At 41.0% G+C, this 288,358-nt stretch overlaps 4 protein-coding genes across 5 annotated transcripts; 1 reads left to right on the forward strand and 3 right to left on the reverse strand.

Annotated features, from left to right (window-relative positions):
* The first annotated feature begins 48,036 nt into the window (after window positions 1–48,036).
* Window positions 48,037–201,402, forward strand: ROCK2 (Rho associated coiled-coil containing protein kinase 2). Its single transcript, XM_087437150.1, has 34 exons — window positions 48,037–48,494; window positions 113,720–113,801; window positions 114,866–114,966; window positions 132,268–132,405; window positions 143,899–144,159; window positions 158,459–158,603; window positions 161,045–161,183; window positions 163,247–163,338; window positions 164,396–164,555; window positions 166,150–166,210; window positions 166,846–166,857; window positions 168,215–168,294; window positions 168,467–168,515; window positions 169,676–169,811; window positions 169,905–169,996; window positions 170,251–170,497; window positions 170,882–170,988; window positions 173,643–173,802; window positions 177,193–177,353; window positions 177,944–178,128; window positions 183,437–183,506; window positions 184,237–184,340; window positions 184,502–184,688; window positions 186,656–186,749; window positions 186,848–186,942; window positions 187,991–188,170; window positions 188,355–188,523; window positions 188,875–189,051; window positions 190,762–190,832; window positions 191,830–191,918; window positions 192,368–192,446; window positions 193,519–193,780; window positions 193,866–194,079; window positions 200,083–201,402. Exons 1-34 carry the CDS (start codon window positions 48,354–48,356, stop codon window positions 200,165–200,167), a joined length of 4,425 nt encoding a protein of 1,474 aa, XP_087293276.1. The 5' UTR covers window positions 48,037–48,353; the 3' UTR covers window positions 200,168–201,402.
* Window positions 156,137–156,896, reverse strand: LOC101388094 (ragulator complex protein LAMTOR1-like). The gene is given in 3 exon segments (XM_014792170.2): window positions 156,137–156,260; window positions 156,487–156,637; window positions 156,640–156,896. Coding segments are annotated over 3 exon segments (483 nt in total). The 5' UTR covers window positions 156,875–156,896; the 3' UTR covers window positions 156,137–156,163.
* Window positions 201,403–206,162: 4,760 nt separating the features above from the next.
* SLC66A3 (solute carrier family 66 member 3) lies at window positions 206,163–222,403 on the reverse strand. Of its 2 annotated transcripts, none has more exons than XM_004436475.3 (7): window positions 222,154–222,393; window positions 217,644–217,726; window positions 217,503–217,572; window positions 214,882–214,939; window positions 211,298–211,418; window positions 209,090–209,131; window positions 206,163–207,306 (listed from the first exon to the last, which is right to left on the reverse strand). In XM_004436475.3, the coding sequence occupies exons 1-7, from the start codon at window positions 222,294–222,296 to the stop codon at window positions 207,215–207,217; spliced, it is 609 nt and encodes a 202-aa protein (XP_004436532.1). In that variant the 5' UTR covers window positions 222,297–222,393; the 3' UTR covers window positions 206,163–207,214. The 2 variants fall into 2 exon arrangements, with proteins under 2 accessions (XP_004436532.1, XP_087293275.1); XM_087437149.1 differs by lacking the exon at window positions 206,163–207,306 and adding an exon at window positions 207,323–208,769 and having other exon boundaries at window positions 222,154–222,403.
* Window positions 222,404–234,783: 12,380 nt separating this feature from the next.
* Window positions 234,784–241,479, reverse strand: CIMIP5 (ciliary microtubule inner protein 5). The gene is made up of 3 exons (XM_004436474.3): window positions 241,229–241,479; window positions 237,438–237,477; window positions 234,784–234,975 (listed from the first exon to the last, which is right to left on the reverse strand). Exons 1-3 carry the CDS (start codon window positions 241,477–241,479, stop codon window positions 234,784–234,786), a joined length of 483 nt encoding a protein of 160 aa, XP_004436531.1.
* Window positions 241,480–288,358: the final 46,879 nt, after the last annotated feature.

The following is a 288,358-nucleotide window of genomic DNA, read 5'->3' on the forward strand; positions in this document are numbered from 1 at the left end:
GCAGTTAGCTGAGATCCTCCAGCCATTGAGCCTTCAGGATCTGCCACAGTGTTTGAGCCAAGGCCACTCTCCTCCCAGGCAGCCTTGGAATGGAGAAGCATGGCAGGGGTCCTAGTGGCTGGCCATTTCTGCCCAATGGGGGACTCATAATGGGCAATCTTTGCACCATAGCTCGCTATTCGGTTGGACAAGATTTTTTCAGATCGGCATTTCAGTCTGCGTCTCTATCACTTGCTCTGCTCCCTCCCTGTTTTGTTTCACAGGTCTCAGATTTGCATTCTGGTATGAAGTCTTTCCCTGCCCATTCCCGCTTCCTGCTTCTATAATGTGAACAAGTATACCCTCCAATAAGCCTCTAGCACTCCTAACTCTGACTCAGATTCTGCTTACCAGAGGACCTGAACAGACACTGTGGCAACCCGGTGGCTATGATTTCCACTGATGTTGACTTGGGGAGGATGCTCTAATGGTGGGAAAACCCAAGCAGAGCAATGATTCAGGCTTTCAAAAAGTAGTGAGGGTGCAGGTAGAGGGGTGCAGAATAAAGACAATGGAATTGATTCCTTGCTTTAGGTTGCACTGACCTTATAGAAAGAGATAATGAACAACTGAGGGCAGTTAGCAAAAAATAGAAATCGAAATGCAAAGGCCAAAAGGATACTTTGGTACCTCCGAAAAGGCCCTGGTCTCCTGAAATGGGAGAGGAGGACAAGCTGAAGACGAAACTCAGAACTAAATGGTTAGCGTCACCAAGCTTCAAAGATGTTTGAATGCTCCATCAGAGCGGGTTTGTTATGCCAAAGTCAAGTCCCTGCCTGGGAAACCCAGGGACCCTGACACAGGGGATGGGGTCCTCTAGTGGATGCCTCTAATTATTTTGGTTCCAGAGACCCCTCTGAACCCTCTGAATCACTTCTCCTATCAAGAGCTGGCACCTTCTCCACCCTGCAGAGCCCTTTCCCCCACGGGGATCCTCCTCAGGATCTGCCCCCACTTCCTCTCCTGGCTGTCAGGCCAATGACTAGGATTAAGTTGTAGCATAACCCATATAGGGGCATCTGGGACCTGAAAGACAGGAAAGAGCCCCCCCTCTCTCCGAGGGGGCTGTAAGAATTGGCTGACACATACCAGCAGAAGCGGGGAGAACAGATGGGACTGGACGTTGAGGGTGCTTGACCAAAGGGGCTGGGATATAAGACAGGATAGGAGAAAGATTATTGACCTAGGGATGCTCTCTTGGGATTCAGGACTTAACACCTTGGCAGGAACCTGGGGGATGATGTAACTCACTGCCAGGATAAAGCCTGGGAGCCCGGAGAAAGCGTGGCCTAAGCTGCGCAAAGTTGAGATGGCTGAACCGCCACAGCAGACGGTAGAGAGAGTAACCAAAAGGTTTAGGGAAGTGGGCACACTGGAGTAGCTATACTTTATGAGGCCAGAAGACCTGCCAGAGGATTATGTTCTATGGGAAGCTCAGAGGACACATCATTCACTAAGACCATCTGGCATATGAGAGTGAGAATAGGGTTGCCAGATTGAGCAAATAAAAATATAGGACATTCAGTTAAATGTGAATTTCAGACAAACAAGAAACACTTTCTTAGTATAAGTATGTCCCAAATATTGTATGGGATAATGTGGCAACCCTAAAACTATAATTTTCCCTGGTAGTGACTTGGGAGAATGCTCCTGTTGTGGGAAAACTCAAACGGTGCAATGATTCAGGCTTCTGAAAAGTAGTAAGGGATGCGGGCAGTGGGGTGCAGAACAAAGGATGCAAAGACAGTGTATGCAATGTATACAAGGAATAATTTTTAAGTATGTCCCATGCAGTATTTGAGACATACTTATACTTAAAAATATTTCACTGTTTATCTGGAATTCAAATTTAACTGGGCATCCTATTTTTACCTGGCAACTTTAAGTGAGAGGGCAGTATCACTAAGAGGCCCAGTGATTATAGGTCTCTGCAGGCCAGGGCTGATAGTAGGAGATGCTGTCCCAGGGCCTGAAGCGGCAGCCAGCGGGGTTGACTTGCAGAGAGTGGTGGAGATGGTTAATAGAACACAGCAACTCTACAGATGGACAGTCAATAAGTGTACTGCTATATATATGTGGGTGGGGGGTGGGAGGTGGATATTAACATCAAAATACAATAGTAATGGATGAGCAGCAGGCTGAGAGTTGTCATTTCAATAAGAAGTCACGATTCTTTGTCCTGTTTCTGAACTGGAGTCAGTCTTCAGAGCCAAAAACCATTGACTGAAGAGGTGGCTAGGTACTCAGAAGAAAGAATCCTGCAACATGAGAGTTTATAATGTAATAATTTCAGATAAACAACGAGACCTATGGCCATTTACTAGAGTGACTTTTCACTGGGGAAAGAGGAATACTTAGATATTTTGAGGACTCTTTAAAGATCTGAATTGACATTGCTATCCAGAGACCCAAAGCATCACCCTAGCCCATCTGTTAGAGTGGGGCATACAAGGATCCAGGTCATAAATGGGGCACTAGCTAGAGTGCACCTTGCAGTGGGTCCACTCGGTCCATGGATCAATGCTGTGGTTGTTCTCCCAGTCCTGGAATGTATAATTGGCAGTGGAGAAACTCCCACATTGGGTCTTTGACCTGTAGGGTAAAAGATAGCATGTTGAGGAAAATCAAGTGGAAACATCTGATGCTCCTCCCACCCCAAACCTCAGCCAGGAGAGTAAAAGGTAAATAATATCATATCCCAAGGGGGCTGGTGGACATTATTACCACCCTTAAGGAGCTCAAGAAGGCCTGGCTGATGCTCCCCACCATATCTCAATTCATTGGCCAGTCTGGCCCCTGCAGAAAACAGGAGAAACGTAGAGAATGACTGTAGAAGGACTGAGCACACTAGAAGCCACCTCTGCCCCATGCAGGACTCCTCAAATGGGTAGTCTTTGCTCTGGAACTCCCTATTGGGTCGACCAAAACTTTTTGAGATCTATGTGGCAGTGTGAGGCTCTCCACACCCCGTTCTGCTTCTTCCCTTTTTCCTTTCACAGGTTTTAGATCAGCATTGTGGTCTGAAGGCATTCCCTCACCAACCCCACTTCTCCCTATCTTTCATAAACATTACTCCCCAGTAAACCTCTAGCCTCCCTAAGTCTGTTTCGGCCTCTGCTCATCAGAACACCGAATTGATACACTGAGCAAGTGGGACCTGGATTACCTGCCAAAGATGTCAGTCCTGCTACCAGGGCTTGCATGGGCCTCTGCGCATGTGTCCTCCCAAAGCTCCATCCATACGCTGTTGTGCAAACCCCACGGCCTGCCAGGTGGCCAAAAGTGGCTGTTTGCCTTAGAAAAGGCATTTGGGGAAGGAATCTGGGGTGGATCTTGGCAAAGGAATCTGCGGTGTCCTTATGCACGTGCAAGCCCTTCATGATACAAATACAACGCTTTCTCCTGGAGGAGGAGGAGAAGGCAGTGAGCCAGGGTGAAGCACCAGCTTTCCCCACACATCATGTTCCAATGTGAAACTCTGAGGATGCTGGGAATTCTAAATTTGAACCTGGCCTTGCAGATTGTCAGCGTAGGAGGATGGAACATAATTTATTTAACAGTTTGTTGGCTTGATTGATAACTTTCAAGTATGTATTTTAAACATATAGAACATGGACCTCTATTCATAGGCTTGTCCTGGGCTACATAAATGTTAGGTGTGGGCCTAGAGATACGTTTTGTTTGTTTTGTTTCAAAATCACATCCATTAAGTTACCGCCAGCCATTCTGGCGGAGAAATGGCTCTGGGCCTCTTCCTAGGGCCTGCTGTGGGACTTACCAGGTATCACAACAGAAAGTTGCAGGACTAAAAGCCATGTTGTGAAATGAATGCATTCTGGCTGTGAAAGGTATGGAGTAGTGGAGGAGAACCAAGTCAGAATCAGTCTGTGGAAAATTCTTCCAATTATGAATACACAACACGCAAGCAGAGAATTTGTTTCTCATTGACATTTACTCAAAACTATCAATAATAAAAAACAAACTTTGATCAAGCATGTTAGAGAACAGACTGAATCAACTTTATAACCCCTCCTTAGAAAATGCTATTACAAAATCATTGTCATAAGAAGAGGTTATCGAAGTGTACACAGCCAAAAAAATGTAGGAAAAAAAGTATTATAGAGGGCCGGCCCCGTGGCTTAGCGGTTAAGTGCGTGCACTCCGCTACTGGCGGCCCGGGGTTCGGATCCCGGGCGCGCACCTACGCACCGCTTCTCCGGCCATGCTGGAGGCCGCGTCCCACATACAGCAACTAGAAGGATGTGCAACTATGACATACAACTATCTCCTGGGGCTTTGGGGAGAAAAAAATGAGGAGGATTGGCAATAGATGTTAGCTCAGAGCCGGTCTACCTCAGCAAAAAGAGGAGGATTGGCATGAATGTTAGCTCAGGGCTGATCTTCCTCACAAAAAAAAAAAAAAAAAAAAGTATTATAGAAGCATATAAGTTAATTAATAAAATATGTTATCTTTCTGGATTTTATGATGTTTGCAGTATTTGTTCAGATTTTTTTATTGTAATTTGTTGTGACTTCTTTTCTCCTAAGTAAATATGCCCTCTCATATTTAATTTTGTATTTGTCAATTTGTATTCTTCTTCTTAAAAAGGCCCCTCCAAACTGAATAAGCTTCAGGCCCCACAAAACCTGGATCCACTCCTGAATGAAGGTTATTGATATGAGTCCGTGTATTATTTCATCACCTCTGAAGGTGGACAAGATTGCCCCTGTTTTACAGAAAAGAAAAATGACAGCCCAGAGACGAAGTTGCTTACTCATCCTGACTTTGAAGGCTCTTCCCTCTACATTCCGGGATCTTCAGGCTTCTTGGCTCTCAGTGCGTTCGTTGATCCTCCTCCTGCTTCTACCACACAAGGCCCGGGAGGGAGAGGCAGAGGGAGACTAAATAGGAAGAAGAGGCCTCTCCAGATAGGCGTCTGCTTGGAGGGCTCTGCGTCGTCCGGCTCCGCAGCAGCCACAGGCCAGGGAGACCGGCTGCGGGGGGATGGCAGCACAGGAACCAGCCCAAACAATCAGCTTTTTCAAAAGACGAAACAGTGGCAGTTAGAGGCTCTGGGTCCCAGACCAGGACCCTAGGACCTCAGTCAACTGTTGGCATGGCTTAACCCTGATCTCACGAACAGAGACAGGGATGGGGGCGTGGGGTGAAGGATTGCACATCTGTGCTTCCTCATTTCCTGATACCATCCAGCCCTGCACAGAGAGGTCTTTGCTGTGTACAGCCAGAGCCTGACTCAGGTTCAGGAAGGTCACCGAAGGCACCTGGTTTGTCACTTGTCTTTGGCCATGGGCCCCTGGATACTCCTTTGGTTAATCAGGCTGTTAAGAATCATAAGAGTATTGCCACTTAAAGCAGAAAGAACCTGAATGTCACTGAACCCAGTGATTTTCAGGTCCACCCTGGTGGAATCAACGAGAACAATATGTGACTTTTTCAAAAAGCTAAATGTATCCAACTTAAACACTGTCATTTTGGCTTAGAGTGGGCCCTTTTTTTTTTGTTTTTTACTTTTATTGTTGTTAAAATATCCTTTATGAAGTGATGGTGGGGGGGTGTTATTCACCAGCATTTATTCAGTGTTGTCACGTGCTGGGCAGTGTGCTAAGAGTTTTCCACAGTTTATCTCACTTAATCACCACAAGAACCTAGGAGATAGATGCTATTATTAATCCAATTTTACTTCCAAAGAAACTAAGACGTAGAGATCAAGTTGTCACATGTCCCTTGGGAGCATGCCATGGAGTCAGGACCCGAGATCAGGCCATTTGATTTCGTTGCACACACTTGCCCATCATACCATCCTGCCTCTGGAGATTAAAAGTGGTTTTTCAATTTTTATGTCCTTATCTCATAAAATAAGAGTCTGGCAGTCTAGTTTGGAGCCTCATGTTTTCTTAAGGAACTTGTAGTGGTCTAGAAATCTGGAAGCCTGAAAGCCATTGAGATAGCCCATCCAATCCATTTGACGGGAGCCCGGGGAGAGGTAGGTGAGTTACCCAATGTCACCCAGCAAAATCAGACACAGAGAAGACACAGCTTGGCAGATTTGCAGCATTTGTGAGATGTGAAAATTTGGGAATTTCCTTTGATCTGGACAATGGCTGACTAAAAGAAAGGTAGCGTCTGGAAATAAATTCAGAAAACAATTCTTCTAACGTATGTTTCCCCAGGGACATCCTGGCTTTGACATTGTATTTCTGTGCAGCTCCGGGAATGCCTCCACATTCCTCAACAGAGTGGGAATTTCCAGGCCCAGGTTCCTCCTGGATGCTGCCTCTCAGGCAACAAAGGAGTGTCTGGAGGCACGCTCTTCCCTCTCCCTTTGCGGGTACCTCCTCCCACTCAAGGAGCTGCTTTCCAGTTGGCTGTCTCCATGGTGAAGGTGAGAGAAAGAGAGGGGCTAGATGGTTTCCATGGCAACAGCAAGGGAGAGCTTGTTTCCTTGGTGATGATGAGGGAGGTGAGGCAGTCAGGCTCAGAGTATCTGTCCCCTACCCCAGCTCCCACCCCGCATAGGTCACACCCTGGGCTTCCTGGATGGGGGCCTTGCATGGCAATAATGACAATCTTACAAGTGATAGACTTTATCTAGGCCAGTGCTCTGCTTGGGCTCTGGGTCCAGGCAGACTTGGTTTGGGGCACGTTATTTCATCCTTTGAGCTCTCAGTTGCATCATCTGTAGAATGGGGCTAGTGATAGAATCAACCTCTTCGGGTTGTGAGGAAAGCAAACGGATGTGCCAGTAAACTTTAACCATTATTATACGTGGTAACTATTATTACCACACACTAATAACCATTATTATTATGATGCAGAGACAGAGGCAAGTCAGATTTAATAAGACCATTTTGACGATGAGGAACCTAGAGATCAGGGATGGCGAGTGACTCCGCCTGAGTCTCAGCATTGTTAAGAACCTGTGCTAGAGCGAGAAGCCAGATATTTGGGCTCGAAGTCCAGCGCTATTTCTACCCTGTCCGGCACAGTCTGACTGCTGTCTAGGCCTGCCTCAGAGACCCTGAAAGCGAAGCATCTAGGCCCTGCTCCTTTCCCGCTCGTGGTTTGCACCATCAGCCTGGATCAAGTCAACACAAGCATCTGGATGATTATCAGAGCAATAAGCACAAGATGGAAATAGCGAATTAATTTAGTGAAGTCTTCCCATCGCATAAATTACTGGGCATCAGTCTAGACTAAAGTCTGGGCTGGCATGACTGACAGAATGCTTCACTGCTTCATTGAATGGTTTTGGCATCACGTAGCCTCTAATGGTATTCCTGAATCATACAACTTATGAATTATTAAGGTTTACTTGTGTGATCTATGAGTTATTTAGAAGGTGATACATCATTCTGGGAAGACCAGTGGCTTTAGAACTAACCAGACTTGTAATCAAATCCTAAATTCCAGTATACGCTAGCAATATGATTTTGGATGAGTTGATTAACATCACTGAGCATCAATTTTCTGATCTGTAAAATGGGCATGTAATAATATCTCCTGGTAAATTTGTTGAGAAGTTTAGAGATGATATATATAAAACACCTGGTGCATAAAAGTCATTCAACAACTGATAGCCTTTCTTATTAAACACAGCGGTCTCATCACATTTCACAGTTTGTTGTATTTCCACCTCTTTTGTTAGTCCTCTGTTGGGCTGTATGCTCCATGAAGGTAAGACTGTGCTTTACAGGGTTCTGCACCAAGGGAAGCTCCAGAAAGATTTGCTGATGTCACCATAGGCTCTTGGTTGCCTCACATGCAATGCAGGGGAGCAGCAGGGCTTAATAACTTTAGCCTGCAGCTGAACAATTACTATCCAGGTCAGACAGCAAAATGAGCTGCCTAGCTAAAATCTCTCACAGCGTGCTCTCCAAGGCAGGCTGGGAGTGCCCACTTTTTGGTCTGTCAATCCAAAGGGTTGGGTCCTGGCAGCCAGTTTGGACTACATGATCCTCCCCAGTATTCATGCCTAATTGCATCAGAAGTTAATATCCAATCAAAACACAGCAATAAAATTGTATCTCCCAGGAATTTAGGATTGGGTCCAAGAAAGAGTTAGTGTCTTGATGTGGTTAAAATGCTTATATGTAAAGCCTGAAATAACAATTGACCATTTGCCACCATGAGGCACTCGGTCCAGGGAAAGACACACCCACATACATACCCATGCACACACATGCAGAAGCATGCATGTATATGCACATTGCACACATGCACACATGTGCATATACATGCATGCGCGTGCACACACACGCACATGCATGTGCACATATTGATGCACAGATGCAGAATTCAGAGACAGAGCTCCCAGATCATGCATCTGATCCCTTTCTGGGTCCTGGCAACATTTCTGACCTTAGGTTTGGTGAAACACCTTAACATAAATTCCCCCTTCTGACTTCTGTTGTTGTTAAACTAGGTTGAGTATATTTCTGTTACTTGCAACCAAAGAATCCTAAGTGATGTGCTCACTTACAGCAGTGAGGCACAGTATGGAGGACAGGGCAACGCTGTGATACCTTCAGCATTAACCAAGGCTCTACTCCTCAGATTTAACTTAAATAATAATAAACTAACTCCCACCTACTGAACAAAAGTGTCATGAACTTTTTTCATTTCAGAGCCTTCTCAACATACAGACTCTGCAAAGGCAGGCAGACACCAGTTTTTAGGAGCCTCAGCAACTGCATTTATTTAGTCGTTGTCTTTCACAGATGCCTGAGAATCTCACTCCCCTCTGAGGGCAGAAGAGACTTGGAAAACAAAAGATGAAGTACAGCCACGGTTACGTTAAGTGCTGTGGTTAGGTTTTCTGACTAACTTGGTTCCTGTGGAAGTAGTGAAAAGGCTTCCCTCTGTGCTGGAAGCAGTCCAGTGACAGCCACCACAGTCAATGAGAAAGTCCGAGAGTCTTGGGGTTGCCCCAGAAAACCAGGGTCCCCACCAGCCCCCAGGATTCTGAATTCAGGAGCACCTGAGAGAGTGCCCAAGATGGCCGCCACCCAGAAGCCACAGCCATGCCAAAGATTGTGTCGTTGTGTGTAGCTTGGAGAAAAGGAGCTTCTGGGTTCAGGCCCCCTCTGGCAGTCACTGAAGGGCTGTCCCAAGGGAGAAGGGGAGGTGTGTGCTGGAACAGAGTGGGTCCCCCAGGAAGCAGACCCTGAGAAGAGTCTGCAGACAGGATGTTTGTTAAGAAGTGTCACCACAGGCAACACAGGAGCCAGGATGACCTTCACAGGTGTCTCCCTTTGGACGGAGCTGACCAAGCCTTATATCTTCCCCACTGGATGCGCCACCCCGGAAAGCGTATGACCTTGGCCCAACCAGCTCTCTGCAGCTGAGGCAAACCCTGAAGGGGCTGACAGCTGTGGTTGTCTGAGACAGCATTCCCAACAGCTAGGGAGACAAGTCCTCCAGGAAAGGGGTCTGGGTGGCGCATCACGGTGTCTACTAAAGATACCCCCCTTACAGAACGCAGAATAGAAACCACAGGGGAAGCTACGGGAAGCCAGATTCTAGCACTGCCTACTGTGCTGGGGGCTCAGCTGCTCATCCTCTGAACCCATATTTATGAAGCACCTACTATGCCAGCCCTTTGCCCAACCCTGGATGAATGCAGTCCCTGTCCTCACAGAGTACGTAGTCTAGCAGTTCAAACACAGAAGCAGTATCTTACTCAGTACCATGTGAGAGGTAACAGCCTACAGAGGCGTAGGAGCTCATGATTTAACCAAACTAAGAAATAAAGTTTTAACAAGTAGAACTGTCACCAAAATTGGCTAGGCAACATTGAAAAAAAGAAAAAGGAGTGCTAGGAATCAGAAAACCTGGATTTGAACCAGGCTCTGCTGGCTGTGTGAGCTTGACAAAGTCTCTAAGCCTCTCTGAGCTAAATCTAAAAATGGCAATTATAACACCTACTTTACAGGGCTGATGTGAGATTAAAAAGCTGACGCATATGGCTGGCATCGCCCATGACAAATAACAAGGATGCAGAGAAGGCCAGTTGGCTGGCTTTCATTCTCTGATAACCACTCAGCCACCGGGGATGTTGTAAAAGTTATTGCTCCAACCAGAAGAGCCATAAACTCTGTTTTTATGGCCTAATGAAGCCAGATGCCAGGCAGTGAACCATGGAACCAACGTTCAGTCCTGAAACCTTTGGAACACACCACTTGCTTGATGTCTGATGATTTCCATTACCCTTGGTCTAGGCATAGGGAAGATTTAAACACATTATTTGGGGCTCTGGTTCAAGTCTGCCCAAGATCTGTGGGGACTCAGTCATCCCAAGTGACACTGGCCAGACAACATCCAACATCCTTGTGAAATCAGGTAAGCAGCTACAACAAGCAATCCCCAAACACACACACACACACACACACACACACACACACACACACACACACAGTCTCACAATAGACAGATTTTCACAGATAACCATCTACAAAACCTGCAGAGGCTCAGATTTTAAAAAAAAGCAAAACTCATCTTGAGGATGAGACAGAACCATCCATGGCTCAGATAATTAGGAGAATTAAAATCATCTTTGCCACCCAAGTTTGCAGAGAGTGGGAGGCAGCAGAATATTTTTATTCCTGGTGACCTAAAAAACTGTCATAAACAGAACTGTTGGAACATCCCAAACCTAATAGCCTTACTTTTTTCCCTAATATTTTTTATTGTGGTAAAATACACATAACATAAAATTTACCATCTTAACCATTTTTAAGCATACAGTTCAGTGGTGTTAAATACATTCATAATGTTGTGCTGCCACCACCACCATCCATCTCCAGAACTCTTCATCTTGTAAACTAAAACTCTATATCTGTTAAGCGCTCACTCTCCGTTCTCCCCTTCCCCGCAGCCCCTGGCGACCACCATTTAACAGCCTTATTTTACAGCTTGAGGCAACTAGAGCCCAGAGAGAGTCAGCAATTGTCACAGACGCACAGGCCATCTGTGGGTGGTAAGGACTCAACCCAGATCCTCGGAGTCCTGGTCCATTGCGTTGCTCTGTCCTTTCTCTTAATCATGGGGTCAGAAGTCCAGGGTGTGGTTGGCAGGACTCCTGAGCAGTGCCCGTCCTGACTGCGCTCACACGCCCTAACTCACCATCCTATGTTATTCCTGGTTTTGCAAGCAGTGAAGGGAGATGGGGAAGGAGGACCAAAAGTGAGAAGCAGAATGGGTTCCGAAAAGCAGGATTGACTATCTTGGTTTCCTAGGTGCCATGACAAAGTACCACAAACTGGGTGGCTTAAATAGCAGAAATGTATTGTCTCACAGTTCTGGAGGCTAGAAGTCCCAAATCACCGTGTTGGCAGGGCTGGTTCCTCCTCAGAGCCATGAGGGAGCATCTATCCCAGGCCTCTTTCCTTGGCTTGTAGATGGCCGTCTTCATCTTCAAATGGCATTCTCCTTGTGTGTGTGTCTGTAACCAAATTTCCCCCTTTTATCAGGATATCAGGCATATTGGATTAGGGGCCCACTCTACCCCAGTGTGATGTCATCTTAATTAATTACATCTGCAACGACTCTATTTCCAAATAATGCCACATTCTGAGGTACTGGGGGTTAGGACTTCAGCATATGAATTAGGAGGGACACAATTCAACCCATAGCAGAGGCCCTCTCCTTTATGAATTGGTCCAGAGAGACAAATAGACCCACAAGCTGGTGAACTCAGACACAGACTCACGGATATTTGGCAACTTGACACATGACATTGTGGATCAACCAGAAAAGGATGGTCTAGTCAATAAATAACCCAAAAAACTCAGCAATTCCACTCCTAGGCATGCATGCTCAACTCTAGTTAGTAAATCTGACACAGAGTTTTGTATGAGCATATTCATTGCAGCATCGTTTATAATAACAAAAAATCTATCCACAGGAGAATGAGTATGGAGGTGGTTGTTATGGGCTGAATTGTGTCCCCCAAAAGCTCATGTTGAGATCCTAAGCCCCAGTACCTCAGAATGGGCCAGTATTTGGCGATAGTCTTTAAAAGAGTTAATTAAGTTCAAATGAGGTCATTGGGGTGGGCTCTAGTCCTTATGAGAAGAGGAGATTAGAACATAGACAAGCACAGAAGGAAGACCACTGATCTAACTGATGTCCTTATAAGAAGGGGAAATTTGGACAGATAGACACCAGGGATGCACATGCGCAGAGAGATGAGGACGCAGGGAGAAGATGGCCATCTACAAACCAAGGAGAGAGGCCTCAGGAGAAATTAACCCTGCGGACGTCTTGATCTTGGACTCCAGCCTCCAGAACTGTGAGAGAATAAGTTTCTGTTGTTTAAGCTGCCCAGTCTGTGGCACTTTGTCATGGCAGCCTAGCAGACTAATACAGTGGTGTAAGCACAGAAACATGAATGTGAGTAATAAACAGCAAACTCAAGACAGTGGGTACTGCCATGAGGAAGGAAGCGGAATGTGACCAGGTAGGAGTCCTCAGAGGCTTGGACTATACCTATAATACTTTATTTTTTAAGCTGTGTGGTAGGTACCTGGATGTTTGTTCATTATTCTCTCTACTTTTCATTTAAACCCACAAGAAGAGGAGAGGACGACTGCTGGCTGAGGAATCCCTCATTTCAAGGCAGCCTAGCCCAGAGGGACTCCAATGATACCTCACTGTATGACCCTGGGATAGTCACTTCTCTTTGGCCTCAGTTTCTCTAACTGTAAAACTAGAAGAATGAACTAATTCAATGTTTTCCAAAGTATGTTCCACAGGACACTAATTCTGTGAGACTTTTAATATATATTCCACGCCAAAAGTGGGTTACCTGGTCAAATAATTTTAGGAATCACCAGATTACCGAAGATATAATCACATTGTTTTACTGCAGAAATTTCAAAGCCTCTTTTTTTATTTTTATTTTTTTTGTGTGTGAGGAAGATCAGCCCTGAGCTAACATCCACGCCAATCCTCCTCTTTTTGCCAAGGAAGACCGCCCCTAAGCTAACATCTATTGCTAATCCACCTCCTTTTTTTCCCCTTTTTCTCCCCAAAGCCCCGGTAGATAGTTGTATGTCATAGTTGCACATCCTGTCAGTTGCTGTATGTGGGATGCCGCCTCAGCATGGCCGGACAAGCGGTGCATCGTGCGCGCCCAGGATCAGAACCCGGGCTGCCAGTAGCGGAGCACGTGCACTTAACCACTAAGACAGGGGGCCGGCCCCTTCAAAGGCTTTTAATCATGAATAGCCAACAGGGAGCTATGGTAGGCCTACAACAGAGTATTCTTTTCAAAGAATAGTGATCAACTTCTTTTTCTGTTCACATCAAGAGCTGATGTCCCCGATGGTTCTGAAGGAACATCAATAATATTCTGCATGGGCTACTTTGTGTGAGTAAACATATTTTAAAAGTTTAAGTGATAGAAAGACAAATCTGATAGCTGCCCTGTATGCAATAGACCCTCCTGAGTCTTCCTGTGGCATTGGGCCTCTTAAGATGTGAAAGACTTTACTGAAAATGTTTTTGTTATAACAATTAGAAAAAGTCTATTATTTTATTTTTGAAACACTAAGATAAAAAATAAAATAAACAAAAACCTGAATTAACTGTGAGTTAAACTGTACATTTTTAAAAATCCATCAAGGTTTTCTTTTTAACTTTTACTGTGAAGTATAACACACACTCAGAAAAGGGCACAAAATAAATGCATATCTTAGTCAATATCCATTGCCCAGGTCAAGAAATAGAATATTCCAGAAACTTACATGCCCCTCATGCCTCTTCCCAATCACTACTTCCTCCCTCCTCCCCGAAGGTAAACACTTATCCTGATGCTGTCATTCATTACCTCTTAGCTGTGCCTGTTTTTAGAAACCTTTTTATAAACAGAATCTACAGTATGTATTTTTGTGTGTATGCTTTTCTCTTGCTGCACATTATGCTTGTGAGAAGTCATATATTGTTGCATTAGCTGTAGCTCTTTCGTTTTCCTTGCTGCATTGTATTCTACTGTCTGAGTATACCATCATTATTTTTATCTATTCTACTGTTGGTAGAATTTTGGGTTGCTTCCAGTTTGGTGGTACTTGTGAATAATGCTGATATGAATATTCCACATATGTGTCTTGGTGAGCATACATTTCTGATGGATATGTGCTTAGGAGTAAAATTGCTGGTTGTAGGTTATGTTCTTCAACTGTAGTTAATAAAGCCAACCTGCTTTCCAGAGCAATTATTTTTGTTCCTATGCACCCCAAGAGAAGACGAAGATTTCTGTTGCTCTGCATCTTGTCAACACCTGGTACGATTGGATTTTATGTTTTGAGCCAGTCTGGTGAGAGTGGTTTTAATTTGCATATCCCAAGTAACTAATGAGGTTGATCATCTTTTCATATGCTTAATGACCAATTGCATAGCCTACTCTGAAGGGTCAGTTCTCATCCTTTGACCATATTTCTAATGGTTTGTCTGTCTTTTTCTTATTGATTTGTGGGTGTTCTTTATATATTTTGGATACTCGAGTGTATTAGTTTCCTACTGCTGCTGAAACAAATTACCACAAGCTAACTTAGTGGTTTAAACAATGCAAATTTATTCTCTTATTGTCTGGAGGTGAGAAATCCAAAATCAGTCTCATTGGGCTAAAATCAAGGTGTTAGCAGGATTTCCTTCCTTCTAAAGGCTCTGAGAGGAGAATCTGTTTCCTTGCCTTTGCCAGTTTCTAGACGACACTTGTCTTCCTTGGCTTGTGGCTTCCTTCCTCACATCATTCTACCCTCTTGCTTCTGTCATCACATCTCCCACTTCCATCTCTGGCTCTGACATTCCTGCCTCCCTCTGATAAGGACCCTTGCAATTACACCTAGGGCCCACCTGAGTAATCAGTATAGTTTTCTCATCTCAAAATCCTAAACTTAATGACATCTGCAAAGCACTTTTTTCCATGTAAGGTAACATATTCACAGGTTCTGGGGATTAGGATGTGGACGTCTGTGGGGGTCATTATTCTGTCTATCACATCTGGTAAATAAAACAAACAAAAAACAAGATTTAAAAAATCAAGATGCCATTTTTCTCTTTTCAAATAGAGATTTTTGAAAATAATAATGGTACCCAGTGCTGGTGAGAACTAAGAATTGTTAGGCTGTTATACTACTGAACACTAAATTAATACTATCTCCTTAGAGAGCAATTTGGCAGTATGTATTAAAAATGTTGAATAAGCTTATTCCTTTTGACCCAAGGATTCCACTTCTCGGGCTTTAGGATAGTCATACACTGGTAATGTATGCAGCCATTAAAAATCATACACTTGGAAGATATTTAATGGCTGACGCTTATCATAAAATATACCACGATATGTTAAGTGCCATCCACATAAGTGTGTTTCTCAGAACACTGGTTCTATATAATGTCTGCTGGAAAATGTTCCAGAGTTAAAAATTGCACCCATATCCTTGTTTGGGAAATATATAATATTAGAACATTAAAGACTCTAACAAGCCCTCCAAGAAGAAAAAAATAACTATTTAACTCAGCATTTTCCAAATTTATTTGACTATAATTTTCTCTCTTCATGGAATACTTATTATAATCTTGCAAAAGTAGCGTTCTACGTAATATACTTAAAGAAAATCCTGTTAAATGAAAAAGCTTGAGAGAAATAAAAGACACAAAGAAGGACCCTGGGGTCACATTCAGGTGTATATGTACAGATATGTCACGTGTGGATAAATAACTAGAGGGACATATAGCAAGATCTAATCGAGACCTTTCTGAATTGCTGTTGCTGGCATTTTTTTTCATGCATTTCTGCATTTTAAAATTTTCTACAATAAACACTAGTACTATTTTCATAATCGTAAAAACATATATACATATATAAGTACATGCATATGTATGCGTACATGTGTGTGTGTCTTCTTAAAGTAAAATATCAGCCATCCATAGTCCGTAAACGGAGACACTGGGTCCTTGCAGGAAAACCGCGCTGAGGGCTCTGCTGTGGCTCTGAGGGAAGGTGAAGCAATGTTTCCATTAGGTTCTTCCTGTCCTTGTCCTAAGAGTGCAGGGACATCAAAGGCAGAAATGCCTTCCTTGAGTTACAATGTTCTCGGTGACCTCTGCCTTTTTGGAAATGCCCTACAAGCATTATCTGCTTGAACAGCATCTGTGGGTCTTGTGCAATACTGCGGTGGAAGCCACGCTTCATTCCATAACTCAGTGTCTCTTTTACAGGGACACTCAGAGGAAGTTTTGGCAGGAGCTTCATTCCAGGAAAATGTTGGGCTCTTGCAAATCAATTTGTATGCATTCTTTTGTCAGAAAATATGTAACCCAGTATGTTCCTCCCTTCGTTTTAGCTGCTAGGAAATTTAGACCCAAACTCAGGACCCCTTTAGAGTAAGCAGCTTTTAGTACTGCTGGGCTCCAAAATGTCAGAGCCAGAAGACCCCTGAGGGAACATGTGGTCCCATGCATACACATGGAGGAATCAAGACCCCTGGTATGTCATGTCACTGGGCTTCCCTCAGGTGACCAGTCACCCTGCTTAGTTGATTCTCTGATATAGTTGATTCCTAAGTGTGTCCCTTTGCATCATTGACCTTGGAAAGCTCCTCTGAATCCAGCTGGAAGTACAGGGTTAGCACATATCAGAGCTGAACACAACAGCAGCACAGAAGTGGTCTTCCAGCTGCCCAAGATGTGGCCGAGCCTTAGCAAGAAGGTAAGCACTTCCACGAACTAACTCAGTGGTCGGGGTCCAATGGGCTTTTGGACATGTTTGGAGAGATGAAGCTGAAGTTAATGAGGGACTTGGGCATGGGAGGGAAGGATATGGCCTTGCCTCTTAATTCTTTGGAAACCAGATGGTTTGACAGAGAAGCAAGGTATATATCAACAAGTTTGGTTCCTAAGGTTTAAATTTTGAGTCACCCCTGACAACTTGTAAGCCACTATCTTGTCCTGTAATCCTTGGTTCCCAAATGCTAGTCCAGGAGCTAGGGTCAGGGCATAAAAGTGTTTTTTTGGTCTGGAGCACAATAAGAATAAGGATGATGTAGTGAGTTTTTTAAGAAATTAATCTCATTTACTTTTCTAGTTTAAAAAATATCCTTTATTTTATGAAATGATGGCACTGGACATTGTTTTATTGCTCTTTCAAGGCAAAATAAAATGTTGTCAACCCCATGTCAGACCCCTCAGTTTCTTTTTTAAAATAGTTTTTGGTGGTGTGTGAACTCCACAAGTCTGCAGGCCCTTGTCCTAATGGCCCCTGACCAGCTCTCCTGCCAGCAGGTGCCTGGAGAGGGAAGCCGGGACCCACGAGGCCCTCCCTCACGTTAGAAGCAGCAGGTGAACCTGTCGGGACTTTGCCCCGAGGCCCTTCGTGAGCTGCCTTTCCACTTTACCTCACACTCTTCCCTCTCAACTCCCTGTACTACTCTTGCTACACACGATTACTGGCCATTCCTTAAACACTCATAGCTCTGAGACCCCTCCACGCCTTTGAGATGGAGTTCTTCCTGCCCAGAATATCCTTCTTCCCTCTGTCTCTGAGGCCCAGCTTCATGAGAGCCCTCAGCACAGTTAAATGAGCTATGAACCTTTGCAACCTGGTTGTGAGTGAGGTAACCCCACAGCCTCTGGGGAGTTTGACAGCTAGGCTTTCCTCACACGAAGCTTTTCCAAAGCTTCTGATGGATGTCAGGCCTCTCTCCCTCCAGCACATGGAATTTTGTACTCATATTGTACACAGACATATTAGGGTCACACATGTCTTGTTAAGATCTGTGTACTTGAGGGCAGGGACCATGTCTTACTTGTCTTCATAGTCCCTGTGGCCTAGTGCAGCCTCTTGGACACAATAAATAAGTGGGCACATTTCATGTTTGTGGAACAAAGTAAGGAGTGAGTGAGTGAGTCAGTGAGCCCAGCTCTGGAAGTAGGCACAGGGCAGGACGTGGGATGGGTGACCTACCTCTGTGAACTTTCTGCCCAGCACTCAGCCACAAGAGACGGTGGAAGGAGGCACCTGTTGCTGAAAGGGAGCGGGCTGTAAGAGCAGGAAAGAACCACATCTTTCTCTGCCTGGGTAAGGAAGCCAATAATAATGAATTATCACTTATTAAAGGTCTGATCTGAGCCAATTACCTTTCATATATTATCTCATTTATTCCTCATCTCAACCAAATAAAGTTAGAAACTTCAGGCTCAGAGAGGTAAAATAACTTGCCCTGGGTTGTATGGTGAATAAGTGACTTAACAGGTGCTATAGACCGAATGTTTGTGTCCCCCCCAAATTCATATGTTGAAAACGTAACTCCCAGTGTGACGGTGTTTGGAGGCGGGGCCTTTGGGAGGTGATTAGGTCCTGAGGGTGGAGCCCCCATGAATGAGATTAGTGCCCTTATAAAAGAGACCTCAGAGAGCTCTCTCACACCCTTCTGCCATGTAAGGACACAGAGAGAAGGTGGCCTTCTGAGAACCAGGAAGCAGGCTCTCTCCAGACAACGAATCTGCCGGTGCCTTGACCTTGGACTTCTTAGCCTCCAGACCTATAAGAAATTAATATTTGTTGTTTAAGCCACCAGTCTATGCTATTTTTGTTATAGCAGCCCAAACGATCTAAGACTCAGAGGCTCAGTCTGACTCTAAAACCTACTCTCATTCCACTTTTAATGAGAAGGAGCCAGCCTGGAGCCACACAGTACCCAGGCCCAGTACCCACAGGCCCGCCCCAGACTCTCCCTCATCAGAGCACTGAGGGGAAAGTTCTCAGACAGTTCAGGGACGATTTAGGAGAAGGGACATTTAGCACAGCAGACAATGTCACCATGTACTGCTACAGCAAACATGGTATTTCAGACACCACAAGGATTGAAAACGCAGAGGGAGGAAGAGAAGCTGAGTTTAATGTTGAAAACAGGAGAGTGACAGCCACAGACACATTACAGAGAGTTCAGGGAGTCCTAGAAAGGGAAATAGTTGTGCTTTATCACTCCACTCAAACTCCAGCAAAGTGCTAATCTTTGATGGACTCTGCCTGCTTAATGGGCAAACTAATAATAAAAACGATGAGGGTGGATAACACGGCAACACGTGACGCATCAGACACCCCACCCCTGAGATGACGCCCAAGCCTGCATGAGCCCTTTCTGGGCGGCTTCTAACACTGAGTGTGGTTAAAGGGGTCATCCAGGTTTGCAACCTGCAGCGAAGGGGGAGAATGTGCAGTTCTCCAGGGAACTTGGTGGCCAGGCTCCTCTTAATCAGAAAGTGAGTCTGGCTTTCAACAGGCCAAAGCTTCATACCTTACCAAATTTTCTCATTTCCTTAAATGTTCTTTTTCTAATAATTCTTAGGCAGCATAATAATTATTATAATAATAAGCTTAGGCAACAATCGTGCATTCAATAAATATTACTGAGCATCTGCCAGGGGAGCCTGAGGACAGAAGTCAACCTGGGGGTCAGAGGAGGTCCCTGGACGAGGTGAGGCCTGAACTGGGATCTGAAAGGCCAGGAATTCCCCAGGATGACATGCCAGCTCTCTTCTAGGGTCTCAGTGACTGGACCATCACTTTTCTAAAGTGTTTTCTTTTTAAATATTCTTTTAAAACAAATATCTTACAGTATCAAGCCAGCCATGGTTGGCACTGCAAAGAAATGCAAGATTTATGTCCTTCCTCCCAAATGGTCTGGCTGTCTGAGGAAGCTGTATGGAGGTTAGGGGCAGGACAGGCAGGGAGGGGTCTGAGAGGCAGGGAGACATTTAGGAGGGTTGCTGTGAGGGGCTGCTTTTCACCCTCATTCCCTGCTTTGAACTCTCATCTACTCCTTTGCAAGTCACTTCCCACCCACTGCACCATCCGAGCCTTGTAAAGCTCTGTGAAGAGAAACCAGGAGATACAGAACAAAGACAAAAGCTTCCTGCAGAGAAATCACAGGTCTTTGAGAGAAAATTGGACTTAATTTTATTGAAGTTTATTGTTTCTCAACTCTGTACCATTTATAAAAAATAGTTTTATTGAGATATAATCCACATACGATAAAATGTGCCCTTTTAAAGTGTACATTTCAGGGGTTTTGAGTGTAGTCAGAGTTGTATAGCCATCATCACTGTCTAATTCCAGAAGAGTTTCATGACCCCGACAAGAAACCCCCATACCTATTAGCAGTTGCTACCCATGCCCCCTCCCACGACCATCTTCTTGAAGGACACGAGGAAACAGCTAATTCCACCACAGGTCAAAACTAGGAGAACACTTTGTTTTATAAAGAAGTTAAGTGGAGCCCTGAGAGGGAGTGGGCTTGGCCCTTTAGGGAGCTAGTGGCTGCCGGGGAGAGCACGTTTTTGAGTTCTGGGCTCTGCGCTGCAGGGATTCGTGGGGGAGTGAATCTGGAGCAGTGCTTCCTGAATGTACTAGGGAATCTGCTGAAATGAGATTCTGATTCAGCAGGTCTTTGGGGACGATTCTCCATTCCCACCACTTCCCAGGGGATGCGGATGCTGCACCTCCTTTGAGTAACAAGGAGTCAAGCACTTAGCAGGACTGAGGGTCTGTTTTGCTGAGGCCATCAGAAAGGGGAGGAGGGCAGTGGGAAGACCTCCGGACTTAAAGTCACTCGGATTTGAGTCTGACAGGTCTGAATCTAGCACCCCACCCTCACCCCCTCTGTTTGTGACTTGGGCAAGGTTCTTTTGATCACAGGGACAAAGTCCCACCCAAACCAGTTTAAGCAAAAACGGTGACATTATTGGAAGTGTAACAAGGGGGTTCTACTTCAGAGTTTGAAGCCAGGTCTCTGACGGCAATGTTGACTTGACGAAGCCCAGTGGATTCCTCTTCTAGGGCCTGAAAGCCCTGTGTGCTGGCCAGCTTGGGGAGGAGGAGGCTGGGGGGGATGGGAGAGCCCAGGCTCATGGCCTTAACCTGGATGGAGCAGCTGACCAGCAAGAGGCACCTGGATGCTCTCAGGAGTCAGGAGGGAAGCACCACAGCTAGCTCAGCCCTGCCTTTTTTACAGACGCCACAGCTATTTCGCGGCCTTGCTGTCCTCCTCTGACACTGGTTTTGGCTGGGACATCCTAGATGAACTCAACAGCTCTCCTTATCTCTGAATATTGGGAAGAAGGGGTGGAGCAGGGCCCTTTCCCTTCCCGAAGCTTCCTGGGACACTCTGCAAATTGACCCTGCCCTTGCTGGAGCTCTGCAGGTCACCTGGAGGGGCTGGCTTTGCCGAGTCACAGCTTGCCTGTGGCTCACTGTATGAGTGAGGTCACTCAGGACCTGCCCCACAGTAACCTTTTGTCTTTGTCTATCCAGAGAGCAGCTGGTGCATTTTTCTGTTAAAAATTTTTTTTTTAATTTGAATAGGTCATTGTGTGACATAAATTTAAGCCCTAATAGGACATTCTGTTACTAAAAGATGTAGGGAAATTTCAGGGAACCTCAAGAGTGACTGGAACAGGGACGCTGTCAGAACTGTCTCTCTGGGGTGCTGGGGGTCATCTTCAGACGTTTTCGTTTTTCGGTCTATAGACGAGCTTCCACTGCTCCTGTTTGCGTATGGCGAGCACAGTGCCCCAGGCCTGGCATTACCCAGCTTTCCCATTCAAGGGCCAGCAGAGGCTGAGGAGCATTTCTGAATCAACAATCAAAACTGTGAGGGGCCGGCCTGGTGGCGCAAGCGGTTAGGTGCGTGTGCCACTGCGGCGGCCCGGGGTTCGCTGGTTCGGATCCCGGGCGCGCACCGACGCACCGCTTGTCAAGCCATGTTGTGGAGGCCTCCCATATAAAGTGAAGGAAGATGGACATGGGTGTTAGCCCAGGGCCAGTCTTCCTCAGCAAAAAACAAGAGGAGGATTGGCAGATGTTAGCTCAGGGCCGATCTTCCTGACAAAAAAAAAAAAAAAAGGAAGCAAAACTTTGAGAGAGAGTATCTGACTGGCCATGCTTGGGTCGTTTGTCCGTCTCTAGTCCGAGTAACTAGTTTGTGTGAGACAAGCTCACAGAGCATGGCTGTGGATGGGGTTAGTTCTCAGAGCAAAGGGAGTATAGTGGGGAGTTAGACACCCCAAAGGTTGTCCAGAACAGTGTGTTATCTTGTACAGAACTGACGTGTTGGAGTTGTTGCTCTGTTTTAAAATACAGATAGTAACACCTAGCTCTCTGAGGTTGGCGAGGAGAAAATGAGTTGTTGCGTAGGCAGCGCTCTGTCAACTCTAAGGGGCTGTCGAGGCTGGAGACCATTCTCATTAGGGAAGTTGCCATTGCCAGCCTGGCGCTGACCTTGCAAAGCCAGCCGGTGAGCTCCTCAGTGCCTGAGTGCCGGGGAGGAGAAGCAGGGAGCTCTGCGGTTTTGCTGGGGGGAGGTGCCCCCCGCTGGGGCAGCGCCCGGCCCCAGTCAAGTGCGAGGTGGTGCCAACTCCACATCCACTCTCCTGGAGAGGCGCCAGGCAATTCACAGGTTGTCTCTGAAACACTAACAGTCTTAAATACTCAGCAATGAGATGTGCTCTGCAGAAGCCCAGACCGGCATAAATAGGCCTCTTTATTTGCCTGCCTTCACGCGAAGGAGAAAGAAAGGCAGAACTGGGGAAGAAGGACATTCCAGAAATGCCACAGAGAGACTTCAGAAGAGCCCTGCACTGTGTCTGCTAAAGGAAGCACTTCATGAGAGAGAAATGAGCTGCAGGAAGAGGCCATGGGGCTCACTGGCCAACCCGATGAGAGAAGCGACTTGTCCAAGCTCAGAGAGTGAGGACGGGGGCTAGGCTCTCTGATCCCAGGCCAGTTTGCCTCCCCCTACGTCACGTTTTCTCTCATTTAAGGTGGTGGGATTTTGCCTTAGTACGTCATTCTGAGTGGGCTGTAAGATATCGGATTGCCCAAAGATCTGTGGGGCGCGTGGCTGGTGTCAGTTTTAAACAGAATCATTTTCAAACAGATAGAGTCTCCACCCAAGTATATCATGAATAAAGTCCTGCTTCTAACTGTAGACTTACGTACTCAACTGGAAAAAATAGAACTTTTTTGGTTCTACAGCTACCAAGGTGTGCACCGGGGACACCAAGTTGTGAAGGAGAAGTCCCTCCTTCTCGGGCCTCACCCTCCAGGGGGTGGTTGTCAAGTCCACCCAACTGATTGGCATCTCCATGTGAACTCTTTTGGTTTGAGAAGGTAAAGGTAAACCTCTGCAGATAATTTTTTTTTCCCAATATGAACAAACTAAAAAGACACACACGCACAAACAGGCAGCCCCACCACTTACTAGGTCTTAATGAGATTTTTTTCAGCTTGTTTCTCACTTAATAATCGTCTTATTGATTTGTACCCGCTGACATAATTTGGGTCTGAGGTTTGGATTGGGAACAGCTGTTCCCAGGGCCACTGCTTTAACTTTTTTCAATCACAGAAAACAGGGATGGAAGTTTGGGTCTTTTGTTATGAGGTCAAAGAAGGGGACCACAGCTTGTGTGGGCCTGTGCTGCCTGTTTCAGGAATGGGACTTCTGAGTCACTGACTAATAAGACACAGGTGTTCTTAGCAGCCAAGAGATGTCTCCAAGGGCCCTGTCCTCTCGGCTCTACTGTTTGAGGGTCCTGGAGAGGAAGAGAACTCAAGAGAGTCAGGACTGGAGGAAAAAGCCCACAGGCCCTCTTCTGACTAGATCCCAAAGGGGCATCTTGGTGAGGAATAAGTTGTGATTATTCTTTGGCAAGATCTGTCTTCAAATCCTGGTCCCAGAAACTTCTACTCTTGGATACATAGGGAAGCTCACTTATCTCAATTTCATGTCTATAAAATGCTACTAATTCACAAATTGTAAGGTCACTATACAAATGAAAGATGGTGCCCCACACATTATAGGTGCCTAACAATGGTACATACTATTGTTGGTATTCATTCCTGAATTGCCCTTTGTGTCAGTTCTGTCTTCTACTCCCAGACCTTCAAGCTAAGCTCTTAGAGGGCAAGGACTGATGTATTCATCTTTGAAATTCTCAAAGGATAAGAAGGTGTGTAGGCGGCCATCAGCAAATCCTTGTGGGTTAACCCACCAGCACATAGGACTCCTGCTGCCGCCCAGCCCCATCTTGACATACACACCTGTGGACAGTCCTTCCAGGCACCCCTCACACATCACGGTGATGACCAGCAGAGTAAGAGACAGACAGGCAGCAGCAGAAATCTAGAAAAGCACAACATACCTCATTTTAAGTGTCATATGCGTCAAGGAAAGGACAGCCCTGGGGACAGAATTTCCAGGGAGGGGTCAGAGGTGAGAACTGCAGAGGTTCTCATTCTGATTGGGCAGACTCTGAGGCAAGGCCAGTGGGGAATGTGGAGGTCTGGGTGTAGGTGTGTCTGAGGGTGTGGAAGGTAAGGTCACTCTCCTTCATTCGTTAAGTACCTTGAGGACCTACTATGTGCCCAGCACTGGGCTAAGGGCTGCAGATGCACTGGAGAATGAGACTTAGTCCAATGGGTTAGACAAAGAAGAGCTAATCACAAAAGTCTTGGGGACACTAGGAGTCAGTGAAAAACACTCTGCGAGTGCATAGGGGGTTAGAGAACGGTGCTGGGCAGCATAGCCCAGCTGGGATCTGAAGGCGGAGTCGGAGTTGGCCTGGCCAGAGGAGGAAGGACATTCCAAACAAAGAGACCAGGACTTGAAAGGCCCCAAGACACTTGGCTTGAATGTGGGAGTGGAAGCTTATAGCAGCCTGTAGTTATAGGGGCTGGTGATGGGGCCCACCTGCCAGACCCAGCAGTGGGTACCCTGGTGGAGTCTCCTGGCTGAGAGGCTGGGCATTTTAGGGAGTGTCCCTCCTGGCGGTTTCAGACACTCAGCACACAGCCAGGCATGGAAGAGATGAGTGAGCAATGCCCCAAGGATGAGAACAGGGAAATCTGAAGGGACAGCTTCATCTATGACAGATTCGGTGACAGCCCGGATTCTGCTCCTTGTCCTGGAACTTTGGGCTAATGAAGGAGGAAGTCAAGCCTTTTGTTCCACTGTCCCCTTGGCAGACCGAGTCACACATCACCAGATAGCAGTGGATCAGATTATGTTTCAAAGGTTAACTACATTACCACAGGGTTGGCACTCTGTTCAGACCAACACTCAGATGCAGTGTCAGTCTCAGCAGTGGTTGGAAATACCCTCATTCCTCTGTGACATCTCTCTGCCATCCAAAGCCCTAAAATGTCAAAGAGGGCAATGCCTCCACGGGGCTAGTACAGTGCAGAGGACATTGAGGATATCAGCAGAGGACAACGTGCAATAGGTGTTTACACTTGAAGGTGAAAGAGGAGCAGAAGATGAGCAGACACCTCTCCACCCACGTCCTCCCCAGGGGCCTACTCTCCATCAGACAACACTGTGCCACGGTGGAGGGAGAACTGGGATGGTGTCAGGAGACCCACGTGTGGGCCACTGATTGATTATCTGCGTGACCTCGGCTTGTCCCTTTCCCTCCCAGAGTCTCAGTTTCGTCTGTGAAATAGCATGGTCTGGTATCTGCCTGTCTGGCTCCCGAAGTTTCACGTGATGGTCAGTTGATATACAACGGATGTGTGCGTACACTGTAACTGTAGAACAGTAAAGAGACGGTTTGCTCCATTTAAGGATTTCCAGATATCTACTGTCTCTAGTTCAGGATGATGGTTATTGTCATTAGTATGTCCGAGTGGGAAAGAGCTGACAGTTTTCTTCCCGGAGAAACTGACCAAGGGAACAGGCACCAACGAGCATCACAGGGAGTCAGGGTCTGGCTTTGCTCCCAGCTCTTCTCTGTTTGCGCAGGTAGCCAGAGAGGCCACATCAGGTGGGATTCCCTGCCGTCAAAGTCAGAGATAAACTCGGAACCCTGGAATGCTAAGGTTGGGAGGGACTTTTGGATCGGATTCAGCAAATGTTTGCTCAGTGCCTCCAGTACGCACCAGCCACGGAGCCAGGTGACTTATAGACAGTAAATAACCTCCATGGCAACCTGGGCTGAGGCATTGTTATCTCCATTTCATGAGTTCAGATGGGCTACATGGCCAACCCAGGAGCACATGCCTGTCCCCACCCTTTGCCTATTTGGACCCTCCCATCGCTTAGGTCTCATCTGAAATGTCACCTCCTCAGAGAGGCCTTCCAGGGCCCTTCTTTCACATGGCACCTGGATCTTTCACTTTACAGAATGACTTTGCAACCACATACTTCTTTGCGTGTTGCCTTATTTAATGTCTCCAACTAGACTGTAAACACAAAAGCCAGAACTATCTATTTTGTTCACCACCATTGTCCTAGTGCTTTGGAGGCATTCAACAAAATACCTGTTGAACAAACTATGGGAATAAATACAAGTATTAAAAACTTAAACACACATTGTCTGATTTTTTTATTTTCTCCTTTGTCATTTTTTACCACTCTTCTTTCTAGAAATGAGATGAGAAATGATGTTTTGGGTGGGACTTGTCAAGAAGGCCACAAAAGTTCCTATAATCTTTCTCATCTTGAAACCATTGAACATCTGGCTGTGAAGTGAGGCGAAGGCCCTCGGCAAATCCCTAGATCCACGATCATCTCTTCCCATCTTGTAATTTACACAGGCCCCAAAGCCTTACAGGTGCTCAAAGAATTCATCACGACTGTGGAGTGAACCAATTAAACTTGCTCCTTACCTATTTAATACATGCAGATCGTGGCTGTTTCTGCCCTGGCAGAGAAGTGTCTTTTGTCTATACAAACATCCAATCTGAATAGATTCAGCCATAGCTCAGAACACGCTGTCATTAATGTCCATTAATGTTAATTGCACCATTTCCCTGCTGGAAATGCCCTCTTCTCACCCCAGTCCTGGGAATTACAAGAGATAACCAGCCAAAGCTCTTACACTAACGCTGGCACATAGTAGGTGCTTTGTAACTACTGCCTCCCTTCCTTTCCCCATCTGTCAAGGGTGGGTCCTGGTCCACGTCCTCTCTACCCCAGCCCCCAGGTACGTCCCCTCCTCTGGACTGCTACCCCACTTACTCCTTCTCCCTGCAATTGGCTGATAACCCAGCGACCTTGAACTGAGATGCTTCTCCTCTGAGCAGATGGGTCTCCAAATACAGACTGTGAGCTCCTTGAAGAGGAGGACTCCGCCTAATGCTTCGTAGCCTCACCATTCTTGTCCTCCAACAACATGGATTTCAGGCCTGGCCTTGCATGCAGTAGATGCTCCATAAAAAAGGACCAGGCTTTAGAGCCTTTTAAAGACCAAGGTATAATAGATTTAGAACACGCTAGTAAAGAAAGTTGGCATTTAGGTGTGAATCAGCTCTTCCTCCTTCCCCCTCTGGGAAGAGGGCATTTCCAGCAGGGAAATGGTGCAATTAATGCACATTAATGACATTGATGACAGCATGGTCTGAGCTACGGCTGAATCTATTCAAGTTGAATGTCTGTACAGAGAAAAGACACTTCTCTGTCAGGGCAGAAACAGCCACGATCTGCATGTATTAAATAGGTAAGGAGCACGTTTAATTGGCTTACCACATTCCATGACAAATTCCGGTTTTGAACTGGGTTCTGCAACCCCATCACCATAATGCCCAATACCCTTTCCAAGGGGACAGACAATCGGAACCCGGGAGGATGCATAGAGTTTTAGGACTGGAGCTGGATCACTGTGGGAAAATCTACAGCATGTAAACAAAAGCTGAGTTAGGGGGTGACGAAGGTCAAACCAGGAGAGCAGAATTCTGTCCAAGGAATTATGATGGAGTCAAAAATGTGTTTAAAAGCCAGAAAGTCAGAAGTCAGACGCTCACTGACATGCAGACCAGACAGAGAAGGAGAGGGCAGGAGGAGCAGAGACTTGCTGAGAAAGAGACTGGGGAGCTTGAAGCTCCTTTTTGCTGGTGTGGATCCGGGGTCTGGAGGCTCAGCCCGGTTTGACGGCTCAGAATCCGGAGGACACCCACACAGGTCCCCCCAGCTTCCCTTGGCTCACTGGTGTCCACACAAAAGGGAACAAAGCAGTAGAAACACGGAGGTTCCTGGTTCCTGTTTCATTAAAATGCGTGCCTTTTCCCTTCCAGAATCTCTCTCACATTCTAGGCTCAGGCTGTGTCCAGGGCCCAGCCCCTGGCCCTCAGCCAACTTGCAAGATTCCATTTCAGTCTGGAGTTCGAAATCCGTCATGTGTTGACATTTTGGTCAAACAGCTCAGGAGCACTCGTGTCCAGAATCCACCAAGTCTGCATTTTGCACAACTGCCCTCTCTTCACAAGGCAGAGCCTCAATTTTTGTTGAGAGCTGCTGAATATAACGAGAACCTTCCAACTAGAAATTGCCTGATTTCTCCCCACGAGCTTCTGCCCCTGGGAGGGCAGGGGTAAGGCTGCAGACTCAGCAACTTATTCATTAATTTCATTCAAAGGCTGCAAATTGGTTCCTGATTCACAACAGGGAAACACTTTAATGAGTCCTCTTGTTTGTTTTTCAAATCAGGTATACAAATAAGCTGATAACAATTTGAAAAAACACAAAACAAGAATCTCCAATTATGGGAGCAAAGCCATTGGCTTCTCAAGTTCCTGCCTCGCTGAGGAAATGGATTTGAAATGTCAAGGAGGAAATGAGGAGGTCAACTTTCATGTCTATTTTAGTTTTCCAGTGAAGTCCCATTTCCTTTTGACTTCGTATAAACAAAGAAAAGACAGTTGTTAGTTTGGTTATTACAGATAACGTATGTCTTTAAAATAAACGTAGTTTATCTAAATGGGGATCTGATAAATGACCGAACTTTTTAAAAATATAATACCTCACTGATAATGAGAATAATAGCAGATATCATTTTATTGAGCAATTACTACGTAGCAGGCCCTTATTAAGCACTTAGCACACATTAGAAATACTGTTGACTAGCTATGTCTATTTCACCCAGAAATCCCGTTCCTGAAAATCTATTGCAAAGAAATAAAATCATCTATACAACAAAGGCGTGTGTGTGTGTTGCAGCATTGTTCATTGAGGCAAAAACCAGACACAAAGTGAATATTGATGAACATGGTAACAGATGAATGAGGTATGTTATTTCCAAGTCATGAAATATTATGCAGCCATTAAAATCAGAGCTTTACCAGATAACTAGGACAGATTTTCAGAAAGAATGTTTGAGTGAGAAAAGCAGGATGCATAAAATTGTGTATGATATGATCTCTTTTTACAAATGACCAAAAAACCTTTTATATAATTACACATATTCACTTAAGTGTAGATATCTATATGCTTTTATTAGTGTATATCATAGAGAAAAGTACCAAAGGTACATTCTAGGTTGTCAGCACGGTATGTGTGATGTGCTGTTGGCTTGGGTTTGGCAAGGAGCTGTGATGTGTGTAGAACAGACTGGAGGGGGAGGGTGGAGTCAAAACAAAGGAAAAGGGAAAAAGGACCCCACTGTAAGAAAATCCACCAAGAGATATAATCATGTTTATGTCTTATTTATGTAAAATTACCTATAAAATTATCTATGTCAGTTATAAGAAATGAAAATATTAGAAAAATAAAAGTAGTATTGAATTTTTCTCAACAACCTTGTGAAATATTATTTTTCCCATTTTAGAGATGGGGAAACTGATGATCTGATTGCCAAAGGCTATCGGATAGGCCAAGGCTACCTGATTCCAAAGCCTAAATTCTTTTCCTGAAAATATAACGCATAGGGGCCAGCCCGGTGGAGTAGTGGTTAAGTTCTCGCGCTCCGCTTCGGTGGCCCAGGGTTCACAGATTCGGATCCTGGGTGCAGACCTGCGCACCACTTATCAAGCCACACTGTGGCAGGTGTCCCACATATAAAGTAGAGGAAGATGGGCACAGGTGTTAGCTCAGGGCTAATATTCCTCACACACACAAAAAGAACATATGATGCATAGTCATTATGAAAAAAAATTCAAATATCATACTAAAGTATAATGAATATAGTAAATATCACTGAGACCCAGAGTACTATTGTTAAAATTTGGGAAGACAGCTCTCCAGACATTTCTCTTTGCATATATACCCATTTAACATATATTGCAAAATATGCTGATGTCAGTCTCTGTTGAGGTTACGGGGGAAGCAGCACATCCCTGAAGGAAATGGATGTTGCCACTGTCACTCATTCTGAAAAGTGGATAATCCTGGGCAGGAAATAAGGCTGGTCTTAGGTCTGAGGGAGGAGAGGACAGGCCCAGGACCTGCTTTGGGAGGCTCAAAGTGGTTCCTGTGGTGGGAGTGGGCTGCCCTGACCTGTAGGCAGCTAGCCCACCAAAATGTGGATGGTGAACGAGTGGTGTTTATAGTTACTTCTATCCTCCAAAAGATATGTTCCCCCTGGACAGCAGTGAAAGACATTAAGAATGACCCTTTGAACAGGAGGAGGGCTGTGTCCCCACCCTGAGGTCAGAGATGAATGCTGTTTTTGCGCAGAGCATGTGGCTGACCTCAGAGCGGTTCCCCACACAGCCACACCAGTCCTTGGTCATGCTCTTGATAAATGGCCATCTGCTTATTAGCGTAGAAGGGGCTGATCCACAAGGGCTGCCACATTATGGCCCACTTGCTATGGGAGGCCTCTCCAGAAAGTGACACAGGCTGAAGAGTCCTCCCTTTTCTCTTGCGGAGACACTGAGGTGAAACCGTAGGCCTGCACCGGCCACCATGGAGACAGCCAGTAGGGTCCTGAAGATACACACGTGGCTGCAGGAGGGACCCGGGTACTTCCTCTCGCTGACCAGATGGTCATTGTTCTCGGAAGACATTGAGGCCCTGCTTTAGTGACTGCAGTGAGATCACCCTCGAGGCAGCCAGCAGAAGCTGGTCATCCACTGAGGGGGGCAGCCTCAAAGGACACAGCCAAGTTCATGTTTTTTGGGAGATGCCAGCAATGATATGCCTATGGGGACTGATTCACAGACAGGTCTTCAGAAATATTTGGGTCAGTTATATGTGGAATCTAAAAATCTGGACTCAGAGAAACAGAGAGTAGCATGGTAGTTACCTGGGGCTGGGCGTGGGGAAATTGAGGAGATGTTGGTCAAAAAGTACAAACTTGCACTTAGAAGATGAATAAGTTGTGGGGATTCAATGCATAGCATTGTGATTATAGTTAACAGTACTGTATTATCTACTTGAAAGTTGCAAAAAGATTCGATCTTAAATGTTCTCACCACAAAAAAGAAATGATAATTACGTGACGTAAAGGAGGTGTTAGCTAACTCAACGGTGGTAATCACATTGTATGGTAAACTTACACAATGTTGTACGTCAATTTTATCTCAATTAAAAAAAAAGAAATATTCTGGGAAGAGAATCTCAAAGATAGATTCTTTCTTCTAATCTGGGTGTGTGGGGGCTCCTGAGAATTACGATTTGCATATTAAGGAAGGGTGACTTTATTTTGTACACAGAGCTGGTGAAGGGGGAAATGACAATTACGTGGATATAGATATACATATCCAAAATACGAATCTTATCATGACATTCTCCTGCTTAAAATCCACCAATGGCTTCCCTTGGGACGAAGCCCAAACTCTTTACACTAGACCCCACACCCTGAGCACTCCAGCCACATCCCTGCGCGTACCCTACAGTGTATCAGCCTTGCTGACATCTTCCATTTCCTTCCTCAGGTCTCTAGGCCTTCCCACATGCTTCTGCTTCCGCTTGCAACACTTCCCATTCCAGTCACCTAAAGAGTTTCTATTCATGCTTAGACATTCAGCTTAAAATGTCACCTCCCCTAGGAAGTCTTCCTTTGGCCATCCGTCCTCCCAGATTAGATTAAGTCCTCCTGCTCAGTGCTCCTGTAATCATAGCATTTATTACACTTTATTGACATGGTTTGCTCAGATAGGGATTCTGTCCTACTTGTTACTGCATCTCCAGTGTTTCGTATATAGTTAGCACTTCTTAATATCTGTCGAATGTCTGAATGGTGATGGCAAATAATTTTACACAAGGGGATCATGTTCTGTAATCTTCCTGTTTGCATTTAACAATGCTATATGTCTGTCCTGAGCATGGTATCCAAGCACTTTACAATCTAACCCTCATCCACTCTATCCTACCTGCTTTCTACTCCCTGAATATGCTTTCCTTTTCATTACGGTGCCTAACACACAACAGGTACACAGTAAATACTTATTAAACTGCCCCAGCAAAATGCTCCAGGGCCTTTCCACACTCTTTCTCTACTTTATGACAAGTCTTTCTCGCCCCCTGCCTGGCTAACTTCCACCTGTCTTCTAAAGATCCCACTGAAATGTATCTCTGTACGGAGCTGTCTCTGTCTCTCCCAGACAGACGAAGTAGGCCTCGTTCCGTGATCCTCTGCCCCTGGTTCCTGTCTCCTCATGGCTCCAGATGTGTACAACAATGATGTGTTTATAAAGCTGGCTCTCCGACTCACTGATGGTACTGGCTCTGTGTCTTCTTCCATTTGTTGTCTCCAGCATCTAGTACAGGCTCTGTCACATGATTGATGTTCAGCAAGTATTTGTTGAAGGAATGAATGAATGAGTGGATGAATGAATGAATGAATGAAGAAAGTTTACAGTTTCACTCTTAAAGAATACCAGGTAAGGCTGCAAGATCAATTGGAACCCATCCCAATTCACTGCCACAGACCTATAGACCCTGTCAGTTGTGATCAGAGTCAGAGAAATCATCCCAGCGTGCCAGAACCAGGGAGAACCCTTTTTGGTACATGATGAAATTGAGGCCCTAAATGTGAAGGTCACACAGCAAATAACATAATAGTGAAGTTGGCCAAGATATTGAGATTAATACCCGTGCATTTCAAGGGTCACTAGTCATCAGGATCTGATGTCACCTCTATTTCTGGTGACATGTAATACAGTTTTTACTTCTTAACAAAATAATGATGATTACAAAGTCCTGAAAAAAAACCTCTGAGCAAGGTATTTGTGGTTAAGTAACTTGCCAAGATCATTCAGCTCTTAAATGATGGATCCGGGGTTAGCTCTCAAGTTTTCTGGCTCAATGTCCAGTGCACTTTCCAGGATACAATATCTGCCTCCAACATCACAATAAATGGTGGTTAAATATTGATTCTTGGCTCACTTGTGGGAAACGCTAGCATTTTTAATCAATATCATCACTTCTTACTTCTAAGAATTTTCTGAAGGAGAAATAGACCAGACTTGTCAAACCTTTACACAAGAAAGCTGATAAGATCTAAGGTAGGCTATAAGGAGGAACCAGAACGGTGTGTGTCTGCATGTGTGTGCGCACACGCACGTCAAGTGTGTCAATGACTGCATTTGGAAACTTGGGGTTTTAGGGCACTCAAAACTGTGAGTTTGAACAAAATAAGCAAATCTCCAAGGCACAGTGTTTGCAGAGGATGTGACCTTAATAAATATTTGCCAATGAATTAATGTGCCTTATGTTTAAAAATTCTCATATAGTTTTTCTGGATTTAGCCAGTATTTCTAAAGAATGACTTTTTTTTTTTTTTTTGAGGAAGATGAACCCTGAACTAACATCCGTGGCCAATCCTCCTCTTTTTTGCTGGGGAAGATTGGCCCTGGGCTAACATCCGTGCCCATCTTCTTCTTCTTTATATGTGGGATGCCTGCCACAGTATGGCTTGACAAGCCCAGGATCCAAACCTGAGAACCCCAGGCCGTGGCAGCGGAGCCCGCGAACTTAACCACTGCGCCACAGGGCCAGCCCCATAGAACGACTCTTGAAAATTTAAGTGTGTTTTTCAAATAACTAAATCTATTCGTTCACATTCAATAAAGAATAAATGCCTACCAGGTGTCAGGTGCATAGTTGCCCCATGATACGGCAGTGGACTGAACAGACAGACAGACCCCTACCCGCGTGGAGTTTACGTTCCTTCGGGGTGGGAGAGAAGGGTAATAACATAACGTCGAGTTATGCATTATATTAGGTGATGTTTGGTATGAAGGAAAATACGGTAAGAAAAGGGCGAGGGGTGCCAGGGGTGAACGAGGCTGCAATTTAGATCAAGGTGTTCAGGAAGGTGACGTTTGAACAAAGACTTGAGAACAAGAGGAATGAACTGTGAGGGTATCTTTGGGGAAATCTTAACCTTTCGAACAAACATTTATTAAAAGAACATTTTCCCAAACAGCTTACATACACTTCGCTGCCTTTTAAGAGAGGATACAGCAGGCAATCCAACGTTTTCTTGGTAACTCGGGCCTCTCTGTGACTAGCCGGGCTGGACTACGTGAGTGATGTCCATAGAAGTTGAGACCATTGAAGTCCAGAGGACTATGTGCCTCTCACCCAATGGCCTGGATTCTATTTGTCTTTTGCACTGATCCTGTGTTGCCCAGTCAGCTATTGCTTCATGCTGACTCAGGCAGTGTCTCTGTGTCACCACCCCAAATTTTCATCTGCTGTTTCTAATGTCATTGGTTTGTTAGGACTGGGTCCAGAAGAAAAAGACTTGAGCAAAAGCCTAAAATTTAATGCCGGGGCTTCATGACATCTGCTCTGCCTATTCAGGTGGGACCTGTTGGGCCTATACTTTGCTCTCAATTCCCTTTTTGACTGTCTGAATGCCAAATAATTGTATTCTCTAATTTGGGAAATATTGCTAATTAATGCCTCGTTTTCTTTCCTTTTAGGGCTCAGAACCATTTTCTTTCGGATTTCAAGAGATTATCTTAATATGAGGAAGGTTAGTGCATAAGTTCCCCCTATGTGGCCGAGACAGACTCAGATGGAGCAGTGTGTGGTGAGAGGGTTCCCAGGATATGATCCAAGAGGCTCCCAGACAAGAGGAGGGGACCCAGAATCACAGAGACAGGGACTGACTTTATTTTTTTTTAACCAGTATGCCTCTTGCACACAATACTGACACAGAGGGGTGGCAATAAATGATAGCTATTATACATAACTATCAAGAAAAGCACTTAAACAGAAATTCATGTAAAGTGCTGTGAGAACACAGAGTAATGAGTAATACATTCTTAGTATGGAATTTGGGGAGAGTCTACAGAAGAGATGGCATTTGAATAAATCTTTGAAAGACGTATTCACAGGTTTTTCATCGATAAATAAAGGGGGAAGGTTTTCCAGACTGAGGGAACAGCATGAACAAAGGCCTGGAGAGGGGGATGTGTGTAGTATATTGACAAAAATGTGAGAAGATAATTAGTATAATTTAACTTTTCAAGTGCTTTGGAACTGAAACCTAGGATCCTTCAGGTAATATTCTTGCTTCAGACTCTGCTTTTTTTTCTTTTCTTCCTCCAAGTTTATATTTTTGCAACATTCCCACATAGAAAAATCATCAACTATCAACAATAATTTAATGGCACTGGCCTTTATGGTGTACAGAGGAGCAGTGGCAAGTGGAGCTGGGAGTTATCAGGGACCAGACTGAGGGGATTCTTATCCAAACACTAGGGAGTTGGATTTGAACCCACAAAGCAGTGTTTCCCAAAGCATATTGCTTGGAGTTGCAGTTCTGAGGGACACTGCTCAGAGTTACTAAAGAAGAGGCCTTTGGTCAAATGGATTTTGGGAATATACTGGGTTCGATGAGCCTGAGGGGGTCTCTTTCCTCTGGGACTTCTTGGAGCACCAGGACTCTGCAAGCAGGAGCGAGACAGAGAATGCTGCACTCTCCAAACTCAAGTGACACAGCCTGAGTTTCTGAGGAGCATCTCGCGGGACAGGTGCCTCTTGGGGACACACTGCTGTAGCTCAACAAGGGGTTGTAGCTAATGTTTTTGAGCTGGAGAATAACACCAACAACAAAGGAGCATTTTGGAATGGCTGCCGTGTGAGCCCTGTGGGGTCTGGACAAGTGGTCGGGGGCGACTCTGGCGACCATCCACTGGAGGTGATGAGTCCTGTCCCCAGCAGTGGCAGTGAGGCTGGCACATGTCTAGATGACTCCTTCACAGAAACCCAGGTTGACTGCGGGCTGGCGCTGACTCATTTTCATCTCTGGCCGAAGGCACATAGAGAGCCAGCACTGAGCAGCTGCCTCCGTTCTCCAGCTCCTGCAGGGGATAGAGGTCAGGCGAGCAGAAACTAAAGTGGTGCAAGTTTTCTTGTGCCCTCCCAGGAATGCTATTCTCAGGAGAGGGAAAGGAAAGCAGAGGAGTGGGAGTTGTAGGCCCTGCCCAGGCAGGAGAAACTTTTAGACCCCACCATCAGGTCTAAGTCCTTTATTTGCCATATGGGGAAACTGAGGCCTGAGAAAGGAAGGAACTAGACTCACACGGCTAGCCACGTTTGTCAAAAATCTCCAAGAATCTGACAGTAGTTTTGCATTCTTATTCTTAATTTTTATATATTTTTTCAAGAGCTTTTGACTTAATGCCTAGATCTTTCAGGGTAGTATTCTTGTTCAAGGCCCATTACAACTTTTTTTCTGATTTATATATTTTCAATAATTAAAAAAAGTCACTTTCTTTTTGATTATCTTGCCTTTGACTTTTCTGCAAACCAAAGATTTTATTTTTATTTATTTTTTTTAAAGATTTTTTATTTATTCATTTTTTCCCCCCAAAGCCCCAGTAGATAGTTGCATGTCATAGATTCACATCCTTCTAGTTGCTGTACGTGGGACTCGGCCTCGGGTTGGACGGAGAAGTGGTGCCTCGGGGCGCGCCCGGGATCCGAAGTGGTGCCTCGGGGCGCGCCCGGGATCCGAACCCGGGCCGCCAGCATCAGAGCGCGCGCACTTAACCGCCAAGCCACGGAGCCGGCCCAAACCAAAGATTTTAAAATGCAAGTAGGAGAATGACAGGAACAAGTCCTTTGCCAAGATTTGAACAGTGCCAAAAATATTGATTTCCTCACCCAATAAATTTTCGCTCATCCCTAATTTGACAAGTGACTTTCAAAGAAAGGAATCACAAAAGGGAGAAGGCAGCTGCCATCAGGAGGTGAAGACAGGGACCCTGACGGCAATTCAGAGGGTTGAACAGAGGAAACTAGAATCCTAGTGCCCCACTGGCTTCCTGGGCCTTGAGGAAGTCAAATTCCTTCCCTTTTACAGAGTTAGTTCCTCAGCCTGATGTTCAAGGCCCCTTAAATCCCCAGGGGCAACTTCTGTTCCAACCAGATGTTTATTCTTGGTCACCAGAATTTATTGACCTCTCCCCAGCCTTAATCTCCTCCAGTCTCTGCTCATTGGAATGTCCTTCTGCTGTTCTAGTTCTTACTATATTGTTTATGGCCCTGCCTCTGCCCTGACTTCTCCAACTCAAATTGTTGTATCTTTCTCTGGAATGCTTAGAACTTGATCGACGTTCAAGCTGGATGGCCCCTTAGAGTTTATTAACTCCAACTCTTGTTTTTAAGAGAGGAAATAGAGACAGAATGGGAAAATAATTTGCCTGCAATCACACAACTAACAAATGGAAAAACTGGGCCTCAGTTTTCCTGATTCTTGACCCATGCCCATTTTATGATATCAAGATAGTTAATACTATCTATTACATTCACGTGCCACTTAATAAGAATTATAAATACCAATATTTTCAAACTTAATACATTAACATCTTGTCATTAATCCACATAGGTATTCATCTACCCACCCACTCATCCATCCATCCATCCAGTCATCCTTTCATCCAACCATCCACCCATCCCCCCATCCACTCATCTATTCATCTATCCAGTCATCCATCCATCTCTCCATCCCTCTATCCATCCATTCATTTATTCAAGCAGCCAACATTTATTGAGGGCCCATGTTTAAGCATGGTGCTAGATACTAAGTATTGTTATTATTTCCATTTCATAACGGAAGAGCCTGACACTCTGAGGAGTTCCATGACTTGCTCTAATTTATTGAATGAGTTGGGCCTCAACAGAAAACAGAATTGATTCAGGTGGTTTCCATGAAGGAACTTCCAGAGGTATAGACAGGATTAAAGGAAGACAAGGCATCTTGAGGCACCCAGACATCAGCAATAGGGAGAAGCTGAGGCCACAGGGCCAAGGGGAGGATGCAATGTTTCTGGAGCCCAGTGAGAACGGAATGAAGTGAGGCGGGAGCTGTAGACCTTGGGTGCAGAGCTGCTGCTAGAGGATGAGCCAGGGCAGAGGGGAAGAAATCCTGTCCTCTCTCCCAATCTCTTTTCCAGGGACTCCCTTTGGCTGAGCCCAGTCAGAAGACAGGGGGCGAGGGAGCCCAAGTGAGGCGGTCCATAGAGGTCAGCCCTTGGGGCACAGAGCAGGGTGGACAATGAATTTGGAACAAGCAGAAGTATCCAGCCTAATACCCAGCCGGAAAGTGGGTTAGCTGGGATGTCACTTTGCCTTTACTCTCCAAATTCTGTGCTTTCTTCTGTCCTGTGGGGCTTGCTTGCATTTATGGCCTTATGTTCATTCATTCAGTCAAACCTTCGTTCAGGCATTAAATAAGCTGAGCACTTACTCCTTCCAGGTCTTGTGTATACATCTCATTTTCCTCTCAAATCATGAGGTCAATGACCTTGCCTTCCTATCTCCAAGTTCCCCAGTCACAGTCTGTGATGCATAGCAGGCATTCAACCCATTTTTTTTCTAATGAATAGAAAGTTCCGCTAAGGATCCCTACGAATTGCCCTAAAGGATGCTACCCCAGAGTAAGCCCTTAGAGCCAGCTCTCATTCTTTGAGGCATTGGGAAGGGGTGCACTCACGCCTAAGTCAATTTCATGTTGTCTTGGAATGAGAGTGCGGATTATTTTTGAGGGCTGATGCCTCTGATGCTCTGGGAATTCGCACCACTTCCCACAGCAGCAAGTTATGATGCCAGTGTCCAGTTTCCAGAGTGTCTCCACTCTGCTGAGCTCCTCCTAGCTCTCGGCTCTCCGCTCCAGCTGCAAAGTCTCAGCACCGCTTCTTTGAGGGTCCCGGTGGAGCAGACGAAAGCAGAGCTTGGCCCTGGCCTCCAGACTTGTGGCTCACAGCTCGTCTGCAGCGGGGTGATGGTGTGATATATGTGCGAGTTTGATTGGCTTTCTCTTACAGGTCCTGCTGGGCCACTACTAACGACGATGGCGTGTAAACAGCCTGGGCACATTTAAATACCGTCAGTGAGAACGTCAACAAGAAGTGGAAAGACATGAAGACTGTGCTCACCTGCATTTAGCTTCTGGTGTTTGCCACAATATTTTTCTTTTCTTTTTTTTTTCTGGAAAAGTGAAAAAGAATCACAAAGGACTATCCTACCACTTGCTTCTGTTTTTTTTTTTTTTTAACTCATCTATTTTTATCTACCTTAAAATAAATTTACAGCATTTAGATGCAATAGGTGATCTTTGTTACTTCTTAGTGAAGCCTAGTGAAACCTCGAGATCATCCCTGACGTCTGCCTGTCTCTCCTTTTCCATGCCCAGAAGGCAAGCTGAAAACATAACAGGATACAAGAGAAAAGACTTCGGATGAGTCCCAGGAGTCATATTTACATAGCCCCCTCACATACATTTTCTTGTTTTAACACTGGAATCAACTCTGTGGCATAACGTTTCTGGTTGAGGAAGTGGAGTTAGCAAGGTTAAGCGACTTGGCATTAGGTCACATAGCCCATAGCTGGTGGCACTGAAGCCTGAAACCGGGTCTCGTCTGTCCAACCTCTGTTTCCTCCTTTGGGGTCTGCTGCTTCAGGTAAAGGAGAAAATGGGCCCTCTCCCCAGTGGTGATCAGAACAAGGATCTGTCTGACCAGGTGCTTTCATGTTCACCTGCTTTCAAGAATTACAAGAAAAAGTACTTATAAATATGGCCACAAAGAGCCCTGCAAATATTAAGTGTTGTGGACGGCGAGAATAACTCTCGAAACCTGATTAGGCTAAATTGCAGTGCTCTGGAAGAGCAAGTGTTTCCTCTCCAGCAATTGTGGGCTGGTAGCTTTCCTGGTCTGGTGTCATTCTTAACAAATCACAGTGCAGGTGGCTTAACTATGAGCCTTCTGTTATGAAATGCCCTTATTTGTTAAAAAAAAAAAAAGGCTTTTCTCCTTGACCTAGGCCTGGGCCCCCCTCTTCTCCTCGGCTCCCAGTTTTTCCCAACTCTTATTCGTCCTTTTAGATTTCATCAGAATTATTACTTTCTCATGAACTTTCCTTGATCCCCATCTGGACAAGTTTTCCTTTGTGGCACTTACCACATTTGTAATTACGTATTTATTTGTATGATTATTTGTGTCGTATCTGTCCTCTCCATTAGATCACAAGCCTAATAACGGCCCACAGGGATAGTTTCTTTGCAGTTTACTACCATGTTACCAGCACATAAATATCTTTATTGAATGAATAAGTGAATGAATGAAAGAAAGAATGCCTGGAATCCTGTCAGCTTCTGACAGGTGAGAAGGAACCAGCCTTTTTGAACCACCTGTTCAATATGCCGAATGCCGTATGATTGAAGAACAAACAATGCTTCTCTTTTTTGTTCCTCACAAAAACCCTAGGAGAGAAACTGAAGCTCAGAGAGGTGAGTTAATTTGCCTGAGGCCACACAGCTAGAAAGGGACAGAGGAAGGCCTGGAATGAGGTTTTTGTGAGTCTACTGCAAGTGCCCTCATCCGCACCACACACTGCCCGTTCAAAGATGTGGGCCTTGACCAGCCTGTGCTCCGGGCCCGCAGCTCTGGCTCCCAGTGGGCCCGTCTCCTCTGTGTTCACTTCATGAAGCCCCGACTTCATTTAGAGGCCAAAGCAGCAAATGGAATATTACAAGGGCAGCCTTAGCAATCAAAGTGCCACTCTAAAGGCCAGGAAGTTTAAAGTGGTTCCTCATTTCACAATAAGGCGGCTTTTATGGAAACTAAGTGTTATCCTTTTATTCTAATGATCAACCACTTTAACTGCAGTATTCTTCTTTGTATGCTTTGTAAGTTTTTAATTGCTTATGATCATAAACCACCTAATTACAAATGGTGGCCCGTGGATTACAAAAATGTCTCCCAAACTGGCCTCCTTCCACTTTGCTTCATCATACTGCTGCTGAGTTCCATGTCCCACCCCTACCACGCCCATAATTGCTGAGAGGTCCCCTAGTGTTCACCACACAGGGTGACAGGATAGAGGATGGTGCTCTCTGCCACATCTCCAATTACAGTGAGTCCTGGAGGACAGCAGTGGCTTATGTGACATCACATAGCACGTTAGTACTAACTCTAGACCTTTCCTGATCTGGCTTCAACTTACCTCCTCCACTCTTGCTAACCACTCATGCACCTAATCGCTAGTCATTACTTGTTTTTCCTTTTATTTACCTCCTACTTTCCCACACCTGTCCTTGTTTTGCTTGGAGGATTGTTCTCTTTCATCTGCAAACCCTACTGAATCCTAAGGACCTGGGTCACATGCCACTTGCTTTTCCTGATCCCCTTGCTAGACTAGAAGATATCTCTTGCTCCAGGATCCTTTGAGTTCTCTTAGCATATTATCTGTGAATTTTTTGGGGCACTTACCTTTCTTGAATTACAATTATTTGTATTTTTTCATGTATATATTCATGCAATTATTTGGTCATTAAACAAACACTGAGTACCTATTCAATCACCAATTCTTGACTGCAAACTCTATGTAGAAAGAATCCATACTCAGTTCCTTTTTGTATCTGCCGGAGAACCAGCACGATGCTCAAGTTGAATTTGGAAGGAAAGCAGGACACAGGAAACTGGACTGGAAGGAGTGTACTTTCCAGGGTGGGTGAGATGGGAGGACTGGGAGGGAGGGGATAGAGGAGGTGGGATGGCAGGAGCAGAGCTAAGAGGTGGGGATGGACTCTTCTGTGAACAACGCATCCTATACAGTTTCTAGTTTGCTGGACCAAAGTGTTTGAGTAGGAAAGTACCCTTCATATGGTGGATGGTAAATGATGGGAAATCACTAATTTACTCTGGACACATAACAGACCTATTTTTTTGGATGTTAAAAACACTGAAAGAAAAATAAAGATATTGCTTTTCACGTATGTGAGGCAAGCACCTTGCAAAATATTTTGCTAAAAGCTACAGGGGATCCAGAACTCAGGAAGAGTCAAGCCCTTCATTCCAGGAACAGAGGGCCTTAGTGGAGGATGGTTAGAGGCTTGGTGGGTGGAGAAGCGAAGGAAGGATGGCATTCCATATGGGTGGAAACTGGCTTAACCAAAGAGCAAAGTAGAGAAGAGTTAAGTCTGTTCAGTTTGAGAAAAAGTAAAGAGGAGCAGTGAAAGAAAAGTCTGGAAGGGGAGGCTGTGACACCTTGTAGAAAGCCCTAGATTCCAGGCTGAGAATTTCAAGCATAATCGCAGAGGACCCAATGAAGGTTTTTGAGCAAGGAAATCACATAAAGCATCCTGGGGCCATTTCTATCTCACTAATGGGGAAAACAAGATTGCCAGATATGACATCAAGGTCTCCTGCTAAACTGGCAGGACCAGAATCAAAGTTGAGCTTTCCAGGATCTCAGACATTTCTTGGAACCACTCTTCTTAAACGTGTATGTATATATTTTTGGAGTGACTTACTACTTACTTTCAAGTACACTTTTGAGCTGTGACCAGCTCTTTCTCCTCTGAGAATCTTTCATAGTATACTGGTGAATAATTTGTCTTGGATGCATCCAGTATCTTTCATCTGGAGATCTTAAAGAGCCTTAATAGCAACCAAGCTTCATTATTTCTGTTTTGTGTATGAGGGAACTGACTCACAAAGGGGTACAGCAATTTTCTCATTCATGCTGCGAGTTATTACCAGAACCATGAATGAAACTTAGGGTGAAACTCTATTTTATTAACCATTAAACCTGGTATTCTTTACAGTAGTGGAGTTTACAAAAATAATGACACCTTTGGATCGAGAGTTTATTCTTTTATTCTGTTATTAAATATTAGCTTATGTGGGGCAGAAGCATCTTCCTACAATGCCAGCTTGAGTTGTTCTGCAATGTGAAGCAAGATGGGAAAAGTTGTTATGTGTTTTGGTGAAGCCCAGACCATTCAGAGTTCATTGTTTTCATCCATCCATCCATCCATTCATTTATTCATTCCATTGGCACATATCTGAGTACCTATTATATCATCTGGAAAATGGGCAGAGTAATATTACCATTAGCAAAAGGCTGTTTTGAGAAGATAATTTCTATTAAGCACATTGTCTAGCACATAATAATAATTATCATTAAACAAGTACTTGCAAGTGCCACGCGGAAAGACAAAAAATGGTCCTTTTACAGCCCTATTTGTGGGTGGAGACGGTAAGGTTGCATCTGAAGGGTGGATTAATTCCTGGGGAAGAGGTAGATTCCTCAGATTAAAAACTGGAACAGAGCAGATGGGCCTCAGGTAGACCAGAGAGGGAGCCCTGTTCCCGCAGTTTGGACTAAGAAGCGTCAGGAGAGCAAGGTAGGTATTGCTGGGTAGTGTGTGTTAAATTGACACCAACCACTTAGAAATGGGCTGGGAATGAAGAGACAGAGAAAAGAAACAGATAAAATTCATATAAAATGGTGTGGAGCTTCTAAGTCCCACAGATAAAGCTAGTTACAGTAGAATCAAAGCCTTATACACTGATAGGCCAGCCTGTTTAAATGCCCTGTATTCTCTGGGTTTATTGTCCATTACTCTTAGCATTGAACAGAGTTTTCGTCAAGTTCCCACCTGTGCCACCTGTGCTCAGTGTTAAAAAAGGAAGCAGCCAGGGGCCGGCCCTGTGGCTTAGCGGTCAAGCGCGCGCGCTCCGCTACTGGCGGCGCGGGTTCGATCCTGGGCGCGCACCGACGCACCGCTTCTCCCGCCATGCTGAGGCCATGTCCCACATACAGCAACTAGAAGGATGTGCAACTATGACATACAACTATCTACTGGGGCTTTGGGGAGGAAAAAAAAAAAATAAAGGAAGCAGCCAACCTGGGACAGAGTTACCAAGCAGCAGGAATCCCTCTGGGAAGAGCAAGCACAGGGAGAGTCTCTTTCTGTGGCTCATTTGGGATGAGATGAGTTTGGTATTATTAGGAAACTGCCATTTCCTGAGAGTCTATCTCAATTTCAGTCCCCCGTATGCCCTAAAAATTGGGTTTAAAATCTTTCCCAATCCAGACACAAACCCCAGAAGCTGCATAGCAAAATACTGGTGGATCTGACTTCATAAAAGGTAAAAACTTTGTGAGACAAAAGACACCACAAACAAAACTGAATGCCAAGCCACAGACTGGAAGAAAATAATTGCAAACTATAACACACATTTTAACATTATGTTATAACAAGGAGGAATATCCATAACACATAAAGAGCTCCTATAAATCTATAAGAAAAAGGCAAATTCAATGGACAAAAGACATAAGTAATTTCAGAAGAAATAGAAACAAGAAATACCCGTCTTCAGTGGTAATTAAGTGTATACAAATTAAAACAAGATGGCATTTTGTTTGCCCATCAAATTGGCAAAAATTAAAAAGGTTTATAATACTTAATATTGGCAAAGGTAAAGGGAAACTGGCAGTTTCTTCTACTAATGGTGAGAATGTAAACTGGTGTAGTCTTTTTTTTTTTTTTTATAAATTCTAATCATTAGTTACTATTTCTTTTATTTATTTATTTATTTTTCCCCCAAAGCCCCAGTAGATAGTTGTATGTCGTAGTTGCACATCTTCTAGTTGCTGTATGTGGGATGCGGCCTCACATGGCCAGAGAAGTGGTGCATCAGTGCGCACCCGGGATCCGAACCCGGGCCGCCAACAGCGGAGCGCGCTCACTTAACCACTAAGCCACGGGGCCAGCCCTGGTGTAGTCTTTTTAAGGGACAGTTTGGCAGTACGTGTAACTATTTACAGTATGCCTACCCCTTGATATAACAACTTCACTTTTAGGAGTCTATACTATTTAAATATGTCCCATGAAGGCAAATATATAAGGATGTCAACTGCAACAATGTTTGTGACAGTGAGAAAATACTAATAATATCTAACATTTATTGAGGGCCAGCACTCTTCTAAGCACTTTATAACAAATATTATAAGGAAACAGACACACGCAGCTAGTGTGTGGTCATGGCAGGATTTTAGCCCAGGCAATTTATCTCTGTTCTTAACCACTATGCTCTCTAATAGAAAGTAAATAAAAGTATGGTACATCCATACTATGGAATACAGTACAGCAGTTAAAAAGAATGAAGTAGATCTCTGTGTACACACATGGAGATATCTCTAAGACATATAATCAATCAAGCGAAAAAATCAAGTTGCAAAACACTATGAAATGGTATAATGCCATATATGTGGGAAAAAGGTACATATGTGTATAAAAAGATACATACTATGAGAATGGATAAAGGCCTTGAAAGATAAGAGCATGTGTGTGTAGGAAGATTTAGGAGAGCAATTTTTCAAGGTATGTTCTATATATTTCTGGTTTGTTTGAACTTTTGTAATAATGCATTAATTTGGTAAAACAAGAACTGTTGTACTGACTAAAAAGATTTAACTCATATCAAGAGTTTAGTCGTCTTTTCTTCACATAGACAATGGTGTAGGTCTTGGATAAAAATCTTCTACGCTATGGCTTTTTCTAGCCTATGTAAATGAACATATGTAAAAGGTGTCCACTTTCTGTATTTTGTTGATCATTTTTTTCCTTTTTAAATAAGGTTTTCATGTACAGTCTCTGGGACCATGGCTTCCTGTTAGCTCACCAAGCTCCATAAAAATATACAGCCAGTCATTGAAAAATTAATTTGAAACCTGAGAACCACATGGTGTTCCTTTTGCTTTGCATATTATATTGTCATTAGGAAAAAGGATCCGTAATCATGGATTATCTCATTATATTGCTCCAATGCCTAAGCAGGAGGCATGTCTAGCTCACTGTGTCCTCTTGGTGTGGTCTAGAGAAATATGAATGAGTCACTCATTATACAGACTTAAAGGACTTACCTTTTGACCAGAAGTCGGTGTTATTATCTGAGAGGAAAAAGCTGTATTAGATCATCCAGGGCCTCTTCCTGCCTAACTCCAAGTGAGGGTGGCTTTAACACAAAAGGAAAGATGAGGCTCCTGGAACACCTACTGATTAAAATGCTACTTTTACAAGGTCAGGGCTTTAAAACTCTCTCTCTGACATGACAATGAGAAAAGTTCTTAAGATTCCTACTACTTAATGGATATCATATTGTAGCTTTTTTGGAATGGCCCATCTATCTTATTACAGTTTTTCAATTTTTTAAATTTTAATAGTCTCTTAAGCATCTTTAGAGGAAAAAGCCCCACTTAAAAACAATTGTATCAGGGCCGGCCCCGAGGCTTAGCGGTTAAGTGCTCACGCTCCGCTGCTGGCGGCCCGGGTTCGGATCCCGGGCACGCACCGACGCACCGCTTCTCTGGCCATGCTGTGGCCATGTCCCATGTACAGCAACTGAAAGGATGTGCAACTATGACATACAACAATCTACTGGGGCTTTGGGGGAAAATAAATAAATAAATAAAATCTTTTAAAAAAAAAAATTGTATCTTCCCGTTCTTACAGCTGTTCATTTTACATAGCTTTAAACAGTGTGTACAAACTATGTTGTATTTGTTGTTTCATTTAACCTTATTTCCAATACATCTTTTCACGTATTTGCCAAAATTTCATGACAGGAATCCTGCATACTTGCCAGGATTCTTTCTGTTAATGTGACAGAGCTTGTTTGGATTATGCCCCAACTGTTGGACAATTGGGTCCATTCCCAGGTTTCGGTTATTATGAACATTCTGAATAGCCCTGCTATAAACATCTTTATGCAAGTTCTCCCCCTCTCCCCTCTTTGGATCATTTCCTTAGAAATGTACTTCCTTAAATGGGTTTACCGGGTCAAAGAGGCTCAACGAACAGTTTTATAGCTCTTGGCACATATTTTTCGGATTGCGCCCTGGGTGGATCTGACCAATGGCACCGGCCGCGAGAGGGCAGGAATGTGGAGGCGCGGCCCCTATAACCGCCCCCCAAAAGGCAAAGACCTCACGAAACCCTGCGGCTGGAAAGCATTTTTCTATCGCCTTCTTGTTCTCTTCCTGACTAGTGTTTAAGCCCCGGCTGGGAGACGAGTGTTAGGGACGCGCAGAAAGGTTTCCGGGACTCCAGGACTTCTGCCCCGGGGGCGGAGGCAACTCTTCCAGGCCCTCCTGCCCCAGGACTAGGATTCCAACACCCCGTCCTCTTCCCGAGTTCCGACTCCCATTGCACTCCCTCCCAGCCTTCCCACTAAAACTTCCGTGGTCCAGGGAGGCCCCTTGCAAGCGCAGGGCACTGCAGGCGAGGGCGACTGGCGGTCGCTATTATTTTGGCGCGGGCGATGCAAGGCCCGCATAGTTGCGCGCTGACTCAGCGGGGGCCGGGCGCGGGGGTGGGGTGGGGGGGGCCGCGGACCGACCCATCCCCCTACGCCCCCTCCCCCTGGACGCGGCGGCGGCAGGACAGGGCAATGGAGGTGGGCGGGCCGGCCTCCGGGTCCGCGGGGTCGTCCGCCGGGGCAGGGTCGGGGGCGCGGGGCCGCGGGCCCACCCGAGCCCCCGGGGCGCTCTCCCCTCCCCCTGCTGGAGCTCCGCGGGTCAAGTGAGGCGGTGACCGCGCGCCCGGCCAGTTACCCTCTGAGAACTCAAAAAGGGGGAGGAGGAAGCGGGTAGGAAGGAGGCTCAAAAAGGAGAAACGCGAAGCCGAGCAGACAGGAGGAAACGAGAAAACAGGAGGAAAAGGGTCGAGAAGAGGCGGAGGCCGGCGGGCGGGGGCGGCGGCGGCGGCGCGCGCGGGGCGGGGCGGGGCGAGCGGGGGCGCGCGCCTGCGGCCGCGGGCCGAGGGGCTTGTGGGTAGCGGCGGGGCGCGGCCGGGGACGGGCGGCGCGCGGTAGTGCGTGAGGGGAGCGGGCTGGTGGGACTGCGGCGGCCGGCGGCGGTCATGGGAGCGGGCTGGCGGCGGCCGTAGCTGTGCGAGCCTGGGCCTCAGCCTCCCGGAGCCCAGAGGGCGGGTGGGGTGGGCCGGGCCGGGCCGGGCCGGGCGGTGGCGGCGCCACTTCGCCGCTCCCGCCCTCGGAGTCCTGAGGGAGCTCCCGGCGGACGAGCGGACCCGGCGGCGCGAATCTGACTGAGGGGCGGGGACGCCGCCTGCTCCTCTCCGCTCCCCCGGGCCGGGCCGGCCCCTCGGACAGCCGCAGGCCCGGGACCCGCGCCCAGACCCGAAGCCGGAGCTAGAGGCGGGCGGTGGGCCCGGGCGGAGCCCCGCCTGGAGCCGTCGGTTCGGGGGCGGCGCTAGGCCCCGAGGCGGCCGGGCCGCAGCACGGGGAGCGGCAGTGCGGCCCGGAGGCGGCGGCATGAGCCGGCCCGCGCCGACGGGGAAAATGCCCGGCGCCCCCGAGGCCGTGCCGGGGGACGGGGCGGGCGCGAGCCGCCAGAGGAAGCTGGAGGCGCTGATCCGAGACCCGCGCTCGCCCATCAACGTGGAGAGCCTGCTGGTAGGTGGCCGGGGCCGGGAGCCCTCCCCGCGAGTGGCTCGGAGCTCACCCCTCTGTGCCCACCCATCGGTGGGGGGTCTCGCCCCACCCCGCCCAGCCCGCGGTAGCCGGGGCCCGGGTCGAGACAGACACTTCTGCGACCAAGTTCCAGGACTAGAGTCCCGCCTTTGATTATTCCCCGACACCCCCTCGGGCTGGTGTCATCCCCGGCCGCCCCCTTCATGGAGCACTGGGAGCAAACTGGCCTCTCCTCTTCCCGTCTACCCTCTGGGTTTGGGGAGTAGGCTGGAGGATTTGCTGTCCTTCGGACACCAGACTAGCCAATTTGAAGAGTGTCATGCTGCGTGGGGACGTGGGTCCAAGCGAGGGAGAAACCTGATGCTGTCCCTGTTGGAGTACCCACCTGGGGTCCATGACAAAGAGCTGCCCGCAGTCTCTCAGTTTTGTCTGAAATCTTGAAACACATAGCTCAAGTTTTCCTGTTTTCAGTTGTCTTTGGACATTCACAGTTGCAATTTAGTGCGTTTTAATTTATGTAAATTTAATTTCCCGGATGATTGCGCCGGAGCCAAAGAATCAATCTGAATTATAGAGTGGAATCAATCTCTCCTTTTCATTGTATCGCTTTCGCAAGACGGCCTTTGAAATCCAAATTAATAGCCACGTAGTCTGCTAGTTGGCACTTGATTAAGAAAGGAATATGTTTTACAAATCAGGAATACACTGTAGAATGCCTGCTTTTTTCTTATTTTTGTTGTGGTAGACGGTTGTATGGCACAGACAATTTGATTAGTGTGCAGTAGAGATGAATTTATGGGAAAAGGGGGTGTGGATTTTTACCCTGGGGAGGAGAAGAAAGTGAAAAAGATGCTCTGGATATTGAACTAACTCGGGAGGACTGGAGTTGGGGTGGGTGATCCTTGGATCCTTTAGATCCTCTCTACCAGAACTCGTGTTCAGTTCTGCTCCCTGCTGGGAGAGACCTAGTGACTATATGATGAGAAAAACTGTGTCTCCTCCCTTCCCAGTGACTGACTTTTCTTCAGAAGCCGTTGCTTATCCTTTGAGGTTTCTGGAATCATTTGCAGAGTGACTCAGTGCTGTTTGGCCAAAGTGCAGGAACTGACTGAAAAGTGTGTCTTTCCCTACGGTGCGCAGAGTGTGATGATGCACTGTATTCTGTCGGACATGTTGGACGTTTTCTGCTACTGATTTTCACATTGGTGTGGTGTTGGTATGTTTTCGTGGGAGCATGGCACCCTGGGCGGTCTTGAGAAGTCTTCCATCGGTGGTAGGATTGGTTGCATGAAGGGCATAGCTTTTCCTCGGCCAAAGTAGAGACTCTGGGCTTCACTCCCAGCATTTTCATTTTGGTATTTTGCTAGCAAAACTTTGACCTAAGGCCAAAAAGTTCAGTTAAAAATAGTACAGCAAATCTCAAGTATTTATCAGGTTCATATTCAATCCCAGATAGAAATTTAGTACACTTCACTTTCACCTCTGGGTCTTTACTGATGTTAGTCATAATTATTAGGGTTATTCTGAGCTTGAACCTGAGTTATTTGTATATGTAGTATGATCATACATTCTGTTTTATTAAAGTATTTTCTAAATTATTAAAACGAAGGCTGTTTTTACAAATGAAATTACACATGCTCAGTAAACAGTTTGGTTCATTCATTTATTGAGTGCCTAACAGAGCCAAGACACTTTACACTTTTATTAAGGTGGCATGTTACTGCTATGAGAGTTGACATCAGATGCTGCTCACTGGACAGACTTTGTTATTGTTGTTTTTAGTTGATTAAATTATGGTCCTGAGTTGCGGTAAATCTTACCAGGTCAAAAATTGTCCCTTACTCTTTTCTTTGGAGTGAGGTTGCTGGTGCTTCTATTGCAAATTGATGAGCTGAAATTGTTTTTTCAACCATGTTATGGTAAGTTAGTTTTAAATTATGTATATTTTGTACGAAATAGTAGAACAAAGTAATGTTTTTTATTGTGGTAACATATGCATAACGTAAAATTTGCCATTTTAACCACTTTTTAAGTGTACAGTTCGGTGGCGTTAATTACAGTTCACATTGTTGTGCAACCATCACCAGTATCCATCTCCAGAACTTCTTCATCTTTCCAAATGGAATCTCCGTGAATTAATCTTTGAAAGAATGTTATAAACACATATTTCCTGAAATACTGATGACATAATGGCTGGGGTCACTTTAAAGATTTGAAACCTTGCCATTTAGCCTGCGTGTCACAATTGATCACCCTTTTACTGCATATGGCGTTTCTTTTGGTTTTACTATGGAAAATAAATATTTTTTCTTTAACAAAGAAAACTTACTATAGTCCGATAAAAACACAGCCATAAATCTTAGTTAGTTCATTCAGGAGCTCAGAAAATAGCATTTAATATTGTATATCGCCTAAGATGACAAAAGTAAGAAGATGAAGTATACCAGAAGTTACTGTATAGTTATTCTTCAGTAGGCTAGGCCTAGAAGGTAAACTCTGTAGGAAAAAATGTCGTATAAGATAACTTGCTAAGTGCTTAGCTCAGTGGTGTTCATTAAATTGAGCTCACTTCTGTGTGCATTTAGCATATTTTTAGTTAATTGCTTTAAATTTTCTTTGAAAAGGAAAATGGTTTTATTGGCAACTATTTCTTGCTATATAATTTTGAATGAGTAGCTTATCATTTGAATTTGCCATCAGAGAAGTGCTGGCAATCATCAAACATAGATAGAGCTAGATTCCAAGACACTGTGATTATAGACACTAAATTGTCTTTTTGTCACTGCAGAGACTTGTTACTTTATGTGGGTCCTTAAATTAGTCTGAAGAGAATATATCAGATTGGTAGTTGCAGATTGTGAGCTGCTTAGCATTATTTAAAAATAGAGTTTTGAGGGCCAGCCCGGTTAGTGATTAAGTTTTTGTGCTCTGCTTTGGTGGCCGGGAGTTTGCAGGTTCAAATCCCAGGTGTGGACCTACACACCACTCCTCAAGCCATGTGTGGTAGCGTCCCACATACAAGATAGCGGAAGATGGGCACAGATGTTAGCTCAGGGCCAGTCTTCCTCAAGCAAAAAAAAAGAGGAGGATTAGCAACAGATGTTAGCTCAGAGCCAACTTCCTCACAAAAAAAAACCCCCCAAAAAATAAAAAAACTCAGCTTCTCATACTGCTTACCCAAATATTATGGTAAAAAGAATTGTGCTTTACTGTTATGCTGGAGAAATGTCTTTCTAAAGGTCTCTGCTTTTGGGTTTTAATTTGTTTTACTTTTTAAAAGAGTAAATGATTAATAATAACCTATGGGATTCAGGCTTGGGTAAACTGTTACTTAAGACTAGTGTTGATGGGGAAAGGTGATTAAAAATTTATTTACAATTTTCAGTGACTTAGAATACAAAATGCTTTATTTGATAAATTTCATTATACTTGTAAACTATATGAAAATATTTCTTATCACAGTGCTTAGACTTTCAGCTTGATGTTGGTTATGTGCATAATTAAAATAAAATTATACATGTATTTTTTCCCTACTATGTAATAAGTGCAAATATTATAAAGATATAAAAGTAAAATAGAATTAAAAATTGAAAAATTGTCTTATACATGTTTTTCTTTTGTGAAATGAAAGTTGGGCATTTATGGCACAAATGGGATTACTTTCAAACTTACATTTGAAAATCTTTAAGGAAAATGAATTAGGTAGAGAGGTTAAAAAAAAGTAATGTGTGGAACTTAATATTTAGGTGAAGTTGAAGCTCTTTGAAAGTACAGGTTCGTAGTCCCTCACCCACAGTTCTGATATATGAAGAGCTCTGAAAACCAAGTTTTTGGTAAAACTTATTTGTTGGTAACATCTGACCAGATCTGATGTTAGAATATTTATAGTCAGTTCATCTCTCTTGGTGTAAATAGTAATAGCTTTCCCTGAGAAATATTAATATGTTTGATTTCAGAGTGCTACCCCAGACTCCCAGGAGGGTTTTTGGGAATATACTGTAAAGGTGTATGTACTTTATGTACCATTCTAAACTCCCCCAAATTCTGAATTTGGAAACATCTCGCTCCAGGGTAAGGCCGTGTAGTATACGTATACAACATAGATAGTTGTAAAGAAATAGTGGATAATTATCTTGAGGCCCTCTTTTCCCATTTTGATTTCTGAAATATTCTAAACATTAAGAGAATATAGCATGTAAATATGAATTATGAAGCATAAAAGACATTCATGTAATCGCTGCTCAAGTTTGTGAACAGAATGCTAGCCTGTTGAAATTACCTGTGTGCTGCTGCTGCTTGATCAGTCTTCCTGCATCCTTTCCCATCTGCTACGCTGAAATTTTTTTGTTATTCCCTTGCTTTATTTCATAGATTACCACGTTTGTATGTGTCCCTAAACAGTATTGTTTAGTTTTACTTGTTTTTTTTAATCTTTATAAAAGGTTGACATTTATATATATTCTTTTGTGACTTGCTTTTTTCACTCGAAATTGTGTTTCTAAGATTCACCCATATCGTGGTTTATTCATTTTCACTGTTAGCATAAACAACATGTTGCTGCAATCTACTTGATGGATATTTAGATTGTTTTTCATTTTTTTGCTATTATGGAAAGTATTGCTGTGAGCATTCCTGGAGCCCATGTGAAGTTTCTGTACGTTGGGGTATATATCTAGGAGTGAAATTGTTGAATTTTAAGAAATGCTATGTGCAACTTAATAAGCTAATGGTTAGAATTTAAATTTTCTCCCAACATTTTATTATGGAAAATTTCAGAGTATAGTAAAGTTGAAAGAATTGACAACATTCATATACTCACCATCTAATTAATAATTTGCTATATTTGCTTTATCATAGTTATCTATCCCTTTATCCATTTTATCCATTTTTTGTTTTTGATTCATTTAAAGTAAGTTCAGATATTAGTACACTTCTTTAAACACTTCAGCATGCATTTCATTCAGTAGAGTTCAATATATTTTTTTTTTTGCTGAGGAAGATTGGCCTTGAGCTAACATCTGTGCCCAACTTCCTCTATTTTATATGTGGGATGCCTGCCACAGCATGGCTTGATAAGTGATGTATAGGTCTGCATCCGGGATCCAAACCTGTGAACCCTGGACCACCGAAGTGGAGCACACAAACTTAACCACTATGCCACTGGGCCAGCCCCTTGTTTATTTTTTTAAAGATTAAATTTACATACAATGAAATGTATAAATCTGAAGTATACCATTGATGAGTTTTGACAGATGCACACACCTGTGTAGTGCAAATCTTTATCAAAATATAACACATTACCAACCCAGAAATCTCCCTTGTCTGCCTTTTCAGCTAATTCCACACCCCATTCCCTTAGAGTCAATCACTCTTCTTGAGTTTTTGTTAATATTAAAGATTACTTTTGCCTCTTATAGAACTTCATTTAAATAGAATTCTATATAGTATGTACTCTTTTGTATCTGGCTTCTTTAGCTCAGCATAGTTTTTGAGAGTCATCCATATTGTTGTGTATATCAGCACTTTGTTCCTTTTTTATTGCTGAGTAGTATTCCATTATATGTATAAACCACAGTCTGTTAGTCATCTCCTGTTGATGGCTACCTAGGCTGTTTTCAGTTTTTGGCTATTATGTATTATATACTTTGGCTCTTTTTTTTTTTTTTTTTTTTGTGAGGAAGATCAGCCCTGAGCTAACATCCATGCTAATACTCCTCTTTTTGCTGAGGAAGACCGGCTCTGAGCTAACATCTATTGCTAATCCTCCTCCTTTTTTTTTTTCCCCCAAAGCCCCAGTAGATAGTTGTATGTCATAGTTGCACATCCTTCTAGTTGCTGTATGTGGGACACGGCCTCAGCATGGCCGGAGAACCGGTGCGTCGGTGCGCGCCTGGGATCCGAACCCAGGCCGCCAGTAGCGGAGCGTGCGCACTTAACCTCTAAGCCACGGGGCTGGCCCTGTACAAGTTCTTTATATATCCTAGATATCAGTTCTTTATCAGATATATGTTTTGCAAAGTTTTCTCACAGTCTGTGGCATGTCTATTTTTTTAATCAATTTTTTTATTGATGTTTTAATAGTTTATAACATTGTGAAATTTTGGGTTGTACATTTTTGTTTGTCCATCACCATATATATGTCTCCCTTCACCCCTTGTGCCCACCCCCTATCCCCATTGCCCCTGGTAACCACAATACAGTTTTCTCTGTCTGTGTGTTGGTTTATATTCCACATATGAGTGAGATCATACTGTGTTTGTCTTTCTCTTTCTGGCTTATTTCACTTAACTTAATACCCTCCAGGCCCATCCATGTTGTTGCAAATGGGACGATTTTGTCTTTTTTTATGGCTGAGTAGTATTCCATTGTATATATATACCACATCTTCTTGATCCAATCATCAGTTGAGGGACACTTGGGTTGCTTCCACTTCTTGGCTATAGTGAATAATGCTGCAGTGAACATAGGGGTGCATAAGCCTCTTGGGATTGTTGATTTCAGGTTCGTTGGATAGATTCCCAGTAGTGGGATAGCTGGATCATAGGGTATTTCTATTTTTAATTCTTTGAGGAATCTCCATACCGTTTTCCATAGAGGCTGCACCAGTTTGCATTCCCATCTGCTGTGTATGCGGGTTCTTGTTTCTCCACATCCTCTCCAACATTTGTTGTTTTTTGTCTTGGTGATTATAACCATTCTAATGGGCGTGAGGTGGTGTCTTAGTGTTGTTTTGATGTGCATTTCCCTGATGATTAGTGATGTTGAACATCTTTTCATGTGCCTCTTGGCCATCTGTATATCTTCTTTGGAGAAGTGTCTGTTCATTTCCTCTGCCCATTTTTTGATGGGGTTGTTTGTTTTTTTGTTGTTCAGTTGTGTGGGTTCTTTATATATTATGGAGATTTCAGATATATGTTTTGCAGATATTTTCTCCTAGCTGGTGGGTTGTCTGTTCATTTTGATTCTGGTTTCATTTGTCTTGTAGAAGCTCTTTGATCTGATGAAGTCTCACTTGCTTATTTTTTCTTTAGTTTCCCTAGTCTGGGTAGGCATGTCATCTGAAAAGATTCCTTTATGACCAATGACAAATTTTTTTTTATGGTTACTGGTTTTTCTGCCTAAGACCCTGTTGCTTATCCCCATGTTGCAAAGATATTCTCCTTTACTTTCTTCTATAAGGTTTATAGTTTAACTTTTATGTTTAGGTCTAGGATACATATTCAGCCAATTTTAATGGGTGGTGTGAGTTAGGAGTCAAGGTTCATTTTTTCCCCCCATATTTCCCATACCCAGTTATCCAGCACCAATTTTTTTTCTAGCTTTATTGAAATATAATTGACATTTTATAAATTTAAGGTGTACAATCGATACATGTATATATTGCCAAATGTTTACCACAATAAGGTTAGTAAACGCATCCTTTACCTCACATAATTACCATGCTGTTATAATGGTGAGAATATTTAAGATTTCTTCTCTTAGCAACTTCCAAGTATACAATACAGTATTGTTAACTATAGTCACCAGCACCAATATTTTTAAAAAATATTTTTCTTTTCTCATTGGATTGCCGTGGTGCCTTTGTCAGAAATCAAGTTAGTGTTAGGTGGACTTTTTATTTGCATTTCTACCACTTTCACAAGTACATCAAGTCCTTAGTCATGGTTCTGTTGTTTAACCCATGCTCTATTCAAAATTCATTTTTTTTGGTTTTTGTTTTTTATCTGAAGGAAATGGGCAGGCAACCATTGTTGAGACAGGGAAACGTAGATTTTATTTTTTGCAGTGAAGAAAGATTGGTCATTTTTTAAATTATAAAGATAATGCATTCTTACTAGAGAAAATTTAGAGAATAAAAAAGGTATGAATGCAAGTGATGCTTATATATAGTCTAGCCACATAGAGATAACCACTGTTTAAATTAACATTTTGATGTAAATGTCTGTCTGAAAAAATTAAAATATAAAAAAAGTGAAATTACACTGTATGTGTGCTTTGTCTTTTTTTTTTTTTTTTACACTTAATGAATAATAGAAGTTTTTATGTAGTCAGATTTATCAGTCTTCCCATTGTAGAGTGATTTCTGGCTTAGATGTCATGGGCGTTCTCCATTACCAAGATTATGATATCATATACCTGAATTTTCTTTTAGTACTCTAATGGTTTTATTTTTAATGTTATTTTTTTTCCATTTGGAATTCTGGTGGAAAGTATGAAGTAGGGGTCCAAAGGTTTTATCAGGAGATTTGTCTAAGTATTAGAATTCTCAAAGTGTTAATTGGGAGCCTCTGTTTATCTCTCTGTATTGTCATATAACTTTCTATTTGGAGAGTGGTAATGAGGGGAAGAGAGAGGTTAATGGTTATAGATTTGGGCTCCATTTGGGCCTCTTGAATTTCTTCATGGAAATACAACTCTATAACTATACTTAAAATCCTATTCTATGCTGACATTCAGTACAATATATTTGAGTTGTTAGTGATAAGGGTTACTGGTGAAGAGAATGTAGATGACTCAAAGCAACTTATTATAGCTTTTGGGAAAAAAACAAAATAACATTTTCCATTGGTAGTTAGCTTATTATGTGGAGCTTAATATTTTTAAATTGATGTGAAATCATGGTGGCATTTGGGACTCTACTAAAACTGTCTCTTCTCATTTTATCCTTGATGGGAGTCATTCTCCTTTCTTCTCATCTGTACTCTTTTTTTAAGTATGATTAAATTATAGAGATATATTTGTTAATTCTGCAATTGACTGTCCCAGTTGACCCTGACTTATCTTTTTGGAAAGCATTTCGGTCACAATAGTTAGCACTTCTGTGTGTGTGTGACCAAAAGGAAATATTGAGATTCATTTTGGTTCATTATTGATTATCTTCTGGGGAATGTTTCTAAGTCTAAGAATGATTTTATGGTTTGTTGCTTCATTTTGGTAAAGTATGGGTTGTTTGTTCAAATGTCTAAAGTGCTTTATAACTTTTTTGTTATAGTTAATTGATCACTAAGTGTTCAATGTCTGATTTCCTATATTCTCTAAAAGAGTCTCAGACGTTTTTAGTTATGAAACAACTGATAGATATTTTCTTTATTTTTGAGAGATTATAGACTTGGAACTAATTTTTAACGCTTCGTTATTGGGGTTGTTTTTTATTCCGTGGAAATGAATAGCAGAGCCTCCTCCAGCAATACTTAATTTAGATAGAAACAGTGGAGCAGGGTTGGCATTTAATTACCTGATGATTGTGATGTGGAATGCTTAGTACACTAAGTGTTGTCTTATATTCTTCTTGGTTTTTGAGTTTATTTAATGGACAGAATACAAGCTCTCTTAGGACATGGGTCTTTTTTGTCTTCTTCTTGTTGTGTCCTGTAAATATTTGTTGAACTAACCAATAATTCTTTTTTTGTGATAAGCAGTGATAACTTGTAGAAATATATCCCTGCTTGAAGAGATATTAAAGTATTCCCCAAATAAATATTTTGATATATGATATTATAAAGTGTTCCTGTCACTTCATTCTTATCTACCTATAGGAAGGAAGATAATTAAACAACTGTATATGCAGAGAGGATGGGTTTGGGTGGTAGAATTAATTGGAGGTCAGGCAGGAAAAGTGAATTATCATTTGGATATTTTCTGGATCTTGCTGAAGCAGTTTGTCTTGGAAAGGATTTACACTAATTTTATTCAGTGTTTTAGGTGAAGTAAATATACCTTGTGTAGGTTGAACAGTCTTTGTCGTTTATCACGTGTCATCTGATCCCCTACCCCCTAACTTTTCTTCTGGTTAAACATACGCAGTTCCTTCTTATATAGCTAGATGATGCCTGTGTTGACACAGCACTTCATGAGTAAGAACAGATGAAATGCTGGTGGTGTGTTCGTGGGGTGAAATTCATTAAAATGGCATATTGGCTGTTATTAATAGTAAGGCAGTATTTGTTAACAAAATTAAAAACAAAGCCAAGGGACATGAGAGATTTTGATCAGGAGTCAAGAGTGTTATTACAAGTCACCATGAATGACTGTTTTGAAAAATTTTCAGATATTACCTAGTATTCTGATTAATAGCATTTTTATTTTGCTTTAAAATGTTTATTGTTTGTAATAATCTATTTCTTATTTTGTAATTAACCCAGGTGCTTAGTTTTTCTTGTTCCCTTTGCATCATATTTAAAACAGTTATAGAAGGAAGGGAATTTAGATTTATAGTAGTTTTTCTTCTACGTCTACTAGTGATATTCAGTTAGCAGACAAAAGAGAGCAGTACACAATATCTTGCTTGTAGTAAGTCTTTGATAAGTGTTGATTCAGTGAATAAATACAGCCTGCAGATGTAGTGCAATTGACAATGCATGTTTCAATCTGTTATTTGCTCTTAGAATTAGCTCAGAAATAAATGTCTGGCAATTGAGAGTAGTCAGCAGGTGTTGAACATAGGTATCATTATTTACTAGCTTTTGCTAGTTCTTTTTATTGAGGTATAATTTACATACCATAAAATTCACCCATTGTAAGTATAAAATGTATTGATTTTCAGTAAATTTATAAAGTTGTGCAACCATCATCATAATCCATTTTGATTAAGCCCCGCAAAATTCCCTTAAGCATGTTTGCAGTCGTGCCTTGCTCCCGGCCCAGCCAACTACTTATCTGTTTTCTATCTCTATAAATTTGTCTTTTCTGGAAAGTCCATACAAGTAGACTAATACAATATGCAGTCATTTTTTTCCGTCTTTTACCTAGCATAATGTTTCTGAGGTTCGTCTGTGTTGTAGCATATATCAATATTTTGTCCTTTTTAATTGCCAAATAATATTTCATTGTATAGATACACACATTTTGTTTATGAATTCACCATATATGTGGACATATGTTTTTATTTCTCTTGGTTAGATTTCAAGGAGTGACATTGCTGGGTCTTATGGTAAGTTTATGCTTAACTTTTAAGAAACTGACAAACTCTTTTCCAAAGTGGCTGCACCATTTTACATTCCCACCAGCAATGTGTGACGGTTCCAGTTTTTTCATATCCTCAGAGAATGCTTGGTATTGTCTATCTGTGTGATTATAGCCATTGTTGTGCATTTTACTAGTGACAAACGATGTACTGAGCACTGTATCATGTGCTTGTTAATTTTGCTTTTTCTTTTGATTTTTACTAATGTACCATGAGTGTAGTCTAGTAAAAGGAGTTTTATTCTGTATACCACAGGCCAATTGTAATGTTTAAAAATAGAATACAAATAAATACAGATCAGAGCCTTTTGTAGGTGGAATGATCCCACTGACTAGTGCCTCCATCTGAAAGGTCGAATTACTACTAAGCATTTTTTTAAAAACCTTATTATGGTACCTTTTGCTTCCAAGTAATGAATGAGCCTTACTGAGCTGTGTAGGCCCTGATAATGGCAGTGAAGTCTCTACTAGTTGGGTTATTTCTAAACTACAGATCAAGTTGAAGTACTTCTGACTTAAATGTATGGGCTTTGAGCGTTTTTCTGCTCTGCTCTGTGCTCATCTTTCCTCTTTTTATTGTTTGGAACATGTCGAGTAAGTATTTCTCTTACCTTGACCCAACATTTATCTTTATGCTTTTCTGTCCTTCATTAAGGTTAGAAAACAATTCTTAGTACTAATTCAGTAACTCGGTTCCTATGAGGGTGGGTAACTATTGGTGTTTTTTTTTTTTTTTTGTGAGGAAGATCAGTCCTGTGCTAACATCCATGCTAATCCTCCTCTTTTTGCTGAGGAAGACTGGCCCTGAGCTAACATCTGTGTCCATCTTCCTCCGCTTTATGTGGGATGCCGCCACAGCATGGCCTGACAAGCAGTGCGTCGTGCGTGCGCATCCGGGATCCGAAGCCCGGGCTGCCAGCAGTGGAGCGAGCGTGCTTAACCACTACACCACGGGGCCAGCCCCCTATTGGTGTTTTAAACACTGTGTATTACACTTGGCTTTTTGCTTATACTTGGAGTACCCATCTGAATTTAACATACAGATAAAATGTTGCCTCTTTTTGTTCACGGGTGGCATTGGATATTGACTTGTGGGATTACATTAGGCACAAAGTTTTGGAACTTAACCAAGATACAGTGTTCTTTTCAGATGTAAAAGTGGCTGCCTTATTTGTGCGTTCTGTATCAGGATGTGACCCTACTGTTTTGTTTTTCCTTTAGAAATCATACTAAAAGTATGCTTATTGAAATTGAAGTTTTCCCTTTAGTGTTAGTTTAGATGATTGTATTTTTTGAGTTTTTATTAAAGATAACCACATGTGGTACTTTTTTGAGCAGTGAAGGAAAAATTTAGGAAACAGTTCTTTTAATATTTAAGATGCTTTCATATATTAAAGACATGGGCCAGCCCGGTGGCTTAGCGGTTAAGTGCTCGTGTTCCGCTACTGGCGGCCCGGGTAACCCGGGCGCCCACCGACGCGCTGCTTCTCCGGCCATGCTGAGACCGCGTCCCACATACAGCAACTAGAAGGATGTGCAGCTATGACATACAACTATCTACTGGGGCTTTGGGGAAGAAAAAAAGGAGGAGGATTAGCAATAGATGTTAGCTCAGAGCCCGTCTTCCTCAGCAAAAAAGAGGAGGATTAGCATGGATGTTAGCTCAGGGCTGATCTCCCTCATGGGAAAAAAAAATCTATATCTATAAAGACAAATTTTAAAAATTTTAGTGATATTTTTCTAAAAGGAAAGTGCACTAGCATTGTTGTCATGAACTTGGAGGCCTGCAAGATCTAGTGAAATGTGTTTTTGTATGTTGAAACTGCTGCAGAAACATTTAAAGTGTTAAATGTTTAACCATTACTATGGTTTTGAAAAATATTTCACCTTTTTGGTATAACTTTATTATAGAGTTACAGTTTATGACACTTTGGACTTTTGTACATTTGAATATATATGACCATATTTTATTGTGTTACATAGTGAATAAAGTTCAAGTTCAAGGTTAAAAGTGGTGTCTTATGATTGACTAGTTTACTTTCGTTGAAAGAATCAAGATTTAAAACTTTTTCTTTGTGAACCATTAGACTTCATTAAGTGCTGCTAACGGGTCATACAATCATCATCTATGGAATTAGTAAAGATTAGAGGAAAAGATATCAAAATTATGATTTTCTTTCAGTGAAATGAGATACTAAGTCAGAAATTGGGGAAAGAGATATTGCAAAATATAAAGTTAATAACAATATTGCAACTATTCTAAATTTAGAAAAATTTGTTTGGAGTTAATAGAATATTTAGAGTTGCCTTTAAATATCTAAAACATGAACTTTGAATTTTTATATTGGCTTCTCAGTGATTATATTTCTCAAAATCACTGAATTCATGTGCAAATGAAATAATGAACTTTTCTCTGAACTTTAGATGCATGATATGATCCTATATTAGTTGCATTCAACATGAAACAACTTTCTTTGTCTTAACATTCTTTCAAAAAAGATAATCTTAAGGAAGCTTTAGTTTAAATAAATGCATTGAAAAAAATTTCCCTTACTGTATTAAAATAAAAAGGAAATTTATATATATGGAAATTTAAAAACTTAATACCAATATAGTTTATGTCCTGGCTCTTTTAGGTCCTGTTAAGTTAGGATTTTTCTAATCTTTATCTGGTAAAGCCAATAGCTAAGGCAGTAGTTTCCAAACCTTGCTATATGTAGGACTCAACTGGAGATTTTTAGAAACATTGATGCCTGGCTTCCACTCCCAGGCATTCTAATATAATTGGTATGTGGTGCAACATGGGGTCAGGAGTTTTAAAAGTTCCACAGTGATTCTTAAGTGCAGGCGAGTGTGGGAACCACTGACCTGAGGGGTGCAATACCACAATTCCTAGATTGGCAGAAGGGCCATGGGTCCGAAATGTATCTGAGAAAAGGAGAATACTTATTTTTTTCCTTCCTTTATTTTTGTGGCTCACTGAGGCTTGGATGAAGCCAGAAAGTCAGAATTACCTGATGGAAGCCAGAATCACATCTAGAGTGCTTGGTGGAAATGGTGTCTGATCTTCCAATTTAGGTAGTCTGTGGCAGGGCCAGGAATTTGGTTTTAAACAAGCGTCTCAGGTGATTCTGATGCAGGCAACCTGCAGGTCAAAGTTTGAGAAACACTGTAGGTGTTGCTTCTTGTACTGACTGACTGAAAAAAACCAAAAACAAAGAGTTGGGGTCTTTTTGGCACATAGAATTTTATGTATGGAAAAGGCTGACATGCGGAGAGACATGGCATTTTCTGAAATATCAAGGGTCATCACATTTATATCTGTTAGAGCTCCTTGGGAATCAGACCAAGGCTTTTTTTCTTATTTTAGAAGGAAATTTAATTTGCTGAGCTTTTCCGAAGGGAGAATCAGACAAGATACACCAAATAGAAATGAAAAAAATTTTATTGTGGTAAAATATACATAATAGAAAATTTCAATATAGAAATGGTATCATTACATCTAACCCTTCTGTGAGAAATAGAGTCGACGGAGACTTATTGGCCCAGAAATATATAATTTTGATGTTTCACATTTAATAAATGATGTTGGGAAAAATAGTGGACAGTCTGGTCACTGACCGTTGATTTAATTCAGGAAGAGCGATTTCACTAGAAATGTATGATCTTTCAGAGCATAGCACCTAAAACAGGATGGTGTGTGTTTATCTGTGATTGTTCCTGTGTAAAAAATAATAAAATCATTCAAAAATTATTTGGTTGTCTCTTTAAAAGCAGGCAAAAAGTAAAATGCTGTAAAATATTCAAAACCCTTATATTAAACTATTTTGAATTTTTTTTTCAAAGCAGCCTTCAAGTTATTGGTTATATTAAAGAATAGTCATTTCTTTAACATGTTACTGTTTAGATTCTTAACGCACATTTTTGGGCTGGCCAGGTGGCGTAGCGGTTAAGTTGGAGAGCTCCACTTCAGCGGCCCTGTGTTCGCAGGTTTGGATCCCGGGCGCGGACTGACGCACCACTTGTCAAGCCATGCTGTGGCAGCGTCCCATGTAAAGTAGAGGAAGATGGGCACAGATATTAGCCCAGGGCCAATCTTCCTCAGCGGAAAGAGGAGGATTGCTAACAGATGTTAGCTCAGGGCTAATCTTCCTCTCACACACACAGACACACACACACACAAATGCACATTCTTTGTAATTATTTCTCTTCACATCGTTTAAAATTAGAGAAAACCAGATGATTCATAGGCAGTGGATAAGATGTCCATATTTTTCATTCTCTAAAGTATATCAGATTTCCTCCTGTTGGGCTGTTTTAATTTTGGTGGTTAAGGGGTATGTATATATTTCAGAAATTTGAAAATTAAAATTTGCATTTACTGATTCTTGTGGTAATAGTTATAGCTATTAGAGGAATATCAGTTGTGACTTTTTTTTTAGTATTTGAAATCTTTAGCAACTTTTTGTAGATTTTATTTTATCTTGTGATCAATAAGACTGCGCACACTTGTGGTCAAGGCACAATAAATTAATATTTATGAGACTCTAGAGTGACACACAGTAAGAGTATCTTTAAAGCCCTAAAGGTTTGTGACAGTTTATCTTCTAAAATGTGTCCATCCTTTCCAGATTATTGCAGAATAGAAAGATAACCAGAAATGTGAAACAAATCCGAAACTGGATGGCCCTCCTTTCACTGACTTAATATACTTCTGCAGTTATCTTTAGAAGTTTGTTACATTTGATTTATTAACATTTCATTGGAAGCCTTTTTCTGATTTAGAAACATTTTACAATTTGGTTATTAGAATCACTATCCCATAATACCTCAGTGTTGTACAAGATGCTCCAGCATTTCTAAATATTTGACAAAATGCAATTTAGTTTGGAACTTCATGATTAGTTATGCCATGTCCATGCTAAAGAAATTCTAAGGTATTATTTCTGACTCTGGCTTAAATGGAGTATATAATTCATGATCACAACATTTAAAATTAGGGTATGAATATGTTTTGTTAATATTGATGTATTCAGGCTAAAGAGTTTAGTCACATAAGCAAGATGTTACTTTATAAAAGAACGAGAAAACTCACCTAAAGGATTTTGCTGGTAGTTCTGAAAAACAGTTTCTGCTGCAGGCATATAGTTTTGTAAAAAGGGGGAAGCTGTAAATTATAAAATTTGAAGGCATTACTGAAATTTTTCCATATTTAAGACATTTCCATAATAGAACAACGAATGATACAAATAAAACTAAATTTAGAACTAATAAAAGGAAACTCTAGTGCAGAATTGGCTTATGAAATTTCCTTCAGAGGGAAGTCATAAAGTAAAACACTGAATACATTTTTAAGAAGTTAATTACTAATTTTTTTTGAGGGGGGAGAGTTGAGGCGATAGGATTGTTACAAAGTTTTAGCATAGGGAAGTTTTGTCTTTCAAGATGATAAGGAGAATATAAATCCCTGACATAGTGTTTTACTGTGCTTCTTTTTTTCTTTTATAAACAGAATTGTTCAGTTTGGTTGAAGTTACAACAAATCTGTGAAATAAAAAATATAAAAGTTTGAACAATGGCTTGCTTATTTCAAATCATTTTCTATAAGTAAAATTCCATTAAAATAAGTCCATAAAGTGGATCCTGTTTAACCCGTATTATTATTATTATTATTATTATTATTTATTTATTAATTTTTTTGTGAGGAGGATCAGCCCTGAGCTAACATCCATGCCAATCCTCCTCTTTGTGCTGAGGAAGACTGGCCCTGTTCTAACATCCATGCCTGTCTTCCTCCACTTTATATGGGATGCCACCACAGCATGGCTTGACAAGCGGTGCCTCGGTGCGCACCCGGGATCCGAACCCGGGCCGCCAGCAGCGGAGCGAGGGCACTTAACTGCTATACCATGGGGCCGGCCCCCATATTATTAATATAGGAAAATACAAATGAATTTTTTCCTTACGGTTTTTTTTTTTTGTCTATGGTAGTAAAGATGGAAAAAAATGAAGGGAAATGACTTGATTATTTATTTTCAAGTGTGTTTTTAAAAGAGAAGCAAAGTATTATAATGGAAAGAACACTAGATTTGGAGTCAGAACAGCTAAGATGTATTAATTAATTAGATGTTTTATTTATCTTCTTGACTGTGAGTGATAATTTATAACACTATATCTACCTAGCTCAAGGAGATGTGAAGAGTAAATCCAGTGAGAAACTAACTATATGTGCTAGTGTTTTGTAAACTGTACAGAACTTTAGCTTTTTTACAGACAGTTGAAGAACTATCTGTAAAGCTGCCTATGTTGTATATGTCTGTAAGTGTCTTCAAAAAGGTATGTGCGTAATGTGCATACAGAATCAGTTTCCTGATGTTAGCCTGCTTTTTCCAAAAAGGTAGCATATTACCTGGCACGTATTAGGTTCTTTTAAGTATTAAATCAATGAATGAAAATTAGTTGGCATTTTAGTTTTTTAATTCACTGAGAATAATTAGTTGCATTGGGTGAATATTTGCTTGTATTATTTTTTGGATTATTTCACTCCAAATGTCAATTTTTCCCAGCTAAGTTTTATTCTTTTTGAGTAGGTATGGTATTGATCTATCAAAACAGAGTCTGGTGTTCTTATGTAATGTAAAATTTCAGAAATCTTGGTATATAAATATGAGGAAAAATCTTGACAGAATTTTTAAACCTTTGCATTAGTACTCACTTGGAAAAATCTTGATCATGCTTTATATAAGGTTTAGAGGAGCATTGGGGTTGCACCAACAGTTCTTATCTGTGACTTGAATTTAGCAACTTTTGGCCTACTTTTAGTAACAAAGATAAGTTTAGGAACAACTATAAAGAATAGTTTGGAAGATGCAAACTGCATATCCTTTGTTACCCTGATAAAGATTCTGGTCCTTAAGCGTACCAGGATAATTATAATTTTATCATGTAGAAAAATATATACAAGTAGCATAATAGTATGTGATGTGATCATTCTTTATTGATGGCTGCTGTAATCAGTAACTTTAATTTTCTTGGATCATGTAATTTCAAAGCTGATTTTGGGGTTTAGGATCTGGTAACAGAGCTGGGTCTTATTTGATAAGTCTATTGTCAACCATTTAACAACCTCATGGAATTAAGAATTTGTATTTCCATAGGTTAGGGAAAACTAGATTAGTATATAGCCATAATTAAAATGAAAATGAGGAGAAGCCTATTGGTAGCCATGGTTATGGTGATACATTATACACTTTCCCTGTTGTGGCATTTATGAATTAGGAAATGAATTTTATCTATTTCTATTTTTTTTTTCTTTTTTATGTTTCAGTGGCTTTTCTTAGAATAGAGAGACGTCAGCGTAGACTGTTTTCTGTCTTGTGGTTGGTCTCTATGTTTAGATGCCTCCATTAGAAGTAAAGGGGAGGGGTTTTGGAAGGGCTCATGATCTTGAGAGTAGAGCAAGGCAAAGTCTTGGTAAGGATAATGGCTCATAGACGTGGGCTTTGGGTGATAGCTTCTTATCTGCACATCTTATTGTCACATCTGAAAAGGGAAGAGAGTGAGCAGGACCAGGGAGAGAGGCAATCATCCTTTCACGGAAAATTGAATATACCCTGTTCTTTTATATTCTTTGTGTTTGTCTCTACCTGAAGTGCTCCCTTTCTTTCTCTGCTTTGTCAACTTACAAAAACAAAACAAAACAACCTTCATTTTTTTAATTACAAAAGTAATACATGCCTGTTTAAGAAGTTAAAAATTACAGAAGTGAATATAAAATATTAGTTCTCTTCTTAGCCATTTCTCCTTGATCTTGGTCTTCTGAGACAACCACTTTATAATACGTCAGTGTATCACTTTCCCTTTTTCTGTGTGTATAACAACATAATGGTGTATCATTTTACTTTTTTTCTTTGCATATAACAACCATGAATACTTGTGTTTTTTTTTTAAAACCAAAATGCAGCTATACCATATCTATTGTTCTATATTTGCTTTTTTCATTTCTTTTGGAGATTGTCCAGTCAGAACTTATAATTCACCTAGTTCTTTAAAAGGGCTGTGGAGATTTCCAGTATCTGGATTTACCATATTTTATTTTACTATTCCAGTATTGATAGACTTTTAGGTTGTTATAAACGTTGCTGCAGTCAACATCATTGTAAATATTTTGTGCATATATGTGAATGTTTTTATAGATTTCAAGAAATGGAATTGTTAAAGTGTGTGTACATTTAAAATTCCAAAATAATCTCAATTTCTTTTTTAAAAAGCTATAGCAAATTGAACTCTCCCAGTAGGGATGAGAATACGTATACTCCCATATCTTTGCTAGGCTGAATATCATCAGCCTTTTACATTATTTGCCCATCTGATGGGTGAAAAAAAGCCAGTATATCCCTTTGTTTTTATATGCATTTCAATATTTGATTACTAATGAGATCCAGCACCTCATGTTAGTCAACATTTCTGGGTTTTAATTTTCCTTTAAGATCCACCTTAAATTTATTTTCTCTGTGGGATCTTCTCTAAATCCTACTTACCCCTTCCTCCAACCCCAGGCAATGACTTGCTTCGTCTTCTTTGCTCATATAGTACTTTGTATATATCTCTGTTGTAAGCAATTATAATCATATTGTATTATGATTATTTACTTACTATATACCAGACCAGGAGCTCCTCTAGGGTTGTGACCATGTAGTATTCTTTTTTTTTTTTTTTTTTTACTTTTGTATCTCAATTTATTGGCAATAAGGGGTCTAAAACCTGCTAGTTGTTAGGGTAACATGGCATAAATGCTTTAAAGATGATTTCTTTTTTTTCCCTTTCAGTTTTATTGAGGTGTAATTGACATATAGCATTGTATAAGTTTAAGATGTATGGCATATTGACTTGACTTACATATATTGCAAAATTTATTGCCACAATGTTTAGTTAACATTCATCACCTCATATAGTTATATAGTATTCATCGTTATGTCTCTTGTCAGTATCTAGCATGGAGCCTATAGTACTTAGTGTGTGTTTAGAAAGCTTTATCAGATGGTTAGTCTGATTCCCAACTGGGAGTCTATAGGTTTGCTGCCTCCTTCTTTTTTAGGGGAGGAGGAAACTTGGCTCTTGACTTAATGGTAATGGTTTTACTTTACCCCCTTCATTTTACAACTGAGGAATCAAGTCTAAAGGAGGAATGTCTTATTTGGTTAATGAGATGTTTTTATTTCTTTATCACACAGTGCTCGGTGTTGTGAAACAGCAAAGCTTCAACTGGGGGTTACTTATGGTCAAGGACAAATGTTGATTTCTACAATCTGAGATAGATGGTGAGGTTTTCTCACTTCTTACAGACCAAGCTTAACCAAGGGGGCTTTTGGCCGATGGTCTTAGTATGCAGCCTTAAGCCTACACAATTCATCCAAACTTCATTTGACTCCTTCCAAAGAGAAATTGTTACTGCACAACATTGGAGTTCTCCTACCTGATGTGCACAAAGAACCAGTTATTATGGCATCAGCTTTTGAGAAAAGAAAACAGCTTTATTGTTAGATCCATCTGCAAGGCGACAGGGGGCATATACCTTCAGATCTGTTTCCCTGATCCAGGGCTTGGGGCAAGATTTATGGGATGAAGGGCAGGGTGATCTGAAGTGTGGAGATGGATGATTGGAGGTAAGGAGAAGTGAAGTAATTGATCTGTGCAAGTGTCGTCAAGCCTTGTGGCTCTTCATAGGACAGGTGTTCACGAAATGGTGGTGTTAGCATGATCTGAGGATGGAATTTTCAGCCCTTTGACGCCAGAAGGTCACTTATCGGGCATTTGTGCAGGCCCGGTTGATAGGTTGGTGGTCTCAACTGGCCTGAACTGGACAAGGGGTCTTGGTTCCTGAAAAACCACTCTTAATTACTCTGTTGATAAGATGGGGTCAGTTGAACTGGTCCTAGAGGGCCCGTGGTTAGAGTATGAGTCTTCTCACACACTAAAGACAGACTTTTCTAATAGCAGTTATTCCAGCCATTGGCTGACTCCGGAGAGGCCTGATGGCTTTTCTTCCAGAGAACTCTTAAAACCTGTCCTCTTGGCCACCTTCCCCTTTCGCCACCAAATCTTGTTTCATTGTTGCCTTTTCCTACCCAAGACATAAGCCCTTTCACATGTCTCTTCTCATTCTTGTTACCTCGCCTATTCTTCCCCTCCTTTTCAAAGATTTCTCACCCTTGTTCTGAGGTTAACATAATCACTTGCATCTTCATATTCTTTACTGAATGTTACTTCTATCTTTGCTTAAATTCCACCTATCTTTCTCCTGAGGGAAAGCCCTCTCTAGTGGAACTTGTACCTTCTTTTACTCTCTGCATATCTCAGCGTAGGAAGGGGTAGGAGGTTTCCTTCTTACTTTGCGCTGCATTGCCTATAAAACCTTCATGTTAAAATTCCTGTGGTTGAGTCTCATGTAGTTGGGGTGTACATCTTCTCTCGCTCAGTGAAGACATAGGCTTCTGGCTCACAGGCTTCCTTTCCATGCAAGGTTGTGCCACTGTTCCAGGTGAATTCAGTGTTTATGTGAACAGAATACCCAGGAACCTGGCTTTGCAGTTTCCTCATCTCTAGTGGTCTTTATCTTCACTTAATTCATTTACTTACTCCCATGAAGCTACTCTGGATCTCACCCTTACCTGAAATCAGCTTCACCTTTAAGGTCATTAATTTAAACATCCTGCTCCTGACACTAATCTCTTATCCTTTTACTAAACCTATTTATTGATGCTTTTAAGATCTGCAGTTCCTTGACACCTCTTTCCACTAAATGCTTCCTTTATAAGCAGGCAAGAATCTATTGTCCATCACTTCATACCTCTTGCCAGAATTCTCAGTTTCCTTGCCCTGTTGAATTTCTATCCTATGCATCTGGCAAAACCTAGATTTTGGATCAACTTGTCTCTCTGGCCTACACAAAAGGTGTTTCCCAAGCACTGATGGAGAAAAATTACACAGTTTATCCAGACTAGTGGTACTGTGAATTCATGGTCTCTAGTCCCTGCAAGAGCTGTCAGAGCTGCAGAGCAATTTTTTCATTCTCCTTAGGGGCTATTTTAAACATTCTTTATTCTTTAAACTTAAGAAACAAAGTATTCTCCAGAGATGGTCTTTCTGCTTCATGAGAAAATAGGAGCCATAAAAAGGAGATCCCTTAAATTTCCTGTTATTTGACTCACCAGTTTATCTCCTCTGTACCATTTGGTCTTCCTTTTCCTTCTGTTTCACTGGATGAGATGTCCATCATTCTCTGTCAGGCTGATTCTCCAACTGTGCTTTGGATCTCATTCTCTCCTTCCTGCTGATTAATTCTGTTTGTCTTTGATCTTTCTCTTAATTCTGATTCTTTCTCATTTTGCTAGACTTGTTCAAATGTCTTATCTAAAACATACAAAACAAATAACCAAATTACCCCTAGAAAGAAATCTCAATTCTTTCTAGCTTCTGCCCCCTCCCCTTACCAGCAAAACAAAGTCCCAAACTTCTTTTCTACTGTCTCACTTTCTCTTCACTCCTCAATACACTGTAATCTGTCCTCTCCCGTCACTCACTAACACTGCACTCTTCAAGATCGTGCTGACTTCCTTGCTGCTGAAACTATCGTTTTATTGGATGTTCAGAAGTACTAGACACTTCTCAAATTGCTGTCTTCTTTTGACTTCTGTGACAGTACTCAGAGCATCTCTAGCTGTTTCTCCTCAGGCTCTTTTGCTGCCTCCTCTTCCTCTGTTAAATGGGAACCTTCTTTACTTTTTTTTTTTATTTTTAAACACATTCTTTGCCTTCTTCTTAAGCTTGTATCTATTTCCAAGATTTTCTTTATCATTTCTATGTTGAGGACTTCCATTTTTCCATCTGAAAGTGTGCCTCTGAGCTTCAGGCTCACACATCCAGCTACCTATTAGGCATCTCCACTTGAATATATTACAGACACTTCAAGATCAGCATAGCTACAACTATATTCCTTTTCCTCCTTTGCTCTCAAATCTCCTTAATTTCCTGTGATATTAGACTCAATGATTGTTTCCACTATCCATCTAGCTTGGATCATGTTAGAAATCTGGGTGCCTGTCAACTTTGACCTCACATTCAGTCAGTTGCCAGATCCCGTTAGTGTTACCTCCTAAGAATGATTCACTTCTCTCCCATCCTACCACTACTTTCTTACTTCAAGTGACTGTGATATTTTTTCTACATTGTTACGGTGTTCTTTTCCCTGGTGTGCTTTCTTCCAGCTTCCTATCTATCCATTTTATACTCTAGCTGAATTACTTATTGTAAGATGCAAATCTAATCATGTTATTCCCAGACTTAAAGTACTTAAATGACTGATTTCCCATTCATTCAGGGAAAAGTTCAGAATACTAATTATTTCTTACAAGATTGTTAATGATCTGACTTCTCCAACCCTATCTCTTGTCACTTACTCCTCCCCTTCCTTCCAAATTCTACCCATATTAAATAACTTCATTTGAAGCTGCTTCCTTCCCATCTCCAAGGTTTTTTTTTTTTTTTTTTTTTACATGCAGATCCATTTGCTTAGACTAAAAATACTAACTCCCCAAATGTTACTAATATGCAGTATGTAGAAATACTTTTGCCTTATTGTACTTACTTTAGTTTGAACTCAGATTCTGGATGGAGAAGACAAATATGTATTTACAGTGATATTTTCAGAAACTGATCTAGTTATGTATTTAATTATAATGGACAGTTGGTGTATAGAACCCAAAAGAGCATTTCCTTAGAGAAGTGTTCCAAATAAAGGTTGCTAATGTGAACTCATACTTCTTGTGAACACTTCTTTTGTGAGAAGTGTGTATTAAATATGGCTGATGGAAAAGAGTAATATAAATGTTGGACATAAAACTTCCTTTAAATTATAAAAAACAGATATTTAAAATGAGTTCTTAGTGATAAGTACTTGAAACTTAGCATATTGAGTAGAGGTTTTTTATGATATATCGTTAAAGTAATTTTCAGTGGCAATAATATCATATTAGCAAGATGTAGTTCTTACTATGTGTAGTTCTTACTAGTTAGATTTGTTAGATTTCTGTTTCATTTTTCCAGTTGCATCAAAATGACATGTTCTTTAAAAATATTCTGTCTTTAGAAGTAATTATAGGTTCAATTATGGTTTCAAACGTTTATTTTTTTAAATTTATTTTATTTATTTATTTTTTGTGAGGAAAATCAACCCTGAGCTAACATTCAATGCTAATCCTCCTCTTTTTGTTGAGGAAGATCGGGCCTGGGCTAACATCCATGCCCATCTTCCTCTATATGGGACGCCGCCACATGACAGGCGGTGCATCGGTGCACACATGGGATCCGAATCTGTGAACCCCAGGCCGCCGAAGTGTAGTGCATGCACTTAACCGCTGTGCCACCGGGCCGGCCCCCGGACATTTTTTAAAAATTATGACCCCTTGTAGGTAGAACAGAGTTAGTTGCTTACTTTTTGTAAACATAATGAAATATCTGTTACTTGCCTGTATTAAAGTCATATTAAAGTCAAAAAATCTGAGTAGCATGTATCTATTAGTATAATCTCACCAATTCTTTCAGTGAAGGTTTTACTTATTCTGTAGCTAAAAGATTTAGTATTTTTTAGATTTGATATCTTACTGAGCATTTTGTATGTTGTCTCATTTGAAATAACATTCTGTGAAATATGTAGGGCAGATGTTATTCCTCATATTTTCCTGAATGAGGAGGAAACTGAGGTTTGGAAAAGTTAAGTAATTTTCTCACAGAAATGCAGGTAATAAATGGCAAGACTGGAAAAGAATCTGTGTCTTTAGAGTCCTGAGATAGTGTTCTTTTCTCATCATCATACTTATTTTCTAAAATAAAACTTCAAGCTCTGTATAAGAAATTGGTAACTATTATTTTTGGACAACCTGGATGGATATCTTAGAGAAGTAATTAATATTAAATGTTTTAACATTAAAAGGATTTCAAATTTCAGAATATTTGTTAAATCAGTGTTCAAATTGCAGAATATTTTTTGTGTGTGTGTGTGAGAAAGATCAGCCCTGAGCTAACATCCAATGGCTGTCCTTCTCCTTTTTTTTTTCCCTCGCTGAGGAAGATTGGCCCTGAGCTAACATCCATGCCCATCTTCCTCTACTTTATATGGGACGCCGCCACAGCATGGCTTGACGAGCAGTGTGTCGGTACGCACCTGAGATCTGAACCTGCAAACACCAGGCCAACGAAGTGGAGCGCATGCACTTAACTGCTGTGCCACTGGGCCAGCCCCTCAGAATATTTTTTGAATCAGTGATTGTTCAACTTATTCACCCTAAAATCCTCTTAAGTTCAGGTTGATCTTCCCCAAAAGAGAGTAGTGTTTTGTTTTATGTCCACAAGTGGAGAGAGCATTTAACTCTGTATGATTTATACTGACTGGAGGTCTACAGTATGATGGACAATTCAAGAACTGTAAATGATCTAATAATCACTTTTTATTTATTGATCTTTTAAAGGTTTGTGTGGAATATTTGAATATGGGTATGTGTGAAATTCTGCAAATTAATAAACCTTAAGATAATGAAGCTGCAGTCTGAATCCTGGACTTTTATCTGTCTAGTTTTCCCTTCTTCACGGACCTTTGCTTTTCTCTTCTTCTTGGCACTGAGCTTTTTTCACTGTTGGTGCTGAGCGTTGTTGTCTCCCAAATTATTGCAAAGGATTACTATAAGGAGAACTGTTTCTCTTCCTCTCAGACTGGTTTGCTGTCAGACTGCAGGGTAGCTAAGTGGTGCATTTAAATTGAGATACCCTCAAATCTTCTCTTACAGGTCTAGCTGGGATACAAATGAAAATGGTGTTGGTGTCTTTTAAGATAAAGGAGGTGATGGAAGCTTCTGCCTTTTATTTATGTTTGGATAGCAAAATTAGGGAGGGGCTGAGGTGATGATGATTAAGAAATTACAATATCTTTAAAACCCACAAATGTCGATATTGTTCACTGGCCATTTGACCAAGCTAGGGAGGAAATAAAATGCATAACTCTGGAAAGGGGAAAGGAGCTCTTCACAACTGTGGTATCCCATAATGATACAATTGTCAATTTTTTTTTTCTTCACTTTCTACCACATACAAGGTAATGTTTGAGACAGTCCGGGTACTTTAAGAAGTTATAGTTTATTTGGGAACATAAAGCTTATTGTCAAATGGAAAGTTAAAGGATGAATTGAAGAGCAATAAATACAATAATATAGAATAGTGCCTTACTTGCTATTTGAGCAGCAGATAGTGAACACCATGAATTAAGAAAAGGTAGCAGTCACTGGACTTTGGAAATAGTAGAAGAGCATTATGATGGAAGATGGACTTGACTTGCGTGTTGAAAGATGATGATGCTAGTGACAGATGATGATAAGAATAGCAGCAAACACATCTTCTCTCTGGCAGTTTTATACGTATTAGCTCATTTGGTCCTCCCCACAGCCCTATGAAATAGATATGTTATTTTCTTGATCTTACTGATGAGGAAACTGAAGGAAGGAGGGGTTAAATAACTTGTCCAAGGTCACACTGCTTGTAAGGGATGGAGCTGACATTCTGCATTATGGCTCCAGACTCTTTGGTTAGGCTACACTGCATCTCACACAGTTGGATTGTGACAGACTGTGAGGAATAGGGAGGATAGTCTTCCTTTGCCTTAATTGGTAGTGTGGCTTTTGGAATGTTCGTATTTCGTTGTTATCTCTGAATGAAAAATAAGCTCTTATCCAGGCCGCACAGGCTTTGGCTATGTAAAGTTTTGGTTAAAGTCTTTTTTTCTTCCAAGATAAAGTGTTTTCAGTGAGGAAAATTTAAAAACCCACATAGCAGAATTTTTTTAAATAAAAAAAGAGAACACGTTTTAACCTTCTTGAGTGAAATTTTTTTTTTGACCTATGTCCTTTTCATCATATTGTTTTAGGACATTTGAGTAAAACTGTCTGTTGAGAACAAATGTGCAACTATTTTGCATTTAAAAACAGTTGGTACTGTGTAATCATTTAGAAAATTAAATGAAAAATTTGAAGAAAAGATTGTTGAAAATTGTTAAAAAACGGTAACATTCGATTAAAACAAATCAAAAGACCTAGTCGTCATACCCTTGTATATATATGTGTGTGTAAAATTTGATAACACCAGCAAAAAGAGGGCTCTTTATAAAGACAGAAAGCACTGGTGATATGTGTTATAGAGATATGACTGCAGAACAACCATCATATATTGAAATACTTAATATTGTTTGGAATATAAACATGGAATTGTTCCATTGTATATAGAATCTTAAATTTAAAAGTATCGTGCTGTGCCATCAAAACATATATACTTAACCCTCCCCCCTATATTTATTATGAACATTTCTTTTGATAACACTTCCTTTGTAAAAGTAATATCCATTTAACAAAGGCAGTAGAGCATAGTGTTTAAGGACTTGGACTCTGGAGTCTCATTTGGGTTTATTTCTTGTCTTTACTCTGTCACCTTATGAGTTACTTAACTTTTGAACCTATCAGTTTCCTCTCAGTAAAATGAAGGATAGTGATAATACTTCCTTTATAAAGTTAAGTTTAAATGAAGTAGTTAAAGCGCATAGTGAGAGACATGCTGTAAGCCTTCAACGAATGCCAGGTTTGTTTGTTTGCTTATTTATTATTGTGGTAAAAAATGCATAACATACAATTCATTGTCTTAACCATTTCTAAGTGTACAGTTCAGTAGTGTTAAGCCCGTTCACATTGTTTTGCAACCAAGATCCAGAAGTTGTTTCATCTTATGAAACTCCATACCCATTAAAAAGCAACTCACCATTCATCCTCCCCCTAGCCCCTGGCAACCACCCTTCTACTTTCTGTCTCTGAATTTGACTACTCTAGGTACCTTATATAAGTAGAATTATACAGTATTTGTCTTTTTGTGACTGGCTTATTTCACTTAGCATAATGCCCTGGGTTCATGCATGTTGTAGCATATGTTAGAATTTCTTTTTCAAGGCTGAATAACATTCCATTGCATGTATATACCACATTTTGTTTATCTATTCATTGGTAGATGGTCCCTTGGATTGCTTCCACCTTTTGGTTATTGTGAATAATGCTGCTATGAACAGGGGTGTACAAATACGTCTTGGAGACCCTGCTTTTAATTCTTTTCAATATATACCCAGAAGTAGAATTGCTGGATCATGTGATAATTTATTTTTAATTTTTTAAGGAACTGCCACACTGTTTTTCATAGCGGCTGCACCATTTTACATTCTCACCAACGGTGTATAAGGGTTCCAGTTTCTCCACATCCTTGCCAACACTTGTTATTTTATGGCTTTTTGATAGGAGCCAGTTTTTAGTTTTCATCAAATATAGAGAATTTCGAGCCCTTATTTCTTCACATATTTTTTTCTCTTCTCTCTGTTTTCCCCTCTCTGGTGACTCCAGTTACATGTACTGTATTAGATTGCTTCATGTTGGCTCACAACTTACTGATAGTCTATTCATTTTTTTTTTTTGTCTTTTTTCCCCTGTGTGTTTCATTTTGGATAATTTCTATTGCTATGTCTTCAAGTTTTCTTGTCTCTTCTTCTGCAATTTCTAGCCTCCTGTTAGTCCTATCCAATGCATTTTTCATCTCGCACATGGTATTTTTTTATCTCTAGAGTTTTGATTTGTGTCATTTTTATATATTACGTCGCCACTTAACGTTTTCAGTGTTGCCTGAATCTCTCTTTATTTATTGTGGTAAAATATATATATATACATAAAGTTTACTATTCTAACTACTTTCAAGTGTACAATTCAGTGGCACTTACAATTCAGTGGCACTAAGTACATTCAAAGTATTGTGCAACCATCACCACAGTCTGTTTCCAAAACTTTTTCATCACCTTAAACAGAAACTCTGTAAACCATTAGGCAGTAATAACTCCCCATGCCCCCTTATGACCAGCCCCTGGTAACCTCTATTGTATTTTCTGTCTCTATGAATTTGTCCATTCTAGGTACCTCATAGAAGTGGAATCATGCAGTGTTTGTTTTTTTGTGTATGGTTTATTTCACTTATAATGTTTCTAAGGTTCATCCATGTTGTATAGCATCTTTCAGTACTTCATTCCTTTTTATAACATTTAGCTTTTTGAACATAATGAATATAGTTATCATAACTGTTTTTTTTTTTTGTGAGGAAGATCAGCCCTGAGCTAACATCTGCCAATCCTCCTCTTTTTGCTGAGGAAGACTGGCCCTGGGCTAACAACCATGCCCATCTTGCTCCACTTTATATGGGACGCCGCCACAGCATGGCTTGACAAGCGGTGGGTCGGTGCGCGCCCAGGATCCGAACCCAGGAACGCCGGGCCGCCGCAGCGGAGCGTGCGCACTTAACCGCTTGCACCACCGGGCTGGCCCCCCCATAACTGGTTTGATGCTCTTGTTTATTAAATATATCATCTATGTCACTTCCTGATCAGTTTCAATTGATTTTTTTCTACTTATCTTATGGGTTGAATTTTTCTCTTCCTTGGCTTACATGGTAATTTTTCATTGGTTGTCAGAATTACTAATTTTACCTTTAGGGTCCTAGATATTTCTATATTACTATAAATGGTCTTGAACTTTGTTCTAGGATGTGGTTGTGTTTCTTGAAAACAGTTTGATCTTTTTGTGTCTTACTTTGTTCCGCAGGTAAATAGTGGTTAATCTGGGGCTCATTTTTCCTTGCTAATTTTGCCGCAAGATGCAAAACTCTTGAGTAATGTACCTCAAGCCCCATCAATTATAGGGTTTTACACCCTGGCTTGTATGGCAGGAAGTATTTTTGACCACCTGTCACATCCAGGGCTTATTCTCCTAATCCTTTCTGGTGGTTTTTTCCCTCGTTTTGGGAAATCTCTTATATAAATGCAATGATCAGTACTCTACTGAAGACTCCAGGGGGACCTTCTGCACATCTCCTGTGATCTCTCTTTATACATCTTTTTCCTCTCTGGTACTCTGCCCTGTAGCCTCCTTGGCCTCCCTGGGTTCCACCTCTCATCTCCTCAATCCAGGGTGACTGCTAAACTCAGCCTTCAGGCCTGGTCACCTGGAAACTGTCTCTAGGTGGTAAGCTGCGACCATCTTAGGGCTCACTTTGTTTTTTCCTCTCAGGGATCACTGTCGCTCATTGTCCTTCATTTTTATCTAATGTCTTGAAAATTGTTTCGCGTATTTTTTCTGCTTGTTTAGTTGTTTAGGTGGGGGTGGGGCAGGTGTAAATCCAGTCCCTGTTACTCCATCTTGGCTGAAAGTGGAGGCTGTAGTTATTTTAATTTAATCCCCTAAACATTAAATAAAAACCCATTATCAGACTAGAGTAAGACCTGTATGAAATAATTTTATTATATGCCATAATTTTTGTAAAGTGTTTATCACGGTGCTGGCACATGGCAGAACTGTTTGCTATTATTATCTCATCAAAGGACCTAATGTTGGTACCTTTCTTAAATTTAAATGTTAAATTATTTAAGATTAGATCTAATCTAGCTAATTACAACTGCACTGTGAGATAGTGCTGTTGACAGAACTTGGTAGTGGTAAAGAATATTGGAAAAAATAGATACATTATGGTAGAGACTCCTACTTGCCCAAATATCTATCATATTCTACTTCTTTACTAGGAGAACCCCTGGGATTTTGTTGTTGGTTTGAACTGAGTGGAATAAGGATATATATAAATATAGTTAAAAAATATATTTTTTAGCAGTTTTTGTTGCTATATGTGATTGGCCACCTGAGTAAGTTGTGGCTTACAGAATGTGAACATAAGCGGTTTGTGAGTAGTGTCAGTGAAGAGTCCATATAGGGAGCTTATTTATCCTTTTCTGGTCATTTCTTTTTAATGGCTGCTGTTGGTATTTGCTGTCCCACATCATGAAGTGGAAGCAGTGTATTCAGGTTGATGGTAACAAAGCTGAGGAGCCTGAGTCCCTGATGATCATTGGAGCTATACTGTATTGACCCTTAACTATTTTGAGGCAGGCATAAAGACACTGAGGGGTGTTTTCTGTCACTTGCAGCTGAACGTAATTCAAACTGATAAGATACTTAAAAATTACCATCATTTCTTTCAAATTGCCAAGGAAATAAAGTGTTTAGAAATGTGTAGCAAAGGGCAACTTGTCTGTTTTTGTTATAGCTTTTTAAAATTAAGTTACCCTTTATTAGAGTTCCTTTTATGTATGTGCCTTGTGTTTTACTGACATTGTTTTGTAAAGTTCCTTCATGTCTTTTTCACAACAATCCTGCAATGCTGTATTATTATCTCTCTTTACTGATGCTGTTGAGGTTTAGAGAAGTTACGTAACCTGGTAGTAGTGGTAGTTTATAATCCATTTTAAGTCTGACTCCAAATCACACACTTTTTTCACTAAGCCATGCCTTTTCTAACACCTTTGTTTTAAATCTTTATTTCTGAGACACCTTCTGGTTGGTAAATTAATCTCTTTACTTAGGGGTGCCCTATACAAGTGACCAAATTAATTGTTTCAGGCTACTTATTTCTTCTGTTTATTAATGAAGAATGAGAAGTTAAAATAAATTTTCCTGAATCTGCAAAGTTGAAGACCACTAAAAACCCTAGACTAGTCATAATTCACCTTAAGGTTTATACCATAGATGATAGTTGTCTGAAGGCCTCAACCTAGCCTTTGCTTAAGTTTTTTTTTTTTTTTTTTTTGCTTAAGTCTTTTAGTTGTTCTAGTGTCCTTCATCAGTTAAAGGTTTAGTTTTAGGTGTGGTTGGCTTTACTGTACTTAGGATCTGAGGAAAACAGCTTGGCTCTTCTAGTCTGTTCTAAGTGTCTTAATTCACTGAGAAATTTTGATGCATTTTTGGTTTTCATTCTGTTATTATTTTGTTTTAGCCTACTGTTATTGTTCTGTAATGACATAATAGCAGTCACAGGACAAACACATCATATCCTAGGAGCGTAAGAGTGCCAAGATACGTGATCACATAAAACATTTACTTCTTAAAGAAATTTAATTTTTGTAATTTGTTATGGCAAAATATTTTTGAAGCCTAGGTGTTCCAGAACCTGTTTTACCTGTTACCTTTTAAGTGAGATGAAGACTGATTGCATACCTGAAAGAGAAATTCACTAGTGGAAGAGACAGGTGCCAGAACTATTGAGAATAAGTCCTTGTTTGTGTAACCTTTAGTTTGTTGAGTCTTTTCTTTTTTGGACTACAGGAAGTTAAACTATGGAAGAATTTGCCATTCCCAGTTGGTCACATGTTCACTATGGTGTAGAATTTCTTAATGCTACTTTTATTATTGTATAAATCTGGCATGATTTTTCTCTTTAGTAATTGACAAAGTATAGATATAAATTTAACAAGGAAAATAATTTAAAATTGGTAATATTATATATTATATATACATTGCAATATACAATTGTATAAATTCTAAATTTTCTTGGGGTCTAAGACCTATCCATTGCCTCCCCTTTCATCAACCTGTGAAGCTTGATATATGTAGTGTTTTTTTTCCTCTTTTGCTTTTACAGTACTTACCTACTTTTCCAACTTTTCAAGTTTTAATGCTACCAGTGGAGCATAGTTGTATTGGGTAATTCTTTTTAAGAGAGCTGTCTTAGAATATATGCAAATATGCCTCTGCCCAGTATGGTAGCCATTATCTACATGTGGCTAAGTTAATTAAACTAATTAAAATAAAATAAAATAAGTTCTGTTCCTCAGATGCACTAACCTTATTTCAAGTGCTCAGTAGTCACATGTGGCTAGGGGCTACCATATTGGACAGTACGGATATAGAACTCCTGAACCTGAGGAAGGTACCTAGTATGATTCTTATTATTTTAGATATATGTCATTTAATAGTGTACTTATTGGTTTTAATTTCTAGCAGAGATTGTTTAGAAAAGTGAGGTCTTTCATCTCTATCAAGCCTTCCTTACCATCTACATTTTGATGAAAATTTTCTCACTAAGTTCTGAGGAAATTTTCAGTGTTCATTATAAGTGTTGCCCAGTTAACAGACAAATAGGTCTTTGCTCTTTGTTAAATAGTTTGCCAGAAAAAATTACGGATATCTTTTTAGACATTTATTATATTCCTGATTATAGGATTAATCTATAGTTATTATAGAATATTGGAAAATGTAAAGAGTAAAAAATAAAAACTTATATTAAAACCCCCCAGATTTGGTTTTTCTTTTTGCTATGTTTCTAATTTTTCTAATTTAATTTTAATTTTTTTAAACCACTGGGAATGTCCCTCATATATTCCCTCATATTCAATTTTGTCCTTAACATGGTAGCATAAGGATTTTCTGATGATATTGTTAATTTTTTTCTTAAACTTTTAAACAAATTCACCACAATATTGAATTAATTTGCTTAACCATTCCCCTGTTTTTGGACATTGTGTTCTGTGTAATGGTGCTTTTACACGGTGGTTTTACACCAGTGGTGCTGTTCGTTTTGTAACACTGATTGCAAGGGTATGTCTGTGACGTGAATATAATCCTTTTAACAAAACTTTCACCTTTTACAGTAATTATTTGCTTTAAGTTTATGTCTTCTACTAGAGTATAAGCCACTTGAGTGTAAGGATCATGCCTTGATTACCTTAGATCTTTTTGCAATGAGACAGGATATAAATAGTTATTTTGGTTATATTTCCCAATTTATAGCACTGTGCCTGGTATATAGTTACTCATTAATGTTTGACAAATTGAATTTGGATAATTGGATTGTCCATTTTCATAGGTTTTGCTCGTGGATGAGACTATGCATGAAATTTTAAAAGAATAATTCAGTTTTTTGGACATATTCCTTGCCTTTAAGGACTGTAGAGTCATTTGTAATACACATTTTTTTCCTTTTTTTTGCACTTCTTTTCATGGAAGAAAGTTTTTGGACATGCCATTTAAGGAGATGAGTAATTATTCGAGGACATCCATATTGAAGCATCATATTTCCCTTGTTTTATCACATGCCACAATATGTTTTAGCTATTTGAAGAACGACTGTAGTGGCAAACACAAGACAGTGAATCATGGGTGCTGGGATACTGGCCAAATTTGATTATGATATGGCTTTGTAACTTTTATAACTTATTGCAACAATGTTCTAATACAAGGAACCATGAAAAGCAAAATTAATGATATGTATATTAATATTTTATTTTCTAAATCTACTGAATTTGATGGCATGTAAAATGTGGAGGATATGAGACTTTATTTTATTCATGAAATATAGCATGCTGTATGTTGAAAATTATGTTGGTGCCAGCAAATGTAGTCCTAAACCATTCATTTGATATTTTAAATGTACTTAACAGTACCGTGTTTCAATGAATAATAGTAACTAAAAAGCCAGTGTATGCAAAGTCTGAATCACTTCCTTTGTAGAGCATATAGACAAAGCACAGATGTCAATCGAAATTGGTATAAAGAGAGCAGCAAATCGAAAATCATTTGTGGTAATGTTTTTAGTTACTACATCGGACTATTAGAAGAGCATTATTGTTATTCTGAAATGCGAATTATTGACTGTTTGAATAGTTTTTCCTGTCATTTGTTTATATCATAGTATATTTTATTCTTTCAACAATATACCCTTTTCACTTTTCTATATTAATACATTTAAATCTATTTCATTCTTCTTAATTAGCTCTACAGTATTCCATTGGATGTATTATAAATTATTTATCCATTACCCTTACCAAAGGACTTTTGAGTCATTTTAATTACTTAGATCTAGGTATCAAAGGATATTCTTACAAATACACATTTATATATTTGTGCAGGTTCTAGGAGAAGGCTAGAATTTATTTTCTGTCATTTCCCACATTTTGATTACTGTTATATATTTTTACAATGAGAACAAAATATGTTTATGATTATAATGAAAAACTTCCTTTAAAAAGTTGGTTAAGTATTTGAGGGAAGAAAATGAGGTTATTTTCTCAGTTCATAACATGCACCAAAATAAACCCCAAAGTCAAAGGGGATAAAGGCAAAATGAAAAACCATAAAGCTGCCCCATCTGTTCTAAACATAATTGATATGAAAGCAATCCTAAAGAAAAAAATCATAGTTTTTGTTTGCTGAAAGTGAACAAAACTAAAAGAGAATGAATGTTAAAAAATAACAAACTGAGAAAAGCCATATACCCAAAAACAGCTAATGCACTAATATTCTTAATGTAAAAAGCTTATGTAAATTCACCACACATCCTCAAATATCAATAGAAAACTGTTTTAAAGGATTTAGACAATTCACTGAGTGGCATAGTTGTGTCTAATCTGTCTATTGAATTCTTAATTTCACTTATTTTTTTTAACTTTTAGAATTTTTATTTGATTATTTGATAAAATTTCAGGTTTTCTGCTGAATTCTCCATCTTATCTTGAACATATTAATAGCGGTGATTTTGAAGTTTGTATTAAATTTCTGATATTTTAAAAAATTTCTCTTGGTTTTATATTTTAGTTTTATCTTTTGGTGTGACTGCTAATGTTTGACTACTGGACATTGTATATGAAAAACTGCTTAGATAATTAGGTAATATTATCTTTATTCAGAGAGGGTTTATTTTCTTCTGTCGGTCAATTAGGATCAAGGCAGATCACCTTAATCTATTCAGTCATTGAACTGATTTTGAGGAAGATTTTCAGTTTTTTGAGGGTTGGTCTATTTCTGCTTTTTTCTCAGTTATTCCCAGGGTGTAGCCCTTTAGTGCACTTAATTAAAAGCCTGGGCTTTTCTTTGTGCGTCCAAAACTAATTTCTGTGTTCCCAACCCCGTGCGAGTACGGAAAGCTCTCTACAGCTTCTCAACTTCTGAGCTGCAGCTTTCTAGTCAACTTTAGGCTCACCTCCTTGTGCCCCCTACCCCACCCCATTTTAGTCTTAGTGGTAGGATTGGCTTGCAACAAATTAGTCTATCGTTGGTGGAGGTAGAAATCTCCATGTTATATTGTCCACAAATTACTTGTTTCTTTCTTTCTTTTTTTTTTTTTTTGTGAGGAAGACTGGCTCTGAGCTAACATCTGTTGCCTCTTTTTGCTGAGGAAGATTGTCCCTGAGCTAACATCTGTGCCCATCTTCCTCTACTTTGTATATGGGATGCTGCCACACCATGGCTTGATGAGTGGTACACAGGTCCACGCCTGGGATCTAAACCTGCGAACCTCCGGGCCACTAAAGCAGAGCGTGCCAACTTAACCACTACGCCACTGGGCTGGCCCCACTTGTTTCTTTTTTAAGAGTCCCAGTTCAGTGTTCCATATACTGGAATTTTAGGGGTTTGATATGTAACAATTTTTCTGATGCTGAATTCAGAGCCAGTTGAAAATTGGAGGAGTAAGTTAGATAGAGATCTTATGTCATTTGTTATTATTGGCAAAATCTAGGATACAGGCTCAAGTATGGGACAAAATGGGCTCATTATCCTGAATAGATTTGGATTCTTCCATCAGGTAGGTCTCTCTCACAGAGGTGAAGTCTTCCTTGCTGTGTTGATCACAAGAATGACAGTAGATGAGAATTAGTGTGTATCATTTATATGGATCAAGATTCTAGAAAATTAAGTAATTTTTTTTAGTGAGGTAATATTGGCTTATAACATTATATAAATTTCAGGAGTACATTGTTATATGTTGATTTCTCTAATGACTACAATGTGTTCACCGCCCAAAGTCTGATTGCCATCTGTTACCATCCACATGTGCCCTTTTACCTCTTTCGCTCCCCCTCCCCCTCTGGTAGCCACCAGCCTATTTTCTGTGTTTACGTGTTTGTTTGTTGTTGTTTTGTCTTTTTATCTTCCACATATGAGTGAAATCATATAGTATTTGGTTTTCTTTGTCTGACTTATTTTGCTTAGCATAATGCCCTCAAGGTCGTTATGATACACATAGTGTATATCATTTATATGGATCGGATTCTAGGAAATTAAGTAATTTAGTGTAACTTAAAATAATTGTAAATAGCAGTTGTGATCATTAAGTGTCTGTTATATAGAACTTATATTTTTGTAAATTTTGTCCATAGAGCATGGATTTATAATAAGTTGTAATGTTGAGGATGCTAGGTTATAAAACATTGTTTTGTATTCCAAGAATAATTAATGGAATATTTTCTGGTGACTATGCTTGCAGTATGATGACCTTTATATAATCTGGTTATTTGCCTTTTAAATTTGGAATTTATCTAGAGTCAGTGACTTGTGTGCCCTCAGAATTCTCTCAGTATTGCGTATACCACAATAATGTTGGCAGTATCTTTTATGATGTCTGAACCATGTGACTAAGCACAGTAAGTACAGGAATCTCTCACTTACAACTGCTTGACTTTTGATCCCCAACTCCAACTTTAACCTTTTTTTTAAAATTATAAGTAAGACTTTACAGCAATGGCCAAACTCATATTTAGAATTTTCCTGAGGGTTGCAGTCAGAGGTAACACCAGGTAATACAAATATAGTCAAGCTACTTCCCTTAAAAAAATTCATCAAATTTTTGGATCAGATTACCATAACATGGACTAAATTAGAAGGAGAAATAAAACATGCCAGCACTTTTTACAGGGAGATTTACCAGGAAAAGAAAATATCTTTAGGCCATTTTAGTTTGACTTTTATTTTTTATAATTAGTTCAGCCCGTTCATAAAATCCCTCAAAGAAAAAACTTTGACATCGCTCTTATATTAAATGATTGGTTTCATACTTAGGAATGTTAAACTATGTTTTTGTGTTTTACATTCTCTTTTTTTGTGATTATTTTTTTTGGGGGGGCGATTGGTGGGGAGGGAGACTGAAACAGGTTTCCAGGTGTAGAACTCTAATTCGTAATACTATTTCTGTTGGAAATTAGAATTTGATTTATAAATTTGGATTTCATTCACTGTCAAAGAACCAGTTAGGTTGTAAGCTACACACCTGTGTAGCTCAATTAATAATTCTCAAACCATGTCTATTAATATATATATTATTTATTTATTTATTAATATATATAAACACACATGCACATACATACAGTTTTTTTTGTGTGTGTTTCATTTTCAGAAGTATTGAGTTAGATTCAGTTATGTTTGTTGTTTAGGAATTTCTTTAAGATAATGTTGTCTGTCATTTTGGTGACAATTGTGCAAGAAAGGAAAGTCAGCTGTACCCTTGGTGGCATAGGAAGAAAAAGCATTTATAAAATGAGATGCTACTGATTTGACCACTTCATGTGTAGAAACCTTAAGATCATTTTGCAAATTTTTGGATTAACTTTTTTCTTAAATACAAACTATTCAGTATGTTTTTATAATCCTGTAAACTAATTGAGATCATTGTGGTTAGCTTAATTTAGTCTTGGTAGTTTTTCAAGGAAATGTGGTAATAAAATATCAGAGACCTCAGTTATTTATGTCCCCTGGTTCATACCATTGACTATACTTGAATATGAGTTTACTCTCATTCTTTTTGCCTGGAGAAAACTTGCTTTCTCTGTGTATCTGTATTTTTCAATCAAGTCTGATACAGTTAATTCTTGTCTATCAGCATTTAAATAGTTTATACTGTCCATTCCACATGCTGTTGGTAGATATTTTCTTGCTGTATTTGCTGGCTTCAGTATTATAGCTTTGCTTCCTGATGAAAATAGGTTTGCTCACTAAGCTCCGTAGAGCAGGGACATAAGCTCATTCATTTATGTTGCAGATGTATTTGTTGAAATGATATCCCAGAGCTATCAAATTAACAGCCAAGGTTTTTTTTTTTTTTTTTTTTACCCGTTTCGGTATTCCCTTGCTATGATTGAGAAAGTGAGCTTATTTTGTAACTGTATCTGAAGTCCTTTGTGTTCAAAGGACTTTGTGTGCATTCAGTCATTTAATAAATATTCATTTAGCAACTACCACCTGTCAAGCCCTGGGTTAGGCCCTGGGTTAGGCCCTGGGAATGTCGCAGTGAACAAAACAGATAAAAATTCCCTGGCATTAGTTTACATTTTAATGAGGAGCCAGATAATAATAAATAATTAAGTTAATTATATGTAAGATAGTGATTTATGGTAAGGAGAAAAGAGGTAAAGCAGAGGAAGATATGAATATGTGGGATGTTGACAGTTTAGACAGTAAGGTCTTGCTGAAAAGGTAACTTTTAAGTAAAGACCTTGTGAAAGTAGGAGAGCTAGCCATGCAGATACATGGATGTGAACCTTCTAGACAGAAGGAAATAGCAAATCCAAAGACCTTGAGTCAGGAACATGCGTTGGTGTGATTTTTTTTTTTTTTAAACTTTTTACTTGGAAACGATTTCAAACTTAGAGAAATATTTAAAAAACTTATGTATATACTTTGCTTAGAAACCTTATTCAAGTTTTGTTAATTGTCCAAATAATGTTCTTTAGACCAAAAGGATCTAATCTAGCGTCCAGCTCTCGTATCTCTTTAATCTCCTTCAATTTGAAACAGTTTCTCAGTCTGTCTTGATTTTCATGCTGTTAACAGTTTTGAAGATTATAAGCCACTCATTTTGTAGAATATCCTCAGTTTGGGTTTGTCTAATGTTTCCTGATGATTAGACCCAAGATACGTATTTTTGGCTGCAATTTCACAGAAGTGATGTTGTGTTCTTTTTGATGAATCCTATTTGGTGGCATACAGTTTATCCCATTAGGTAGTGTTGACCACTTGAGTAAAGATGACGTCTACCAAGTTTCTAGTTACTCCGCCCTCCCTTTGTAATTAATAAGTATTTTGTGGGGAGATACTTTGAGACTATGTAAAATCGTGTTCTTATTCCTACTTTCACCCATGAGTTTTAGCATCCGTTGATGTTTCTCACCATTAATTTTTACCACGATGATTCAAGTATTCTTTCTACATTTATTAGTTGGCATTTTACTGTAAGAAAGAGAATTACAGACATACTTTGGAGGTATTGTGGGTTCATCCAGACCACTACAATAAAGAGAATATCGCAATAAGGCAAATCACACGAATTTTTTGCTTTCCCAGTGCGGCCCAGTGGTGTAGCGGTTAAGTTTGTGCGCTCTGCTTTGGCGGCCCGGGGTACGCAGGTTCAGATCCTGGGTGCGGACTGATGCACCGCTTGTCCAGCCATGCTGTGGCGGCATCCCATATAAAGTAGAGGAAGATGGGCATGGATGTTAGCCCAGGGCCAATTTCCTCAGCAAAAAGAGGAGGATTGGCAAGGGATGTTAGCTCAGGGCTGATCTTCCTCACACACACACACACACACACACACACACACACACACAAATTGTGTTTATACTATATGTAGTCTGTTAAGTGTGTGGTAGCATTATGTTTAATAAAAGAATGTACATACCTTAATTAATGTAAAATATAAATATAAAGTATAATAATAATGATAAAGTTTGAAATACGCGAGAATTACCAAAGTGTGACACAGACACGAAGTGAACAAGTGCTGTGGGAAAAATGGCACTGATAGACTTGCTTGGTGCAGGGTTTCCACAAACTTTCCACTTGTTAAAAAAAAAACATGTAGTATCTGTGAAGTGCAGTAAAGTGAAGTATGCCTAGAATTAATTAACCAATTAATTCATATCAATTTATATCAGGAATTCCTGTTTTATTCAATAGGTTATACTCCATTACTATCATTATGTATTTTAATACTCAAATTGTCCTAGATTTGCCACTGGGAACCCTTTTAAGCTGGCTTGTATGACCTTTTGACATGTTTCCATCAATCTTTGTGTACTTCTTTACTTTTTTTTTTGACTTTTATCTTGAAATAATTATAAATTCACAGAAAGTTGCAAAAATAATACAGAATGGTCTTATGTACCCTTTACCCAGTTTCCCCCAGTGTTTATATCTTACGTAACTATAGTACATTATCAAAATCAGGATATTGGCATTGATACAACATATATGTATAGTTCTATGCCATTTTGTCACCTGTGCACCTCCTTACTTTTGGCGCAAGACGCTACAGGCTCATCTTATAATTTTCTTTCTTTTATTTTTTTTTTTTGTGAGGAAGATCTGCCCTGAGCTAGCATCTGCCAATCCTCCTCTTTTTGCTGAGGAAGACTGGCCCTGGGCTAACATCCATGCCCATCCTCCTCCACTTTATATGGGATGCCGCCACAGCATGGCTTGACAAGCAGTGCGTCGGTGTGCGCCTGGGATCCGAACTGGCAAACCCCGAGCCGCCGCAGCGGAGCCGGCGCACTTAACCGCTTGTGCCATGGGGCTGGTCCCCTCATCTTATGATCTTCATGCTCTAGTCCTAGAATCAGCCGTTTCTCCAAGGATCCCTAGTTCCTTTTAGTGGAGAGTAGTAGTATTTTAAAACCACGATCTTGGTGCTAGGTGGTCTCATAGCTTTTGGGGTGTCTCTGCACACACACCCTTTTAGTGGACAGATCAAGGAAGCGTGAGTGTGTGTGTGTGTGTACACCCATATAGACATCTACATTTGTATTTCTATATCTATTTTTATATATTGAAAACCATGAATTTGTACTGATACCTCCAATTCCAGTCCAACACCGTGTGTTCACTCTAGCTCTCTTTTTTCTCCCATATTTGTACCTCTTCTTCCAATAGTAAAAGCTGCTTTCTGTTATCATATAGTTACTGATTTGCTCAATTCCTCCATATGTAGCCAGTTTCCCACCCCACAGGACTGTGGTGCTGCTTGGACATCCCTTCTTGTGAAAGCCCTGGCTGCTACTGGGCCACCTTTCTACCCCATTCCCATTTACTCCTTGTGTAGGGCCCCTGTGGTGATTTTAAAACTTTTAGAAGGCCATTGTGGCTGGAGAATGAGTAAGAAGGAAAGTAATAGAGGATGAGGTTTGAGAGTTAACCAGTTAAGTAGGTGAGGGCTGATCATAAAGAGCTTCATAGGTCATAGCTGGGAATTTGTGTGTTACTCTCAATGAAACGGAAGCCATTGGAGATTTTGATCAGAGGAGTGGTGGGATCATCCCTTTGTTTAATTGAAAATAATCGGAAGGGGAAAGGGAGGGCAAAGGTGGAAGCAGGGAGACCTGATGGTAGGCTGTTGCAGTAATTCAAGTAAAATGGTGGTGTCTTGAACTGGGGTGGTGGTAGTGGGGGTAGTGAAAACTGGTGGAATTATGAATTCATTTTGAAGGCAATTCTGGCAGGATTTGTAGGTGTTTGGATTTAGGCTCTTGAGAGAAAGAGCAGTCAAGCTTGACACCAGACTTGTGGCCTAAGTGGTTGGAAGGATGGCATTGCCTCTAACTGAGATGTGGAAGACTGAAGGAGTAAATGGTCGCAGTGGAAAGGGATACGGCACAGTTTGGGACACTGTTGTTTCAGATATTTATTAGATACCCATATAAGCTGGATGTCATATAGGCAAGTGGAGATATGGGTCTAGAATTCAAGATTTTAGGTATCTGGGATAGAGATAATGAATTTGGAAGCCATCAGCACTTAAAGACATGAGACAAGTTGAGATCTCCTGTGGAGTGAGTGGATTTAAAAGAAGAGGCCCAAGGACTGAGAAGAAAACCAGCAAAGGATACTGAGAAAGAGCAGTCTAGAGAGATACATGGAAAAACCATGTGAATGCATTTTTATCAAAGTCAAATGAATAAAGATTTTCAATAAGTAGATAGTAAAGGATTGGTCAAAGATGTTTATAGGTCAAGTAAAATGTGGACTGAGAAGTGATAGTTGGATTAGCAACGTGGAGGTCGTTGATAAGCTTGAGAAGGACAGTTTAGGTAGTGTGGTGATGGTGATGATTGAGGGGGGGACTGATTGGAGTGAGTTCTAAAGACAATAGGAGGAGAAAAGCTAAAGACAGTGTAGATATCTTTTTTAAGGAATTTCTTTATAAAGGGAAAGAGAGAAAGGGGATGATAACTGTATGGAAAGTGGAGTCCAGGGATTTTATTTTCTTAAAGGATAGGAGAGATAACAATATGCTTCTATGCCAAAGTAGAGGGAATGAGATGATAGGATGGCTGTGGTGGGGGGACAGAGGAGAATTGCTATAGTGTTGTCTTTTAGTAGGCAAGAGGGGATGGGAGATTTAGTGCATAGGTGGAGGGATTGGCTGTAGCTAGGACTATAATATAATATAACGGCAGGAAAGAAAGTAGAATATTATGGGTACAGATGTAGGAATATGGACAGATTTGGTGATGAGAGCTTGTGCAAATTCTCAATGAGGTAAGAAGCCAGGACCTTAGCTGAGAATGAGGTTGGGAGAGATTTTTGAGGTTTGAGGAGAGAAGAGAAAGTGTGAAGTCATCCAGGAGAGTGGGAGAGAAAATGAACCACGAAAATAGTCTAGGATTGTCAGTCAGGGGCCACTTGAGCATGGTTGTGTGTTTTTCTTAAGACAGGTTTAGCTCTGGAGATGCAACTACTGAGTAGAGAGAGAGTTGGACTTAACCAATGATGTGGTTTTTCCAGGAGAGTGTGATTAAGTAAAAGGAGCAAGAGGGTAAGTACAGGGCAGTGATTATGATGATTGACTGGAATTTAAGTTATATAAAGAGTAAACATAGGAGTGGGGAGGGTGAAGGACAGTGGAACATGATAGGATCTGGATTGAAGGTCCCTGTTGAGTCAAAAGATTGTTGGAGTTGAGGTATTAGTGAGAGTGAGCTGGAAAGATAGGAGTTGGTGGTCAATGAGTAGGATGTTTAAAATTGAGATTATGGAGGTGTCGAAATTACTGGTGATGATAAGGTTAAGGAGACCACAGGAGTGAGTGTCTAGGATATTAGGAGGATATCTAGGAGTATAATGACATCACTGAGAATTATAACAGGATTAGTGTTAGAGAGTATGACAGTGAGCAGGGAACTAAAATCTTTAGAGACTGAGGGTTAGTGACCCAGGGGGTCACAGATGACTTAATAAGAATAGGTGGTGGGTAGGTGGCTGATGATGTGTTTCAAAGCTCAGGGTTTGCAGGAAGGAAGGAGGAAGAGTGGTCTAAGAGTGGCCACTAGTAGCAAAGAGAACACTTAACCCACCTGCAGGCTCCACCATTTGAGAGGGTTGTAACGTAGGGTAGGTAGTGTCATCAAGGGAAAGCAAGATTTCAGCTACACCAAGAAGGTGAAAGTAATGGTCATAAAAGAGGTTCAAGATAATAGTTGAGTTGCATATCTATTTAAATAATACTAACATAAATAATCTACTTTCTTGCTTTAGTAAATGTAATTTATTTAATCTTAGATGATTGTATCACCAGTCCTCTTGTTGATATCTGATTTTAATATTTGAGGGCAAACTCTGTAAGGTATTATGACAGAAACATTAGAGGAATCAAATCGAATTTGAAGAATTCTGCACTTAAGGAATTTATGGCTAATAGATGTGATAGGCTATGTACAGAAATAACTATTGTAAGTAACAAGTGACATCTTGCTTGAAGAACATGTAATATGTAGAACTTCCGAAGATGGGAAATTTTTATTCTGGAGTATCAAGGAATGTTTCATGGAAATAAAGTTGCATTTAAGCTGGTCTTGAAGCAGAGATAAGATATGGCAAGTAGAGATGATCGTGAAGATTTTCTTATGCTTAGCACTGCGTCATGGTACATGACAACAAATGATGAGTAAGTGTTGAATGTTCTGTGGTGAAAGACTGATTTGATCAAAGTTATGAGGGTAGAAAAATCAGTGTAAAATGTGAAAGTTTAGTTGGTCTAGGCAATGCTATCCAATAGATATATAATGTTATCCACTTATATAATTTAAATTTTTCTAGTATAAATGTCACCTATTTTAAAAAATAGGTGAAATTAATTTTAATAATATATTTAACCCATATAACCTAAATATTATCATTTCAACATGTAATCAATATTAAAAAATTATTAATGAGATATTTTACATTCTTATTTTTGTACTAAGTCTTTGAAATTCAGTGTGTATTTTATGTATACGGTGTTTCTCAATTCAGGCTAGCCACATTTCAGGTGCTCAGTAGCCACGTGTAGCTAGTGGCTTCTATATTGGACAATACAAATCTAGAGCAAATGTGAATGACGGGTAATAGAATGGTGGAAAATAAGATTGGAGAAGGTTGATGGGGCCAGATGGCAAAGTATTTGGAATGCTAGTTTAGAATTTTAGACTTTATTCTCTAAACATTTGAAAGCTATTGAATAATTTTAAGGAGGGCATGAACTGTAGATTTAAATTTCAATAAGATTGAGTACTTACTAGTAGAATGAAGATGGACTGGAACAGAGGGTGATTAGAGGCAGGGAAACTAGTTAGTAGGTAAGAAATGACAGTCTGAGCAAACATATTAGGGAATGGGGTGGAGAAGAGAGCCAGCTGTGAGACCTTAGAGGAAGTATCAGCTGTACAGAGGGAATGACTTGATGTAAAGCACAAAGGAAAGGATTTCTGAGCCTGACTTATGTGGGATGATACTGCTTGTTAGATATAGAGTAGGTAAGACTTCAATGAGAAAATTACTAATTCAGTTTTGGATATGTTGATATCAAGATGCTGGCAGTTTTGGGGGCGTATATTCTATGCTTGAAATATAAAAAATAAAAATTTTTACCTTCAAGGAAGATAAAAAATTCCTTACATTTAAGGAATTTGCAGTCTCCAAACTTTTAATCTTGTATCCCCATCAGTAAAAGATCTTTGAGAATATCCTCAAATAGACGTCTTTCTTTATAATTTTTGTACATGTACCACTATATTAAAATATTATGTGCATTAGAAAATACACATAAAAACAGGAGTTTTAAAAGTATAAGCTAAATCTATAAACATACTGTTTTTTGAGATATTCATTTTAAAATGGTACAAAAATTTTCTCACTAAATTAAATACATGATTAATTGTTTTTTAAAATTTTGGCTTAACACTGTGTTACAGTGATTTGAAGATCAGGTTTGAAGTTCAATTTGCTACTCGGTTTTAAGGACTATCAGAGGTTTTTTTTTTTTTTTTTGAGATTTCACAAAGATGTGTGGATATAAGTGGAAGAAGCATAATCCCCAGTGGCTGCGGTTACTAAATCACAATACTCATTTTCCAGTTCTGCCCACCAGTTACACAACTTCTTTTTGTGGTTGAAATTCAGTTAGTAAATTTCTGTTTTCTCTGATGAGACCACAGTTACTGAAAATGAACCAGAAAGAGTTGCTTTTTTTTTTCTTTTTTGGTGAGGAAGATTGGCCCTGACCTCACATCTGTTGCCAATCTTTCTCTTTTTGCTGAGGAAGATGGGCCCTGAGCTAACGTCTCTGCCTATCTTCCTCTGTTTTGTATGTGGGATGCTGTCACAGCATAGCTTGCTGAGTGGTGTGTAGGTCTGCCCCTGGGATCCGAACCTGTGAACCCCGGGCCACCAGAGTGGAGCGCTCAAACTTAACCACTATGCCACGGGCCTGGCCCCAAGAGTTTCATTTTTTTTTTTTTGATTGATGTCTTAATAGTTTATAACATTGTGAAATTTTTGGTTGTACATTTTTGTTTGTCGATCACCATATACACGTCTCCCTTCACCCCTTGTGCCCACCCCCTACCCCCATTGCCCCTGGTAACCACAATACAGTTTTCTCTGTCTGTGTGTTGGTTTATATTCCACATATGAGTGAGATCATACTGTGTTTGTCTTTCTCTTTCTGGCTTATTTCACTTAACATAATACCCTCCAGGCCCATCCATGTTGTTGCAAATGGGACGATTTTGTCTTATTTTATGGCTGAGTAGTATTCCATTGTATATATATACCACATCTTCTTGATCCAATCATCAGTTGAGGGACACTTGGGTTGCTTCCACTTCTTGGCTGTAGTGAATAATGCTGCAATGAACATAGGGGTGCATAAGCCTCTTTGGATTGTTGATTTCAGGTTCGTTGGATAGATTCCCAGTAGTGGGATAGCTGGATCATAGGGTAGTTCTATTTTTAATTTTTTGAGGAATCTCCATACAGTTTTCCATAGAGGCTGCACCAGTTTGCATTCCCACCAGCTGTGTATGAGGGTTCCTGTTTCTCCACATCCTCTCCAACATTTGTTGTTTTTTGTCTTGGTGATTGTAGCCATTCTAATGGGCGTGAGGTGGTATCTTAGTATTGTTTTGATTTGCATTTCCCTGATGATTAGTGATGTTGAACATCTTTTCATGTGCCTCTTGGCCATCTGTATATCTTCTTTGGAGAAATGTCTGTTCATTTCCTCTGCCCATTTTTTGATGGGGTGGTTTGTGTTTTTGTTGTTCAGTTGTATGAGTTCTTTATATATTATGGAGATTAACCCCTTGTCAGATATATGTTTTGCAAATATTTTCTCCCAGCTGGTGGATTGTCTGTTCATTTTGATCCTGGTTTCATTTGTCTTGTAGAAGCTCTTTAATCTGATGAAGTCCCACTTGCTTATTTTTTCTTTAGTTTCCCTAGTCTGAGTAGGCATGGCATCTGAAAAGATTGCTTTATGACCAGTGTCAAATAGTATATTGCCTATATTTTCTTCTATGAGTTTTATAGTTTCAGGTCTCACCTTCAGGTCTTTGATCCATTTTGAGTTAATTTTTGTGAATGGTGATAGCAGATGGTCCACTTTCATTCTTTTGCATGTGGCTGTCCAGTTTTCCCAACACCATTTATTGAAGAGACTTTCCTTTCTCCATTGTATGTTCTTAGCTCCTTTGTCGAAAATTAGCTGTCCGTATATGTGTGGTTTTATTTCGGGGCTTTCAGTTCTGTTCCATTGGTCTGTGTGTCTGTTTTTGTACCAGTACCATGCAGTTTTTTTTTTTTTTTTTTTTTTTTTTTGCTGAGGAAGACTGGCCCTGGGCTAACATCTGTGCCCATCTTCCTCCACTTTATATGGGATGCCGCCACAGCATGGCTTGCCAAGCAGTGCGTCGGTGCGCGCCCGGGATCCGAACCAGCGAACCCCGGGCCGCCGCAGCGGAGTGCACGCACTTAACCGCTTGCGCCACCGGGCCAGCCCCAGTACCATACAGTTTTGGTTACTATTGCTTTGTAGTATGTTTTGAAGTCAAGGATTGTGATGCCTCCAGCTTTGTTCTTTTTTCTTAGGATTGCTTTAGCTATTCAGGCTCTTTTGTTACCCCATATGAATTTTAGTATTCTTTGTTCTATTTCCATGAAGAATGTCATTGGGATTCTGTAAGATTTATTCCTAGATATTTTATTCTTTTTGATGCAACTGTAAATGGTATTATCTTTTTGAGCTCTCTTTCTGTTAGTTCGTTATTAGCATACAGAAATGCAACTGATTTTTGTAGATTGATTTTGTACCCTGCAACTTTGCTGTAGTTGTTGATTATTTCTAATAGTTTTCCAATGGATTCTTTTTTTTTTTTTTTTTGGCGAGGAAGATCCACCCTGAGCTAACATCTGCCAATCCTTCTCTTTTTGCTGAGGAAGACTGGCCCTGGGCTCACATCCATGCCCATATTCCTCCACTTTATGTGGGATGCCGCCACAGCATGGCTTTCCAAGTGGTGTATTGGTGTGCGCCCGGGATCCAAACCGGCAAACCTCGGGTCACCACAGCGGAGCGCGCGCACTTAACCACTTGCTCCACCAGGCCGGCCCCCTCCAATGGATTCTTTAGGGTTTTCTATATATAAAATCATGTCATCTGCAAATAGTGAGAGTTTCACTTCTTCGTTGCCTATTTGGATTCCTTTTCTTCCTTTTTCTTGCCTAATTGCTCTGGCCAAAACTTCCAGTACTATGTTGAATAGGAGTGGTGAGAGTGGGCAGCCTTATCTCGTTCCTGTTCTCAGAGGAATGGCTTTCAGCCTTTCCCCGTTGAGTATGATGTTGGCTGTGGATTCATAAGTAGCCTTTATTATGTTGAGGTACTTTACTTCTGTGCCCATTTTGTTGAGAGTTTTTATCATAAATGGATTTTGGATCTTGTCAAATGCCTTCTCTGCGTCTATTGAGGTGACCATGTGGCTTTTATTCTTTGTTTTGTTGATGTGGTGTATCACATTGATTGGTTTGCGGATGTTGAACCATCCCTCCATCCTTGGTGTAAATCCCATTGAGCATGGTGTATGATCTTTTTAATGTATTGCTGTATTCGGTTTGCCAATATTTTGTTGAGGATTTTTGCACCTATGTTCATCAGTGATATTGGCCTGTAATTTTCCTTCTTTGTATTGTCTTTGGCTTTGGTATCAGGGTGATGTTGGCCTTGTAGAATGAGTTAGGAAGTGTTCCACCAAGAGTTTCATATTTATATTTTAACAAATGGATTTAAAACCCACTGAATGGGCCGCCCCGGGGTTTAGTGGTTAAGTGCGCGTGCTCTGCTACTGGCGGCCCGGGGTCGGATCCCAGGCGCGCACGACGCACTGCTTCTCTGGCCATGCTGAGGCCGCGTCCCACATACAGCAACTAGAAGGATGTGCAACTATGACATACAACTATCTACTGGGGCTTTGGGGGGGGGGGGGGAAAAGAGTTAAAAAAAAAAAAATAAACCCACTGAACATCTTTATTTTTAACTGGGTCAGAAAATTATGTTTTCCAGTTTTAAATACATGGATGTGCAAGTTAAAAAACAATTTTCATGTTAAAAAACAATTTTCAAGTTAAAAAACAAAAATTCATGTATGGATGAAAACATTTCCAGACATATCCCTTTTCAAAATACTCTCTCCATAGCAAGAATTTCTTCCAAAAAGAATTTCTTTTCTCACTTACTGTTAAAATATCCCCTTTACTTAGAGAAAAATCTGTTGACTTTTTTTTCCCCAAAAATATCTGCCAGCATACTTTTATTTATTTATTTATTTTTTATTGATGTTTTAATAGTTTATAACATTGTGAAATTTTTGGTTGTAAATTTTTGTTTGTCCATCACCATATATATGTCTCCCTTCACCCCTGTGCCCACCCTCTACACCCATTGCCGCTGGTAACCACAATACAGTTTTCTCTGTCCATGTGTTGGTTTATATTCCACATATGAGTGAGATCACACAGTGTTTGTCTTTCTCTTTCTGGCTTATTTCACTTAACATAATACCCTCCTGGCCCATCCATGTTGTTGCAAATGGGACGATTTTGTCTTTTTTTATGGCTGAGTAGTATTCCATTGTATATATATACCACATCTTCTTGATCCAGTCATCAGTTGAGGGACACTTGGGTTGCTTCCACTTCTTGTCTGGCAGCATACTTTTAATAGGTGCTTGTTTTCATAGGCAAGGTCAACAAATTTGGAGCACTTGTCTTTTTATAGAAGAAAAATAGTAATTCATCTATAAGTTCAATAACTTTAGTTAAGTTTTCAATAACTTAATCTAAAACTTCATCGTGACAACATAGCCAGAAAACTTTTGTGTGAAACAAATTTTTTATGGTCATTCTTGATCTCACTACAAAAAATTGAAAAAATTCTATTATATTTTAAGCATTATTTCTATAAATTTTACAGTGTTGATGACGTCTTGTAGCACTTTGTGCTCTTAACTGTTTAATTTTGTAGTTGTAAAGGCTTGTTCTGTGAATGATGCAGTGAATGAATTTCATGTGTAGTAAAGCATATGTAGTTCCAGAGGCAGTTTTGTATTTCAGTTAAAGTATCAGCTCTATCAGTGGTTACTATTATGAACGTTTTCCTTAAAATACAGTCAGGTGTTGCTTAACGACGGGAATACGTTTTGAGAAGTATGTTGTTAGGGGATTTCTTCATTGTGTGAACATCATAGAGTGTACTTACACAAACCTAGATGGTATAACCTGCTACACGCAGGTGTATACACACCTAGGCTATATGGTCCTGATCTTATGGGACCACTAGTGTATATGCAGTCTGTCGTTGACTGAAATGTCATTATGTGGCACATGACTGTATTATTTTCATTGAAGAAGTAATTTACTAATGAGAATAGGTTATATTTTCTTCAGTTATTTCTTTATTGTAACAGTGTCCAACCATGTTTAAACTGATCAGGTTAGAAAAAGTATGTACTTTCTTCCAATTGTATAGTAAACCTCTCTTACTGTATAATTTATTTTGTGAGTCATTTCTTTAACTTTTCAATTATTTTTTCCTGTGTGCCTTCCAAAGATACTTGCCATCAAGAAAATGCACTTCAGGTTTTCATTGTATTGTTTTTCATATATTTCAAAAAACCATAGTAAGAAGAACCAGTGTTTGCCAGTGGTGTCTGAATTTTTTTGTGTTTTTTTTTTTTTTTTTTTGCTAAGGAAACAAAACAAAAAAAACTAAAAACACAAAAGAGGCTTCCAAACATTTATCATGAAGTTTAATGAAAATTAGTGAAGTGCTGGATAGAACTCAGGCATTAAACATTATGCAAATAATTATAGAGATTTGTTTTCATGTTCCTGTTGTTTAGGTTTTAAATGTCTTGCTAATTGTGGGGCTTTGGCTTTGTTCAGTTACTAACATGAGATACAAATTCCTGAAAAGCTTTGTGTTCTGCAAAAACTTTGTACCATAACTAACGGGGCTTAATGAGAAAAAATAAGGTAGGTTCAGACTGTGTAAAACCTATACAACTTTTAACCAGAACACTAACAAAAACAATGATAATTCAAATAAAAATATCAACACAGTTAAATCTCTATTGGTATTTGTGCCCAGCGTCACAGGCGTTTGAATGTCTGCAGCCTTTGACCTTGAGGTTTGAGCTTTTTTCTTTGAGATTTAGGCCCACTAAGGCTTTACTTCCATAGCCTTCTTCATCAGTTTTGTTTTTTTTTAATAAAGGAGAAATGTCTTCTCAGCTTTTTCAACTGCGCTAGTAACCTCACTAGATAGCTTAATGTCATGAACGTTGAAGCTACTATTTGTATTTTAGGAAGGCATTTCTGCATGATTGTTGGCTTTTTTCTGAAGGTCTTCCTCTGTTGTTAAGACTTTCTCTTTAATTTGACAAAGCTTGCCCATTATCATTTAAAAACATTAACAAGCTGGAAAAAAATCGTATATTTTACTTAATCATTCCCTTACTTCCCAGTCATATACGAGATAGTTTGTTATAGAAATTCAGGTTATAGCAGAACATATTGTACATCATTAATGATTATGGATGCAATTCCATATTTCAAATAGGCTTTAGGTAAATTTTAATTTTTGGGAGGTGATGTGATTAGCTCGCCATTGTTTCTAGCCTCATAATTTGGGCCATAAGAGCTTATAGAAAGAGTAGGTGAAGGGTTTGCCATTTCGTTTTGTTTGTACTACTTGCATTTTGGAATTATCTTAAATCTCTGTTTACATATGTTACATGCATTTAAAAAATAGCTTTATTGAGGTATAATCGACATACAATAAATTGTACATATTTAAATTGTGTAATTTGGTAAGGCTTTACATATGTCTACACCCCAAAATGGAATGTTTTTAATCTGCTTGATAATCTTTCTGCTAGGGAATGTTAAAAAATCTAGTAGGTAATATCCAGGAATATCCATGGTAAGGTACATGTAAACTGTAGTATATCAGAGTTCATTGAAAGCTAGCAAGAGTGAGACGTTGATGAAAACTCCTATATTAAACTTTAATTTTTTTAAGGTTAAATATGCAAAATTATAATATTTTCTTCCTGCACCTCAGTGGATCATCTTATACACTCCCATTGAGTACATATACTCAATTTGGGAGATTTCTGAGGTCTGTTGGATATCTGGTGGATACTTGGAAATAATGGTACTGGGTCCCAGTGTAGAAGTAGAGCAAGTTATCAACCAGAGAAGATGATTCTCAGAATAAAGTCTAGATATGTATTTGTTTCGTTACCTTTTTGAGTGTAGGAGAAATTATGGCTATTTGTGAGTTCCAATTAGGGATGATTTAGGTTCAGTGTTTTTTTTGTTGTTGTTGTTAGGAAGATTAGCCCTGAGCTAACATCTGTTGCCAAGCCTCCTCTTTTTGCTGAGGAAGATTGGCCCTGGACTAACACCCGTGCCCATCTTCCTCTACTTTATGTGGGATGCCGCCACAGTATGGCTTGATAAGCAGTGTGTCTGTGCGCACCCGGGATCCAAACCTGTGAACCCTGGGCCGCCGCAGTGGAGTGTGCTCACTTAACCGCTATGCCACCGGGCCTGCCCCTAGGTTCAGTGTTTTTAAGTAATTTTCTCTTTCTTTTAAACCAGAGTTACTATTGTGTATCTAAATTGATTGACAAATTCTTATTCCTACTTGAGGTGCTGTTATTGTCAGAAATTGAGCAATATGTAGAGGAGTTATGTATGAAATGATAGTTGGTAATCAGCCTTTAGAAACTCTAGATTTGCCAGTACTATTAGTTTTCAAATTGTTTTAGCAATGAGACCTTTTCTCTGCCAAATAAAAATTTATGGACCTTCAAACTGTAAAACAGACCAAAAAATAGTGGATTAGATTCCCTTACCAGAACTTGCTCATCTTTTATTTATAGGGGAATGCACATACAGTGCACAGGAGAGAGATGGAACAGATATTTAATTTAAAAGGTTTTAAATTTTTTTCTGATTTTGGAAAGTGTTACTAAGAAAATTCCTTCAGATGTGTAGAAGAAATGTTGCTTCCTAGGTAAGGATGAGGTACACACCTTGCTTCTGTAGTTTCTGTTGAGAAGGATATTTTACTTTTTTGTTAAAAGTAGGTGGGCCACTAAGTCTACATAGTTACGTATGTAGATTGAAGGAGAAAAGAGCATGTATTTTAAAAACGAAACACCAACAACAGCTGTTTTCTTTTTGCTGAAGTATTCTTTCACTGTTCCTAGTGGTGGTTGTATGGTAGCAGAAGGAGCTGCTTCTGGTTAGAACTTCTGCTTCTGTTATGTACCTAAATGGCTGTGTCCAAAAGTGCTTCTCCATTTCCTACATTCTTTTTCTAGGGGGATTTTTATGCAAATTAAATGAGAAAGTGACTTTCTTTGGCACAAAGTTGGTGCTCAGTAAATGTTGATTTCCTAATGTGATTTGTGGGTATTTATTTTTGCCCTTTGATTTTCACGTGAACTGGGTTTTTAAAGTACTTGGTTGTGCCTTAAGAAGCTCATTATTTAGATTTGACTAATAGTTGACTGGAAAACCAAGGATATTATGTCTGTGGGTATAATGATGTGATATTGGAATATTTCTAGTGATTGTTTTTGTGTGGGGTATAAAATGAAAGATTTAAATCTCTGTAGTTTTAAAAAATATTAATAAGAACTATAGTGATATATCAAATTCTAATAATAGAGGAGAGGATAGTTTTATGTTTGAAATTCCTTTTATTCCATCTCAGATCACCCAGCAGTGCAGTTGTTCACTTCTCATTTACAGTTGCTGAATTGATTTTAAATAAGAAACATATTTTTCGTTACCTGAAAGATGAGATACAGAGTATAAGGTTGGATGACTCCACATTGTCCCTTCCGTCCTAGCACTTCGAACACAAATGTAGATTTAAAAGTGTTTGGAGAATAAGTCTTTACAATAGAAACCTTTGTTGAAATTTAGCAAATTTAAGGAGGAGTTTCTTATTCATTTTTATCTCATGCCTCCTCTCTGATTAAGGAGACAGTGTATTAGATAAGTTTTGTGAAAATGCCTGAGCACAGTGATGGCATATAGGTTTTAAAATGTTTTGCTCTTTATTTGCCCCTGTGATGTGTTTATCTTGTCAGTTAATTATCCAATACATCCAAAACATTTTTTTTGATGTATAACACACATACACACACGCACAGACAGAAAAGTATATATAATGTATTGATATAGCTTGATAAATTTTTCAGTCTAAACACTCATGATGCAATCAGCACCCAGGTCAAGAAACAAAACTTTACCTGTGCTCCAGAACCCCACCTTGTCCTGACCTTCTATCCATTACTCTCACACTCCTCACTCATGTTTTTCATGAAGTTTATATTACTTTTCTGAACAGGTCTTTAACAAAATTTTAAGGAAACCACATTTGCTTTTAATTAGTTTATATTTGAACATCATTAATTAGTAAGAAATGGGATATATCAAATATGTTTGTCAGGAACTTTAAAATTTTGTTCTTAAAGGAGCTCAGTGTCCTCCACATTTCAAACACAATTAAATGTGATAATAACCACAAAAATGTAAAATACTTAGCACTAGACTTATCAAGAAATACATAGACTATGTAGGAATAACACTTTACTGAAGGAAATAGAGAAGAGACCTACCTTGTTCTTGGCTGAGAAGTCAGTTTTTCCCAAACTAATCTGTTAATCCCTATGAAGATCCCAGTTCAAGTTTTGGGCAGAAGTAACATTTATTTGAATTCCAGAGAACTCTGAGGGGGAAAAAAAGAACATATGATTTGTAGGAGGCAGAGAACATCGAAAAGTATTGGAATTTAAGATAGGATATGTTGCAGTAGAGATATGGAAAGCTAGAGATAATAAATGAGTAATTAAAAAAAATCTATATTTATTAAAGTATATTCTGTAATACCTCAGATCTTGTTCATTTAGGTTTTACTATATTTTATTGTGAGTTACAAAATAGCACCACAAAAAATGTTAGAATTTAGGGGAAGAAAAGAACAGAACCATATTATTCCATCATGCTATCACAATTACTATATTTACTTTGCTACATTTCCATTTAAAAATTTTCATATGCGTACTTCCTTTAGGTAAAATTATCATTCAAATTTATATTATGTACTTTTTTTTAACATGTTAATATTTTATATTACTTTCTACTGTCTTTATAACCATCATTTTTTTGTGTTTTATTTCTTTTAATTGCCGTAACTTTGGTTTATAACATTGTATATATTTCAAGTGTACATCATTATACTTCTGTTTCTGCATGGATTACATCATGTTCACCACCCAAAGACTACAGTCCAACACCACACACAAGTGCCTAATCATCCCTTTAGCCCCCCTCACTAACCCTTTCCCCTCTGGTAACCACCAATCCAGTCTCTGTCTCTGTGTGTTTGTTTTGTTTTTATCTTCTACCTGTGAGTGAGATCATATGGTATTTGACCTTCTCTCTCTGACTTATTATGCTTAGCATAATACCCTCAAGGTCCATCCATATTGTTACAAGTGGCTTGATTTCATTGTTTCTTATGGCTGAGTAGTATTCCGTTGTGTATATATACCACATTTCTTCATCCATTCATCCCTTGCTGGGAACTTAGGTTGCTTCCAAGTCTTGGCGATTGTGAATAATGCTGCAGTGAACACAGGGTTGCACGTATCTTGACACATTTCGTGTTTTCACGTTCTTTGGATAAATACCCAATAGTGGAATAGCTGGATCGTATGGTAGTTCTATTCTTAATTTTTTGAGGAATCTCTGTACTGTTTTCCATAGTGGCTTCACCAGTTTGCACTCCCACCAGCAGTGTATGAGAGTTCCCTTCTCCCCACATCCTCTCCAACAACTTGTTGTTTCCTGTGTTGTTAATTATAGCCATTCTGACGAGAGTGAGGTGATATCTCATTGTAGTTTTGATTTACATTTCCCTGATAGTTACTGATGTTGAACATCTTTTCATGTGCCTGTTGGCCATCTGTATATCTTTTTTGGAGAAATGTCTGTTCAGGTCTTTTGCCCCTTTTTTAATTGGCTTGTTAGTTTTTTGTTGTTGAGATGTATGAGTTCTTTATATATTTTGGAGATTAACCTCTTATCAGATATATGGTTTGCAAATATCTTCTCCCAGTTGTTAGGTTGTCTTTTTGTTTTGTTGATGGTTTCCTTTGCTGTGTAGAATCTTCTTAGTTTGAGGTAGTCCCATTTATTTATTTTTTCTGTTGTTTCCCTTGCCCGGTCAGACACGGTACTTGAAAATATGTTGCTAAGACCGATGTCGAAGAGTGCACTGCCTATGTTTTCTTCTAGAAGTTTCATGGTTTCAGGTCTTACATTCAAGTCTTTAATCTATTTTGAGTTAATTTTTGTGTATGGTATAAGATAATGTTCTACTTTCATTTTTTTGTATGTGGCTGTCTAGTTTTCCCAACACCATTTATTGAAGAGACTTTCCTTTCTCCATTGTATGTTCTTGGCTCCCTTGTCGAAAATTAGCTATCCATAGATATGTGGATTATAACCATCATTTTTAATGATTGCTTAATATAGCTCTAACAAGCTTCAGTAAAATTTACTTAGTTTTTGTTTTTAGGTTGCTTTGAATTTCTTGCTATTATAAATAGTGTTGCTCCAAACACTTATGTGTTGTATGCAATCTCTCCCAGATTTTAATTGGCTGAAATAAAATTTCAAGCTATATACAAGTGAAGTAAAATTGAAAACTACTTGAGAGTGAGTTTTTTAAATTGATCACAATGTAAGTACACTCATAACAAAAAGAGGTACAGCCACTATTACTTTTCAGACTTACCTTTGTTTCATTTGGCTTCATAAACAATACTTGATTAATTGTTAGACTAGGCCTGTGATTTAGATATTGTATTACACAAATGTTGAACATGAAATTTAAAGAAGTAAAAAAGGTTTTTTTATGGAACACATTAAATTAGTGATGAAACTCTTTTGGTTCCATCTGTTAGTATCAAAGATGTGCTGATAGGTTGAGATGTTCAAGTCAAATTTAGAACGCTTTTAAACTCTACATCTCTTGAATTATGTAATCTTTAAGTGCAAAGTATGTATTTAGATGATATTAAAAATGATGGAAATAATAATAACTAATATTGAGTGGTTGATCTTTTGTATAGGGCCTGTTTGGAGATGAAGCTGAAATTTAACTTAACTTGTAGAAAAATGATTTTCTATATTTAGGTTCTTGGTGAATGGAAACCATATGGGCAAACTTCTGGTTATAAAATGAAAGAGAAGGTTCTGTTGGTGTAATTAACTAAACAATTGATCAGAAACAGAAATTTGGAGGACTGTTCTTTGTCATTGAGTGGAAATGTGACCAAGTTGTTTTACTTTCTAGTAAACAAAGCTTTGTTTATCTGTTTTACCTTCAAAATTATAAAAATGCTGGAATAGCTGTCTTGTTAAAGTGGCTTGGCTATCTCTCTCTTTCTGTATATACATATATCCACAAAGATATAATAAACAAATGTTACTTTGTGTTGTTGGTCATTATCATCTCCAACATCCTTAGTTACTAGATAGACTTTGCAGTGAAAGCTGTTCCTTTGTTTCACCATCTTTGTTCCAAAATGTCCAAAAAGTATAGGTTATTCTGCTTTTAGGTGCCTTTGTTTTCTCTTTAGGTAGTCCAGTCTTCCCTGGAGTGACTCTCTTTGGAGCACAGTATAAACAGACCTGCCACCAGTGTAGAGTATTGCTGTTCAACCACTTGGCTTAAGAAAAAGATACTGCTGAACTATATTATTATTGTAATATCAAAATATTGAGGCCATATAATTTTAATAATTTGCTTTTCCTATGTACCATGAGCATAGACTAGGAAAACTAATAAAACTAGCACTTTTTTTTTGTATTTTCCTTGTATAGTTTTGGGTTTTTTTTTTTTTTTTTTGCCCCACAGTTTATGTATGATATTTAATTTTGTGAGTTACAAATATGGAAAACATTTTTTAAGAAGTCGGATTTGTCTACAATCAGTATTAGAATAGCAACTCTAATTTTATCTGCCAGTAGTTTTTCAATTGAATACCAGTGTTAAATTCAGAATAGAATTCAAACAGATGATGTATTAATTTTTCTAATATTTTATAGTGAGGAAGTGTTTAAGTTGCTGATTTTCTGTTTTATTCTGTAGGGAATAGTGAAATATATACTCCTTGAAAAGGAAGACTTTGTTTTTAGAGGAAAAGATGCAATTGATGATTTATAAACCGAAGTCCAGTAATACAAATATAATTTGATCTTAATTTTATTCCTGTTTTTCTGAACAATATACTACGTTATGAATAGTGCTTTAATTCATATCTTCCTATTGACTTAATATTTTTAGAAGAAAAACATTTCTACCCTAGTTAAAATAGTAAAAATACTAATACTTGAAGCAGCGTTGGGCCTAATCCCAACCTTGCTACTTCCTAGCTGTGCAATTCTAGGAAATTATTTAAATTCTCCAGGCTTTATTTCTTGAATTAAAAAATGATGATGATAATGCCTGGTTCTACAATCTGTTTGGAAAATTAAATGAATTAAATGAAATGATGTTATGTAAAGTATTTGGCATAGTGTCTGGTGTCCAAGCACTCTGTAAGTAGCAGCTGCTTTGTTATTATCATTTTAGCAGCACTTTCACCACTAGTACTGTTAGTGAATTATCCCTTTAAGTGTGCTAAATATGAATGTTACTCTGTTAGACACATTACTTCTTTAATGTACCACCCATATTGTTTTGAGACAGTAGGGAGCTTTAAGAGCTGATTTTACTGTAGCTGTAGGTAGCTAAAGATTCGTATAAGCAAATAGGAAAACTGTTCTTAGGCTTCATTAAATTAGCTACTCAAGCTTATTGTGAAGTTAATCTATATAATGTAAAAATGTGTGAGACACTTGCATCCAATACTCTTTTATTTCTTATTTTCCTAGGCAACCTTTTTCTTCAAATAAAGATTCATTTTTGTTAGGTGACAGGATAAATTTGATTTGTTATTTAATTTGGCTGACAGATCTTAGACTAATGTACTTACAAAGCTGTACTGTAGAATAAGCGTTAAGGATTTTCTTCAGCTGATACTGATAAATGATAGCAGATCGGTTACTATGACTTAGATTTTTCTAGGTGAAATAGAGAATGTGCTATAAAAATAACATGGAGAGGGCCGGCCCCGTGGCTTAGCGGTTAAGTGCTCGTGCTCCGCTACTGGCGGCCCGGGTAACCCGGGCGCCCACCGACGCACCGCTTCTCCGGCCACGCTGAGGCCACGTCCCATATACAGCAACTAGAAGGATGTGCAGCTACGACGTACAACTATCTACTGGGGCTTTGGGGGAAAAAAATAAATAAATAAAATTAAAAAAAAAATAACATGGAGTATACTTAAGATTCAGAAGTTTTTCTATGTGCATATAGAATGGGTTAAAAATTTATATTTTATTTGCTAATAATGGATTTGTTTGGTCCCACTATTTTTAGTTTTGTATTTGTATTTGGAGTTGTAATAACAGAAGGAGGAAATGTATTACAAATTCATTTAAATAACATTTCCTGGTCACTTATCTGTACAGCAGATACACAGAAATATGTTTCCTATTCTTTTGTTGTCTTAACTTTAAAAGCTGAATGTTGTTCAGTATTCTTTTAGAGGAATAACCTTATTAACTTCAAGTTTAGTAATGTTCAAAGTATAAACGTATCATAAAATTCTAATTCTGTCATTTATAAACTGTGTTGGCTTGGGCAAGTGTTTTCACCTATCTAAACTTCAGTTTCTGTGCCTCCTGCTGTGGGTCTAATAGTACCTAGCTTATACATTGTTGTGAGGGTTAAAATGTTGACTGCATATAAAATGCTTTGCACAGCACGTGGCACAAAGTAGTCAAGAAAATTTCCTATTATTAGTTATAAATACTGTATTGACCTGTATAATTTAGTTACGGTTTTTGGTAGATGGACTATAAAGTACGAGATATTACATAATTTATGGTCAAGTTGAATGCTAGGTATTATTTAGGGTCTATGAATGTGAACTCAGTAACATCTTAAAGGAAGTTTTTGTTTTGTTTTTTAAATAAAAGTGCAGCAATTATAGTAAAACAGAAACTAAGAAGGTATTGAATAGTGATTTAGAAATAACAAATTTATAACCTAAATAGGCCTCATAAAAGTCACCGATGACCTCCAAGTTGCTAAATTCTCAGTCTTGTTTTATTTGACTTACTAGTCATACTGACTTTTTGGATCACTCTCTCCCTCTTGTTGCACTCTTTGTCTGGCTTCCAAGGTAGCACTGCAGTCTTGATTTTCCTCCTTCTTTCCTGGTTCCTTCTTAGTCACCTCTTCTCCTCAATCTCCGTATCCCAGGACTCAGTCCTTGGTCCTTTTTTATTTGTCTATACTTTCTCCTTTAGTGGTCTTATGTAATTTTATGGCTTTAAATGCTACTCGTATGCTGGTAAATTATAACTTTATAAAATTTTCAGCTAAGGGATAATTTGTGCTGCATTTAACAATTGAAATTCTAGAAGGTTGTCCCCTTCATTTTGCTTAGACGTTCCAGGTTGATGAAGTATTTTCAATCTCCTTCCCTTTTTGGGGGGATGTGTTTTATTTGGATATTTAAAAACAATTAGATATTTAGAAGCAGTGTATAGTGAAAGTGAAATCCAGTCCAATACTTCATTCCCTCTTGACAACTAAAGTATAAAAGTTTCTCCGTTCAGAAAAGTTAGGAAAGTAGGTCATTATATGTATATTTTTTCACCATAATAATTGTAATGGAAGAAATTAGAATGTTGTCTTGTACTTGTTTGTTCAGAAAGACAGTAGGATAATACACTTTTCTCTCTGCCTTCCTCTGATGTTAACTTTTCTCATATAGACAACCCAAGTTACTTCCAGTGTTGGAGCTGATTCACATTTCTCAGCCAGGATTATTAGAGATGTGGGAGATCTAGTAACTGGGTAAATTCTGGGGGCTTAGCTCAAGATTTGATTGAAAGCTATGTCTGACCTACCTAGTTTTACAGTTTCATATAAAACTTGGGCAGTTAACATTTTTTTTCAGTGTCTTTTTTAGGAGCTGGGATTTTCACTTCAGCTCCTGTTTTCCTAGTAATCAGTCTAGTTTTGGTCTCTTACCACATTTAGGCCCTTTTAATTCTCAGTCATTGGTTTTACTGATTTCTGCCCTGAAATCCAGTAGATCTTTGTGACTTTAGCTCCTACTCATTGCTGGATATTTTTCTTTTGGGTCCTTGAGTATCTTGTAGTGGTGATGTTTTGTTTTATTTCAGTGGGGCTGCAACTTTTCTTTCTTTCTTTTTTTTTTTTTTTGGTGAGGAAGATTGGCCCTTAGCTTAACATCTGCTGCCAATCCTCCCCTTTTTGCCCGAGGAAGATTGTCCCTGAGCTAACATCTGTGCCCATCTTCCTCTATTTTGTATATGGGTTGCCTTCACAGCATGGCTTGATGAAGAGTGTGTAGATCTGTGCCCAGGATCTGAATCTTCAAACCCCGCGGGGCACACGAACTTAACCACTACGGCACCGGGTGGGCCCCAAGGGGCTATAACTTTTAAATGTTCTCCTGGAAGTAGGGAAAGGGACAGATAGTGTTAATTTTCTTCGTTGCTTTGAGTTTTGGTTGTAGGTTTTTCTTTAATGTCAGTTTTATTCTTTTTAAAATTTCCTTATCTCAGTTTTAGTATCATTTTCTAAGAAAAGAATCACAGTTGAAATCACAGAGACTAAAGAAAAAATCTTATTGTCTAAAGTTTATATGAAACTGTATAACAAGGAAGGTCATAAACGTAGGCTTTCAGTCAAGTCCTGAGCTCACCCAGCTACTGGATCTCAGTATGTGTTAATTTCATATTCTGAAAATACTGATATCTTAAAAATATTCAGAATTTGTTTCTTAAAAAGTGATACTAAATAGAAACAATGTCAAATGTAAAAATTTATAAACATAAAACCTCAATTATAAGTGTAAATTTATATATATATATTACCCCTACATTTTCTTCTAATACAAATTATTAGCAGATTAAAGTATCATAGTATCATTCAATAATAAATACTAATGAAAAATACAACTTAATGCACAAATGAAATAGTATTTGATCTTTAAAAAATGGTTTTAAAAAAATGGTATTATGGTTGAGTTGAGCAACTGCTCAAATGTTCCAACTGCTGAAAAAGCTCTCTGATTCTACACTAGTGGGGGATATTATGGGGAAATATTTATAAACTATTTCCAGATTTTTTCTTGATTATTTAATCTTTATATAATACCATCTTTTTGTGATAACTTTTGGCAGGCTGTGGGGTAAGCAAGGAACCTATCCTTTTACTGATGTCAAGCTATAGTTTTGTTTTGAAGAAAAATTTCTTTTGTCTTCATTATGTGTAGGTGGAGATTTTAATGCAATTACTTTTATCATTTTTGTATGAAGGGTTCATATTCTGTTTGTTTGGAAAGTCTCTGAACTAGAGGAGAATATTTATTCTTGTAATAGAAGCTTTTGCCTTGTCAACTTAAATTTTTTCTTCCTCCAGAGGTTAGTGGAAGTATAGAAGAAGGCTTTCCAAATGACTGCATCTTTCATTGATTTGAAATTTTAATACAGAGTATAAATCTGGATTTATCTAAAAATATAAGTGATTCAGATTTTACATTTTAAACTTATTAAAATATCAAAATTGTGCCAATAAAGATATGTCGATATTTTGGTACTTAAAAATAGTCTAGTATGCTAAAATGCTGGAATCCTTGAAAAGCAGTTCAGCTGTGCTGCAGAGGGGAATTGTGGGTGTGGGGGGAGGGTTTCAAAGTTTGAATTTAACAATCTCAACTTAACTGGAGGTTGGATATTTATTTATTTTTTTTAGTGTATTTTTTTTCTTTCAGTCCAGGGGAATCAAGATTGTTTTATATGTTTACATTAATGCTATCAGTGGGATATAAATAATTGTGATTAAAAATGTTTATAGTTTACTCTTAACATCTCTGCCCCTTTCATTAAAGAATATTTTCATAAAGTGCTGACATATTGTTTAAAGAATGAAAATTAAAAATATGAAGTGTAACTGAATGGTAAACATAGTATGTGCAGTTCTTCTAGAATTAGTAAATTAGAAACTCACCTTACCTTTCTCAGTTTTGCATGTAATTTTTCCCCCAGCCAAATCCCCAAAGGTCTCTTGATTGCTTTTTTGTTTTCTGCAATCCTCCAGCTTCCTTCTTTATCCTTCCAAGCTCCATTGGTGTTAGTCTAGTTGTTGGGACTAGGACAATGAGTTGAGTATATTGGACCTCTAAGATTTAGTTAGTATTCTGCTATGTCATTTCCTAATAGTATGGCCTTGGGCAAGTCAAAGTCACTTAATCTCTCTAAACCTTTGTTTGTTTACTTTTATGTTTTTTAAAATTTTATTTATTTATTTATTTATTTTCCCCAAAGCCCCAGTAGATAGTTGTATGTCATAGCTGCACATCCTTCTAGTTGCTGTATGTGGGACGCGGCCTCAGCATGGTGGGAGAAGCGGTGCGTCGGTGCGCGCCTGGGATCCGAACCCCGGGCCACCAGCATCGGAGCTCGAGCACTTAACCGCTAAGCCACGGGGCCCGCCCTGTTTGTTTACTTTTAAAATGAGAATATTTCCTCCTGCCCTCCTCACAGTTACTTGGGAATGAGGCAATATATGCCATAGTATTTTAGAAATACTGCCTCCTCCACAAGTATATCCATTGAGTAATTTGAGACTTTGTTTGTTTCTTACTAGTTTTTTTCACTCCACCAAGTTATACGTATATACTATTTTCTATTTTGATTATAAATTTAATGCATGCTTATTGTAGAAAGTCTGGAAAAAACAGGAAACTTAAAGAAAATAGAAATCTGAACAATGCATCATCCTATTTTTATGTTTTTAGGGGAAATTTAGCTTTGAGGCTCAGTACCCTGAGTGTAAGGATAGTCAGTGTTTTATTTATTTTTGGATTTTCTATTCTTTGTATGCACTAGGCACACAATTAATGCTTGTTGAATGAATGGAAACTTTCTCATTCTGGGTCTGTTTCTTTTCTTTGGTGAGGAAGATTGGCCCTGAGCTAATATCTGTGCCAGTTTTCCTCTATTTTGTATGTGGGGCGCCACCACAGCATGGCTTGATGAGTAATGTGTAGGTCCATGTCCTGGATCCCAACCTGCAAACCCTGGGCTGCCAAAGCAGAGCACTCGAACTTAACCACTATGCCACTGGGCCAGCCCCATGGGGTGTATTTCTTAAAGTGAAAAGCTTGGTGAAATTTTACTTGGCATTTAAAGGGAGAAAAGAATACATTTGACTAGCAAAAGTAATAGTGGATGCATATTTTTAAATGACGTTTTTCTGTTGCCTAAAAGAACAAAGGAAAACATGATAGGATCGATCCTAATATTCTCTGGCAGAAGTTGGAAAACCAGTTAAGCTATTGGATGTGGAGCCACTGGGCAATTTCATATTAAAGGGGATTGACATTTATTCAGCAAGAACAACATGTGATAAAATTTGACGATTGTTTCTTTGAATGCTTGGAAATTGTAACAACTTTCTTTTTCCCCTTTTTATTTTTTGTTAAACAGGATGGCTTAAATTCCTTGGTCCTTGATTTGGATTTCCCTGCTTTGAGGAAAAACAAGAATATAGATAATTTCTTAAATAGATGTAAGTATGTATAAACTTCGTATTTGATCATATAGCTATACTTTTGATAACAGATGTATGTTTAATATTATTACAGTCTATAAACTTATTAAAACATAAGTATTTTTTAGTTTGCCATTTGATTTATTTAAATACTAATATTCTTTATTTTCAAAGCAAAACTGCAGAACCACTTGCAGTAGGTAAAGTAGGTAAAGTTCAAGATTTTGTATAAATTATTCAGAGTATTTAGCTATTTTAGGACAGGTTATTTATGACAGTTCCCAGAGAAGTTCTAAATTAATATTAACAGCTTTAAGACTTAGCTTTACAGAAGTCTTTACCAGGAAGACTTAGTGAGCTTTATGTTTGTATCAGTGTAGACATTTCAGTCTAGTTAATGATCAATGTAGACATTGCAGTCTAGTTAATGAAAGATAATGTGATAATTATTGCCATAGATGTGGTAACTTTTAATATTTGCCAGTGTTGATGTTGCAATGGAGGTATAAATGAAGTTGAATTCTAAGAATAAGAAATTCTGAAAATAATTAATATATACTTTATATCAACATAGTAAGCTCTTTAATTTGGACTTGTCAGAGACTAGGCTATTTTCCTAATTAAACAATTTTGTCTGTAGTTAGAATTTCTATCTACAAGATGTGATTACTATTTTTTAAAGAAGTAGGCTACCAAAATTCATTACTAAGATTAGCCTTGCAAGTAATTTCATACCAGTTTTCTGCTATGATTCAGAATGCATTCCAGGATTGCTGGAATCATCACTGTTTCAGCTGTCATCTGACTTGCCAAGCAGCAGAGTAGCTTAACTGCTACTTTTTGGAAGTCAGTAGTGTTTGTTTATATGTGTTAATAAACCACAGAGTTTTAGTTCTTTGATGTAAAGTTAATGGTGTATCTTAGATTTTTAAACAGCAGCCTTTAAAAACTGATAGATTTAGCTGAAAACTAAGGCAAGTTTCTTGAAATAAAAATTTGTTTACAAATATGGTGATTATTTTTAAGTATTGTTTATAAATATGATGATGGATATTACAAATATGGTGATCTTTTTATTGTAGATGAGAAAATTGTGAAAAAAATCAGAGGTCTACAGATGAAAGCAGAAGACTATGATGTTGTAAAAGTTATTGGAAGAGGTGCTTTTGGTGAAGTCCAGTTGGTAAGAAAGTGTTTGTTTTGTTCTTTTTATTATTATTATTTTTTGATGACATGGTTTTGTGAAACATTATCAGTAGCCCCTGAGTAGATCTAATTTCGGTGCTCAGCCATGCTAGTATTAGCTTTATGAGCTTGGTCAAGTCATTCCATCTCTGAGAGCCTCAGTGTCTTCATCTATAAAGGAGGCAATTGTGCTATAAACACTAGGTCTCTTCCAGCTCTGAAACTCTGAGATGTAGAATAAGGCCAACTTGGCTTCACACATGATCTGCCTAGCAGTTAGTATTCCACCAGAACTACTGTATTTTTATTTAGTATGTTCAAATTAGTGGCATCTCTGCTTAATTTTTTTTTTTGTGAGGAAGATCAGCCCTGAGCTAACATCCATGCCAATCCTCCTCTTTTTGCTGAGGAAGACTGGCCCTGGGCTAACATGCGTGCCCATCTTCCTCCACTTTATATGGGATGCTGCCACAGCATGGCCTGACAAGTGGTGCGCCAGTGCGAGCCTGGGATCCAAACCCGGGCCGCCAGCAGGGGAGCGCGTGCACTTAACTGCTACGCCATGGGGCCGGCCCAAGCATCTCTGCTTAATTAACTGAGATTTATTTAGATATGTGAGAAACCCAACAATGACGTTTTAAAAACTGAAAGTAAATAACTGAAAGTAAATAACTGCAAATTTATCTTTGCAGGCCAAAGTAGTACCAACTGGAAATATTATAAATGTTTGCAAAAATATTTCATTTATATTATTAAATGAGGAACTATAATAATAATAATCCTGTTTTCATCACCTGAGTGTGAAATTCCTGTTTTTGTCCTTACGGTTCAATTATGGAGTCAAATTTTGTTTTTCAATCAACAGTGTTTTACTCTTCTTGATGGAGCACCAAGAAAAGCAGTGATCACTATGGGCCAGCATAGGTTTCTTTAGGCATAAGTCATGACAGACTAACTTTTGTCTTTTTCTTCTTTCATTCCTCTTTCTTTGAAATGTTTATTGAACTTGTAGATCAGGGTAGTGCAATAGATATAATATATATCTATAAGATATTTGAAAAAGTCTGACATATTTGAAGATGATCTGGAGAAGTATCAACAAATAAGCATGTGGGTAGGCATATTTATAACTAACTTAATAACTATATTCTAAGGAGGCTGATGAAGGCATGAATGGTACCTTTGACAGAGATCCCCAGGGTGAGGTTTTAGGATTCTCTCTTCTTCTATTAAACATTTTATTAGTGACTTGTATGGAGGCAATGGTGGCTTGTTGAATAATTTTGCAAATGAGTTAAAACTGAAGTATGAGGATGAGTTTACGTTATGAGCCAAAATCCAGAAATCATCAATTGGGTAGGTCATTGGCTAGATGGAAGAAGTGAAATTTAACGAGAATAATGACCTGTACTTGGATGTGAAGAACTCAAGGACTAGATTGCTTAATAGTAATTATGAACTAAAGAACAATTTGAAAAAAAAAAGAAGAAAAAGAATTTTCCTTGAATGTAAACCAGGCAAGAATCATTGGTGATGTGGCTGCCCAAAATAGTAAAGAAAGTTTGGACTACTTTAATATAGTTTCTAAGATGATAGAGATACACTTTCTCTATTTTGAGATGATTGGGCCACGCCTGGAATATTATATTCAGTCTAGATACCCTGTTACTCTGTTTTAAAAGGCACATTGATAGAGGGTACTCAAGGGATGGAATGCTCAGAGACTTGAAACGATACCATCTGAGGTATAGTTGAAGGAATTGAGAAGTTAATTTGGAGTAGATTTGAGGAATGGGCTGCCTTGGAAAATAGTGAGGTTTTGTTTTTGTTTTTTGTTTTTTTGTTTTTAGTCAGTGAAAGGGGTGAAACCTTCAGCTAGTAGAATGGTCTAGTGGGGAGGGTGGGAGATTAGATCACAGTATAGTTGAGTTATGAAAGTTCCTATAAGATGGGGAAAATATAAAGTACTTAAATCCTATCTCTCCCATGGTCTAACTCAAAGATCATTGTGACTACAGGCAGGTTTCGAAATGTCTCTGAGTTCCAACCTTTTGAATACAGACAGTAAATAATGCCTATGTCATGGGGGTCATTGTGGGGGATTAAGTGAATTAACAAGATAAATAATCCTGGTTAAAATGCTCCCTAAGTGTTAACCATTATTATTATTGCCTATTTGATATATAGATTCATACTACATGTATTTGAAACAGATACATTGTTTCTTCATACTTAGGATTAGGTGTAATTATGGAAGAGAGATTAGAATTTGAAGTTGTATTTGTGGAAGGAAATATGATAGACCTTGTCATGTTTTTGTGTCAGGGTAGTCATTGTTCTGTGTTAGGTTAATTTGATCATTGAAATTTAATATGTTAAAGAAAACAAAGGAAAATGTATAGAAACAGAAGGCTTTTATTTTTGTTGTTAATTTTCCATCTCAAATTTCATTTTCGCCACAAAACACACAGGAACAAAGTCATATGTTTTTTGTTTTTTTTTTTTGCTGAGGAAGATTTGCCCTGAGCTAACATCTGTGCCAGTCTTCCTCTTTTTTATTTCCTGCTTGAGGAAGATTAGCCCTGAGCTAACATGTGTGCCAGTCTTCCTCTATTTTGTATGTGGGTTGCCACTACAGCATGGCTGATGAGTAGTGTAGGTCCATGCACAGGATCCGAACCTGTGAACCTGGGCCACCAAAGTGGAGCGTGCCGAACTTTAACCACTATGCCACGGGGCCAGCCCCCAAAGTCATGTTTTTAAAAATGAAAAATATTTTAACATTCCATCAATCTGATGGCCTGACCCTAGAGCTTGTAGCATGTTTATTTTGGCTTTGGTTCTTAGTTCTGTTACCTTAGGCAGGGACTCTCTGAAGAAGGATGAGATTGAAAAGGAAAAGTCCAAGTGCTTTTTCCATAGCCTTTTTTTTTTCAAAATAAGGTAATATTTTTCTCCTATACCAATGTCTTCCAAATTTCAGCTCCTCTTTTATTTATTTATTTATTTTTTTGGTGAGTAAGATTGGCCCTGAGCTAACATCTGTGCCTATCTTCCTCTGTTGTATGTGAGACGCCTGCCACAGCATGGCGTAATAAGTGGTGTGTAGATCTGCGCCTGGGATCCACACCCGCGAACCCCCCACCGCCACTGAAGCGGAGTTCGAGACCTTAATCACTATGCCACCCAGCTGGCCCCCATAGCCTTTTAAAGTTGATTGATTTGTGGTAGATAAATTAGTTTGGCACATATGTAGGGAATGTTGTACATTTAGCACATCTTTATGATTATGTTTTTGTAGTCATCTGAAGGAAGTTTTATAATAGTAGATGCCAATTTGTCTTTCCTTGTGAAATGATTTTTCTGGTCAAGTTAAAAATACATTTCCACGGAGGGCCCACCAGTCAATTTCTGCAAGGAAAATTCTCACTGTAAAAATAACTTTGGTATGTGATGGCAGCTATACCATAGTATTTAAGAGCTAGAGTCATATTACTTAAAGTTGAATTTTGACTCTCTCCTTGACTAGCTGTGACTTGAGACAGTTATTTCTTTGTGCCTCAGTTTCTTATCTGTTAAATGAAGATAACAATAGCATTTATACCTCATAGAGTTACTCTAAGAATTAAATGTCACAATATATATAAAGCATTTGGAACAGTTCATGGAATACAGTAAGTTCTCAGTAAATGTAAGCAGTTAATTGTCAGACATAAAATGGTTCATTTATCCATCCATCAGTGAAATATTTAATCAGGATCTATTGTTTTCCAGGAGCTGTGCTAGCCTCTAAAGATACAATAATATAGTCTCTGAAAGTGGTAGTTTTGTGGAGGAGATGAAGAATATTACTGTAAACAAGTAAAGTATTTTCAGATTATGGTAAATACTATGAAGGAAAAGGTCTGGATGCTATGAGACAGTATTATGGAGCGATGTACCTAATTCAGTTTGGGTAGAGTTAGGAAAGGCCTTGCTGTGAGAAAGTGACCTTTGAGTTAAGATGTAAAGGAGTTAACCACATTAAAAAGTGGGATTGGAGTGGGAGTCAAAACACAGAGGGAATAGCATATGAAAATATAATGAGTCAGGAAAGTGCCAAGTCATTTGATTTATTTGTGTGTAGATTTCCTCATCTGAAAAAGACGTTTCTTACAGATTGAAAAGTTCTGTAATTCTAGGAGGGCAAAATTTGTTTAGCTTATTGTCTTTTTTCCTATCTACAGAGGAGATGTACATTTAATTTGTTTTAATATTATGAAAGGTCTGTGACATGGATGATTTTATCTAATATCACTATTGTTTTTTGGATCCTACTGTTTTTGGATCTTTTTTCACATCTCATTTTTATGGAAAATAATATGATTCAATATAGTATATTGATTAAGAGCATGTACTCTGGAGCAAGACTTCTCAGTTTAATATCAGCCTTATGACCTCTGACAACCACCTAACCTCTTTGTGACTCAGTGTACTCATTTGTAAAATAAAAATAATAATAGTTCATTATTCATAGGTTGTTATGAGTGTTAAATGAGCTAATGGAAAACATCTAGAATAGCACCTGACTTAATGAATACATAATAAATTGTAGGCTAGAATTGGAGTCTCCTGGAAAAGCAGTTAAGCTTTTTTTAAAGACTAAAGAACTAATTTCACTAATTGGCTTAAAGAAACAGGTTTTTATAATTAAAGTAATAATGTTCAACTTCTAACAGACATTTTTGCATAAAGTCTGGTACTATAGAGTAGAGTCCAAGTCAACTACTTTTGTTCCCATTCTACAGTATATAGATTTCCTGTCATCAAAGCTTTAATTTCCTTATCTTGGAGTGGCACTAATAATAGAATTTATTTTATAAGATTTTTTGTGAGGACTAAATTAGGTTAATAAGATAACGTAGCATGGACCTGGCACATTGTAGGTATTAAGTAAATATTAGCTTTTGTCAGTATTGTCAGTTTCTATGGATTTAAATGAGTTTTAATTTTAAATAGAAGTATTGTTCTAAATTTTATATGTATTTATGTGTGTTAGTTCACTAGTTAGTTAGTTCACATAACGAAATACCATAGACTTTGTGGCTTAAACAACAGAAATTTGTTTTCTCACAGTTCTGGAGGCTAGAAGTTCACGATCAAGGTGTCAGCAGGTTTGGTTTCTCCTGAGGCTTCTCTCCTTGGCTTGCAGATGGCTGCCTCTCATGTGTCCTCGCATGGTCTTTCCTCTGTGCACACATCCCTGGTGTGTGTGTGTCCTAATTGCCTCTTCTTATAAGGACACCAGTCAGATTAGATTAGGACCCACCCTAACAGCCTCAATTTTAACTTAATCACCTCTTTAAAGGCCCTGACTCTAAATACAGTCACATCCTGAGGTACTAGAGGTTAGGGCTTAAAAATATGAACGTGTGTGTGTGTGTGTGTGTGTGTGTGTGTGTGTGTGTGTTGTGTTGGGGGTGGGGGAATGACACAGTTCATCCTATGACAGTATGTGTATATGTTGGGATGAACTTTTCTATGAAATCACTTTTTGACCATGGTATGCATGCTTACTTCTTTGTTTATGTTTATTAACTTATTTTGGACATAGTCTTCTTTTTTTGAAGAAGAAGAAAGTTACAAATTCTAGCCTTGCAAATGTCTTCCGAAGGTAAATAGTCTTTATCTCTGTAATAGAACATACATGTATGTTCTTTAAATATTCCTTTGGTTAATTGATTAGCAGATGTTTATTGAATCTCAGGTACCATCATAAGCACTGGCAATGTCTTATATAGGTAAACTACTCAGGCGAGGTATCTGCATTCCTGGAGCTTTTTTTTGTTGGCCACTATTATAGTTTCCAAAAAAAATGGTTGTCTAGGTTCTAACAAGAGAGTTACAAATTAACCTTCTTAAATAAATGCATATATGTTAGGAATTATTTATGATTCTTTATTTGGAGGAGATGTATAAAAACAAGTTTTCATGGTTAACAGTGGAGATATTTTTAGCATTTTTATTTTTGAAGTTATATCTTATTATTTTGGAGTTTGGGGAGCTTATCTTTAGTTGGTTTTGTGATATTGCCTACTCTACTTGTTCCTCTTAAGAAAAATGTTAAATGACATTACATTTTTTCCTGGTGGTTGTTTTATTTAAAACTGCACAAATTAATATGTGAATATATTCTCACTCTCAAAGGTCTAAATTGCTTAGAATTAGGTAGAGTAAAATGTGAAAATCTCCGTTTATCGTGTCTTCTATTTTCATTTTCAAACTTTGACGAGCCTATGGTATGCTTTTAGTGCTTGATAATTAGAAACATTTGGGGACTGTTACAAAACTAGTGTTAAGTTATTTTTAGTAGATATTTATATTTTATCCTAATTATTTTCATTCTAGGAAAGTTGAAACCTTTCTCTATTGAGTTATAAAAATTGCATCAATGCTAATTGTTCTCCCTTGAAATGAAAAATTCTTTCATTTATATGAGGAATATGTTCATGTAGGATAAAAAGAAAATAAGCCAATATTATACTTTTTAAAATCCCCTGCACTCCTACTACTGAGAGATAACTACTTTTTATTACTTTGATGTATAGCTTTCCAATTTTTCTTTTTCTAAAGATATGTGTAATATTTGTGTGTCTTATATGTGTATATTAAGGGATCATATTTTGTAAAGTACATAGTTTTGTAACTTGTGTTTTTTTATGCAACAGTAAATAGCAACACATACTTTTATAGCATTTACAACATGCCAGACAGGCTTCCAAGCAATTTGTATATGGTAACCAAACTTTACAACAGTTCTTCTAGATAGACTTTATTACTGTTATGCCCCTTTTACAGATAGGGAAATTCAGGTAGATAGGATAAATAACCTGTCAAAGTTCACATAGCTATTAAGTGGTTGAACTGAGATTTGAACCTAGGCAGAGAACTACAGAGTCCATTCTCTTTGCTGTATGGTCATAACCATTTTTCTGTGCCAGTAAATATAGACTTCATGTGTAATTTTATTGGCTGCATGGTGTTTCACTCTCGTCTTACTTAAGTTCTCACCAGTATTTCTTTGTTCTCCTTTCTTGAAATACCACTTTTCCCTACATTTTTGGTTTTCCTTCTCAGTTTCCTTTGTGGTTCATTCTCCACCTGACTTCTAAATATTGTAGTTCTCAAAGGCTAGATTCTTGTTTCTTTGATCTGCATTCTCTCCTAGCTCATGCATTCCTGTGACTTTAAATACAGTCTATATGATGTCAAGGCTCAAATTTATAGCTACTTCTCAGAACTTTCTTTGCCCTCCAAACTCATCTTCATGATGGCTTATTTGACATCTCCATTAAGATATGTCAAGACGTCTAAAATGTGAAATTAGAATGCTTGATTCCCTCTCTAACTTGGCTCTTCCTCTGTAAATCTGTTCCTTCTCTTATCTTCCCCATCTTAATAAATGGCTCTAGTATCAACCCAGTTGCTCAAGCCAAAAAAATTAGGAGTCATTATTGATTTCTCTTTCCCTCATTTCTTATATTTCATTTTTCAGTAAGTCCTGCTCATAATATTTCTCCAGTCTCTCCTCCCTTTTTTGGTATTCACTGCCATCACCTTTATCCAAGATAGCCTTTTATTCCCAGTCAGGTATGAGCATCTACCTGACTGTAGTGCTCTGCTTTGTTTTCCACTTCTGCTAACAAATTTTTCACTGTTGTACTATTGATTTTGGATTTGGAAATGCTGATGGAGAAAATATTGTGACCATGCTTATTAAGTCTTTTGCAAATTCATGCTATCCAAGCTCAGCTGGATCCACAGTACTATTTGGCAGACTGTTTTCCTCATACTTTATCTCCTTGTATTTTCATGTACCACTCCTATTCCCATTCCCAGTAACATACATGTTTTATTTTATTCATTTTTTTGAAGGTTCCCCATCTCTCTATATTGAGATATATAAAGAATGGGAAGTATAGATCTGATCTGCATAATAGAAACTGCTGCCAAATTGATCCTTCTAAGATATATTATTGTATCTCTCCTTTGCATTTCATGGCTCCCTTGCCTACTAAATGAAGTATGAAGTCTTCATCCTGGCCTTCTAGGCCTTCTTGTAAAATGTCACCAATTTTATCTTTTTAACCCTTATTTTCCATTATGCTATTCATTCTGGGCAGGCTGCTGATTTCAGAGCATGCCCTTTGTTTACCTTTCTGTTTCTTTTCTTTTTTTTTTTTTTTGGTGAGGGGCATTAGGCCTGAGCTAACATCCGTTGCCAATCCTCCTCTTTTTGCTGAGGAAGATTGGCCCTGGGCTAACATCCATGCCCAACTTCCTCTACTTTATATGTGGGATGCTGCCACAGCATGGCTTGATAAGCAGTGTGTAGGTCCGTGCCTGGGATCCGAACCTGTGAAACCCAGGCCGCCAAAGTGGAGCACAAGAACTTAACCACTGCGCCACCAGGCTGGCTCCAACCTTTCTGTTTCTTTAATCATGTTGTTTCACTCTCTGTCTCTCAGTGCTCATTTTATGTTATTTTATTTTTGCTGAGGAAGATTCGCCCTTAGCCAGCATCCGCCACCAGTCTTCCTCCTTTTTTTGCTTGAGGAAGGTTAGCCTTGAGCTAACATCTGTGCCAGTCTAACTCTATTTTATATGTGAGTTGCTGCAACAGCATCGCAGATGAGTAGTGTAGGTCTGCGCCCAGGAATCGAACCTGTGAACCTGGGCTGCCGAAGCAGAGCACGCCGAACTTGAACCACTTCGCCACGGCACCGGCCCCTTCAGTGATCCTTTGAAAAGAAAACTTTCTTGATTTGTTTTACTCTCCTTCCTACCCTTTATCTGAATGTGATCTCTCATTTGCTTATTTAATTATAATTATTTTATTTAATTTACTGTTATGCCTTGTGCTGTGGTTTTTATGTATACTTCTTTAAATCTTAAATATTGTAAATTTTTTTAGGGCAGGAGCTGTGTCTTTTGAGCACTTTTGGGATTCCCTTCAGGGGTTTGTAGTTGCTTGTCTGAAAATAGTTTGCCCATATCTGGGAAGATTATCTTCGTTTGTCAAGTGTGTAGTTTAAGAGGCATATCTGTAGAGCAGCAGATACTGTGTAGCCATTTGTCAGTTCAACCCCAGCCACTGCAAGTGATGTGTGTGTGTGTGTGTAGCCAAAAAAGATTGGATTTTTCTTGTCTTTTTATATCCTATACAGCATAGAACCTGAAACTGAGAAAGTTTTCGTTGAAGTCAGTTGGCTGTGATCCTTTCTGATCCCTGGGCCCAGATGCCTCCTGGGGATCCGGTGTGCTGAAGGGATACAGGCTTTTAGTGACAGGACTCAAGGCAGATGTGAGATGAGGATCTTGATTTTTTTTTTTTTCTTCCCTCCCACTGGCTTGCTTTTAATTTAATTGGTTTTAAACTAAGCTTTTAAAATGGAATCAGCCAGAAGAAGCAAAGAGTGTAGGAGAAATGATTTTCTAACACTTATGTAAACTCAAATTTTTAATTCCTTTTTTGGAATAAAACAGGCTCTTCACTGGCAACAAGGTTATTTCTGAATTGCAAAAATTATCTCCCTCCCTCCATGTTTTTGTAATTCCTATATTTCCCATTCAATCTTAGCTGCTACAACCAGACCATACAGAAAGTGCAAGGACACTCTTTTCCTTCATCTTTAGTGGAAACTTTAGCAGCACACAATAACTGCTCCAGGTCTGTCAGATAGATAAATTGGATCTTCTTATAAAAATAATCTATTGTAATTTTTGATATTAAAAATAAATTTGAAAGCCTTAAATGGGGCATTTTGGTTAGAATGATTTTCAAAAGTTTTTGTCCACAAGTGTTCTAGGAGATGTATAGTCCATTTTAGGATTTTCCGAGCATGTCTGTAGCTACACTTAGGAATGTTTCATCTACTTAAAAAAAGTTTTTAAAGAAGTACATATTAGCTGTAGAAAATACAAATAAACAAATATAAGAAAATAAAAATCACCCAGTATTCCATCAGCTGGGATAAAGCCACTGTTTAATTCTTTTTGACCCTTACTTTTTTTTTTGCTCTTTTTTTTTCCTATATATATAGTCAATTTAGCTGGTGTTTTTGCACTCATCCACTTTTAAAATTAGAAATGAGGAGTATAACAATCTTTTTTCTAATGGAAACATTGGAATAGGAGCAATGTTTTTGTCCTTCAGGCATTCATAGACTAGTGACATAGGGGAAACACACATAACGTTTCGTAATTGAATGAACTTAGTTCCATTTGCCTGTGGTGGAGTAAGCTAACATTTTCATTGAGTGTATTCTATGTGCTAAGTATTCATATTCATTGTCTCATTTATCTTTGCAACAATTCTGTGAGATTCTTTTTTTTTTTTTTTTTTTGTGAGGAAGCCTAGCCCTGAGCTAACATTTGATACCAATCCTCCTCTTTTTGCTGAGGAAAATTGGCCCTGGGCTAACGTCCGTGCCCATCTTCTTCTGCTTTATATGGGACACCGCCACAGCATGGCTTGACAAGTGGTGCGTCTGGTGCGCGCCTGCGATCTGAACCTGTGAACCCCGGGCTGCCGAAGCAGAGTACATGCACTTAACCACTGCGCCACTGGGCCGGCCCCTGTGAGGTTCTTATATAGATGAAATCACTGAAATTTAGAGAGGTTAAGTAAATTGGCCACATAGTTCGAAAATAGCTAGGACTTTTGGCCAGGTTTGTTGACATCCAAATCCATGCTTTTAAGCAGTACTGTGTATAGTGTGGTAATGAATAACTACTATGTCTGCCTATTTATCCATCCATATTGAATAGAGGAGAAGGAGCTAGAGAACAGAGGAATGTGCAGAGATGCTAAGGAAGATTCTAATAGAATCATTCAGAAAGAGACATCCTCAGAAGGAAGATCAATGGAAACCAGTTTTCCTAAAGTAACAGCACTTTATTGTAGTACTTTGTAATGCTAGTGCTTATGAATTTTAAAGGTATAAAGTAGACCTTTGGCATAAATACAACTATTGCCTCTTTATGTTTGTTTTGTAGTTCAAGTCGAAGACTACAAGCTGGTGGTTCCTGACTCTTGTGTTATGAGCCAGTTAAGAGTCCTATCACGATAGTTTAAATGAAATTCAGGCCTCGTTAACTGGAGCATCTAGCCAAAATAGTCTTTATTTATTAAAGGTTTTATAGATCTTATGTATGTAGAGATATGATTTTGTTGAATATGTTGAATTGGACAGTTCAACATTGTGCCAGCCACTAGGCAGCCCCACAAAAAAAATTTGCATTCTCTACCTAAAGGAGCTTATGAAGCAGACATGTACACAGCTAATTATGGTATTAGATTATTGTAAGTGCTATGGAAGCACAGAGAGGTAAACAATTTTTCATAAAGAATCACCATAAGTCAAGTCAATAAGCATTTTTTTCATGTTCAAAAAAATTGTCTTATGCCTATGTTGTGTAACTTTTTGTTTATTTGAATGAATGGCTTTTTCCTTCTAGGTTTATTCTGTTTATTTGTTTAGTTAATTCATATATAAAAGATTAAACATATAATAAATATTGAACTATTTTCTACCAGCTGAAAACTATCTTTTAGTTTCAGTTCATAGCTGTGCTTTACAGCAGAATTCTTAAAACTCTTGTCATGGTCTGAGTCAGGCATAAATACTATTACAGTCTAAATTAATTGATTGACTCTTAATGTTATAGGGATTGCTTTTTCTAATGAAGTTAGGAAACATTCAAAATCTGATTTGCTCTTAGAGTAAGTGAAGGTTTGAAGAGTGGCATAAATATAGAGCAGGGAGTACCTTAGCAACCTCTTTTTAACAACACATAACTTTTTTTTTTTTTTTACAACATTTAACAGCATTGCTGGAAGAAGCATCTGCTTTGAAATAATTTGCTAATTTAACATAAATCAGTTAAAAATTTGGTATGTCTGCTGTAGAAGGGATTTCTAGTTTTAAAGCTTGGATCCCTCATCTCCTAATCCCCTGCCCCCCACCCGTGTTTTCATATTGCTTTCCCATGCATTTATGCTCAGCATTCTATAAATGTGATAACACTATACATATCAAAGGAATTGTTATTCCAGTTTAGTAATTTAATATAGAAGATGGATATAATCTGTGACCTTTATGATAACTTATTTGGCCATTGCATATAGGATTCTTTTCATGTAAAGTTACAGTATATCAAAATACTTCAAATTTCAAAATATTTTAAGTGAGAAGTGATTTCACCTGTTGACATAATAACCTTTGTAGTTGTAATTTGATTAGGCACTTTTCATTCTGAGCTGTATTTTCTTTATATTCGTGCTGATGTTGTTTTTTACTTGTTATATCAAGTACTGAGAGAGGAAATTAAAATTTCCAGGTAAGGTTATCATTTGTCTGTTTCTTTCTTTAGTTTTGTCAGTTTTTGCCTCATGAATTTTCAAGCTCATTTATTAGATGCATACATATTTAGAATTTTATGCCTTCCTGATGAATTATACTCTTTTTATCTGAATTACCCTCTTTTTGCTTTGAAGTCTACTTTGTTATTTTATTTTATTTTTTTTGTGAGGAAGATCAGCCCTGTGCTAACATCCAATGCCAATCCTCCTCTTTTGCCAAGGAAGATTGGCCCTGGGCTAACATCTCTGTCCGTCTTCCTCTACTTATTATGGGATGCCGCCACAGCATGGCTTGACAAGCGGTGTATCGGTGTGCGCCTGGGATCTGAACCTGCGAACCCCAGGCCACCGCAGCGGAGTGCACGCACTTAGCCGCTGTGCCCCCAGGTCGGCCCAACTTTGTCTGTTATTAATATTGCTCTGTCAACTTTCTTCTCCTTGCTGTTTGCCTGGTATTATCTTTTTCCATCCTTTTATTTTCAACCTATTTGGTCTTACGTTTAAAATATATGAGGATAGATTTTGCTTTTTAAGGAATTCTGATAGTTTCTACCTATGAATTAGACTGTTTAGTCCATTTATATTTACACATATTTTAGACTGTTTAAAATTGTTTTGCAGGCCCTTGAGTTTCTGTTCATTTTCATTTATTCATTTTTCTCTTTATTCTTCAGTTTTAGTTTTGTTCAAGTTCGCTGACTCACCTTCTATCTCCATTCTCTGTTAAGCCCTTCCAATGAATTTTATAGTTTAGTTATTTTTCAGTTATAGAATTTCCATTTGGTTCTTTTTTGTAGTTTCCATTTCTCTATTGGTATTTCCTTCCGTTTACTCATTGAGATTGTTCTTTTCTCTTTTTCTTTAACATATTTTCCTTTAGTTCTTTGAATATATTTATAAGAGATATTTTAAAGCATTTGTTAGCTAAATCCAACATCTTTTGGGATTGTTTTCTATTGACTGCTTTTTTCTTGATGATGAGTCACATTTTTCTTTTTGCATATTGAATAATTTTTAAATTATATACTGGTCCTTGTGGTTATGTGATAGAGACTCTGGATTTTGTTATTTTTCTTTGACGAGTGTTGATTTTCATTCTAATAAGCCTGCCCAGTTACTTGCTGATCCCCCTTAACTTGTTGAGGCTTAGTTTTATACTTTGTAAGTGTGGATGTGTGAAAAGATAAAATTGTTTCCCAAGTCATTTTAACTGGCAGGACTAAAAACCTCCAAACTCGGCTCCCTTTTTTATCTTTTAGGGGTTGGTATTATTAGGCTTTGTTAGTAGTACTAGAGTAGGTCTTGCTTTAGAGCATAGTTCTTTCTCCTAAGAGATCTTACCTGGATGCCCAGGAAATTAACAGAGTTTCTCCGCTCTTGTTTGGCTGGAAATTGAATGTCCTTCCAGTGCTGTTTAACCTCTAGTGTCTCAGTTCTGTTATCAACCCCATAGCAGTTGCTCTCTGGTAAATGTTGGATACTTTCTCTTTGAATAGTCCAGCTCTTAGCCTAGACTCACATGGGACTTCTAGGGATCTCCCTCTACATAGCTCCTTACTTTCCTGTTTCCTCTTCAGCATAATCCAGCTGTCTGATCTGTCTTGAACTCTGATCTCTGCCTCCTCAACTCAGCAGGACTGTTGTGCTTAGCTTAGATGATCACTTGTATGCTGATTGGGATATTGCCTTCAAGCGGAGTGTTTGGGCAATTATGAGGCTGAGTTGGTGAATTTCTCTTTTCTCAGGGAATATAGTCTTGTGCTGCCTATTTTACAAAGACTGAAAAGTTGCTTCATATATTTTGCTATTTGATGATTATTTACAGTGGGAAGCTGTCTGGTACCATTTATTCTGTCATAGCCAGAAGTGCATGATTTTGAGTGATACATGTTTGTATTTATTGTTTCATGCTAAGACTTGTCTGTCTTTTCTATTAGTGATTTGTTCAAGTCCATTCAAAAAATAAAATTTCTTACCTGGGTTTTGTTAGAGGGGAAGAAATTCTACTAAAGAGGTACAGCATTGTATGATTTTCTAAAATTTTATTGTATTTTATACATTTCTGATCTATAAAGTATGATGGTTCTTCCATATCTTCTCAAGAGGATGTGAGCATTTCTTTGGTTTACCTTATTTTTATCAATATAAGTATTGATTCTAAATGTGGACAGTACTTGATGAAAAATAACTAGAAATATTACCTGTTGAATTTTTCTTAAAACTGGAAATTCATAGTTTGGCCAGTTATCAAATAAAAAAATTTTTTTTGAAGATCTTAAATCATAAATTATTTAACGAGTGTCTATTTTAATTGCCAATGCTGGCACTGTACTTGGTACTGAGGGTATAGTGGAGAAATAAAACCGGCATGGATAATCCCTATCTTTGTTGAGTTTACATACTAATATGGGAGACAGACAGTAAATACAAGGAAAAAACATAAAAAAATTACAAGTTATGGTATCTACTATGAAGAAAACAAATGGAGTTCTAAGGTGGAGAACAAAGAGTTCCTACTTTGGATAGGGTGATCTCACTCCCCTGAGGAGTTTGTCTTTCAGCTGAGTGGAGAAGGAACAAGTCTTTATGGGGGAGAACTGAAGTCAGGAAGTATGATGGATTTTCTAGTACCTTCCCAGTACCTGTAAAGATTCTGAGGAAAGGTATATTAGAGGAATGAAAGAAGGTAAGTGGGCCTGAAGTATGAACAAGGGGGAAGAAAATGACAATATTTAAATTGGAAAGGTCTGCATAGGCTAGATCGTTTAGGTCTCTGTAGACTATCATCAGGAACTTTGTTGCCTCTTATATTCTTTACTCCAACCCTCAGTAGGGTGACCCGATAATTTGTTGTACAAAACCTGGCATACTTCTCATTGAAAAGGAGCACTAGCTGAATGGAAGACTGGGTCAACAGATGTAATCTGGCCCTATTCTGGGAAAAGCATCCTAATTGTACGTATACATATATAGAAATAGCGCAGATAAGTGGTTAATAACATGGATTCTGGGTGCAGGCTACCTTTAAATCTTGATTCTACTCACCATCTGTGTAAATCTGAGGCAAGTTACTTAATTTCTCTGTGCCTCAAATTTCTCATTTGTAACATGGGGAAATAATGCCTCATTAGGATTGTTATGAAGATTAAACAAGATAACACATGTATCAAAACACACTGTGCCTGGTACATAGTAAGCACTCAGTAAATTCATTCCTTCAACAAATATTTATTGAAAAGGTGTTATGTGCCAGGCATTATACTAGGCACTGGGGACTAAGCAGTGAACAAAAACAAAAATCCTTGCCTTCATTGGGCTTAAATTCTAGTGCTGAGTGTAAAAAAAAAAAAAAAAAAAAAGCGTTGCGCTGCATTGCTCCAAGGAAGAGAGAATGAATAGGGACTGTGTGGGCAGCAGAGGGGGATGATGAATTGAGAGTTTAAGTAGCTTGATCAGAGTAGGTCTCACTGGGAAGGTAACATCTGAGGAGGGATTTGAAGGAAGTGAGGGGTTGGGTCCTGCTGTAAGAGGTGATTCCTGGCAGAGGGAACAACACACCTGGAGATGAGATGGGAAGCTATTAGGGGTTTTTAAGCAAGGAGTGACAGGAAGTGGGTTATGTTTTAGAAGGATCACCAGTCTGTGGGTGCGTGAGAGTGACAACAGGGAAACTAGTTGAGGCTATTGCAGGTAATTGAAATAAACGATGTTAGACCAGGGTGGTTATCTATCTGTGGTAACACTGGTAGCTATCAGTGGAGGTAATTAGAAATGGTTGGATTCTGAAACTATTTGAAGATAGGACGGATGTGTTTTGCTGATGAATTTGATGAGCTGTATGAGAGAAAAAGAAGAGCCAAAAGTTTTTATCCAGAGTAACTGGAAGGATGAAGATGCCATTTACTAAAATGGGGAAGACTGTGGAAAGAATAAATTCAGGGATGAAGATTTGGAGTTCAGTTTTTTTTTTTTTTTTAAAGATTTTATTTATTCATTTTTTTTCCCCCCAAAGCCCCAGTAGATAGTCGTATGTCATAGGTTCACATCCTTCTAGTTGCTGTACGTGGGTCTCGGCCTCACGTTGGACGGAGAAGTGGTGCCTTGGGGCGTGCCCGGGACCCGAACCCGGGCCGCCAGCATCAGAGCGCACGCACCTAACCGCTAAGCCACGGAGCCGGCCCATGGAGTTCAGTTTTGGACATTCTGTTAGATATCTAAGTATAAATGTTAGCAGTTATTGTTTATTATTAATTATCCAGTAAATGTTAACTAAGATAGTCATTCATTAAATATTTATTGGCTCTGTAGAGGGTTTGTTATATTATATTCTAGGATTAAAATGATGGTCAAATAGACACTGTCCTTGCCTCTATGGAATTTACAGGCTAATGAAGAAGATAAGAAGTGATCAAATAACCATATTGTTGGTAGTTTTTCCCTTAAAAAAATAACCTTTTAACTAGGGTACCTAGAAAGAAATAAGGATGACTTAATAAAATCACAAATATCCCTTGATATCTAAATTTATTAGGTTCCTATGATCAGATAGTGAGGGATACATGTACATATCTTGTAAGTTTCTCATTTAACAATATCTTATTCTTAATTAACATGAGGGAATGAAGCTTCATGAATTCATCTTTATTTAGATGAAATGAGATAATTGTATATTGAACCTAGCATTTAAAGGTATTGTATATTTCATGAAATATTTAGGCTGTTGGGAATTTTCTCCTGTTTCTTTCATTAAAAATGTTATGCTTTTACTCTTTGTTAGTTAGCTAAGGATCATTTTGTTTTGTAACTAAAATCTTTAATAATAGCATTATAGTATGATAAGTTGTTCACCTTTCATAAAATTAAAGTATTAATAATTTTTGTGTTTTAAAAAATCAGGTTCGTCACAAGGCGTCACAGAAGGTTTATGCTATGAAGCTTCTTAGTAAGTTTGAAATGATAAAGAGATCAGATTCTGCTTTTTTCTGGGAAGAAAGAGATATTATGGCCTTCGCCAACAGTCCCTGGGTGGTTCAGGTAAGCATAGTAATTTTTATTAGTTATTTCCCTTTTTTATAAGTGTTTATTATTCATAAGAATTGATTTTGCATGCTAAAAGTCCTATATCTCATTCACATAGTGACAATGCAGTTATTTTTAATAAGATCTGATTCAGTATGCTTGTTTAATGTTTGTAAATAGTTTACTGTTAAATCTGATGTTTGCTGAATGTTTCTGGTTAAAACGGTAAAGGATTTGGCCTGTCCATCTATTCTTAGCTTACCAAATATTTTTTATCAGGAATAATGTTCAAGTATTTGAAATGCTTCCGACGGCATCTTTTAAGATGGTTTTCTTGTTTAATCTGTCATTATAGTACACTAAAAAAAAATAAATTTAAAGGTAGTGTAAAATCTAAAGTAAATGCTATTTGCTATGATATTCTCATTAGATTACCGAATTTGATTTACTAATATTTTAAGTAATTTTCCATCTGTTTGCATAAGTGACATTTGACCTTTGACTTAATTTGGTTCGGTTTTTTTAACATGGGCTCTTCTGGTTGGCTTTCATAACATGGCGAGACTACTCTAAAAGACACAGTTGGGAAGCACACCACTTTTTTCTAAGCTTTGGTACAGTTTATATAAAATAGAAACTATTCATTCCATGAGGCTGGGTTGAACTTGCTTGCTAATAAGTATATTTAATGATATGTTTTTTAGTTTTTAAAATTTATTATGATAAATTTCAAACACATTGCAAAGTAGAAAGAAAGTATATTGAATCCCCATGTACTGTTCACTCAGTTTGGACTAGTTACCAACCATGGCCAATCTTGTTTCAATCATACCAGAAATTGGCAAACATTTTTTGTAAAGAGTCAGATAGTAAGTAAATATTTTAGGCTTTGTGGCCAAAGAGGCAAAGTCAAAGATATTATGTAGGTACTTATATAATGAGAAAACAAATTTTTTATTGATGAAATTCAAAATATAATAAGTATAATTTTTAAAAATACAGGTCTGTTCGGGAGAAGAATGAAATTATTTTCTGGGGGCAAAAACATTTTGCTTAATTGGAGTTCACAATTAGTGTTTCCTATCAAAACTGATTGCAGATGTTCTGTTAATGCTGATGTGTAAGATTTTACATATTCATCTTATTAGAAAATGTCTTTTCACATAGCTAGGTAATGCCAGATACTATTATCCACCTGCATATGATTTGTTTTTTATTAATAGCCTTTATTTTTAAAAGCAGTTTTAAATTTACAGAAAAATTGAGCAGGTAGTAGAGAGCTCCCATATACTCTCTACTGTTTCCCCTACAATTGACATCTTACTTTAGTAAGTTACATTTGTTACAATGAATGAATTAATATTGATACATTATTATTAACTAGAGTCTATAACTTATTCACATTTTTTCAGTTTTTACCTAATGTTCTTTTTCTGTTCCAGGATCTCATCTAGGATAGTATGTTACATTTAGTTGTTATATCTTCTTAGGGTCCTTTTGGTTGTGACAGTTTCTCAGACTTTCCTTGTTTTTGATAACCTTTACAGCTTTGAGGATTACTTGTCAGTTATATTGTAGGATGTTTATGTTCTTCTATTGAAATTTGTCTGATGTTTTTCTTATTATTTAGACTAGGGTTATAGGTTTTTGAGAGGAAGACTAGGTAAGGACCTTTTTTTGTGTGTGTGAGGAAGATCAGCCCTGTGATGACATCTGCCAATCCTCCTCTTTCTTTCTTTTTTTTTTTTTTTTTGCTGAGGAAGACTGGCCCTGGGCTAACATCTGTGCCCATCTTCCTCCACTTTATATGGGATGCTGCCACAGCATGGCTTGCCAAGTGGTGCATCAGTGTGCACCTGGGATCCGAACCGGCAAACCCCAGGCCGCCACAGCAGTGTGTGTGCACTTAACCGCTTGCGCCACCAGGCCGGCCCTTTAAGGACCATTTTGATCACATTATATCGAAGATACATACTAATAGATTATTTATGACTGTTGCTGTTGACCTGTAGCATATGATTTTGATTGAGCATATTTATCACTTGGAAGGCGTTTATAGAATTATGTTAAATTCTTCTCTTGATATTTACCTTTTAGCAATGTCATTACATTGCAGGTTAATCACTTTCAATTGAAGGTTAGGTAGAAGCTCCTCAATTGGAAAGTTTAAATGGATTTTGAAATATGAATGTTTCCTTTGCACTTACATTCAAGTCCAAAAATGCTGCTGGAACTGTGGGACTATAGTTAGAGCTCAGAAAATGTATTCCCTGCAAATTTATGTAGGAATGGAGATCTCACTTCTTGTTTGGATTTTGATAGCATGGAAGTATATAAAGTAGCTTGATGTTGTCATCAAAATGATTGCACCACAGTATAAGTTTTGCATATAAGCACTCTTTTGCCTTGTCATTTTAGGTTGTATTAATTAAGAAACATTAATCAAATGTGCAGCTAAAGCTAATTTCCAGAACTATTCAGTGTTCGATAATAGTGGTTGAGGGTGGTTCTTCTTGACCAGACAAATTTTAGTCTTGGCTCTGACCTCAAATAATTGCAGGAAAACTTTACCGCTGCTAAGCCATTGACCTACTGTGTGGTAAAGTGAGTCAGGATATTCAGCTTCTATTTCTGACAAAAATTCACAGAACTGTTGCTGATGGTTAAGTCCACAAGAACAAATGGCACCATCAACGCTGCTCGTTTATTAACACATGAGGGACTCAAATATATTTTCCACAGTGTACCTATTGATCAATATTACAAAGAGTAGCAATAGACTTTAAACATGACACATTTTCACCAGCTTTGTAAATTTGTCCAACTAAGCCTTTTTCTGCTCCACATTTATTTTTACCACTATCTATTGTAACACACCTTACCAGATTCTATTTCAAGTTGTACTGAAGTAGTGTTTTCCCAGCTTCTTTGCCTGTAGTTGATCCATGCAAACTGTTTGTAGAGGCTAATTTTTTACTCACTTCAAACTTGGCACTGACCCCTCCAATAAACAGTAACTACTGCATAGTATCAGTAACATCTGTTGACTCATCAAGAGCCAAGGAAAACCGCTCGAAATCATTTGCTGTGTTTTTAAATTGACTATTGATATTGCTCCCAGTGTCCTCAACTCTTTGAGGAACTGTTGTTGCTGAAAGACTAATAGTCTTAAACAAATTGATTTTCTCTAGACACATTTCTTCGGCTGATACAATCAAACATAATTTAACTAATTCACCATTGGTAAATGGCTTTTCTTGCTTGCCTAACAGATAAGCCATCTGGAAACTTTCTTTGGTTTCAGTCTTACCCACGTTTAGCAAATGTTATTTAATTTTGAAGTACTAAAACATTACAAGAACTCTTGAAATACTTTTTGTTCTCCTACCCAATTTTCTCACCCTTCCTTCCTTCTGAGAGATAGCTGCTATTCTAAAAGTAATATGTGCCCTTCTACTACTCAATCCCTCCCTCCCTTCTTCCTAACTAGATCTTCTACCAACCTTTTAATTTCTCATGTGATTGTTGACTGATGCAGGTTTTTATTTACTTCTTGAGTCAGTTTATACTTTCTCTGACTATATCTGTCTTGTTGATCACTTTTCTATTGAATAAAGTATATGTAAATTTTTTGGTCTTAACATGTTTTTTATTTACAAAATGTACCTTTTTTGGTTTTCTTTTTAATTATTTTCTGCTTTTTCTTTATTCACTAGCTCCTATATTCTTTGGGTTTATATTGTTCTTTTCTAGTGTCTTTATCTGCCTGACTTTTATTGTCAGTCCTTATTTTCCAATACAAGTATCTCTGAATATTGGATAGTGAGAGAATAAGGAGAGAAACCTATAAACACATTTGAAGCTATAAATTTCCCTTTGAATTCTGCTTTAATTTTATCATACTTAAAAAAAAAAGTTTTGTGACATACGCAGAAAAGTACATAAAACAAACAAACAGCAGAATGATTTATCACGAAGCAAACATCCACGTATTTGCTACCCAGGTCAAAAAATAAACATTGCCAGTACTCCAGAAGTCCCCTTGTGCTCTTCCCCAGTCACTACATCTGTGCGTTCCCCCCAAAATAACCACTCTTCTGACTTTTTTAGTAATCATTTCCTTGCTTTTTTTTCTAGTTTACCACCTAAACAAGCACTTAGAAACTATAGTTTTCCTGTTTATTGAACTTTGTATAAGTGATATCATTGAATATTTCTTCTTTTGTATTTAACTTTTTTGTTCAATATTATTTTGGTGTGAGTTATCCACGTTGCTATGGTTGATTAATTTCATTGCTGTATTTTATTCCATTGTATATATATATTTACCACAGTTTGTTGGTATATTTTCAAAATTTTGTTTGTTTCAACTAATGTTATAAATATTCTTGTACTTACTTCTGTTGGGTTATATTCCTAGAAGTGGCATTTCTGGGTACTTATAATCAATCTTAGTAGGTGGTGACAGCCAGTTTCCCATCATGGTAACAGAAGTTTAGTTTATAAATGCCCTTTGTCTCACACCCTTGCCAATACTTAGTTTTGTTGGTTTTAAAATTTTTGGTCATTTTTGTGCATGTGAAGTGGTCTCTCACAGTGGTTTAAATTTATCTTTCTCTAAGGAGATTTAAATCCTTTTCATATTTGAATATCCTCATCTTTGAAATGCCTGTTTAAGTCTCTTGCTCATTTTCCCATTAGGTTGTCTGTCAATTTTAAAAAATTGATTTGTAGGAATTTTAAAAATTTGTTTTGGATATGAGCCCTTTACTGGCTATATGTGTTCTTCTTCCAAACTGACTTTTCCCTTTGTTGTTTTGCCGTTTGAAACAATCTCAAACTTAAAAGAAATTTGGAGATAAAGTACAGAGAACTGTCTTTCTGAACCATTTGAGAGTAAGTTGTTGACCTGATGCCCCATCACCCTCCCAGTATTAAGTATTTCCTACAGGCATTCTCCTTCATAGCCACAACAACATTCTTCAAAATGAAGAAATTAATATTGATATATTACGGATTAATCCTCAGATCCCATTCATGCTTCACTAGTTATCCCTGTCTTTTAGAGCAAGAGGATCCAATTCAAATCATATTGCATTTGTCATATCTGTTTTCTTTCAGTTTTGGACATTTTCTCAATCTTTCCTTGACTTTCATGACCTTGACACTTTTGAAGATTACAGGCTAGTTATTTTGTAGAATATCCCCCTGTTGAGATTGTCAGATGTTACCTCATGATTAGATTCAATTTATACATCTGTGTTAGTAGTATGTAGAAGTGATACTATGTTCTCACTGAATCCTATCAGGTGGTGCTCAATTATCGTGGGTCCTGTTGTAGATCGTGTTCACATTGATCACTTGTTTAAGGTGGGAAGTTCTTCTTTTACCCTGTTGTGATTCTGGGGGGAGGTACTTTGAAACTATGTAAATAATCCATTCCTTATCAAAATTTCTAGTTATTTTTGTCTGTATGAACTCATGGTTTTCTGTTTTATTCAAAGGGTATAATCTATTATTATCATTATTTATATGGATGCTCAAATTGCCCTGGTTTGGCCAGTGAGAGCTCGTTCAAGTTGGCTTCTGCATTTTTTTGACTTGTTGCGATTATTCTTTGAGCATTCTAGCACAACAGGATATTCTAAGTTTATCTTTTACTAACCCTGCCCTTTCCATGAAATCAGGCATTTCTTCAAGAGGCCCTTCTTCCTTTTGGTTGAAAACCATATTTAGAAGCCAAGATCTTGGTGTTAAGTGTGCTAATGGCTATTGGGATGTCACTTCTCAGTGGATTGAGCCTGTGTGTGTGTACACACACACACACACACACTTATTGCTATATTTTTTCTAACTCTACTGTGTCACACTGATACTTCTCAGTCTAATTCCATAGGGTTCATTCTAGTTTTCTTCCTGTCTGTATTTGTGACTTTTTCCTCCAAGTGTGGGAAACCAGGCTTCCATTATCTTTAATACATTTAAATATTTGATCAGTCCACCTGGGTGTAACCTACATAATCAATCTCTATCTTTGCTGTTCCTGTATCCTCTCTCTATGAACCCACTTCTTTTGTCTCTTTGGGCGCTGATTCTCCATTCCTGGATGTCTCTCCTCTCCTCATCCTCTTGGGCTCTGATATCCCATGCCAGGTTTCTCCTCTACCTGGATGTCTTCATCACCTTCTTGGGACTTGATACCTGGTGGCAGCCATCCTCATGCATGAACATTCGTCCTTACCCTTTTGAGCTCTGATACCCTGTGTGTGGTTTGCCTTTTGACTCCCTTAATAGCATGTTTTGATGAACAGAAATTCATAATTCTAATGTGGTGCAATTTAATCAAACTTTTATGATTAATGCCTTTTGTGTTCCTTTAAGAAAATTTTTCCTACCTTGATGTCCTACCTTGATCTTGATGAAGATAACTCTGTTATGCTTTCTTTTTGACTTTTTATTTTTTGTGTATGATAAACCTAGAATTGATTTTTTTAATAGGGTGTTAAACTTAAGGATTGTTTTATTTGTTGCCACGTGGAGGTATAGTTATTGAAACATCACATATTGAAAAAAACTTGCTTTTCCCCACTGGTATACATTGCCTCCTTTTGTTCATGTGTGTGTGGGTCTATTTTGGGGTTTTCTATTCCGTTTAGTTATTTTGTCTATTCTTACCATCAGTACCACAGTGTTTTAAATAGCTGTGTTTAACTTGCTTGATATTGATTGAGCTTCTTAGATCTATGAGTTTATAAATTTCATCAAATTTGGGAAAATTTTGGCCATTATTTCTTCAAATATTTTTTCTGTCTCAGCTCCTGCCCCTTAGCCTCCTCTCCCCCCTGCCTCCAGCCGCTGTCTCAGACTCCAGTTACACATGTATAATCTGCTTGATGTTGTCCCATGGGTAACTGATATTCTGTTGGGTTTTTTTACCGTCTTTTCTTTTTTCTGGTGTGCCTCATTTTGTATGGTGTTTATACTATGTCTTTAAGTTCACTGATTTTTTTCTTTTACAGTGTCCAATCTAACTTTAATCCCATCTTGTCTGGCTTCTTTCACTCAGCAAAATTGTTTTGAGATTTATCCATGATGCAGTATATCAATAGCTCTTTTCTTTTTATTGCTGAATGGTATTCCATTGTATGGATGTATGTCAGTTTGTTTATCCATTCATCTGTTTATGCACATTTGGGTTGTTTCCAGTTTTTGTCTCTTATGAATAAAGCTATGCTAAGTTATTTGAAGATTGACTTGTACAATTCAGTGATTTTTAGGAAATTTACAGAGTTGTGCACCCATAACTACAATGGGTAGCTGATTTTAGAACATTTCCACCATCCCCAAATGATTACTTGTACTCATTTACAGTAATTTCCCATTCCCCTCCCAGCCCCAAGCACCCACTAATGTGCTTTCTGTCTCTATAGTTTGCCTTTTCTGGATATTTCAGATAAGTGGAATCATACAATATGCTATCTTTTGGATCTGATCTTTTTCCCTTAGCATACACTTTTTGAAGTTTGTGCACAGTGTAGCATGTGTTGTATTTCATTTCTTTTTAGTGCTGAATAATATTCCATTGTATGGTGTGGTATAATAAAAAGAATATATTTGGTCTTTGTCCTCAGTTTCTAGCACAAAGCTTCAGAAACTCTTGGATTTCCTAAGTGATAGGAGTGTCTTTGTTATGTTGATGAGGCAGCTCTTGGTGGCTTTCTTGTTTGTTTGTTTGTTTATTGCAGTAACATTGGTTTATAACATTGTATAAATTTCAGGTGTACATCATTATACTTCTATTTCTGCATAGATTACATCATGTTCACCACCAAAATACTAATTACAACCCATCACCACATACTTGTGCCGAATTATCCCTTTCGCCCTCCTCCCTCCCCCCTTCCCCTCTGGTAACCACCAATCCAATCTCTGTCTCTATGTGTTTGTTTATTGTTGTTATTATCTACTACTTAATGAAGGAAATCATACGGTATTTGACCTTCTCCCTCTGACTTATTTCACTTTGCATAATACGCTCAGTGTCCATCCATGTTGTCACAAATGGCTGGATTTCATCGTTTCTTATGGCTGAGTAGTATTCCATTGTGTGTATATACCACATCTTCTTTATCCATTCGTCCCTTGATGGGCACTTAGGTTGCTTCCAAGTCTTGGCTATTGTGAATAACGCTGCAGTGAACACAGGGGTGCACGAATCTGTACGCATTGGTGTTTTCAAGTTCTTTGGATAAATACCCAGCAGTGGAATAGCTGGATCATATGGTAGTTCTATCTTTGATTTTTTGAGGAATCTCCATACTGTTTTCCATAGTGGCTGCACCAGTTTGCACTCCCACCAGCAGTGTATGAGAGTTGCCTTCTCTCCACATCCTCTCCAACACATGTTGTTTGCTGTCTTGTTAATTATAGCCATTCTGACAGGCGTGAGGTGATATCTCATTGTAGTTTTGATTTGCATTTCCCTGATAGTTAATGATTTTGAACATCTTTTCATGTGTCTGTTGGCCATCTGTATATCTTCTTTGGAGAAGTGTCTGTTCAGGTCTTTTGCCCATTTTTTAATTGGGTTGTTAGTTTTTTTTTTGTTGAGATGCATGAGTTCTTTATATATTTTGGAGGTTAAGCCCTTATCAGATATATGGTTTGCAAATATCTTCTCCCAATTGTTAGGTTGTCTTTTTGTTTTGTTGATGGTTTCCTTTGCTGTGCAGAAGCTTTTTAGTTTGATGTAGTCCCATTTGTTTGTTTTTTCTATTGTTTCTCTTGCCCGGTCAGACATGGTGCTTGAATAAAATGGGGATAGAAGGAAAGTACCTCAACATAATAAAGGCCATATGTGACAAACCCACAGCTAATATCATCTTGGTGGCTTTTTGATAGCTTTGGGATGGGGGCTGATCACCATAAGGAACCAGCACGTGATTAGAGGATTGGGCCTTTCAGCACCCAACCTCCAGGGAGGGAAAGGGTACTAGAGATTGAGTTTAATCACACGACCGATGATTTAATTAATCATGCCTGTGTAATTGAGACCCTAATAAAAACTCTGGACATTGACACTCAGTGGAGCTTCCTGGTTGGTGAACACATTGATATGCTAGGAGGGTGATGTATCCTGATTCCACAAGGAAAAGCCACAGAAGCTCTGTGCTCCCTTCCAGACCTGGCCCTATGTGTATTCTTTATAATAAAACTGTGATCTTAAGTATAGTGCTTTCCCGAGGTCTATGAGTCATCCTAGTGAGTTATCGAACCTGAGGGGGTCATGAGAACTCCTGAATTTGTAGTCAGTTAGTCAGAGATGCAGGTGGCTTGGGGACTCCCTAAGTGTCAGTTCTGTTCCATTGATCTATATGTCTATCCTTATACTATACCAGTACTATCTTGCTAACAGTAGTTCTATAGCAAGTTTTGAAATTGGGAAATATAAGTCTTCTTACTTTGTTCTGTTTCAAGATTGTTTGGGCTCTTCTTGGTCCTTTGCATTTCCATATAAATTTTAGGATCAGTTTGTTGATTTCTAGAAAAAACCTGCTGGGATTTTAGATAGAGTTTGCATTGAATCTGTTGATCAATTTGGGGAGAACTGGCATCTTTATAATATAACATCTTTCGATCCAAGAATATGCAGTGCCTTTACATTTATTTACATCTTAATTCTTTTATCATTTAGAGTTAAATAGCATTATACATACACACAGTTTTTCTTAATTTGGTAGCCAGCTTTATAATGCTTTTCCATCCCTTCCTTCCCTGCATTCCACCACCTTCCATTTTAAAATTATTCTGATTTTGGCTTGACTCTCTCAAGTAAGTATTTAAGTTTATGTCAGTAATTATATTTAATAAGTTTTTCTAGATTCTTTATTTGCCCCTTTTCCTTATGTTTCACATAATCCTCTTACTTAGATTTATTCTTCGTTTTGTCAGACTACACCCTTGGTCAATTTTTTGAGAAGTTGTTTGTTAGTTATAAAACTTCTAAGAATTTTCATGATATAATGCATATTTATTTTGCCATCTCATTTGTTTTCTAGTCAGCCGTATTCTAGGATCAAATTATTTTCCCTCAAAACTTGAAGATATAGCTCTGTTGTCTTTGTATTCATTGTGTTGGCTGAGAAGTTTGTTGCCAATATGATTTATTTTATATTTTTGTACATAAAGCATCTTTTCTCTTTGAAATTTAGGATTTTTCTGTTGAATTTCTGCAAGTTTAGCACTGTATTAGTTTCTCTGTTTTTCATTCAGAGGTCCTTTCAATCTTAGATTTGTAACTTCACTCATTTCTAGAAAATTTTATTTACTATTTCTTTCTTTCTTTTTCTTCTGGTCTGTGTTCTCTCTTCCATACTGCTTTTAGATGGATGTTGGAGCTTTGCTAACTTTGCTCTGTTTTTCATTTCTGAATCCTTCAGTGTGTTCAGAGAAAGTTTCTTTGCCTAATTTTCTAGCTCTGTAATTTGTTCTTCTCTTATCATCAATCATATATTTAATTCCAAAGCTTCAGATTTTTTTTTCATATCAGCCTGTTGTTTAATTGCTGAGACATGTTACTCTTTTGAGGCTATTGATTTTTACATATTTAAAGCTGTTCTTAGTTTGCCCTGTTAGGCATTTCCTTGACTATTAATTTTCTGTTTCTTGAACTGCTTTGCCTCTATTTCATGATGTTGGTTTTTCTCGAATGTTGATTCTTAGTTTTGTCCTATCTTTTCCGTATTTGTTTGTGGAAACCTTTTCTGTTTGCATTGCTTGCTTCCAAGAGGGGTAGGGCATGTTGTTGGGTAGAATGTAGAGATACCTTTCCTTCTGAATTTGTGGTTTCTCTGTCTCTCTTGGGGGTTCATAGCAACCTAGCTTAGTGTCTTATTTCTCTGGTCCCAATGCCACTGCTTCAGTCTGGGTGCAGGTAACACTGCCACTTGCTGCTTATTATGAGCAAGATGATAAGGAAGGGGAGAGAGGAGAAGACCTTGTTCCAAATGGGGCTACCAATTACTCTTTCCGGTGGTATGGGGCGCATTCCCTCTTCTTGCGTTCATTGAATCTGGTATCTTTTAGGTTTTTCTAAACTGCTCCTACCTCCTCAGCTCTCTTTATGTGCAGTAATTTCTTTTCAAAAAGCTGTTTTTTTTAAATTATGAATTCTTCTGTCGTTTTTCACCTTTTATGTTCCTCATTCTATTTCTCTTTTAAAATATTTCTATTTAAATAGAATCCTGTATTCTTTAAGAGGGAAAATGATTTATTTGTGCATATTTTGTTAGTAATCATGAAAAAGATATCCATATAAAAGTTTTATCTAACTTGTTCCATTAAAGATGTCCACATCTAAAATCAAAGATTTCATAAAGTTCAACTCTGTTTTGATTATAAAATAATTTGTCTTTTTCAATAGTAATAATGGTTTTTGGGTTTTTTTCTGGTTATGGTTTTGATTTTCTTTCTTTTTAAAAAATTTTTTCTTCCTGTTTTGTTTTCCAGCTCTTTTGTGCCTTTCAAGATGATAAATATCTGTACATGGTAATGGAGTACATGCCTGGTGGAGACCTTGTAAACCTTATGAGTAACTATGATGTACCTGAAAAATGGGCCAAATTTTATACTGCTGAAGTTGTTCTTGCTCTGGATGCCATACACTCCATGGGTTTAATTCACAGAGATGTGAAACCTGACAACATGCTCTTGGATAAACATGGACATCTAAAATTAGCAGATTTTGGCACATGTATGAAGATGGATGAAGTAAGTAATAAGCAAGTGAAAAAAAAGCTAGTTTTTTGAGAAACAAAAACAAAAGAAACACTTTAAATCTGGACTTCATAGTTTTAAACAAAGATAAATTTAGTTTTGCTAACTGTGTAATGATTCAAACAAGGTAATAAAATATCCAAATCAAAACATTTCCTTTCCTAATTATTCATCTAGCTGTAGAATACTTTATTAGTAGATTTGGTGAATCCAAGAGAAGTAACTCAGATAGCTTAAATAGTTATCTCCTTGATAGAATGTTGACAAGCGTTTGCTACCAGTAAAAACTGGTTCATGTGTATAATGATCTAGGTGAAGAGGTAGGACACAAAATATAAATTAAGGTACATGGGTATTTCCATCACCATTATTATTTCTATATTTTTCCTTTAAAAAAAGAAATTTATGTTACCATCTCCTATCAACCCTATCTGCATGAAGCACATAGAATAAATTTGGGGACACCATCTATTGTGGTGCTTTATCTGTTGAACAGTTCATATTATGATTAATAGATTCAGTACCGTTAACCTCATAGCTAATTATGATGTTGATTTGTTGCAAAGTGTATGTCTCTTGTCTATCTCTGTAAGTATACTGTAATTCCTGGCAGTAATTTGGGGAAGGGTCATGGTTAATTTTCTTTGTATTCCCTTGTTGGATCTAGGGAGTGACTTGCATATATCGGACTTTCTAAATGTTAATGTATATTGACAGCACACTGAATATCATCTTTTGTATGGTTTTTACAAGCTCCCAGTATGCTTATATAGCTAATCTTGTTTCCTGTTACCTTGTGAAGACGTTTATTTTGAATTAAGATGATTTTCTTTTCTCTTTACTTTTTTATGCCTGCCACCTGTGTGACATTCACTTCTATTGATTGTACTGCCTTCATCAGCAATCTGTATTCTTCCAAGCTCAGCTCAGATTTTACCTCATCTAGAAAGTTCTTCCTGATAATCCTAATCTGACTGATCACTCTTCTAATGTCATAATGTCCTTACTTATTTAGAATTTGTCCTATACTTCATAGGCCATTTTCATCTATCTAGGTTTGTATGCCTGGTCTACTCAGCTAAAACTTAACATACCTTTACTTTGGTCTTCATAAAGTCTGTTACTATGTCTGTGCATACCTTAATCAATGTTTAGTAGGTGGAGTATTTGGTTGTGCCCAAAGCTCCCTCTTGTGGTGTTTATCATAATATAGTATGAAATGATTAATAGTGAAACTTATCTTTAATAAAAATAAAGTAGGAAATAATTTCCTGATAGAAGGCTAAACATTTTGTGTCTGTTATACATAATGAATGTTTACATGCTGCACTTCCATGAGTGTATTCGAAATTTTTTTTTTTGAATTTTTAATTTAATTTAAATTAATTTTTTTTTTTGCATACAAATAAGCAATTTTATTTATTTATTTATTTTTAATTTTTTGTTTATTGCAGTAACATTGGTTTATAACATTGTAAAAATTTCAGGTGTACATCATTGTACTTCTATTTCTGCATGGACTACATCATGTTCACCACCAAAATACTAATTACAACCCATCACCACACACATGTACCGAATTATCCCTTTCACCCTCCTCCCTCCCCCCTTCCCCTCTGGTAACCACCAATCCAATCTCTGTCCCTATGTGTTTGTTTATTGTTGTTATTATCTACTACTTAATGAAGGAAATCATACGGTATTTGACCTTCTCCCTCTGACTAATTTCACTTTGCATTATACCCTCAATGTCCATCCATGTTGTCACAAATGGCTGGATTTCGTCGTTTCTTATGGCTGAGTAGTATTCCATTGTGTATATATACCACAGCTTCTTTATCCATTCGTCCCTTGATGGGCACTTAGGCTGCTTCCAAGTCTTGGCTATCGTGAATAAGGCTGCAATGAACACAGGGGTGCATGTACCTTTGCAAATTGGTGTTTTCAAGTTCTTTGGATAAATACCCAACAGTGGAATAGCTGGATCATATGGTAGTTCTATCGTTGATTTTTTGAGGAATCTCCATACTGTTTTCCATAGTGGCTGCACCAGTTTGCACTCCCACCAGCAGTGTATGAGAGTTCCCTTCTCTCCACATCCTCTCCAACACATGTTGTTTCCTGTCTTGTTAATCATAGCCATTGTGACTGGCGTGAGGTGATATCTCATTGTAGTTTTGATTTGCATTTCCCTGATAGTGATTTTGAACATCTTTTCATGTGTCTGTTGGCCATCTGTATATCTTCTTTGGAGAAGTGTCTGTTCAGGTCTTTTGCCCATTTTTTAATTGGGTTGGTAGTTTTTTTGTTGGAAAGATGCATGAGTTCTTTATATATTTTGGAGATTAAGCCCTTATCAGATGTATGGTTTGCAAATATCTTCTCCCAATTGTTAGGTTGTCTTTTCGTTTTGTTGATGGTTTCCTTTGCTGTGCAGAAGCTTTTTAGTTTGATGTAGTCCCATTTGTTTATTTTTTCTATTGTTTCTCTTGCCCGGTCAGATGTGGTGTTTGAAAAGATGTTGCTAAGACTGATGTGGAAGAGCGTACTGCCTATGTTTTCTTCTAGAAGTTTCACAGTTTCAGGTCTTACATTCAAGTCTTTAATCCATTTGGAGTTAATTTTTGTGTATGGTGTAAGGTAAGGGTCTACTTTCATTTTTTTGCATATGGCTATCCAGTTTTCCCAACACCATTTGTTGAAGAGACTTTCTTTTCCCCATTGTATGTTCTTGGCTCCTTTGTCGAAGATTAGCTGTCCATAGATGTGTGGGTTTATTTCTGGGCTTTCGATTCTATTCCATTGATCTGTGGGTCTGTTTTTGTGCCAGTACCATGCTGTTTTGGTTACTATAGCTTTGTAGTATATTTTGAAATCAGGGAGTGTGATACCTCCAGCTTTGTTCTTTTTTCTCAGGATTCCTTTAGCTATTCGGGGTCTTTTGTTGTTCCATATAAATTTTAGGATTCTTTGTTCTATTTCTGTGAAAAATGTTGTTGGAACTTTGATAGGGATTGCATTGAATCTATAGATGGCTTTAGGAAGTATGGACATCTTAACTATGTTAATTCTTCCAATCCAAGAGCATGGAATATCTTTCCATTTCTTTGTGTCTTCTTCAATTTCTTTCAGCAATGTTTTATAGTTTTTGGTGTACAGATCTTTCACCTCTTTGGTTAAGTTTACTCCTAGGTATTTTATTCTTTTTGTTGCAATTGTAAATGGGATGGTATTCTTAATTTCTCTTTCTTCTACTTCGTTGTTAGTGTACAGAAATGCAACTGATTTTTGTATGTTGATTTTGTATCCTGCAACTTTACCATACTCGTTTATTACTTCTAAAAGTTTTCTGGTGGATTCTTTAGGGTTTTCTATATATAAAATCATGTCATCTGCAAATAGTGACAGTTTCACTTCTTCCTTTCCAATTTGGATCCCTTTTATTTCTTTCTCTTGCCTGATTGCTCTGGCTAGGACTTCCAATACTATGTTAAATAGGAGTGGTGACAGTGGGCATCCTTGTCTGGTTCCTGTTCTTAGAGGGATAGCTTTCAATTTTTCACCATTGAGGATGATATTAGCTGTGGGTTTGTCATATATGGTCTTTATTATGTTGAGGTACTTTCCTTCTATACCCATTTTATTCAGAGTTTTTATCATAAATGGATGCTGTATCTTGTCAAATGCTTTCTCTGCATCTATTGAGATGATCATGTGATTTTTATTCTTCATTTTATTAATGTGGTGTATTACGTTGATCGATTTGCGAATGTTAAACCATCCCTGCATCCCTGGAATAAATCCCACTTGATCATGGTGTATAATCTTTTTAACGTATTGTTGTATGCGATTTGCTAGTATTTTATTGAGGATTTTCGCATCAATGTTCATCAGTGATATTGGCCTGTAATTTTCTTTTTTTGTGTTGTCCTTGTCCGGTTTTGGTATCAGGGTAATGTCAGCTTCATAGAATGAGTTAGGGAGCTTCCCCCCCTCCTCAATTTTTTGGAAGAGTTTGAGAAGGATAGGTATTAAGTCTTCTTTGAATGTTTGGTAGAATTCACCAGGGAAGCCGTCTGGTCCTGGACTTTTATTTTTGGGGAGGTTTTTGATTACTGTTTCGATCTCCTTACTGGTGATTGGTCTATTCAAATTCTCTACTTCTTCTTGATCCAGTTTTGGAAGGTTGTATGATTCTAAGAATTTATCCATTTCTTCCAGATTGTCGAATTGGTTGGCACATAGTTTTTCATAGTATTCTCTTATAATCTTTTGTATTTCTGAGGTGTCTGTTGTAACCTCTCCTCTTTCATTTCTGATTTTACTTATTTGTGCCTTCTCTCTTTTTTTCTTGGTGAGTCTAGCTAAAGGTTTGTCAATTTTGTTTATCTTTTCAAAGAACCAGCTCTTGGTTTTATTAATTTTTCTATTGTTTTTTTGGTCTCTTTTTTATTTTTTTCTGCTCTGATTTTTATTATTTCCCTTCTTCTACTGATTTTGGGCTTTGTTTGTTCTTCTTTTTCCAGTTCCTTTAGGTGCATTGTTAGATTGTTTATTTGAGATTTTTCTTGTTTGTTGAGATAGGCCTGTATTGCTATAAACTTCCCTCTTAGAACCGCTTTTGCTGTATCCCATAAATTCTGGCATGTCATATTTTCATTTTCATTTGTCTCCAGGTATTTTTTGATTTCTTCTTTGATTTCTTCGTTAACCCAATCATTGTTTAGTAGCATTTTGTTTAATCTCCATGTATTTGTGGCTTTTCTGATTTTCTTCCTATAGTTGATTTCTAGTTTCATACCGTTGTGGTCAGAAAAGATGGTTGGTATTATTTCAATCTTCTTAAATTTATGGAGACTTGTTTTGTGGCCTAATATGTGATCAATCCTGGAGAACGTTCCATGTGCATTTGAAAAGAACGTGTATTCTTCGGTTTTTGGATGGAATGCTCTGTATATATCTACTAGGTCCATCTGTTCTAGTGTGTCGTTTAAGGCCAATGTTTCCTTATTGATCTTCTGTTTGGATGATCTATCCATTGGTGTAAGTGGAGTGTTAAAGTCCCCTACTATTATTGTGTTACTGTCTATTTCTGTTTTTATGTCTGTTAATAATTGCTTTATATATTTAGGTGCACCTACATTGGGTGCGTAGATATTTACAAGTGTTATATCCTCTTGTTGGATTGTTCCCTTGATCATTATGTAATGCCCTTCTTTGTCTCGTTTTACAGTTTTTGTTTTAAAGTCTATTTTGTCTGATATGAGTACTGCTACCCCAGCTTTCTTTTCATTGCCATTTGCGTGGAGTATCTTTTTCCATCCCTTCACTTTCAGTTTGTGAGTGTCTTTAGGTCTGAAGTGTGTCTCTTGTATGCAGCATATATATGGGTCTTGTTTTTTTATCCAGTCAGCCACCCTATGCCTTTTAATTGGAGCATTTAGTCCATTGACGTTTAAAGTAGCTATTGATAAGTATGTACTTACTGCCATTTTTTAACTTTTTTTTTTTTTTTTTTTCCCTCAGTGTTTTAGTAGTCCTTCTCTGTTCCTTACTTCTTCTATACAGAATTGATGGTCACTTTAGTTTGACCTCTGTCTGAAAGCTGTACTCTTAACTCCCCTCCTCCCTCCTTTTATGTTTTTGATATCATATCCAACTTCTTTTTTGTGCATTTGTATCCATTACGTTCTAATCGTGGAAATAGATAATTTTTCCTATTTGTGGTCTTCTCTTTTCCCCTTCAATCAGTCCCTTTAACATTTCTTGTAACACTGGTTTCTTGGTGACAAACTCCTTTAATTTTTGCTTATCTGGGAAAATTTTGATCTCTCCTTCCATTTTGAACGATAACCTTGCTGGGTAGAGTATTCTTGGCTGTAAGTTTTTTCCTTTTAGCACTTTAAATATATCGTGCCATTCTCTTCTAGCCTGTAAGGTTTCTGCCGAGAAGTCAGCTGATAGCCTTATGGGGTTTCCTTTGTATGTAACTTGACATTCTCTTGCGGCTTTTAGGATTCTCTCTTTATCTTTAATTCTGGACATTTTGATTATGATGTGTCTTGGTGTGGGCCTCTTTGGGTTTATCTTGTTTGGGGCTCTCTGTGCCTCCTGTACCTGGATGTCTGTTTCCTTCCTTAGGTTAGGGAAGTTTTCATCTATTATTTCTTGAAATAGATTCTCTGCCCCCTTGTCTCGCTCTTCTCCTTCCGGGACACCTATAACACGGATGTTAGTGCGCTTTGATGTTGTCCCAGAGGTCCCTTAGACTGTCCTCACTCTTTTTAATTCTTTTCTCTTTTACCTGTTCACCTTGGGTAATTTCTTCTAGTCTTTCTTCCAGCTCACAGATCCGTTCTTCTGTATCCTCTACTCTGCTTTTGAGTCCCTCTAATGAATTTTTCATTTCCAGTATTGTATTCTTCATTTCTGATTGGTTCTTTTTATATCTTCCATTTCTTTGTTGACATTCTCACTGAGTTCATCTATTCTTCTCCCCAGATCAGTGAGCATCCTTAACACTCTTAGTTTGAACTCTCTGTCAGGTAGGTTGCTCATTTCTGTTTCACTTAGTTCCTTTTCTGGGGTTTTGTCCTGTTCCCTTACTTGGAATGTATTCTTTTGCCTCCTCATTTTGCCTCTTTCCCTGTGCTTGTGTCTATGTATTAGGTAGGTCAGCTACGTCTCCTGCTCTTGGATAGGTGACCTTATGTAAGTGATGGCTTAGGAGGCTTCCAGTGTGCTTCCCTCAGTTCTCAATGTTCCAGGGGTGGCCCCTATGTGGGCTACGTGTGTCCTTCTATTGTGGCCTGTTAGCTCTCCCTATAGGTGCTCAGGGAGGCTGAGTTATGCTCTTGGCCAGCTGTTGTAATGCTCAGCTGCTTGTAGTTGTTGTGGGCCCTTCAGTCTCTTTATCAGGTGTGGGGAGCCCCAGCACAGTTGGCTGCAAGTTCTAATACCACATCTGTGTTGCAGTATTTCTTTTAAGTGAGTAGGCCCCCAGTGTGGCAGGTTGTTAGGCTCAGGGCCTTACAATTGCTGTAAACCTCTAGCCTATTAGGTCTCTTGTCAGCTCTCTGAGGATTGCAGCTGGGTGGGGCTGCCCTCAGGCACAGGAGCACCCAATTGTTTCAGGCTTTGGAAGGTGGGGCAAACCTCCTATGTGGGTCTTTGAGAAGCACAAGTCTTCTGCAGCTGACAAGCCCTGTTGCCCACAGGTCCACACACACAGTCAACACAGTCCTGCCCCGTGTGAGTGCCCCGACCTCCCCAAGCGGACCCAGTCTCTCCACGGCGGGAGCCCCACACGCTCCGCCACCACCCCACACTCTCCACCCGCTCCTTGTGCACACCCTGCCCCACTCAAGTCAGCTCAGTTGCCAGGCTGCAGAGAATCCAGTCACCAATCTATGCAGGCCCACACGTTGCCTGAGGGCTTGTTGTTGGGTGGGGCCAGTCTCTAGGGTGGGCTGCCTGCGCTGGCTGAGCTGGATTAAATCGCTGCTCTAGCGGGTGGAGCAGACCCTGGGCTAGCAGGCCTCAGGGAGAACTCCAATGGCGTCTGTGTCAGCACGCTCACACCAGGCCACAACAATGGCCGCCGCCAATGTCCCAGTCCCTGGAGAGGTCTCACCCCTCACGGAGATGCACTCAGGGCCTATTAGGTGAGTCTCTTGTCACCGAAGCACTGTGCACCTTTCTTTCTGGTGATTTTAGGATGCTCTCTGGAACGGGTGAGTTTGTGCGCGGGCCCTTTAAGAGCCAGTTTTAGTTTCTTTGTGAACCGTGTTTTCTGGGGGTGCTCCCCAATGCTTTAGTAGCAGGCAAAGTCAGATATTATGCCGCTGGTGTCGATTGTGCTGGGTCCACAAAATGCCCACAACGGGGGCACTCCCGGCTCATGGCCCTGCGCCTCCAGGGAGGCTGCGTACCTGTGAGCTGCTCCCGGCGGCCGTGAAGCTGGCGGCTTGTGAAGGCGGCGTTTTTCCTCTCCAGAAGGGAGTCTCTGCCTCCTCCACCTCAGTTAGGATTGTCCGTTGTTGCAGGAGTTCCTCTTATCCAGTTTTCAGTTCTGTCTCAGGGGTAATTTTTCCACGAGTAGTTGTAAATTGGCTGTGTCCACGGGAGGAGGTGAGTTCAGAATCTGCCTACGCCGCCATCTTGACTCCTAACCTCGAATTTTAATTAAACCAAAAACCTTTTGGTGGTTGCAGAAAAATAAATCATACCACATGTTTTTAAGGTGGGTAAAGGTGGTTAAGGAAGGAGGGTGCAGAGTGTGAGAGTATGAGGAACAGGACAGAATATGGTATTTACAAAATAATTTTACAAGTGTGTAAGCAAATAATAAATTCAGCTATTTAAATATCTTAAATTGTCTCTTTATGAGGCAAAATAAAATGTGATTTCTATAATTTTGTTTACTGTTTTTAAATTCTGTACATATACTTGAGTTAATTATACTCCTTGGTTCACAGCTTATTGTCATTAGTAGTCTACACGAAGGCCCCATCTTGTTCTTGTTTTATTGTTTTCATCTTTTCAGTTTCTGTCTTATTCTCTCTTTCTCTACTACACAGCCACTGTAATGTGTTTACTATAAGCTCTTGCAGACTATTAGTTTAGTCTACATATGTATAAGTAGTATAATAGTATGGATGTCATTTTGTTTACTTTTTTCACTCAACATTGTTTTATATCTATTCCTGATATATGTAAATTAGCTCATTGCTGCTTAGTATTCCATAGTAGCTGTCTACTAATTTTACTTATTATTCCCCCTTGTGTTGGATTCCTAGGTCACATCCAGCTCTCTGCTACCTATGTTGAACATCTTCATACATGTGCCATGTCTATTCTGACTAGGGTTTCCTCTAAATATAAATCTAGAAAAGAGACTACTGTATCAGAGGATATGTAAATAAAGTATTACCTCATCTCCAGAATGGCTGTAGATGTTATAGCCTCTTGCTGATGGTGCATGAGAGATCTTGGCTCCCTGTATCCTCACTCACCCTTCCTGTTATTCACTCTCTAAATCTTACCAATTCCACTGGTGTAAAGTAATATTTTTTGTTTTATTTTGGTTTGTTTTTTGATGAGGAAGATTGGCCCTGAGTTAACATTCCATTGGCAGTCTTCCTCCTTTTTTTTGCTTGAGGAAGATTAGCCCTGAGCTAACATCTGTGCCAATCTTCCTCTACTTTTTGTATGTGGGTCGCCTCCACAGCATGGCTGATGAGTGGAGTAGGTCCACAAACCTGGGCTGCTGAAGTGGAGCACACAAAATTTTAACTTTTAAAAATTTTGATATGTTGGTTGCTAATGTTAGTAGTAGTATTGCAAGTTTCGGCTTCATCACTTTGCCTCTGTTTGATTGTTGTTAGTCTCAAAGCCATTAGAAATGTTCATAGTTTCATTCTCATTCATCTATACATCTGTAGAAGGGATCACAAACTAGAGCACAGGGTCAAATCTGGCCTGTGGCTTGGTTTTTTACAGCTCCTGTGCTAAAAATTGTTTTTCCATTTTTAAAAGATTGTTTGAAAAAAAGAAAATACGCGTTAGACACCCTGTGTGGCCCACACAGCCTAAAATGTTTACCCTCTGGCCCTTTACAGAAAAAATTTGCCAACTCTTTATCTATAATATAGACAGAGATGCCTGAAATGATCTTTGTAGCTCTTCTGGCTTCGTATAAAACATTATGTCATGGATAAAAGCAAAAATAAAACGCAGCTATAAAATTATAACCAACAAGGACTAAAATAATTTGTTACTATCACAGTTAAGAGTAATGTTATATCATTGGGTTCTATCATTGATAAATTGTGGATTACATAATTTTTTGGATGCTATTACTCTTTTTCTCTCTGAAAAAAATATTATTGAGTGAAGGTTACAGTGTAGTGTATTTACATCTAGATGTATCTAAATGACAGCCAAGAAGTACTCCTATTTAAAATTACTTGAATTATGGGGCCGGCTTCGTGGCTTAACGGTTAAGCGTGCGCGCTCCAATGCTGGCAGCCTGGGTTCGGATCCCGGGCGCGCACTGACGCGCCGGTTCTCTGGCCATGCTGAGGCCGTGTCCCACATACAGCAACTAGAAGGATGTGCAGCCATGACATACAACTATCTACTGGGGCTTTGGGGGGAAAAATAAATAAATAAAATCTTTAAAAAAAATAAATAAATAAAATCTTTAAAATTACTTGAATTAATTTAATAAGTTGAGTTCCCTCTTTGCCTGTCATTATGCATTTCATAGCAACCGTTACCACCTTTTAAGGCACATTTTATGTTAGTATTTTAAATTACCTGAAAATAGTATAAGATTTTATCTATTAATATTCTAGTGTATACCATTTGATTAAATTGAGGCTATAATTTTTAAAAACCTAATTGGTAAATTCTTAATGTTTTTAACTTTTCTACAAGTGACATCAATTTTTAAAATATAGGCATTTCTATTTATGTTTCTGAAAAATCTTATTTTCTGCAAAATTATACATTTAAGAACAGTTTTATGGGAGCAATAAAAACAGACCATTGAAAAGCTATGCAGCTTTGTAACCAGAGCCCTAATAAAATAGTAATTGGTCCCAGGGAGATAACGGGAATAACAGGCAGCTTTATGTGCCTCTGGGCACTACACAGTGCAAGGGGAAATGGGGTTCTAAACTAGATGTTTTTTAGATAGAACACAAGAAGCAGCAGGACCTTCCACTAGCCAACAGTCTTACAAGGCAAAGGATATCCCTCTTTGAGAAAGGAGCCCCTGGTGCAAGTGCTCATTTTTAATTATTGAAATGGACTGAAAAGACGCCTTCCTATGTAGCAGTCAAGCTGAGGCTTTTAATGTTTCTGATAATTAAGAATTCCATTTATAATTTTTCTTTTCCATTTTCACAGGAAGCATTTTTTTTTTTTTTTGGTGAGGAGGATCAGCCCTGAGCTAACGTCCGATGCCAATCCTCGTTTTTTTTTTTTTTTCCGCTGAGGATGATTGGCCCTGGGCTAACATCCATGTCCATCTTCCTCTACTTTATATGGGATGCCGCCACAGCATGGCTTGACAAGCGGTGCATCGGTGCATCGGTGCATGCCCGGGATCTGAGCCTGCGAACCCCGGGCCGCCAAAGCAGAGCATGCACACTTAACCGCTGCGCCATTGGGCCGGCCCCTCACAGGAAGCATTTTGAATAGTTCTTAGACCAACTCCAAGATTCGTGATTGACCAATTTTGTGTTTTCAGTAAATCTCTTGATTTATGATATTTTGTCAGTTATCTTTAGCAAATACACGTGTAATCTGACCTATTTAAAATACTTTTTTTTTGTGAGGAAGACTGGCTCTGAGCTAATATCCATTGCCAATCCTCCTCTTTTTGCTGAGGAAGGTTAGCCCTGAGCTAACATCTGTTCCCGTCTTCCTCTATTTTGTATGTGGGATGCCACCACACCATGGCTTGATGAGCGGTGTCTAGGTCCGTGCCTGGGATCTGAACCTGTGAACCCTGGGCCGCCAAAGTGGAGCATTGAACGTAACCACTAGGCCACTGGGCCGGCCCCTAAAATAAACTACTTTTGAGGAAGCTTTTGAAAATGCATACCTGTTTATGTTGCTCTCCAGCTTAAAACCCTTCAGTAGATTTCTGTCACCTACTGAATAAAGTTCAAACTATTTAGCTTGTCATTTGCACAGGCCCCCTAATGATCACCCTCACAGTGGTACCTCCACCTCCGCAGTGACAGTGAAGACCTACCAGGTCCTGTCCTTTTGACCCCCACCCCACCCCTGGCCAGGGCTTTGAAGGCCAGTCCCAAATGGTTCTACCCTCCCTTGCTGCATCCTCACTTGCTCAGGCTTCTAGCCTCGCTCTTCTCCCCCTCCTCCACATTCTTCTCTGTGATTAGTCGCAGTGAGGCCAGGGCCCAGGGGAGGCAGGTGGAGACGGGGTGAAGAGAGGAGAAGAGCTTTCCAAGGACCACTCTCTTCATGGGATCCCAAACTGTACAACCAGCTCCTCTTTTGCGTCCACACGGATCTGAGAAAGTGCACTGTAGGCATAAGCAGCTATCCTGGAGACCTGTGACAGAGGGACTGGAAGGAGAGGAACAGAGAAGAGACAGTGAGAAGGGAGATATGCAAAGCGGAGGGAGGGGGATTGGATAGCAACAAGAGAGAGGAGGGGATGATGGGGGACAGGAAGCCAAAGAGAAAGGCAGGGATGGGAAAGACAGAAGGAAAAGAACAAAGAGAAAGAGAATAAAGGTTGAGGGGAGGAGATTAGGGAGGGGAGAAAAAGTAAGAGACTGCTGCAAGTCGGAGAAGGGAACGGGCTCGCTGGCCAGCACTTGGTGGGGCTGGCTGGTGAGAGACGGCAGTGGCGGCAGCTTCTTCCAATGGGTCAGGCTGCTGCTCAGCACAGCCAGGCAGGTGCTGTACTGCGTTGCCCGGTCCATGTACCATGCTGCTCCATGCCCTGGGAGTCTGCAGCAGACACGTCGATGATGTTGCTGGCTGTCTTAGCAAGGATGGAGGAGAGCAGGGCCTGCTCATCTGTGCGAGCAGAAGGTAGGCTGTGGTAGTTGGGCTCAGCTCCATTGAGGGCTTTGGTTGGGGGGCTGCTAGGGTCCAGCAGCAGCTTCCTCTCCTCTCGGTCCTGGTCCGAGTCCTCGTTCTCGCTGCTGCAGCAGCACCCCATGGCTGGGGTCAGGCCAGGCGCTCAGGCCGCGCCGAGGAGGGACGGCGTCCATCAAGAGCCCTTCCGGTCACATGACCCGTGGCTGCATCCCTCTTCTTCATCTTTTCTCCTAAGTAGTAATCCATACAAAGTATTACCCTCATAATTTAATCAGTTATTCCCCAAAATTTTATTTTATTAGTTTATATTCAAACTAAAATGACTTCTGGGGCCGGCCCCGTGGCTTAGCGGTTGAGTGCTCGCACTCCGATGCTGGCGGCCCGGGTTCAGATCCCGGGTGCGCACTGACGCACCGCTTCTCCGGTCATGCTGAGGCCGTGTCCCACATACAGCAACTAGAAGGATGTGCAACTATGACATACAACTATCTACTGGGGCTTTGGGGGAAAATAAATAAATAAATAAATAAAATTAAAAAAAGAAAAAGTCTACAAAAAAAAATAAAATGACTTCTGTTCTCTATTTACTATATACCTGGGAAAATAAAATTGAATTATTTCTGCTAATTTGAAGAATGAAAAGATTGCTTTGGAAATTAATTTCCCATGTTTAACATATATTTTATTGCCCTTAAATAAAAACATTTACATAAATCATGTTTACAAAATACATTAAACTTTATTTTCCCAAAGTGGTCGTAATACTTAGTATTTTGGTAGTTTGTATAGCTTCCTTATGAGGAATGTGGATGATATACTCTTTACTGGGCAGGTAAAGGAAATGAAAGGCATTTAAATTAGTCTATAAAATCTTTGCAAGTTAGGGCAGAGCTGGAGGTGAAAAAGTATTATTTACCACCCTACTACTATATTGATTTAATTTTGTAGCATACACAAACATACATACACACATATATATACTACAAAATACGTGTGTACATATATCTACAATGGTTCTTGTCCTTGTCGCAAAGACATCAGATAGGGATTCTCTTATTATCCACCGAAACTCAACACAGATGAGGGTGTTTTTATCATTTTGCCAAATATCCTGGTGCCACAGCTCCATATTTATAAATAAGCATCTTGGAGGTGTAACTTTCAAACTATTAAGATCTTTTAATTTAAACATTTGATCTATTTCCCCCAATTTTTCTTGATATAATGAAAACCATTTCTTTATCCAACTTCTAAACTGGGCCCTTTGCAATCTTAATTACTACACTTTCTTTTTGAAATATCAAAGCTTCCTTTCTCTAATGATTTTTTTCTTTTCTCCATGTCAGCACTCCCCAAGACTACATTTTGTACTTCTCTAGTAACTACTTCATAGTATAAGAAAAAGAAACGAAAGATGTTGATTTGCATGGAGTTCCCATAGAGTTTACCACCTTTTTCTTCTTTCATTGATGAAGCTGCCTGTATTTTAGAGTTGGAAAGTTATCCCTGATGTCTCATAATCCAGACATTTTGTGCATTTCGTAATGCATTTATCCCCTGTCCTCCCAAAGCCATGTCAGCAATGAAGTTCTGTTGGTAGCAATTTATAGCCACTGTATACATAATAAATGAATTAGTTGTGTTTGTGTGTTTTTATACCCATTTTACACACATCTATTTTTCTTTATCTCTGCTATTTACCCAGACAGGCATGGTACATTGTGATACAGCAGTTGGAACACCTGATTATATATCACCTGAGGTTCTGAAATCACAAGGGGGTGATGGTTACTATGGGCGAGAATGTGATTGGTGGTCTGTGGGTGTTTTCCTTTTTGAGATGCTAGTGGGTAAGTAAATATTTTAATTTGTTCTTTTTTCAAAACCCGTCTTATAATGCTTTCATTCTAAGTCAGGAATTTGAGAATATAAGGAAATTAATTGCCTATGTCCTAGGGAAGAAGTGGAATTTCTGAAAACTTTGAATTAGTAGTGTCTGATATGACAGATGGTTAATTGGAAAATTAAAACCACGCGTCATACTGGCACAGTGATTGAGTAGAATATAAAAGGAAGTGAAAGTATACTGCTAGGAAATATTTCTCCAATAGACCTTTTTGTATTAAGAAAATATTAGAACATGAAGCAAGTTTACAGCTTGCAGTGGGCCTCCATTCTAGGGTTTTCTTGATCAATAGTGTTTGTTGTAAATATTTTAAATATAAGACTGTTAATATTCGTTCCAATAATAATGGAGAGCTAGAAGTACTCTTTAGTGTATGTAATTATGTTATGTAATTGATTTTTGTAAACAAGTAAATATTACTTGTATGTATATTTGGTTTGTAATTCCAGTAAAATAAATTATAAATATAGTTATTGACTATTGGACTATCAAGATAAATATATTTTATAATAATATTTCAGTCTCCGAAAACTCAGAGGCAAATTTTATAATTTCTTTTGCTTTGACCAAATCAAAATTTGAAAGGCTCAAGTATTTCAAAACTTTTTGTTACATCATAGGTTTCATTCTTAAGATTTCCCATTCCTAAGTGCTAGGATAACAAAAATATTTTCTGGCTAAGGAAGCCAATGACTGAATCACCTGGCTTGGGGATGAGGGAAGATTAGCTAAATCTACTTTCTGAGGCAAGTGTAATAAGGCGAATAACTTATATGAAATGACCTTAGAGTTGAAAAAGTATTTTTAGCAATTGGAGAATTTCTGTCCTAGAAAATGACCCTAAAAGAAATTGTTAGTGGAAAATCTGTAAAATAATTGATATGGTTATTGCTAAAAAAAAATCAGAAGAATTTGGTAAATCCCAAACTTAAATGATAATTAGTCATGGAAGTATTTTGTGGTATAAATTGCCTTATCTTGATGATCATTCTTTGTATATAGCATTGATCTTGCTATGCTTGGTCTCATGTTCTAGTAAGAGGTACTTTGTTTTGGGTGTATTTGTAGTGGATCTCCTTGTACGCACCATACGTTCCTGGGTAGCTGTCCATTCTTCTCACCTCTGGCCCAATCTGATGATGTATTAGGTGTGTCTTGTGATCTTTTGAAAGTACAATATATTCTGTCATTTGCCTAGACTCTCGTAGGGATTTAGAAAGTGATGTACTTCGGAGGAAGTCACATGGCTCATTTGAAGAGATTACTTAAATTCCTGCTGCTGTTTTCAATTCTGAGAGCTAAATTTAATGACTTTGAATGGCACTTATTTGCAGTATTCTGAGCCTACTCTGGTGCTTGCTCAGGTTGGTTGGCACTGGACTTCATTTAAAGGATTCTATTGCAGTTAAAAATGGCACTAGAAAAATCTTGAATTCAAAGCTCCCCTCCACTCCCCTTTGAAAACAAAGAAAAGCTAACTATCTGAATACCCTTTTTGAAGTTTTGGATTGGCTGATTTGGGAAAGTCTGGTTTGTACTAAGGTGACTTGTAGTTGAGGCATACTGGCAGGGCCCTTAACCCTTGTGGCTTTGGATGAGTACTGGCCAAAATGGTGCCTTCAACTTTTTCTGTCGTTACACTTGCTTCAGTGCCTCTTTATCACAGTCATTAGTCAGCAAGAACACTGCATTGGGAGACCATTTCTGCCATCGTCAACTCTAGCTGTGTGTCATCTTAGGCAAATCGCATGTCATCTTTTTGAGCCTGGCTTCCTCATATATGAAATAATCGGGCTAGTCTAACTCTTAGAGCTGTGCTGTCAGTTAATCCTGAGGAAAATGGTTTATATCTGCGCTGTCCAGTATGGTAGTCACTGGCCACATTGAGCACTTGAAATGTGGCTGGTGTGACTAGGCAACTGAATTTTTCATTTATTTAATTTTAATTAATTTAATTTTAATTGCCACATGTGGCTAGTGGCTACTGTATTGTATAACACACCTCTAGGTAGTAATCTCAAAAGGCTGATCCAGCTCAAGCATTAGAGGACTCTGACTGATCTGACTCCACTTAGTAATCTTTTCCTTTAATTATCCAGTAAATTATTTCCTTTCCTATTATTAAAAACAACAACAACAATAGCAAATTCAAGAGTTAGCATTGATTTTATTTTGCTGTTAAGGGTTGATGGTTCATTGGTATGGTTAAAATTTAAATATATTCTTGGTGTGTGGCTGTTTGTTATGACTGAGACTCCTGGCCAATAGACCATTCGTTCTTCTGTGCATGTGACAAATTTAAACTTAACGTATTTAAATATTAGATGAAAAGTGTTTAATTTGCATTGTCTATTACATTTGGTGTTTTCTTTCCTGGAATTTTAGGGGATACTCCATTTTATGCAGATTCACTTGTAGGAACATACAGCAAAATTATGGATCATAAAAACTCGCTATGTTTCCCTGAAGATGCAGAAATTTCTAAACATGCGAAGAATCTCATCTGTGCCTTCTTAACAGATAGGTAATATACATTGAATTTCTTTGTAGAGAGCCCTTTAACTCTTAGATTTGTAGAAATGAAAGTATACCTAACTCTTATTTACATATGAAATCAATCTCTTTATCCAAATTGCATTTAATTCTGGGTTAGCCTTTTCCTATTGCTAAGCCTGGTGTTGGGTTACCCTTGTCATTTCTTGTGTGCTGCCCAGTTGTAATCTAACTCTAACCTTAACCCTCGTGTCTAAAAAGAAAAAAATAGAAGTTGGTGTAAAATAATGCATTTGAGAGAAATAAAACTTTTGTATTATTCACATTTTATCCTCTAAGGTGATTAATTGTACAACTTTTGAGAAAAGAGCATTTTGTGCAGATGAATACTCAGGTTATAATCTTAAAAACTATTTGTGTTTGACTTGGGAGTGCCTCCTTCCCAACCCTTTTTTATTTGCATTTGAATATGAACAAGTCTGTCCTGGAAATTCTGTATTTCTTAAAACAAAATAGGTGAACAATGTTGTGAAAACCTGCCTCAAAAAGAGATGCTAGAAAACTGTTGGGAGTTTCTTTTTTGCCCTCTCTATTCAGTTCTTTTCTGATTTCCCATTTTATATTTGTGATAGGAGTCCTCCTATGAAAGGACCAACACATACAAGAGGGTGCTTACACTCCAGTCCAAACTTTACTCACTAGCTTTGTGATCTTACGGAAATTCGTTTACTTTTTTGGGAAATTATTTTACTCATCCATAAAATGATAGGATCAGATTAGATGATAGCTAAGGGCATTTCTAGCTCTAAAATACCATGATTCCTCAGCAAACCTTATTGTTTGTTAACCATTTGGTGTTATAAGCAGTACTGCAGTGACTATCCTCATACATTCATCTTTGCATAATTTTTGTAGGATAAAATCTTAAAGGTGGAATTCTGGGATACACATTTTAAAATTGAGTGATGTCGCAAAATTGACCCCCCCCAGATGTCATGTCGGGGTATATTTTCGTACAATAATTGTTTCCTCATTCTCGTCAAACTGAATATTAAGAATTCTTTTTCTTTTTCCATCTGAAGCAAGAAAAGTTATTTTTATTTTTCCTCATTAGAGAACTTAATCATTTTTATATGTTTATCAATCATTTGTTCAATAAAACTTTTAAGATTTGTAAATTATATGATTAGTGAACAATCCATGCTGATAAACTCAAATCCTGCATAATGTTTGATTTAGGACTAGATGGGGTTGATGGGAATGACCATAACTTGTGCTAAAAGGGAAAATATAAAACAGGATATAACATATGTTAATGAAAGGAGTACCATTTGTGAAAGATTTGCCTTAGCAATTTATTAGGGGGGAGGTTGCAGTCTAAGGAATAATTTTAGTTGAAGAAAAGATATTTTGAAAGACTTGAATGCCATCATTGTGGCTAATAGCACTTCCTTCTAGTTTACAGGTTTTCCTGTTTATATTAAACATAGCTCCAGGGGCATATAAAAAAAGATGCTTTTAATTTCCGTGTAATCTTCATTGAAGACTCACAGTGTCAAAGAATGAAATTATTACTAACATTTTTCTTGTATTCAGAATGATAATTTTAATATAAATGTAGAGAGATAATTTATCAGAGTAGATATGGATAGCTTCAAACACAGCGTGTGAATTCTTTTTAAGGGGAGAGACTTTAAAGTAACATTTTTATTAGAGAAGTTTTGAATAACTCTTCTGTGCCAAAAGTTAGACCTCCATCTATTTTACATCTTGAAGGTCGTGCGGTTTTGGTGCATGCAGGTGAACTTTTTTATTTGAAAGTGTCATGTGTACTTTCATTTGACATAGACTATGGATGGAAATATATTTCGTTTTCTGTGGCATTTATTGTACCTTAGTCTTTTAAATCTGTCTGGAGACATCATACACTGTAAAAGGAGATTGCTTATTTTTGAGAAACATTTAAGCTGAAGCTTTAATAAATATATCTTAAACTCATATGTGATCCTTATTTTGATCTTTGTCAAGATAAGAGTTAATATTTTTGTTTTTTCATAATCTTTTTATAATACAATCTTCAACTGCATTGTTTAGGGAGGTACGACTTGGGAGAAATGGGGTGGAAGAAATCAAACAACATCCTTTCTTTAAGAATGATCAATGGAATTGGGATAACATAAGAGAGAGTAAGTTAATAAGTTTAAATATTTCCATTCCATCACATTTTAAATCTCATAAATTGATTCCTTTTTTGAATTAACAGGCATGTTTTATTCACTTAATGCTAATTGATTTTTTTTTTTTTTTTGTGAGGAAGATCAGCCCTAAGCTAACATCCATGCCAATCCTCCTCCTTTTGCTGAGGAAGACTGGCCCTGGGCTAACATCTGTGCCCATCTTCCTCTACTTTATATGGGACGCCGCCACAGCCTGGCCTGACAAGCAGTGCATCGGTGTGCACCCGGGATCTGAACCTGGGCTGCCAGCAGCGGAGCGCGCGCATTTAACCACTACGCCACGGGGCCGGCCCCTGCTAATTGATTTTTAAATTGAGAGGTTTCATTTCAAATTTGTACTATGGTAATATTTATAACTAATATTACCTCAATATCTTAGCAAACTAATATGTGTTTATTAGCAGTATTTCCCAATACTTTTATAATAAACATAACATATTTCTTAACTTGTCAAGTTAAGTTTTATGGATGTCAATAATTTTCAGAAGGGGGGACATATAATCCTTTAATTTGAATGTGTTTGAATTAATAAATCAATAATTAATTATGTAGACCATGCTCTGGTGAATACTAGGGTAAGCATAGTAATTCGTTTTAACTTTATGTATATTTGACGTTAATTCATTTTAAGAGTAAGAAGTATTTCTGCTTAAAAGAATGTAGAAGACTGAAACTAAAGAATGTATGTGCAAATTATTGCTACTTGTAATTTTAATACCTAGAATAATATCATATTGCTTTCTTTGTTTGATTTATCTATATTTAAAACTGATCTAATAAAATATTTTTAAAATTTTAATTCTTTGAAATGAAATATAAAACGTGTTACTTAAATTTTCTATAGTAAATCATGACGATATTGTTATTAATTATATATTACTAATATATAATATGTTAATATTAAAATAATATATTATTAATAATATGTAGTTAATATATAACCAAGGAGGGGTGGTTTATATATATTGATTATGAATGAAATAATTCATTTCTTTCCTTTTGATAGCGGCAGCTCCTGTAGTACCTGAGCTCAGCAGTGACATAGACAGCAGCAATTTTGATGACATTGAAGATGATAAAGGAGATGTAGAAACCTTCCCAATTCCTAAAGCGTTTGTGGGAAATCAGCTGCCTTTTATAGGATTTACGTACTACAGAGAAAATTTGTATGTGATTTGTTTGTTATATTTTTATTGTTTTCAGAGTCTAGCTATAAAGAGTTGTCTTACTTGGAGATTCTGGATTATAGAAGATAAAGTATTAATTTGTTTTAAACTTTGAGTGTTTTCAAAAAGACTATAAAAGAGTTATTTTTAATTGGATAGCATTATTTTATTTCTGAGTATTATATGATATTCATTTACACATAAAGGCAAGGCAATGTTCTGTATTCTTTTGGGGATATAAAGTAAGACCCATACCTGCTTTTGAAGGAGCTTGTCAACTAGTGAGGGATATAAGAGAATTATATAGTCATATTGAAGGGTAGAATATGGTGTTTTCCTTAAGAAAGTTGCCCCCAAAATCTGAGATGGTTCAGAAGAAAAATAAAAGTCACATCTCTTTGGGGTGAAGGTAAGGAGAAGTCAGTTAAGACCTCAGGGAAGAGGTGGCATTTTAGCCAAGTCTAAAGATAAGAAAGGTTTTGAGTGGCCATGATGTGGGGCCTTTAGGTGAGAGTTGAGGGGAGGTGAATAGTGGAAGCAAAAGTTTGGAATGTAAGCATACATTGGAAACAGAGTAGTATAGTCGAGTAGGGCTCAAACATAGGGTATGTATTAACTGTATTATGACCATGTGGAGGACTTGATGAGACTGTGGTTTTCTCACCTGTAATCCCTCCATCTAGCACAGAGCCTGGCACAAGGTAATTCAATAAATATTGGTTGACTGATGAGAGTATTGGTTATAAGATTAGAAAATAGATTGGAGTTGGAGTTTAGAGGAAGAATAATGCACAGAATAACAACAGATGATTGTTGTGTTTTGTGCTAGGGACTTTTGACTTTGATAGGCAGTAAGGAGCCACTGTAAACTGTTAAATAGTTGAGTGAAGTGTTAAAGACATTTGAGAAACATATATTTGAGAAACTTTTGGTACTTCCATATATGTAATGATTGGGGTGACCAACCATGACGGTTTGCCCAGGACTGAGCAGTTTCCTAAGATGTGGCATGGGACTTTTCATGCTAAAACTGGGGAAATCCTAGACAAACCAGGATGGGTTGGTCACCTTGCTAACGATAGTATTCTAAAAACTATTGTGATGTTGACTAAAATGAGGATATCAGTGCCAGGAGAAACCCAAGCATGTTTACAGGCAGTGAGGAAGGACCCAGTTAAGAAAGAAATTGACAGTTAAATAGAAGTGATAATTTATGTATTAAGACTTGGCAATCAAGAGATATTATCTTTGAGGAGGAGAGATGTTTCTTTCTAGAAGATTTCTAGAAAAGATGAATAAAATAATTACAGGCACTCAAAATGAGATGAAGGGGAAAGTATAGTTTCATTTCGTGACTCCAATCTCAACAATGTTAAAGACTAGAGCATTCAATAAGAGTGAGAGGCAAGAAAAGTTTAGCATTTTAAATTATTGAAAATGGTATAAATATCTAGAGGGAAAAATATTGCTTCATTTAAAATATGTTGAAGTAAAAAGAGAAATCTTTGTGGTTGGAATTTAATTCTGAGACTTAGTATTAGAAAATGAATTATAATGACATGCAAAAGAATTTATTTCCTGCCTTTCCTTCTAGGTTATTAAGTGACTCTCCATCTTGTAGAGAAAATGATTCAGTACAATCAAGGAAAAATGAAGTATGTATAAATTTTTACTGCTCTATTTTAGTCACATGTTCAAATATTTTAGTAATATCTTTGTATTTTAAAAAGTTCATTTGATATTACTTTTTGAGTCATTAGATGGCATTCCTTATTGCAATACAGTTTAGTGTAACATTGAAATGATTCATTTATTTGACAAATATCATTGCGTTAAGATACAATGGCTAATGAAAAGATGAATTATATAGGGCTTTAGGCTTAGTTTTAGTAGCAAAAGTGATAAAATAGTTTATAAACAGCTGAAATACCAGTTAGAAAATTTTATAATCTTAGTACTATAAAAGAGTACAGATGATAAGCTATAAGGGTACAGAAGTACTGGAGAGATTCAGATTTTGAATATTTAGGAATGAATTCTTATAAAAGTTAATTTTATCAAACTGTTAACTGTATTTTGTGACCTCTATAATTTGTAACTGCATACAAAGCTAAATCGTACACATACACATATACACATAAATGAGGATACTAAATGTTTTTCTCTTCAAAACGTATAAAAACTAAAAAAGTTGGTTGGATAATTTTAGTATGATTTGTGTTTTAGGAATTTTACAAAGCATAACAAGCATTTTAATGTTTTCTGTTTTTTTTTGTTTTGTTTTAAATAGGAGAGTCAAGAGGTATGTTGATGTCAAATATGTTGAAAAACTGAGAAAAACTCATCACTCTAGCAGTGTTTTGATATAGCCGTGTTTCACCTAGCATTTGGAGTACTCCATCTACCCAAGAGAGAAGTTCCCAACCTTTTTTTCTACCAAGTATCCTGTTTATTATTGCTCTTATGAATCTGCTGTTTAAAATATATGTTATATAATTTTCTTGTTTTTATTTATCAAGGATGTATAACTGACAGCAAGAACTTCTGATCTGATAACTAGCATGTGATAACTATTAGGTTGATAGGTTAATAGGTGATCAAATTATACTAATGCAATACTAGTTAAAAGCATTTAAACTTGACTAGTTCACTGGCCCATATATTCTTATTAGGGGAAATTTGCTTAAGATATAGAAAATATTTAAGAAACCATGGAGAACCTAATGACTAGAAAGAATAGTGGAAAGAACATTGGCCATGGAATATAATAGACTTGGGTTGATTTTTGGCACTGCCACTTATTAGCTCTTCTATCTTGGCCCAGTTATTCTCCTGTTTTGGATTTCATTTTCTTTATTGAGTAGGTATAACACTACCATCTTCTTAGGGTTTTTGTTAGGATTAATGAGACAACATTTGTAAAGTACCTACCAGTGTACCTAAGGCACAAAAGGAACTCAAAAAGTTAAATCCTTTATAAAGGTAATAATGCTCCAAAAATGGATTAGTTAATACTTTCTGTAGTTTTAGTTTGTTTAAAGACTGATGTATCTGGCCTGGAAGAAGATTTAAAGAATGGCAAGGAGATGACTTGTAATTAATTAGCTATCATTTATCCAAAAGAATTATTGATTACAATTCTTCACAATATTGTGCTTGGTGCTGGTGTGGGAAGATATAAGCAAGAGCTTATATTCTTATTTTTAACAACAGTAATATGTTTTTGAGCATGTTCAGTCAAATATTTCAAGTATTTGTTTCAGATACAGACCTTTGTATCTTTTAAGTGCAAAAGGTGATAATGTTTTCAAACAAATAATCTGCTGAAGAACTGTGGAGGATATCAGGATATTTTTTATTCATAATGAATGAGAAACTTGGAGTCATAGAAGAATTCTGCCAAGATTGGAGCTTCTCCTTCATATGTTTACATAGTGTGTTCATACATACATGTGTCCTGTGATAGAGAGAAAGCAAGAGATGGAGGATTTTTTCCTTCTGTCAATAAAAGTCACATTAAGAAGGTACAAATATTGTACCATTATAGAGGAGAGTATATTAAGGTGAAAGAAAAGAGATGCTTATCATTATTTTCTTTAAGCCTCTCATCTTTTACATGTGACCAAACTTTATAATTACCATTTCTTGTTTTCTGACAGATTCAGAAAAAACTATACACATTAGAAGAACACCTTAGCACTGAGATACAAGCCAAAGAGGAACTAGAGCAGAAGTGCAAGTATGTTTTGTAGATAATTAAATATTATATTTTAAAATTTAAGTTTAAACATTTCACTAAAAAACAAGAGCCATAGAGTAATCATATGGTTATTTTTAACTTTATGGTACATGTTTTTATTGTAAATTAGGAGAGAGTTATTTTATTTACTGTTTCTTTTGAAATTCTTTAGATCTGTTAATACTCGCCTAGAGAAAGTAGCAAAGGAGCTAGAAGAAGAGGTAAAGTTGCTCTATGTCTCTATTAACATTCTTGTTCATAAAAAATTTTGGTGCCTGACTTACCTGCAGAGTTCTCTTAGTACTGTATTAATACATATCTTGATATATACTAAAATCTACCTGGTAGCATTGGTGGACAAGACTAAAATTCTAGGATAACCATGACAATAAGGTTCATTTTATGTTTTTGCGAACTTGACTTAATTTAGTATGTGTAGATATTTCAAGTAAAAAAATTACATTTGTATTATATCATGGTTTAAAAACAGAAAGTAAATATGTTTTTTTTTTTAATTGCTATTCATAACATTTTAGATGCATAGTTTGTATTAAGTAAAGATGGTTCAGTGACAATGGAAAGTTATAGAAAGTTTGACTTTCTTTCTTTCTTTTTTTTTTTTTTTTGGTGAGGAAGATCAGCCCTGAGCTAACATCCGTGCTAATCCTCCTCTTTTTGCTGAGGAAGACCGGCCCTGAGCTAACATCTATTGCCAATCCTCCTCCTTTTTTTCCCTTTTTCTCCCCAGAGCCGCAGTAGATGCTTGTATGTCACAGTTGCACATCCTTTTAGTTGCTGTATGTGGGACGCGGCCTCAGCATGGCTGGACAAGTGGTGCGTCGGTAGGCGCCCGGGATCTGAACCCGGGCCGCCAGTAGCGGAGCACGCGCACTTAACTGCTAAGCCACGGGGCCAGCCCGAAAGTTTGACTTTCAACAGTAAATAAAAATGCTTATGGTCTTGATTATTTAAGAGTAGTGTGCTAGGGCCGGCCCCGTGGCTTAGCGGTTAAGCGCGCGTGCTCCGCTGCTGGCAGCCCAGGTTCGGATCCCGGGCGCGCACCAGTGCACCCCTTCTCCGCCCATGCTGAGGCCGCGTCCCACATATAGCAACTAGAAGGATGTGCAGCTATGACATACAACTATGTACTGGGGCTTTGGGGGAAAAAATAAATAAATAAATAAAATTATAAAAAAAAAAAAAAGTAGTGTGCTATTTTAAAGATGTGGAAAACATTATTGTAGTTTAAGCAAAACAACAAATACAGCTTTTTTTTTTTGATAGGTCTTTTTTATCTGCTTGAAATAACTAAAATATTTTTTGTTTTCATTTGATTTTTATACATACTTTTCTTTGATAATAACCTTAAGTGTTATTTCAGATTACCTTAAGGAAAAATGTGGAATCAGCATTGAGACAATTAGAAAGAGAAAAAGCACTTCTTCAGCACAAAAATGCAGAATATCAGCGGAAAGCTGATCATGAAGCAGACAAGAAACGAAATTTGGAAAATGATGGTTTGTGGTGTAGAATATATAAATACTTAAGAAAAAATTAAGTTTGTGTGTGTGTTGTGTTGAAACTTGCCACTAAAATGCTTTTTATCATAGTTAACAGTTTAAAAGATCAACTTGAAGATTTGAAAAAAAGAAATCAGAACTCTCAAATATCCACTGAGAAAGTGAATCAACTCCAGAGACAAGTAGGTTGATCCCAATTTGTAATAAGGATATTATTGAATTTTATTTATGACTGCCTATTAGCACTAGTTTTAACTGGCAGTGTTTCAAAAGGCCTTTGCCTCTAATTTTAAAGAGAAATCATTAGGAAGATAATTTTTGGTTTTTGTTTATTTTAAATAGTTTGTAATGGGGTAATAAATTGAAGTATTTTCATTATATTCACCTATGTTTGTTTGCTTGTTTGTTGTTTGTTTGATTTTGAATGAAATAACAGCTGGATGAAACCAATGCTTTGCTGCGAACAGAATCTGATACTGCAGCCCGGTTAAGAAAAACCCAGGCAGAAAATTCAAAACAGATTCAGCAGCTGGAATCCAACAATAGAGAACTACAAGATAAAAATTGCCTGCTGGAGACTGCCAAGTTAAAACTTGAAAAGGAATTTATCAATCTTCAGTCAGTTCTAGAATCTGAAAGGAGGGACCGAACCCATGGATCAGAGATAATTAATGATTTACAAGGTATTAAAGTAGAGATTGCACTTGGATTCATCTTGATGATTTGTCTTTTGGAAATAACTTTAGATGATGGATAATATGCTAAAGTAGCACATTTATGAATATACTACTCTGTTATATAAAGTTAGGGTATTAGAAATATATTGATAAAAAATTTTATGAACAGAAGATTTACTTTCAAATAGTATGAAGTATATTAAGTATTAAACCACCTCCCAAGGTGGTAGATTGGGTTCCAGTTGAATTAACTGTAAAGCACTATCCAACAATTATAAAACTTCTGCTCATAAATAGCTCCAAAGTATGAGGTGACTTCCAGATTTTTAATCTTAATTTAATATGTATATACTTTGTGGGTTCATTATTTTTAAAATGTTGCAATTTTAGGTAGAATATCTGGCCTAGAAGAAGATTTTAAGAGTGGCAAAATCTTATTAGCAAAAGTAGAGATGGAGAAGAGACAACTACAGGAGAGATTTACTGATTTGGAAAAGGTAAAACATGTTAAGCTTTATATTCATGTAAGAAAGTGGCTATAGAGTTTCAGATTGGAAACCTATTCTAAACCAAGGGAAATCAGTAACTGAAATATTTCCGTGTACTCATGGACTCTTTTATATTTATTTAGACTTGGTTGTGTAGACTAGGGATATATATTTTAAGGCTTACCATAACACTACAGAAGCAGCCCTTACTATGTTAGATGCTTATGAAGGGAGGGACTCTCCTAGAGTGTGTATAATGAGGCTCCTTCTTTTAGGGATCCAAGGAAAACTCAAATTTTGACTTGTAACATCTTAAAAATGTCTTAAAAATGACAAAGTTATCATGACTTTTGGCATTTAGAAGTTATTCTTTAAAAATACTATAAGCCAGGGATAATTTCTAGTCTCTGTGCAGTTAATATTTTATTTTCATTCGCTTATTTATTCATTACTTTAATTATTTAGTGTGTCGTCTGTGGTAGAAATACTAGGATGCAGTCCTTGTCTTTGACAGTCTCACAGTCTAGTGGGTAATTTCTAAAGTATAATAATAAAGCACGCAGATAATTCTAATGCAGTGTGGTAAATAGAATGATAGAGGTATGGACAGGGTGTATTGGGTACACAAGATGAATCTCTAATCTGACAGGGCAGGGTTGGTTGACAGGGTAAAGGCACATTCTGAGTTGGGGAGAACAGCATCAGCAAAGGCACAGAGGATGGAAAATAAAAAAGATACATTTGATTTATTTAAGTACAAACTCTTCAATATTTCTGGAGTATAGAGTAGGAGTTAACAAATTGTAATCTTTTAAGGGAAAGATAGTAAATATTTTAGGCTTTGTGGGCCATATGTTCTCTGTTGCGGCTACTCTGCTCTGCTGCGATATAAAGGAATGGGCGTGACTATGTTCCAATGAAATTTTACAATAATAGACATCAGGGGGCTGGCCCCTTGGCATAGCGGTTAAGTGCGCACGCTTCGCTGCTGGCAGCCTGGGTTCAGATCCCGGGTGCGCACCGACGCACCGCTTGTCAGGCCATGCTGTGGCGGCATCCCATATAAAATGGAGGAAGATGGGCACAGATGTTAGCCCAGGGCCAGTCTTCCTCAGCAAAATGGAGGCTTGGCATGGATGTTAGCTCAGGACTGATCTTCCTCACACACACACAAAAATAAATAAATAAATAGACATCAGGCCAAAATTGGCCTGAAGACCACAATATGGTCCTCATGTAAGAGTGTGAGAAATTCAGTGGCCAGAGTGAGGCTACAGAGCTAGGCATGAGCTACATCATGCAACATTTTGAATACTCCATTAAGAAACATAGTTTCTCTAAGTAATGGACTAGCCACTGAAGGGCTTTAAATTGGATGACATTATGAGAGGTACATTTAAGATGGATCACTGTGTGCCACGTGGAGATTAGATTTGAGGAGGAAAAGACAGGAGGTAGGGAGACTAGTCAGAGGCTTTTTTAGTAATTCAGGTAATGGAGACTTAACTAGTGCAGTGGTTAAAAGGATGGAAAGTAGGGATGAATTTGAGAAATATTGGTTATTGATTAGATGTGGCATGTGAATAGTACTCAAGGATGAGTTCTAGGTTCCTAGTTTGTGACAAGATATATAGTGGTGCCATTAATTTAATAAAGAATAAAGGAAAAATGTCTCTTTTAGAGGAGACAGTGATAAATCCATTTTAGTCCTAACTTTGAAGTGCTTGTGAGACAGCCAAATTAGGATGTCTGCAAAGCTGTAAGCTATGGTAGTAGGAGCTAGAAATATTTGAGAGTCATCGGTATACAAGTAGCTGAAACCGTGCGAATGGAAGAGCCCATCTGGGAAGAGATCGTTTAGAGCAGTAGGTTTTCAGGACAGAGTAGATTACTCTGTTGATGGATTGTGTAGTTCGAAAAAAATCATTTTCTGTGTTAAAGATTTTATTTGAAAAACAAAAGAAATATCTATATTTATGATACAAACTATAGAAAACAAAGAATTAGAAAATCTTTTGAAGATATATAGAAAATAGACTGACTTCCATTATTAAAGATTCTCAACTTAAAACAAGTCTCCTATGTGGAAAATAAGAGTGAATGGTAGAGGATCCTGAAATTTTTTTTTTTAGATATAGCAAAGGGAAACATTAGATATGTTTTAAAAATTTGAGAAATACTGATATAGAAGAGAAGAGGCATTGTGGCTAAAGAACACTACCTCCAGAGAACACTAACATTTAAGGGGTAGCTGGAGGAAAACTTCACAAGCAACAGAAAAGATGAAGGCAGGGTGGGGAGAGCCAAGTGAGTTCTGTGTTAGGTGTGTCAAGGAAATAGTTTCAAGGGCAACAGTGAGTTCAAAGGAGATAAAGACGGAAAAGTGTCTGTTGAATTTGATATTGAGAACATCATTGGTCACTTTATTGAGATCAAAAAATCTCAATACAGATGTCAAAACAGTAGAGTGGAGGTGTGGGAGATGGGTACAGAGGGAAATGAACAGGTAGAGTGCATAGATTACTTTGACAAGACGTTTGAATAAAGAGGGGAGGGAAAGTGTTGAACATTCTTAGTAAGCCTGTAAAGAACAACTTTGTAAAGTTTTTGAAATCGTGAGTGAGTCGTCTTTGTTGATAGCTGCCATTTTAAATCTTTACTAGGAAAAGAACAACATGGAAATAGATATGACATACCAACTAAAAGTTATACAGCAGAGCTTAGAACAAGAAGAAGCTGAACATAAGGCTACAAAAGCACGGCTGGCAGATAAAAATAAGATTTATGAATCCATTGAAGAAGCTAAATCAGAAGCCATGAAAGGTATGCGTTTTTATAAGGATTTTCCAGCAGCGTTTTACTAAGAATTGATTCTGTATTCAGCTCTTTAATTTTGAAAAATATTTGTTTATATTTTATTGGCAAATATTGGGAACTGGAGGAAAAATACTATTAGGGAAGCTTTACGTATATATATATATATATATTTTTTTTTTCCTTTATGGCAACAATCATTTCTAAGATAGTAAGGCCCAAACACAACATTATTCACTCATATTTTTAGATCAGAGAGAAATTAATATTTTAGTGGTATCAGTAGTGACAGGCATACAGACTGTGAAGTTCTAGATATATCTACTCAGATTTGGGGGATATGCTCTTCTTGTAATATGTAGTTTGACATTTCACCAGCTTGTGTTACAAAATTCTTGCCAGTTTATGCAAGATAGAGATTTAAAAATAATGGCTGACCTAACTAGAATATAAGTTCAGTGAATATTTTGAACTCTGGCATGATGAAGATACTAGCTAGAATTGGTCAAAGCCATACAATACTAATGAATGTGTAGGGTAAGATAGCAAAGTTAATTTTTCCACAAACTAGCCTGTATCTTGGAATTGTCTTAGGATAATTTCTTATTTTCAAAACTAGCTGTTTATAATTATGAAGGATTTGAAATTCCAAAGGAAATCAATTAAGTAGTCTTTATGAAAGATTCATAGAACTTTTAAATAGAAATTTTATTTCATATTGAAGCATAACATTTATGAATAACTTAGCAAAACACTAGCCTTTTAATTATTGAATGTAATTAAAATTAGAGATTTTTTTGTTAAAATCAGTTTAGTTTAAGGCACTAATTCAGGATGATAAAAGGTGAAATGAGTGCTTTATTTAGAAAAATCTAATTAGAAGAGAGGAAATTAGTGGGCCATGTTTCCCTGTGGGTGGTCTAGAAGATAGAGTTGAATTTCTTTTGAGGTATAATTTAGGTGTGATAAAATGAAAACATTTTTCACATTTGTAATACACGTGTGTAACTACCACCCAAAACAAGATGTAGAATCTGTATTTTCATCACCTCAGTAAGTTCACTGGTGCCTCTTTCTGTTTTCTGTGCCCACATTAGGGTGATTGTTTTTTAAAGTGAATAGGTTATTCTCTGAACTGATGAAAATGAACCGATTCAGCATAATAATACCACTTTTTCAAACTCCCTTTTACAGCACTGACATAAGATGCATGATGACTTTTGTATTTTACACGAGTCGAGTACACAAAACTTAAATATTATAGATGGTACTCAAATCCGAGTCTAAAGCCTTTGGTCTTTCTGCTGCATGTCATTGCCTCCTTTGATTAAGAACATGGCTTACCGGGCCGGCCCCGTGGCTCAGCGGTTAAGTGCACGCACTCCGCTGCTGGTGGCCAGGGTTCAGATCCCGGGCGCGCACCGAGGCACCACTTCTCCGGCCATGCTGAGGCCGCGTCCCACATACAGCAACTAGAAGGATGCGCAACTATGACATACAACTATCTACTGGGGCTTTGGGGGGAAATATAAATAAATAAATAAAATTATAAAAAAAAAAAAAAAAAAGAATATGGCTTACCGGGGCCAGCCCGGTTGTGTAGTGGTTTAGTTTGCGCACTCCACTTCAGCGGCCTGGGGTTCACAGGTTCAGATCCCGGGCGTGGACCTACACACCGCTCATCAAGCCGTGCTGTGGTAGTGTCTCCCATACAAAATAGAGGAAGATTGGCACAAATGTTAGCTCAGGGACAATCTTTCTCAAGCAAAAAGAGGAAGATTGGCAACAGAGGTTAGCTTGAGGCCAATCTTCCTCACCGAAAAAAAAAGAGAATATGGCTTACCAGTGAATTACTAGTTATGTGACCTGGTCTAGGTGCCTTGCTTTCTTTAAAGGGACAATTATAATATTAAGTTGTTGTGAAAACCAAGTGTGGTGATACATAAAAAGTGCTTAGAAATGCTATTATTAGTACTATGAGAAGAAGAATTTCATTTTTCCACACTTTTGAAGACAGTTCATTAAAAACTGAAAATTCATAGGTTTAATTTTTACCTAATGTAACTTTGTAATAAATGATAATTAGATGTTGAGCATTAGGTATGAAGGAGCAGAGGAACCTAATTGGATTTGAACAGATTTTCTGATATACTAATCAAAAGGTAATCCTGTAACTGTAATAACTAACATTTAATATGAAATCACTTGATTAGACATAAATTGCCTGCTCTTCACTTTGAGATTGAAAAAGGCTTTTAAAAGCCTTTTCTGATTAATAAATTAAAAGTTTATTGCAAATCATTTAGAAAATACAGGAAAGTGTAAAGAAGTAAAGATTAACCAAAATTCTACTAATCAGGTTGATATTTTGTATATTTTCTCAATTTTCTATACTGTTTTGCTGTAAAAAAAAATATTGTGAACATTTTCTTAGGTCATTAAAAGTTCTCCTTAAATAGTGAGCACAAGTGCTTGCCAGGTAGCATATAAGTGCTACATATAGGTTAACTCAGAATCTTCATGACATCCCTATGAGGGTTGGTACTATTATTACCATTCTAGAGATAAGGAAACTGAGCCTCAGAGAGGTTAATTAACTTGCCCAGTCAAATAATTAGAAGTGTCAGAGCCAGGGTGTAAACTCAGAAAGTTTGGTTCCAGAGTTTTGTCCTTTAGCAGCTCCCTAAAATATCTAATTTTCATCCTGTTCAAAGTAATGTGCTAATATGGAAAGAGCCTCAGAGGTCGTAGAATCTTCCTGGGACGTTTCAAGGTAGGAAGAGTGACACTGAGAGGCACAGAGTTAGCATAAAAATAAAAGAAATCTTTAAAAATGTAAGCATCTTGGGGCCAGCCCGGTGGCGTAGTGGTTAAGTTCACGTGCTGTGCTTTGGAGTGCTCTGCTCAGGTTCGGATCTCGGGTGAGGACCTACGCACCGCTCGTCAAGCCATGCTGTGGCGGTGTCCCACGTACAAAACAAAGGAAGATTAGCACAGACGTTAGCTCAGCGACAGTCTTCCTCAAGCAAAAAGAGGAAGATTGGCAACAGATGTTAGCACAGGGCCAATCTTCCTCACCAAAGGAAAAAAAAAAAAAGAAAATGTAAGCATCTTTTAGAACTGTAAGTAAAGGCAGAATTATTTTACTTCAGTTAGAATGGATGTAATATTGCATAGTGTGGTAGATTTTTAGACCCTGCAAATGAGACTCCTAATTTTCAAGCATGAAATTGTTGACATTTCAAATACATTGAGAGGAGTGATGAAAATATTGAACTGGGAATTAAAATATTTTTAAGGCAGCATCATTTACTATAATTTTTATTAGCACTGTGTCGTGTATTTGATATGCCTCTTTCCTTTGTAAATTCATGATTATGTCCATTTTTGTGGCAATAGAAATGGAGAAAAAGCTCTTGGAGGAAAGGACTTTAAAACAGAAAGTGGAGAACCTGTTGCTGGAAGCTGAGAAAAGATGCTCTATATTAGACTGTGACTTCAAACAGTCACAGCAGAAAATAAATGAACTCCTTAAACAGAAAGATGTGCTAAATGAGGATGTAAGTATTAAGTTTACTAATAAATAATAAACTATTTAATGAATTAATAGTAAACTAGGTTTATTTGTAAAGGTTCAATGATGGTTTCATAATTTTAAATTTTTTCTTGTAAAATAACATTCTACAACCTTTTAATTTTACTGAACTTGGATTATATACTAAGTGAATCATAACATAAAATTTTTCAGTTATTTTTACCTTAAGGACCATATTTTATTTTAAAAGTATAACATTATTGGGGCTGGCCTGGCGGTGTAGTGGTTAAGTTCACACGCTCCACTTCAGTGGCCTGGAGTTTACTGGTTCGAATCCCAGGCACGGACATATGCACCACTCATCAAGCCACATGTGGCAGTATCCCACATATAAAATGGAGGAAGATGGGTATGGATGTTATCTCGGGGCTAATCTTCCTCACACACAAAAAATGGTATAACATTATCAAAAATACAAAAGTTATCTTACTGCGAAATGAATTAACTGCCTAAGGGCAAAAATCTGTTTTACATCATCATATTTGCTACCAGCTTCATTGATGAGGAAAATCAAAATAATTTACTTATATACCCAGTACACAATTTATTTTTTAGGTTAGAAACTTGACATTAAAAATAGAGCAGGAAACTCAGAAGCGCTGCCTCACACAAAATGACTTGAAGATGCAAACACAGCAAGTTAACACACTAAAGATGTCAGAAAAGCAGTTAAAACAAGAGAATAATCATCTCATGGAAATGAAAATGAGCTTGGAAAAACAGAATGCTGAACTTCGAAAGTAAGTTAATTGAGACAAAGTTTTACTAATATGCACAACTATCCACATGTAAATTATCTTAATTTTGATTTATCTGAGAATTTTCTTTTGACCATTTTATTTTCTTGACCACATTTTCTCTTTCTCTCTATACAAGTAATGTATTGAGTGCCACTGTTGTCCTTCAAGAAGATATTTGCTTCCCTCCAAATTTTTTACTATTGCCACCTTACTATGATATAATCATAGAGAGAGTATTGGTGTTGGAGCAGAAGAAAATGTCTGGGATTTCACTCCATAGATTTCTCCTTAGGACTGTCCCTCAAGCTTATTGTCCATGTGCTTTTTGTTTGTTTCTTTCATTTCTGAGCTTGGAAATATTTGACTGTTAAGCAAACACCATATACATTTTTGAATAATTTTTTAGGATATACTCTAGTGCTTGATTTAGTTTACTTAGAAAATATTAAACATATTGTTAAAATACTTGTAAAGTATACTTTAAATATACTGTTAAAGTTTGTCCCATGCAGTCATTAGTATTATAATTACTTCTTCCCAATCATGACCAAAGATCATATTGGATCCCAGTTATTTGATGAGAGGCAGGCAGTGCAGTAGAGTGGAAAGAACATAGACCTTGAAGCCAGGCAGATTGAGTTGTGAGTTCCAGTTCCACTACTTACAAGCTAACCAACATTGGGCAAAATATTTAACCTCTCTTGAGCCTTTTATCATACGTACAAAAGGGGGCAGTAATAGATTCCTTGTTAGGAATCTTGTAAAGGATAACAGTGGTTTATTTACAGCATCTAGCACACAACAAATGGTAGGGACTACAACTATTAACTGTTACTACTACTATGACTACTACTAAGATTATTACTCTACTCTTATCATCATTGCTGATTGCCTGCTTTTTATATCCCTGTGACAGGTTGGTAAGACTGACACTACCTAGGAAGGGTATTCAAACATTGACACTACTTAGGAAAGGATGGTCATAAAGATTTTGTTCTTTTTGCTCATCTATTGCCTGGGTAAGCCTAGACTCTTAAACTTGATGAGATTTCAACTTTTAAAAATTGGAACTAGAGCCAGCCCTGATGGCCCAGCGGTTGAAGTTCAGCACACTCTGCTTTGGTGGCCTGGATTTGGTTTCCGGGCATGGAACCACACCACTTGTCAGTCAGTAGCCATTGCTGTGGTGGCGGCTCACATAGAAGAACTAGAAGAACCTACAACTATACACAACTATGTACTGGGTCTTTGGGGAGGAAGTAAAAAAAAAAGAGCAAGATTGGCAACAGATATTAGCTTAGAGTGAAACTTTCCCAGCAAAAAAAAAAAAAAAATTGGAACTAGAAACTTAAACAATATTCAGACATCTTCATCTTATCTTTGTTTTTTTTGTTTTTTGTTTCTTTTCATGTATATTAGCTATATTCTTCTCTCTCATTTTAGGCTAGCTTTTTCCGTTTAGCAGAAAACTTGGTCCTTCAAGAAGGAGAAACTCTAGAGATATGTCTTATAGCTTTATTTATTTGGAGAGACCCTGATTCAACTTTTCTGGATCCCAAGTTCAGAAAGTACCCAAAGTCATGGGATGGAACTCATTGGCCCGGCTTTAGTCAAGCCTAAGCTGTGGATCCTAGGTTCTAGGGAACACGGTTTTAAAACCACTTGACTAAACAATTATTCTCCATAGTATCTGTTCCAACAACAGTGTCTATATGAATGCAGGAGCTACTTTAATGTCTAGATTGTGTTTCCTCTCCTGTTCTAATTACACTTTGTTTATACCTAACTTATGATACTTAGTATATATGCTTCTTGTTTTCTTTGTAAGTGCACGTGGCTCTGTTGTTTCTTAATCCCTCAGTTTCTAACCCCTCCTCCTCAGAGATACCCACATTTGCTGTCTTAACTACCTAGTACATTATGAGTTCATTGAATGGCAAAAATCACTTACTATGTTTTGCTTTATCTAACCGTGATTAATGTCCTGCACATAGTAAATCCTCAATAAATGTTGCATGAATGAATGCATATCTATTATATGTAAGGTACTGATAGTCACTTTGGGAGATTCAAAGATGAATCAGATGCATTTCCTACCTGTAGGAAGCTTACTATCATTTTATCAGATGTTATTCCTTAGGAAGAGGTAAGACTAATTAGAATACAAAGTAAAAAAAAATACATACAGTGGGAATTTACATATGAAGTGCTATGTAGGCTTGCATTTGAAAATGACCAACATATATCTTTTCTTCCAAGATTCCAGTAAAATTCTAGTAAACGAATTTTTAAAATGTATAAACCCACATCAAGAATTACAGTGGCTTAGAGGACACAAAGTTCCTTGAGTTAATGAGATAGTGGAAGTGGATGAAAACCCTCTGACTAGTGAAGTAGAGCAAAGCAAGTGACAGCCAGGAGTATATGTGAAGTGGGATAGAGATGAAGGAAAAAAGTTTCATTATTCAAAACAAATACCTTAACGGGCTAGAGTAAGACGTGATGCTATAAATGGAACAATCTGCTAATCATACTCTACCACCACCACTTGCAGAAGTGTCTGTAGTCAGGCACTACCACCACTAGGGTTCCTACAGAGCATTCCCTCTAAAGAAATTGGGCACACTCTCTGTGGATGATTAGAACAGCTGCTATGGGGTCAGCAGCTCAGAGAAAAGCCTTTTTCATTCTGGCATTTAGGGGCTCCCTTGCTTAATGCTGCTTGTTAAGCCTCTCATCTTAAACTAAAGTTCGTCAGTTAGAAAACCCTTCCCATATACATGGAGATTAAAATTTCTATCGCCTTCTTTGTAAATGAGTAACCAAGTATCACTGGGCATTTGAGGAAAGCCTGCAATATGGAAGAGAAAGACTGATAAAGCAAAAGGAAAAGTGCCCCCAGATGAAACATATATCAAGGAATGAAGAGAAGTTAAATAAATAGAAAGCACACACAAAACAACCCTGCTGATAATAATTAGTATTGAATAAGATTCTAGGAGATACTACTTCCATTAAACAAGAACCAGATGTAATGCAAATGGGGCAGCCAGAATGGGAAAGAGCTCATGAAGATTAAAAATTACTGCCAATATAAATTTATTAGAAGGATTTGAAGAAAAAGTACAGAAATTTCACAAAATGTGGAACAAGAAGGAATGACGTGGAAGGTATGAGAGAAATAGGTAAGACACGGAGACTGTTCTAGGAGTTCTAGCAGCAGACAAATAAGAATTCCAGAGAAACCAAGGAGAGGAAATTATTAAAGAAATAATAGAAAAGAATTTCCTATAGCTGAAAGAGAAATCTTTAGATTGAAAAGACCCAGCAAAAATAGATGAAAAAAGACTCATATTTAGACATGTTCTTATGAAATTTAAAAAACAGAAAGGATGGGAATGTTACGGTTCTCATCTCAAACTGGGGAGGTTGTGGTTTGTGGTTGATGTAATAGAAAATGGAGGTTTGATTATTTCACTTAGGCCAGTGATACAACTGTGTTGGAGGTTTGGGAGAGGTTAGGGACGATAAGAACGAAATTCGCAAGTTGGCAGAGAATTGGTAAATAATAATTAAAATTTATGTCAAGAAATAAGCTGAGATGTGGAGGTAACTACCAAAAGAACAAAACACAAAAATGAAACAAAGTGGTTTCCTCTAGCAGAGTAGTATTAGGTGGTGGAGAGGTGCGGATAAGGAGACTGCTACCTTTCGCTGTAATTTTTTCTGTGCTGTTGGCACTATTTAATTATAACCATGTGCATATTATGGGGTTACTTTCTGAAAAATACTTTTCTTAAATACCTAATAAATGTTAGGTTTTTAAAGTTACATATAAATGAATGATAGCAGCTTCTCAAAATGATCATGATATTAAAATTATACTGGGGTTTACTGCAAATGGGCTTAGCTGGTGATGATGAGAATTTTAGAAGTTGGCATTTGATATGTTATTAATTAGCATCTTTCACATTTTTGAAATTTTGATATCTGAGAAATAAGAATCATCATTTCTTAGTAATATACTCATCAATAATAACACAGATTAAGTGATATTGAGTGATAACTTCCTTTTTATCCAGAGATTTAAGGGCAAATGAGTAAACAAAGTGTCCAAATTATGTTAAATGAGAATAAGGATAAAAGTCCTAAGGAATATACAAATTGAAGATGGTATGATTAAATCATTTGCTCTCTCTGAGTCTTGCTTGCTATATACATTTTTTAAATACCCAAGTGTTATTCAAATACTTTCTCACTATAAAATACTCGGAACTATATTAAAAAATAAACAGAAAACAGTCTAAGTTCCGCTTTATGAATGCAGACATATTTCATCTCTCCAGAGGTAACATATTTTAACAGTTTGTTGTTTATCCTTCCAGACCTTTTTCTATGTCTGTACCTGTACATCTGTACAATATATATAGGGTTGAGTTTTTTGTGGATTTTTGTTTGTTTTTTAATTACATCTTGTATGTTGGGTTGTTCTCAAACTTGCTTTTTTTCCCCCTTAGCTTTGACTTGGGATAACTATAATTTTTATGGTTTTTAGTCATCCTAGAATTTAACTTATTTCAACCCAACCTCTTAAATGGGTTGTTAGGTTCACTTTTTATTTAATTTTATTTCTTAATTGAAGATTAACATACATACAGAAAAAGTACACAAATGAAAAGTGTAGAGCTCAATGAATTTTTACAAAGTGTACCAATCTGTGCAGTCACTGTCTATATTTAGATATAAAAACCTGCACTTCTTACCTCCCCTCAGGCACCCTCCCAGTCATTTCTTCGCTCATCCTAAGGTAAACAATTTTCAGGTGCTCTTTTAATTCTACTACTTGGTTGGCATAAATGGCTGGTCATAGTGCATGTATGAGAATATGTAATTTAGTGTCATTGGTTTAATATAGTACTATTTGCACTCCTTTATACTCTTAAAAATTATCGAGGGCCCCAAAGAGTTTTTGTTTATATGAGTTATATCTAATCATATTTTTTGTGTTAGAAATTAAAACTGAGAAATTTTTAAAACACAAGAACATACAAGCACACTTTTCATTAGCTCTTGGAGTGATGACATCATTATATGTCATATAGCCTCAAGAAAAGTCCATATACACTAGTGAGAGAATGAGCTTTGAAAAAAAAAATGCAATGATGCTTAGTATTATGAAAATAATTTGACCTCATGAATTCTCTGGAAGAGTCTCAGGGACTCCCAGGAGTTCCCCAGACCACATTTCAAGAGTTGCTGTTTAGTATGTGTATAACTTATTTAAACCTTTGATGCAATGTCCCCACAGAGAACGTCAAGATGCAGATGGGCAAATGAAAGAGCTCCAAGATCAGCTTGAAGCAGAGCAGTATTTCTCAGTAAGTTCCGGGCACATTAATTTGAAAATTGTTGTATTTGTAGAATTTTTAAAAAAATTTTGCCATAGAACCAGGAGAATGATTCTAGTCTTTAGAATGATTCTTATAGCAAACACCAGACAGAGTTTTGGATGGGATGTTTCATACCATACAACTCATATGAAAAGAACAACTGGGCAAGAGACTGTAGATAGTTTAACAGAAATCCATTTATCATTGCTAGAAAAATAGTTCTAAGCATATACCCCTATGCTATGAAGTTGATTAGAAGCATTGCTTTTTGAGGAAGAATTATATTTTCATAATGAAAGAAATAAAATTGTCATTTTAGTATTTGTACTTTTTTGAGATCAGTTTTAAAATATGAAGTAGTAACTGTCACCAAGTTTCATTGATTTAAGCTAACAAAATTTTCTTGTCTAAATTAGTAATACTTTTTTTTGCCTCTTCATCCCACCAGTCTGTCATTCATGAGAAATCTCACTATGGTATCCAGTTCAAAATCATGCTTCTAAATTATTAGCTGAACTTTTACTAGTTAGTTGGTTGATTACCAGAAAATAGAAAAACTCATTAAAGTATGAATTTGCTAAGGGCTCAACATTACTCAGGGTTATGAGCATATTTGTATGTGTTCAGCTTGACTTTTGGTCTGTATAGATTTTGACTGTAGAAATAACATTCCTAATGATGATGATGATATAGGTTTCTGTTATATTTTGCTATTTAGACCCTTTATAAAACACAGGTTAGGGAACTTAAAGAAGAATGTGAAGAAAAGACCAAACTTTGTAAAGAATTACAGCAGAAGAAACAGGAATTACAGGATGAAAGGTAAGGACAAGATCTTTGTCTCTTTTTGTCATAGCCGTGTACTCTGCTCCTAGAACAGTGCCTGCTATACTCCAAATAAAAATTTGTTGATGGAGTGAATTAGATAAAAACTGACTCATTGTGAAAATTGAATATTAAAATGATATATCTCTAAAATGTAGAGACTCCTTGGCAGCTCAACTGGAGATCACCTTGACCAAAGCAGATTCTGAGCAGCTGGCTCGTTCAATTGCTGAAGAACAATATTCTGATTTGGAAAAAGAGAAAATCATGAAAGAGCTGGAGATCAAAGAGATGATGGCTAGACACAAACAGGAACTCACTGAAAAAGATGCTACAATTGCATCTGTAAGTAAAATTCTTGATTCTTTTTTGAGTATAATTAAATTACCATATCATAAATCTTTCTTGGAAACACTAAGAAAGTAACATAGATCTAAATGAAAAATTGTATATGCTGGCTACAGGATTTGTGATCCAGTTAACCATTAGCTTCTTAGTGTTGTCTGGCAGAGAGGCTCAAGAAGGCTACTTCCAGTGGCTTCACCTCTTGGTGAATTCAGAGTTAAAGGACTGAAGTGAAAGAGAAAAACCAAAAGTGGAAAACAGATTAAGCCAATTTTTTCTTGTTAAACAAAGTTTAATTCAAAAGAATCTTAAAACTACCATGAAGATAGTCATAGGCAAGTTGAAAAAAAATTGCATTAAAAATTTCAAAGAGAAGTAAAATATCAGCTGGTTGAGTTTGCTTTTATCAGTTATCCAGATCTATTGAAATGTTACACTAGTTAACAAGTGTGCTATCAGAACAGGGAACAGGGATATTTAATCCTGTTCACTGGAAATGAGTAGGGAGGCCAGAAATAGATTCATGCACATTCAGGAACTTTGTATATGATGGAAGTGACAATATACAAATGAGTGGGAAAGGATGCAGATTTAATAAATGGTTTTCGAATAACTATATTTTTATGTGGAAAGGAATAAAATTAGATCCTTTTCTTTTACCACATACACAAGTAAATTCTATCTATCTTAGGGACCTAAATATGAAAAAGTAAAAATTTTAAACTATTAGAACGGTATCCAAAACTTGCTTTAACAGAAGACAACAAATAAATGACAGGGAGAAGATATTTGTAATGTATTTATTTAACAAGGGATCAGTATCAAGAATATGTGTGGAACTGCTACAGTTCAATAAGAAAAAGTGAAACAATCCAGAAGAAAAATTGGCCAAAAGAGAAAATAAAAAAGTATAAGCAAGTGCTTAACCTCACTAGTCTTTATGAAAGGCTAGGTAAAATACCTTTGAAATACCATTTCATACTCATCACATTAGCAAAAATTCAGTATCTGACTAATTGCAGGTGTTTGAAGAATATCTGAAAAATGACTCTTATTTACTCCTATAGGGACTATGAATTTAGTATGGCCTAGTATAGTAAATAGTAAATTTTAAATGTTCATATAATCCAAAGAAAATCTACATTGAGATAAATATGCTAGAGAAATTCAGGCATAATGCTCATAGCAGCCTAAATGTTTGTAATAGCAAAAATTCAAATGTCTTATCAAAAGGCGAATAAATGGATTAATGAAATGTGGTAGAAGATGGAGCTACTATTTCAGTTAAAATGATTTAATTAGGTCTTTATATATCAGCTGTTTAATTCTTAACATAATGTCAAGTAAAAGCAGTTACAGAAGGATAAATACAGTGTGATGCTATTTATGGACAATTTAACATCACATAAAACCACACTATGTATTTTTTCATGTGTATGTAATAAAAGTATACAGTCATGGGTAGGAAGTGTGAACACACAATTCACAATAAAATTTCCTTCAGGAAGGAAGAACAGGAATAGGTTTGGAGAGAATACAAAAGGATGTCAACCTCTTTAGTAAAATTTTGTTTTCTGTCTTATTAAAGTTTGTATTCCTGAAAGAAATACTACAGTTTTAAAATTTGTTTATTCTGCATGATGGAATGCAGAGCTTTCTTATAGTATTTGCCTTTCTTAGTTTATTAAATGTTTTTCTCATTAAAAAATAGTGCTAAGGATTTTTGAGAAAAGGGCAATTTTTTTGGCTTCCTGAGTTGCATATGAAGTCTATTATGGTTAGCAAAGTTTTCATCAAGGGTGAAGTTTGGTAAGACAGTAACACAAAGGCAAGAAGTGTAGAGATAGATGTACTTAGAAAAACACGAGCTTTAGCAACATTCTAGGATATTTTCATTTTGAATTATTGCTTTATAACTTAAATTTTGTACATTGGGATATGATTTTTTTCTCATTTTTATTTCTTAGCTTGAAGAAACTAATAGGACACTAACTAGTGATGTTGCCAATCTTGCAAATGAGAAAGAAGAATTAAATAACAAATTGAAAGATGCCCAAGAGCGTAAGTAGTAACAAAGAATAAGGCTTATTTTAAATATACCTAATGTTTGTCAGTTGCTGTTGTTATTAATAAAATGGTTACATCTTTCCATGTTTCAGAACTCTCAAGGTTGAAAGATGAAGAGATAAGTGCAGCAGCTATCAAAGCACAATTTGAGAAGCAACTGTTAACAGAGAGAACACTCAAAACTCAAGTATGTGTAATAAACTCTAAATATGATTTTGAATTTTTTTAGTTTCTCTTTTTTACATTTTACTTCTAGCATTACAGATTGGCAGGAGCAGTCATTGAATGTATTAGTATTTGTGAACAGTCACAATTATCTGATTTTTGCCAGGTTGAGAAAAGCTAGATTTGATTAACATTGTCCAGTTCAATGTTTATTAAAGTTTTTCTTAAGTTTTTCCATATGGAATCACATTCCCTCCTAATTTTTTACTGTAATGTGGTCAGTTTTTCTGCTTTTAAGAAACTACAGAGAATGACCATTTGCTAACAGCCTGAAAAAGGGTCAGTTAGTCTGAAAAGGCACACGTGATGATTGATCATCCTTCTGCCAACTCTCATGGTTGCATATGAGAATACTTGTGGGTCTCAGATGCTCTGCTCTGTGATTGGACGTGTATTTTATTAATGTGATGCCAATGCAAAATTCTCTTCCTTCAGGATAAAAGAAGATCTGCCTCGTAAAAGTTTCTCTTGGAACTAAAAACTCGAAGTGGTAGAAAGTGACATCAGATCAAACCTATAAACATTTTTTTTTGTGAGGAGATCAGCCCTGTGCTAACATCCGCCAATCCTCCTCTTTTTTTGCTGAGGAAGACGGCCCTGGGCTAACATCTGTGCCCATCTTCCTCCACTTTATATGGGACGCCGCCACAGCATGGCTTGCCAAGCAGTGCGTCGGTGCGCGCCGGGGATCCAAACCAGCGAACCCCGGGCCGCCGCAGCGGAGCGCGCGCACTTAACCGCTTGCGCCACCGGGCCGGCCCCAAACCTGTAAACATTTTAAATTACAGTTCTCTGAAAACATGAGAGTGAAAGACTGAGTATAGGTTGGAGAAGGATAATGAGCAATGAAGGAGGTCTGTTACTTTAGAATCTAGAAAGTATTTCTTTGTGGCCTCGTGTATAGGGAAGGAGATTATTAGTGGTTGTATAACTTGCTGTTGGTGAATTACCAAGAAACCGTCAACATAATTTATTTTATTTATTTACATACTTATTTTTATGTTTTTAAGGCTGTGAATAAGTTGGCTGAAATCATGAATCGAAAAGAACCTGTCAAGCGTGGTAGTGACACAGATGTGCGGAGAAAAGAGAAGGAGAATAGAAAGCTTCATATGGAGCTTAAATCTGAACGTGAAAAGTTGACCCAGCAGATGATCAAGTATCAGAAAGAACTGAATGAGATGCAGGCTGTAAGAATACTTTTTGGACTCTAGATTGAAGACTTCTTTTTAAGAAGTAGAGTTATTTTCGTGTCTGTATATATTTTATTGGTTATAGAACATTTTTATTACTTAGTAATTATTATTGAACTAACAAGGAAAATTATGAGATGTATGGCATCCAATTAATTTAATGTAATTTAATTTCTTGTAGCAAATAGCTGAAGAGAGCCAGATTCGAATTGAACTGCAGATGACACTGGACAGTAAAGACAGTGACATTGAGCAGCTGCGGTCACAGCTCCAGGCCTTGCACATTGGTCTGGATAGTTCCAGTATAGGCAGTGGACCAGGGGATGCTGAGGCAGATGATGGGTTTCCAGGTACAGATTTGTTTTCAGCCCTTAAGTTTATTTTTATTGAAAGCCTTTTGCCTTACATATAAATCAGTTGATTGTTCTAAGCCCTGTGACTGACTTTGCTCTTGAGGAAAAATGTTTGTCATTCCTTTAAGGGAAAACCTACTCCTTGGAGTGGGGATTCAGTGACAGTTTAAACTTATTTATTGATTTTTAACAAAATTTTTCATTACAAAATGCAAAAGAAAATTCCACATATGTAGTTATTTAAATTGGCTCTTTGTGTATGATAGGTAGCTCTCTTTTTAAAGCTTTCGTTTTATTTTCTCTTAACCTCTTTCTGCATTCTTACTTCCTTTTATGTTGGGTGTTTAGTTCATATCACTCAGTCACACACTATGGAATCCATGTCATTCACCTACCAACGTTCCTCTACTTCTCTCAATATTGCCACTAAGCCTTCCAGTTCTCATATGCTCCTTGACTCTGATTCTGACTCAGAAGAAGAATCTTTGCCCTACTTACCTATTTCATCGGAACCTAATGGTACAGGTGATATCCTGAAAATCTTTCACCTTTGGGGTTTTTCTCACTACCCTTAATTTCAGTCCTTTTGAAAAATTTTTTTAACATTAACTAATATTCACTAACTCTAACAAGTTGCTCTAGTGTCAAAGAACTGCTGCATGAACAAAGAATTTGTTTTTAAGATATTTTCACATGGCATTGCTCTTATACAATTGATAGATTTATTTTTTTTGTCAACTTACAAGAAATGGAGCAGTACTTTACATCATTTAAGAACATGTGGTTTCTCACTGCCTGTTTCATCTATTTTCAACCAAGAAGAAATTCTTTCTGAAGTTTCATATCACGAGTGACAGTACAGAAAAAAAACATGTGGACTGTTTCAGAGGATGTGTTTAGCTTTTCATTGAGTGCTTACCTGGTCAACATTGTGCTAGGCCTTAAAAGAGAACAGAAGACAATTTGACCTGAACCTTGCCCTGAAAGGATTTATAGTTTAAGTGAAGAAACCAGATGGGCAATACATAAAATTGTTATGTTTAAGACAAAGTTAGTGTAAGTGCAAAAAATGTTTAATGTAAATGGCATAAGAAATTAGTGTATGAGCAGTTGAATGTAAAATTTAGTATCTTATTAATTGAATTCAAAGTAAAATAGCTATAGTTATCCACATTGTTGTCACATTTCCCGGGTATATATCAGCATGTGATATAAATCATAAGTGACTGTACTGAGGTTGCTTTGGATCTTAGCATAAAATTACTTCAGTCTTAACTGTATTGTTAGAGGTCATTTAATTTAGTCCCTTAAATTGATGTAGGACGATGTCCACACAGTTGAGTATATGGGCTGTTTTTAATGACAGCATTTCTGTTCATAAAGTCTGGAAGGTTGTTGATGTGAGAGAAGAGTATTAGACACTGGAGTCAGAAATATGTCCCTTTGTGACCTTTCTGTGGGGTTGTGAAGATTAAAGAAAATTTATGTAAAGCATCTAGCACAGTTCAGACACGTAGTAGATGTTAAATAAGTGATAGCTACTTTTATTATTAGAATAACCTCCAAAGATGCTTATTATTTCACTTAATTATTTCATTAAAAGATACTGATAAAATGCCATTAGAACACATTCTAAGGATTCAACAGTTTCCTTTGTGGAGCCAAAATTTTATTTATATCGATACTTTGAAATTTAGAAATCTTTTGGTTATGTTGCTGCTCATTAACCAAATTTGATCTGTAATTTACACAATTTCATTTCTTTTTATTATGGTCATTCTAAAAGTCCCATTTTCTCTGAACACATAATTACTCACTTAAAATGTTTTCTCTTTGAAGGAGATGTGCACTATATCTATAGTTAGGCCTTCTTCCAAGGGAAAAGTAAAGGGTTCTGATACAGGTGTACTGGTGAGAATAGAAAGCTGCTTCTCTTTTTTTTGCAGTTTTTCTGCTGAACTTTGCAAATGCATGAATTTAATCAACGGGCATTTGACCTTATAAACTATAGAATATATATTTCCAATGTGATATAACCTGGATTTTGTTTTGCATTCCATAACTTGCTTATACTGATCTTGCATTATTATTAGATCCTACATAATGTATAATGATAAATTCTGAAGGGCATATTTAATTTGTTTTATGATCTTTATATTAACATTTTATTAAATTCCTCATTTTCTTAGGATAGAGTTGTTATATTTATCCTCATATCCTGTGCTTATTTTATAGAATCAAGACTAGAAGGATGGCTTTCATTGCCTGTGCGAAACAACACTAAGAAATTTGGATGGGTTAAAAAGGTATTTGGTGCTTTTGAATATGATTCTTTTGTTTTGCTTCTGGTTTAGCTACAGCCATTTCACTTTTGTAGTTGTATGATATATATAGTTAGAACTTTTAAATACATAAAACTTGTTGCAGTTTCTGATTTGGAATGATATGATTTTATGGATCTTTGTCAAAAAAAATAACTTTTTTGTCATTAACGTGTTGCTAATAATAAAACAGGTTTTGGTGTTAGGAAAATAGAAGCCTGTTAACCTTGGGACTTTTGCTGATTCAGTGGGAAAACAACTCTGGATATGATGGAAAGACCCATTTATTTCTTTTCCCCTGTTACTGATTTAATATTATTATGTTCATTTTTCATAAGTATCTTAGTCCATTCAGGCTGCTATAACAAAATACCACAGACTGGGTAGCTTATAAACAACAGAAATTTATTTCTCACAGTTCTGGAGGCTGAAAGTCCAAGATTAGGGTGCCAGCATGGTTGGGTTCTGGTGAGGGCCCTCTTCTGGGTTGTGGACTTCTTTTTGTGTCCTCACACATAGAAGCGGCTATGGATCTCTCTGGAACCCCTTTTATAAGGGCACTAATCCCATTCATGAGGGCTCTGCTCTCATGACCTAATTACCTTTCAAAGTCCCGACCTCCAAATACCATTCCATTAGGTGTTAGGATTTAACACAAGAATTTTGGGGGAACACAGACATTCAAACGATAGCAATAAGGTTACCTACACTATTTGAAGTATATAGCTTGAAGCTATATCAGTCCAAAAAATATTTGAATTCATTTCCTCCCCAACTTGCTTATTTAAAACATATACAAACAAAATTTATTGTTATTTTAAGGAAGACTTTTCTAAGAATATATTCAGAACTTTTTAGTTATTAAACTTAGGTATTTTTTGTGATTTTTATTGCTAATATAGAATTTATTTTCAAACAAAATAAATAAGATACATATTAACTTTAATCATTGTTTAATTCCTTCTCTCCCTCTTTTTAACAGTATGTGATTGTAAGCAGTAAGAAGATTCTTTTCTATGACAGTGAACAAGATAAAGAACAATCTAATCCTTACATGGTTTTAGATATAGAGTAAGTTTTTATTAGAATATTTAGAAACTTCATCTTTTAGAGTATAAGAGAGTAACATGACCTTTTTTGTTAAGTTAGTGCAATTTATTAGTCATATAGTACTCATATGTATATACTCATGTATATACTCATATAGTATAGCTCCTACTGTACTGTTATATTTTCTTAAATTTGCTTCATATAGATGAAAGTCTGGGGTATAGAATTAGCTAAAATATCTTTATTTCATGGGTTTTTAATGTGTTGTTTTCTGAAACTAATAGAAACTTTCTGGCTTACTGGAAATTTCTCAAAATCTTGAGGAGTGGTTGAATTAATAGAGCAAGATAGTCTCTGACCTTCTAACATGGGTCAAAGTAGTCAGTTTTAACTTATGACATAAGTATAGGATAACTAATATAATTTGATTTTTTGGTAATATTTTATTCCTTTATAAAAATCTTTTATAGCAAGTTATTTCATGTCCGACCAGTTACACAGACAGATGTATATAGAGCAGATGCTAAAGAAATTCCAAGGATATTCCAGGTAAACATAGTTTTATTTTGTTTTTGGTTGGTTGGTTTTGTTTTGTTTTTTCGCCTGTAGAAGTTCTCACTATAACATGACATATCAAATTCCTTATTCTTGGGCCTTTTTCTAGATTATCTTTCAGTTTAGTCCCATTTAAAGGTGATTCATTCTTTTTGACTTTGATGCTTATTCTGTTTGGATACATCTTCATTTCTCTCTCCATTTTACTTGTTCAAGTCTGTAGTGTTTATATCATGTTTCTGGCCTTTGCTATCCTTTTGTGCAAGGTTGGTTATGACATTTTTTAAGCATGAACTTTCTCCTTCTGTGTTTGGTTTTATGCTCAGCTCTCTACAAAGTTAAAAAAGTTCCTTGTGAAGTTAAGTTTTGTACCCAGTAGCCCTTTTACTTCCAATTTAAAGTAAAGCCAACTTCTTTCCTTTACTACTTCCATTTTAAAATTAGTCAAACCCACAATTAGTTATTAAATTCCTTCTGTGTAAAAGCTATTATGCTTGGTGTACTGTGGGGGAGTTGGCTGCTTATTTTCTGTGTGCCTATAATATTTATTTGGAGTATATTATACATCCTTTCCTCCTTTCCTTTCTTCCTCAACTCTCCAAATACAAATCTTTTCAATTTAAGCTTTGTTTGCAGTTATCACCCAGTTGTCTGTTTTTTGAGAATCGTAAATCAACAATTTGTATAATTGCTACATCTCTTCAGGTGATTGTTTTGAACACTCCCTCCCAGAACAACTTTCTAACACCTGTCAAGGGAAAATTTACCTTTTGCTGGCCTATTCTGATAAATTTGCTAAACCATAGTAAGATATCATGGAGAAAATAAGGAAATACCATTTGAACAGGACTGATTGTTTTGAAATGTGAACCAAAGTGATGGTCTAATGACTTTTCTCATATAAGTTCTCGATTAAACAGACCTACTAACGTTTGAACATCAAACGCATTTTTTTCTCATTGAATAATTTAGGCTAATTTTATTTTATTTACACTATAGGAATCGCTACTACATAAAAAATAACTTAGGTTTAGAAATGATTCATTGTTCTTTTTGTTATTTATAGATTCTGTACGCTAATGAAGGAGAAAGTAAGAAGGAACAAGAATTTCCAGTGGAGCCAGTGGGAGAAAAATCAAATTATATTTGCCACAAGGGACATGAATTTATTCCTACTCTCTACCATTTCCCAACCAACTGTGAGGCTTGTATGAAGCCACTGTGGCATATGTTTAAACCTCCTCCTGCTTTAGAGTGTCGTCGCTGCCATATTAAATGTCATAAAGATCACATGGACAAAAAGGAGGAGATTATAGCACCTTGCAAAGGTAAATAGTAAATTACTTGCTCCACCAATATTATTTATGTTCAGATCGTTTAGAATGTATTAATTTTTTTCAAATTTTTTTATAGTGTATTATGATATTTCAACGGCAAAGAATCTATTGTTATTAGCAAATTCTACAGAAGAGCAACAAAAGTGGGTTAGTAGGTTGGTGAAAAAGATACCTAAAAAGCCTCCAGCTCCAGACCCTTTTGCACGGTCATCTCCTAGAACTTCAATGAAGATACAACAAAACCAGTCTATTAGGCGGCCAAGTCGACAGCTTGCCCCAAACAAACCAAGGTAATAAATAAAAATGTAGTAAAAATTAAAATGTTTTAAAAAATATTTTACTATTTATATTCAAATTACAAATTTTCATAATTATAGTTTTCTTTTGCTTGCTATTTTAGTGAACCATGGAATACCAGATGTTTGAAACTGTTTTAGTGTGCATGTCTCATTCGTTGATTTGGATGAGTGTAATATAAATTTATTTAGTAAACCACACACATATACTAAATTCAACCAGAAAGATATAAAGGGCTCATTTTTGTCATATTTATGTGTATAATCATAGTATTTTAGGATTTTACAAGCACATTGACTAATTTAGTGATTTAGTAGACAGGATGCACACACACACCTTTAAGTGTCAGGTGTACACATTGTGTTTAATATCACAAACCTCTTAAACCTCTTTTATGTTAGATGACTTGGGAGGCAGGACTGAAATCTTCTTAAGTCTTAATTCAAATCTATAAGTTTAAAATAATAACTTGTCTCTGATTTAAAGAGTAATATAGATCAGCTTTAAAAATATTAACTAATGGGTATTAGTTAATATTTTTATGGGTACATTATAGTAATTTAATTCTTGATTCAGAATAACCATTTCTTGGCTTACTAGCTACTACAGCATTTATAAAGATTGCTATTCATTGAAATGAACATGATCTGTTTAGCTAAAGGATGAAGTATATATTTAGCTCAGGTATGTAATTTCAGGTGTCCTCTTTGTTCCCTAACAGAGGACCTTCAGTATATGAATAATGATGTGCATTGGCTGTATTATCAGAAGTCTTTTCATTCTAACCACAAACATCTTATATGAAACTTTTCTTGAAACTAATATCTCAAGGAAATAATTTAGAATGACAAGGGTAGAATTGGTGTTTCAGCAGTGAAAATATTGAATTTTTGTGTGAGGTATGATGAAACTAAATATTATACAATTAGTGATTATATGATAGTAATTAAAGCTGAAGAAACTCAAAAGAATTCAGAGACACTGAAGGTCATTCCATGTGCCATGTGCAAAACATCTAAAAATTAAATTTCTATTATTAATATTGTAGAACCATTAATGCATAAATGCTATGCTATTTTAATACCTTACAATATAATGCTTTATAGCTTCCAGAGTGCTTCCATATGTATTCTGTTCTGTCATTTAACTTCCTGTATATTCTTTCATTTGATCTTTAAAATACTCCTATGGGGTAGAATAGGTATTATTAGCTTTCTTTCTGATTGAGACTCTAGAAGGGCAAGTAATTTGTTTAGATTCAAGACCTTAAGAATTTCAGTCGTTTTGATATATTTTATTCTTTTGTGCTGTTTGACAAGTTAATGATTTCACTACATATGATAACACATAGAATTAGTTTATGAAGCAGTTTTCAGACCGAGGCATGTTTTCAATTACATAACAGTTTTCATGTTCACTGACTTGATAAATACTTTCTTTGTCCCCCCTCCCTCATGCCAATTCAAGATTATGGTCTATTTGACAGCACATTTACTTTTTATTTTTGTTACTTTTTGTTTTGTTTTAGTTCTGGCCCTGCCCTTCGAATCATTCTTCATTGATTTTTTTAATACATTTTGCATAGCAACAGTAAGTAATAGGGATTTCTTTCTCTCACAGCTGTGCATGTAGATAAAACTAATATTAAAACTGACTGTAAAATGTATAGGGTATTTTTGTGAAAATTTTTTTATCTAATATATGACATTTTAAACATAAAGATGGGCACATCTGAAGTATAATTTTGTATTTTATTATGCCTCTGCAACATTATTTCCATTGTTTTTAACATCTTTGCCTCTGTACTAACTTTACTAACTCATCAAATTGTATCTGTATCTGTCTTACATGAATCACCTTACAGTTTCCATTCCATTTTGGGTGTCATATTTTAAGAGTAGCATATACAAATTGGAGGGAGGGTATACAGAAGAGAACAACTGAGGTAGTAGTGGGTCATTTAAAAGTGTTACACGTGTAGCAAGTGAAGGAACTAAGGATATTTAGACTTCTGAAGAAATGATTTGAAAGGATGGGAGATCATAAATAGCAATAAAGATTTAAAGGACTTTTCATTGGAAGATATATTAGAACAAGAATCAAGCAGAGACAGGCACATTTTTAACTCAGCAAGGGAAAACTATCAGGGAATCAGAGATTTCTAAAATTGGAAGAATTGGCTTGTTCTAGAATAGTGAGTGCCCTGTCATCATAGTTGATGTGATTGAGATGACTACTTGACAAAGCTGAGAGCAGAGCTCCTCAATCTGTCATCTGTGTACAAGCTGACATTGAGTAGCATGGCTCTAGAGAGGAGTCAAACACTGGACTGGATGTTAAACATTAAAACAAAGGTTTGGCTTTCTTAGACATCATCAATACACACTAAAACATAATGCCCATAAATATTCATCTAATTTTTTTTTTAACTTTTCATCAGTGTCTTTGTTAATAACTGCACCATTACATTTTTTTCCTTTGGACATTCCTGGTTCTGATTTTCCTCTTAACTCTCTTTGCAGCACTTCCCTTTTTCCATACTGAAGTGTTTTAAAGTAATAGTTAAGTAAGTGTTAGCTACTATTACTATATGAAATAACATTTTTGAGGGCATATTATGTGCCAGGCACTCTTCTGAGAGTTTTAACTATACTAATTTATTCTCATAACCACCCTGTGATTTAGCTGTTAATGTCTCCGTTTAACAGATCAGGAGACTAAGGCACAGAAACATTGTGTGGCCAAGGTCACACAGCTAATAAGTAGCATAGTCATGAGTTCTGATCCAGATAGTCTAGTTCGGATCCTGCATTCTCAACTGTAATACTCCACTGCCTCACGGTAATATGAGTAGAAATGAATTAATTGACAGCTTATAAAACATAATGTGTAGAAAGGCTATTCTAGTGGCATGTTGGTAATTTTGAATTAAAATACTATGGGGGGCCGGCCCGGTGGCACAGGTGGTTAAGTGTGTGCACTCCGCTGCGGCAGCCTGGGGTTCGCCAGTTCGGTTCCCGGGCACGCACCAACGCACTGCTTGTCAAGCCATGCTGTGGCGGCATCCCACATAAAGTGGAGGAAGATGGGCATGGATGTTAGCCCAGGGCCGGTCTTCCTCAGCAAAAAAAGAGGAGGATTGGCAGATGTTAGCTCAGGGCTGATCTTCCTCACACACACAAAAATAATAAATAAATAAATAAAATTAAAATACTATGCTGAAAAAGTAGAAAATTTGTGAATAAAATGCTGACTTTTGATGAAGACAGTTTGAAGAGATCCTAATTTGTTCCAATGCAGCATACAAAATACCAGTCTCTGCTGAGGGCATGTCTCTTTAATTATTTTTCTTTTAAAGATCTTTTTTTTTTTTTTTAAATGCCATATTTAAGCCACACAGAAAAGTATAAAGCAAAAATGCAACAAATGCTAACAGTTTTAAGAAAGAAAGCATTGACAACATATTTAAAACTTAAAGGTGTTGGGGAGCTCTTATGTCATCCTTATCTTTGTTCTTTTCCATTTCTAAGTATTAGAAAATTAATAGACTAGTTATTTGGGGAAAAACAATAAAGCTACATACAACTTGAAGTATCAAAAGTAAATCCATAAATGAAGTAGAAGAAAATAGATAAATATGTATCTGATCTTGGATTGAAGAACTTCCTAAGAATAAGAACAAAGAAAGAAAATAAAGTCAGAGATTGACTAACCAAAAATTAAAGCTTTATAATTTTTAAAAACACCATATATTTGCAATATATATGGAAAGATAGATTAGTATCTTTGTGTATGGAGTTCTTATATAAATCATTAAGAGAAAGAAGATTTCCTCTTCCCAATATAAAAATTAGTGAGGAACATGCAGGCATTACCATAAATATGAAAAAGTGATCAACCTGATTATTAAGCAAAGAAGTTAAAATTACAACTATAATGTAAAACGATTTTCACCTGTCAAACTGGTAAGGCTTAAGAAACTTTGGTGAGATGTAAAGAAATGGACACTCTCATGTGCTGCTGGTAGAACTCAAAATTAAATGCACCCTTTCTGAAGCAGTCGTTGGCAATAAGTTTCACAGGCCTGAAGTGTGTACCCATTGATCATTTGACTGGAGGAGATAGACAATCAAACAGGTAATTACAGTACAGTTTAAAAGTGTTGTTTATAATAGAGGCATGAGCAAGTGTTATGGAGGAACAAAAGAAAGCATGAAAGAATTCTGCCTGAAGGCCTCAAGAAACCTCTCAAAAATGTAATCAGTAACTTCCACGCAAAAAAATAAGGGAAAAGAAAATTCTTGGCAAAATGTTTTGTGCAGAGGTACTAAGTTGTCAGAATTACTTATGTGTTTGCAATGTTGTATTGGGTTAGAGTGGGAAGAAGGTAATGGCAGGGAGTGGCAGAAGATGATGCTGGAGAGAAAGCTTTTAGCCAGATTGAAAAGGACCATGTATGCTATGCTATAGGAGTTTTGATTTTGTTCTACAAATAGAAGTCTTCGACAGGAGATTGGTATGTTTAGACTTAATGAGATCCTGAACTAAAGTACCTAGAGTGAAAATAAAGAGAGGAAACCAAGTTAAAGGAAGATTTCTTAAGTTGAAATGATAAGAATTAGATGAATGACTGGAAAGGGATGAGGGAAGAGGTTTCAAGGGAAGTCTCCTCATGCATTACACTAATAGCATAGTGATTAGACTTAAAATTTGAAGATTGTGACACAGGCACACACTTTGCATACACTTCAAAGGTATTGGAAGGATATGAAATGCACATTTTTCATAAAGTCTGCTAAAATTGGGGCTTTGATATTTGGGAAGGCCTACTGATCTCAATTGCCCACGCAGTTGAGTTGAAACCATAGCTAAAAGTTACTTTATATGTAAGCCTAGAAAAATGAGTGTATACTAGGCTGTGATATGTGTTAAGTGAATAGTTATATCTAAGTGTGTGTGTTTTCTCAAATATTGTTCTGTATTCAGCACATTTTGAAATAGAGTAATTTGAGTTGGTTTGTTTACTTTGAAATTAGGGTAATCATCCATCAACCTACTCTGTCAATGATTCTCAAAGTCAACTAGCTGTGTCAGAATTTATCTTGGGTTTTTTATTTAAAAATGTAAATATTTGCCCCTGCCCCCGCCCCTTCAGTCCGATGATAATCAGAATCTCTTGGGATGTAGCCTGGGAATATGCATTTGAGTAGCGTTAGGTAAATCATTTACACTAAAGTTGAAGAACCACTGACAGTGATCACAGATGAGACTTTGGGGACCAGATGAGTTCCTTGGCACAAGTTTATTCATGAATGTCACAGTTACAAACAATGAAAAAATTACTCCTATTTTTTAAAATAAAGTTGATTGCAGTATTAGGTGATTAGATTAGATTAGAAAGAAAAGACCACATATACCCCTGCTCAAAGTCCAATTTATTTAGCCAAGATAAGTTGCTAATGCTGCTTATATACTTGTGGTTTTTCCCTTGTCCATAGTTTTTCATGGAGAGCATAACTGTTGGTGACCCATTGAGCAAGTAGGATCCTGCTGGGATTGAGAAAGCTGCATTCTTAATATTACACCCCTTTTATAGTAGGGCTTATGGTACTTTCTGGAAAAATCTAGGCACTTTTATGAAGAGAGTGTTGACAGATGTTGAGCTTTCACAGTTCTCAGATCAAACTGGGCATCAGGATGGTTATATCTTCATCTGGGCTTGGTGGGGAGAAGATTGTGTCATATCCTTATATCTTATATCTCTGTCTTCAGTTCTCTGGTATTCTGGAAAGCGTACCTGGCTACCATGATTATATGCATTTATACATAAAGAGAAAGATTTCTCTGTGATTCCATCTTAATTTTAATCATGTTATAGATGAAGGGAAAGTTAAAATGCTTACAGAACATTCAAAGTATGATTTCTAGATCATAACATATTGAACTGCCGTTTCTAAAGAGTGTTAGAGTATAAATTTGCAAACCTCCTATTGCAGATTGCTTGATTTGGCATTTAAAGACTGGGATTGGTCATTTGATGATATTGATGGTGATGATGATGGCGATGTTTTTGATTTCTGAAGAAATAAATGGGGTAATCAAAAAATGAAAAATGAGTTATTTTAGTACTTCCAAGTAGCGCATGTGGTTTGCACTTGGGTTTTCATTATTTTTGACAAGTTTTGAAATTGTATAAGTTGTTTTTAATAGTATATATTTGAAAAGTAGTTTTCAGAAAAGTTTCTAACTGAAATTTCCATGTTAAGTATAAAAGTTAAATGCTATGTTCAGATTCTTTATTGGCTATATATTTTCAATACAGTTGGAATTATAATTTTTTATCTTAGGATTGAAACATGTAGAAATAACAAAAGGAGCTAATTCTGGTAGTCTCTGTTCATTCCAAAGAAGCCATATTCAGAGAAGTAAAATTTACAATGTTTTCAAGTTCCTACAACTGTATTAGTTTGTGAACATAGCATGGGATTCCTTTCTCCCTCCATCCTTCTCTCCCTCTTTCCCTCCTCTTTCCTTCTTTCTAACTTGTAAGAATTGAAACTATAAAAACTTTGTAAGTCTAATGAGTGCTGTGAAATAGCTCTTTCTGATTTGGCTTTCTTTGTGATGCTGTGAAATGTTTGCTTTTTGAAAATTTAATGTTACTCTTGCTGAAGAATGCTAATGATGTGAAAGTTCCTGTGCTTTTAGAAAATGTGAAGTAGTTCAGTTAACAGTGGCTAACGGACATTTAAATGTAAATTGAACCTCATGAGTTAAACCTTTTACATGGAATGGATTTAAAAGTAGTAATGTCTATCTTAACCTAAGTAATAAGCATGTTGCAAAACATACTTAAATCATGTAATTTGTGGATCTGTGTATAACCAGGATTTACAGAGTATTTTTTATGTATATGTACTACAACAGTGTGTTTGTTCCCATTTCATAGATTTTAAAAAATGCGGCTAAGGGTCAAACAATCAAGTCGAACCTGGTCCATTAGTCCACTGTTCTTTCAGCTTCATGAGGCAGCTGGCAGTTAAACCCCGAGTCAGACTTAACATTCACATGAGTTATTCAGTGACATATTGTCTAACCCTAATAGCCAGTTAAGTATATTAAAACTTGTGTGTCATGTTTGTAGCCAATATGGGAAAATATGAGAAAGATGATAATTGCATGTACCTAAAATTAAGAAAAGTAATACAGTAAATATGTTTTATGCATGATTTAGGTGTTAAAAGTATAGTAGTTGGAAGACTATATAGTTTAATGATGTAAATGGAATGCCTTTTCAAAGAATTTAACAATCTCTTAAATTATTTCACTGTATCAACTTAACTTTATTTTTCCTTTCTTTCCAGCTAACTGCCTTCTATGAATGCAGTCATTATTCAAGGTGATCATATTCTTCCAGTTAAAACAAGACTGAAATATGATGGCCCAAAATTTATTAAAAAGCTATATTTTCCTGAGAGACTGATACACACACACACACACACACACACACACACACACACACGTTCCCTTTACTCCTGCAATATAAATTATAAATCTTGGAGAGATTTTCTGGGCTCCTTTGGAACAGCAAGTTGAACCAATAGTGATTGGTTAATAGAGTAAGAATATCATATGCAACTCCTCCAAACTCGTTCCATAAAGCTCTCTTGGCAGTCACTCACACTACATTGCACAAAAGGATTGAGAAGAGTTAAAGTTTAAAGAAATCATCTTTTCAGCTTCAACGGAGAGATTTCACCAGCACATTTACCAGAAGAATCTGGGAATGGATTCCACTACAGTGATATAGACTGCATCTTTAAGAAGTGACCATTATACTGTGTGTGTCTGTATATATATATACAGACACACACACATATATATAGTACTGTAATACTGCAAGAGGGTTTTTTTAAACTTCCCACTTTATTTTTTTACACACATTAATCAGATATCATTACTTACTGCAGTTGCGACTATGCACTTGTATAAAGCCATAATGTTGGAGTTTCTGTCATTCGTGTACCTGATGGAAGCTGCATGTTCGTGTTTAGGCAGTTACTGTAACAATAAGTTTGAAGTTAATTATATCAGTTTCCTAATGCTTCATGATAGGTAACTTTACCCATTTTGAACGCCTTAATTTAATTTTTTTCAAAGTTTCAACCCTTTTCTGTATTTTAAAAAAAGAACAAGTGTTTACCAGCTCTTAGAATGCAAATTTGCTTTGCAGAAGAAAATTAGTGCACTATTTTTACACATAATAGTTATCAGTGTCAGCCTATTTTGATTGTATAACAGAATTTTTTTTAAGTATTGGTGATAGAAACAATAATGGATAGTATTGGAACTAATATATCGTTTATGTATATCTATTATTCATCCAGCCCTTTTTACAGACCTCAGTATTAGTGTGTGACTACAAAACGTTTCTTTGCTTTGAATTTGCTGGCTACCCTAGATGTGTTTTTATTTCTGGAAAAGACATTTGTGACTATTTTTACATTTTCACACTCAAGATTCAAAAATTATCTCAAATATAAAGAAAACTAAGACATACTGTAGATCTATTTTAAATATTTAAATGTGAGCCCTTAAACACACAACTGTGTATGGCAATATTTCAGTATTGGGTTAAGAAAACTGGTGACTGGGAAGAAGTGGCCTCAAAGGCACTTACCTTGATTTTTATTTTTTAAATGCTGGTAAGTTACAGTTTATGCAGGACCGTTCCTGCTGTATTTCTCATTATCCCAGAAAAATGTATATTTTATACTGCTTCAGTATGCATCAATGATAAGCATCAAGTAAAAAAAAATTATGTAGTCTTTTATCAGTCTCTCTTCATATACATGCACAGAGTTTGGTATGATATTGAAATACATTATTAATATTTCAATGAAGGAAGTAGACCTTTTTCATTGATTCCTTCTGGGATCAGTGGAGAGATATTTAAAGAGTTAGGTCCCCAGTTATAGATACTATTGTGGAAATTGAAGAGTGGCCATGGCCTACTGATGTACTGAACGTGAATCTTGTTGTTCTTACATTATCCAGTCTGCACTCTTTCATGCTGTCTGTGCTAAAACTAGATATGCATGCCATTTCCCTTGCAGGTGTGTTCTGCAGTTCTGGTTTTGGGGCACAGCTGTTTTTTTTTTTTTAAGATTAAAAAATGAAAATATATAAAATTTATATAGAATAAATATTTCCATTCATTAGACTTGTTCAAAGGAGACTGAATTAATATTTTATATAAAGATTTTGTTACACTATGGGAGGTTCTATCATATTATCTGAATTGGAGAGTATATATATATATTTTTAATAAACTTTATTAAGGTGAAATAATTGAAGTTTACACATGAGTAATTGAAATATTTGAGTAAAAATGGCAAAAGTTTAAATTTTGAATGCTGTATATATTAGGGAAAATGGAGAATCATGGTGTGATACAACTATACAAGGAAAATTAATGTGAAGTTTTTTTGGGGAAAAAAGATATTCTAAGGGGTGAAAAAAATCTCTCCCATGGAGATTCTTCACATTATATAGTTTGACCTAAGGGTTTATAAGGTTGTTGGTCCAACTAGTGGAAATGCGCTTAATAAAAAATTCTAACCTTGGGTAAGAATTTGCTTTTTACCCTGTTGCTCGTTTCATGTACATACATGAGTGCATGCACCTATCCAAATGTTCTCTTCCCAACCCTCATTAAATATGAAATGGACTTGGCTTAACAACCTGATTTTGTGCCAGCTTCTCTTTTTCTTGAGGCTCCAAAGCTTCCAAGATAAATATAAAACCAAAAATTTCTTCACACCTGATTTCTCCTAGAGCCATAAATACCTCCTATTAAGAACTAAGAAGTAGTGAGTACTGGGATTTTCTTAGTTGGATTTTTTTACTTTTGTTTTGTGGGGATAGCGAGACAGAAGTAGAAGGAAAACTTGCCGGTTTTACTGTTAACACTTAATGTATAGTGAATTTTTGAAAAGTATTAATTAAAAAACATGCTATCTAGAAGCAAGATTAAAAAAAAAATCTATCTGAAAGTTTAAAATGCTCTAGCTAACTAAGGGATAAGTATACCAATAAATCTAAAATAAAGGTTTGGGTTTTTAAAACTAACCTGTGCTCGAGTTATACAAACCTGGCTCTGAAGGATCTCCTTTTATCAGCTTATCTTTAGATCCTCAAGAAGAAATACTCTAGCTTGCCAAACCACAATTTAAGAAGTTATGCTGCTGTTGTTAATCTAGGATTCTGGTGGTAAAACAGAGAAACTTAGACACTATATTACTTTATTGAAACGTGCTTTAAATAAGGTTTAAAATCCGATGAGAGCAAGTTACTTCTGAGTTTCTCAGTCTGTGTTGACACTGCTACTGACTCACCTTTCCTCCCTAGAATAAGGCTTCATTTTCCCTGTGTTGTGAAGATACCATAGTTGATTTGTAAAGCACTTTGAAGATAAGCACTGTATGACAGTGCTGAATATTATGCTTGGGGGGCCTCTCCTTGATTCCTTTCCCCATAATAATGAATTTTGTTTGGAATTGTAATAAATTATGAAATGCATGGTTTAGATAATCATAAATATTTGATCAGCTGTCCCCTTTGAACAAAATCGTATCCCTGATTTTTCTTTTTTTAATTTTGTTGCATCTTTGTAGTAATGTAATTGTATTTTATGCCTGCTTTTTATATTAAAAATTAAATAAAAGAAATTGACATAAGTATTTTTTTTTTTTTTTTTAAAGATTTTATTTATTCAGTTTTTTCCCCCCAAAGCCCCAGTAGATAGTTGTATGTCATAGATTCACATCCTTCTAGTTGCTGTACGTGGGACTCGGCCTCGCGTTGGACGGAGAAGTGGTGCCTCGGGGTGCTTCCGGGATCCGAACCCAGGTCGCCAGCATCAGAGCGCGCACACTTAACCGCTAAGCCACAGAGCCGGCCCAACATAAGTATTTTTATACTTTTCCTGTGAAATAGTCCTGGAATGCTGCAACCTTTTAAAATTTACCCCAAAAATTTGCCTTCCCTAAAAGATGGGTATAGCAAACAAGTCATAACTAAGATTATAGGCTTGTGAATCTTCAGCCCTATCATTTAGTCCATGGAGAAATAGAAAACAGAATTTCAACCAGGAGTCTGTCTTTGATTTGGTTTAGGTATTTTAAGGGGCAAGCAAACCTAATAATTTCATTTGAGTGTCAAGGATAAGGAAAAGAGGCAGGGTGCCTGTTTTGTCAGGAATAGTGTGCTGACAGGTAGTTTTCTAGAAAGCATTTCTTTGGTAATTAGTGGGTTCTTTTCTAGGACACTTATTGGCTATCTGATCTGGGAGAGGTTATTCACTCTGAGCTTCAATGTTTTCATCTGTAAAATGGAGATTGTTTACTTACAGGATTGTTGTGGGATTAAATATGATAATGTACCAGGATGTCTGGAGTAGCGCAAGTGTTTGTTCCCTTCCCTCCCAAAGGGGAAAGATGGAGAACTCTTCACCTAAGCATATTCTTAAAGGATTTGTTTAAAGCAGTGATAAAGTACCAATTAAAGAAGTATATTTAAATAAAATATTCATTGGACTAAAAATCACATAATTTGTATTTATACTAATGGTCAGATTGCAGTCACGTGTTGTATAAGGACGTTTAGGTCAATGACGGACTGCATATATGAACGTGGTCCCATAAGATTAGTACCGTATAGCCTAGGTGTGTACTAGGCTATACCATTTAGGTTTGTGTACGGACACTCTCTGATGTTCACACAATGATACAATCGCCTAATGACACATTTCTCAGAACATACCCCGTCATTATGCCACACGTGACTGTATAACTGCATATGAGAAAAGAGTCACTTTGATTTTTTTTTAAAATGACAACTATGACTTTAAAAGCTACAGAATGAATGACTTTTATTTACTTTTAAATATCATGTTTCTCTTCCTGCTGTTCTCAAGCAGTAGTTATAAAAGGATTAACCACAGCTTATTTTAAAAACTGCACTTACATAACTTAAAACTGATCACATTGAAACAACTGACAGTTTTAAGACTCAGCAGAGTTCAAAATATGAAAGTTTATTTTACATAGGAAACTAAAACATTTTCTAATAAACATCATTTACTTCCTGCATGTAACAGAATAATGGCATTCAATTATAAGGGGAAAGAGAGTTTTTAAATGTTAGGGTTTATAAACTTTTACAGGAAAATACAGTGTACAATAATCTTAACATCATGTTTAGAATATGATACTACAATGAGAATAAAATCCCTAAGAACTTGGCAGAACCATCAATATGTTTTCCACAGACCAAACCCAGTCGAGGTCAGCTGTATTTTGTCCCAAATTCCAATAATAGTATAGGTGTGGCCCGTTTAAAAATGGCAGCACTATGCTTGAATCAGAAAGTTCACTGGATTGCCTCATCCTAAGTAGAGACTGCAGCTAATAGCACCTTTTGTTAGGAATTACTTAAAGGCACAGTATGAGGCTAAAGGACTACTTTGGTATATGAAGTCAAGCCAATTACATTTTTGCTTGCCTTGATATCCTTGCTGTATATAGCCTAAGGAGGTATTATACTGTACTATGACACAGTAAGGCCATCCTGCTATATCTGTTACAATTAAACATTAGTCCCACAAAGTCCACCCTAGTAATTTATTACAATTATATTTCTGACTGAGCAAAATCCCACTCTATTCATGTTCATTTGTGCTGTGGAGAGGATTTATTTCTTAAAAGATTCTGAAAGTTGAAAAATAGATGTGGTTAGCTCTTGAGAGAGAACTTATCATGACTTGAAGAGTAAGGGTCAAAGTGGTCTCCTCAAAATGGGCTTCTTGGATGGTGTCCATCAGTCACCAGCCTTCTCAAAACTACAGCTGTCTGAGCCCTACCTTAACCTGATACAGTGGGGGAAGGAGGGAAAGTGACATTTCTGACCAAGTGTTTATGTGGTTCTTTCAAGTCTAAAACACCTTTGGCTTCCAGGTTTCTGAAACAATTGACTAAACTTATAAAGGACCTTGATTTAGCAACGAGCATTTTTCCCTTTGGTTCAGTTAATTCAAAATCCACTTTGTGTGTAGGAATAACGGATCCATCATTCAGCCTTTACAGCGGTCTTCCGGTAGTGAAGTACTGTAGCTGTTACCCATATATTTAAAGCCAGCATGATCACAAAACGTGTAAGAACTGAAATCAGTCAAGAAGTAAGGAAAAATATGTATTAAAAAATACTGTTTTCACATTACAGAACAAAATCACCTCCTGCTCTAAGTAGAAGCCTAAATATTCACCTCCAAAAATGAAACTTAGAACTATGGATCATGAGAACTTTTGAACAACTTTGATTCCAAATATTCCTGGGAAAATGATCTTCCTATCATGACTTCCTTTGGCCACTTGGCCTGACTTCATGAATAGTAATTTATTGTCTTAAATGCTGAATTTGGAGGAATCTGGCTCTGGCTGATAAGAAATATTATAACTTTTTAAAACCCCTTTACTCATTTTTTAAAGTCTTGGGGTGGTAGTGTCTCAGAACATTCCAGGTTAAGCAAAGGTGGTATAGTGTGTTCTCTTAGAATTCTGAGAAACTGACCCAAATGTCAAAGCGTATTTTATACTGAGGTAACCATGGAATTGCTCTTTGTTAAAAAAAAGAAAAAAGTAACTTTACCAGTGATTTGACAAACATTCTCTGGATAAATAAAGTTTATGAGATTTAATGTATCTTTGTGGTTATAAAACACTTGTAAGATTATTAGCTAAACTGGTTTTAAAAGGTTATCCCCAGATATTAATCACTTTTAGGAAAGGCTGTCACCTTAGATACAAAACAAATCACAATTAGAACATTCTCAATCTTTTAAGCTTACTTTTTAAAATGTAGGTTTGTTTTGTTGTTTAATTATGGTTCGACTATTCTTTCCCTGAAGAGAATTCAAGTCCTATGGAGAAGACTCAAGCCTGTCTCCTTTCCCTTTCCCTTTCCCCACCTGACCCAAGATTATGCTTTGACCAGAACACTTTTAATCCATCTCTCAGCTGACAGAAAGTATCTAAGTCAAAGACACAACCTCTAGGAAGGGACTAACAAATGCCTCCCACTGTTCCTAAGCAATATTTCTCAAATAATAATTAGCTTATTTAAAGGGTCTATGTACCAGGAATATATTTGTAGTCTTCCTAGAATAGGTGACACTATCTGTTTTAATCATTTTCCATAAATTTATATGCTCAATTTGAGAGTTGAAAACTCAGCCTAAGGAATGACTAAATTCTCTTTAGGTTAACCCAAATATTTTCTCCTCCATCACAGTATCTCTTAAAGAAACAGAACAAGGACATGGAGTCAAATGATTATGTCCTTCCGCTCCTTTAAAAAGCCTTCCTGCTGCTTATGGGCAATTCTCTGAGGCTCTGGGCCATTTGGCCACTGCCATCTCCCCTCCTCCTCTCATTACTCACTCCCCATGCTCTCCTTCCAGCCCTGCTGGTCCTCCCTCTCTGGTGGAGCCAGGCATCCTCTTTGCTCATGACCTTCACACGTGCTGCTCCTTGCAACAGTCTCTTCCTCTCCTCCAGATCTCACTCATCTTCAAATTAATCTTCCCAGCTCCCTCAGGTTCCCGTTAGGTGCTCATCCTCATACTCTTTCAAAACACATTTCACAATGTTTTTCAATAGTTAATTGGTGATTACTTCACTGTCCATTTCCACTGCTGAAGTGGAAGCTCCACGAAGATAGGAATCTACTATCTTGTGCAGATTCTATCCCAGGTACTACAAGAAGTAGATGCTTAATACTATAAATGGTGACTGACAAAGACCAGGAAGAGACTGTCGCTGGCCTCTGAATTTATAATCCAATGGAGCCAGATTTATCTGTGAAACCCGAAGACAATTTACAAACAAAGGAGGTGCAAATGGCACAAAACTCAAAAGGAAGTGGGCAGAAAAATGTTTTGCTTACTTGTAAGATCGTTGGTGGTCATTAGAGTTGTTATTATTCTTGCTGGAAAAGAAAATTTTCAGCAATAAATCACTTGCTTCTCAGACATTTTGTATTCAGCTAATGTCTTTCCGTTTTAAATACAGGAACATATGCTAACTGTTCTTGAAAGATTTTGGTAGTACAGAATACTAAATAGAACTATATTTCATAAAACATCTAAAATCCAGCCATGCATCCTAGCCCAGTGGTTTTGAAGCTCCTCATAAGAGCAACAGTTCAGAGAAGGTAATTCAGTGCTGCCCAGGGAAGCGGGGGGGGGGGGGGGGGGGGGCTGAGGGCCCCATCCCCTCTGTGTGCTAACCCACACCTCCCCACCTGAAAGCAACTTGTGAAAATGTCATTTACATATTGAGCTTCTGGTAACATTTCATTTAAAGAAAGCCTCCCACTAACTAAAAAACAATGTTTTTAAGTCACTAAACTCTACCCCCTTATCCTACAGCTATTTTATAGACAAAGGAAACGGGCCCAGAAAAGGGTATGATTTTCTTAAGGGTCTGACTAGAAGTGTTTAGTTTACTGCATTTTTCCGGTAGAGCACTTCACTTAGTAAACACTTAGGAATTTGTGGTAACAGTTCAAACTGACCCGTGCGAGACATGAATTGGGAGTTAGAGAACACCACTGCCTGCAAATCAACGCATGCCCTTCCTTACACAACCCAACGCAACCCACACGAGGCTCTCCCTCATGCCTAACACGTCTGCATTAGGCATATATTGACAGAGCAGCTTTTGGTCTTGTCTTCTAACTAAACCAAGCTCTGAAAGGCACAGACCAAATCTTATCAAATGTTTTGTTGCCAATTTTGATAACCCAAGGATTTACACACAGATGCTATGTGAATAGCTGTTGATTAAATCAGCAATTTAAATGGAAGAGATGGGTCTTAAGTAGATGGAAGGAAGATTCCATCCAGTTAGGAAGATGGCCAACTAAGAGGATTCTTAGGCAATACAGGAATACAGTAAGTATTCTTTTAATACTTACTTTAAAGAATCGTAATAAATGCTACCTGGTAGTACCCGGCTCCAGGTGAACCGGACAATAGTAACCAAAGGAAATTAGGGTCAGTGCTAAAATGCACATTCCACTCATTCCTAAATCGATGTTGAAGTTGTTAGCCTCATCTATCAAAAAGGGAAGCTGGGTTTAAAACCAGTTCATTTTTCCCATAAAATTATAGTCCTCAGTTCATTTATCATCTAGTCAACAAATATTTAACTACTTGTTAAGCACAGAGTGCCATGCAAAATAGATAGAGATGTAATACATGGTCTGTGCAGTTACAAATTCCCAAGATTTCCTGAAAGGAGAAATTCAATAAGCAACACTTTAAAGATGAAAACATTGAAGATAAAATTATGGAGCTGATAAGTAATATATCTAATTAGCAATTTTAGAAATCATATATATATATATGATTATAACACACCAACATTTGAAATGTTTATTTTTAGCTGTAAAAGCTAAAAATAAAACTCAAGAAGTCTTAAGTTTAAATAACTTTGGACAGAAAGACCTCTACCAGCAACCCTGGATGGAGAAATTGGTCCTTTAAGATACAGAAGAAAATGAAGTATCATTCAAATATCTAAAACCAGTAAATCTAATATAATAGCTCTGAATTTTTAAAATATTCCTACCTAAATATAGCATATACGTATTTTAGGTAGTTCCTGCAAGAATCCTAATGAACAGTGGAAATTCTCAAGTTGAGACCAAATAATATGGCTCCAGAAAAACTCCACTGCTGCAAATTATATTCATTCTCAAAAGCCAATGTATAATTTTCATTTCTTTAATCTGCTACATCATAAAGATTCAAATTTTTAAAACAAGTTAGTGGATTCAACATAACCTCTTAATGCTTTTCAAAGAACGAGATAAGACTGTTAATATTAGGACAAATTTTTGGAGAAAAGTGTGCTTTCTCCAAAGCACACTCTTTAGCAACTGGAATATGGATCTTGCACAAAATGGAGACTAGTCTGCATTAAATCAGCCTTGTAAATATGGCTGCACCGGGAGGTTCCATCCAAATAGCTATCTGCAAAGGTTTAAAGCTCAAGGGACTATGACCCTTGGACAGCAAGGGAGCGCACTCTTCTGGGCACACCCCTGATGCTGACCAAGGACACCCCCCCATTAGAGCCTTGTTCTTACTCGCACAGGTGTATGAAGCGAGGCTGCAAGTCAGAGCACTCACAACTCCCGAGTCCCTGGTCTTCCACAGGTCCTGGAGCTGAGCAAACTTACTGGCCGCACTGATGAAAGTACATAAATTCTGTTTGCAGATAAAACATGGGAAAGTTAGGAATCCCTTAGTTAACAAAACAAAAGAGCACCAGATACTGAAAGCACTTTTGAAGCCAAACTTTCAGGTCAAGTAATAACCAATTTGTACAAGTCAAAACCCAAGTTTAGTGAAAAAGATTGCAACAGTGAGACATTTCTTTATAACCCACCAATTCCACTGTTCAGTGAGTAACTAATGGGCTGCAGCTAGTTTGAAGTTGGGAGTGAGAAAGAATCATGGCATGACCACCAAGGCATATCTGTCCCCAGCTGCCAATAAAACAGGGAGAGGGGGAGGGGGAGGGAGAGGTTGAGGGGAGGGGGAGAGGGAGAGGGAGAGATTATTGCGTTTCAGAGCCAGGGGAAAACACGCTGCTTGGAACTGACAGACTCAGAAAGCAGCACGCTGAGGGGCATCGGCTCTGCACTTCCAGCTGTTCTAATGAGTCCACGTGGTGATGCACTCAGGTCCTCTGCTCCCTTCGAGGTAAGAGACCATCACAAGTTAGCTTGCTGCTCTGCACAGCGCCCTCCACCCTGAGCAGAGCCCAGCCCTGCCGTTGACCAGTCTCTCCTTCAGCGGAAACACCCACTTCAGCTGCCAGGCTGAGGAGAGACCAAAGGGAGGCAAAGTGGAAGCCAGGAGACCAGTTCGCAGGCTACCACCACATCCAGGTTTCTTCCAGAGAGGTGGAAACAGAAGAGGTGGAAACAGAAGAGGTGAGAAGTGATCAGATTCGGGATCTATTCTGAAGGTAACGCGGGCAGGATTTGCTGAGGAACTGGCTGTGGGATGTGAGAACCAGAGAAGTCAAAGGTGATCCAAGCTCCACTGTTTCTGACCTTCACGAGTGGGAGAATGGAGTAGTTGTGGTCACTTGAGACAGAGAAAGCTGCAGGAGCAGGACTACTGGAAGAGAGGGCAGGGCAGGAGAGCAGAAGCTCAGGGTTGGCCATGTGAGTCATGCAGGGGTAGCTGGGAGTGTGCTGGAGGCTGGGCCTCTCGTTGAAGAAGTCAGGCAGAGACACTAGGAAGGATCAGGTGGAAGGGACAGCAGGGGCGAGGTGTCCTGGAGCCAAGTGAGCAAAGTGACCCAAGCAGGAATCCTGATCATGGCATCGAATGCTCCAGAGATGCTAAGACGAGGAAGGAGGATGGAGCTGGCTTCAGCAGGATGAATGTGGCTGGTGTCCTGGAGAGGAGCAGCTCGTTTACCTTTTGTCTTCCCAAAAGGAAAGCTCCACAAGGGGAGTGCTTGTTCTATTTTCTGCTTGGTCCCCAGTACCTGGAACCGTGCTGGCACGTGGCTGTCACTCAATAAATCCTTAACAACAATGCAGTTTGGCAAACGTAATGACAAAGGGGAACATGGGATGACACGGAAGGAGTGAAGGGGTAACTTGGATAAGGAAGATTTATGGAGAATGTAATGGTAGGGAGTGCTCCTAGACAGAGAATGTGAGCAAGGGCCATGGTCAGATCCAAAGACAGGTCACACTGGAGCTGGGTGCAGATGGCTTGGAGGACTGACCCCAAGCGGAGGGACCTGTGAGGAAAAAGGCTCTTGTGCCATCCTGGCATGCTAGGAGGAGCAGGGAATGGAGAGGAAGACAGCACCTGAGACCCAGCCAGGACACAGGGTCAGCACGGGCTGGTGAGGAGTGGGGTCAGGGCCGAGGGAGCAGAGGGTCAGGAAGTCTGCACACGCGGATTTAAGCAGGGCCCGTTCACACCTGTCAGGGGCAAGGACCACGTTCCGGCAGACTAGTGCCAAACAGATGCTCTACAGTGCCTACAGATTCGTCTTCCAGGAGACAATGCCATCTTTAGAACCATGAAGTGGTTCTTGTTTGGCACATAACCAAGGCCTAGACAATCTTATACATAGTTATCTGTAGATTATTAGGTGTTTTGTGACACAGAGTCTAACACGGAACAGCACTGGAAAGGAGAATGGGTACTTAGACTGTTATGGAGATCATTTTTAAGTGCTTTACTCCTATCTTCTTGTGAATTAACTAAGAGTATGTGAATTATCAATTTATCTAACCTTCTGTGGAAACAATTTATTGGTCTGAATTGGTAGTCGCTTTTGAAAGCGCCAGAACTGTAGACCTTCCATGACTTGGGTTTTTCACAAATTCAAATAGCTCTCCTCCCCCCCGGGACCTAGGGTTTCTGCCCTGTGTGAGCTCTGGAGCCTGAGCTCTTTCTCTTCCCCGCAGCTCCATTACCCTCAAGCCAGCCGCCTTGTCCCGCGGCCCCAGTGCCTGCCCGGGAAGCACTTGTGGACGGCAACAGCACAGAGCCTGGCATGCAGCTCGTGCTCGATAAGGGGAAAAGGAAACTCTATTTTATGAACGATTAGAGCAGCAGTGTGTGGTTAGAACAGAGCATTCACTGAGAAGTGTGCAGAAGAAACAAAACACTGCAGCCTTTGGCCATGGGGCCCCATTCCTGATGAGCCTATACCACCGTATCCCTGGAGTGATGTTCTTGGGGGTGAAGGCTCACCGCTGCTGTATGACGGCCTAGTCACCCCCGAACAACCAGATGGCACCAACCTGACCAGCAGTAGCAGCTACTGAGATCCTGGCGATGACTTATTTGCAGGGTTGCCAGATTTAGCATATAAAAATACAGAACACTCAGTTAAATTGGAATTTCAGATCAACAATAAATAAATTTTTAGTATAAGTATGTCCCAAGCACTATTTGGGACATACCTACACTAAATAATTATTTGTTGTTACTACAGCAACCCTAGTTATTTGCTCTCCATATGCCACAAGGTTGAAACATAACACAGAGAGTCAAGTCCACTTTCCAGGAAAGGGTCTCAGACAAGACACTGGGGGGAGAAGGGGACGACACTCATGAGTTTGGATGTGGCAGGCAGTGACTTGTGACCACCAATTAGTTCTCCTCCCCCTTTCCTGCTTCGGTCACCTTGGAGAGAAGATCTGTGGTCAGAGGCTTCCTGATCTGCTCTCAGAATCCTATTGTCACAGCACGGGAATTTTTGGCCCTTAACCAAAGAAGGAAAAAAGGACTGGGCTTACCCTTTTCCATGGAGGAAAAAAAATGTTTGGGGGTCAAAGTTAGAAAAATACTGAGTGTGTGGCCAATATGTAATTATTAACCTGATAAGAAGCTCTTTAATGTAGGCTCAGTTCTTTGTTCTCCTACTAACTACCACCCCCATCCGGATCTCTATGGCCCCAAAAACAGGAAGTAAAAAAAAATTCTGCCACATATGTAAATGAGAATAAAGTCTTTTAATATTTGGAGAGCACTGCACTTTTATCTTATTATCCTTTGGTACAGCTGAAAAATTAGCAAGTTAAACACTTGATCTATAGAATTCTTTGCAGGGCAGGCGGCATGGAGAGGAGAGAGAGGACGGATTCCTGCTATTGCACACATCTTCTTTACAAAGAGCAATACTTACTATGGCCAGATCTATGATCCACTTCTGCAGGGTGAGGACGAACCACAACGTCACAAATCTTACCAAGGGCTGAGGAAGACAGCAGTGGCTTGGCTGGCATCTCCACCACCCTCCCAGCCCCGTGTCCATGGAAACAAACCAAGGCCACAGAGGTTACACATATAAGCCAAGTGTGGAAGTGGGAACGGCTCTGCTAGAACCTCTCAGATTTGGAAAAGACAAAAATGGTTCAAGTGAACACCTGTTAGGAGCCCAAAAGCACAGAAGCAGATTTATGGCAGAAAATTACAAAGAAACTTGTGTTCAGGGACTATTCCTAGGATTGGAAACTGCCCACTTAACTCCTGACCATGCAGACATCTCCAATGTCATGTCAACAGTGAAGCACATAAGAGAGGTCCAACATTATGACACAGGCATGTTCTATAAAACTGTTGTCATGTGAACCTGTTCACTGGTTTCCTCCTTTCCCACTGACTCACTGCAAAAATGATACCGTGGGGTGAGCAACACAGGAGGAACAATATTTGATTTTCATCCAGCTCAGTGATGTTGCAGGAATAGAGAGCCCAGTGAGAGAAGCTGAAGCTAACACAGGAGAGGTAGTGGCCAGGCCAGTGAGGGGACGGCCAGGAGCCTCTGCTGTGACCTTGGGCAAGGCACTTTCCTTCTCTCCTCCTTGGTTTGCTTATCTGCAAAATGGACTTAACATTCCTTGCCTTATCTACCTCCTCAATGCCTAGTAGCACATCATAGGAACCCACCTTGCTGTGACTATAATTAATAACATTATTTAAATGAAGGGACTGAAATAGACAATGCCCTGTGCTCAAAATCAGTAGAACTAACTACTAGCAACCTGGTCAACACCAGAAAGGCAGCCTGAACGCAGGTGGGTGAAATTTTGTATTTAAAACACTCTCTAATTCAATTTTTTAAACTAATTTTTGTGGTATTTTTTGCCCAATTTTGTACCATTGCACCTCACTCCATTCATTCTAAATATACATTTTATAAAACTTGACCAGTAGTAGCAGCTACTGAGATCCTAGAGATGACTTTTTTGTAAGGTTGCCAGAACTTAGCAAATAAAAATACAGGGCTCTCAGTTAAATCTGAATTTCAGATCAACAACAAATAATTTGTTAGTGTAAGGATGTCCCATGCAATATTTGGGACATACTTAGGCTAAAAAAAATTCATTGTTAATATGGCAACCCAACTTATTTGCTCTCCATACGTCACAACTGACAGGAGAAGGTTGTAAACGTCTTGCAGATTCTACAGAGTCACCATCAGCACCCAAACAGTTATGTGAATAATTCACCAGGGTGTGAGCACTCGAATTTTCTAACCTACAGCCTCACCATTTGCACAAAGTTGTTGCATTTTATTTAAAAAGTAAATCACACAATGCTCTTCCTCTTCAAAGTACTCTGTTTTCAAAAACCTTTAACCAGCTGGGGCTACCCTGCAGTGGGGAGGGGCAGCAGAGCTGTGCAATCCCCCTTTTGCAGAGGGAAACGGAGTCAGGGGGCTTACAACTCGGTCCAGCGGCAGAGGGTCAGGACCCAGTCCGCCCCCAGCTCCCTCTGCAGACAGGCTTCTAGTAAAACAGCCACGATGACTCTGCCCCTTCCCCAGCCTGGCCTGTGCTCCTGGTACTTGAGTTCTCAAAACAACCCGAAAAGGCAGACATTATTATCCCCTTCCAAAGACAGGGCAACTGCTGCGTAGGGAGCTTGTGGCATGTGCCCAAGGCCACCCCAGTGGTGAGGGCACCAGGTGTTTCCCACCACTCCACGCCTACATCCTTGCCATGCTCCAGCAGACAGGGCCTCTCCCCTGAAGACGGGGCAAAGACGGGGCCTCCACCCCGAAACGTATAAACAAACAGCTCAGACCTTTTCACAGATGTGGCAGGCTTAACTGCCCTTCGCAAGGCTTTCCTGGCCTTTTAAGGAGTGTGAAGTTCAAGAGGATAACGGTTTTTACAAAGAGACTTGAAAGCCTGGCCCTCGCTGATGAAAGATGCATGTGAGGGGGGGCACGTCTGTGTGGTGACCAGGCCCCCACTGAGACCCTCCTAGTGTCTTGACTGTGGGCGTGATTCTCACTTTGAACAAGCCATCATGAGCCCACATCTGCCATGAACAGGCAGTACGCCAGTACGGGAGCCAGATGACCAGAGGTGTTAGCGGCATTGTGTTAAATGCCAGACATTCTCTTTATTATGACTTCAAATACTTTGGGGACATTTTTGGGGAAGGAAGAAGGGTCTCCCTTCCCCTAAAGAATAAAGCTGGACAATGTTGCTCTTAGCAGGGTGCTTCTATAACTCCACATGCTCAACAGTGGGGTACTAGGTCACATCCCACCTGGCCTGTAGGTGCACCTCGGGGTGCCCTGGTCTTGGAGGGGAGGCCACCGGGCAGGGACTGTCCTAGGGCATCTCTGGGCTGTGGAGATACATTCACTCACACGGAGTCTTGCATTTGGGATTCCTTTTTAGTGTAACCAAAAGAACATATATCGGGTAAAGGACCCTGCTTAATAATGCATACTATTAGCAAATACCACCCCCAGTCCCATCTCTTGATTTTCAGACGCTGAAAGGATACAGGGCGACATACGGAGCCGCCCGTTTCACGTTCCCCTTGAAATGGAAGATGCAGAGCAGGAGGATGAGATCTGAAAGGGAAAGGCTCCCAGTGAGAGGGAGGCGGGGCCCAGGGCCACCCATGGGCAGGGAGGGGTGTTACCTTGTGCGATGAGAATGGGGTACTCCAGGTAGGTCAGCAGCGGGTACTCGTAGTAACACTGGTACCGGAGAAACACCAGGAACCTGGGGGGAGGGAAGGCACACCTGAGCTCGGGCTCACCCAACACACAGCAGGGAGGCCCGGCCCGCAACCAAGAGCATGGGGGATTCATTTGCAAAACCCGAGAAATGGTGGCTGGAGCCTGCAAATGTCAAGAAAGGCAATTTAGAACAAAAAGGATGGAATGTTAATTTAATAATCTCCATGATTTTTGGAGCATCGAGTACTGGCTGGGCGCTGGGCACGATATACATGGTCTCTGTCAAGTCCCTTACAAACGATTTTTACAGAGGGAAATCACGGACCAGGACCAGAAGAGACCGGGCTTCTGGACCCAGGTCTGCCTGTCCCCAAAGCTGGGCTCGTGCATGGCCCAGGTGGCCCCCTCAGAAGGTCACACACAAGAAGCTGCAGAGGCCAAGAAAGGCATCCGAGGGGGCCCGAGAGCCATGCCTGGGTGGGGGTCGGAGGCAGGGCTTCTAAGAGGCAGGGTGCGCCCGGGCACAGCGGCCAGCTGGGGAGACCATGGTGAGAGGAGGAAGGACACCACCTGGATGCTCCCTGTGGCCTTGGAGAGTGCTGCCCGGCCAAGGCAAGGGCAGCGGGAGAGAGGCATAAAGAACAATCCTCAGTTCCTTTAAGAAAATTCTAGCTCTGGAGAGGCTGGGGATGGGGGGCGGGGAGTAAAGACCCCAGAACCCCACCCTTCTCAGGAGAAAAGGCCTGAGCTTCCTGCCTTCCCAGCTCACACCCTAGCCAGTCAGCTCCCTCAGAACCTAAATGCCCCGCTGTGCCTTCCGAGTCTGTCTCTGTCACATCGCCCAGGCTGTGAGGTTCCCCCGTGCCTGCGTGTTTGGCCACAGGGACTTGGATCTCAATCCACACTGGGGTGCCCCCACCCCCACCCCTTCCCCAGGGTAAGCCGGAGCGGCCACTTTCATCTGGACTTACCGGCACTCATTCCTCAGCTAGGAAGGGGGGTTACGAAGTGGACAGCGGGCTGGGGGGCCTGCGCCCCATCCTGTTTCTCGGCTGCACAGTTTCTGTACAGTTCTTGGCTGAGCCGGGGTGGAGGGGAGAGGGTCACAGGGCGGGAGGTGAGGCCAGTGTCACCCTGAGCACGTGGCGCTCCCCAGCCCTGACCAGCAGCTCTTCCCAGGGACCCCACAGCCCAGCAGGCTCTCTGGGGGCTCTGTAGTTGGTGGTCTCCCGGCTTCAGGGGACAAGCAGATGCTCCGGCCCCGCCCCTGCCGGCCTCCGGAGCAGCACCTTTCTGGTTACCTGCGAGGGGGAGCCCAGGGGACTGGGGCAGGAATGGTGGCATCCCCTCCTCCTCTGCAGAGCAGGGCAGCCCAGCCCGGCCTGGGCACAGCAGGCTGCAGAGCAGGCTGTGCTGAAGGAATGAGCAGATAGGCTCAGGGGTCTTCACCCCACGCACAATGAATTGAGGGGATACTTCCCATAATACAGCCAGGGACCTTTGGGACAGGCGAGGGCCCTGGAACATCGGAGCTGGGAGCACCGTCAGGGATCATCCACACTGGCCTCCCCACTTTACAGACCACTGGGGAAACTGAGACCCCTTGCCTGGCCTCATGCTATATGAAAGGAAGGAATAAGAATGGGCTTGTCTTTTCATTGTGAAAACTGAAACATAGACACAACGCAGAGGGAATAGCATAATCAACCCATGTCCACGGCCCCAGCTCTCACACAGAACACTTGGCTCCGCACACGCTCGTCAGTCCTCCTTTGCTTTGCTGACGTGCGCACGTGGTTCTCACCCTGCTCACTTCAGGACACACTTCTAAAAGATGGGCGTTTTCTCACCACTTCACACCAACCCAAATTAAAAATCATTCCCTAGTATCTTTAAGATACAGTTCAGGGCCAGCCGGTGGCTTAGCGGTTAAGTGCACGTGCTCCGCTGCTGGCGGCCCGGGTTCGGATCCCGGGCGTGCACCGACGCACTGCTTCTCCGGCCATGCTGAGGCCACGTCCCACCTACAGCAACTAGAAGGATGTGCAACTATGACATACAACTATCTACTGGGGCTTTGGGGAAGGAAAAAAGGAGGAGGATTGGCAATAGATGTTAGCTCAGAGCCAGTCTGCCTCAGCAAAAAGAGGAGGATTAGCACGGATGTTAGCTCAGGGCTGATCTCCCTAACAAAAAAAAAAAAAAAAAAAGATACAGTTCATGCTCCAACGGACCCAATTCTCTCAAAAATGGGTTTTTAGAGTTTGTTTGCTTAGATCAGGATCCAAAGAGGGTCCATGTCCTCCATGTGGTTGTTCTGGCTCTTACTTCCCAGGAGATGAAAGGGCCCTCTCACAGCAATGGCCTCGGGGTGCTTTCTGTGGGAATTCTGGCTGCTACCCTGCCTGGCCTCACCTGGCCTCCGTCTGGTGGGGGGCTTGGTGGGTAGACAGGCATGGCCCACCAGGGACAGTCTGGCCTGCACTGCTCCCAGCTCCAAGGCCATCTCCCCACACACCCGGCCACAGCTGGCCCTCACTAGGGAAGGCCAGGGCAGGGAGAGGGGGATGAGGGCAGGGTGCTAGCCAACCTTTCCCCTACCCACAGAATGTAGATGAGACTACAAAGCAGCAAAACCCAGTGAGCGTGGGAGGCCAGAGGGGCAGGCCTCAGAATGGAGAGAGCCAGGATCCTGGTAAGCACCCAGCCCCGCTGCTGCCTGGGCGCTGGCAAGTTCCTTTGCTTCTCTGGCCTTGGGTTCCACTGTCGGGGATAAAACCGATATCTGCCTCCCTAGGCTGTGTGAGGACTGAGTAAAATAATGCTAAAAACACACAGTGTCGACACATGGACCCTGCTCGTAAAACAATACTGCTGATAAAATATGGTGCGAGGTGGAGATAAATCGTGCAGGAATCCAGTGGAGGAAGACCCTGATCACTTCCAGCTGGGCTCGGTGGAGAGCCTGGCCCTGGGCCAGGCCTAGACACAGCCAAGCCCATTTACAGCAGTCTCTGTGCCTAGCCTTGGCCCTCCCACAGAGGCGGAGGGACAAGGGGCCAGCCCACCACACGGCCTCTACCTGCAGGGTGACCACCGCAGGACGCTTAGACAAGCCACCTCCCTCCCCATCTTCAGGTTCTCCTGCCCAGAGAGCTGCATTCCACTGCCAGTGGGCTGGTTTTTGCAAAAGTAAGCAGTTAGACAAAGTGATAGCTGACACCAGATTAAGGCGGAGCCCTCACCTCCTTATCGCCTGCCCGCAGAGGAGTCGAGGGGGCGGGCAGGCTCCCGACTCTGCAGGCATCTATCCGTCAGTTTTCTATTCACCCTGCAGGCGGCCAGCCTCACGTTCCCCAGCTCAGGGCCCTATCTAGGGACCGAGGCCCCTCTCCCTGGCCTTCCACGCCCTCCCGGACATGTCCTCTGCCACTCATACCCTCCCCAACCCGAACAATCACTGTGGCCACTTGTAGCCGGTGTCCCCCAAACCGGGGCCCCCTCCCTACTGTCCAATCCCCGGCATCCAGCCTGGGGGCCTCAGTGTTGCAGCGTCATTCATAAACCCGCGAGGGGCCACACACCCTCCGGTCGGCCGAGGCTTTCCAGAAGCCTCTCCTTAGATGGGCGCGCCTGGGGCAGGACCCCGCAGGGCCAGGGCCGGGGGCGGGCTCCGGAGCCGCGAGGTCCCCTCTTTCTCCCGCCCTCTCCCGTGGCTTGCTTTCTAGGGGTCGGCCAACCCGGCTGCCCCTCCAGGGAGCGCTTCTGCCGAGGACCGGCGATAAGTGGGGGGCCTGGGCTGGCGAGGAGCAAAGCGGGGAGGACCCGGCCTAGCCAGGGGCCAGGGGCTCGCCTGCTGGGTTTCACGCGCCGTGTTTTCCCGCGAACTCGAGCCTTCTCAACCAAAAGTTTTACCGCCTTGCGTTTCGGTCTTTAAATCCCGAGTCAGGGCACCACCCGGGATTTCTAATGGATAAACCCGATCTCGGACAGTCTCGGCTCCTCTCCGCCTGAGTCCGGCCCCCTTTCAAGCATCGACTCAAGTCCCCTCCTCCGCTCCCTCCAAAGGACCCTCCATTCTCCGAATCCTCCCCACCCCCCGAAAAAAAAAGTGGAATTTTTAAAAGCCAGAAGATCCTTAGAATAGTCAACCCTTCATTTTATAGGCGAGGAAACCGAGGCCCGAGAAAGGCGGTGATGGGGGGTGAGCCTCCGGGTGCAAACGGCCTTGCTCAAACCAGATGGTCGGTTTCGTCACCAACGGGCGGAGTGATGATGTCGCGGGGCGTCGGTTTCCTCATCTGTAATATGGGCGGGCGCGGCCAACTGTGGCTACAGGGCTCGGCGAGCAGCAGCCAGGGGAAGCGCCTCTCCCGGCCGCCAGGCGCTCTCGGCTCCGCGGCCCCGACCCCTACCTGGCTAGACCTAAGGCTCTCCCGGGCTCCCAGCCCCCCCGGCCCCGGGCCTTACCCCGCCAGCTCCAGCAGCAAGCTCGAGAGGCTGATGCCCCGCGCGCTGCGCGCCGCCAGCACGGCCGAGATCTGCGGCAGCTTGAGCGCCGCGCACGCGCACAGCGTGCTCCAGTTGCAGAACCCCAGCAGCGCCGTCTCCATGGCGCCGGCGGGCTCCGGGCTCGGGGCTGGGGGCTCGGGCGCGCGGCGCCTCCGCCCGCGGCGTCCAGGGGAGCCGTCGGCATTCAGCCGCCGGGCTCGCCCAGTCCTTCCGCCTTCCCTGGCCCCCGCCCATGCGCCCCACCGGGTCCGCCCTGTCGGGGCCCGCGGCTCCCCCCGATCTCCGCCCCCGGCCCCGCCCCGTCTCGCCCCGACTCCTCCCCGGGCCTGCTCCGCCGGGTCCGCCCTGTCGGGGCCCGCGGCTCCCCGCGACTTCCAACCCGGGCTCGCCGCGCTGGGTCCGGACCCGCCCGGCCGCTTCCCCGTCGACGTCCGCTCGCCCCGCCCGCCCCCCCGCCCCGACTCGTCCCCGGGTCCGCGCCGTCCCCGGGCGGCCGGTGAGCCTTGCCCTTCGCGGGCTGTACACGCTGCTGATTCACTTTTCCGTGTTGAAGCGACTCGCGCAGTTGTGAGCCCGCGGGAGACCCTACACAGTCCCGCTTTCCCACGGTTTGGGTGGGCAGAGACTGAACCCCGGGAGGGCAAGCGGGCACCCCTCGCGGGAGATGGACCATTTTGTTGGGATGTTTCACTCCCTAAAAGTGTTTTTCTTTGTTTTTAATTTCAGAGATTAAAACTTGTAACCACCTATCTTCATTTGTATGCGTTCTCCTTGTTTTACACGCGGGGAACAGCCGTTGCCGCGGGCATGAGCGGGGGAGGCCCAGAACCCCCCAGGGTCGGTTCAGTTCTTGCCCTTTCCTCCAGCTGCGAGTGGGGACGCTGCTCCCCGACCCCGAGAAGCTTCCTTCCTAGGGGCTTGGGCCTTAGCCCTGAAGGCCCCCCGGAGGCTTGCGCTTCAGCACTTCGGAGTGAACATTTTTCTAAGGAGCTACGATAGATATCTGTTGATAAAAGAAGGTAACTTAGACGTGGCACAAAGTGAGGTGGTGGGGTGCATTTTCCAGGCTCTCAAAATCGCATAGGTGTTGAGTCCAGGTTATGAAGCAGAAAACAGTCACAAAAATGCAATTCCAGAATGGCTGCATTTGCGCTGTGAACCTCAGCCTGCGCCCTCCTCCCACCCTGCTCCTCCAGCCTTCACCGGGCCATCAGCCCCTTCCTCTGGAAGAAACCAGAAGGTATTGAGTCCTCCCTGCAAGGCTTAAGGAGAACAGGATGTGTAGAAAGAAATCTTTAAGAGGAAAACAGAGCGTGTGTGTGTGTGTGTGTGTGTGTGTGTTTAGTCCTCTTCTAGAGATCCTGAAATATTTACAGACGAGGTAACATGATGTCTGGAATTTGCTTCCAAGTGTTGGGGGTCAGGTGGGAGAGTGGAGATGTAGATGACATGAGATGAGCCGTGAGTTGATAATTTCTGAAGTTGGTTTTGGGTATATGGGGGATTGTACTACGCTCTACTTTTGTATAGGTTTGACATGTTCCATATTAAAAAGTTTAAAACAAAAGAGGGATTGGGGGTGAAGTGCTGTTGCCCTCATTTTGAGGTGAGGATTCGGAGGTCTGGAAAAGTGAGGCAGCTTGCTTCATGTCACACAGCCAGCACCAGCTGGAGAGCATCTCTGTGCCTGGGCACAGTGCCCTTTCTGCTGTGTGCAGGCACACTCCCCGAAATCTGGTCTGAGCAGAGACCCTGGGTCGCCTTAGTGGCCCCAGCTTTGCCATTTATTAGCTGTGTGACTTTAGGCAACTTGTTCAATCTCTCGGTGCTTCTGTATTCTCCTTTGTAAGGTGAGCATATCAAAGCTGCCTGGCGCTTGTCGGAACGGTGGCTCTCATGATTGGCGCCACCAGCAATTTGTCGTCATTTCCTTGCTGAGCCTCGCCCTGACTGTTGCCTGGCGCTCCTGCCTTCCCCTGGAATCAGCCATTTGCCTAAGGAGCCCCGAGTCCTTTCAATGGATAGAGAATGGTGTTGAGAAGCAAAGACCTGGGACTAGATGTGCTTATTGCTTTGGAGGTGTTGTTGCTTCTGCCCTTTCAGGAGACAGGGCTAGGACGTGTGTGTGTGTGAGTTACATAAGTAAGTATATATAAAGAGAGAGTTGCATATGTATGTATTATACTCATCTGCTCGGGCTGCCTTAACAAAATACCACAGACTGGGTGGCTTAAACAACAGAAATTTATTTTCTCACAGTTCTGATGGTGGAAGTCCACGGTGCTAGCACGGGGCTAGCAGGGTTGGTTTCTGGTGAGATCTCTCTCCTTGGCTTGTAGATGGTCGTCTTCTCCCCTGTCCTCACAGGGCCTTATCTCTGTAAGCACACATCCTGGTGTCTCTCTCTCTTCTGATAAGGACACCATTCCTATTGGATTAGGGCTCCACCCTTATAACTTCATTTAACCTTAATTAGTTCTTTTTTGTTTTGACACATTTGTTTATTTTTATTATTATTTATTTATTTTTGTGAGGAGGATCGGCCCTGAGCCAACGTCCGCCAATCCTCCTCCCTTTGCTGAGGGAGACCAGCCCCAGGCCAACATCCATGCCCATCTTCCTCCACTTTATATGGGACGCCGCCACAGCATGGCCTGACAAGCAGTGCATTGGTGCGCACCCGGGATCCGAACCGGCAACCCCCGGGCCGCCGCAGCAAAGCATGCGCACCCAACTGCTTGCGCCACCGGGTCGGCCTACCTTAATTGGTTCTTTAAAGGCCCTATCTCCAAACACAGTCACATTGGGGGTTAGAGCTTCAACAAGCGAATTTTAAGAGGACACAATTCAGCCCATAATCTAGATGTATATTCATACCTACTCTGTATATACCCGCATACATTACGTATAATATGTATTACACACATGCACACTGAACCAGAATCTTCCTTTTAACAGAACCCCCAGATCTGCATGCACACTGAGTCGAGAAGCACTGGCTGGAATACAGAACGAGGGATGACTGCACTCCCTATGGACTCTTTCGTAAATACTGCTTCTCTTGGCCAGACTTGTGCTACATGCATAATAGACTGCAGTGGGGTTGGAAATGCCACTCCCTGACATCAATTTAAAGTGCAGCTAATCCTCAAAGACAGCTGAGTGGCTAAGTGCAGGAGCGTCTTCTTTACGGGTGGCTGAACTGAAGATCCTGTTGTGTCATCTTATAACAATCAAGTGGCCTCAAGAGCAGGCCACCCCACTTTCACCACAGCCCTTGGGAACGAAAGAGTCAACATCACTCTTCTTTGGGTCACAGATTTGCATGCTTTGGAGCTCGCTCACTATGGTAAATTCAAAATGAGTCCTGGATGAGCCTCCCCGACGGGGTCCCAGGAGATGACGGAATGTTCTAGAATTTTGAGGGATCCAGAAGTTCTCTGCCAAGAAGAGTGTGTCAGTGAGGGTTCGATTACAGACCACAGAATCGTCCTCTTTAGTTAACTTAATTATTATTAGGGGGCATTAAGGAGTGTGCCGAATCACTGGAAGGATAAGGAAGCAGATGTTAGGAAGAGTCTCTAAGGAACAACTTCCAGAATCTCACTGAAGAACTGCCCTGGGAAGGCGGCTGCTGCCGCCACCTCCACCACTGTTGCCGTGACCAGGAAAGCCATCCCATCAGGAAGCTGCCGCCGCTGCCGCCCAGTGCTTTTGAAGCTGGGGACAGACCCACACAGCACCTGGGCCAAGCTGTCCCAGAAAGGCCTGCCGCTGTGTCTCTCTGCTTCCAGAAGGGTCCTGGGGTTTCACCTTCTGCCCTCTGAGTCTCTGGGGGCTGCCTCTGCCTGGCAGGAGCCAGGTCACATGAGAAGCCTGACTGCCAGGGCGTCTGCCACATCCAGCCTTGTTGTTGGCTGACTGCCGCAGCCAGTGGCTCCACATAGCCATGCCCTCAGCGTGTGGCACAGTGACCACCAGGCAGTGCCCCCAGGGCCTGGGTGCTTTGGACAGAAGACACGATTTCTTTGCTATTCCTTACTGGATGCTAGGGAGTGGTGGGAACTATGGAGGGGAAATCTAGTCTAAACTGTTGTCGCTCTGAGGTGTGTGGGTGTCACAGCTGGGGTCGAGGGCTGAGGCCACTGCGGGGTCAGTGGGGGTTTTGTCTGAAGTCTGTGCTGGCTCAGCTGTGGTTTCCCATCTCGCTCCCCTCAGAGCTCCAAGGGCTCTGTCACTCTGACCAGACTGCAGGGCTCCCAGTGCTCAGGAACCAGCCGGGAGGGAGATGGGGAGCTGTAGAGGCCCAGGGACACTGGGCATGGGGAAGAGAGTGTGTCAGAGCCACAGGGCTAAGGGCTGGCACTGAGGACAAGGCTGCAGGAAGTCTGGCAAAGACTGCCAAAGAGCAGTCAGCTACCACGATGGCTGTCTCCCTGATAATCTCAGGGAAAAGAGCACTCCTGGCCCTTCATATCTCTCTCCCTGCCTCTTCTGAAATGCTCTGCTGCTCTGAACACAAGGAATCTGCTGTACTTGGCCATGGACCCGCAGTTCATAGGTTCTGGGCTTTCTCCTGTGAGCGGCTGAGGACAGAGGAGAGGGAAGAGAGCATGTGCGTGCCAGGCATCGGGCAGGGAGGAGAAGATGCTTGAGAAGAGACGGATGCAGCACGGCAGACGGCGGGAGCACGGAGGAGGGGCACTTCCGCTCTCCCTGGATTTTGGATTGAGTCTCAGGTATGTCGAGGTGTGATTTCAGGGTTTTTTTTGCAAAGGGAATCTAGACAGTTGACTAAGTGTCCCCCATGGTTTCAGTAAACTCAGCCAATGTTCAGACACCATGATTTTGGTGTAAGCTGTTCCTGCTATGGCATGTGTGATGGGAATCGAGCTGGCCTCTGCCCTGGTTAGATTACTAACCAGTGAACAGTTACTGCTCATAGGAAAATAAAATAGGGAAGTAAAGAGCTTTCTTACAAGCATCAAAGGCTTATCAACAGCAGCAGTGGCAACTACAGAAACATCTAGAATCTGTTGAGTGCCTGCTGTGTGTCAGGTGTTCCACTTTCATTATGTCGTTCCACTTATCAGTTGAAGCAAGGAGACTGGTCCCATTTCGAGGTGGTCCTGGTTGGAAGTTCCTGGTCCTGCCATGTGGCAGTGGCTCCCTCTCTTCCCTCCCCATCTTGGGCTCTGTTTCTCTTGGGGGTAGCCAGGACCTGGGCTGGGGCCCAGCCGTAGGAGAGAGCTGGGGCAGCCTGGGGCCCAGCCTGCCTGTACCATCCTGGGAGTGCTCGCTGCCTGTGGGACCTCCATGGGGCAGAGCCCTTCTCTGGTGTGGAACAAACGCTGACCCGGACAAGGACGGAAGCTGCCTCTCTGGGGGTCAGCCGGCTGAGGCGGGGGTGTAGGAAGAGGATTTCTACCTGGCTGTATGCCTCTCCCTGCACTGGCTGCTTCACATGAAGCCCGGGATGTGGCTGATGCGGGACTCGGGTGTCACGCAAACCTCTGCTGTCCTCTCAGCATGGCCCTGACAGGCTGCATCATCTTGGGCAAGCCCTTCACTTTCCTAGGCCTCAGTTTCTTCATTTTACAATGGGGATAATCATACCCATCTCATAAGGTTATTGAGAGGTACACAGTAGGTGCTCAATAAATGGTAGTTCTCTACCAAGTGCAAGTTAGCAAAACGTTTTTGGGACTCGTGGGCACTGGCTTTGCTCCCGAAGCTGTGGGAAGTGGGTTGCCCTGCGTGGAGTCAGGTATGGGTCCTGTAGGAAAGTGTGCAAGTCCCAGCCCCCACGTCTCACTGGGACATCCCAATAGTGCTGGCCCTTCCAACTGGATGGCTCCTGTGTATCCTCAGGGGGGAGAGGTGTGCCCAGACCCGGGGTTTCTGCAGTGCACACCCATTGGGATACCTCTCCAGCCCATAATGAGTATCCCCACCTGGAGGAACTCTGCCTCCTCCCCATCTGCATGGTTGCACAGGAGACAGCCTGTCACATGAGCCTGACCCCCTCCTCAGGCCCCTGAGTGCAGCTGGCCGCCCAGTGCCTTCCAGGGAACCTGGAATTGAGCACCGAGTCCATCTCCACCCTGGTTCTTCCCTGGGGGCAAGCAACTCAGGAGCCATCGGTCAGTCGGGCCCTTCCCCTCATCCCCAGTTTTTTGAAGATTCCCCAACCTGTAGAGAGGTTGCAAGAATAGTTCAGTGGACACGCACACGCTCTTCACTTAGTCTATCGATTGTTAACATGTTTATCCACATTTGCTTTATCTGTCTCTCTATCTGCACACCACACACATTTTTTATTCTTATTAAACCATTTGCAAGTTAGTTATGGACATCATGACACTTTACCCTGGAATTCTCCAGCATTTCTCTCATAAGAACAAGGGCATTCGTCTACATAACCTCAATAGAATGATCACACTGTGCAAATTTAACATTGATACAATGCTATCATCTAATATTTAGTCCTTATCTGGTATCTCGTCTGTGATCTGGCGTTTAGTCTGCAAGGTGTCCTTCAGAGCTGCTTTCGCTTTGACGCGGGAGCTGGTCACCACCATGCTCTGTATCGCCTTTCATCTGGATCACGTGCTCAGCGTCCTTTGTCTTTTATGACATTGGGGTTTTGAAGAATCAAGGCCGGCTCTTCGCCAGAATGCCCCTCAGTTTGAGTTTGTCTGATGTTTCTTCACCACCACACTCAGGCTGTGTGAGGTGGGCAGGGGTGCCCCCTGGTGAGTGCTCCTCCTCTGGGTCACAGCAGGAGGCACATGGTGTCAGGGGAACATCGGGAGGACCATGATGTCAGCTGCCCTATTATTGGTGAGGTTAAGTCTAATAATAATTTGGTTAAGGTGGAATCCTCCGGATTTCACCATTTTCCGCTCTCTAAGAATCTTTCACTCAGTGGTTTTAGTGTCTTTTATTGCTTCTTGGCCTAAATCAGTTAGTTATAAAATGGCGGTTATAAAATAGTGATTTTCTGTTTTTATCATTTATTCTGTATTCTTCAGTGGAGAAGAGCTTTTCCTTCTCTACTTAAAATTTTTTAAAAAGTTATTGGCATGAACTCATGGATTCTTTATTATTATCATTCTTGTTCTTTGCCGGAATCTGTGGGCACTGGCTTTGCCCCTGAAGCTGTGGGGTGAGTTGTCATAGGTACAGTCAGTATGAGCATCATTTTGATGTTCAAATTGTGCCAAATTTGGCCAATGGGAGCCCCTTCAGGTTGGCTCTTAATGTCCCTTTGGCACCTCCCCATCCTGTTTTGAACACCTCCTCAGTTTCCGGCACAGGAAGAAGCTCCGGGCTCACCTCGTATGTTCCCTGGACAGTAGTCATTTTTTATCACATGGAGGCAGAGATGCTGGTCCTATCACAGACAGAGGAATGAGGCAGAGGGGCTCAGAGAAGCAGTGATAAACAGTGAAGAAAGAATCCTTGAGGCTTTGCTCTGGCTTGTCGACTCTGCTTCCCGTCCCTCCCGTGCCTGCTGCTTCTCAGCCCATGGGCTCTGAGATGCCCGTCTCTGTTTGTAACGCCCCTTTTGCCTTTGCTGGTGCTGGCCCTGCAGGCTTGGTGCCCACTTCTCCTCTGGGCCCATCCAGCCTCCTGTGTTCTGGCCCAAATGTGGCGTGAGGCTGCCGTGGGGGCTCTGGTGCAGATGCCCCTCAGTTCTGAGTTTCTGCCCCCTTCCCATCTGCATGGTTACACGGGACACAGCCTGTCACATGAGCCTGACCCCACTCGGGGCACTAGGAAGTGGGTGATGTGGCCACCATGAGGGAAGCAGGCGTCCTCTTGAAAAGAAGGTAGACGTGGCAGGGAGCGGAGGATATAACTGGCTGGTTGTGAGGACGGGTCTCCCATGATGATGCTGCTCGCAGAGGAGCATGGCAGACAGGTGGGCTGCAGGGTGCAGAATGAGGCTGGGCCCAAGGGCTCTCTGCCCAGAGCCAGTCCGCTGGCTGCTCCCCTGCCTTGGCGCCCTTCCTGGCTCAGTCTGCCTGTCCAGCAGAAACATCCTCCCCTCCCATCTCTCTGCCTTTTCCTCGAGGACCAGCTCTGTGGCCCCTTTCTGCAGGAGGGCTTCCTCCCTGAGCCCCCTAGCTGGGGGGAATGTCCTCTCAACTCCCACAGATGGACATTGGTCTGCACCTCGTGTCTAAGCTCCTGCAGGCTGTGAGCTCCTGAGGCCGCAGCCCCAGCGTAGGGTCAGGCATAGCTGGAGCAGGGGCAGGGGCAGGGGCAGGCGCCTGGCTCTGGGAGGGCTTGTCCAGGTCTGGCCAGGACCAGGTCTGGACCCCTTCAGTTCAAGGGCTCCATCTGCAGGCAGCAGGAGACCCAGAGCCCTGCTTCAGATGCCATTTTAAGCATTTTACACAAAACTATTGTCCAAAGCCACTCATGGAATTGTCAGATCCTCTGCATTATAGTTGGCATCATTACTCAGCCAGTATTTGCCCCTGACCCTCCCACTGTGGGTGAGTATGCTTTCTTGCCCTAGTGAGGCTGGGGTTGGCCATGTGACTTGTTTGGCCAATAAAAGGTTAGCAGATGTGGCGCACGCAGAAGCCTTGCATGGTTTGGTTTGGCTCTTGGGCTCTGGTGATGTGCTGTGGGAAGGACATGCCTGGGAAGCTGTCCATCCAAGAGAACGAGAGACACGAGGACAGACTTGGACCCAGCCTGAAGCTTGGAGCCAAGTCTAGCCAAGCCAGCCAAGATCACCAACCCCCAGCTCCACGCAGACCTGTGAAGAAGAAACGGAGTGGTGTCACACTGCATAGCTGCAGCCACCTAATGTCACAGAACCCCCACACCTGCGCGGTGCTGTGCTCACTGAATGCTCAAAGAACAGAACCCGGAGCTGGCGATGTCCTTAGAATCTGCCTCCCTCCCCCATCTTACAGCTGTGGAGACTGAGGCCTGGAGAGGAGAATGCAGCATGGTGAGTCAGGCGCCAGACGGGATCCTGGCTCTTCGCTAGCTGTGGCACCCTGACCAGATGGAATGAAGTCTTTGGCTTAGTTTTGAAGTCTCTCAAATGGTGCAATAATACTTACCAAAAAAACACTTTGCGTAAAATGCCCAGCACCGAGTCTGCGCTCAATATACTGCATTGTCTGTAAGTAGCCGTGCTCCCAGGAAGTGATGGAACCAGAGCCCGTCCCTGGGCCCCCCACCCTCCTCCGGGGCTGGCAGAGGCATCTTCATGATCCCCTCCAGTCTGCACGGGCTCAACCACCTGCATTTGTAGTTAACCATCCCTTCTCTCACCTCCCGGGAGTTCCCAGAATACCTCTTGCTTCCACCCTCTCCCTCAAATGGAAGTAACTTAATTATTTTTCTGGGTGTAAAGATAATATAGAGCATGCTCACAGCGAAAACACAGATTGAGTCTCTAAGGAGCCAGCAGCAGCTGTCTTCGTACCAACCCCGTGCAAGGGTGGGCCCTTGACCCTCCTGTGACGCTGTCGTGATGTGGCCTTGACCCTGACTATGCTAACCACTGACTTTTGCCCAGACATGTGATCTCAGATTGGACAGGGAGTTCAGCTTCCATCTCCGACCCTGAGAAAGAAGCCTGCAGCCTCCAGATCCAAGGGCGCAGGGCTGTGTCCTGCGGTGCACAACCTTGCCTCTTCCCAGCTAGGTCAGAATCAGGCCTGGTTTGTTCCATCGCACACCGCGGGGGCGAAGGGTTGGCAGTAAAGTGAGGTGGGCTCTGTGTTGTGGGGAAATACTGTGTCCTGTGTAACTCCTGATAACACTAATGATCTATTCTTGGTGGTAGGGGGCAGATCCTGGAGACTGGGAAAATCAGCTCCCCCTTTCCCAAGGGCCCAGAGACTTTCTTTAAGCAGAAAACCCCTATCCTTTGCTAAATATTTGGGACTCAATTTTCTGAGGATTAAGGGGGTCCAGTATGACACAGTGCCATATGGTCTCTGGAAGTAAACAGTCTTACCACTTATCAGCTGTGTGATGTGGGGCAAGTGACTTAACCTCTCTGTGCCTCGGTTTCCTCATCTGTAGGGCACAGTAATACCTATCTCTAAGGTTGCTGAGAGGATTAAATGAGTTAATACATGTAAATGGCAGTGACATTTCAGGTTAGCTGTAAAGCTGAGTAATACCCAAGTGAGTGTCAGAAAAAGCAGCCATTCCAGTCTCCTGCTCCACTCCCCTCTCTCTCCAGGAGGCTGTGGCTGGGGTCCTGTAAAGGACACAGGGCAGGAAGCCCCAAGCCCTGGGCCCAGCTGGACTTTACTTGCCTTGAGAACCTCGGATTTTAAACTCTCCGTGTCTCAGCTTTTGCCCATGTACATGAATGGAATACCCCCGCCTGCCGACTTTCTTGGGTTGTTGTGAGGAGCAAATGCAGAATAAATTGCAAATGATTCTCATTAGAAATGTGGGTGACTGTTTGGTTTTGGTTGTTTTTGTGTATTTGTCTTTGGTTGTTTCCCTTACACAACGAGCGTTTATATCTTGCTCCTGTCAGCACTCAGTGTGGGTGTGGGGAGCACTCTGCTCCACGCCCTCACTCAGGTCCCGTCTGGTCCTCCCACCATGCTCCACCCTCCCGCATCCTCCAAGTCCTCTCCCCTCTTCAGCTGGTGGAGAGAAGATGACAGGAGGTCTGTGGGCCAGGGTGACAGTGGTGCGTGCTGTTTTTCTCCCATTCCACTGGCCACTGGCCACAGCCCGGTCACACGGCCACGCCTGAATCACCAGGGAAAATCCAGCCCAGCCATAGGCCAGGAAGAAGGGCAGAGCTTTGTCATTAGTGCCGTCGAGTCGATTCTGACTCCTGGCAACCCTGTGCACAGCAGAGCAGAACCATGCCCATCCTCTCACCTTCCTGTGCTCTATCAGACAACGCTCTGCTGCTGTTCACAGGGTTTTCATGGCCAACTTTTCGGAAGTGGGTGGCCAGGTCCTTCTTCCTAGTCTGTCTCAGTCTGGAAGCTCCGCTGAAACTTGTCCACCATGGGTGACCCTGTTGGTATTTGAAATACCAGTGGTGTAGCTTTCAGCCGCAACTACACACAGCTACCACAGTGTGACAACCGACAGATGGGTCTGTGGTTCTGTGACAGGAAAATGAACCCAGGCCGCAGAGGTGACATTGCTTACTGTTAACCACTAGACCACCAAGAGCAAAACTAACCCTTTTTGTTTAACCAACAAAAAGGAAATAAGCCCTTCCTGCAATTTTGCTTAAACAGGGGAGGCCCAGACTGTCCTTCCTCAAGTTTATGTGGGCTGCCATCAGGACCCCTGGCAGGGGGAGGGAGACGTAGCAAGCGTCCCTGTCCTGCCAGGCGCCCTGCTCCCTGTTCCTGCTCTGGCCCGAGCCCGGGCCCAGGACCCTCCCTGCGCACCCCAAAGCACGGAGGACGTGGAATGGATGCAGATCACAGATTCCCAGGGGCGGCCTGCGCTGCCTCAGCTCGGGTCCCCTGCAGGCAGCTCCTCTCTGCTCTGCTCCAGCCTAACCCTGACTGCCCTGACCGTCACACAGGTAACGAAAGAGATGGAGAGGCTGACCCGAGGGTCTCTCCGCAGCCCCGTCTGAGGATCACATCTCCCGGGTGACTGCAGCAGCATGGTGCTCGCCCTCCCAGGAGAGGGGCATCCTCTGCAAACACATCCTCATACCGTGTGCCAGCCACTGCTCTAAGTACACATAGTAACTCATTTAGTCCTCACAACGACCTTATAAAATCGGTGCTATTATCATCCCTATATGTGGTAGGCAGAAAAATGGCCCACCGAGGACATCCATGCCCTGACTCCTGGGACCTGTGAATACGTTACCTTATGGGCAAAAGTGATTTTGCGGATGTGATTAAATTAAGGACGGTGAGATGGAGAGATTATCCTGGATGATCGAGGTGGGCCCAAGGTAATCACAGAGTCCTTAAAAGATGGAGAAGGGAGGCAGGGAGAGAGAGATTTGGAGAGGCCACAATGCTGCCTTTGAAGATGAAGGGGGCTACGGGCCACGGAAAGTGGGCAGCCTCTAGAAGCTGGAAGTGGTGAGGAATCATATTCCTCGAGTCTCCAGGAAGGAATGCAGCCCTACTGACTCCTTGATTTTAGTCCAGTGAGACCCACTTTGAATTTCTGACCTCCAGAATGGTAAGAAAATATGTATGTGTTGTTTTAAGTCATTCAGTTTGTGGTTATTACACAGCAATAGGAAACACCCATCTTACAGATGGGGAGATGGAGGCACAGACGATTGGAACAACCTGCCTGAGGTTACGCAGCTGCTGAGAGTCAGGAGTAGGATTGGAACCCAGGCGGTCAGCGGTCCTGACCACAGTGCAGGGCTCCCTCCCTTGGGCCCTGAGAGGGAACTCACCATGCCTGGTTATACGGCCTCGGGCAGGTTCCTCCAGTCCACTTGATTTCACTTATAAAACGAGTCCACGGAGCCCCCGGAAAGGTTCTGTGGGCTCAGAGCTACTAAACCCCCACCCGCATGTGGGGGATGGGGACTGGGGCGTGGTGCCAGGGCGCCTCCCACACCCACCTGGGGCAGGCCTCCTCCTAGACGGGCTGCAGCTCTCCTTCCAGCTTCTTCTTCCTGACTCCTTCCACAAAGAAGAAGTCCATGCCGATGAGGGTCTTCCCCAGCGGCGTGTCCACCCTGCTGCCCACGACCCGGTTCGTGGAATTGGGGACCGTGTCAGAAAAGGGAGGCACGTACTCCGGCAACTTCGCAGGCTCCTTCTCATTGCCCTGAAGAGAGGGGACAGTCCCGTCACCCGCTGCATGGCAACAGCCAGGGCCCTTAGCCTGGAAAAGCACCGAGCAGGGCGCAGACGCTCCGCAGGAAGCGTTCCCCGGGTGCTCCCATCCCAGATCCCGGGACCCCCAGAAGAATGACGCGACTCCACTGCCAGTGCCGACTTCATCCTCCTCATCCCCGAGTCTCCCTGCCCAGACGCTTCCCCGACCCCTTGACTTTGATGCTTGACTTCCAGTGACCGAGGGAGGGACCCGGTCTTAGTCCTCTCTCTATCCCGGTGACCTAAGACGCTGCCTCACATATGGTGGGCGTGCCACAGGTTTTGTTTTTTGCTGAATTTTTACTTGAAGTCTAACATACAAACAGAAAAGTACACAAATCATAACTGTGCAGCTCAGCAAACTTCCACAAAGTGAACAAGCCTGTGTAGCCCCAGCCAGATCAGGAAATAGACTATGACGAGCCACCAGATGCCTCTTTTTAACCCCTCAGGCACCGTCTTGTCCCCAAGGCGACCTGGTCTTGACATTTAACACCATGGGTTAGTTTTGCCCCATTTTGAACTTTATCTTGGTGGGATCACGTCTCCTCTGTCTGGTTTCCTTCTCTCAAGAGCATGTTGGCGAGATTCATTCCTATTTTTGCATGTGGCCAGCAGTTCCTTCACGCTCCAGGCTGTACTATGTTCCACTCTGTGACCTGTCACCCACAAGTGCTCCATCTAGTCTGCCATGATGGTATTTGGGGTGTTTCCAGTTTGGGGCCTTATGAGCAGTACTGCTCTGAACATTCTTGTACCTGCTTTCTGGTGACTTCTGTAACTGTGGATGAACGAGTGAGTAAACGGTGGGATTTAGCATAATCTGATGCGGGGGGGCAGGGGGGGAAGTCCTCAGCCCTCCCTGCCCCTGTTTGTGGTTAGTGTTGTGCCTGAATAGAAGCGGCAGGACCAGTTAGTCATGAGATCCTGGCTCTCACCGGGGAAAGTCTGGGCCGAGGCGGCCCCACCATTCGGGTGTGATGCAGGTTTCCGTGGTCAGGTTGCTAACACACGGTGCTCAGCAGAGCGAGACTCTGTAGGCTGGAAGCTCGGACCAGGAGCTCCGTGTAGGATTTCGGGTCCCGTGACCTAAACTTTCTCTCGCAGGGCAGACAGCAACCAGCCAGGCAAGCGTGCCGATGTTAGACCTTCCCTAAACCTTGCAAGGTCTGTGTCAGCGTGGCCACCCCCTAGCTGACTTGTTGCACTGCTCATTTTCCAGGTTGGTTCCCTAACCATTCTTCTATAGCCAGATTCATTCTCCCGTTGGCTCACTTATCCAACACGAACTAAGTGTTAAGTAATTTACTGGGTGCTGGGGCTTGGGATGCAGGAATGAAGCCATCTCTGCCCTTTCTCTTAAGGAGCCCATGGCCTGGTGAAATTGATCCTTGCAATATTACATGCTATACCAAAGAAATGGTTAGATATGCTGGTGAGTAAAGAACAGAGTGATCTGGTCAAACCTGCTCAGGAAGGGGAGAGTTCTCAGAAGGAGGCACTTGAGTGGGGTCTTGAAGGATGAATAAGAGTCCATCAGGCTGACAAGATGGGAAGGGCATTTCATGGGACCGGCTCCGTGGTGTAGCGGTTAACTGCGTGGGCTCCACTGCTGGCGGCCTGGGTTTGGATCCCGGGCGCACACGGATGCACTGCTTGTCAGGCCATGCTGTGGTGGCGTCCCACATAAAGTGAAGGAAGATAGGCACAGATGTTAGCCCAGGGCCAGTCTTCCTCAGCAAAAAGAGGAGGATTGGCTTGGATGTTAGCTCAGGGCTGATCTTCCTCACACACACACACAAAAAAAAGATGGGAAGGGCATTTCAGGCAGGGGGACAGCATGCACAAAGGCGTGGATAAAAGAGAGGGTGGGTTGGTCAGTGTGGGATGAGCAAGGAGGGTGGGGAGGGAGGCAGGGTTTGCTCTCTGGAAGCGTTGTAAGCCACCCTGAAGAATGCAGATTCACTGAAGGATTTTAAGCGGGGGAGAGACACAGTCAGTCTTGCAGTTTAGGAAGATGACTTTGGTAGGATGGATTGGAGGGGGTGATATTAGAGGCAGGGATTAGTTCACAAAGTATGTTCACCCACTTTCTCTGTATGGGGCACAGCACACATCACTGTACATTGCTGGCATCCTCATACCAGGGAAGAATTTCAGCAGCAGACGCCTATCATTTCCAGCTGGTTCATTTTAATAAAATCAAGAAACACTGGGAAAAAGTAATTTCTTAAATGCTCTACATAAGTATTTTCTTTCCTCCTAGACTCTGAGTTTCTTGGAACAAGACTGTATTTTATTTGTCTCTGTACATCCCAGCATCTAGCACACAGTAGATCCTCAGTAAATGTTAGATGAGTGGATAAACGTTCCTAGAGCAAGTCTGTCTGGTAGGAACGTGGTTTGTCTTACCATGGGATCATAGTCTTTCAGGAAACTCCAATTCTGAGCCCTGGAAAGGAAAACACATTTGCAGTGTGAGATCTTGCAGTGACATTTTTACAAATGGCTTTCATGGTGTCAAACTTACGCGTTTGTTAATGCTGCTGATGCATTTGTTACATCGTGGAGGAACTAAAATGATTAAGTGAAATGAATGCCAAATGTCAACCAAGTATTTATGGCGTATCCTATAAAATGAACAAACATTTCAATCTTCCCAGAGAGGAAACGCTGTTGCCAGAGGAACAGCAGAGGACGCAATCTCACCGCCTCTGCATTGTCCAGGCCACTGGGCGAGTCTTCAAGTATTTTGTAAAGAAAAACCAGTTTCCGCTTCCCCAAGCCTTTGGAACCTTCCAGTGTGTGTGGCAGAGGAAGGTGGGCAGGGTGAGGGAAAAGAGAGGGTGGCAATGTAGAGACCATCCGGCATTACCTGTGCTGGTAATTTAATTTTATTCTAATCTATTTTTAAAAAGTCAAACAATTCTATAAGACAAAATAAAAACAGCCTTCTCTGCCCCGACCCTCACATTCCCTGAGCCCACGGCCTAGAGTCGGTTTCCAGTCTTTTAGCCTTTTCTTCACACCTTTCACTTCCATATTCTAAAATAATAAACCCATACTGCCATTTCCTGAGTTTCTGCAAATGTAAACTTATCGATTGACTTTCTGTTACAGGAGATTATGAGTTACCCTTCTTGCCCTTTGTCCTCCCTTCATTTCTTCCAAAATAACTGTATTATAGATTTTGGTTAAATTGATATTTATTGATTATAGCCATATTATTACAAATACTATTTATGATGAAATTAGTATAATATGATCCCAGTTCCATCTTAAAATGTTTTCCTAGCATTAATAATTACATTTTCTCCCAATTTTCTTAGGTTTCCATGTACTGATCATTGATTCCAAACTCTCGAACAAAATTATAAGGCTCTTTCAGTATGTTTTCCACAAAATGAAACACATCAGGTAATCGATAACTTCATTTAAGTTTTTTCTGCAGAGGCCGCCCTCTGGGAGCTGGGGTCCTCTGCTCCAATGAGACGGGCTGCTCTCTAGGACCAAGGCACAGCCCCTTCCTTCACCACCACCCTGGGATTTCCCTCTTTCTGGATCCCATGCCTTCCTTTCTTGTTTACTCTCCTGCTTTGTGGAGTGCATCCTCCAGTATCTGTGGATTCATGTATTTCTTTGGTTCTGGAAAATTCTCAGACATTTTCTCTTCAAATATTTCATCTCCCTCACTCTCTCCTCAGGGAGCTCTGTTTGAAGTTATGTTGGACCTTCTCGCTCTGTTCTCGAGGGTTCTAATTCTTCTGTCACGTTTTCTATCTCCTTGTTTTTCTGAGTATTTTCTTCTAATCTATCTTGACTTTATGAATTCTCACTTCAGTTGTGTTTTGAATTTCAACTATATACATTTGCATTTCTAGAAGTTCTTTTTGGTTCTTTTTCAGGTTGCCTAACTGTTCCACGGACAGACTTTGAATGGAGCCTCCTGTCTTCAGCCCACCCTTCTGAGATGTTGGGTGCAGCCACACCTGAGCCTTCCTGGGAGCTCCGTTGCCCTCCTCCTCCATCCTCTCTGTAGTTCTTATGCCGCACTTTCCCTGCTCTGCCAGTCCATCTTTCTCCATGTTCCACAATGTCTTGGCCCCTCCCACCCACCATCGCCTCCTTTGTTGTCATGAAGGAGCCATGTTTCAATAGCTTTAGTTTTGAATTAACAGAAGGCAGGGACCTTGATCTTGGAGTCATGCTAAGTCTTAGCGAGAGCCAGCGAGGTATGAGGAAAGAGCGCTGGGCTCTCGCCCTTGCTCTGCTGCCTGCTTGCTGTGTGGCCCTCAGCAAGGCCACTGTATTCTTGAGCCCTCAGTTTCTCTGTCTATAAAACAAGAGGAGGTCGGTTTATCGAGCGTTAGAGACGTGGCTGGTCTGAACTGAGATGTGCCGTAAGAGTAAAGTATGAACGGATTTCAAAGACTTGGTACAAAGAGGAATATCAAATATCTCTTTGATAATTTTTTTATACTGACTACATGCAGAAATGATAACATTTTGGATATATAGGATTAAATAAAATCTATTATTACAATGGATTTCACCAGTTTCTTGTTACATTTTTTAAGGTGGCTACTAGAGAACGGAACATTGCGTATGTGGCTCATGTTGTGCTTCTGTTGGGCTCTTAGATTTCCCCAAACCCTTTCCTCCTGGCTTTTGTGACTCCTTGCTCTCCGGGCTTTCTTCTCTGGCTGCTGCTTCTCGGGCTCCTGGCTGCTTTTCTGCCCATCCAGTCAACGTTGCAAGTTCTGGCCGACCTCCTCATCTCTTCTGATGCCTCGAGTTCTTCCAGGGAAAGCTCATTCCCGTCTCCGGTGTCAACGCTCACCTTTTTCTCTTTTTAATCAAGATGTAATTCACATATCATAAGATTCACCCATTTAAAGTGTACGGGTCAGTGGTTTTCAGTATATTCACAGAGTTGAGTGACCATCACCACTATGTGATTCCAGAACATTTTCATCACCCCAAAAAGAAACCCCGTGTCCACTAGCAGTCACTCCCCTCTTCCCTGCCCTCAAGCCCTGGGAGAGCCCCTGTCATCTGCTCTCTGTCTCTGTGGGTTTTCAGTGCCCAACTCTCGACTCAGAGTCAACTGCCTCCTGGGCAACTCCATCTGGACGTGGTTCGGGCATTTTGAACTCCGCCAGAACTCAGCATCTTCACCCCATACCTGCTCCTCCCATCAATTATCCAAGCTGGAGATCTCTGCACCCTTAACCCTCCTCTCACGTCTACTCAGTGTCACGCGTTCTTCCTGCTTGCCGGTAAATACCTGATTCTGTTCAGTTTTCCCTGCACCAGACGGCCCTGTCTTTGTAAATGTCCCCCACACCCCAACACACACACACACACACACACACACACACACACACTCACTCCAATCTATCAGCAATTCTTGTAATTCTACCATCAAAACATTCCTTGAATTCTTCCTCCTTCCACAGCCCGTCCCCTCACTGACTGCCTCAGCCACACGGACATTCTTTGTTTTGCTTTGTTTTTAAAACACACCAAACTCTTTCTTGGCCCCTTCTCATTTTCAGGTCTCAGCTTGAATGTCACCTCCTCAGAGAGGCCTCGTGAGCACCTGCAAAAAGGAGGCGCCCGCTGTCCCCATTCGTTTCCTCCATGACACCAGCCACACTTGGTGCTCGTTGCTCTGTCCTCATTGTTCTGTACTTGGTTCTCGTCCGTCGTCCTCTGCTTGCTTTCTGGCTGCTCTGTCCTGAGAAGGAAGGCTCCGTGGAGCCACGACCAGCCTGTCTTGTCCCCCATTGCAGCCCGACAGAGCGGCTCTCCTGGGAGTTTTTGGATTGAATGAATGCATGAAGGGAAGTCCTTTCCCCCGTTCAGAGGGCCAGTGGGCCAGCGTCTCTCCCCAGACTGCTGCCACCGCTTCCTGGCCCCCCACCTGCAGTCTCCCCTACCACCTGGCTAGAGGAATTATTCCAATGGGCTGGGCTGATGGGATCCCAGAATGAAGGCACTGGGGCTGCACTCCCCCCAACTCTCTAGGCCCAGGTCTGGCCACAGCCAGGATCCCCCCTCCACCCCCCGCCCCAGGCCCCCACTGGCACACTTTCCCACCAACCCTCTTTGTCTGGCTTACTCCCTCTCACTCCCCTTTCTCCTCCTAGATCCTAAGTCAGGCTGGGGGGCAGGGCAGGAGGGCAGGACAGGGCACTCACCAGCGCCGCTGGCTCCGCCTCTCGGCCTCCAGGAGCTCCCTCCACAGCTGGTCCTGCTGCACATTGTCAGCTCTCAGAGATGCCCGCTTGGCCTCTGGGTCCTGGGGGGCCTGGTGGCCACCAGCAAGGCCCCTTCCCGCCACAGGGCTGCCCTGGGCAGTGGGGGAGACTAAGGCTGGTGGCCTGATGGAGGGCAGTCGGTACCCAGCTGATGTGGTTCTCTGGAGCCCAGGGATGTGGTGGCTCCCCATGAGTGTAAGTGTGTGTGTGTGTGTGTATGTGTGTGTGTGTGTGAGAGAGAGAGAGAGAGAGAGAGGGAGAGAGCACCTCCCGCCTGAGCTCGGACCTCTCCCAGGACACCCCTCCCTCCTAACCCTGTGCAGGCGTTCTCCTCACTGCCCCTCTGGACTCAGAGCTTGGAGTGGCCGATGGGGACGGAGCCCTCCAGGCTGGGGTGAGCATTGGAGTCCAGCTGTGTTTCGTGTTTTGAGTTTCTATCTGTGTTGACAGTTGCCCTGGGAACGGGGCAGCTCCCCAGTGTGCCCAGGAAGGGGCGGGCCTGCATGTGTGTGTGTGTCTGGCACATCTGAGCCCCACGGTGGGGTGGACAGAGTTCCTGGGTCTGTGCCATGCCCAGCTCAGTGGCCCTTCAGCTCTGCCGCCTGCCCCACTGGCTGGAGACCTCCCTACAGCATGGGGGAGGGAGAGAGGGGCAGTAAGAAAAGACCTGGGCTCCCAATCGGGACATGGTGGTCTGGACACAGCCTCCTGATCATCGATCATTGCTACATGCCCTTAGGCAGCCCCTGCCCCTTTTGGGGCATGTGAAGGGATGATAATACTTCTGTTCTGCCCTCTGTGGATGCCACATGAGGTGGTGGGTGTGTGGGTGCTTTGTGAACCACAGAGCAGAGACTGGTGTGATGCTTCTGCTGCTCTGTTGGAATGATGGAAGAGGTTACGAGCATACGCCAGGCATTGCATGATATGGGTTCTATCTGTGTAAACCTGGAGGGTTTACAAAGCACTATCCTTTATCTTGCTGGACCCTCCCAACCTCCAAGGCAGAGATTTCCAACCCCATTCTACAGGGGAGGAAATCGAGGCCTTCACCAGCAGGACTGACTGCCCAATGTCGCTCAGCTCCTAACTGAAGAGCTTGCCTTGAGTTTCCATCCTCTGAAGGAAACAGTGAGAACCCGAGGGTGGAGATTCACGTTCCGAACCTTCAGCCCTGTTTCTGCTTGAAGCCGTGCAGCACGAGTTTGCTCTGTGGCCCCAGGCCTGTCCTAGTGTGGCTCAGCTGATCCCTCAGACATCCCCTCACGGCTTCTGCCCAAGGCACTCAGTGCTTCCAGGTCCCTCCGCTTCTTCTTAGCTCCCGTGTGTGTTGGCAGATTCACAGTTGCTTCCATGAAACTGTTCTCTGGGCTGGTCCAGCTGGGCGTGATGGTCCCTTCTCTGCATAGCTGGGAAACAGGCACACAGACAACTAAGTGCAGACAAAGCTGAGCTACACAGAGGTGTGCGCAAAGCGCCCAGGGTGTGGGGACAAGTCCAGCCAGCACACTGAGCTTGCACCGGGCACCAGACCTGGGTATCTCTTCTGGATTCTGCTTTCATGAAAGAGGGGCCAAGCAGCCGGGTCTTCACAAGGTGGAAAGGATTTCCCAGGTGGAGAAATTGGGGTGAGTACAAAAACTTGCATGCAAGAGAGAGCCTGGTATTTGGGGGAGTTGTGAGAAGAGGCAAGGCCCGCGGCTGGAGGGTGGGCCGGGCCGCAGGACTGTTTAGAACCATGCCTGGGAGTCTGTGCGCAAGGGGGGGACACTGCTGGCTCTAAGCCCACAGGCGGTGGCCGGGGAACAATCATCAGGAGGGGACAAGAAGTAGGTGAAGTGACCATTGCCATGCTCCAGGTAGAGGAGGGGATGGAGCCCACACTGGGCTTGCGCGGAGGGCCCAAGATGATAGACGGATGGGTAGATATGTGACAAAGCAAAAATAATCAACTGTTAATTGTGGAATCTAAGTGATGGGTTTATGGGGGTGCACTATACCATTCTTTCAACTGTTTTATGTGTTTATAAATTTTCAAAATAAAATGGGGGGCGGGGGATAGATTTCACCTTCCAGTCCAGCTTGAACACATTTTCTTTCCGCAGGTCGCTGTCCTGGAAAAGCGTCCAGATTCACTCCGGGCGGGTCTCACTGCGCCTGGGAGGATTCCTCAACCGGGCCTCCCAGCTCTCAGGCAGGCCTCGCCTGGGAATCAGGACACTGGGGTCCAGTACGCGTGTCCTTAAGCAAGTCACTGCCCCTTCTACACTTCACATTCTGTGATCTCACTAGATATAAGACTTTCCAGCAGAGGACAAAAATCTCTGGATTTGGGGGTTGGTGGAGTTGTATTTTAACGAATTTTTCTCAACCCCAAGAAGGCCTTTAAAGTAGGTGCTGGAAGAACCTTCCAGCCTCCACTCAGGTGTGCAGCGACGGCCGCGACCTCCCTAGGCCAGGTGTTAGCAGCACCTGGGAGAGTCGGCAAAACGGAGTGGGGCTCCGCCCCGCAGGGCGGGTGTGGGCGGGCTGGCAGGAGGAGCCCCGCCTACTTCCTGTAGACTCAGCCCGCTCTAGAGTTGGCGGGCAGAGGGAAGATCCCGGCTGGGGCTCCCTGGTGAGGGACAGGGCAGAGGAGCCAGAGAGCTTCGGAGGGGCTGAGCAAGTCGGAGGGAGCAGAAATGATGGTCAGCAGAGGAGGGGGCAGGGACGGGTTGCAGGGACAGGCAGGGCTCCAGTAGGGGGAAATATTTGTCTGCATATTTAGCTGTCCCTCTCTTCCCTAAACCTCCCCTTTGGGGATAAAAATTTTGGCTTACCACCACCCCCTCTTCCACCCTTGCACACACCTTGAAGGCTTTATAAAAGAAAAGATTCACAGTCACAGTAGATGATTGGAGGTAAGGAGATAGATGATCAGAGGTAAGGAGAAGTGAGGTAATTGATGATCTGCGCAAGTGTAGTCAAGCGTCATGGCTCTTCATGGGACGCATGTTCACAAAATGGTGGTGTTAGCAAGATCTGAGGGTGGAGTTTTCAGCCCTTTGGTGTGGAAAGGAGCACGTATCAGGCATTTGCTCAGGCCCAGTTGAAGGGTTGGTGGTCTCACCTGGCCTGAACTGGACAAGGGAGTCTCAGTTCTGAAAAACCACTCTTAAAAACAATTACTCTGTTGATAAGATGGGGTCAGTTGAACTGGTCCTTGAGGGCTGGTGGTTATGTGATTGCATCTCTTTTTGCCTAACTGTATTATAGATTGTATTGTGGGGATAGACATTGTGTCTTGCTGGGGAACGTTTCCCCTGCCTGATTGTAGACAGCATATAAATATGCCCTTCAGACGATGTTAATTAAACATTGCTAAAGGGAAGTCAAGAGGGTTGCCTGAGCCCACACAGTATGAGATAAAAACTAGAGGCTAATATCAGGTGCTAATAAAAAAGATAATAAAAGCAACCCCCCAAGGTAAATTGGTCTAGGGTTAAATTGTACACTTAGAAAGAGGACCTTTATTAAATGCTTTGTGCAGAATTTTAAAGATGTGGTACATTATCCTAAAGTTTTAAAACAATAGCTGTGGAGTCTTTGTGTATATGTGTCCATATGTGTGTTATATATGTGTGATATTTTACCTCCAGATGGTATAATTTCTAAAGAAAAAAAAGGAGCTCTGTTTAATTTGCTGAAAGTAGGTGGTTATATAAATTATTTCTGAATGTAATAGAAACTAGCCCAAATGTCTTTCAAGTTAATGTAATACAAAATAATCTTTGGTAAACAAAAGCTTGTTTAAGTTTGTTGGTTTGATTAAAATAGATGTGTCCTCAGAGTTATCAACATTGGGTATAATGCAAACATGCAACCTGGGTTTCCCAGTGAAATAAACTCATGTTATCTCTGTTACAAAATTTGTCAGCAAAAATAATAACTTAAAATGATAGCTAATTTTGTCTAATGTCTCATGAAGTTTTTGTGGGTAATCTAAACATAATTGTTCAGAGCAAATGATTTAGATGTGAGACAAGAGTTTATAGATAAACTTTTAGCAATAATTATATTTTATGGTATGTGTATTTAAAATAACTTATAAAATCTCTTTGGTAATTTGAAACTTTGAAGTTTTACTAGGTTAAATTAAATGATGGAAAATTCATTGAATATCTAGATTATTTATAAAGAAGATAAAATATTAGACATTAATTACTAAATATAGATTTGTCTACTTTTGGCTTCTTATTACAGACAAACCAAAAGATATTTGGGTCTATTAGTAAATATGTCTTGTGTTTAGTTAAAAGATTGTACTATGAAGTAACATATTTCTAGAAATTATAAAAAGTATTTATAAGTTTGCCAAGCCACAAAATGCTAATGTAAAAGACAGTTCATAACTGCTTACTGCTTAGTTTTCACTAAAAATTAAGGTCTGTAAGGGTTAAGAATTCTAATTAATAAATGTGATTAAAGCTACTAAAAATTAGTAAGGAAAACATCTTTGTATTCAAGAAAAGTAAGACGTATGTTTTCAGTAAAGAAGGTATAAGAAGTAAAGATATTTTTGTTTGTTAAAAAGGTTATAGAAGTTTTATGGAAGAAAAACTGAGAAAAGAGTTTTGTGCATGGTCAGGTTGGCTAAAATTAAAATGAATTTAGTTAAGTAAATGAGTTTTAGTATCAAAAGTAAGCTGGTACAAAATTAAAATTTGGTTTTCTCTCTCTTAAAAGGATAATTTTCTTAAACTTTTATTCTGCTTTTGATAATGAGATTATAAAATATTTTTCTTTACCTTTTGAGTAAATCTACATAAAAGAAATTCCGTGTTTTGTCAAAATAGTTTCCTATGTTCAAAAAGCTGAGGTCTCTCTTTTAAGGTTTTTAAAAACTGTTTAACTTTCTGTGTTTGCCTTTAACATCTTTTCTTGTCACTTTGGTTGACTGGATAACTAAGCCTTGTTTCACAGTGACCTATAGCCCATTTGAAGTCTTCTGACATTTATAGACAGTTATTGTTTTACTCTGCTTTTGCAAATATGTTTCATCTTCAGAGAGTCATGGAAAGGACTCTGACACTTGCTCTAGAATGCAGGTTTCTGATAAACTTGCAGATCATAAAACTGAACTGGGTAAGAAATTGCAGAGCTCTAACGGAAAAGCTGATGACTTCATGAAACTGCTAACAGAAGATCAAGATCAAAAGTTGGTTACAGGGGAGTAAACGAACTGATGAGGTTGATTATAGTTTTTATGACTTTTCATTTGAAATATTGCTGATTTTTTAATGTTTTGTTTTTTCAGATTTAAGAAAACCTTTTTCTATTTTTTCTTAAGCTAGCTATGACTTATAGCAATTTGGTAAATTATACTTTTGTAAGCAGAATTTAAGCATTTATCTTTTTCTCCCTACCTGATCCCTCCAGAATTTGGAAACTCTTAGTGAGTAAGTATTCTTACTTTCATGGCAATATAGTTGTTTGCATAAGTTCAATGAGAATCTGTTCTCCTTATAACAGAAAACACTGGTTATATTACTAAAGCTTTGACTTTAGTAATATAAGAATGTCGTATTTGAGAGAAACATACATAGACTCAGATATGACCAAAATAGGAACAAAGGAACAAAGATAGACTTTATGAAACAAACAAAGCTACTTGGAAATACTGGCCTGGTGCCTTGCTTACAGGGTTCCCAGCAACCTTGCCAGATGAATAAAGGTCACTTCCTGGCAGATGCAAAGAACCGCAGGATATTTTGGGGACCTTGAGAAAAGGAGAGTTCACCCAAATCTATAGGTATTGCAGGTGGAGTCTGATGACAAGTCCTTGGCTTTGCTTTCCTGCAAGAGGCCTTCAAAGTTCAATCTGAGATTCCTTATAAAAAGTTCCAGCAAAGCAGATTTAAAAGAGCCTATATGATCAATTGCTATTCTTGCTGTACTTATATAAATAATTGGGCCAACTTTATTGAAACTAGGCTTATTTTGCAAACCAATTAGTCTTAATTTGGCTATCTTTGGTAAAATGAGGGTGATTTTAGGGGCCAACCCCATGGCCTAGTGGTTAAGTTGGGCATGCTCTTCTTTGGCAGCCCATGTTCACGGGTTCAGATCCTGGGCACGGACCTACACAACTCATGGGCGGCCATGCTGTGGTGGCAACTGACATACAGAATAGAAGAAGATTGGCACAGATATTAGCTCAGGGTCAATCTTCCTAAGCAAAAACCAAAAGAGGGTGATTTTAGAGAGAAAAATTATGTTTCAGCAGAAACTATAATACACAATTGTGGATATTAGATTCTAGTTCTGATAATTGTCCTTGAGGTTTTTGTTTTCTACCTGTAAACTGGAGTGGATCCTGAATTCTTCTAGTCTCCTGAAATATCTGGCTGCAAATCTCCAAACCAACATTTTCAATTTTTTCCATCATTTTCATTTGGAGTCATTGAGAACTGAAACCATGCTTATTCCTGAAGCCCTGCAAACTGAAGCTGGACAACTTGGTATAAACTTAAGAGAGATCACACGATAGCAGGCCTGTTGCTGTGTAAGCCACTCAAAAGACACCTGAACACTCGATGACATTTCAAACTGCAAAAGATGCTTCGACCCTGACGTCTAGGAATCTTCTGGAGTGGCTGTCTCCTGGGCTCAGAAACTGGTTTATAATTTGCTCCAACCATTAACCTTGTTTTTATTTTTGTTTCCATAGAAATACTTTTTATTAAATACCTGATTGCTTGCTCACACTATATAGGCCTAACTTTGGGAGCCCACCTGCATCACTGCCTCCTGAAATGAATTTAACTGGACTGATCTATTATTAGGACTAAGAGACATGTTCAGAGAAATGGAACAATCTACCAACTCAGCTTTCAGGACTGTGAAACTTCTTAAAGTTTCAAAGGCAGGACTGTGGGGGCTCAGAATTTGCCACCCCAAAATGTGTCTCTTTGGCTTGATTATTTTTAAGAACAAAAGACTCTAAAAGAAACTTGAACCTTCCCCCTAACTGCCTAAAAGAATTTAAGGTAGAAGGCCTGTCCCAGGAGGGAGCTAATACCATAAGATGACTATAGTATAGTATAAACTAGGTGTGGTAGACAGGACAGCACTAGCAAGCCCGTTTTTATCAGAGCTCTCTCTCGGGTCTCATTGTCTGTAGATGGCCCAGCAAACATCTGTTTAGCAAACATTGGCTTTTCCATCTCCGTGTGAATTGCCTTCCTGCCCTTTGAAGTCCCAAACCACTACCCCCAACATCCCCTTTTGTCTTTAGCTGAAGACGGTATTTAAGGTGGGGGCTCTGGCCATTTTGGCGAGTCACTCAGTTTTCCTGAGTTTCTCACATGTATACATGTTATTAAACTTTGTTCGATTTTCTCCTGTTAATCTGTCTCATATCAGTTTAATTCTTAGACCAGCCAGAGGGACCTAGAGGGTAAAGGAATAGTTCTTCCTCCCCTACAACAACTTTCTAGCTGCTCCTACCAAGTCCCTAGAACGTTCCCTACTTTATTAGAACAGCAACATTGGAGGTAGTTTATCTATGGATAAACCCACCTCCTCCCTTGTCATCCAGCCTAGCCCAATCGTGTTCACGACTGAACGGTCAATTCCATCTTACTGTTTGTTACATAGTCATGGTCAATGTACCCTCCATTTTGTACTCAGCTTTAAAAAAATTTTTTTTAATATATCAGAAATATCTTTTTATGTCTCTCTTCAAAATCTTTATACTTCTCATTCTAATTGGCTTCTTAGAGTTGATGTACCATAATTTACTTAGCCACTTGTCCTATTCTTGGGCATTTAGTTTGTTTTCAGGTTTAGCATTAGCTGTGATGAATATCTTCGTGCCTCTGTTTCTTTCTGTTGAATTGTTTCAAGGGGACACATTCCCAGAATAGGACTACAGTCGTCCCTTGTATCCATGGGGGATTGGTCCCAGGACCTTGGATACTAAAATCCAAGGATGCTCAAGTCCCTTGCATAAAATGGTGTAATATTTGCATATAACATACACACATCCTCCTATATACTTCAAGTCAGCTCTAGATTACTTATTTATTTTTTGTGAGGAGATCAGCCCTGTGCTAACATCTGCCAATCCTCCTCTTTTTTTTTTTTGCTGAGGAAGACTGGCCCTGGGCTAACATCCGTGCCCATCTTCCTCCACTTTATATGGGACGCCGCCACAGCATGGTTTGCCAAGCAGTGCGTCAGTGCACGCCCGGGATCCGAACCGGCGAACCCCAGGCTGCCACAGTGGAGCGGGCGAACTTAACTGTTTGTGCCACCTGGCCGGCCCCCTCTAGATTACTTATAATACCTAATACAGTGTAAATGCTGTGTAAATAGTTGTTATACTGTATTGTTTATGGAATAATGACAAGAACAAAAGTCTGTATGTGTTCAGTACAGACGCAGCCACCGTAGGCCTTTCCATCTGCGGCTGGCTGAATCCCTGGATGCGGAACCCATGGATACAGAGGGCCAACGGTACTGAGTCAAAGGAAATGGACGTTTTTGGGACTTTCAGTGTATAAAGCGGTGTTGCTCTCCAGAGCGCTTATGTGCATGTTACCAGCTCGGCGTGCAGGGGTCAGCTTTACCAATCTTGCTAGGACTGGGAGCTGTGTGGTGTGTCAGGGTCTGCAAGACCACCCCTAGGTCGATGATCCACTAGGAGGAGTCGAGGAACTCAGCGTACGGTGCTACTCACGGCTGTGATTTATTATGCAAGCGGAAACAAAGGGAAAAGCCCATGAGGTGACCTCCAGGAAGCCAGACTCCAGCTTCCAGAGTCCTCTCCCAGGGAGGCACAGAGGACGCACTTAGTTCCCCAGCAATGAGTGTGACAACATGTGTGAATTGTTGCCGATCGGGGAGGCTCCTTAGAGACCCGGCGCCCAGGGCTTTTATTGCGGGCTGGTCATGTAGACACTGTTTGCAGAGCACCTACCAAAGTTCCAGGCTCCCAGAAGGAAAGCAAGTGCTCAGCGTAAATCGTATTGTTGCACAGCCAGCTTAGGCACAGTGAGCCTCTTATCAAGGAATGGAGGGAAACTTCCTGAAATCCAGGTTCCCAGACACGAGCCCAGGGCCAACCGTGAGAGCAGGCCTTTCTGAGGATAGCCACCTCAAGCCTGCTATATTAACTCTTCTCTGCACTGGTGGTTAAAAACCGTTTTTTTTTTTTTTTTTTTGAGGGCAAATCATGTAAGTATAAAATGATACATAGGTTTTTCTATAATTTGTATTTGATTAATTTCAGTGATTGCTTTCTGAATGGAATTGCTTTATGTTCTTGGCTCTCAAATTGGGTGATTGTGTCCCTGAGGAACCCAAGGGCATTGTGTCTCCTAGGATTGGCCTTGAACCTGATGAGATTTGCAGAGGCCGGAAGGCTGCCTGTCCTGAGGGACACCAGCCCAGCCATGAGTGGAGATTCCATCAGTAACAGTGGGTCTGTCCATTTGTAAGGGTTAAGGGTCAACTGAGGAAGGTGATCTAGAAGCCCTCTGTAGGCTGCGAAGGGATGGACAACGTGCAGGATCAAGTATTACTAAAGCCTTTTGGAGGGGAGTGCCCCGATCCTGGCTAATTCGCTCCAGAATGAATGCCCATTGCTTCCTGGGAGCAAGAGCCTGAGGCCCAAGAAGGTGTTGGGTTCTATGTGGACCTTGAAGGGTGGCTGGGAGCAGGAAGTGTATCCAGCCCTGAGGAAGGAGGTGTGTGTTGAACACTCAGTTATCAAGTGCTATGTAACAAGCCACCCCAAAACTTAATGACTTAACACAAGGACAACCTACATTTTGCTGACAGTATGCACTTAGAGGAGGGTCTGGTGGGGCAGCTCCTCCTCTACTCCACTCAGCATCAGCTGGGGTGGCTTGAGGACTGGGGGCTGGGATCATCTGAAGTCTCATTCACTCACACATCTGGAGGTTGGTGCTGGCTGTTAGCTGTGACTTTAGCTGGGCCTGTTGGCAAGCTGTGGGCTCTCCATGTGGCTTGGGCTTCCCGCCATCATGGTGGCTGAGTTTCAACGGCAAGTGGTTCAGGAAAGAGGGAGCCAGGCAGCAGCCGTGTCCCTTTTCTACCCTAACCACAGAGTCACTGAGTCACTTCCACCACATTCTGTTTATTGGGACACGTCGCTGACACTGGCCCATGGTCAAAGAGAGGAGAATTAAACTCCACCTTTGCTGGGAGAAGTGTCAAATAATTTGTAGATGTGCTTCAAAATCACCACAAACATGATATTAGCTTGGCCGTTTTTAGGCATTTATTCTGCAGAAGAACTCATACAAATGTGCAAAGTTATTTGAGGATATTTTCTGCAGCTTTATTTGTATTGGTAAAAAATAAAATTGGAAACAACTTAAGTGTCCCTCAATAGGAAGCTGGTTTAATTACCTATGGTTTCCTTACATTACCTGTTACTTGTGAAGATGTCATTTATATGATGTTAAGCAAAACAGGTGATACAAAACAACAGTAACAAAACAAGCTGTAGAGCAGTGTATGTGGTGTCACTCTGGTTTGTTAATATGTGCATGTGTTGAATGCCCAGGGGGACATCTGAATGGATGCACATCAACCCGTTTCTAGTGGATCTCTTTGGGGAGTAGAGTAATGGGGGGACTTTCACTTTTTACTTTATATCTTTATGGTATTTGACTATTTTATGACTAGCATATATTATTTAATAATTTAAAAATATACTCCTCATGTAAATTATTTTTTCATTTTAATATAGCAATTTAATTAATTAATTAATTTATTGTGAGGAAGGTCGGCCCTGAGCTAACATCTGCCAAGCCTCCTTTTTTTTTTTTTTTTTGCTGAGGAAGACTGGCCCTGGGCTAACATCCGTGCCCATCTTCCTCCACTTTATATGGGACGCCGCCACAGCATGGTTTGCCAAGCAGTGCGTCAGTGCACGCCCGGGATCCGAACCGGCGAACCCCAGGCTGCCACAGTGGAGCGGGCGAACTTAACTGTTTGTGCCACCTGGCCGGCCCCCTCTAGATTACTTATAATACCTAATACAGTGTAAATGCTGTGTAAATAGTTGTTATACTGTATTGTTTATGGAATAATGACAAGAACAAAAGTCTGTATGTGTTCAGTACAGACGCAGCCACCGTAGGCCTTTCCATCTGCGGCTGGCTGAATCCCTGGATGCGGAACCCATGGATACAGAGGGCCAACGGTACTGAGTCAAAGGAAATGGACGTTTTTGGGACTTTCAGTGTATAAAGCGGTGTTGCTCTCCAGAGCGCTTATGTGCATGTTACCAGCTCGGCGTGCAGGGGTCAGCTTTACCAATCTTGCTAGGACTGGGAGCTGTGTGGTGTGTCAGGGTCTGCAAGACCACCCCTAGGTCGATGATCCACTAGGAGGAGTCGAGGAACTCAGCGTACGGTGCTACTCACGGCTGTGATTTATTATGCAAACGGAAACAAAGGGGAAAAGCCCATGAGGTGACCTCCAGGAAGCCAGACTCCAGCTTCCAGAGTCCTCTCCCAGGGGAGGCACAGAGGACGCACTTAGTTCCCCAGCAATGAGTGTGACAACATGTGTGAATTGTTGCCGATCGGGGAGGCTCCTTAGAGACCCGGCGCCCAGGGCTTTTATTGCGGGCTGGTCATGTAGACACTGTTTGCAGAGCACCTACCAAAGTTCCAGGCTCCCAGAAGGAAAGCAAGTGCTCAGCGTAAATCGTATTGTTGCACAGCCAGCTTAGGCACAGTGAGCCTCTTATCAAGGAATGGAGGGAAACTTCCTGAAATCCAGGTTCCCAGACACGAGCCCAGGGCCAACCGTGAGAGCAGGCCTTTCTGAGGATAGCCACCTCAAGCCTGCTATATTAACTCTTCTCTGCACTGGTGGTTAAAAACCGTTTTTTTTTTTTTTTTTTTGAGGGCAAATCATGTAAGTATAAAATGATACATAGGTTTTTCTATAATTTGTATTTGATTAATTTCAGTGATTGCTTTCTGAATGGAATTGCTTTATGTTCTTGGCTCTCAAATTGGGTGATTGTGTCCCTGAGGAACCCAAGGGCATTGTGTCTCCTAGGATTGGCCTTGAACCTGATGAGATTTGCAGAGGCCGGAAGGCTGCCTGTCCTGAGGGACACCAGCCCAGCCATGAGTGGAGATTCCATCAGTAACAGTGGGTCTGTCCATTTGTAAGGGTTAAGGGTCAACTGAGGAAGGTGATCTAGAAGCCCTCTGTAGGCTGCGAAGGGATGGACAACGTGCAGGATCAAGTATTACTAAAGCCTTTTGGAGGGGAGTGCCCCGATCCTGGCTAATTCGCTCCAGAATGAATGCCCATTGCTTCCTGGGAGCAAGAGCCTGAGGCCCAAGAAGGTGTTGGGTTCTATGTGGACCTTGAAGGGTGGCTGGGAGCAGGAAGTGTATCCAGCCCTGAGGAAGGAGGTGTGTGTTGAACACTCAGTTATCAAGTGCTATGTAACAAGCCACCCCAAAACTTAATGACTTAACACAAGGACAACCTACATTTTGCTGACAGTATGCACTTAGAGGAGGGTCTGGTGGGGCAGCTCCTCCTCTACTCCACTCAGCATCAGCTGGGGTGGCTTGAGGACTGGGGGCTGGGATCATCTGAAGTCTCATTCACTCACACATCTGGAGGTTGGTGCTGGCTGTTAGCTGTGACTTTAGCTGGGCCTGTTGGCAAGCTGTGGGCTCTCCATGTGGCTTGGGCTTCCCGCCATCATGGTGGCTGAGTTTCAACGGCAAGTGGTTCAGGAAAGAGGGAGCCAGGCAGCAGCCGTGTCCCTTTTCTACCCTAACCACAGAGTCACTGAGTCACTTCCACCACATTCTGTTTATTGGGACACGTCGCTGACACTGGCCCATGGTCAAAGAGAGGAGAATTAAACTCCACCTTTGCTGGGAGAAGTGTCAAATAATTTGTAGATGTGCTTCAAAATCACCACAAACATGATATTAGCTTGGCCGTTTTTAGGCATTTATTCTGCAGAAGAACTCATACAAATGTGCAAAGTTATTTGAGGATATTTTCTGCAGCTTTATTTGTATTGGTAAAAAATAAAATTGGAAACAACTTAAGTGTCCCTCAATAGGAAGCTGGTTTAATTACCTATGGTTTCCTTACATTACCTGTTACTTGTGAAGATGTCATTTATATGATGTTAAGCAAAACAGGTGATACAAAACAACAGTAACAAAACAAGCTGTAGAGCAGTGTATGTGGTGTCACTCTGGTTTGTTAATATGTGCATGTGTTGAATGCCCAGGGGGACATCTGAATGGATGCACATCAACCCGTTTCTAGTGGATCTCTTTGGGGAGTAGAGTAATGGGGGGACTTTCACTTTTTACTTTATATCTTTATGGTATTTGACTATTTTATGACTAGCATATATTATTTAATAATTTAAAAATATACTCCTCATGTAAATTATTTTTTCATTTTAATATAGCAATTTAATTAATTAATTAATTTATTGTGAGGAAGGTCGGCCCTGAGCTAACATCTGCCAAGCCTCCTTTTTTTTTTTTTTTTTGCTGAGGAAGACTGGCCCTGGGCTAACATCCATGTCTATCTTCCTCCACTTTATATGGGATGCCCCCGCAGCATGGCTTGACAAGCAGTGTGTTGGTGCACGCCCAGGAACTGAACCGGCGAACCCCAGGCCGCTGCAGCGGAGGGTGCGCACTTAACCGCTTGTGCCACCAGGCCGGACCCTTAATATAGCAATTTAAACAGTTAAACATTTTTTATAAAGTTTCTATTTTACTCACTTTATCATCCAATTTTCCTGATTCTTCATATTATACACTAGCTACAGTGTCTTGTTAAAAATCTCGTTATGAGTTAAAACTGAACTCCTTTAAGTAATTCAGGTAACTTCTGAGAAAGAGCCCTCAGGGGTAGTGGAGAGAGCACTGGATTGGGAGTCCAGAGAACTGGGTTCTAGTCCAGGCTCTGACATTAACCTGCTGTGCCTGTTGGTAAGAATTATTCAATAGTAGAAAGAGTTAATTTGTTAAAGTCTCTCTTGTATTATGTGTTAGTTTTCTGGGGCTGCTGTAACAAAGTACCACAAACTGAGTGTCTTAAACAACAGAAATGTATCATCTCACTGGTCTGGAGGCTAGATTCGAGATCAAGGTGTTGGCGGGGTTGGTTCCTTCCGAGGCTGTGAGGGAGAATCTGTTCCCTGCCCCTCCAGCTTCTGGTGGTTGGCTGGCATCTTTGGTGTCCCTTGGCTTGTAGAAGCATCAACCCCATGTCTGCCTTCATCTCCACGTGACGTTTTCCCTGGTACGTGTCTATGTCCAAACTTCCCCCTGTCATGAGGACACATTCCTGTTGACTGGTGCCTGCCTACTCCAGTGTGACCTCATCTTGACTAATCACATCTGTAATGACCCTGTTTCCAAATAAGGTCACATCCTGGGGTACTGGGGGTTAGGACTTCGATGTGAATTTGGGAGGGACACAATTCAACCCATGACAAATTATGTGAATTCAAACTCCTTCTGGGATATAATATGGATGAAACTATCTTGCATTCAGGCATTTATGTATGGTATCTTCAGTCACCACCCCATCTCATCGGGCGGATAGTATTGGCTCCATTTCATGGATGAGAAAACAAAAGCTTCCAGAGGCTGAGGGGCTTGTCCAATGACAGAGGCCCCAAGCCAAGGGCCTGGCGATGGGATCCACTCCTGCCTCTCCTCTGAAGCGCGTGCGTTCTGCCAGCTGCAGAGCTGCGACTCGGCTGGCACTGAGCCTCCCCGTTAGCTCCCCAGGAGCCTCCTTGATAATTTTCAGCAATTAGACACTCTACATTTTCAACACCAATCTAGTCTCGGGGAGATAATTTAAATATTCCCTGATAGGTAATTACATGAAAAATAGCAGTCGTATTGCCTTTGGGTTTGAGAGTTTGCTTGCTTGCGTTTCTCATTGGAGTATGACGGCCTTGTGAGGGGGGCGATCATATCTGGATTCGGGTGCAGAACCTGGGGGCTCCGGAAAACCACAACCCCACTGATCCCATGGGCAGGAGATGCGGTGCCAGAACGGACCAGAGGCCTGCCAACTGCCATCCCTTGTTTCTTTGTATTATTTGAAGAGGAAAAGCATCCCACATAAGCAGTTTTATATTAGGTACCCAAAATATAAACTCAGGGGTTTATATTCTGAAGACTGTGGATCCCTGGGAGTTAGGAGCACCTTAAGCATTGGAAAAAATATTCTGGGGGTGTCATCTTTATTTTCTTTATTCTGTAACTTCCCACTAACGGGCAGCTGAACACATGTGAGGAGAAAGTAGTGGAATTGGGGATGATTGCAAGGCACGCCTGGAGCAGCAGGGGGCAGCCTGTAGCTTCGCATCCTCAACGGGTCTGAAACCACCGGTTACCTCTCCTTCCGCCACCCCAGGGCGCCCGAAAGAAGCCAGGCGTCTTTGAGGCCTGAGGCCCTGTGATTCATCACGTCCTTTTCTCATGGAAGACAGCAAATGAGTGTAACGTCCGGGAAGGCATCTATGAAGACACCCAGCCTGGAGGGAGCAGGTGTTTGAGAAAGAGCCCTCAGTTAACAGCCGATCTGGGCAGGCGGATATTCGGGACATTTCGCAACAGGTAGGGCCCAGCACAGCCAATCAGAAGGGACTGGAGGCCTCCCGGTGCAGGTGTGCGGGGTTGGGGATGGGGGACAGCCATTCACCAGTCGGTGTGGAGGGATATCCATATTTGAACAACTAACCGGTGCGTACAGGCGGAATATGAGGAATATGAGCCCGGAGGAGGTCTGCGGGCGCCCCAAGTGGATGGTGGCAAGGTGCCTTCCAGCCCAGAGGCTGTGGTTTCCGTGACTCACGGGACTGATAATTGTAGGAATGTAAGCTTTTCCCAACAAGTCAAGGGGATATTCCACACGGTAGGGGTGGATCAGTGCCTCCTCTTTGGCCTTCTGAGCCCCCAAGACTTACCCACCCCACTGACCCATGCAGGTCCGTGTCCCCAGGAGCCCGGCCTGTCCGACCTCACCCCTGCTCCAGGCTTGGCTGGAGCTCCTCCCCAGGCCAGCTGGCCCTGCTGGTTGTGACAGCGGTGGTCTCCCAGGCGGTCTCTGACTGCGGCCCTGCTGGCCACATGGCTTGAGGAGCTGAGGGCAGTCGGGCAGAACCGGCCTCTGTGGCCAGCACAGGGCGTGGGGTGGGTGACCGAGGGTGGAGCCGTGGGGGGGCTGGGTGGATAGTGGGGAGAGGAGGCTGGTCTCTGGGGCTGCAGGTGTTCACCTCCTTCAAGGCCAAAGGCAGGTGCCACCCCTCTGTGGTCACCAGCCCCATAGGTGACCCCTCCTTCCTCTGGTTCAGGAGCTCTCTGCATTTCTAGGGAGGCCCTGCCTATAGGGCTGTAACCCTGGCCGTCTGCCTCCTGTCCATCTGTCTCCTGTGGGGAGCCCCAGGCCTGGCCCCGGGCCTGCCTACCACATGGGTTCTGGGGCTGGGCAGGCAGGAGAAGAAGTGGGAGATCCCAACAACCAGGAGACCTTGGTTGGGAGCCCACCCTTGGTGCTGCCCTGTCCTACTGGGACAAGAGGTGACCCCTGGCCTTTGGGTGAGGCTGGAGTGGGCGGGACGAGGCCCATCATAAACGTGATCTGACTGGCAGGTGTTTCTGCGATGCTTTGATGGTGTGGGTGCCCCTGACAGATCTGGTTGAGGTGGGGACACCTGCCTATGGCTCTGCACACCTTGAGAGCCTTGGAGGGAGGGAGGTACCCCAGCCTGGGGCGGGGGCAGGCCAGGGCTGAGGGCACACTCTCCGTCAGAGATAAGTCTGCTGGCTAGACCCTCAGCCACTCTTCTACCCACCAAGACTGAAGGCTGCCCCTGAAGAAGGGGGGGACACCCTGATGTCTCATAGAGGAGCAGTAGGTCACTTAGCAAGGGAGAGAGGGCTTCCCGCACAGTGGAGGAGGGCAGGCGCGGGGGTGGAAGAGACCACGGGGCACGTACACGGGGTGCACGATTTGTGTCAGGCAGACCTCCGTCCTAGCCCCAGCCTCACCCCCGTGTGACCCGGGGCGAGCCACTTCACCTGTCTTCCTCCCTTGTAGAATGGACGTTATCACCCAGCCTGCCCCTGCTGGTGACGAGATAAGGAGGTGGATGCCAGAGGCCCTGCAAACTTTGAAGTGCCGTGAACATCCACATTGAGGCTGTTCAGCTCAGTGAGGCTGCAGTTCCTTCCAGGGAGAATCAGGTCTAAAATGGGAGAGTGACCCAGGAGGGAGAGACACAGAGGATTAAATTCCAATGATGTAAAATGACCACCAGCAGCTTGTCTCCTAAGAGCAACGGGGACAGGGAGGCTGTGGCATCTGAGAATTGGAGAGGAAGGACACTTCTGGTGAGAGGGGATGAGACCTGACTTTCATCAAAGACTCGCAACTGAGGGGGACCACAGCAGGCACCTCATTTGTTTATTGAGCTGTTTCACCCTCATGTCAGCTCCTGCGAGAGGTAATACTGCCATTATACAGGTAGGGAAAGGAAGGCTCAGAGAGGGTGAGTGACTTGTCCAGGGTCACACAGCAGACTTAGCATTTGAACCCAGGATTCTGACTTGGGGGTCCTGGGAAATCCCTTCACACCCACAGAGAAAAACACAGACAGAGAGGCTGGGGCCAAAGATGGACTGTGCCCAGGTGCCAGGTGGCCTCCAGCCAGCCCTGCCTCGATTTCCTTTAAGGCTCTTGGCCTTAGCAGAATGGCAGAGCCCAGGCATGGGCTGTTTCTGAAGTCCTTCTGGGAGGGAATGACATCCGTGTCACAGAGGAAACTCCAACAGAAACAGGTGCTGTGGATGAGTGTTGTTTGAGAGTGAGCTGAGGTCACACTGAGGTCCCTTCAGCTCTGAGGTTCTGATTCTGAGTCCCTTCCCTCTTACGGGACTCAGTATCCTCCTTATGAAGCGGTCGGTGGAGCAGTGGTTCCCAAACCTGACATTGGAAGCTTGCGAAGATGCCGATTCCTGGGGTCGACTCCAGAGGCTGTCCAGCATCTACCTCCCAGGTGACCCAGCCCTTAGTGACACATCGCCTGAGGACCCCTCGCCCCTCCTGCTCCAGCCTTCTGTGATTAATCTAAGTCCTGGGCAGGCCACCTGCCTCCTTTCCCTATAGGGTCTGTCCCTTCTCCCCTGCCCCCTCTCACCCCCTAGTTCCTGCCCATTTCTCCAGCGTGCAGCTTATCATCTCAGTTCTTCCAAACCTCCTCTCAGGCCCTCGATGTCTATCACCTAAGCAGCGTATGAAGGTGTTTTCTTCAATAGTTTCCTCCCTACAAGAGACTCCTGGTCAAATAACTTATTCATCATGATGCATGAGAATTAAATGAAATAACACCGGTGGTGAAAGTACCCATCCCAGACGCTGGCACCTGGAGGGCCTTTGATAAATGGCTCGTCATCTCTAGGACAGTTGGAAGAGGTGTATGGATGGATGGAGAGATGGGCATTGCTTGGTGGTACGGGGGGCGCAAACACTTTGAGATGTAGACATGACCTGGGAGCAATTCAGACTAGATGTGGAGACAGAATGCGGATATGTGAAAATTTACACTATAACCCAAGGCTCCCTGTACCCCAGGCATGGGGCAGGAGAATGCTTTGGGATGGGCAGGACTTCCTGAACGAGGTGGCATTTTGACCCAACCAGGGAGTCGTCCCTCCCTTCACCGTCCTGTTCTCCTTACAGATCATGGACCTGACAATCGCTTTAGGCTCCTGATTCAGATCACCATGTCGTGCTTTTGGCAATATTGGGAATCAGTAGTTTCCGTGTCCTGGCTGGTCTGGTGATGGTGGTGCTGGGTACACACCCTGGGTGCGACTTCAAGCACTTGAATGCTCTGTTTTATTTAATTCTGACAACAACTGAAGGCGGTGGTGTGATTGTTAATTTCATGTGTCATTGACCGGGCCATGGGGTGCCCAGACATTTGGTCAAGTATTATCCTGGGTGTGTCTGTGAGGGTGTTTCTGGATGAGGTCAACATTTGAATGGTAGACTGAGTAAAGCAGATAGCCCTCCCCAACGTGCATGAGCCTCATCTGGTTAACTGAAACCTGAATAAACAGAAAGGCCGAGTAAGAGGAGACTCTTCCGGCCTGACTGCTGAGCCGGGACATTGGTCTTCTGCTTTTGGACCTGAGCTGAAAAATTGGCTTTCTTGTGTCTGAGCCTGCCGGGTTTTGGACTAGAACTCACACCATCAGCCCTCCTGGGTCTCTAGCTTGCCAACTGCAGACCTTGAGACTTCTCCACCTTCATAATTGTGTGAGCCAATTTCTTATAACAGATTTCTTTTTCTCTCTTTTCATATATACACATCCTGTTTCTCTGGATAATCCTGACAAATACAGATGGGTCTTACTGTCTCCATTTTACAGATAAGGAAAGTAAAGTCCAGAGAGGTTAGATGGGGGAGTGGGGACTCAGATCAGCACAGGCTTGACTGCGTTGCTCTCGGCCGCTGTGCTCAGGCATCCACCAGTTTCTGGATCCACGCACCACCTGTGCAGCCTCGCGGTGAAATGTCTGAGCCCTGCAGCTTGGAAGCACGAGGAGCAGATGCCCAAGGACCACAGAGAGCTGTCACCTCCAAGGAGTAGGGTTGGGGTCTGGGGAAGAGAAGAAGGCTCCAGGGAATCCCCATCCTTGGTTTTCGGAGGAGGGAAATAGCCGGAGGATGGGTGTCTGCGTTCTCAGGTCTCCTGAGCAGTGGGGCTGGGACAGGTGCAGCTTGCTTGGCCAGTGACGGGACACAGGCCTTCTGGACCTACGTGTTAACGCTGTGCTGGGGGACTTCATGCTGCTGTCTCATTTGTCTTCACCCCAATTTGTGGATGAAGAAACAGAGGCTGAGAGAGTGTAGCTGACTTGCCTGTGATCTCAAGGTTGGGAAGCCATGCAGCTTGGAGTCAATCCCACGTCATCTTCTAGGGCCTGTTCTTCCTACGTTCTTGACTCCCTTCCTAAGTGGGAATCTTCTGTTCTTTTCTAGACATAGGAGACAGGGGAAGCCTCGTTAAAGGCAAATACCTGTCAGGGTTGGGAGGAGGAAGTCATATTTGAGGCCAATGGTGGGGGATACAAGAGTGAGCTTTAGGGCTGCAAAACCAAATTGAGTGGAAGAATGTTTTGCTTACTGATGGAACTTTCACAATTTCCTGCTTGTTATGTGGCCAATAGTAGCCTTGTTTTGATTATTGCAAAGGCCAACAGCTGTCTGAGACATGTTGGTTCTACAAACTGGTGGGGAATCTGTAAATCAGGGGAGGTCCACGGAAGACCCCACCAACCCAGCCTGCATCTGGGAGAGCCCCTTACAAGGACGCAGTTGCACAGCGGCAGGAAGATGTTTGCTCGTTTGCTCCAGGTTATCAGCTCTAACAGGCGTGTTTGAATTACAGGCGCCTCTCATTAGAGCGATTAGTGCCTGCTGGGAAGGGGAATGTGTTTGCATTTGTATCTTGTAAATGCTCAGGGAAGACTGTACTAGAAAGGGATGCCTCTTGTATTTTGCATTTGGGCTGAAATTCACTTGGTGCCTTTATATGTGGGAAGGTAGTAAAATGTGGTGATTAAGAGCAAGCACTTAGGGGTCGGACCTGGCTGGGAGTGCTGGCTCTTGCCCTTACCAGCGCTCAAAATGCTGACAGCAGCTTTCTCGCGAGGGCCCCCGTTTGTGGGTAGCTGTGAGAACTCAGGCTCCTTTGTGGGGCAGACGTGGTCTAGATCCCCCTTCTGCTGCTTTATAGCTTTTCTTTGTTCTCAGTGCCACCCCCTGGGTAAGAAGGTGGTAATAATAGCAGTCCCCCTATAGGGTTATGTCGAACATGAAATGTCATGAATTTTGTGTAAAGGTCTTGGCGGACCTCCTGGCAGCCAGTAAGCATAGTGCTGGCTGGTATTACTACGCTAATGTTGAAGTGTACCTGATAGAGTGACCCGGGACTGTTCCTGCAGTCCCTGAGCTGGGTTTACTTGGCTTGCTGCAGCAGGGAGAGTATTTGCACCGAGGAACCAAAGGCCATCTTGGAAAGGAGCCTTGTGCCCGGCTTGTGCCAGGCGATTCTAGGGAGAGTGTTAGTCATTTTTGCAGCTGCAGTGTGGTCTTGCCTAGGTCTCTTTGTTTCTGTGTTCTGTTGGCATAATCCGCATCCCGTTGGAAACTGTGTTTATCTCAGTGTGCCTGCCAGTGGGCTAATTTCCCTTTTCTCAATGATTATACAGATTGTAGCTATCAAAACCTGGGGTCTCATTTAAGCCAACACATGATCACTGTTCCCAATAGAGACTGAAAGGAGACTTCCCACAGCCTGATGACGCACCTGTGCCCCACCTCCACCAAACTGGCCCCCCTTATTCTTCGTGCTCTTTGACCCTGGAGCTGCCTCATGTGCGCTTGGCTCTTACCTGTCATTCAGGTCTCAGCTCAAAGATCATCCCCTTCCTGACCTCCTAATAACGAGCTCCCCCTCCAGCTCCCTGGCAGTCTCTCTCATCACTCTATTTTCTTCGCAGCATTTATCACTCCCAAATTATTTTGTTCTTTGTCTGTTTCCATCACTAGAGGCAAAACGCCACAGATGCATCTCCACATGGGGCCTGCATGTGGTAGGTGCTCAGTAAATAGCTATGGAAGGAAGGAAGGAGGAAGGAATAGTCCCACACATGATCCTTCCCTGTTCGATCCATAGGATTCCAGGGGATTGGAAGGGGAGCTTGAGGTCATGGTCCAGCATCGCTCTGAAGCCAGTGGTCCCTTCTGCAACATGCTCACCTTGCCTCTGTTGGACCATTTCCACTGCGGAGAGCTCCTTACCTTGTGATGTGCCCAGTGATCTTCCATTAGAAAGCTCTTTCTTAGAGAGGGGCTGAGCTTCACTCACTGGCCTCTGCTCTGCCCCCTAGAACTGCCAAGAGCAAGACTCCCCATGGCCCTCTAAGTAAGTGAGGATGTCTCTCAGAGTCACCTTTTCTCCAAGACAATGAGTCAGCTTTTCTCAAAGATAAGCCCCCAGTCTCTTTAGACATTCCTCCCATGACATGGTTTCTAGGTGTCTCACCTACATCTCTTTATATCAGGGACCCTGAAAAATGTCAGGGGTGTCCTTCAGGGGTTCTGTGAAACTCCTGATATTATTTGTAACATTTTCTGCAGGTGTGCAGTTTTGGGATGGAGAGAGGATCTGTAGCTTCTCAAAGGATCCTCCAACTCAGAGTGGTCTGGAAGTTTCCAGAAGCCCTGCTGCATCTAGACTTCCAGGCCAGGCCTTCTCTCCACAGTGCATAGTGGTGTTCTCCTTAATAATGACCACCTAGTCTAGGTAGCACTTTCTGTTTTAATGGCTCACTTTCACATTCAGCATTTCTCTGAGTCCTCACAATGCTGTTTTTCAGTGGATTTAATTCTTCTATGAATGAGAAAACAGGGCCCTGACAGGGTAGGTTTTTACCTATTTCGAGGCTGTGCTGTTAGATGTATCAGGTTCAAGACTGTGAGACCTTTCTGCCATCATTAGGTCGTAAGTTTGCTGTCTTATGAAGCACATAGTCTTTTTGTGTCTATTAATATAATGATACCCATTTCCCTTTGGTAAATATTTGCCTGCTGTTTCTTTCCCCCTCCGTCTATTTTAAATGTGAGTCCTTATGTTTTAGGTGTGTCTCTTGTAAACAGCATAAGGCTGTCCTAAATAAAAAATCCAATCTGAAAACTTCGGTCTTTTAACTAGCAAGTTTAGTTCATTTATATTTATTATAATTATTGATATTTTGAATTTTTTCTGTGATCTTATTTTGTACTTTGTTTATCCTCTTTTTTAAAATTACCATTTAAAAAATAAAATAAAATACCATTTCCTCTATTCTTTTGAAATAAACTCCATTTCTCTTCCTCAGCTCTTTGAAAATTGCCTATTTTATCAGTGGTTGTCCTGAAAATTCTAGCATACATACTTAAGTCAGTTTCTAAAGTTCTGCAATTTTTCTATCCGTCTCCCAAACATTTTGTGTTAACATACAAAAGTTTAAGAATGCTTTCACTGTAATCACTCATCCAATTGTGCATGTTATTTTTGTCCAGTGTTGTAATTCCACCTTGTTTTTATTACCCCCACATGTCTTTGCTCATCTCAGTCCTTCCTTCTGGGTTCAATTTTCTTCTTTTTGAAGTACTTCCTTTAGAATTTCCTTTACTGACGATCTATTGGTAAATTCATTGGTTTCTATTTGACTGTAAATGTCTTTATTTTTCCATCATTCTCCAATGATGGTCTCACTAGGTATAGAGTCCTACTTCAACAACAATTTTTTCTTGGCACTTTGGAAACAGTATTCCATCGTATTCTGGTTTCTGACGGCTGTGAGGAGTCAGCTGTCCGCTAGCGCTCAGTGCTCTGCGGGGATCTGCCCTTTCTCTCTTGCAGCTGTTCAGATCTTGTCTCTGTCTTTGGTCTTTTGTAGGTTTACTGTGGTGTCTTGAGGCGAGATCCTGCTCAGGGCTGCATCCTGGGTCTGAGGATTCTGTCATTGTCCGTTCGTGTGCTGGCTCTCCTTCATTTCCTCTACCTTTTTTCTTCCAGAACCTATTAGATGTACGTATGTTGGTCCTTCTTATCCTATTCTTTGTCTCTCCTACCTTGTCTTTTGTATTTCCCCAACTCTTTGCCTCCCTTCCTGTCACACTGGGGGCACCAGTTGCTTCTGTCGTTGTTCAGCTCTAGATGCTGCTGCTGCTTCTTTCGTTTTTGCAAAGAATTGTGGAAAGATGTGGGCCATTTTCTTGCTAAAATAAGGATGTTTTAGCTCCATGCCTTCCCCAAGGCTGTCAACCTAATGACCTTATCAAAGTGAGGCGAGATCAGTCCCCAGTGACCACACACCAGCTCCCAGCAATTAGCTCTTTTCTTTTCCCTAGTCATTTAAAAATTACTCCGTACTGGAGTTTTGCTCAAAATCGGTCAGTCTTGCTAGTTTGTTTTTAGAATTCACCTTTTCCCCATTCTTGAAAACCGGATGGCGTTTTCCCGTGTTCAGTCTAGTGGCCTCTTTCTTCCTCTCCTGACTTCTTACATGTTCTTGCATTTGATCTGAAATGAGGCCTCGAATTCTTTCACCTTCCTGGGCTACGAATTGTCTAGTTCTGAAAATGTGACATGAGTTAATGTGACCAGAAACATTTTTACCATCTCTCTCATGTTTGGAGATTGCGATTCCTGTGGCGTGAGAAGTCTGGTGGGAGAATGTATGGATCAGAGTTGAAGTTAGATCAGTAGACTAGCCAGGTCACCCAGTGACGTTTAAAGACTGAGCTAACTTAGAAAACCATCCCCCAGGTGGAATGAATAGGATTCAGGTGAAACCTCCAGACCAGGAAATGGAAGGGGAGGAGACCAAGTGTCATTTAACCCCTTCCTTTCCCAGCCACATGCCAGATACTCCCATGAACCCCACAGCCCCCAGAAGCATCAGCCACTGTGGTGCAGCCTGAGTAGAACTGGGGAGAGCTGCCTCCACCTCGTTTTGTGGAATTTTATTATTTATTCATTTTACACTCACATAGGCACTCATCAATCTTTTAGACATATTTTATTTTATTTTTATTGCTTGCTATATACAAAGTACCTGGCCCTTCTGGTTTAGTTTTCTCGTCTGTACAATGAGGTGAAGGGGTGGACTGAATGGTATCTCAGGGACCTTCGAACCCTGAGTTATTATAATTCTAGCTGTAGCCCTGTGGAAAATCTAAGGCCAGACAGGAAGGGGGCCCAGGTCAGCGAGAGGTCTGACTTCCATCCTCACCTGGGGGCTCTCAGTGGAGAAGGGGTGGGCACTGTTGCTAATTTTCCCCACTGATATCTCGATGTTGGGCTCATGTCCACTTTTTCTTTTAAACTGGGAAGGTGATTTACAATGGCGAGGTTGGAGGACAGGAGGCAGCTGCAGACAGACAGCCATGGCCTGGCTGTTGCTGTGTAAATCAGCAATGCTGCCCTGGTCCTTCTCTAAACTCTCCTTCTGGGCTTATTCCTTAGCCTTCCAAGGAGCCCAGAAAATTGTTGCAAATGTACAGCAAGAATCTGGCAAAGCAGAGATTGAAATTCTGTAACACAAAAATATTTCTTTTAATATTTTAGTTGGGAATGCAGACAGCTGTTAGGGGCTCTGATGCTGAATTCCAAAAGTAAAGCAGAGTGACTGACAATCTGACATGGAATTTCCCTTTACTATTCACAGACGAGAGCTACTTTAGTTCAGGACGTGTGCTGGTGACTGTGAAACACTGCAGGGCATCGGAGGGTCCCCACGAAGCAGCGTGGTCCTCCCAGGAACTCACCTCCGGGGCTGTTTCCAGTGGTACCTTGACTGGGAGGGACACAGGGGGCAGCCTGAGGACCATCTGCAGAGTCTGGGCCAGGTTTGGGGTCACATCTTCTTCTGCTGTGTCTCCAGTCCTCCTGTCTCTTCATCACTGTCCTCATCCCATTCATTCATCATCCACCCCCGCCAGCACCCAGTGAGCCTTCCTGCCGCCAACCTGAGCGCTGGTGCTTAGCGCCCTCCACCGCCACCCCAGCATCCATGGCATCCTGCTCCTCAGCCACTACCTCCCGCCCCTTCACGGTTCAGCGCCTGCCCTCCCTTTTCTCCACCTTGCCGCTTCTACCCCTGAGCTCCCTTGCTCCGGCCACACTCAACCACTCGTCACTCCCAAGACGTGTCAGGAGTGCCTCTAGTGTCTTCCAGAGTGAGCATCATCCATCAGGACTCAGCCTGTCACTGTTGCTGAGGAGTCTTCCTGGTCCCCCCACCTGGGTTTGATCCTCTCTTCGCTGGACCCCCACCTCCCCAGCCTTCCTCTGTCACATCAATACTCTGTGCTGCAGGCATTTGCTTGTCTGTCTTTCTCCCTACCTGAATTTGAGCTGCTTGAGGGTAGGGAGCTGTGATCCTGAGTTCCTGGATGTCCTAGGCACGTAGCATGAGCCTGGCATATAGCAGAGGCCCCACAAATCTCCCTTGGAGAAAAAAATGAACAAGTACCTGAAGATAGCTAAAAGTCAACCAGGCCAACGTTTGTACACCAGGAGATCACCAAACCAGGATGGAATATGACAGCAGGAGGAAGTTCCCACATCTGCTGGTAAACTGACTCTGGAGGTGGCTGCCCCAGGGGCAGTTTCTGGAACTTTCTGGGCAAGGACATCGTGTTTGGAACAAGCTTGTGCTTTCAGTACATGGCTGTGGGGGGACCCTTATTTGGCTGCTGTGTGTGGTGTGTTGGGACCCTTCTGCCCACACAGGGTGGGTCCCTGCTGCAGGTTGGGTCCCCCAGGACCCAGGAAGCTCATGCTGGGATAGAGAATAGAGTTCATGGAATTGAGTTGGGGTCCTGCTCCTCCCACAGGGGTCAACGCCTGTGGGAGGACAGAGGCAGCCCCGCTGTGGGGAGGGAGAAGTTGGGTAGCGACGCCCTGACGGTGGAGGTCTCAGCCAATCCAGGGAAGCGCTGCAGCTAGAACAGCCCTTCAGAGTTGTCCCAGGTTGGAGCAAGCGGTCCAGGCCTTTCCACCCCATGTTGACCATCACTGGATGCAGGCTGCCCCCGAGGAGGGTACGTGTTATGAGTTCAACTGTATTCCTCCAAAAAGATATGTTCAAGTCCTAGCCCCCCGTACCTGTGAATGTGAGAGTCTGCTGCAAAAACCAGCATTTAGATCTCGCCTCTGCACAACTGGCAGTTCCTTTCAAGAGCAGTGGACTTTCTTTTTATTGGTTTGGAAAGACAAATTCTGGGGTTTACAACTGTGTATTGTCTGAGCAAAAATACTCCATTCAAACCCATTAGAGCACATCTATTTTATTCCCAGTTCCTTTAAATCCTATAGATTGAGTCAAGGAATCAGAGGTTGTTTATGCTGGAAGGGACCTTAGTGGTGTTCACTGAGTTGAAGAGCAGACCATCGTAGGACACTGCGGACATTGGGGCCTGCTGTCAAGGGAGGGCTGACACAGGCCAGGTGTGTGCGGTGCCCTTACTCCAGCCGGGGGTCCCCCCGGATAGCTATCCAGCTATCCATTAGCTGGATAGGCCTGGGGACAGGCTGAGGGCCTCCCCCCCGCTCCAGGCTCACCCCTCCTCTCCCAAGGGCTTGGCCTCCCCTCCCCCGACCTGCTCAGGGAGCTGTGGTGTGTGCCGTGACCCCTTCAGGACAGAGGCACTCGTCCCTCCAACCCCAAACCCTGGTGGCTGGCAGCTGAGTCTCCTCCCAGGAATCGCAGGACGGGAGCTGCCTGGCCCAAGCTCATGCCCTCCCCCGGGGCCGCCTGCTTCACTGACTGCTGTGGCCGCGTGAAGGCCTGGCCGCCTGCCTCCACTCAGGACGACTTACAGGCCACACCAGCCCCAGCCTCCCTGTGGTTCTGAGAGGCCTTCCTGCTCAGCTGCACCTTCGCCTGCCCAGTCCTGCTGTCCTCACCCCTGGCAGGGGCTAAATTCCTGAGCATCCCCGATAATCCGCCTGTACACCAGTCTCCCCCTCCGAGCGTGTTCCCAACCCACTCCAGCCACGTGGGCAGTGGTGTCCTTCTTGCATATGTTGGAGGAAGCAGACGCCTGATTCTGCTCACAGACCACAGACGGCAGGAGGAGTGGGCCTGCCCCCACCCAATGTAAACGGCCCACTGCCCTCCCCCGACAGTCGCTCAGCACAGGCCTGGGAGGAGAAGGAAAGTGCTCATCTCCCTACTGGGTGCCTGGCCCTGTGAGCAGAACTGGGTGTCCCCATGACTTGCTGTGGCCTCCTGCTGGACCATGCACTTAAGCTTTCCTCTCTGCAAAGGGCCTTAGAGAGAATGTTCTCTGGCTTTCCTTTCTTCCTTCTGCAGACTCTCCTCCAAGGGCACAGAGTCTCAAGATGACTCAACTGTCTAATTTTAATCCGAGGGGTAGTGTAATTAGCCTATGTTGCTAATGACATCAGTCCTTACTCCCATTTGAGCTTCTACGTGTACTAAGGTCATAGACTTACACCGAACACCCAGATGGACAGAGAGAACGTGTTCTCTTTTTGTCTCTTGGTTTGGATGGGTTCTTCTGGATGATAGTCTCTTGATAGGCACATGGTCAGGGTTGCAGGACCCCTCTCCCTCTCCTCCCCCATCCTCTCTGAGTGTAGATGGTGCACAAGTGTGGGGGCGGGGGATCCCCTGGTCTGCCCTTGGGTGGGCTCTGGCTGGGAAAGGCTGAGGTGGTGGGTCTGGTCCTGCCCCTGGGCAGCCGAGTGGGGTTTGTGGCAGACGTCTGTGGCTGCTGTAACTCATGGTCTGGGGAGCTCAGCTGTCCCACACATGGGAGCCGGGCAGGCCCGGGGGTGTTAGGTCAGTTCCTTTGTGGGAGGCATCGCTGGACCTCCAGGCCGCTGCGGCCCAGGTGGGGGTGGGGCCCCAGGAGGTCGTCTCCAGGAATTCCCAGTGGGAATCAGGGGGAGGTCCCTGCCTCTGCTTTTGACTTTCCCCCAGGCTGCTCCAAGGAGCCACCGGGCTCAGAGACCTCGACCTAGGGAGGGGAGGGGACACCAAGGGCCCTGCCTGGGCACCCGCCACCATCCCTTCTTGCCATCTCCCTCGCTGGAAGGTTCATCCTTTCTGTTTCCTCTTCTTGGCAGCTGAGATTTTCTCTACCCCACATCTTTCTTTTTCCTGAAGTGGGGTTTTCCGTGACCCCTGCCTTGAGGCCGAGATGGCTGCTAGGGAACAGGATTTAAGGAGAGAAAGGAATGAAAACCGCTCCAGTGCGATGCGCGCAGGATGCTTCTCCTCTCCAGCCTGAGCACTGAGCCCACATGCGCTAGACTGGAAGGTCCTGAGGTCAGGGTCCTGGTCGTCTTGTTTGTCACCGTACCACCTACATCAGGGTCCTGTCTGTGGTCTGTGTGCAGCGAGGAGGCAGGAATGTGTGCGTGAATGAGCAGCCGTCCTCAGGTTACTTAAGGGGTCCCCTGAGTAACCCGGAGTCCCTGTGCCCTGATATTTTTAGACCAGCATCAAATGAAAACACAAACATTCCCCTAGAGAACTCCAGAGACCCCAGTAAGGCACCTCTGGACCCCATGGGAGCTATGAGAAACACCATTTGAGAAATACTGTTCTAGACTTTTCTGTGAAGCCCCAAATGACATTAATTTCACCCAGTGCTGTTATTTGGATGATTGTGATAAACCAGATGATGCAGTTGTAAAACTTGGCACTCTCAAATGGAGATCAAATTCGGGAATCAGTCCAGAAATGCTCTTCACCGTAGTGCATTGAAGTTCAGGGCCGCTCAAAGGCAGTCTTTGGGGAATTCAGTGTGTGTCCGAAGTTAATGTGGAAAAGAAGAGATGGGAGGGTGGATGACTGATCTCTGGTCATTCTACCATGGTCCTCATACCCACTTGTGTTTCTAGAACAGTGTGGCAGAGTGGTCAGTCCCACAGCTGCAGAGAGCTCTGTCCCTCAGTGCCGTGCCCTGGGGGATACTGGCCAGCGGTGCTCTTCCTACAGAGCAGCGTCAGACAGTAAAACAGAGCTGCGTGAACATTCTCGGGCAGACAGAAGGCCTAAGGAAGACCCAAGGAAGACCCATAGGATAAGGACTTTCCACAGAAGTGTACTGTTTCGTCCCTTGGAAAGGAGAAGTGCACGATTCCCGGCCCCCCCACCGCCGCTTTATTGAGATATGATTGACATATAACACTACGTAAGTTCAAGGTGTAGAAGGTGATGATTTGATACACGTATATATTGGGAAATGTTTACCACAATAGGGTTAGCTAACACCCTTCACCTCACATAATTACCATGTTGTCGTTGTTTGGTGAGAACATAAAGCTCTGCTCTCATAACAACTTTCAGTATACAAAATGTTCTTGTTAACTGTAGTCACCATGCTGTACACTGTACGCTACAACTTGGAACTTTTTCATCTTCTGATTGAAAGTTTGTACCCTTTGACCAACATCTCCCCATTTCTCCCACCCCCCAGCCCCTGGCAACAATCATTCTACTCTCTCTTTCTACGTATTTGACTGTTTTTTGTTTTTAAGATTCCACATGTAAGTGAGGCCATACAGTATTTGCCTTTGTCTGGCTTATTTCACTCACACAACACCCTCCAGGTCCATCCATGTTGTTGCAAGTGGCAGGATTTCCTTCTTCTTTTCTACAATGCAATAATAGTCCATTGTGTGTATATACCACATCTTCTTTATGCACTCATCCTTCCATGGACTCTTGGGTTGCTTCCATGTCTCGGCTTTTGTGAATACTGCTGCAGGAAGTCCATGATTTTGAGCAGTGCTGGGCCTTCCTAGAGCCAGGATAATTTCTCCTGAGTTTCAGAGGACAGGCTTTCTGGAGGCTACTGTGGAAAGCAGGTGTGCCCCTGAGCAGGTGGGGGAAGGGATGTAGGGGACAAAATAAGGTTGCCACCACGTGACACTGGGCCAATGAGAGCCACCATTCCTGGCTGAGCATTGCCCAGGAGATGAGGGACATCTGTGAGGACGAAACAAGGGCAGTTTGTGAGAGTGAGACAGTGGGCCCTCAGTGTGACCTGCGGCAGCAGAATGGAGCTGGCCAGGCTGATTAGTGTCCTCCAATGGCTTTGAGGGGACTCAGCAACTGATTGGTTAGATAAAGAATGGAGAGGCCCCCAGATACACCCAGAGAACCATTATCTGTTGAACATCTACTGACACCATATGCTTCCATACATCACCTCATTTAATTCTCCCAACAGCCACATGAAGTAAATGTTATTACACCCCATTCGACAGGTAGGCAAACAGTAGGCAAACTGAGGCTCAGAGAGAGTCAGTGACTTGCCTGAGATTATGCAGTTAGACCTTAGACAAGGGGTACATGAGTTGAATCCTGTGCCTCCTAACAGGGATGCCATCACAGTGGGGCATTGCAAGTAAGAGACATGCTGTCCGAAGTGAAAATTCAAGGCGAGCCTGAGTGCTTTTCATTGACTCACACACTTCCTTCATTTTACAAACATTTACTGAGCACTTGTTATTTGCTGCACTTGGGGGCCAGGTAAAGGCTCGCAATGCAGGTGTCATGAGCCCCTCAGCCAGATGCTGAGTGGCTTCTCTGGGGTCGTCAGCCAGTGAGGGCAGGGTGAGGACAGACTCCTGCCGTCCTGTGCTTCCGTGGGCGAACCCGTTCTCTCTTCCCACGGGATCTAGACTAGCAGGTTCATTTCCTGGTCCCGGCCACACACATTAGATGTAAGATGATGGCATAATTATAGAAACGGATAACACCCCTAGCTTCCTGAACCACCCTGCTCTAATCATATGCAGCCCCAGAACACATTGTAATCATTTGTCACCCATTTTCTGAGGTAGAATGCACTAACTCTTAATTATAAGCCAAGGCTAGAGATGAGTAAATAAATATGCATGCCAGTCTAAATGCTATAATTAGAACTACCATTTGGCTAAAGAAAAGCAGAGACGATTTAATTCCAGGCCTCCGCTTGGATGTTGACTTGCTGCTAGGGAACAATCCATGGGTGTTAACACATTAAGTTCTGAGCAAGTGGGAGCATAGTAAGAAGACGATTTTTTTAAGTGGGGCTGGAAGTATTCTGTATGCCACTAGATAGTTCAGTTCTGTGTTTATTTCCCGGAACCAAGTTAACACGATGGTTCGTGTTTTGCAGACATTTCTGACAGCTACTTTGAATGATGGTTTTGCATAAAATTTCTACTTTATTTGTACAACAGGTTGGCATCATTCCTTGGCAACAAAGGGTTGGGTGATGGTGGGATGGACATATACAACCTATTCGTTCACTGAATATTTTTTCTCCAGTACCCACTCTGTGCCAGGCTCTGTTCTAGGCAGTGAATGACATAGATGACTTGCTTCCTTGGAGCTAACTTTTTAGTGGGTGGAGACCAACAAGATAAACAATAAACAGGAATATATCTAAGTATGTAATACACATCAAATGTCCACAAAGGAATATGTTAGGACAAGGGGACCAAGAGTGATGAAGGAGGGTACTGTCCTTAGGTAAGGTGACTGGGGAAGATCCTGATGAAGTGTCGGTGCAGCAGAGACCTGAGTGAAGTGAGGGAGCAATGGGGATCTGTTGAGAAAGAGTGTTCAAGCAGTTGGAACAGCAAGTGCAAAGGCCCTGAGGCAGGAGTCTGCCTGGAGTGTCCAAAGAGCAGCAAGAAGGCCAGTGTGACTGCAGAATTGTGAACCAGGGGAGGTGGTAAGAAAATGAGATCAGAGAGGAAGCCAGGGCCAGATCAGATAGACTTGAGGGCCACAGTACGGCCTTGGACTTTACTCTGAGGAAGATGGGAGATATTGCAGGGTTTTGAGCAGAGGAATGACATGATTCAACATGAGTTTTAAAAGAATCATCCTGGCTTTGTGTAGAGAATAGATTTAGCAAGGCAAGTGTGTAAGGAGACAGCCTGCCAGGGGAGGCTGCTGCCCCTCTTCCAACAAATGCTCCTCGTTGGGGCAATATGGCATGGTACCTAATGAGCAGGCCCAGAGCCAGGCTGCTGGGTCCCAATGACGGCTGTGTGGTCCTGGACAAGTTACTGAACCTCCGTGTGCCCCATTTTACTCACATATAAAGTGGGGATAATAACATTACCTTCTTCAGTTGTTCTCAAAGTGTGGCCCTCGGGCCAGCAACATCGACGGCACCCAGGAACTTATTGGAAATGCAGACTCTCCAACCCCACCCCAGACCTGCTGTTTCAGAAATTCTGGGGTGGAGTTGCCAGATAAATTACAGGACATCTAGGTAAATTTGAATTTCAGACAGACAATGAATACTGTCTGTGCAATTCTTGGGGCATACTTATATTAAAACACTATTTGTTGTTTATCTGAAATTCAAATGTAACTGGGTGTCTTGTATTTCCATTTGCTAAGTCTGGGATGGGGCCCAGCAATCTGTGTTTTAAGAGGTCCTCCAGGTTATTCTGATGGACCCTGACCCTCTGATGGTTATATCTGATGACACCGGGGTTCCTCACCAGTGGTGCTGGAGGTTTGCGAGCTGAGCACAGTGCCTGGCACGGGGTTGGCGCTCAGCAACTGCCACTACGACCACCAAGCACTGGCTGATGACAAGGGACTTTGGAGTCATGAGATGGAGTGACCTGGCTGAGGGCATGCATGTGCAGTCTCTTCTCCGTGAGGGCTCTTCTGCGTGCTCAGGTGTGAATGCTTGGAGGTGTCCAAAGTGCCTCATCCAGCTGCCCGAAATCATTCAGCTCCGTCCCTCTGTTGGGTTGATGATGGGGCTAGGAAGGGAGTGTACACCCTCTCCCTTGGCTCCTGGATTTGGAATCACATGAGTTCTCCTCATTTTGCAGTGACGATTTCTCTAATTCAGTAACCAAGGAGGTATACAACCTGAAAGCCAGCTTGCTATGACATTGCTGGAGAGAATAGGTTTCTGTTTCCGGATCGTTCTGGTCAGCATTGCCCAGCTTTGGAGGAGGCGGTGTGTGGGGACCTGAAAGAATTACCCTTGTAAATGTTAACTTAGTGGGTCAGAAAATAAGGCTGAAGTTTATTCAGGAAGACAGAGAGGAAGACGCACTTCTTGGTCTCATCAGAAATAACAGACACGTGTCTCCTAATGATGTTCTGGAAGAAGGCTGCAGTCAGTCTATCCAATTGCAATATGCAATTGATAAATTCCAATTAGATGGGTTTTAGAAGAAATATTTCCATTATGAGGGATAATCACCTGTTAGTTTAATTGAATTTTCTTTTCTCCTGGCTCCTCAATTGCTAAGTGCACCCTTAGACCAGTAAGTGCTCCTGCTTGTTCGTGGACTTGTAGCCATCCGGAAATCTGCTAATGACAGCAGCCTGCTCAGAGGGTTCACATGGGGATTAAGGAAGATCATGTGTGTGAAAGCCCCTAGCTCAGAGACTGGCACTTAATAAATACTCAGTAAACATTAGGTCTTCACAAATCATTAATCTTGACAGCCCCGTGGAAAGCAATTCATTTGACAATGGCTTTTCTCTGCAGTGGACAGAACCTATGCTGGGTTTTCATCTGCAAAGGCCATGTCATTGCTTATTCGATGCATTAGAACAAATGGGAAATGAAGGCCATTTTTACCACAGGAAGCTAAAGGTTTAGGCCAGGGCTTCTCAAACTTTAACATCCATAGGGATCACCCAGGGATCCTGTTAAATTTCTCAGATTCTGGCTCAGCAGGTCTCAGGTGGGGCTTGAGATCCGAATTTCTCAGAAGCTCTGGAACCACACTTCGAGATAGGGAGATACCTGGCTACTAGCTTAGCCAGATGAGCTCTTGGAGGGTGAGCTCTTGGAGGGCAGGGCCTGTCTGAAATGTCGTATGCCCCCAGGGTGATGGATATTGAATGAATGAATGAACAAGTATGCAATTAACAGTTGTTCAGATGACTAAACCAGAAAGAACTGGGTATACCATAAACCCTGTAATAAAAATTTAGTTTTATCCAACAGAAGAATCATTGGGTGACTCTGACTTATAATACAATCTGTTTCATTATGGGATTCCTTCAAGTAGTCAGTTTTTCTAAACACCTTCCAAGTAGGATTTAATTGATTGAATTTTCAGATTTTAGGAGTCCACTTAGTGACAGAGTGAAAGCACCTCCATGCACTCAGGACAGTCTCTGACTTTCTGCCAGGCGTGGGCTCGTCAGCTCTGCTGGTGTGCGTGCTGGCTGCACGTCAGGATACCATGTTCCCTCTTCCCGTCCCCCAGGGCCCCTTATCCATCACCTGCTGAGTTTGCCTCTGGTGCCCGTTATCTGCTTGGGTCCCTCCCATGTTTTGATTCTTTCTCCCAGAGACATAGATGTGAGGGAATATGTCTTTGCCTGCAGTCTGAAGCACATCACATCCCCATTCTTCTCTGCCTGGGCTCCGCTCCACCAGAAGAGCTCTTGCCAGCCTGGACGAGCAGCATGGAGCTGAGGGAGGCCGCAATGGCTGCTTCTTTTTTAAATTGAGCTGTGATATACATGCCATTAGATTCACCTGTTTCAAGTGTACATTTCAGGGGTTTTGAGTATAGTATTCACAAAGTTGGGCAACCATTACCACCATCTAATTTCAGAACATTTTTATCACCCCCAAAATAGACTCTGTACCTGTTAGCAGTCATTCTGCATTCTTCCCTCTCCCCCCAGACCCCAGCAACCATTAACCTTTCTGTCTCTATGTACTTGCCTAGTTTGAACATTTCGTATAAATGGAATCATACAACATGTGGCTTGTAGTTTCTGGCTTCTTTCTCTTAGCAGAACATTTTCAAGACTCTCCCATGTTGTGGCCTGTGTCAACACTTCACTCCTTTTTATGGATGAAAATTTCCCGTTATGTGGGTACACGCCCGTGTTCATAGCAGCGTTACTCACAATAGCCTAACCATGGAAGCAATCCAAGTGTCGATCAACAGATGAATGGATAAACAAAATGTGGTATATGCATACAATGAGATGTTATTCAGCCTTAAAAAGGAAGGAAATTCTGCAACATGGACGAACCTTGAGGACATTATGCTGCGTGAAATAGGCCAGACACAAAAAGACAAATAATGTATGATTCCACTTACATGAGGTACTTAGAGCAGTCAAAATCACAGAGACAGAAAGTAGAATGGTGGTTGCCAGGGGCTGGGGGAGAGGGAGTGGGGGGGAATGTAGAATTATTGTTTAATGGGGACAGAGTTTCAGTTTCATAAGATGAAAAGAGTCTGGAGATAAATGGTGGTGATGGTTGCACAACATTATGAATGCATTTCATACCGCTGAACTGTACAATTAAAAATGGTTAAGATGGTAAATTTTATGTCATGTGTATTTTACTACAATAAAAAATTTGAAAACAAAGTTGAGAGGCAGTTGGCAGAGTTCCCACCAGTCAAGCAAGGAAAAGACAGGATAACGTTGGACTTGGTGGAATTTGCAGTATTACTTATTTCATTGTATTTCAGCCAAACTGTAGACAATGGGATGTTTTTGGGAGAAGGGCAGAGAGGCATGGTGAAATCTTGTTTTCTGGATAATTTCTGTTATGAAAATAAACATGTGTCTGCAGAACTCATCTCTTACAAGCCCCGTTTTGCAATCTTTCTCTAAGGGAGCGAGGTTCACACTATAGTTATATGGGAGGAAATGTGCTTTAAAATTCATTATGATTAAGCCTTTGAAATTCCATCTTACTCCCCTTAAAAGCCAGCATTCTCTTCGCTCCACATGCCCAGAGCTTTTGTCTGAGGGAGTCTGTGCTGTTTGAAACAGAGCAGCTGTCTCTTTCCTCTAGATCCAGCTCCAAAGTGGTGGTAAATTGGATTCATTTCTTTGCTAATTGTTGAAGCAATGCCCCGGGAATGTTGAATTTTATTATGGGGCTGCCTTACACTTCTACTGGTCTGAAAAACCATTACTGAAAAAAATACAAGCTTGTAATTTTCTTAATTACCCATCTAAGAGGCTCTTCCGGGCCTGGACAGTTTTTAAAAAAATACTGCTAGGGTAATAGTGAGATGTGCCAGATGTGTTACTAAGGTAAGATGTAATGGTCCGGAGAAGATCGGCAGAGTAATAAAGGAGAAGTAAAGCGAATGTGGCAGGACCACCAGTGTAATAGCTAACAGCTACCGGCCCACTTTGGGGGCCCATGGTATACTAAGATATGTCTTTAAGATGTGGAATACGTAAATTTCTATAGAGCAATGGAAAAAGAAAGAAAGAAACAGAGAGGAACCTTTGGGGTTTGTCAACAGCAAAATGCCTCTCCCTTCATTGTACATTTCAAGAGCTGCACAGGAAAAGACAATCCAGTTCGATAGTGGCACCTTTTTCCCTAAATATCGAGCACTCTCTCTCGCACAAAGTGCTGGATTTTAAACAGGCTAACTGAAATTGATGTTCACATTTTGCAACTTCATTAGTAAGTTTTGAAAAGGGTCTTGAGGAAATGAATGGAAATTGCAGTTGATAAATTTAGGCAACGTTCTTTGCCTAGGCATGGCATGATGGATCTGGGATACCCTGGGAGAATTTTTAGGTCTAAAAGAAGATCTGACTTAGACATGAGAATAAGCACTTAGCAAAAATGATTCAACGCTCAGTGGCCTGACCAGTGCTATAGGCTGAATGTTTGTGTCTCCCCTAAAATTCATATGTTGAAATCCTAAGCCCTGGTGTGATGGTATTGGGAAGCAGGGCCTTTGGGAGGTGATTAGGTCATGAGGGTGGAGGCTTCATGGATGGGATTAGTGCCCTTATGAAAGAGGCCCCAGGGAACTCCTTTCGCCACGTGATGTTACAGAGAAAAGATGGCCGTCTATGAACCAGGAAGCAGGTCCTCACCAGACACCAAGCCTGCAGGCACCTTGACCTGGGACTTCTCAGCCTCCAGATCTGTGAGAAGTAAATTTCTGCTGTTTGTAAGCCACCCAGACAACAGTATTTGGGTTACAGCAGCCCGAATGGACTAAGACAGTCAGTGCAAAAGGGTCGACACAGTGTAGAAAGAAACCCAAGGTAAACACAGAAATCAAGTTCTGAGTTAAGGTTAGTTGGTAATACAATGAGTATGTAGATAGAGAAAATTGCTGCTTGTCACAGCTATGGCCAATTAAGTGCATTTTTAAGTCAGATGGAAGGGTAATTAACCAAAACCCACTTGTACTTTTCCCATCCACAATTGTAATGTCTTCAGAATCTCAGAGAACTGCTAGTGAATTATGTGTCATTTTATTTTGGGTGATAATATTTACTTCTGTAAAACTTAGGTCTGTCTTTTGAAAGATGGGCAGAGTCGGAGGAAGTCCAGTAAGGACAACGGGAAATATTGAAGTGATGACAGTGAGTGGTGGTGTTGAAGGACCCTGGCTTCACATTTCCACACACCTATCTTTAAACACTACCACTCACCGGCTGGACGATTTGGACAATTACCTTACAACTTTCTGAGTCTGTTCCTTATTAAAATAAAGTTAAAATAAAGATAAATTTGAAATGTGTGCTTCTTATTGTTGCCTTAAGGATTAAATGAGATGAGGAATGTGAATTAATTAGCACCATGCCTAGAACTCAGGAGATGCTCAATAAAGAGTCACCCTCCTCTTGCTTAGCAGAATCCAGGTAATTGAGGGCTTTAACAACAGCTGCAAAAATTGCCTGGAGACTGACATATGAAGGCTATTTATCTAATATTTATTTATGGATATAAAATAGTGACGATGATGATGATGATGATCTCTTGAATTTGTCAAACATACTTTGAACACTTTGTTGGGAAAAATAACCAAAATCTGAGGTGTGTTTGAGACAACCTGATTCTGAGGTGTTGAAATGCACAAAGCAGCACACACTTGCAGAAACACTGAGAAAGTGGGGATCTCCCTGAGGTTTTATTTCCCTCCCCGCCCCAACCAAAATAATGGACTTGCCTGTGCTATTTCTTTGTACCTGCGTTCACTTTGCTGGAAAAACCACTGACCTCGAGGTTCAGGTCGTGGGTCTGGTCTTCTTTGTAGACAACCACAAACATCCACATTCTCGGACAGTGTCTATGACGCTTTCTCAGTCACAGAGCTGTGGTGTTCCTGAGCCACTGCCCTGTCATTCCAGATTTGTGAATTGCCAGGGCTGTGCTTGTCTGTTCTCCCCACCCCCGGGCGCCTCCCCAGCTACAGCTGTCAGCAGCTGCACTATTTTGGTGACCGAATGCTTGTAGTTCAGCATCCCAGAACCTTTGCAGTTAGGGTTCCAGAATTGACGTTCTTATTAGAAACTGCGAGTGTGCATTCCAGAGAAGGGGAGAAGAGGAGATGGGCACACCTTGGAAAAGGGATGGATGAGGAGAGCGTTTCCCAGATTAGCAGGAGCTAGCCCTTGACTCCTCACTTGGAAAAACCCTGATCCTTGTCTGACCCTCATCTCCTGGCAGGGGTCCTACAGGAAGTGTGGTGGGTAGCTAAGCCTCTGACTGCTTGGTGGAGCAGTGTGGCTGAAGGAAGCGACTGCTAACAGGGATATGGGTTTTGGGATCCAGGAGGGTGCGAAGCCGTGAGACCAGATGTTGGGGAGTGGGGAGGATGGAGGCCTCTGGGCCAGGAGGTGGGGCTGTGTAGCAGAAACTCCTGGTTGCCCACCTTCAAACCTCTCTCCCCTTTTTCCTTAACACCTGAAGGCTTATTTTAGGGGATTGGAGGGGAGGTGGGGCAGCATTGTGCCCATCTGACAAAGTGTACTTCCCAGACTCACTGGTAGATGGGGCAGCTGTGTAACTAAGTTATGGCGATGTGTGTGTGGTACGTAGGTGGAAGTTTTTGGGTGGGACTAGCTTCAGGTGAAATGGGGGTTGACTCTGCTGACAGACACTGTTTGTTATCCATGCCTCCCCCTTTTTCCTACCCACGATACAGACCAGAAGCTCAAGTTATAGAAGCCATCTTGCCCAGGACTTCCTCGAGGAGAGCTGAAGGATGATAAGCCCAAAGGAGAGAAGGGAGCTGAGGCATTGATAACCTTGGGGCACTCACTGTACCAGCCCAGGCTGCCCACCACTGGATTGTTTTATGAGAGGAAAAGAAAGCAGTATTTTCCTTGAGCCACTGTTATTTGGGTTTTTCTGAGAGTGGAGAGAGCCAGTGATCTGAGAACTCCATCTGTCTCTTGGGTGATCAAATCCCAGGGGAGTTAAGTGGGCAGGCGGGAGGGTAGTCTGCTCTGATACCAGAGGTGGAAACGTTATCAGATCCTGCATCATCAGTGTGGGGGACCCCTGTAAGGCTGTAGTAGAAGCAGACAATTTTTCCAATGTTGGTAGGTGCTTCCTAAACAGTTATACTATCTATTTGTCTTTCCAACTGATACATGATTTTATGAAGACAATCTCCCCCTTTGCCACATGGCCAAGTGCCTCACTGAGCCAGTCACTGGGCTGTCATCCCCTTTTAGCAATGAGTTCAGAGTGGGACCAGGATGTGCTCCTTCCCAGTGTGGTGTGAGAGAGGGTGTCTCCCACAGGCCTCTGTGGAAGTCTCACTCATTCAAGGAAATGTACAGAAAGCTGTGCTTTTCTTGTCCTGTTCCCTGCTGAATGTTATTATGTCTCCAGAACTGCACCAGCCACCCTGTCACCATGAAAGGAGCCAACCCAACATGGTGGGCCATGCAGAGCAGAGCAGGAAGATGGAGAGAACCGGGTTAGCCAACCCTGGAGCCGCCCTACTTTGTACTTATCATTATGTTGGGTAATAAAAGCTATGAACTACATGTATTTTTAATGTGGCTTAAAATTGATTTTTCAGACTTAGCCTCTTTGCAGACATTCCTAATGGTGATTAGAGGCCCCTTTCACGGAGCCCCCAACTGCAGGGAGCAATGGCAGAGAGGATGGAATCCTCTTGCTAAAGCTACCAGATTGTACTGATTTCCTTTTGGCCTCTGACTCCGTTGTCCAGACCCAACTGTTTCTCTCCTCCACTGCCAGAGAAACTATCAACCTTCCCCAGTCAGGTTTTTAATTCAACCAGGAGTTAGGGATCACCTATTATGGGACAGCCAAGTCCCAGGTGTTTATGACCATGGTGACTGAGAGAAGCATGGGTCCTGCCCTTGCAAAACTTGTGTTTTGTTGTAAAAAACATTAAGCAAGTGATTATAACTCAGTATGATTCAGTCTTTGAAGAACAGACAGAAGTTTCCTTTGGAGCACAGAGAAGGTGTGTTGGGGGCTCCAGGGGAGTTTTGGGGAGTGTGGAAGATGCTGGGTGATGATTCAGAGGAGACGGGTGGGGGTGAGGACGGGCCTTGCCTGGGAAGTCACAGTGGGGTTGGAGAGAAAGGGAAGGATGGGGGTGTTTAGGAAGTAGAATTGGTAAGATTTTTTTTATAGCCTTTTTCTAGGAAATCCCACAATTTACCTTTAGGAAAGATGCTGACTATCATGTACGTGTTGGTCTATAAAGCATTCTAGGGTCATGGAGGAAAATATGGACATATACATGCTAAATTCTTCACCAGGGGTTTGTGGTTATATTGGTCTGGGTTCTCAAATCTGCATTAGTCTGGGTTTTCCAGAGAAACAGACCAATAGGATACAGTTGCAGAGAAAGAGGGGATGGGGGAGCCAAAAGCCAAAAAAAAAAAAACAAAACACCAATAAAGCTACAGTAAGACAGAGATGATTGATATGTTTCCACCTAAGCATTCTTGTAAAAATTTATGTGGGTATACGTAAAAGAGAAAGTTAAGAAAAAGAAAAATGGCTTTAAAAGGACATTGGGACGACTGGTCTCATCTTGTGATTAATTTATGTCATTGCTTAGATAAATGGGCGATGGCCTGATGAAGGCTAGGGGTGGCTATCTGGATGTCCAAGATGAGCATTTGCCCCTCCTCTGGTAGAGTTCAAGGGTGCTATGTTGGTCTTCCTGCATCTGCTCACTTACACCTGGGGTTTCTTTAACAAGTCTCATTCCCGAGATGGACTGCGTGTTTGTGCCCCCCCGATTCCATTAGAGTGGAGGTGTAACGTGCACATTACTCTTTGGACAAGCAGCACTGGGACTTATATTTACACAAAGTGTAAATGACTACCTCCAGATCTGAGTACTGACTTCAAGTGGGGGAGCAGAAGGAGCACCGAGTCTGAAAGGCTTGGGAGACAGCTGTCACTCAGTGGGTGGAGGGCTCAGGAGGAGAGGTTATAGAGGAGCTCTGCTGGCTTTGCTGACTCTGCTAAGGAAAAAAGGTACAGAGCTGGGTTTCAGTCTCAACTGTGTCACTTACTGGCTGAGTCACCTTGGGCAGGTGACTTAACCTCTCTGGGGGTTAAGGCGCCTACCTCGCATGGCTGTTTCAGAGTTAAACTCGAGAACAGATGTATGACGCCCAGAGGAGGTGTTCGGTGGGTGTCATGCAGGTGTTTTCCTGTCCCCCCATCCAGGACGCTCAGAGTTGACTGCAGGTTCCGCCCTTTCCCTTTATAGACCTGCCCGTGGTTTCTGCCTCAGTCAGCCCAGCCCGCTGGGAGAGTGAGCAGAGCTGATATCGGAGTGTGCGAGTGTCTGTGTGCGTGTGTGTGAGTGCGTGTGAGGGAGAGAGAGGGAGAGGGGGTGCTTGTGGCGCCTTTACCGCGGTTGCCACAGTGCCCAGCGTGTGGCTCGTGCACCATGACTGCTAACTGCAGTCATAACGGTGATGACGCCGGAAGGGGTCCCTGGGTGGGAAGTGAATCTTGGGTCCTCTCTTTTCCTGACCTCCTGTCTGGAGAGGCACTCAGCGGGCTTTCCTCCACAGGGACGGCCGGTCCCGTCCTCTGCAGAGCTTCAGACCCGGTAGGATCAGCCCACCTTCTCCCGGCGACCTGGTCCCCGCGGTATCTCTGCTGTGGTCGGCGGGTCTCCTCGCTGTCCCAGGGCCAGGCCACGGGTTCTCCTTGCCTTGTTCATTGTTCCCCTGGTCTGGAGTGACCTTCCAGCTCCCAGCACACCCCTCCCAATCCTGCCATCCTTCCTGGCTCGGCCTCCTCGGCCGCCCCAGCATCATCGTACTCCCCTTGTCCCGAATCCCCCAGGCTCTGTCCTCACTCGCAGCTCTATCCACCTTCCACTCATCACGGGAGATGCTCCGAGCATCACAAAGTCCTGCACCAGGCGAGGATCGCTGGGCCTGCAAACAGGGAGGCAGGGAAACAATTCTGTTTTCTGACTGGGTTGCCTGCCAGGTACCTGAGGGAGGGGGTGCTGTGACAATACGGTGTAAAAATCACCCCGTATTGTGTGCCTGTGGTTGGAGATGGCGGTGGCGGCTGATGCGACAGGAGCGTGAGGAGGAAGCGAGGCCTGAGGGCGGCCGGTGGCCCTGCTGCCCTCTCTCCCTTTGCATCAGCGCACTCGCTGCCCCTGCCGCAGGCTAAGCTGTGCTTGCACACATTGGTTTGTTTGCTGATTTCAATATTTATTGCCTAATGAAATGACAAATTGCATGGGATGCAGCTGTCTTGTCAATGAGGAAGCAAAGTAATTAAGTGTTAAAATTGTATTGCTGCAATCTCCCAGGCTGTGCTCGCTCCATGTAAATTGAATGACTATGAAGGATCCCAGGGCGGCTTGGTGAATGACTGTCACATCCCACAGGAAAGGAACTCCGCGGTCAACAGGACCTTCTGGACTTTTGATGTCAGAGATGACAAATGGGCCATGCTTTCCTCCTTAGTAATGACCATTTGTCACCCACTGGTGGCAGAGGAACAGGCTGGGGCTACTCTTTGGCCTAATCTACTGAAGATGACTCCGTCTGGGTGAGCTGTAGGCTCCCAAGCAGTGCTGGGGACACCTGAGGCCAGATTTGGTAAATGGCCAAGCCCCACAGCCTCTCTAGGTCTCCCCCAAACCCTGCTGGCCCAGGTTTCTGTGCCCCACTGCGTGATAAGCCCAGACTTGACCTTCCCACTCCAGCACCCCCACCCCGGCAAACGGCTCTCTCCCCACCTCCTCCTCATTTCTGGTGCCAAGATCAAGGGCCCATTCCATTAAGTTGGTCTTTGTTCTTTTTTTTAATTGTGGCAAAATGTACACAACATATTTATCAGTTTAAGCATTTGTAAGTATACAATTCAATGGCGTTAAATATATTCCCAGTGTTGCAGAACCATCATCATCATCTCTATCCAAATGTTTTTTTCATCATCCCAACATAAACTCCATGCCCATTAAACAGTAACTCTCCCTTCCCCCACTCCCAGCGCCTGGCAACCTCCATTCTACTTTCTGTCTCTGTGCAGTTGCCTACTCTAAGTCCCTCATATAAGTGGAATCATGCACCATTTGTCTTTCTGTGTCTGACTTATTTCACTTACCATGTTTTCAAGGTCCACCATGTTGTAGCATATATCAAAACCCCATTCTTTTTGACAGCTGTATAATATTCCATTGTGTTCTGTATATATAGGCTGGTTTTGGAAAGGGACCAGGCAGCCCTGCTCAGCTGCACTGTTACCACTCAGACCTGGTCACTGCTCAGACCTGGGTGCAGCCATCATCGTTGGTGCTAAGGCCAGGCCTCTCTTCCGCCTTTACCCTGAGACGTGGTGGACTTCTTCTCCAGTACTCCTCTTTGACTCTGGGTTCACGAGCCACAGGGTGCTCTGAGGGAATTTCAGGGAAAATATGGAAGAAACCGAGAGCAAGTTATTTCCTGGATTGTGAGAAATGCTGATAAGATGCTAATGAACACCAAGTAGAAAATCTATCTGCTCTTGGACAGCTAGTCCCGCAGAGCAACCTGTGTGTCTGTTACCACGGGGAGAGTGGCTCAGTTAATCTCAAGGTCTGGCCGGGGGCCCTGCAGGCTGAGGACTGCTGATCTTACTGGTTCGTTAGTGTTGGGTTAGTTAGATTTAGCATCGTTCCACCCAGCCGATATAGCACCCCTCTTGACTCACTAGAGACTGGGGAGTCTCACCTTGAGTGAAAGTGTGGTTTGAGTCATGGCGTCCACGTTGGTGTTATCTGATCATGAAGTCACTGAGCATTCGACCTCAGAAGGACCAAGACTTCTTCTCTTTAGAGGTGAGGAAATTGAGGCCCAGGGGAGCAATGGGAGGTGCCGAGGCCCCTCAGCAGATGGTTATTTATCACAGCTGTGACCCAGTCCCATGGTCCCCCTGACTCCTCTGTTGTTCCCTCCCCATGGGACGGCAGGTGTAATTTCCAAACTGACAAGTGGGTCGGGGAGGCCTGCAGCTGGGAAGCGCAGTCAGTCTCAGATGTGCAGCCAGACTGTCGCTCGTTTCCACTTGACACTCAGCATCACCAGTACTTGGGTCAGAAAGACCCTTTTGATTTCTCAAATATTTAACTTTCCAAGGATGGTGATGGCTGACATTATGTTCTTAAAGAATCATTAGTGCTTTATTGCTTTTAAAGGAAAAAAATAACAAAGTTCAATAAAACATTGTGCAAGTCATTACTAGATGCTGAGGATGTCACAGTAAATATGACAACAATGGACCCTTCTTGTGGACAGAAGAGTCGGGATGGCAAAGCCTGTGTCAGCGAGAATGAGGTTCATTGCCAGTGACAGCAACCCAACCACAGAGGCTCAGACACACACAGGTTTATTATCTCACATGAAAGTTCAGGGATATGTGCTAGAGACTGAGTGTTTGTGGGCCCCCAAATTTGTATGGGACGGGGAGGAGCCTTTTGTGCCCCATACGGGACAGTCATTGGAGAAGGGCCATCCGGGGGAGGCAGGGGAGAGGGGCAACCTGGGCATTTCTGGGCAAAGTGACTCCCGTGGGCCAAGGACAAGTCTCAGGACAGGAGTGACACTGTGCGCCAGGCTGTGCCCCAGAGCAGCCCCACTCAGGTGTGGGGTGCCATGCACCGGCCTGGTGAAGGAGGCTGGCGGGGCCGACCCCATGGCTGTTTTTGCCTTTGGCCGGCTGACCCACACAGCCAGCTCCGGGCACCCCAGCATCTGCATTTGTTTCCTTCTTGCTCTTCACGTCCCCACCCGCTCCAACATTCCCTTCAGTCCTGGTCTGTTTCTCTGTCTTCCACCTTTGGCCGGAGACTTGCCTGCCACCTCCTGCTCCTCTGGAGCTCCTCGCCTGCCTCCTCCAACGCCATCTCTCACCCATCCTCGGACCCCTTCCCCGCTGGCTACGCTGCCCCGTCCTGCCCACTCCAGTTCAGGCCACGGAGAAGGGAGATAGAGCCACAAAGACGTTACCCCAAGTCACCCTCCCAGCAACTGTGTGAGGGAATCCAGGCTTGTTACAGGCCAGAAGTCTGAGGCCCTGGGGGGTGAGTGACCCCAAAGGGCCATGGGCGAGCTTGAGGCAGAGCGGGGGCCACCACAACTCTGCTCCCAGATACAACATCTAGAATTCTTCCCACTGCTCTATGTTGCCGCCTTCAAAACCACCCTTCCGGGGCACGACCACACATTATTTGTGCCATTTTAAATTTTACAGTGGATCAGAGTGAGACCAAGGGAAAGGAAAGCAGCTGGGCTGGTTATCAGAAGAGAGTGTGCCAGCCACAGACAATGGCCGGCAGTGATGCTTGCCCCTTGGAACAGAAACAGCGGCAGCACACACTTCCTCTGGCGAGCAGAGCAGGGTGGGTGACGCAATGAGACCTGTGGGCTCTGACTGAGCTCTTTTTGGCACCAGTTTCTTCTTTGTTCTTCCTTTTCGAGACTGAGTGTCGGGGGGCGGGTTGAGCACAGGGGATCCAGCAGCAGGAGTCACACCGCCAGACGTGGTCCCAGATTTCCGTCGTCTGGGGTTCTTCCTCAAGTCCAGCTGGAGTCTTGTTTTCTGCAGTTGAAAAAAATGGCCTGATTTTTTCCTTGGATACGAGGACAGCTATTTATTGACACATAAGCTTTTGTGGATTTAAAACCCTCAAGTGCTTCTTCCTTAAGGATATAAACGGTCTGAAAACATTTCCTCCCGGCGCCCATCTTCCAACTGAGTTCTTCTGGGTCTCCTTAGCTCTTTCTCCCTTTTCTTCAATGTAAAATAACGTTTATTATGTTTATGGTGAAAAATGAGAACTCCCTGAGAGCCCTTCAATATGGGATGTTTGGACAGACACTGGTACTTGTGCACGATGAGATATCGTACCTCTTAGGGAAAGAAGTTAGATTTGTTTCTATTGACCTGGATGGTTGACCTACAAGACGTTCTGAAGTAGAAAAGCTAACTGTAAACGAGATTATTTGGTATTACCAGTTTTTTAAACAGAACACGCAGACTCAACCCTACATGTGTGTGTGAGTTAGTGTGAAGGGAGAGGGAGAAGTGAAAGCAGAGGGTCCAGTGACATCTTCCTCTAGTATCAGGGGAGGGGCAGGTGTGGGGATGGAGGGGTTAGAGGGAAAGAATTCCTTTTC

The sequence above is a fragment of the Ceratotherium simum genome, chromosome 11, assembly GCF_057802395.1.
Source record: "Ceratotherium simum simum isolate JZ-2026a chromosome 11, ASM5780239v1, whole genome shotgun sequence".
Lineage (NCBI taxonomy): Eukaryota > Metazoa > Chordata > Mammalia > Perissodactyla > Rhinocerotidae > Ceratotherium > Ceratotherium simum.

Excerpts from the sequence above, each read along its gene's own strand:
- ROCK2 (XM_087437150.1), top strand. The coding sequence starts at position 48,354 with ATGAGCCGGCCCGCGCCGACGGGGAAAATGCCCGGCGCCCCCGAGGCC. Across the intron at positions 177,354-177,943 it reads AAGATGTGCTAAATGAGGAT|GTTAGAAACTTGACATTAAA; the intron begins GTAAGTATTAAG and ends TTTATTTTTTAG. Across the intron at positions 184,689-186,655 it reads AAGATGCTACAATTGCATCT|CTTGAAGAAACTAATAGGAC; the intron begins GTAAGTAAAATT and ends TTTATTTCTTAG.
- CIMIP5 (XM_004436474.3), bottom strand. The coding sequence starts at position 241,479 with ATGGGGAGCCACCACATCCCTGGGCTCCAGAGAACCACATCAGCTGGG. Across the intron at positions 237,478-241,228 it reads AGGCGGAGCCAGCGGCGCTG|GGCTCAGAATTGGAGTTTCC; the intron begins GTGAGTGCCCTG and ends TTTCCTTTCCAG. Across the intron at positions 234,976-237,437 it reads TGAAAGACTATGATCCCATG|GGCAATGAGAAGGAGCCTGC; the intron begins GTAAGACAAACC and ends CCCTCTCTTCAG.
- SLC66A3 (XM_004436475.3), bottom strand. The coding sequence starts at position 222,296 with ATGGAGACGGCGCTGCTGGGGTTCTGCAACTGGAGCACGCTGTGCGCG. Across the intron at positions 217,573-217,643 it reads CCCCATTCTCATCGCACAAG|ATCTCATCCTCCTGCTCTGC; the intron begins GTAACACCCCTC and ends TTTCCCTTTCAG. Across the intron at positions 214,940-217,502 it reads GCGGCTCCGTATGTCGCCCT|ATTTGTGACGTTGTGGTTCG; the intron begins GTATCCTTTCAG and ends GCCCTTGGTAAG.